At 43.5% G+C, this 288,358-nt stretch overlaps 2 protein-coding genes across 3 annotated transcripts; one reads left to right on the top strand and one right to left on the bottom strand.

Moving 5' to 3' along the window:
- The first annotated feature begins 105,706 nt into the window (after positions 1-105,706).
- LOC125454715 (ribosome-binding protein 1-like) lies at positions 105,707-211,777 on the top strand. 2 transcript variants are annotated; one of them, XM_048535807.1, is made up of 24 exons: positions 105,707-105,932; positions 126,407-127,118; positions 152,438-152,595; positions 153,888-154,010; positions 155,419-155,571; positions 162,456-162,574; positions 167,540-167,693; positions 170,460-170,610; positions 171,161-171,348; positions 173,714-173,751; positions 176,922-177,012; positions 182,534-182,626; positions 184,554-184,646; positions 185,956-186,030; positions 188,262-188,351; positions 188,481-188,573; positions 192,183-192,254; positions 192,798-192,893; positions 196,849-196,932; positions 199,610-199,696; positions 200,007-200,081; positions 201,632-201,730; positions 207,878-208,021; positions 210,095-211,777. In XM_048535807.1, exons 2-24 carry the CDS (start codon positions 126,437-126,439, stop codon positions 210,146-210,148), a joined length of 3,012 nt encoding a protein of 1,003 aa, XP_048391764.1. In that variant the 5' UTR covers positions 105,707-105,932; positions 126,407-126,436; the 3' UTR covers positions 210,149-211,777. The 2 variants fall into 2 exon arrangements, with proteins under 2 accessions (XP_048391764.1, XP_048391765.1); XM_048535808.1 differs by lacking the exon at positions 182,534-182,626.
- Positions 211,778-234,721: 22,944 nt separating this feature from the next.
- LOC125454577 (cofilin-1-like) lies at positions 234,722-249,295 on the bottom strand. The gene is made up of 4 exons (XM_048535486.2): positions 249,162-249,295; positions 244,120-244,406; positions 236,009-236,085; positions 234,722-235,322 (listed from the first exon to the last, which is right to left on the bottom strand). The coding sequence occupies exons 1-4, from the start codon at positions 249,162-249,164 to the stop codon at positions 235,210-235,212; spliced, it is 480 nt and encodes a 159-aa protein (XP_048391443.1). The 5' UTR covers positions 249,165-249,295; the 3' UTR covers positions 234,722-235,209.
- Between the last annotated feature and the right edge of the window lie 39,063 nt (positions 249,296-288,358).

Raw genomic sequence — 288,358 nt, 5'->3', positions numbered from 1 at the left:
ATTCTAAAATTCTCTGGATTCTGGGAAGGTTCTACTAGATTGGTTGTTAGCAAATGTAACTCCTTTTTATTCAAAAAGGAAGAAAGACATAAAGCTGTAACCAATTAGCAAACACTTTTCCAAGACAAACGTTAAGCTATTATAAAAGATGCTGCAGCAGGGCACTTAGAGAGAAAAAACAAGGAAATTAGACAGTCAGCGTGGTTTGTATAAGGGAAGTCATTCCCTTTGTTTAATCATCTTACTGGAATTCTTTGAAGAAGCAACATGTGCTGTGATAAAGAGGAACTGATAGGCGTACTGTACTCGGATTTCCAAAATGCAATTGATAAGGTGCTACATCAAATTGCAGAGGGTAAAGCCTCATGGTGTAGCAGATCACATGGATAACTAATAGGAAACAGACTGGAAGCATCAAAGGGCCATTTTCTTCAGCTCTGATGAAGAGTCTTCTACACTCAAAACATTGGCTTGCTGTCCCTCCAGGGATACTGCCTGATCCACTATGATGTCCAGCACTTCTTTTTGTTCTCGGATCATTTTCTTGTTAGGTGAGCTGTATCAGTGCTGAAGCTTCAACTTCTTAAATGACTTGGGTAAATATGCCAAAACTATTATGGCTAAATTTCCTGGTGACACCAAGGGAATTAGAAAGTTAAATTATGAAGAGAATGCAAAGAAGCTACTGAAAGATATACTTAGGCTTAGTGAGAGATGAAAGATCTAGCATGTGGAGTGCAATGTGTGAAAACATAAAATTGTCTATTTTAGCAGCAACAGTAGAAGAAAACAAATTATCTCAATGTTGAGAGATTGCAGAACTCTGAGATACAGAGCAATCTGGGTGGTCTAGTGTATGAATCACAAAAGGCTAATTTTCAGGTACAGTAAGTAATCTTTTGTTTAAAAGAGTAGAATGATTGATTGTTTATTGTGAAGGGAATTGAATGGAAAAGAGAGAGATTATGCTTCAGTTATACAGAACATTGGTGAAACTGCATTTGGAGTACTGTGTACAATATTGGTCTCCTTAATTAATGAAAGATACAAAATGTACTGGAAGGAGTTCAGAGAAAGTTAACTAAATTACTACCCGAATAAGGTGATAATGGGAACTGCAGATGCTGGAGAATCCAAGATAGCAAAGCATCAACGAATACCAGTCATGTTTGGACATAGAGCAGTTTTTCCGCCACCTTTGCCTCCACGCTTACTTCTTTAACCGGGAGGCTAACCCTCCCTCCACTGACCCCTTCGCCCACTTCCAACACAAGTCCTCCTCCTGAACACCACCCCCAGGCCTCCTACCCTCCCTCGACCTCTTCATCTCCAACTGCTGTCGAGACATTAACCGCCTCAACCTCTCCACCCCTCTCACCCACTCCAACCTCTCCCCCGCAGAACGGGCAGCCCTCTGCTCCCTCCGCTCCAACTCCAACCTCACCATCAAACCCGTAGACAAGGGTGGCGCAGTGGTAGTATGGCGCACTGACCTCTACATCGCCGAGGCCAAACGCCAACTCTCCGACACCACCTCCTACCGCCCCCTCGATCATGACCCCACCCCCGAGCACCTAACCATCATCTCCAACACCATTCATGACCTCGTCACCTCAGGGGACCTCCCACCCACAGCCTCCAACCTCATTGTTCCCCAACCCTGCATGGCCCGTTTCTATCTCCTTCCCAAAATCCACAAACCTGCCTGCCCTGGTCGACCCATTGTCTCAGCCTGTTCCTGCCCCGCCGAACTCATCTTCACCTATCTGGACTCCATTTTCTCCCCTTTGGTCCAGGAACTCCCTACCTACGTCCGTGACACCACCCACGCCCTCCACCTCCTCCAGAACTTCCAATTCCCTGGCCCCCAACACCTCATTTTCACCATGGACGTCCAGTCCCTATACACCTGTATTCCTCATGCAGATGGCCTCAAGGCCCTCTGCTTCTTCCTGTCCTGCAGGCCCAACCAGTCCCCCTCCACCGACACCCTCATCTGCCTAGCCAAACTCGCCCTCACCCTCAACAACTTCCCTTTCAACTCCTCCCACTTCCTACAGACAAAGGGGGTGGCCATGGGTACCCGCATGGGCCCAAGCTATGCCTGCCCCTTTGTAGGTTACGTGGAACAGTCCCTCTTCCGCACCTACACAGGCCCCAAACCCCACCTCTTCATCCGTTACATTGATAACTGATAACTGTATCGGCGCCACCTCTTGCTCCCATGAGGAGCTTGAACAGTTCATCCACTTCACCAACACCTTCCACCCCAACCTCAAGTTCACCTGGGCCATCTCCAGTACATCCCTCACCTTCCTGGACCTCTCAGTCTCCATCTCAGGTAACCAGCTAGAAACTGATGTCCATTTCAAGCCCACTGACTCCCACAGCTACCTAGAATACATCTCCTCCCACCCACCCTCCTGCAAAAATTCCATCCCCTATTCCCAATTCCTCCGCCTCCGCTGCATCCGCTCCCAGGATGAGGCATTCCACTCCCGCACATCCCAGATGTCCACGTACTTCAAGGACCGCAACTTTCCCCCCGCAATGGTCAAGAACGCCCTTGACCACGTCTCATGCATTTCCCACAACACATCCCTCACACCCTGCCCCTGCCACAACCGCCCCAAGAGGATCCCCCTTGTTCTCACATACCATCCCACCAACCTCTGGATACAACGCATCATCCTCCGACATTTCCGCCATCTACATTCCAACCCCACCACACAAGACATTTTCCCATCCCCACCCTTGTCTGCCTTCCGGAGAGACCACTCTCTCAGTGACTCCCTTGTCCGCTCCACACTCCCCTTCAACCCCACCACACCCGGCATCTTCCCCTGCAACTGCAGGAAGTGCTACACTTGCCCCCACACCACCTCCCTCACCCCCATCCCAGGCCCCAAGATGACTTTCTATATTAAGCAGGTGTTCACCTGCACATCTGCCAATGTGGTATACTGTATCCATTGTACCTGGTGTGGCCTCCTGTACATTGGGGAAACCAAGCGGAGACTTGGGGACCGCTTTGCAGAACACGTCCGCTCGGTTCGCAATAAACAACTGCACCTGCCTCCGCGAACCATTTTAACTCCTCCTCCCATTCCTCAGACAACATGTCCATCATGGGCCTCCTGCAGTGCCACAATGATGCCACCCGAAGGTTGCAGGAACAGCAACTCATATTCCGCTTGGGAACCCTGCAGCCCAATGGTATCAATGTGGACTTCACAAGCTTCAAAATCTCCCCTTCCCCCACTGCATCACAAAACCAGCCCAACCCGTCCCCTCCCCCCACTGCATCCCAAAACCAGCCCAGCCTGTTTCTGCCTCCCTAACCTGTTCTTCCTCTCACCCATCCCTTCCTCCCACCCTAAGCCGCACCTCCATTTCCTACCTACTAACCTCACCCCGCCTGCTTGACCTGTCTGTCTTCCCTGGACTGACCTATCCCCTCCCTACCTCCCCACCTATACTCTCCTCTCCACCTATCATATTTTCTCTCCATCTTCGGTCTGCACCCCCCCCCCCCCCATTTATTCCAGAACCCTCACCCCATCCCCCTCTCTGATGAAGGGTCTAGGCCCGAAACGTCAGCTTTTGTGCTCCTGAGATGCTGCTTGGCCTGCTGCGTTCATCCAGCTTCACACTTTGTTACCCGAAATAGGTGACTTGTCTTGTGAAGAAAGGGTGGACTTGTATCCATTGGTATTTGGTGTGAGTATGATACATTGACACACACAGGGTGCTGAGTGGCTTTGGAAGAGTGGATATAGAGAATTTGTTTCATTTTGTAGGAAAACCCAGAGCAAGGGGTGACCGTATATTTTTAAAAAGGGTCAGCTTTTTAAGGCGGAGATGAGGCAATTTTTTTCTCTGAAGGGCATAAAATCTTAGGAACTCTATTCCTTAAAGTGATTGAAAGAGAGTCTCCAATATTTTTAAGGCAAATATGGGTATATTCTTAGTCAGCAAAAGGGTGAAATGTTATCAGGGTAGGTCGGGCGTGGAAAAAATCGGCCATGACCTTATTAAATGATTGAGCAGCCTCAAGGGCCAAATGGGTTACTCATGTTCCTAACCTGTTGCTGTTGTTGTTCGGTTCATTCAAATTTTCTCATCTCTAATTCATTTTTAGCATCTTGCAGACTAAGTATAATTTTTCATTAGCTTGCCATCAGTGCTTTCATTCCTACAGTACTTTGCCTTCTGGGATCTTGCTTTGTTTCAGTGCAGTCTAATGGTGTCAGGGTTGCATGTAAAATGAGTTGTGCAGACAATAAATTCTATTGTGAATGTGGACCCACAGAATAAGCAACAAAACTGGTAGCAATCAGTACCCTCACTGCAGCTTGACAGGGAGCTTGGCGTAGGGCATCAAGCCGTGCATAGACCATTGGTACGCAAGCACCAAGTGTCGTTACTTACTGAGGTTCCTCCTGTCCCTGGTGTTGTGAAGAATAGGCTTGGCCTTGTTGCTGCAGAAAACTCCAGGTAGTTAGACCATTTCGTATTGCCTGTCCATAAAGAAATTTATAAAGAAAAACACCTTTTACCACCTGTCCATCAGAAAGTGGTCAGCATGTAGCATCCTTGAGATTCTGAGGGAAAAGGACAGGGTGGATCCTTGTTCCCTGAGCAGACTGTCAAAGTCATTTTGGGAGAATGTCTCATCATCAGAACTTTCCAACAATCAACAAGACACCATTTGGCTTGTGGTGAGAAGGGCATCACCTGTGAGATCCTTCATGTACGCCCAGTCAGTCTGCACCACCGCATACTGCCCTTGAAATAGCTGTGGTGTGGTTGAGTCTGTCGCACCACCTCCTTCTAGGATGTGCCTTTGCAAAGGACGTGTGGAGAAAGGTGCAGTGGGTTTTGTTGAGGTTTGTCTCACGCAGCTCTGTGATGAGGGATTCTGTGCTGTGTGGTCTGTTGCTACAGATGTGCACTGAGGCAAACATCATCTGCACTTGGAGGACCAGCAACTCAGTGAAAGACTGTCTTTGGTCTGCCTGAAACTTGTTGGTCTTCCAGAACGAGGAGTTGACCCCAAATGAGTGTTGCAGACTGGCACATTCCAAGTCCAGGACTACGTGCGAAAGCTTGAGGAAGCTGCCGCCAAGGTGTAATGAGGAAAGACCACAGTCTGAGGTCTTCCTGCTGAAGGTAAATAGAGGTCTGTCCAGACATCAAACACTACCCCCCACAGTGCCTCAATATATGCAAAATAATCTTGTACGTGTAAGAGGTTCTTTTGGTTTGTTGGGATAGAGTCAATCTCAAATGTTTGCTTGTTTACTTGACATGATCCTGTATAGAACCAAACTGAATTTGTAACTATATAAAGAGATTTTTTAATGAATAAAATATATTTTTGAAATTAAAAAAAAGCAATTGAGCCAGTAGGTTTCTTATTCCCTCCCTCCAGATTCCATCAATCTCATAGAATCGTAAAATGGAACTGCACACTCAGACTGCAATTTGGCCCATCCTGTCTGTGCTAGCTTTTTGATAGAGCGCTCCCGTTTGTCCCACCCTCCTGTTCTTAGTACGTAGTCCTGTCAATACTTTTTTCCGTTCTGCTTCTGAAATATTATGACTGGATCTGCTTTCACCACCCTTTCAAGCAGTGAATTCCCGATCACTGTAGAAAACAAAGAAAGTTTCATGATGTCATTTCTATTCCTTTTGGCAATCACCTTAAATCTGTGTCTTCTGTTTACTGAAAATAGTGTTTTCTTACTTACTGTGTCAAAATCATGCTTAATCTTGAGTGCTTCTGTCAAATCTCCACTCTAGGGCGAATCACACCAGCTTCTTCAATGTCTCCATGCTCCTCATCTCTGGTACCATTCCAGTGCAAGCTCTCTAAGGCTTCAATTCTACCTGACCTGCTTTCCAGAATGGGGCAAAAATTGAGCAGCTTTGCTAAAGACAAATCATATGTAACTAAATTTTTCTCCCGTCAACTAAAAATCAATGTGTCGATAAGGGCAATGTGGTTGATTTTAGCATACAGGAACCGTCAGAAAAACATTTTAATAAAGTACCATTCAACAGACTGGTCGGCAAAGTTAGGACCCACAAAATAGAATGGGGCGGCAAGGATACAATGTTGGCTGTGTGACTTGAAGTTGAGAGAAGTAGTGAATGGTTGTCTTGGACTGGAGCGTGCTGTGTAGTAGTGTTCCCCAAAAGTCAGTGCTAAAACCACTTCCTTTTGTGATGTGCATTTATGATTTAAACTTGTATCTACACAGCATAATTTCAAAATTTGCAGATGACACAAAATTTAGGAGGACTGACTACAGTGGTAAATTTCAAAAGATGTACAGGCTGGTGAAATGAAAGATGAAACTAACGTGTGAAATAATCATAGGATAACTACAGTGTGGAAGTAGGCTGTTCCACCCATTGAGTGCACACTGACCCTCCAAAGAGCATCCCACTAAGACCCACCTCATCCCTGTGACCCTGCATTTACCATGGCTAATCCACCTAGCCTGCACATCATTGGACACTATGGGCGGTTTAGCATAACCAATCCACTTAACCTGCTCATCTTTGTATTGTGGGCGGAAACCAGACCATCTGGAGAAAACCCACACAGACACAGGGAGAATGTGCAAACTCCACACAAAGGGTCGCCCAAGGCTAGAATCAAACCCAGGTCCTTTGTGCTATGAGGCAGCAGTTCTAACCACTGAGCCACCGTAGTGGCTCAGATTATCTAATAGGAAAACCATCATCTCCGTTGTGTAGATAGAAGTTGGACCTTGTGACTATCAGGAAGTCCTGATCCATGTCTCTTTGGTAACTGCCTGGGAAGTTGTTGGGCAGTTACCCTTGCTTTTGGAACCTTGTGAAACACATCCCATCACTGAATCACTTGAGATTATTAAAGAACCATGATTTTAAATCATTAAAATATATATTTTAAAAAAATCATTTGACATAAATCAATAAAAGTAACATCAAATGTTCAAAAGGAACAGAAAAATAATAAGTTAGATAATGTCTACAAAAGTTTCATTATACTTAGCTTTCTGTATTAGTACATTTGGTGTTTTTGCTGACCTTAAGGGGCACTTCCAGCAGCTGGGAACAGTCAGATTACAGAATCTGACTGCAACCAATGCTGAAAATAGATGTGTTTTGATCCAATTAGGAGACTTGAAGTTCTAAGCCAACGTCCTTTAGAAGGAAGAACGTGAATATAAAATAAAGGGTGTAATCCTAAAGAGAATGGGACCGTAATCATGTAAAGATCTTGCGACAGAAGAGGAAGTTTAGAAAGTGATTCGTAAGACATATGGAATCTCCTCTGTTTTATTAATTGAGGCATAGAGTTCAAAAGCAGGCAGGTAATGATGGATTTTCATAAAACACCATTTTATGTCAACTGGAATATTGTGTCCAGTTCTGATCATCATACTTGCAAAGGTATAATAGAGGGTCCAGAAATGATTTACTAGAATGATTCTAGGGATGAGGGGCTGCTTTGGGAAATCCTTGTTGGAAAGAGAATGTTAAATGGAGATTTGATAAAGGCTTGCAAAGACATGATGGGTCAGGACAGAGTAGATGAGGAGGAACTGTTCCCACTGATGGAAGTGAAGTAGAGGATACAAGTTGAAAGTATATGGTAATGTGGTTGATTTGGCATACAGGAAAGTCCAGAACCAAGGATGATATAAGGATATTTTTAAAATGTAAACCAAAAGAACTGTGGATGCTGTAAATCGGGAGCAAAAAAGTGTTGCTAGAAAAGCTCAGCAGGTGTGGCAGCATCTGTGAAGAAAAAAATCAGAGTTAACATTTCAGGTGCGGTGACCCTTCCTCAGAACTGATGGTAGCTAGGAACCGTTGGTTTATATGCAGAATATAGTGAGGGGATGGGGTAGGGAGTAAACAGCAGAATAAAGGATAGAGCCCAAAAAGAGAGAAGAGTAGTTTGATAGACAAAGGAGATGATAATAATTTGGCTAGAGGGTGAATAGTTGTTAATGGGGACTGTTAGTGACTAGCAATAGATAGTGTGTAATGACAGGCTATGTGATAACAAGTCCTGGTGTGTAGGGTAGGGGGATAGGACATGGAAGGGTTTGAGTTTGGAATGCATTGCCTAAGAGTAGGATTAATGTCAAGTCAATCATGGCTTACAGAAGAGAATTGGATAATTATCTGATAAGAAACTTTTAGAGAGGGGTCTCACTGTGCTACATATTTGTTCTGGATTGTACTTGTGACATAATTTTTGGCATGGTTATGGTTTCTGAAAGTGTTCCCACTACCTTTGTTCAACAGATTGACTTGTAATCACTCAAGTTATCTTGCCATCATTTTTCTGGATGGGCATGTAATATTTTCAAATCTGCAGTATCCCTATATCTAAGAAAGATTAGATCAATACCTCTGCAGTTTCCATCTTTATTTCCATCACCATCCTCTGATTATTCCATCTAATACTGACGACTTTTCATGTTAAAGTGCAGCTGCCTTTCTAATAATTCTGAAATATTTAGTTTCTAGTCGTGCCGCCCTTTTAGTCAGGTCTGTTACCACTACAACATCAGGCAGTCTCCTGTCCTGTAGCTTGCCACATTTGCATACCACACTCCATACATTTACATTTATGTATTGTAAACTTAATTTAACCTCTCTATCTAATCCCAGCTAATGCCTTGCATTTATTGGTTTGCTTCTATCCATGTTTGATCCAAATCTTTGTTAGCTTCTTTCTCCTTTCCTGTTTTACATCCTGGTTTCCACCCCGACCAATTTAGTTTAAACTTTCCCTGCAGCCCCTGTGCAAGTTTTACTTGCCTCAGATCAGGTCTCAATGTCCCAGCATCCTGAGGTTTCCCTACTGCACCGTCTCTCTAACCAGACATTATTGGCTATATTGTCCAATTTCTGCACTCATGAGCGAATGGCACCCGTTACTAACTGTGAGGTTCGGCTTGCTGGTCTCGTTTATAAATTCTGTGCCTATAGAAGTGTCTGCCTGTTCCTCAAACTATTGAATCCTTCATTGCTATTGCAAAGATGAGTAAATCACAGCATAAATCCACAACCCATGTATCTCCTGTTGTCTTGGTAACAGGCTTGAGGTTAACTATAACCTCAATCCAGAACCAAATTTACCTGAAGGAAAGGTTTGTTATAAACTATTATAAACATCATTAATTATAAAGAAGTGGTTTATTATTTTCCTACAAACAAAAAAGAAACAAATCATTCCCCTCTGTTGCCAGTCTCAAATGCATCCAAGTGCCCTTAAGAAAGCATGGGTGACATTCTGCACTTGGTCTGCAATTGAATGAAGCTACAAAGTTTATTCTGGCACTTTTAATGTAGTATAAACATGACGATAGTTTCCAAGCAACCAGGGATTTCAGGATGGTGAACGTGCCCCAGGGTTAAAGGAGATATGTCTGTGTGTGTGTTTGTCACGGGGAGGTGGCTGTTGTAAATTGATGCAAAACACAGATCAACAATGATGTAAAATGAGGTCAGCTCATCTCCTTTGCACTTGCGTAACCATGATTACACATTCTTTATCATAAAAAGTAAATGTTCCTGTTGCTGGCAGATCTTTTTCAGATCCGCAAAGTATGTAGAGTGGTGATTCACTGCTCCAGTAAAGAGCTTAAATTTAACAGTTCTATGACCCTTTCATCTTTTGCTTATAAAATCTGTGTCTGATGCCACCTCTCTCACAATCACCTGAAGAAGGAGCAAGACTCCAAAACCTTGTGTTTTCAAATAAACCTGTTGGACTGTGACCTGGTGGCATGTGATTTTTGACCTGAATTCAACAAAAGTAAATTTGTAAAAACAAACAAGTTCCCTTGATAGAGAACTGCAGAAGCTGGAGTCAGAGATAACACAGTGTGGAGCTGGAGGAATACAGCAGGCCAGGCAGCATCAGAGGAGCAGGGAAGTTGACGTTTTGGGTCAGGACCCTTCTTCAGAAAAGGGGGAGGGGGAAGGGAGCTCTGAAATAAATAGAGAGAGAGGAGGGGTGGGGCTGGAGAAGGTAGGTGGGATGGTGATAGGTGAGTGCAGATAGACACTGGTGGAGATTCGTCAGTGAGGTGGGAGGAGTGGAGAGTTGGGAGAGAAGATGGACAGATTGTGTCAGGTCAAGGAGGCGGGGATGAAAGGGAGGGTTGGTCATGGGATGGGGGCTGGGATGGGGAGATTTTGAAACCAGTAAAGTCCACATTGAGACCATTGGGTTGTAGGCTCCCAAGGAAGGAAATGAGGTTCTGCTCCTCCAGTTTCCAGGTGATGTCATTGTGACACTGGAGGAGGCCCAGAATGGACATGCCACCCAGTGAGTGGGAGGGCTTGGTGAAATGGTTTGCCACTGGATGTTGCTGTCGTTTGCAGCCAACAGAGCGCAGGTGCTCTAAAAATTGGTCTCTGAGCCTCCGCTTGGTCTCACTGATGTAGAATAGACCACATCAGGAGCAGCAGATATGATAGACCACATTGATGGATGTACAGGTGAACCTCTGTCTGATGTGAAAGGTTTGTGCCTTGGATGGAGGTGAGGGGTAGGTGTAGGGGCAGGTGTAGCACTTCCTGTGGTTGCAGGGAAAGGTGCCGGGTGTGGTGGGGCTAGTGAAGAGTGTGGACCGGCTGAGGGAGTCACGGACAGAGTGGTCCCTACAGGAGGCAGATAGGGGTGGAGAGGGAAATATATCTTTGGTTGTGGGGTCAGATTGTCGGTAGTGATACGTTGGATACGGAGGTTAGTGGGATGATATGTGAGGACAAAGGGATTCTGTCTTTGTTTTTATTGGGGAGGGGGGGAAGGGGATGTGTGGGAAATGCAAGAGATGCAGTCAAGAGCATTTTCGAATACCAGAAGGGGGAAGTTGTGGTCCTTGAAATAAGCGGACATCTGGGATGTTCAGGAGTGGAACACTCCATCTTGGGAGCAGATGCAGTAGAGGTGGAAGAATTGGCAATGGGGGATCACATTCTTCCAGGAAGGTGGGTGAGGGGAGGTGTAGGCTAGGTAGTTGTGGGAGTCAGTAGCCTTGAAATAGATGTTGGTTTCGAGGTGGTCCCCAGAAACGGAGACAGAGGCACCCAGGAACGAGAAGGAGGTATCAGGGATGGTCCAGGTGAACTTGAGGTTGGAGTGGAAGGTGTCAGTAAAGTTGATGAACTGTATCTTGATAACACTGTTCACCAAGACGGCGGGAATAACGATTGATCATAGTTTTAGATAAACTGTATTCATCATATCTAAAACTAATGCCCCTCTCAGCGTTTTGGTCTTTTTGAAGGATCTTCTTGTGTTTCAGAACCTCCAGAATATTACAGTGTGCTTGACAGCCACGGAAGTACTTTTCAAGTGCAGTTATTGTTTATAATGCTGGGACTACAGCAGACAATTTGTGCACAACGACGTCCCAGAACACCAGTGTGATAGATAATGATCAGATAATCATTTTATTTCGGTGTTGCATGAGGGATAAACATTGGCTAGAGCACTAGGGTCAGGGAGTCATAGAGCTGTGCAGCATGGAAATAGATCCTTTGGTCCAACTCGTCCAAGCTGTCCAGATACCCTAAATTAATCTAGCCCCATTTGCCAGTATTTAGCCCATATTGCTCTAAACCCTTCCTATTCATATACCCATCCAGATGCCTTTTAAATGTTGTAATTGTACCAGCCTCCACCACTTCCTCTTGCAGCTTATTCCATACACACACCACTCTGCATGAAAAGTTGCCCCTCAGTTCCTTTTCAATTATTTCCCCTCTCACCTTGTCTAGTTACTCTATCTACGTCCGTCATGATCTTATAAACCTCCAAGCGGTCACCCATCAGCCTCCAATGCTCCAGGGAAAATAATCCCAGCCAATTTAGCTGCTCCCTAAAGCTCAAACAATCCAACCCTGGCAGCATCCTGTAAAGATTTACTGAACCCTTTCAAGCTTCATAACATCCTTCCTATAGCAGGGACTAGATGTAAATCTCTCCTCATCTTTGCAATAGTGCCTTGGGATCTCGTACATCCTCCAGTGACCTCAGTTTAATGTCCCATCCAAAAAAATAGCACCTCTAATAGTGCAGCACTCCTCGTGTTTTCTTCAATGCTGGTTAAGTTTTCTTTCCCTCCTTTTTAAGATTTATTTAATTTTGTGTTCATCTAATTGTTGAACACGCGTTTGTATCTTTGGTGTGCCACGCGATACTGGGTCATGGGCTTATTCTCAGGATGTGTTACAGAATGGTCACAACCAAAGTTTGTAGTCAATATTATTGAGTTTCCATTGATGTCAGTTTACAAGCAGCAATTTATTTATCTTTGATTTTATACAATGGTCAGACCACTGTTGCCGTCCATTTTTGATTTTGTTTTTTCTCACTAATGCCAGTTTAGATCACAATTAGACCTGCCAGAATTACTGAACTTGTTGCTATTTGGCATAAAATCCAAGCATGCACCGCCTTGGTGAACCGTTAAGTCCCAGTTTCCATTTCCATTATAGGGGAGCAGCCTGCTTCTTACAATGGTGTCAGTGAATTCTCGCCAACGTAGCCTTGGGATCAGTAGGTTTTAATGGAACGTAACAGTGACTTGTCCTGAAATGCAAACTAAAATGCTAATTTTGGTTCAAAGCATCTCTGGAGGTTTTATCACGTGACCAGCCCAGTCAAACAGCCATTTTCGCTATCTCTTTATATTAAATAATTTAAATGTTTTAAATGTCCTACAGTTCTGAAGTCATATTGCAGTCAATGTTAACTTTGTTTTGCTCTCCACAATTAACCCAGAGTTTCTCCATCACTTTATTTTTATTTTAGATTTCCAGCATCTGCAGCATTTTGCTTTTAATTTTATAATATGTGTAAATTTTTAAAACAAAATTGCGTTTTCCCTTGTTGCTACTTGAACTCAGCACAGAGTAGGGCTGTTCTAAATAGGACTGTGAAAAGGAGAATTATTTTTCTCTCAGAAGGTAGTGAATCTTCGGAACTCACTTGCTCAGAGAGGGGTGGAAATGAGGCTATTGAATACTTTTAAGGTAAAGGTAGGTTGACTCCCACATTAGTCAGGAATCTAAAGTTATCAGGGCAGGCAAAGTGTGGAGTTGAGGCCACAATAAGATCAGCCATGATCTTGTTAAATAGAGGAATAGGTGAGAGAGGCTGAATAGCCTACTCCTGATCCTAATTGAAATATATTGATATGTTCATTGAGAGCTAAGCCTTGACCAAGTATGCTCCCGTAATTCTTTATACTGTGAAGAGCCACATATCTTATTTAGAACAGTATTGAACTACTCAGCTCTAAAAGTGACAGCTTGAATCCCTGTTTAGGGATGAGTTAGCACATAGTAGAGTCAAAAAAGTAAAAAAAAAGTAATCATTTGAGAGAAATAACTGGGTGCAGAATCATAGATCCCTCCAGTGTGGATATTGGCCATTTGACCCATCCAATCCACACCGACCCTCTGAAGAGCATCCCACCAGAAACTGCTCCCTACCCTATTCCTGTAACCCTGCATTTCCCATGGCTAATCCACCTAATATACACATCCCTGAACACTACAAACAATTTGGCATGGCCAACCCACCTAAACTGCACATCTTTGGCCTGTGGGAGGAAACTCACGCAGAGACGGGGAGAATGTGCAAACTCTGCACGGGCAATCGGTCAAAGCGGGAATTGAACCTAGGTCACTGAGACTGTGAGCCACCCAGATGTGACAAGGTTAGGATGTTCAGATCTCTTTGGACAGATGTATTATAATAAGCCAAATGGCTGCCTTTACCCCGCATGCATTTTGATTTATTTTTCCATGGGTTGTGCTTTACGGGCAGCAAGGCTAGCATTTGTTACCAAATTGCCCTTGAACACAGTGGACATACTGGGTCATTTCAGAGGGTAAGTAAGAATCAGTCAATCACATTGCTGTGGATCTGTAGTAACATGTAAGCTAGACTACATGGGGATGTTGGATTTCCTTCCCTAAACAGGCATTAGTGAGCCAGATAGGTATTTGCAATAAAAAATCATAGTTTCATCATCACCATTACTGAGTTTAGTCCCAATTTATTAACTGAATCCGAATTCCACCATTTGGGATTTGAACCCAGGTTTCCACAGTATTTACTGTGGCCACTGGATTACTAACCTAATGACATTACCATGACACCACAATTACCTTATGTGAATAATTTGAAATAATGTATAATAGAAGTTTAGGCCCTAAACTCTGAAAATCTGTCCTTAAACCTCTTGCTCTTATATTAGGATGTTCCTTAAAATGATTCATTGATTCATTATCAAATGTTTCCTAGTATTTGCTTCTCTGAAGTGCCATAGGGTGCTTTACATAACCATGACATAAAGAGAAATTGTCATCTCAGTCAGGATGATGCTTGCAATCAGATTGCATGTACCAGGTTAAGCCTAGGAAACATAAGTCAAGGTTTCATTCCTCAATGATGAGAGTGTGTTTGCTTTAATATAGGCTGAGAATAAAACTGGGTTTGCTGAACATTGTGAACTGGTAATACTCACTGTCTGAGGCCATGCAGAGTATGGATAGGAAAGTTTCAGTTGGGATATGGGCCAAACACAGGTAAATGGGATTAGTTCAGTTTGGGAAGACTAATCAGCATGGACAAGTCGGGCTGAACAGTCTGTTCCTATGTTGCATGACTGTATGGTCATTAGAGTAGTGTGCTGCAGTATACAAAAGTATACGAAGATAGTAACAAGAGCAGGTCATTCAGCCCATCAGAGCTGTTTTAACATGAGCATAGCTGATTGAATATTTTGTTGCCTTTTACCTACACAATCCCCTTGACCCTTTAGGCCAATTGCAATCAGAAACCTATCAATTTCTACCTTAAACGCATTCGAAGTCTGTGCCTCAAATATAAAACATTCACAATCACCTGAGTAAAAAAAATTCTCCTTTTCTCAGTCTTAAGTGGCCTACACCATCTTTTTAAATTGTGCCCTGTGGTTCTATACTCCCCACATGGAAAATTGTCTTCCCTGAGTCTGTCCTGTCTATACCTTTAGGTATATTGTATATTTCAGTGAGATTACTTCTTCTTCTTCGAAACTTTGGAGAATACAAGCCTAATTTGTCTAAGCTCTCTTCATAGGGTAGTCCTGCCTTCCCGGAACAAATTTGGTGAACCTCTGTTGCATGCTGTCTAGAACAATAATATCTTCCCTAAGGTTAGGAGATCAAAACCAGACAAGGTGCTTCAGGTGCAGTCAAATCAACCTTCAATACAATTGAAGCAAGACCTCATTACTCCTGTACTCATATTTAGTAATAAATCCTAAAATTCCATTTGCTTTTTTAATAGCTTGCTGCACCTACATGTTAGCTTCAGTGGTTTATTGACAAGGACACCCAGGTACCTTTGTACATTTACACTTTCTAACTGTATACTATTTGAGAAATGCTTTGCATACCTGTTTCTCCTATTAAACTGGATAAGTTCATTTTTTCCATATTACATTCCATCAACCATGCTTTTGTCCACTCATTAAGCCTGTCCAAATCCTTGCTAAGCCGCTTTGCATCCTCCTCAAAGCGTACATTCCTGCTTAACATTATACAGGATTCCTACAGTATGGAAGCAGGCCATTCAGTCCATCGAGTCCACAATGACCCTCCATCAAGCAACACCTCCAGACTCACGCCCCACCCTATCTCTGTAACCCTGCATTTCCCATGGCCAATTCACCTAGCCTGCACATCTTTGGACTGTAGGAGGAAACCAGAGCATTCAGAAGAAAGCCACACAGACATGGGGAGAATGTGCAAACTCCAGACAGTCAACCAATCCTGGAAACAGACCTGGGTCTCTGGCACTGTTAGGCAGCAGTGTTAACCACTGAGCTACTGTGCCACCCATACATGATCTGCAAATTTGTAAACATTACATTTTGTCATCACACGCATGTCACTGATTCATTTTGTGAACAGCTGGCACCCATGTACTGATCCTACAGTACCACAATAGGCACTGCCTGGCTTCATGAAAAAGATTCACTTATTCCCAAACTCTGTTTTCTGCCTGTTTGCCAATCCAAAGTCTATACCAGTACATTACCACCTATCCCAATGCTTTAACCTTTCTAACCAGCCTCTTTTGGGAGACTTTATCAAAAGTCATCTGAAAATTCAAGTAAACAGCACCCATTAACTCTTTTTTTATCAATTTTGTTAGTAACATCCTCAAAAAGCTCCACATAGTTCATCAAATGTTATTTCCCAGGCACAAATCCATGCTGAATATGCCCAACCAGATCACCATCAATCAGGTATCAACAATCCCATCGTTTATAATAGTTTGAGCAATTTCCCTTCTGCTGATGTAAGGCTAGCAGATATGCAGTTCCTTTCTTCTTTTGTTGCTCTCTTCTTAAGTAATGGGGTGACATTTCATGGCTTCCAATTGTAGGAATTAATCCAGAATCTGTACAGTTTTGAAAAATGCATCGAATATCTCTATTGCCACCTCTTTTATCACTCAGTAACGTAAAAGATTGGTTCCTGGTGACTTACCAACTTACAACCCATTCATTTCTCCAATAGAATTTTCTTACTAATTTCCTTCACCTCCTCATTTTTCCTGGTCACCTGGACCTCTGCTATGAGGAGGTTTTTTGTGTCTTCCTCAGTGAAATCAGAAATGAAGTAATCATACAGCTTCTCTGCTATTTCTCCATTCCTCATTATAAATTCTCCCCACGGTGCTTTTAATGGAATCATGTTTGTCTTAACTAAATATTTCCTCTTCCCCTTTCTAAAGAATTTTTACAGTCCATTTTTATGTTTTTTTGCCTTCATGTTCTATTTTCCCATTTGTAATAGTTTCTAGGTCCTCTTTTGCTGTATTCTGAAAATCTCCCAGCCTTCAGATTTATTTATAGCAACTTTTATTTTCATATTATGCGACTCTTTTGTCAGCCATGGTTGACTGACATTTTTGAGTTTTTGCATTGTGCAGGAATATAGTTACTGTAAGCCATATAATACATTTTAAAGATGATCTATTTCCTACATACTGTCATGTTTAATGTATTTTCCTCAACCAGCTCAACTAATCTGTGCCTCGTGCATTCCTAATTTCCTTAATCCAAATTTAACATCCTTGCTTCTCAATGAACTACCTCACCTTCAAACATAATTTAAAGTTCTATCATATTGTGGTTACTCATCTCTAAAGATTCCTTTACAAAAAGATAGTTAATTGGCTCTTTTTCACTACATAAATCGAGACCTAAAATAACCTGTTCTCCAGTCAGCTCTCACCATACTCTTCTAGAAAACCATCCCTAAGAAACTTCACAAACACATCCTCCACAGCTTCAGTGCGCTCAGTTGGTTTCCCCAGACTACACGCAGATTGAAGTCAGCCATGGTAACTGAGTTGCTCATGCTATGTGTTTCTTTCATCTCCTGATTAATCCCATGCCTTACACTACTGTTGCTATTCAGTAGCCTATAAATAACTAACCAATATCTGCTGCATCTTGCTGCACCTTAGCTCCACTTAAACAGAATCTACACTTTGTTCTTCAGACCTGAGATCTTCTGTTATTAATGTACTGATTTCTCCCCTTATTGTTAACGCAACTTAGTAAATTCCTTCTTGTCTGTTCTTCTTCAACATCAGATGTCTTTGAATATTCAGTCCCTAGTCATTGTGACCATTACAGCCTGTTTCTGTAATGACATTTAGATCATATGCGTTTACCTTTATTTATGCTTTGAGATTATCAAATGCTGCATGTTTTCAGGTAAAATGACCTTAACTTTACCTTTTTGACATCATTTACATTTGAATCATACTTGATGCCTCACTTTGTTTCTCCTGTCATCTAGTCTCCCGAGAGGCTTTTCTACTTCCTGTTACCAACTTTATTTCCTTCCAACTCTTCAGGTTTCCATTGCCCCTGACAAACTAGTTTTAGTACAGTCCAACAGCACCATGAATTCTCCCTGTGAGGACATTAACCCCAGTCCTGTTAAGATGTTACCTTTCCACCTTCTGTAGGTCTCATCTGCTCCAGAACTGGTCTCCAAGCCTCAGAAATCTGATGCCCATAGCTTTGCCAGTTCTCTAACATGTGTTCAATCAATGCGCCAGTTCTTATCCTCACTGGGATTAATCCTGAGTACTGCTCGAATTTTTTTAAAAAATTGTTTCCTAACTCACTGAGATCTACTTTCCCATGTCATTGGCACCAATGTGGACCATGATGTCTCACTGAACCTCCTCACTCAAAGGGACGTCCTGCAGCTGCTCTGTGATAGCCTTGATCATGGCACTAAAGAAGCAACATACCTTCTGCTAACACTGGAATCTTCTATTACTATTGTCCTTCCATTCTTCTTCCTCCCCCACTGTACAGTGGAGATACTTGTGGTGCCATGGACTTGCTCTAGCTGCACTTCCCTGAGGAACGATCGCCCTCACCAGTTTCCAAAATGGTATCAAATAATAAACATGATAAACTTAGGTAGGCAGTTCAGGAGTTCCTGGTTGTCCTAGACATCCTGAAGGCTGCTCATTTCCTCTCTGCCTACACTCTTCTAACCTGCTGTATGACCATATACAGGTTAGTCACGTAATCCTTCGCCTTGACTCTAGCCATGACACAAGTTCCAACTGTTGGTGCTTAAGCTGTCCAGCTGGTAAGTGTGAATGTGTTTTTCTGGGATACATGGTATGTCCATGACTTCACACAAACTGCAAGATGTACACTTTTACTTGACCCAGCTGACCTGCCATCCTTAACTTTTAAAACTATTTGTTACTCATAGAATACGTGAAAAAACCTACATTTAAATCAAGAATTGAAAGAACTGCAGATGTTGGAAATCAGAAAAAAAAAACAGAAATTGCTGGAAAAGCTCAGCAGGTCTGGCAGCATCTGTGGAGAGAAATCACAATTAATATTTCCTATGTAAATTAACTTTATTTCACTTATGTGAAGTTCATTTTCCCTCATGTTCCTTAAAATCATGGGCTAACACACAGAGGTGCAGAAGTAGGCCAATCAGTGAGGTCATGGATGATTTGATCATCTTCAACTCCACTTCCTGTCTTTTCCCATAATCTTTGATTCCATTATTGATTGGTTTAGTTGGCCGGATGGCTGGTTTACGATGCGGAGTGATGCCAACAGCATGGATTCAATTCCTGCACTGGCTGTGATTACCATGCAGGTTCTATCTTGTCAACATCATCCCTCACCTGAAATGTAGTGATCCTGATGTTAAATTCATCACTGGTCATCCTTCTCTCTCTAATGAGAGACCAGTGCTCTGGGACTATGCCAACTTTACCTTTACTGTTTCAAAATCTGTCTATCTCATGCTTGAATATACTTAATAACTCAGCCTCAAAAGCCCTCTGTGGAGAAGAATTCCACAGATTCACAACCATATTTGCTCTGAGCCATGAACTGTCTACTTAAACATCTGCCATTGATCCTCAACCATGTTTTGCTGCCATACCCCTTTCCCTACCCACTACAGCCAGATCTGCCATCATTACTTTATAATTACCCATATTTAAGTTTAGCACAGTTGTTTCCGACCCTAGTTCATCCCTCTCAAACCGAATTCTACCATTTTATGGGATCTTTTTCACTAACACCATTTATGAAGCCTACATCATTATGCATCTCTAGATCCAAAATAGCCTGATTGTAGTTGGATCACAACATGTTGTTCCAGGAAAGTGTCCCTAACATATTCCATGAATACCATCCTAATCTACATGAAGATGAAAATCACCCATGATTAATGTATTCCTTTGTTACATATCCTCATTATCTCCTGGTTTATTCTCTGTATCACTATATTCCTACTGTTTGGGTGCCTATAGATTACTCCTTTACCAGATTCTTCTTGCTGCTTTTTACATAGAACATAGAAAAGTACAGCACAGTACAGGCCCTTCAGCCCACAATGTTGTGTCGTGGAATAATCCTAATCCAAAAATAAAATAACTTAACCTACATTTCCCTCAATTTACTGCTGTCCATGTGCATGTCCAGCAGTCGCTTAAATGTCACTAATGACTCTGCTTCCACGACTTCCACTGGCAAAGTATCCCATGCACTCACAACTCTCTGGGTGAAGAACCTCCCTCTGATGTCTCCTCTATACCTTCCTCCTAACATCTTAAAACTATGACCCCTCGTGGCAGTCAATCCTGCCCTGGGGAAAGGTCTCTGGCTATTGGCTCTATCCATGGCTCTCATTACCTTGTACACCTCGATCAGGTCACCTCTCTTCCTCCTTCTCTCCAGAGAGAAAAGTCCAAGCTCAGTCAACCTCTTCTCATAAGACAAGCCCTCCAGTCCAGTCCCTGCGGGACACCACTCAGCACTGACCTCCAGGCAGACTCCAGCTGCTGACTATTCAAAATCTTTCATCAAAACCTCCTTTCTAGTCCTACCAATGTTATTGGTACCAATGTGGATGACAACTACTGGAACCCTCCACTCCCTCTCCATGTTTTCCTTCAATCCTAAGGAGATGTTCTTAACTTTAGAAATCCAATTAGCTACTTCAAATATTTACCAACATACACCAAGTTCTCTGGGAGACAATATTGGGGATAGGGGGGAGTAATAGTTGAGGGGCAGGGAGGCCAGATGTTGGCCTGGTGCAGATAAACCAAATTATTCCATCATCTAACCAGAGGTGAGCAAGACATTGCTGTCGTTATGTACTGAACCAGTGATCTAAGCTCATGAACCAGTAAATCATGAGATCAAATTCAACTGTCTTTGATGGTTTGACAATTGGAATTTAGTTTATTAAAGTAAAAGCTGGTATCTGCTAAAGTGACCACAGAGCTGGTGCGTTGTTCTGAAAAAAAAAAGCTGTAATCATTCAAGGAAGAAAATGTGCTGTCTTTACCTGTTCTAGCCCGACTCCAATCTCACATGAATGTGGTTGACCCAGTACCTTTGCCTGTAACTCTATTGCAGCAGTTTGATAAAAAGAAACAGCACTCTGTGAAGAATGTCCACCACCATTTTCTCAGATAACTCAGGGGTGGGCAATAATGCCAGCCTTACCAGCAATGCCACATCTCGAGAATGAACTGAAAGATCAACGTGAGGAGGGGGTTAAGAGGAAGAAAATATCAACAAGTCATGCAACAAGTGAATGAAAGCTCAAGCACGATAAAATTGAGTTGATCTTGGCTTACACTCAAGCTTCTCTTATCAAATTAACATGAGCGATCCAAATGTTTGTGGGAGCATTGTCTGTTACAAGTGCAGGAATGGTGCCAAGGGGTTCAATAGTTAGCATTCTGTTCGCATGTGGAACTCAACACCCCTAGGCCACCTGGGACCTCCTTAAGAGATTACATTCTAGGAATCACTCTTCCTTGTGGTGGAACACGTGAAAAGGCCTCTCTTCTGTGGAAACAATCTGTGATCACTCAGCTGGCAGTGGGTTGACCTGTCAGACACAGGCAGCCTTTGTATCGCCAAGTAAAATGCAGCACTCAGACTCAAAGCAGAGACAGGCACTGACTAGATACTCTGCAAACTAAACACATACTGAGTATGGCTGGATGAATTTCCAGAGTACAGAAACGTGTAACCATATCAGCGCAACACCCAGTTTTAGAGGTAGCAACAGCTGCAGATGCTGGAGTCAGAGACAACACGGCATGGAGCTGGAGGAACACAATCAGAGCATCAGAGGAGCAGGAAAGTCAACTCTGATAACAAAGTGTGAAGCTGGATGAACACAGCAGGCCAAGCAGCATCTCAGGAGCACAAAAGCTGACGTTTCAGGCCTAGACCCTTCATCAGAGAGGGGGATGGGGAGAGGGAACTGGAATAAATAGGGAGAGAGGGGGAGGCGGACCGAAGATGGAGAGTAAAGAAGATAGGTGGAGAGAGTGTAGGTGGGGAGGTAGGGAGGGGATAGGTCAGTCCAGGGAAGACGGACAGGTCAAGGAGGGGGGATGAGGTTAATAGGTAGCTGGGGGTGCGGCTTGGGGTGGGAGGAAGGGATGGGTGAGAGGAAGAACCGGTTAGGGAGGCAGAGACAGGTTGGACTGGTTTTGGGATGCAGTGGGTGGGGGGGAAGAGCTGGGCTGGATGTGTGGTGCAGTGGGGGGAGGGGACGAACTGGGCTGGTTTAGGGATGCAGTAGGGGAAGGGGAGATTTTGAAACTGGTGAAGTCCACATTGATACCATATGGCTGCAGGGTTCCCAGGCGGAATATGAGTTGCTGTTCCTGCAACCTTCGGGTGGCATCATTGTGGCACTGCAGGAGGCCCATGATGGACATGTCATCTAGAGAATGGGAGGGGGAGTGGAAATGGTTTGCGACTGGGAGGTGCAGTTGTTTGTTGCGAACTGAGCGGAGGTGTTCTGCAAAGCGGTCCCCAAGCCTCCGCTTGGTTTCCCCAATGTAGAGGAAGTCGCACCGGGTACAGTGGATGCAGTATACCACATTGGCAGATGTGCAGGTTTCGGGCCTAGATCCTTTTCTGATGAAGGGTCTAGGCCTGAAACGTCAGCTTTTGTGCTCCTGAGATGCTGCTTGGCCTGCTGTGTTCATCCAGCTTCACACTTTGTTATCTTGGATTCTCCAGCATCTGCAGTTCCCATTATCACAAGTCAGGTCTGATGTTGCCTGGCCTGTGTGTTCCTCCAGCTCCACACTGTGTTGTCTCTAACACCCATTTTTTATTTTGTTTGATCAGCATGTTGTTTTTTAAAAAATGCATTATTGAATGAATTATATTAAGCTTCAAACTGTGCCCCTGCTCTACAAAGCCTTGTCCTGACGAGTCAGTATCTTAAGGATTGGCAGCTAAGGATTGACAGATATCGCTCTCAGTACTGCAGCACTGTGGCTATTCTCATGTGAAACTAGAGAGTCAGTGTTGGTAGCTTACCCAAGCTTGTAGTCATCACAATTACCCTGAAATTAAAGCTGATGCCTTTAGGATTTGGAGCATAAAATATCCCATGACCTAGTGTTGGAGAAGAGCAAGGTAGTTGTCCCCAGTATTGATGCCTGATCATTTTGTTATCTATTATAAATATTAACTTTTGCTAACAGATCTTTTCATAAACATATTCACAGATTTGACATCGGGTTAAGCCAAGAAAATTGTTGTCAAGTAAAATATGCTGATCCCACTCTGGACCTCAGTGTCACATATAGCTACCAGGCAATCCAGTTAATGACTACAGAAAAATATCTAAAATGAACTCCTCATGCTACAAGAAGAAAGTCTTGTGCTCATCACCATTCATAATCTAAGTGCACCCTAAAATGTTTTAACCAAAGAAGAGGAAAAATGGCCAGTTTGCATACAGCAAGGTTCCACTTAGAGCATTAAGCTAATGGCTGGATAACTCCACATTTAATGCATTGGTTGATGTATAAATGCTGGCCGGGGCCACCAGGAAGAACTTCCATGCTCTTAAGACCATAGAACATACAGTACAGGAACAGACCCTTTGGCCCACCATGTCTGTGCTGATCATGATGCCATTCTAAAATAATACCATTAGCCTGCACATAGTCTATATCCCTCGATTCCCTGCCTGTTTATCTGTCTGTTTAAATGCCTCTTTAACTTTGTTAACATATTTGCTTCAAAGATCTTCCCTGGCTGAGCTCCAGGAACCTGTAACAGTCGATGTAAAAAGCTTTCCTCACACATGTGCTCCAAACTTTTCACCTCTCACCCTAAACCTATGGCCCCAGTATTTGACATTTCCACACTGGGGAAAGACACTGACTATCCATCCTATCCATGCCTCTCATAATTCCATTCACATCCACTAGGTTGCCCCTTAGTCTCCGATGCTCCAATGAAAACAATCCTAGTTTGTCCACCCTCTCCTTATAGCTAATACGCTCCAATCCAGGCAACACTTCCACTGCACACTCTCCAAAGCCTTTATATCCCTCCTGTGGTATGGCAGCCAGAACTGCATGCAATATCCCAACTGTGGCCCAAACAAAGTCCTATGGCTGTAATATGACCTGCCAATTTTTATACTGCTGTATGCCCCCTCCACCACCCTATCTACCTGTGTTCCCACTTTCAGGGAATTATGGACCTCTTCTAGGAAAAGTGAGATCCTTGCAGCCACCTTAAAGGGCAGACAGGGCCTAGAGTTCCAGTCTCACCCCAAAGGAGGCAGCTCTGACAAAGCAGCGTGCCTCAGCTCAAAGGAGAATCTGCAGGTAGAAAGAGCAAAAGTTTCTTTTTTCAGGAACAACATATTCTGGAAACCTGGCCTAAAAGCCACACAGTGATGGAACAGCATGAGCATTCTTCAATGAACTGTGGCAGCAGAGAGCAACAAGACAAAAGGATAAAAATGAAGGATAAAATGAAAGCCAGGCCAAACAGCTGTCAGACAGCAGGAAATTATTCCAACTGAGAGAAAGACTTTGATGATGCCCGAGACTAGTTCAAACATCTTGTACTTATTTTCTGAAGTAAAGTAAACAATCTTTGAAGTCCTAATTTGATCTTGTTCGGTTGACACACAGGTCTCGTGATAAAGTAAGGTAAAGGCCCTCTGGTAAAAAAAATGGTGCTGTTTTCACTCAGGCACTTCTTTGTACTTTGACCTCCCACTTTCGTTTCCAAAATCCACAAGCTGCCAACATGCCCCAGAGAGGGTAAATATGAAAAAAATGTTACAGTTTAAAAGCTACCAGGACTAAGAATTGTACCTTGCAAGCTCAGAAGTCTCGTTCACCGAGTGGCACAGTAGCTCTGTGGCTAGCACTGATGCCTCACAGCACCAGGGACTTGGGTTCGGATCCAGCCTGTCTGTGTGGAGTTTGCACGTTCTCCCTGTGTTGTGTGGGTTTCCTCCCACAGTCCAAAGTGGTGCAGTTTAGGTGGATTGGCCATGTTAAATTGCCCCTAGTGTTCAGGGCTGCGCAGGTTTGGTGGATTAGCCATGGGAAATACAGGGAAAGAATAGGGTAGGGGGTGAGCCTGGATGGGAGGGTCTGTATAGACCTGATGGGCCAAATGGTCTGCTTCCAGACTTTAGTGATTCTATGTTTCAGGGTTTCTGATCCTCCTGCTTGTTTCGTCCAAATGACTCCATCTTTCCTTCTGGAGGTGTTTGTTTCCCTAAAAGATGTGCGAGGCAGCCAAGCCCTTACATAATCCTGCCAGGACAAGTGAGGTCCAGGCTTCATGGTGATTTGAGAGTCAACCATTCATGGAAAGTAAGGAAGCAGCTGACCAATCACTGTGTGGTGACTGGAGGCTGGGAGATGCTGGGGTCGGGGGACAAAGTGAATAAATGTTCGGGTGGTATCAGAGATGGTGCCCAGTCAAGAGGTGAGTGCTTTCCCTGCAGGGCTACACCTCCAGGCTTCACAAAGATTGAATCAAAACCTGGCTTTCATTCTCATTGCATCCCTCACTGAATTGTCAGGGTCGGGGAGGCAAGGGAGGTGAGTAACTCTGAAGGGGGTGGCTGAATGGCTGAGTGAAGTGAATGAGTGGGGAGGTGGGTGAGGTGGGGAGATGGTGAGATGGGTAGATCAGGGAGGTGGGTACGATTGGCTACTGAGGGAGGTGATGAGATCAGTAGCTGGGAGAGGTGGTGAGATGGGCAGCTGGGGAAGATGGGTGAGATTGTATTTGAATCAGATTTGCAATTTGATTGGTTTGGGGTATTCAGGTCACATTAAGATTGTGATCAGGCCAGGAGCCATTTGAAACTGCTCAGGGCGTGGGGCAATAGGGTTAGGTCAGAGTTCGTCTGGTGGCTGGCTGTTTGTCAACATGCACCAGCTGGAAGTCGCAATGGTATTTGGGGGTTCAGGACAGTATTGGTTTGGGATTTGTTGTGTACTCACCCAGTTTGACTAGGTCTTCATCTTTCGAACTGGAAGCTACCCAAACTAGGATGACAGATCTGTTTTGACTCCAACTTAGACACTGGGAGGCAGAGGATTTACCCAGCTGAAGTTTAAGTCAGAAAATTCCACATAGGTCTGCGCATCAGGACTTTCACAGGATCTTCAGTTCTGCTCTCTAGAGGCCAGAAAATTTGACCGTTGAATATGGCTCCCATCTGAGAATCTGGTCTGGTTAAAGTTCCAAGATCAGATGGGCCTTGCTTTACTATCTCATACAAAAGTTGGACCCTCAGTGCAGCACTCCATCAGCACTGTACAGTGGTAAAATATAATAATATTTTGGATTATAGGCCAGCGGCCAGTCTTTGTGTCTTTGTGTATGTGGCATTCATTTTGTGAAGGTACATTACTACAATAATTATTTGTTCCTGGTTTGTGTCTGGTTATCACATATCGTTGGTGTATTATACCAGAAAGCAACCTGCAGCTTTCTAAATTCATTTGATGGAACATTTACAAAACAACATGGTACAAGGCAAAGAGTTTTCAAGAGGTTCATACAGGTCTAGGTGAAATAGCTGGGTAAATGAATGTTATTTCTGGGGTATTGTTGAGCCAACCTTTCCAAAAAGCTTCAGGGAATGCAGGAAGGCAAAATGAAAGAGCTTGTATCACTTAACAGCACTGTTTATAACTGTCAGTAAAAGAGAGTCCCTTCAGCCCATTTATAGAATGATATTGTATTGGGGGCTTAACTCTTAAGGACAAGTTTCATCAACATGGAAACATGGAAAGATTTACATTACAAGCGGGCCCGTATTCTCCTGGATTTAGATGATTAAAATGATGTTTAAAATGATGGGGAATGTACATAAAAATAGAGTTCTGCCATTTCAGAGAGAAATCAGGAAGCACTTTCCTGCAGTCAAGGTGAATTCCCTCCCACAAAAGGTTGGGAAAATTGGAACTTTCTAGACTGAAATTGATGAATTATTGTTAAGGTAAGTTTATTCCAGGATTAGGATCAAAGGTGCATAACAGCTATGGTCTAGTTAAATGACAAAACGGGCTTGAACAACTGAATTACTTCCCCCAGTTCTCACATTTAATTAATTCACCTCAATAATCAGGGCTTTTTTTTGCCAAAAACCTCATCAACATTTATTTTTCTACCCAGGCCCACCAACAATTAACTTTGTGTTCTATAGGAGAAGCTCAGCCTGTTTACTCCCTAACTGCAATGCTGCAAGCTTAAAGAGACAACAAGGTGTAGAGCTGGATGAACGCAGCAGGCCAAGCAGCATCAAAGGAGCAGGAAGGCTGACGTTTCGGGCCTAGACCCTTCTTCAGAAATGGGGGAGGGGAAGGGGGTTCTGAAATAAATAGGGAGAGAGGGGGAGGCGGATCGAAGATGGATAGAGAAGAAGATAGGTGGAGAGGAGACAGACAGATCAAAGAGGGGGGGTTGGAGCAAGTAAAAGTGAGTGTAGGTGGGGAGTTAGGGAGCAGATAGGTCAGTCGAGGGAGGACAGACAGGTAAAGGGGCTGGGGGTAAAGTTAGTAGATAGGAGATGGGGTGGGGCTTGAAGTGGGAGGAGGGAATAGGTGGGAGGAAGGACAGGTTAGGGAATAGGGAGAATAGTCGCAAACCATTTCAACTCCCAATCCCATTCCTCAGATGACATGTCCATCCTGGGCCTCCTGCAGTGCCACAACGATGCCACCCGAAGGTTGCAGAAACAGCAACTCATATTCCGCTTGGGAACCCTGCAGCCCAATGGTAACAATGTGGACTTCTCAAGATTGAAAATCTCCCCTCCCCTAACCGCATCCCAAAATCTGCCCAGCTCTTCCCCGCTTCCCTAACCCGTCCTTCCTCCCACCTATCTCCTCCTCCCACCACAAGCCCCACATCCATCTCCTACCTCCTAACCGCATCCCACCCCCTTGACCTGTCCGTCCTCCCTGGACTGACCTATCTCCTCCCCACCTCCCCACCTACACTCACCTTTACTGGCTCCATCCCTGCCTCCTTGACCTGTCTGTCTCCTCTCCACCTATCTTCTCCTCTATCCATCTTCTATCTGCCTCCCCCTGCTCCCTATTTATTTCAGAACCCCCTTCCCCTCCCCCATTTTTGAAGAAGGGTCTAGGCCCAAAACGTCAGCCTTCCTGCTCCTCTGATGCTGCTTGGCCTGCTGTGTTCATCCAGCACTACACCTTGTTATCTCAGTTTCTCTAGCATCTGCAGTTCCTACTATCTCTGAAACAAGCTTAAAGAGGAAGCCTAGTTATGTTAATTTTATGTACAACCCGTAACTCTGCATTTTTAAGTCTACTTAAATAATAGGTTGTATTTAATTACCCAATGGAGGGTTAATAACCGGGTGGGATAAATGAGTCGATGAAATTCTGAGCCTGAAAGTGGGAGCAAATCTTTTGACAATCTAACAAGTGATGATATCTATCTATTTTAATCTAGTTGTTTGATATTGATAGACATAGTGGATTATACTGTTGGAAAGTGTAGATATTTCAGTTATGCATTAATTCAAATAGCGACAACTACAGGATTTGGGTATCAACCATGGCTCAGTTAGAAGAACTCTCACCTCAGAGAAATGCTTCAAGCCTACTTTACGCATAATCTGGGCTAACCTGCCAGTGAATAACACTGACAAGAGTGTTGGCCAGTCATCTCTCAGATAGGGCATTAAACTCAGGCTCTGTCTAAAACAAGCCATGGCATTACTGTGGAGAAGATGGGCTGTTCTCTTCATATCCTGGCTAATATTTTACCTTCTATTGACACTTAAGCAAAGTAATCTGGTCATTATCACAGGCTGGGAGTTTGTGAGCAAATGGGCTGCTTTATTTCACAATAAAATGATTACCTTTCAGAAGTAATTAATTGACTGTCAAATGCTTTGGCAAATGCTGAGACTCTAGAAGGCATAACACACTGTCTGGAAGTCTATTGTTTAGAAATATTAGTTGTCCAGAATTCTTTTACACAGACCCAAGCAACTCATGGCATCATTTGAAACAGTACTTTGGGTACAGAATATGTAAGGTAAAATATCTGGATAAATCAAAAAAACTTTTGTTACAGCTTCATAACATTTAATGTTGTTATGCTTCAGAAAAATACTTGTATTCATAATTATTTCTGGTCCACAAGTTTTCTGGTTCATATACTTGTGGTTAGATATTCTTATATTATTCTACAATCCAGAAAAACTTCAGATTCAGAAATGACTTGTCTGAAGCATTCCCTCTGTAGAGGTTGCTGCCTATAAATACAAGTTCTGTGCACTGAATTGAAAGAGGGCACAGTCTCCTTGACTTTGCTGTGATGTGGTACAAAGTGTGCTAACTCACTCCCTTCCTGTGCAGTAAATGTGTAATATCCTTAAAGCCATGACTAAATTCCACTGCAATAATAACAGTATGCTATTGATGTTAAAGAAATAGTTTCTGTCTCTTAGTACATAGCTATTCCTGTGCTGTATTGTTCTATAATTCTATTCAGTACTGACTGAAAATCTTGTCTTCCAGGCATCCCAGATTTAGGTAATTTTTAAAAACACATTTACAGTCTTCTCGGTCCTCCAGTCATCTGGAACTTCCTTTATTATAGTTGGTAAATTATTGCCATCCGTGAGCTGGCAGATTGGTGACTCCTTGTTTTGAATTACAATCGACTTTTCAGATGGATTGCACATTTATGCAGATTTGGAGGTGAGGAGATAACTGTGTTGCAGTTATAGGGCTTTCAAATGAATAATAGGCTTTTGAGTGAGTGAAGTATTCCCTTGCCTAGGGAACTATGCAACAGATATAGGAGTGACACATGGATTCCTGTTTCAAATAAGGATGCCTTCATTACAATCTTGTTAAATGCTATGCACCAATAGCTATAATGACTGCTTTGAAAATTAAATGTAATTACTACTGTTGTACACTCTCCATGTGACAAGGTTCATCACACAACAGTCAGCTACGTTTGAGGGTCATTGAATTCTGCAGCTACCAAATACAGAAGTCTTACAATACTGAAGTAGGCGTTATGGGCTGATTTCTAGTTGAGACATGTCATTTCCTTTCTCGTGTGCAACAGTTCACAGATATTACGAGACATCTATCTACCTCGTGTTAAATGGCCTTGTGGGCAAAATTTAATTAACAGTCATTCTTGTGCTCTGACACTAGTCAGATCAATGTTACTGGCCATTCTTTGGATCATTCAGCAAGCCTTCACCTTCAGTCTTTTACAGTTATATTACTGAACAGTTTGTTCTTCTTTACCTGTATGTCCACAATATTGATCTTGTTCCCCGAACATGATGAGTGTTATCCTAACAGTCTTACCTTTCAAGTCCTCAGTGACAGGATCAGGTTGGCCAGCAGGCAGACTTAGTGGTTAGCACTGCTGCCTCACAGCACTAGAGACCCAGGTTCAATTCCACCTTCAGATGACCCTCTGTGTGGAGTTTGCACATTCTCCCTGTGTCAGTGTGGGTTTCTTCCAGGTGCTCTGGTTTCCTCCCTTATTCAAAGATATGCAGGTTAGGTCAATCGGCCATGCAAAATTGTCTATAGAGATCAGGGATGTGCAGGCTAGGTGGATTAGCCATTGGAAATGCAGCATTATAGGGTGAGCGGAGTCTGAGAGGGATGCTCTTTGGAGGGTCAAATCTCCATGGGTCTAGTGGGAAAGCAATTGAGGTAATGAAAAGAGCAATTTTTAATCACAAGTTCCTTTTTTTCCCAACAGCATACAGCTTCTACACTTTGTCATCACCTCGCCAGGGTCACTGTGAGAGCGCTGTGGGAAGTGCTTCTCAAGGAAGACTTTTGTTACACTGAAGAGCTCCAGCTTTGGCCAAGTTAAGAGGCTGCTGATCAAATAAATTATTCTGTCAGATCTCTGACTCCTCTCACAACCTTCTTGGGAGTCACATAAATTACTTTGATTCATCAGGCTGCAAATGCATAAACACACGTTTATATATATGTGTACATATACGGGTGTGCAAGTATGTTGGGAAAAGGCCAGGCCATTCAGCCCCTCAAACTTTTCTGCCATTGTGTTAGATCATGGATGATTTATTCCTCACCTTCATCTGCCCACTATAACAAATGGGGTGATGTGGTGGGTCAGTAGTTAGTACTGCTGCCTCATGGCCCCAGGGGCCCAGGTTTGATTCCACTGTTAGGTGACTGTCTGTGTAGAGTTTGCACATTCTCCCCATGTCTGTGCAAGACACCTCTGGGTGCTCCAGTTTCCTCCGACAGTCCATAATGTCTAGGGATGTGAAGGCTAGGTGGATTGGCCATGGAAAATGCAGGGTTTGGGTGGGATGCTATTCAGAGGGTGGGTGTGGACTTAATAGACTGAATGGCCTGCTTCAACACTGTAGGGATTCTATGACATAAAACAGATTCATATAATGTAACAAATTATACATCATTTGCACATATATGTGTTTGTTTAAGTATTTTAAAGCTTTAAAATATTTGGATGTGCATTACTGGAATGTGCAACATTATGCAACACTAGGTGTTGTTTCCTGAGGCAGTTTTCTATTGAGCAATTAAGGTTCCAGTATATTTTCCTTTTGTGCACTGGAATATTTTTATTACCAAGTTAATGATATTATGATGCTCTGAGACCGATGGGGTTGCAGCGCAGATACTACATCCCAGGCTTTTTGTATTGTGAAGTCATCAACATGCTCATAAAGGTTTTAAAAATAAAATACTACAAATACTGGAAAGGTGAAAGAAAGAAGCTGAGAAAAGTACTGGGGCTGAGCACCATCTACAGAGAGAAACAGAGCCATTGTTTCAGGTCAATGATCCTTCATCAGAGCTTTGCCTCAGTTGGGATACAGGAGGTTGCTTTTGTGCAGCACCTCAGCATACAGCTTGGGAGGATGAACGGGGGAGGGCATGTAAATCTTCCCAAGGAGTGAGCAAGGAACTGGAGTCCTCTTAGTGCATAGACATTTTCTCCATGAGGGAGGCACAATTGGCTATTTATAATTTGAAGGTGAAGTTGTGGAAGGTGTGATCAATGATGCTATCAAACAGCAACTTACTGACTGATTGATTGATTTATTGTTGTCACTTGTACAGAGATAAAGTGTAAAGTGTTGTTTTGCGTGCTATACAGGCAGATTGTACCATATAAAGTAGCAGAACAGAATGCAATATACAGTGTTACAGCTGCAGAGAAGGTGCAGGGAGAGAAAGATCAGAATTAACATTAGAGAGATCTGTTCCAAAAATCTGATAACAGCAGGGAAGAAACTGTTTTTGAATCTTTTGATATGTCTATTCAAAATTTTATATCTTCTGCCTGACAGAAGAGGGTGGAAGAGAGTATAACTGGGGTGTGAGGGGTCTTTGATTATGTTGGTTGCCTACTGAGGCAGTGGGAAGTATAGATGGAGTCACTGGATAGAAGGCTGGTTTGCATGATGGACTGGGCTGTGTTCACAACTCTTTGTTTTTCTTGCAGTCTTGGGAAGAGCTGTTGCCACACCATGCTGTGTTGTATCCAGATTGAATGCCTCCTATAGTACATCTATAAAAATTGCTAAGAATCCTTGTGGACATACGGAATTTCCTTAGTGTCCTGAGGAAGTAGAGACGTTGTTCTGCTTTCTTAACCCTTGCATTGACATAGACGGACCAGGAGAGATTGTTAATGATCATCCCTCCCAGGAACTTGACACTCCCAAACATCTTCACCTCAGCACCGTTAATGCAGACAGGGTTATGCCCTCCACTCAGTGTCCTGAAATCATGACCAGCTCCTTCATTTTGCTGACATTGATGAAGAGATTGTGGTCCTTACACCACACTAATAAACACGCAATTTGTGTTTTGTATGCTGTCTCAGTGTTGTTTGAGATCTGATCTACAACGGTAGTGTCGTCAACAAACTTGTAAATGGAGTTGGGGCAGAATTTGGCCACACAGTTGTGAGTGTATAAGGGGTATAGTAGAGGGCTGAGTATGCAGCCTTGTGGGATTATGGGGGATGAAGTATTGTCACCTATTCTTCCTGATTATGGTTTATGGGTCAGAAAGTCGAAATTCCAGTTTCAAAGGAGGGAGCTGAGACCTAGGTCTTGGAGTTTAAAGTTGAGTATGTTTGGAATTATGGTTTTGAAGGTGGAACTGTGGTCAATAAGAAGGGATCTGATGGATCTGTTACACCAGTAGGCGTATTGAAAAGGATCAAGGCAATTTGGGAGGCTGGAGTTGATGTGAGCCATGACTAAACTCTTGAAGTACTTCATAATTGTGGATATCAGAGCCACCAGGCGGTAATCATTGAGGTACACTGCATGATCTTTCTTTGGCATTGAGATGATAGTGGTCTTCTTGAAGTGGATGGGAGCTTCAGCTTGTAGTAAGGAGAGGTTAACATTGTCTTCAGTTAATCCCACCAGCTGGTCTGCACAGGATCTGAGTATGTGGTTTTCCATGGACTCATTCTCCAGAAGGCCGATCTCACAACTGCAGCAGAGGCTGTGGGCATGGGTACATCTGAAGTTTTGTGATTGGTGACATCATTTTGCTGACCTTCTGTTCAAAGCGAGCATAGAATGCATTGAGCTCATTGTCCACAATTCTGTTCGAATTTTCTTTGTAGCCCATTATGTTGTGTAAGCCTTACCACAAACAGCAGTGTCCAAGTGGTTGGTCTAAGTCTCAAGCTGAGTTTGGTATTGCCTCTTGGCATCTATAATGGCCTTATGAAGGTCATTCCTAGATTTCCAGTATAGATCAGGGTTGCCCAACTCAGATTTGGACTTCAATAGGGATTGGATATCTCAGTTCACCCATGGTGTCCAGTTGGGAACATTCATATTATCCTCTTCAGCACGCAGTCATCTATATTGTTACTAATGAAGTCTGTAATGGTAGTGGCATATCCATCCAGGTTGGCCACTGGAGTCTTGAAACTGGACCAGTCTAATGACTGTAAGCAGCCCTGTAGAAGCTCTTCCATTGCCTCAGTGCAATACTGCAATACTTGCTGTGCTGGATCCTAGTAAGCCAGGAAGAGGAGTACAGCATTGTGATCTGATTTTCCAAAATGCAGATGGGGTATGGAGCAGTAAGCATCTTTGGTTGTATAGGATGTTCAGACCTCTGGTGGGACTGGTGGTATTTTGGTAGCACACCCTTGAGGTGAGCCTGGTCGAAGTCACCAGCTATAATGAACAAGATCTCAGGGTACTCTGTCTCAAGACTGTTTGCAGCAGTGTATATTTCATCACATAGTGGGATGTAGACAACTGTCAGGACTGTGGAGGTAACGGCACTTAGGAGGGACGGCACTTTTACTGTTAGATATTCTAGGTCAGGGAACAATAAATTGCCAGCGTCACCAAGTCTGAACATGAGGACATGTTGATTAGAAGCAGAACCCATTGCCCTGCCTGAGGGGCATTCAGTGAACTCAGAAACATTCAGGTGGTAAGGCAGAGTCAGGTATAGCAGGAGTGAGCCATGTCTCTGTAAAGTAGAGCACACAATAGTGTCTCTATTCCCGTTGGAATGTGAATCTAGCTTTAAGTCATCCATGTTGTCTCTATAGCTCTGACACCCTCTTTGGGTTCTGCCAGGGCCAATCAGCTCTTGATCTCATTACAGCCTTGTGGTCAATGGGAATTGAGGGCAAACTCTCCACTGGTTGGAGTCATAATTGGCAGATAGGAAGATATTTGTGGGTTTTCAGAGGTTAGTCATCTCAGTTACAAGACCTTTTTACAGCAGTTCCTCAGCATAGTATCCTAGCACTAAACATCTTCAGCTGCTTCATTAGTGGCATTCTCTCCACTATAAGGTCAGGAGTGAGGTTGTTTGCCAATGATTGAGCAATAATCAACACAATTTGTGACTTCCAACCCATTTCCAAACGCAGCAAGACCTGGGCAATATCCAAGCTTAGGCTGAAAAGTGGCAAGTAACATTCACATCATGCAAAAGCCAGGCAAGAACAAACTCTAATCAGAGGCAATCCTACTGTTACCTCTTCACATTCGATGGTGCTACCTCACTGCTTTTTCTACTATCAATATCCCCAAAGTTACCATTGATAAGAAACTCAGCTGGACAAACCACATAAATACTCTAGTTACAACAACAAATCAGAAGATATGAATCTTGCAGTAAGCAACCCACCCCTGACTCCTCAAAGCCTGTTCTCTATCTACAAGGTTCAAGCTTAGGGTCTGGTAGAATGTTCCCCACTTGCCTGGATGAGTGCAGCTCCAACAACACTCAAGAAACTTTGACACCATCCAGGACAAAGCAAAATGCTTGACTGGCATCACGTCTACAAACATCTACTCCCTCCACCAACAATGCTCAGTAGCAGCAGGGTGTACCATTTACAAGATGCTCTGCAGAAATTCACCCAAAATCCTTAGACTAGCATACAGATGGAGAAGGGCTCTAGACACATGGAAACATCACCACCTGCAAGGTCCCCTCAAAGCTGCTCATCATCCAGACTTGGAAATACATCACTGTTCCTCAGTGTTGGATCATAGAATAGATTCCCTACAGTGTGGGGGCAGGCGCTTCAGCCCAACAAGTCCACACTGATCCTGAGAGCATCCCACTCAGACCTATTCCCCAACAACCCAACTAATCTACACAGCCTGGAACACTACGGGCAATTTAGCACAGCCAATCCACCTAGCCTGCACATCTTTGGACTGCAGGAAGAGACTGGGGCACCTGGAAGAAACTCATGCAGACACAGGGAGAATGTACAAACTCCACGGTCCACAAACTACACACAGACAGTCGTCTGAGGGTGGAATTGAACCTGGGTCCCTAGTGCTGTGAGGCAGCAGTGCTCGCCACTGAGCCACAGTGCCGCTGTGTTGTTTGGTCAAAATTTTGGAGTTCCTTTCCTAATGGCATCGTGGAGACCTACAGCACATGGACTGCAGCGATTGAAGAAGGCAGCTCACTAAATTGTCAAGAGCAGCTAGGGGTGGCAATAAATGCTGGCACAGCCAATGACACCCACATCCCATGTGCCATAAGTGAATAAATAAAAAAATGCCTCAAGCATGGGGTAAGGTGAGAATGTAAGCCTCCATAAGTACCACAGCCGGAAAGGGATTGAACACACACTACTGGCTTTGCTCTCCACCACATATTAATCACCCAGCCAACTGAACTGACAGTGCAGAGAAGCGGCTGGTTTCAGAAACTATGTATTGATAATGTGCCTCGGATTCAGGTTGGAAGGCTGTAAAGTACACTTTTCTACCTCACATCAATTTAGTTGCTTGTTTGTACTGAGACACTTGGACAGCTATTCTCTAGACAGCTCTCTGTCAGGTGACTCAGTTGTCAATTCACTCAATCTTGTCCTATTTCTAGACTTTTAGTAACCCCATCAGCAGGTGAAACTCCAAGGCATTTCCTTTTGTCTTAAAACCACTATTTTAATCCTACCATCTTCTTGCACTGATTTATATTTAGTTATTGCATTGAAGAGCCTCTCACAGTTCACTTAGAAGAAAGTAACACAAGACCTTTTTTTTTAAATTATATTCATGCTGTAGATGTTAAAGTTTCTCATTTGTAGGTCACTTGATAGCATTAAAAGACCTGGCCACAGGTTATTCAATTGCACAGTTTGCACCATTTGCATTACCTTTTTAGACTGAGAATGCTTCCTGAATTAGAGAGATATGAGACACACAGGTCTTCCTGAAAGCATTCAGGCCCTCCCCAGGGCCCCTTCCAACCACTCCTTGCTTATAGTCTCTTGATATTCCTCAAAAAGGTTAGTGACAGATCAGAGATCGCTCCTGCTCTTACCACTTGCTGTTGGCATACGTTGGTAAGGTTTACAAGTCAATATTCAGCCTATTTGGTTGCACCTTTACACACCTTCCATCGCTATCAAGACCTGGTGTGCAACTTGAGCCCAGAGCTCTTGCCTCAGAAGCAGGGACCCTACCCACAGCATCAAAAGACCTCCATGCCTTTGGCTGCATTTACTTAATATGCAATACATTGAGATTAATTCCCTATACTTGCCTGTAACTCAAGCCATTAGCCACCTGTAACAGCTTGAGCCATCCCATACATATGACTCCCTACCTGCTCAGAACAGGAGGAGTGGTTGGAAGGGGCCTTGGGGAGGCCTGAGTGCATTCAGAAAGACCTGTGTGCATGGTAGAGAGGCCAGAGCAGGAGCTGATAACAATCTCTGTCTCTACAGTGGGGTTGGAAGGACCAGTTCTGTTCTGATCAAGTCCACATTCAAGTTAGTTTTTATTATCAAAGCAACATTTTCAATGGCAGAAATTCGTGTTTCAGTGGTGGGTCCTGCCTATTTCTTGGCCTTTACCAGTGTGAGAGGGGTGGAATGTACGCATGCATGCAATGTTGGATGTTCTGACATCTATCCTCTGCCTCTAAAACTAACAGAGTTTAGTTCTTAACACCGTATATGAAGGACATCTCATTTCATATCAGTGTGCTGTTCATTGCTGACTGTCATGGAACTAGTGGAAAGATTTTTTTTTAATCTCTGTGCGCTTGCAACAACCCCCAAATTTTTATATGTTTAAGAATGTTCTGTGATCACCGTAACAGGCCCTCTTGCTGCTTAATGACGCTGGTCAGTGCATGTTAGTTCCTCCCTTACATGGAAATCTAAGATGGAACTGGGTACTTGCAGGACCTAAGTTTAAAGGGAGATGGTGTTGAAATAACTCCACAGAGGCTGGTATCCCATCACCAAATCATCCTTCATTTGCATGTGGAGAGTCCTCTCCACTGATTCAGATCCCTCAGAGCCAGCTCTCAGAGTAAACAGAACCTCTGACAGCCCTGTGTATATCTGACAGCAATAGCTTCCTGATTGGACCAGATTAACAGCCCCAGTGAGAGAACTCAGATTCTGTGACATCCACCTGACTGCTCATTACAATCACTACAGGATTTTGATGGTTTGAATTGTGTTGCTGTGGCAACAGAGTTGCCAAACAGCTGCAGATGTGAATCTTTGGGCCACTAGGCTAGAAAACAACCTTTAAGTAAAGTGCGGAAGTGGTTTGTATTTCACAAAAACCCTTTGGTTAACCCCGGCTGTCTTGGCCAAATTATGAACAGTGCCAATGGTAGAGGCCTATATCCCAGTGGGTTTTCAGGTTCACAATCTTTAAGGACAAGGGCAGCGGGCACCTAGAAGCATTGCCACTTGCAATTTGCCCTTCAGGCCACACTCTATCCTGACTTGAAACCATCCTTCAGTGCCATTGCATCAAAATCCTAGAGCTCCCTTTCTAACATTATCACTTTCTTGCATGATCTGGACTGCAGTGGTTCAAGCAGGCAGCTGACCATCACCTCCTGAAGGGCAATTAGGGGTGACAGAGAAATGCTGGTTTCACCCAGCGACACCCACAATTTTAAAAAAAATGTCCTCTTTGGCTATTATTTGTGATGGGAAAATCTACAATCTGTGACACCCTTATGTGATCTAACCGAATTGATAATCATACCAAGTCACGTTGACAAAACCTGAACCTGCCACACAAGCACCCATTACCAATTTTTATACTGGCAGGTTTGATTAACATATTTGCATTAGGCTTCCATGGTATCATTTCCACTTGTACGAGAAACTAGAACTAGGAATTGCAGTTTAAAAAATAAGGTCTCCCATTTACAATGGAGAGGAGGAAAAATTCTCTAACCAAGCATCGTAAGCCTTTGGAACTCTTTCCCCCTGAGAATGGCAGAGGCAAAATCATTGAACATTTTTAAGACAGAGATAGATAGAACCTTGACTAATGAATGTCAAAGACTGTCAAAGACTATCAAGGACATGCAGGATTGAAGTTGCAATCAGATCAGCCATGATCTTAATCATGGCATAAGTTCACTCCTGTTGCTAAATCATATGTTTTAGGTGTTATCTAATCCTATGTATAACAGGGACACTGATTTAAAATGATTTTGCTGCCTGGGTTGGGGAAGCCAGCAATGAATTGTCATTTTGAGTTTAACCAAGAGTTAAACGGAGATAGAGATCAACCATGATCAGATTGAATGGTGGAATGTATTCGAGTGGCTGAGTGAATATTTTACTTATAAAGCCTCTCCAATATAGATAAGAATGGGTCAATAGAATGAGAATCCTGGATAACTGCTGAACTGTTTTGTTTACCTTTTGGTGACGAAGTGTAAAATAAAACAGTTTATCAAATCCAAAGCATCTGTGGGCCTGGATTCCAGACTAAATTTGTCTGCATTTCTGTGCCGAAAATCTTGGCTGTCACTTCATCTTCGCAAATCTTGCCTCAATGTTGTCAATCCCTACGGAGTATTCTGGAGAGCAAACATCGTGGAAGAAGATGATTGTATCTTCCAAACAACACCAGGAAGGAAGGACTTAAAGAATGAATACCTGTTTTTAATCAACTAGCTGTAATTCATAACTGCAAAGATTCCCTTAAGGTCATGAGGCCAACATCTATTATCAAAGGCGTCTTGGAAATCAGTTCAGAGGAAAAGTCATTAACCTGAATAGTTAACTCTGCCTCCCTCTTGATGTTAATGCTGCCTTATCTGCTGGTTTCTTTTTCTGGCATTATTCGTTTAATACTGAAATTGCTTTCTATTGGTGGTCACCCATATCCCCATTAAATGTTACTTAGTGGCGTTATAAGTGTTAGTCCTTTGTGCAAATACCTAACCAGCAATCTTTCGACTGTTGTAGTGATTAAAACAAGGCTAGCCTTGTGGACCTCATAGAATATGAGTTCCCTGATTGGGGCTGTTAATCTGATCCAATCACGGAGCCCTGGCTGACAGATATAAACAGGAGTGCCAGAGATTCTGTTCACTCTGAGAGCTGGCTCTGAGGGAGCTGGATCAGTGCCAAGGACTCTCCGCATGTAAATAAGAGTTGACTTGGTGACAGGTTACTGGCCTCCATTGGGTTATTTCAGTGGCGATGAGATAAGATTATGCTTCTGAAGAAATTCACACGCATCAGTGGTTTTTGAGTTGGGGTAAGCATTTCTGGCATCGTGGTCATATATCCAAGCCCTAGCTTTCAGGGAAGTGAAGGAACAGCTATCATCTATTAATGTGTTGGTACACTATGATCCCAAGCAAGATCTGTTATTGACATGCGAGGCCTCGCTGTATAACATTGGGATAGCTTTACCCATTGATGCTCCCATGGAGAGGGATGCCCAGTTGTGTATGCATCCAGGACTTCGGCTAACACAGCGTGTAAATATTCCCAGATAGAGAAGGAAGGTTCGGCAGTTATATATCAGAGTCAGGAAATTCCACCAATAGCTTTACAGACATAAATTTGTAATAATAACAGACCACAAACCACTACTAGGTCTACTTAGAAAGGACAAGACAGTGCTGCCTATAGCTTCAGGCCAAATTCAGCAGTAGGCTTTAATACTTACTGCATATAATTACCAGTTGGAACACCATCCAGGAGGCAAGTAGCAGATGTGGATGGATTGAGCTGCCTCCCTCTGATAGATATATCATCAGTGGTACTGCCACTGAAACAGTCCGTAACAGTTTTAAATTTTCTGGACTCATTCCCAGTCACAGCTGACAATATCAAACTTTGGATGCAGGAGGATCTGGTCCTGGCAAAATTGAAACAGCCGGTGGTGATGGGGGAAACCATAACCAAAACTGAAACCTTTTTGGACCAAGAGATTGCAGCAGAGGACATCATTTTATTATCGGGAGCAAGAGCGATTGTTCTGAGCAAAGGTCGCCGCCAGGTACTCGTGAATCCATCAAGGTCACCCTGAGGCGTCCAAAAAGCAGATGTTGGTGACAGATTATGTCTGGTGGCCAGGATCGGATGCAGGCATAGTGGTATTGGTAGGATGCGCCCAGAGCACCAACAAGGACAAAAATTACCGTCAGCAGCTCCCTCACTTTCATGGCAATGGCTGGATAAACCTTTGATTTGGTTACACATCGACTATGCAGGTTCTTTCATCGGCTCAATGTTCTTAGCCATTGTGGACACCCCCTCCAAGTGGCTGGATGTGCATAGAGTTCATTTGTTAAACACAGGGATGATGAAAGAAAAACTGCATGCATCTTTTGCAATTCACGGACTCCTGGAAGTATTGGTCACAGATAACGTGCCATCTTTTACCAGCAGGGAATTTGAGCATTTCCTAAAGTTGAATGGTACTCATCATATAAGGACAGCTCCATTAGATCCACCATCCACTGCTCTGGCAGAAAGGGCTGTCCAAACTTTAAAGGCAGGCTTAGGAAACAGCCTATAGTCAAAGGCAGGTGCGACAATCCTGAACAGTCATGTGGGTCATGTGAAAGCTGCAAACTCACAAACAATACTGGAGCAAAATGTGCCCAGCTCCTCCATTGCCTTTCTGACTGTTTCCAAACCCGTGGGCTCTCCCCTTCCATCAAGAGTTGGAAGATACTTGGAATCAGAGGTGGGCATGGCAGATGTCACCCCCTTGACTCCTTCTCCACCTGAAGAGGAGAATGAATTTCTTCCAAAATGATCCGGGTGCAAAAGGCAAGCTACTGCATGCTAAGCGGAGCCCGTATGAGAGGCAGCGTTGGAGGAACCTGACCCGGTCCTAAAGCACCCCAGTAAGGGCTACAAAAAAAGAACCAGTTTATTTCCTTGGACCCAGAGGGGGAGAGATGTAGTAATTGTAACAAGGTCAGCCAGGTGGATCCCGTAGAATATGAGCTTCCTGATTGGTTCTGTAAATCTGGCCCAATCAGGGAGCCCTGGCTGACATATAAAACAGGAGTGTCAGAGGTTCTGTTCACTCTGAGAGCTGCCACTGGATCCGTGTCAAGGACTCTTCAAGTGTAAATAAAAGGTGAAATGCTAACAGGATACCAGTCTATGTGGAGTTATTTCAACTGTGACCACTAAACAGGAAAAGAGTCTCAATTAGTACAATGGGATCCTATCAAGCTGCCTTCCAAGCAATTATCCTGCTAAGCTACATGTATCTCTGTGTGCATCTTGTCCCACGTTAAATATCACACCTGAGTGGTCATGCAAAAAGAATTAAAAGTACATGCCTCAAAATAGTGGCTCCACACACTAAAAAAAACTTACAGAGTACAGTGCCTCCAAGCTGCATAGCATCCTGTGACTAATCGAACGTACATCAAAGATTTTTCATTGTCACTGGTTCAATGTCCCAGAACGCCCTACTTAAAAGACCAATCTGACAGTGACATAGAATCATGGGGCTGGCTAACCATTCTCCAGCATAAATTGTGGAAGTGAGTGAGTTTGTACTTGGCTCACTCTGCTATAATTCTTTGGACAATAGCCCATTACTTATTATGAGTATTGCTCAAAGTGTTGCTGGCCAATTGGAGGTGAGCAACTCTGCACACCAGCAGAGCTAAGCAGGAGCAGTGGAAATGGCTGGTATTGCAGGTAGGCCAAAGAGATGATGTTAGAATCCATACAGTTTGGAAACAGACCATTTGGCCCAACAAGGCCTGTTTCCACACTGTAAGGATTCTAAGTCCACGTCAACCCTACAAAGACCAACCCACCCACACCCATCTCCCTACTCTATCCCTGTAACCCTGCATTTCCCATGGCTAACGCAGCTAAAGCTGCACATCTTTGGATTGTGGGAGGAAACCGGAGCGCCCAGCGGAAACCCACACAGACACGGGGAGAACGTGCAAACTCCACACAGACAGTCACCTGAGGGTGGAATCAAGCCAAGGTCCCTAGCATCATGAGGCAGCAGTGCTAGCCACTGAGCCACCATGTATCCCTGCGTTGCATTGCCTTCCAGGTTTATGGTAGTTCTGTGTGCTAATGCTGTTTAGCCCAGAGACAGAAACACAAAAGATACAAGCAAGAGTAGGCCAGTTGCCCCATTGAGTCTTCTCCACCATTCAAAAGGATCATAGCTGATCATTGAGCTTAATGCCCTACTCCCATCTGTCACTCTTAGTCACAGGAGCTGTATCTACTTCCTTCTTCAAAACACATAATGTTTTGGCCGCAAACACTTTCTGTGGTAGTAAATTCCACAGGCTCATCATTCCTGTTTTTTTTCTTTGTTCTTTCACGGGATGAGGGCATTGCTGGCTAGGCAGCATTTATTGCCCATCCCTAATTGCCCTGAGGGCAGTGAAGAGTCAACCACATTGCTGTGGTCTAAAGTCACTTCAGGTAAGGATGGCAGTTTCCTTCCCCAAAGGGCATTAGTGAACTAGGTGGGTTTTTCAAACAATCGACAATGGATTCATGGTCATCATTAGATTCTTAATTCCAGGTATTTATTGAATTCAAAATCCACCATCTTCCATGGCGGGATTCGAACCCAGGTCCCCAGAATGTGATCTGGGTCTCTGGATTAACAGTCCAGCGATAATACCACTAGGCCATCACCTCCCTCTGTGGGTAAAGAAATTTCTCCATCTCAATCCTAAAACGTTTTCCCTTTATTTTTAAACTATGACCCCTGGTTCCGGACTCCCCACCATCAGAAACATCCTTCCTGCATCTAACTGGTCTAGTCCTGATGGAATTACATTAGTTTCCATGAGATCCCTTGTAATTCTTCCAGACTCCAGTAAATAAATCCTAAATGACTTAATCGCTCTTCATATGTCAGTCCTGTGTTAGGATTATCACAGGAATCAATTTTGTGAGCCTTTGCTGTACTTGCTGTATAGTAAGAATATCTATTCGCAGATAAGAAGAACAAAATTGCATACAATATTCTAGATGTGGCCTTACTGATGCCCTTACTGATAATTGCAGCAAGTCACCCTTGCTCCTGTACTCAAACCCTCTCACTATGAAGGCCAACATAAATTTGCCTTCTTTACTGCCTGCAGCACTTGCATGGTTGCTTTCAGCAACTGGTGCATGGGGGCACCCAGATCTTGTTAAACATTCCCTCCTCTCAATTTACAACTATTCACATAATAATCTGCCTTCCAGTTTTTGATACCAAAGTGAGTAATTCACATTTATCCACATTACACTGCATCTGCCTTGCATTTGCCCATTCGCTCAGCCTGTCGAAATCACAGTGTAACATCTCTACATGTTCTTCACAGCTCGCCCTTTGGGTCAATTGCAAATTTGGAGTTATTACATTTTGCTCTCTCATTCAAATCATTAATGTTGTGAATAGCTGGGATCCTTGCACAGATCCTTGTGGTACCCCGTTAGTCACTGCTTGTCATACACAAAAAGACACATTTGTTCCTACACCTTGTTTCCTGTCTGCCAACCAATCCAGTACACTTCAACTTTATGCATTAATCTGTTATGTGGAACTTTGACCAATCATTCCCCGATGAACTCTATAGTTGCATCCTCATGGCGCTTCAGTAGATTTGTCAAGCATGATTTCCCCTTTGTAAATCCACACTGACACTATCTGATTCTGCCACTGTTTTCTAAGTGCTCTTCTACAAAACCTTGATAATGGATTCTAGCATCTTCTCCATGAATGACATCAAACTCACTGGCCTGTAATTCCCTCTTATCTCACTACCTTCCTTTTTAAATAGTGGAGCTACATTAGCTGCCCTTCAATCTGTAGGAACTATTCCAGGGTTTAAAGAATCTTGGAAGATGATGACCAATGTATCCAATATTTCAAGGGCCACTTTCCTAAATACTCTGAGATGCAGTTTATCAGGCCCTGGGAATTTATCAACCTTCAAGCCCATCAATTTCTCCAACACCATTTCTCTAATATAGATTTGTTTCAGTTCCTCTCTCTCACCAAGCCCTGTGTTCCCCATCATTTCTGGTTATTTGTGTCCTCCTTTTTGAAGACAGAAACAAAGTATACGTTTAGTTTGTCAGCCATTTCTTTGTTCCCCATTACAGTTTCCTAGTTCTGAGGGAGAGTCACTGGACCTGAAGCATTCTGATTTTTTCTTCATAGATGCTGTCAGATCTGCTGAGCTTTTCCAGCAATTTCTGTTTTTCTTCCTGATTTACAACATCCGCAGTTCTTTTCGTTTGTATAAATACCCCTGTTTCTGACTGTAAGGAATATACGTTAGATTTCACTATTCTTTCTCTTTTCACATACCTACAAAAACTTTTACAGTCATTTTTTATGTTCTCCATGAGCTTGCTCTAATTTTCTATTTTCCTTTCTTAATTAATCCATTGGTCCTCCCTTGCTTATTTCTAACCTGTTCTTAATCCTCAGGTCTATTACTTTATCTTACCAATTTGTATGTCTTTTTTTGCATCTAATACTACCTCTAATTTCCTTCATAAGCCATGGGTTGGGCACTGTTCTCTTTGACCTCTTGTGCCATAAAGGAATAAATAAATTTTGTCAACCACCATTCACTCTTTGAATGCTTGCCATTGCCTATCCATTGTCATTCCCTTCAGTAACATTTCACAATCTATCATAGCCAACTCACACAAAGTCAGGAAGCTTAACAGGATTGTCAGCAGCCCTCAGTCAAATCAAAGGAGACACCCTTCACTCCTGGCACTATAAGTCAAGGGCGTCTTCTAATACCAGCACAGACACTTGGACACAGTCAGTCAGTCAAGTGCTCAGGGTGATTACAGGTTGCTCTCCACATAAGGGCTGTGGAGCTGAATCCCAGGTAGCCCACCATCTTTTATCTGCTCTATTGTGGGCTCTATGCCTCCAAGAATGAAAGAGGCAGATATTAAGGAAGATGAAAGCGAGTGGCACAGCTGTTAGTGCTGGTGCAGTTGGAAAAGGTCAGTTGGTGCCCCAAATGGGTGAATAGGCAGCACAGATGACACGCAGGTCTAATGGTATGAGAGGTTGAGGTGGGTAGCAACTGTGAGAGAAGATGTTGCATACGACAGTGAGAGTGGTAGAGCAAAATCTTTGCTGGGAGCTGGGTGCAGTGGCAGAGAGGTTTCATTTACCCTAGCAGAGCGGAAAAGATCATTGACCGTCTTCCTACGTTGCTGTGCATTCCTTCAGGTATCCAAGATTGCACAGACAGCCCAGTTGAAACCTCGGACTAGGCTGGCATGGCCAGATGTTGTGGTATCCTCTGCTAGTCCTTGGGGAAGAGGGCATTCTGCCTGTGCATCACCCAATCCATCAGGATCTCCAGGTTTTCTGTCTGTGAATTGTTCCAAACGTGGTACGGTGGGATAGAATCGAGCATGTGGGATGCTATCAGCGTCTAGTCAATAGTTGATGAGAAGAGTTTTGTAAAATACACATGTAAAAACATTAGGCCTTGAGCAAAACTCTCTCCAAAAAACCTGATGAATTCTGCCAAAAAAAAGATTCTTTCCCTGTGGTGTCACTGAAAAATATGCAGATTGTCAGAGCTGTAAGAAAGCCAGCTCCTGAAGGAAAAAGCCTGGAAGAATTGAAAATAAATCTGTATGCAACTTTCTCTCCCTACTGCTGCAGGAATGAAAGGAGATGTGAGACAGAATTGGAATTTATTCCACACTTAGTGACAAACTATGAAGTAGTGACAGAATAAATATGAAATAACTGCACAGACTCTGGTTCCCATTCCCATTTATTCACTAGGGCACAGTACACTGGCTGTATTGTCAGCCAAGACTTTCCTGATTGACCCAGGTTAACAAGGACCAAGGACCTCACACTCAATGAGGTCCACCTGGTTCCAATTACTACATCCCTCCCCATGTAAGTCCAGGGATGTAGGCTTCGTCTTATGCTTGAAGCTTCTCATGCAACATTTCCAACCCTGGTCCAGTTCCTCTGATTCAGACTCAGACACGGACGCTATGTACTGAACCATGGCCCATCTCTTGCATCCCAAACGGCTCAGGAGAACTGCCTCCTCTTCTTCCAGTGATAACGGTATTGAGGCTGTATCCACTTCAGACTTGGAGGATCCCATGACATTAGATGGAGGGGGAGCACCTACAGTTCTGGGCAGGCCTTCTGGCTGCTCTGAAGGGCCAGGTATGTTTTGCTCCTGCCCTATTTGCTTGGTAACAGATTTCAGATGATTCACGTGTTTGTTCAGGGCTGTATCACCATCAAGGGCCTGACATTGTGTCAACCTCACCTTGTAAACATATATTTCCACGGTTCTGGCATCAAAATATGTCCCCAGAATTAAATTGTCTCTCTTGCTTAGAGGAGACATGTGGCCAGCATTGTCGTTCCTGCTGCCATCTCACTCTCCCCCTCCAGGTCTGGAAATATCAAGTTTAACCTGGTGCAGAGTTTTCTCCCCATCAGCAACTCAGCTGGAGCTATCCCTGTTGATGCATGTGGGCTGGCCCTATAATTGAACAGGAACCAGGACAGTTGGGTATACATTGCACTGTAGGCTGTTTCTTTAAGCTTGCCTTCAACGTTTGGACAGCTCTTTCTCTTAGGCCGTTGGACAATGGATAGTACGGAGCTGTCCTTACGTGCTGAGTGCCATTTTCCAGTTGAAAAATAGTTGGGCTCATCGGGGCGAATCTTTCTCAACCAATTCTGACCCAATAGGCTTAGGCCCCAGCCTTTTATTACCATCAATGGTAACTGCACAATCTGCTTCTCCTAGGAGACCAGAACCGAAGTTGGGCCCTTAATTTGCAACAGTGCCGAGCATGTGTTCTCATTCTGGCTGAGGTCTTGCTCAGTCTTAAAGGTTGGAGTCCCAAGAGAATCTTGTTAAAGACAGATTCTGCAATCACAGATACAGCTGTCTTGGTATTGGCCTCCATGGGAAATAGGTGACCATTTAATCAAACTTTAACTTTAAATCAGTTCCTATTTGGGTGTCCCTAAGCTATTTAATTGTTCCAACACACACAGAGGCACTTCCCAGGGTGTGCACTCTCCTGGGTACCAGCCTGCAAGTTTTCTTACTCAAGTCAGACCCTGTAGGATCCTTAGCTGTCTCGAGTCTGCGTGATGGCAATGAATACAATGGTTTGGCAGCCCAGATCCTAAAGAACTGCTTAACCACTTAGCTGAGGCTTGGCTTTCTTATGGGGCTTTGCTGTGGGCCGGCCTAGGGATCCCTCTGCTCAGATCATGCCCTGCATGAGGCTGTGTGATTGCCTACACTCAAGTGGTGTTGTCCAGGCTTAGTTAGACAGATGAGGACATCCATTTCCATGAGGATGGCCCTGTAGCTCCCATGGTCCACCTGCTGCATTTTCTAATGAAAAAGCCAATTTCGATACCTATTCAAAGCCAGTTGAGCTTCAGGTAGTGGTGCTTCTGCAATGTTACATCATTAATCCTGCATACCAAACGGTTTCTCAGCACCTCATGCAGGCTTAACCCAAAATCACATGTCTCTGCAAGTTGTAAGCTCATGAAAAATCCCAATATGATTCCCCCAGTTCTCTAACAGCCAAATGAAACTGATAATTTCTCAGAATTACAGGAGGTTTTGGGTAATAATCTTCCTTAGAGCCAGCTCTTGGAAGGTTTTAGTGTCTGGTGCCTCTGGGGAAAGTAAGCCCCATATAACCAAAAATACTGCAGGTCCACACGCAGTCAGAGGCTTAATCATTGCTTTTCATCTGCCCCAATGTCATTTGCCTAGAAAAAGCATCACATCCTTTCCACAAGCTGGGCTGAGCCTTAGACAGCTGGGTCAAATGAGTTAAGCTTCCCAAATATAGAGATGATGCTGGAAATGTTTACCCCCAACAGCTGCAAGCAAATGTTCTTCAGGCACATCCTGTTATCTCCCATCACCACTGAAATAACTTCACAGAGGCCAACATCCTGCCACTAAGTCACCCTTTATTTATCAGTGAGCAGCACACAAGCTGGGACCAACCAGCTCAAGGTCAGTCCTCCTCTGAGGACAGTCTAATCTCCTGGTTATATTGGTCAGCTAAGGCTTTCCTGATTGGCCTGGTTAACACCCCCAATCAAGAACCATGTAGTCAATGAGGTCCACCTGGTTCCATTCACTACAAAATAAAAAAATCCTGAGCTTATAAGAGTTGTAAACCTCATTTCAATGTTTTAGAAAGAGTGATAGGTACAAGCTACAATGCAGCCTAGACTACATTGGGATGCAGAAATTCCAGATTACAATGACTTTCAAGGCTTTGAAGACACATTTTGATCACCATACTAATGTTGCGTATGAATGGTGCATGTTCATCCTCCAAGCTCCAAGGGGTGATGGTGACTATTGGTCAGTTTGTGACACCACTAATATAATATGAGTTTGGGCAGTTGAAAGATGATTGCATCAGAAATTGCGAGTTTTTTCGCTAATGTTCATTCATGGGATGTAGGTACCACTAGTTGGGCCAGCATTTATTAGTTACCATTGAGTAGGCAACGTAAAATTTGGGACCAACAACATGGTCCAAATCCACCTTTGATTGTTAAACCCATTTACTCTGCATGGTTGAATATGGACGAATGCACAATTGCAAGTTACATGCAGCTGGATTGTGCAAAAGAACATTCTCCATGTTACATGGCCATTGTTTGTTTTGAGATGCTGTTTGATGCTGAGCAGTGTAGAGATTCCTTGCTGCCAATAATATGCTAAGTTGCCTTCTTCAACCACTGAAGTCGACTTGGTGTATGGACAATGCATTTGAGGCAGGAGTTCTAGCAATGACACTGAAGAATATCAGGATGGTGAGGAATTTGCAGGTTGTGGTGCCCTGTATATCTGCTCCCCTTGTCTTCTACATTGGCAGAGATTGGGGTTTTGAAAGGTGCAGTCTAATGATTGTTTTCGATGCATGTCAGCATCCTGCCATTTGAGCACATTTCCTGAGACAGGAGAAATATATTCTTAGGAAAGCTACTGACATGTGCCGAAGTTCCATGGTTATCAATCATCTGCTAGAATGTATCAATGGAAGAACGGACGACGTTTTGCATTATGATGAAAGACACTCCAGGCAGATGAGAACAATGCAATAAGAAAAAAGCAAGAAACATTGGAAGAAAAACCAAGATGAGAATACAGGAGGTAAATATTGTGGGGGACATCACAGGAAAGAAAAGGAAGCATGCCCAGCAGGGCCACTCTAAATGCAAGAAGCTAAATTACTTTCCAAAAATATCAGCCAAGGATTTCAACAAATCACTTTACAGCATACAACAGTCATCAATCATGGTTTGTAACTGTAAGATTGATGGTTCCTGAAGGATACATGAAGTGATATGGGATATCAGATAGATAATGGTGCTTCATGCTACATTATGTGCCTCTCAGAGCTGTGTGAAGTAGACCAAAAATGAAATCCCTTGAAAGTAAACTTGAAGGTATATGGTGGAATGATATTCATGCAAAGAGGTCAGTTTAAGCTGAGAGCCCAATGTTGTACAAAGAATGACATTTTAAAGCAAAATCCATTCACTCAGCTGGAGAAGTCTAAGGCTCAAACTAGTAATTCTCAACATTCCAGAACAGATTTGTGGCAGTTCACAAGACACTGAGTCATTGACTGCTGAACAGATCCCAGAAGATTATGAAGATGTTTTTGTAGATTCTGAAGAAGGGTCAATGGATCCTAGATGTTGAGTCTGCTTTCTGTCCACAGATGCTGCCGGACCTGCTGAGTTTCTCCAGCAACTTGTTTTTTGTTTCAGATTTCCAGCATCCATTGTTAATTGTTTTCTTTTTACTGGCATTGGATAGAGTCCTGGGAGTATCATCTTGGCATCGATACAGTGCGATACCAACACAACATCAGCAGAGAATTCCAGCTGCCCGCAAGTCTATCCTGAAGGACAAATTAGAAGAGCTGGAACAGAAGAGAATATCGAGGAAGTAACATCTCCCATCATTAGGAGCACAGTAGCCATGTTATAACCTGAAGAACTGAGTGTATGTACTGATCCAAAAGAGCTCAAAAAGGCTTTGAAGAGATCTCACTACTCTATACTTGCAGAAATATTTGCATCATCTGTAACTATGGGTGAGGTACCTGATGACACACCATCTCTCACTCCCACACACAAGCACTCTTTCTCTCTCTCCCACACACTTTCTCTCTCTTCCCCATACAGATGCACTCTTTTTTTCTCTCCCTCACACATGAACACACACATACACACTCTCTCTCTCCCACCCCCACACACATTCACACATTCTGTCCCTCACATACACACACACATACACAAGAAGCGCACAATTTATAGACAGTCAACCTATGTGGCATTTCATAAATTCCTACTTGAGAAATGTAACCATTCTGACTCTAAACTAAAACACAAACAGATTGTAAACAAGGCCTCACACCTATCATGCATTGTCTGACCTAATATGTCACCTCTTTTTTCACACTGATAAAACATTTAGTTCTCGCAGGACAATGACTGGAAAGAAATTCAGTGATTTACATATTCATATTTATGTATACTTCTAACTGATTAACCTTCTAACTGATTAAAGATTTAACAGTATTACAGGTTTGTTTCATACATGCTCATCAGTTGTGTTACCATTGATCTTTTACGATAAATTCTGTATCTGATGCCACCTCTCACTAACACCTGAAGAATGAATGAGGCTCTGAAAGCTTGTGTTTCCCTTGTCCACCCCAGTTTAACAATGGCACCTCCAAATCTTGTTTAAGAAAGGTTGTGAGGACAAACTGGGGAGCTTTAGATCTATGAGTCTGACTTTGGTTGTGGGTAAATTGCTGGAGGTGGTTACAAAAGATAGGATTTATGGACAGTTAGAGAGGCAGAAATTGATTAGGGTTAGTCAGAATGGCTTTGTGTGAGGAAAACTTGATTGAGTTTTTTGAGGAAGTTACCAAAAAGGTGAGGATGCAGAACAGTAGATGCTGTTTATTTGAATTTTAATGAAGCCTTTGATAAGTTTCCACAGTGTAGGCTAATTAGTAAAGTTAGGTCACATGGGATTCAGGGTGAGCTCGCCAATTGGATACATAATTGTTTTGATGGAAGGAGGCAGAGAGTAATGGTGGAGGGTTACTTTTCAGACTGGAGGCCTGTGACCAGCAGAGTTCGACAGGGATCAGTTCTGGGTCCTTTTTTTTGTCATTTGTATTAATGATTTGGATGAGAACATAGAAGGCATGGTTAGTAAGTTTGTGGATGACACCAAAACATTGTAGCAGTGGCATTGTAGACAGTGAAGAAGGTTTTCTAAGATCTCAAGGGGATCTTGATCAAATGGGTGAATGGGCTGAAAGAAGGCAGGTGGAGTTCAGTCTGGATAAATACGCGATATTGTATTTTGGTACAACAAGGAAGGGTAGGGCTTTTACAATTAATGTAGGGCTTTATATAGTGTCGTAAAAGAGAGGAACCTAGGGGTGCAGGTACATACTTCTTTAAAGTTTGCGTCACATATAGACAGCACGGTTAAAAAGGAATTTAACACACTTGCTTTCATTGCTTAGTCCTTTGAGTATAGGAGTAGGGACGTTATGTTGAGGTTGTACAGGACGTTTGTGAAGTCCCTTCTGGAATACTGAGTCTAGTTCTGGATTCCCAGCTATAGGAAGGACATTATCAAGGTGGAGAGGGTTCAGAAGAGATTCACCAGGATGTTATGGGGTATGGAAGGTTTGGCTTATAAGGGAAAGCTTGGATAGACTGGGGACATTTTTCACTGGAGCTTAGGAGGTTGAAAGGTGATCTGATAGAAGTTTATAAAATAATGAGGGGTATAGATACAGATATTGGTAGTTGTCTTTCACTAAAATGGGGTATTTCAAGACAAGGGGGCACTTTTTTAAGGTGAGAGGTGGGAGATTTAGAAATGACGTAACAGGCGAATTTTTTTATAGAGGATGGTTCATGTGTGGAATGAGCTTCCTAATGAAGTGTTGGATGTGGGCACAATTACAATGTTTAAAAGACGCTTGGATGGATAAATGAATAGGAAGGGTTCGGAGGGATATGGGCTAGGAGCAGGCAGGTGGGTCTAGTTTAGTTTGGGATTATGTTTGGCATGGACGGGTTGGAGCAAAGGGTCTGTTTCCATGCTGTATGACTCTATGACTCTATGTCAACCACTGAAGGAACTTGTCACAGCTGGTCAAGGCAAAGGTCTTTACTACCCTCAGTGTTAAGAATGGAAAGTTAAAGATGGATTAAAGTAGCAGTTTTCTAACTACATTCTGGATATCATTTGGGAGTTATAGATGGCTGCATATGGTGCTCAGCATTTCCAGAAGAGTATCGATGCAATGTTCTCCCACCAGAAGATTGTCAGTGATATTCCCAAAGTAGAAGCTATTATGGATGATTTGGCAGTCTATGGATGTGGAGAAACACAAGAAGAAGCCATTATGAACCATGATTAGAACTTATTGTGCCTGCTACAGCCAACTCACTAGGTGAATCTAAAGCCGAAGAAGATGCAATTGAAAATGCATGAATGGGTGGCACGGTGGCTCAGTGGTTAGCCCTTGTGCTTTGCAGTGCCAGGGACCCAGGTTCAATTCCGCCCTTGGGTGAGTGCATGGAATTTCCTCCCACAGTCCGAAGATGTGCATGTGACAGGTTAGCCATGGGAATTGCAGAGGGTGGGTGGGGTGCTCTTTGGAGGGTCAGTGTGGATTGTACACAATGTACACACTGTGGATTGTGACACTGTAGGGATTCTATGAAGTAATGTACAGTGCAAAGGACTTCCTCCAGATCCGAACAAGGTAAGAGCTGCACATATAATGCTGCAGATGACAGATATGAAAGCTGTGTAACAACTGGATTTGTAAACTGCTTAATGAAGTTCTTGTTTAATTTATAATCAGAGCAAGAGCCTTTAAGCAAACTCACTGCTCAGGACATCCAGTGGTATGGGCACCGATCAAGAAGCAGTTTTCACTGGAATCAAACAACTACTGATGGAGATGCTAGTGCTGAGGAACTAAGATGTCCTTAACTAAGTTACCTTACAGTGTGGCACTCACAAGACAGAACTTGGAGTAATCCATATGCAGCAAGGACAGCCAAATACTTTTGTAATTAGTGTTACTGTAAAATGAACAATGTTATGCTCAGATAAAGCGCTTGTCTATCGTCTTTGCTTGTGTGCATTTTAATCAATACCTGTTTCAGAGAGATGGAGTGAAAGTCAAGATAGATCATAAGCCACTTCAAAGTATCTTACTCACGCCTGTTCTATCTGCTTCAAAGCGTCTGCAAAAAATGTCCCTTTACTTGCAGAGATATGATTTGAAAATGACGTGTAGTAAAGGAAACCCACAAAAGCGCAAGTGTGATTTTGAGAGCAGCACTTCCAATGAAGAAAGTTGAAGGTGTGAATATAGAGTGTGAAATCTTCCAAACAGAATCAGAAGCAAAAGCTTGACCTGCTTTGAAACTCCTTAACCCAGCAGAGACCTTGGTCTGAATTTTATCAGAGAGCGGTTAATGGTCAGTTTTGGTGAACTTAATGCAGGGTTCCTGGCTGTGAACACTGGAAAGTTTTCTCATGTGATTTCCTGCAACGTCTACCCTTGGGCGACTGTGTGAAGTTTGCGCATTCTCCCTGTGTCTGCGTGAGTTTCCTCTGGGTGCTATACAGTTTCCTCCCACAGGCCAACTATGTGCAGGCTGGGAGGATTAGCCATGCTAAATTGCCCATAAAGTTCAGGGATTTTTAGATTAGGTGGGTTAAAGGGGAATGGGTCAGTGTGAACTTATTGGGCTGAAGGGCCTATTTCCACACTGTAAGGATTCCATGAAATCTATGAATGAAATCATGTCATTCTCAATGCACCATGTATATACAATGCCCATTTGTCCGATCTACCCTTTCTCCACAGGCGCGGGTACTCCCCCCTGCTGAAACCTCCAGGGATTCCCAACACATTTTTAAAGACCAGTCATATGCCTGGTCAAGCACTGCCAGGCAGGACATTGTCCTTCACTGTGCATATTGTAAAGCGGTCAGTTAGCTCAGTTGACTGGACAGCAGAGTGACACCAACAGCTTGGGTTCAATTCCCATTACAGCTGAGTTACCATGAAGGACTTCCCTTCTTAACTTCTCCCCTGAGTGGTGAGCCTCTTGTTAAACCGACACCAATCGTTTATCTCTAATGAGAGAGCAACCCTACAGTCAGTAGGACTGGGGTGGCTCTATATTTTTAAGAGTGAGGGGGACAGAAAAATAAATGCATTTGAGGGCACATAGGTGGCACAGCGGCCATTTCACTGCAAATGGAAGTGCAAATTTGTAAATGTATTGCTATTTAAGAACCAAGCTACACAGGTCACCAGTCGTGAGCATCATCCCACCTCAGAACCTTGCCTAAGGGCAGTGTTCATCTTATTCACTCAGCGCACCCTAACCTTTTCTCACTGTTCAATGTGGGAGCATCACATTCTGAAAATCTTTCAAATAGTTGAAAATATTCACTTTCATTCAGCAATGGTAAGAGTGAAGAAAAAAAACAACAATAATCTGCGATAATGGGAACTGCAGATGCTGGAGAATCCAAGATAATAAAATGTGAGGCTGGATGAACACAGCAGGCCCAGCAGCATCTCAGGAGCACAAAAGCTGACGTTTCGGGACTAGACCCTTCATCAGAGAGGGGGATGGGGAGAGGGAACTGGAATAAATAGGGAGAGAGGGGGAGGTGGACCGAAGATGGAGAGAAAAGAAGTGGAGAGGAGAGTATAGGTGGGGAGGTAGGGAGGGGATAGGTCAGTCCAGGGAAGACGGACAGGTCAAGGAGGTGGGATGAGGTTAGTAGGTAGGAGATGGAGGTGTGGCTTGGGGTGGGAGGAAGGGATGGGTGAGAGGAAGAACAGGTTAGGGAGGCAGAGACAGGTTCCAGGGAAGACGCTCCACACTGCCCTCCAACCCCACCACACCCGGCACCTTCCCCTGCAACCGCAGGAAATGCTACACTTGCCCCCACACCTCCTCCCTCACCCCTATCCCAGGCCCCAAGATGACTTTCCATATGAAGCAGATATTCACCTGCACATCTGCCAATGTGGTATACTGCATCCACTGTACCCGGTGTGGCTTCCTCTACATTGGGGAAACCAAGCGGAGGCTTGGGGACCGCTTTGCAGAACACCTCCGCTCGGTTCGCAATAAACAACTGCACCTCCCAGTCACAAACCATTTCCATGCCCCCTCCCATTCTTTAGATGACATGTCCATCATGGGCCTCCTGCAGTGCCACAATGATGCCACCCGAAGTTTGCAGGAACAGCAACTCATATTCCGCTTGGAAACCCTGCAGCCCAATGGTATCAATGTGGACTTCACCAGCTTCAAAATCTCGCCTTCCCCCACCGCATCCCAAAACCAGCCCAGTTCGTCCCCTCCCCTCAGTGCACCACACAACCAGCCCAGCTCTTCCCCTCCACCCACTGCATCCCAAAACCAGTCCAACCTGTCTCTGCCTCCCTAACATGTTCTTCCTCTCACCCATCCCTTCCTCCCACCCCAAGCCGCACCTCCATCTCCTACCTACTAACCTCATCCCACCTCCTTGACCTGTTCGTCTTCCCTGGACTGACCTATCCCCTCCCTACCTCCCCACCTATACTCTCCTCTCCACCTATCTTCTTTTCTCTCCATCTTCGGTCCGCCTCCCCCTCTCTGCCTATTTATCCCTGAACCCTCACCCCATCCCCCTCTCTGATGAAGGGTCTAGGCCCGAAACGTCAGCTTTTGTGCTCCTGAGATGCTGCTGGGCCTGCTGTGTTCATCCAGCCTCTGATCAGAATTAATAGTTTTGTTAATGAGCTTTTTCCGTTGGGCAACTTGTGTAACTTTTAACAGCAAACGATAGCACATGCAAATGTTCCTCTTATGAAAAGTGAGGTATTTGGAAATGTACATTTGTTTTTAGTGTACTGGCTAGTTTGCTGCAGTCACATGATCTCTCCTGCTGCTGCAAATGCCTTTATGCACAATCTGTTGGAGCCGTTAAATGCACATCACTTAAAACAGTATGTGCTTTTTTTTTGTTATTTCCTTGTTTGCTCAATCATGTACAATACATTTGGCTGCAGTTACAAACTACAAGAAGGATTAGTGTTCTGCAACTGTTTTAAGGCTCACCTGGAGATTCTAAAAGCACATAAGCAATCCATAACTAATGAAATCTGTAGGTTTTTTTTGATGATTTGTGTGTTTATAGGACATGTAGAGGCATTCTTGAGAACATAGGCTGTGAGGGCTCAGCTACTTCAGCAACATAAAACTACAAGGAATAAAGCAACAAGAATTTAAAGATCTACCAATGTAATGTTATATACCACAGAACTTTTATTTATCCAATTTGTACTTCCAAATGCTAACTGAAGCAATTCCATGCATCACAGTACACTGAGACACATACGTCACTCAAACAGCACTCAAGCAAATTACAGGCAATTCACTTACGTGATTCTCCACATAAAGCAACTGAGGTCAAAGATTTTAAAAATAATTTCAAACTCAAAATCCATTTGGTCCATAGAAACCTTTAGTTAAAGACACTTTCCTCAAAAAAGTACTTTGTTCTGTAAATTTGTGAAACATTACAAAATATTTCAGCTTGAAAATTACAGAAGCTACAACAATTTTCAACATGTCTCCATGCAGTGTGATCCACTTTTAGGCACATCATATCAATTGTAATCGCCTTAATACTTACAACATACATTTGATGTCAGGCATACATTCCAAGTGTGAAATATTTCAAAATAAAAATTACAAGAAGTGAAAAATGAGGGAAACTTCACTCCATACACCTGAGATGTCTCAATACAACTTCAGCACCCTTGATGCACTCCTTGTCAGGCATACAGCATGATGAACTCCACAGTTTTCAACCCCTCAATGTGTTATAGCTGAAAGGCCATCGACTGTGGACCTATTCCCTATGGTAGCTGCCTCAAGCACATGATTCAGAACCTTGGAATCTGCCAGTCTGCAACACCCTAGTGAGGACAACACCTTGCACTGGAAGACCAGCAAGCTGCGAGCAGATCAATGAGCATCTTTAATTGTGTTAGTGCTCCTCTAGTGAAAGATGCTGCTTGTCTCAGAGTGTGTCGCTGGGAACAACTCAAAGATTAGAGTCCTGCATCATGAAGCTGCTCAGGCTGAAGCTTGACAAAAATAAATACACGTCTCTCAAGAGACAACAAGGTGTAGATCTGGATGAACACAGCAGGCCAAGCAGCATCAGAGGAGCAGGAAAGCTGACGTTTCAAGTCTAGACCATTCTTCAGAAATGGGGGAGGGGAAGGGGATTCTGAAATAAATAGGGAGAAAGGGGAAGGTAGATAGAAGATGGGTAAAGGAGAAGATAGGGTGAGAGGAGACAGACAGGTCAAGGAGGTGGAGTTGGAGCCAGTAAAGGTGAGTGTAGGTGGGGAGTTAGAGAGGGGATAGGTCGGTCCAGATCATTTTTGCAAAGGCACATTCCACAAGCAAATGGATACCAGTCTCTTTTCAAATGCCTTGAGATCAGCATTTGTAGTGATTGAGGTACGAGGCATGTATGAAAGATGAATAGAGAAGGACACTTTTCACCAACAGCCAAGTTGTGCCTTGGTGCTTATCTGTAAATCCTGATGAAGAGGTATTCTTTGACAATCTGCCAAGTGAATGAAATGACAATATCTACACCCTCCTTTTACACAAGGTCTCTAGGGTGTTACGTGATGGCTGCACCTGAATTAGGAGCAGGAATAATCTACTTGGCCCTCTTGCCCATTTTGTCAGTGAACAAGATCATGGCTGATCTGATTAGTCTTCATTCCTATCTACCCCTAATAACTTTATACACACTCGCTTGTCAAAAATCTATTTTCCAGTGTCCAAAAAGTCATTCAAGGACTCTTAACTGCATTTTCTGGAAGAGAATTCCAAAGATTCACAACCTCCGAGAGAAAGAAAAATTCTCCGTAGCTCAGAGATAGTAAGAACTGCCGATGCTGGAGTCAGAGATAACACAGCGTGGAGCTGGAGAAACACAGTGGGCCAGGCAGCATCACAAGAGCAGGAAAGCTGAGGTTTCAGGTTAAGACCCTTCTATAGAAAAAGTTTCTGAAAGAGGGCCCCAGTCTGAAACATCAGCTTTTCTGCTCCTCTGATGCTGCCTGGCCTGCTGTGTTCCTTCAGCTCCACACTGTTTTATCCTCCTTATCACTGTCTTGAATGAGCTACCCCTTATTTTTATATAGTGACTCTAGTTATAGATTCTCCCACGTGAGGAACCATCCTTCCATGAACCACTTCGTCTAGACATTTTAGGATTTTACATTTTTCAATCAAGTTGCCTCTTACCACTCTAAACTCAGCAGATACAAGCTTAGCATGCCCACCCTTTCCTCATAAGACAACCTACCCAAACTGGTCTGATAAATCTCTGTTTTTAATGAACTTAAATCCTTCTGCACAAAAGGGACACTCAGATGGGGTCCCACCAAAGCCCTGTATAACTGAAGCATAACCTCCCTAATTTTATATTTTATTCCCCTCAGGATAAAACAGCACATTCTATTTGCTTTCCTAATTAGTTGCTGTGCCTGCAGACTAGCCTTTTGCATCCATACACTAGGATAACCGCTACCTCTATATCTCAGAGCTCTGAAATCTCTCGTTTAGTGTTTTTTCCTTTTTCGTATTTTATACTCCATTGTCAATATTTTTGCCCACTCAGTTATCCTAACTATATCCCTTTGAGGCCTCCTTATATCCTCTTCATAACTCTATTTCATACCTATCTTTGTATCATTAACAAATGTAGCAATCTTAGGTCCCTTCATCCATTTCATTTGTATGAACTGCAAAAGGCTGAGGCTCCAGCACTGAACTTTGTGGCAGATCTTTTCCAACCAGAAAATGACCAAATATCCTTATTCTGTTTATGTTAGCTCGTCAATCTAACCATGCCGATATGGTGGCCCCAACACCTCAAGATTTTATTTTCCACCATGACTTTTGATGCGGCAACTTAACATTATTTTCTGGAAATCTAAGACCAGTGCATCCACCAATTCCCCTTTATCCATTTTTTTTTTCAAAGAACTGCAATAACTGGTTAAACAGGATTTCTCGTCCATGTTGGCTCTGCTTGATTACCTTGAATATATCCAAGTGCTCTTCCAAAACATCTTTCATAATAGGTTCTGCTGTCTTCCCCATGATAGACAGTAAGCCTATAGATTCTGCCATTATTTCTCCTTCCCTATTTGAATAAAGGAGTGACACTCACTATTTTCCAATCTAATGGAACCTTTCCCAAATCTAGGGAGTTTTGGAAAATTAAAACCAAAATCTCAACTACTTTTTTAAGATTCATCAGGATCCAGGGACTTGTCAGTCCACAGCTTCAACTATTTGCTCAGTGCCATTTTCCTGACGATTATAATTTTCGAGTTCCTCCCTCCATTCCACTTGCCATTTTACAGCTATTTCTGGGATGTCACTTCTATCATCAATTGTGAATGTCAATGCATTGTGGCTCAGTGGTTAACACTGCCACCGCATAGCACCAGGGACATGGGTTCCCTCCACCCTCGGTTGGCCTATCTATGTGGAGTTTTCACATTCTCGCTTTATCTGTGTGGGTTTCCTCCCCCATACTCCAAAGATGTATGGGTTGGGTGGATTGATCATGCTCAATTGCCTTGTGGTGTTCAGAAATGCTCAGGCTGGGTGGGTTGACTATGGTAAATATGGGGTTACAGTGATAGGGTGGGATGCTGTTTTGAGGGTTGGTACAGACTGAATGGGCTGAATGCCTCTATCTGCACCATAGAGGTTCTAAATGATCTCCTACAATGCCTTCTGTTAGGCAGAGAATACAGAAGCCTGTATACACACACACAAGCAGGTTCAGAAGCAACTTCTTCCTGGCCATTATCAGACTGGTGAATGAACTCTAGCCTCAAATAACACTGACCTTGCTAACATTGATCTCGCTTAGCGCACGCCCTGTGCAATGTAACCTGTATGCCTCTGTCTAAGTCTTTTTGATCTGTACATCCTTTGCTTACTATGATCTGCCTGTACTGCTCATAAACAAATCTTTTCACTGTATTTCAATACACGTGACAATAAATCAATCAAAGTGTTTGTTCAATTCATCTGCTATATCCATTTTTTCCATTATTAATTGCCCAAACTCAATTTCAATGAGACCAAAATTCAATGTCAACTCTTTCTTAAAATATAGAAACTCTTATTTTTTTTAATGTTTGTGGCTAGCTTTCTCTTCTTATTAAACTTCTAGTTATTCTTCTCTTGTTTTTACATTTGGTACGTTCTGACTTACTGCAGTTTTGGTCTACTTATCTCAGAAAATATATTATTGCCAGATAAGGAGTGCAACAAAGGTTCACCAGCCTTATTCCCAGGATGGCAGGGCTGTCCCGTGAAAAGAGAATGGGCAAACTGTATTCTCTGGAGTTTTGAAGCATAACAGATAATCTCACTGAAGCTCACAATATACTTTAAGGGATAGATAGATACAAATAAGACATAACCCTGGGTTGGGGCACAATTTAAAAATAAGGCAGATGTCACTTAGATCTGAGATTAAGGATTGTGAAACTCTAGGATTCTCTACCACAGAGGTTTGTGGAAGCCCAGGCTTTGACTATCTTTAAAGTAGAGTCATAAAATCCCCAAAGTGTGGTAACAGGCCATTCGGTCCAACAAAACCACACCAACCCTCCTAAAAGCATCCCACCTAGGCCCATCCTCCTAAACCTGCATTTTCCATGGCTAATGCACTCAACCTACACTATGGGCAATTTAGCATGGCCAATCCACCTAACTCGCATATCTCTGGACCGTGGGAGAAAACTTGAGCACCCAGAGGAAATCCATACAGAACAGGGGAGAACGTGCAAACTCCACACAGACAGTTGACCAAGGCTGGAATAAAACCTGGGTCCTTGGCACTGAGAGGCAGCAATGCTAAATGCTGAGCCACCGTGCCACCCCAAAGGTTGATAGGTTTCTGATTAACAATGGCGTGTGGGTTATGAGGAAAGATTGGATGAAGCGTCCAATCAGCTGTGATCGTGTTGAATGGTGGGCAGGTTCAACAAGCTGTATGGCCTATTCTTGTTTCTCAGTTCAACATAAACCCCTCTACGATTGTAGGTGGTGTGGCATGGCCCAGCTACTTGGAGCATTCTATGCAATGAGGCCAGACCGTTTTGATGCAACACTGGGGACTGACCAATTCTCAGCAGGTAGTGACTCTAGGTGTTTGCGTTCAGTGGGTCTATACATAGCTTGACACAGCTCTACACAAAGGCAGCCACCAAGCTGAGAGTGATATTGGGTACATCATTTTCTCTTCATTCAGAGATTCATGCATTGTGTGTCTGGAAATACCGTCCACTATCAATGTGCAGAGAAAGTGGAGGATGGTGTGGGATGTCATCTCACTGCAGGAGTGAGGAATAGATCAGTGCTGTGCCATGTACAACAACACTGTATTTTGCATTTGATGCCCACCTACAACGGAGAGAAAGTGGTCTCTCACATGTCCATCAGTTTTTTAACCATAGCTAATCATTCCTTCAGATTTTAAGGGAATTCCCATCCATATCTGCACCCCCAACACTGCCCCGCCCCAACCTGAGGCATATTCCCTATGTCTTCAAATAATTCAAATGGACAATGAAAAGGGCAAAAAATCAGTCTGCCTAGTTTCCAAATCACATAACTTGTACTTACCTCAATTTTTGCAGCGGAGAGCGGCGGCAGCCGGGCGGACGTGAGGTCAGGGCAGAGAGGCAGTTGGGAAGGTAAGTGAGTGCTATTTAAGTACTTACCTCAAAGCCAGCAGTCCTTTTTGCAGTGGAGAGCAGCGTGAGCCAGGTGGACGTGAGGTCAGGGCAGAGAGGCAGTTGGGAAGGTAAGTGAGTGCTATTTAAGTAGGTGTGTTCTCGGCCCCAGGTCCTACACGGTACAGCCTCCCTCCCACCCTCCTCCTCTAACCTAATTAAGAGTCCACGGATTCACAGCAAAAAACAAGGGTTGAGGGAAGTGCCTGGTGAGTAAAGTGCAAGTCTTTGGCTCAGGAGTTTTCGGCGAAGAGGCTCAGTGAGGAGATTACGCCACTGTTGAAGAGGTGAAGACATGACTGCCAAGCTGATTCAGTGTGCTGCGTGCATGATGTGGGAGGTCAGGGACACTGATAATGCTTCTGGCTCCTATAGCTGTGGAAAGTCTGTACACATTCAGCTTCTGAAGGAGGTTGTTGCAGCCCTGAGGAAAGAACTAGATGACCTCAGGATCATCCGAGAGAACGAGAATTTTCTGGACAGGACCTTCCGCGAGATCACTACACTGAGGATACCTGAAGAGAGAAGGGGAATGTCGAGGACGAAGGAAGACATGAAGTACGAGAGACCCCAAGGGAACACCTATTGTAAACAGGCTGATTGTCTTGGAAACTGTTGAGACAGACGACACTGCCAGTTCGAGAGGCAGACAGGTCTGCGAGTCAAAAATTGGTGTAGAGGCAGAGCCGAGAAGTCAGACATCACGGAGAGCTGTGGTAATAGGGCACTCCGTTGTGAGAGGGACTGACAGGGGTTTCTGCGGCAACAGGCGAGATTTGAGGATGGTGTGTTGCCTTCCTGGTGCCAGGATCCAGGATGTCACTGATAGAGTGCAAGGAATCCTCAGGGGTGAAGGTGAAGAGCCAGAGGTGGTGGTGCATGTCGGCACTAATGATGTCGGGAAGAAAAGGAGGGGCATTCTACAGCGGGACTTCAGAGAACTCGGAAGAAGGCTGAAAAGCAGGACTTCCAGGGTGGTTATCTCCGGTTTGCTTCCAGTTCCTCGGGCTGGAGAGGGCAGGAACAGGGAGATAATGGACTTGAACATGTGGCTGAGGAACTGGAGCCGGAAGCAAGGATTTAAATTCTTGAATCACTGGGGTATGTTTTGGGAGAAGGATAAATTGTACAAGAGGGACGGTTTGCACCTTAATAGGTGGGGGACCAGCATTCTGGCAGGCAGGTTTGCCACTGCAACACAGGTGTGTATAAAAAAAGTAGTGGGGGGGAGGAGCCAAACTGGAAATTTAAGAATGAGGTTAAAGGGAAAGTGAGAATAAGAGAAGTTAGGAAAGACAAAAGAATCAACGGAGCAGAAAACTCAAGAAGGGATTGCATAGTATGGCCAAGTGAAATAGGGATTGATAGGAAGGGTGAGGGGAGTAACAAATTAAAAATATTATATATGAATGCACGAAGCATAAGAAATAAGGTGGATGAGCTTGAGGCTCAGTTGGAAGTTGGCAAGTACGATGTTGTGGGGATAACCGAGACGTGGCTTCAAGTGGACAGGGCCTGGGAAATAAATATTCAAAGCTATACATGCTATCGAAAGGACAGACTGGTGGGCAGAGGGGGTGGGGTGGCCCTGTTGATGAGGAATGATATTCAGTTCCTTGTGAGGGGGGACATAGAGTCAGGAGATGTAGAGTCAGTATGGATAGAGCTGAGAAATTCTAAGGGTAGAAAGACCCTAATGGGAGTTATCTACAGGCCCCCAAACAGTAGTCAGGATGTAGGGTGCAAGTTGAATCAAGAGTTGAAATTGGCCTGTCACAAAGGTATCACTACAGTTGTTATGGGAGATTTCAACATGCGGGTAGACTGGGAGAATCAGGATGGTACTGGACCCCAAGAAAAGGAGCTTGTGGAGTGCCTCCAAGATGGATTCTTAGAACAGATTGTACTGGAGCCTACCAGGGAGGAGGCAATTCTGGATCTGGTGTTGTGCAATGAACCGATTTGATGAGGGACGTCAAAGTAAAGGAGCCATTAGGAGGTAATGACCATAATATGACAAGTTTTAATCTGCAGTTTGAGAGGGAGAAGGGAGAATTGGAAGTGTCAGTATTGCAGTTGAATAAAGGTGACTATGGAGCTCTGAGGGAGGAGCTGGCCAAAGTTCAGTGGTACAAGACCCAGCAGGGATGGCAGTGGAACAACAATGGCAGGTATTTCTGGATATAGTGCAGAAGGTGCAGGATCAGTTCATACCAAAGAGGAAGAAAGATCCTAAGGGGAGGCAGGGGCAGCTGTGGCTGATGAGGGAGGTTAAGGACTGTATAAAGATAAAAGAGAACAAGTATAACATAGCAAAGATGAGTGGAAGCCGGAGGACTCAGAAGCTTCAGCAGATAACTAAAAAGGCAATACACGGAGAAAAAATGAGCTATGAAGGAAAACTGGCCAAAAATATAAAGGAGGATAGTAAAAGCTTTTTTAGGTATCTGAAAAGAAAAAAAAAATAGTTAAGACTAAAATTGGGCCCTTGAAGTCAGAAACGGGTGAATTTATTATGGGGAACAAGGAAATGGCAGAAGAGTTGAATAGGTACTTTGGATCCGTCTTCACTGTAGGGAAGACACAAGCAATCTCCCAGATGCAAAAGTGGCTGAAGGACCGAGGGTAATGAACGAACTGAAGGCAGGAAATGGTGTTGAATAGACTGTTAGGTCTGAAGGCCATTAAGTCCCCGAGACCTGATGGTCTGCATCCCAGGGTACTTAAGGAGGTGGCTCTAGAAATTGTGGACGCATTGGTAATTATTTTCCAAGGTTCTATAGATTCAGGATTAGTTCCTGCTGATTGGAGGGTGGCAAATGTTGCCCCACTTTTCAAGAAAGGAGGGAGAGAGAAAACAGGAAATTATAGACTGATTAGCCTGACGTCAGTGGTGGGAAAGATGCTGGACTCAATTGTAAAAGATGAAATTATGACTCATTTGGATAGCAGTAACAGAATAGATCAGAGTCAGCATGGATTTACGAAGGGGAAATTGTGCTTGACTAATCTTCTGGAATTTTTTGAGGATGTATCTATGAAGATGGATAAGGGAGAGCCAGTGGATGTAGTGTACCTGGACTTTCAGAAAGCCTTTGATAAAGTCCCGCACTGGAGATTGGTGAGCAAAATTAGGGCACATGGTATTAGAGGCAAAATACTGAGTTGGACTGAAAATTGGCTGGCTGACAGGAAGCAAACAGTAGTGATAAACGGGTCCCTTTCGGAATGGCAGGCAGTGACCAGTGGGGTACCACCAGGTCCGGTGCTGGGGCCGCAGCTGTTTACGATATATATTAATGATATAAACAAATACATTAAAAGTAATATTAGCAAATTTGCTGATGACACAAAGTTGGGTGGCAGTGTGAAATGTGAGGAGGATGTTATGAGAATACAGGGTGACTTCGACAGGCAAGGTGAGTGGACGGATGCATGGCAGATGCAGTTTAATATGGATAAATGTGCGGTTATACACTTTGGTGGCAAGAACAGGAAGGTAGATTACTATCTAAATGGAGTCAAGTTAGGTAAAGGGGAAGTACAACGAGATCTAGGTGTTCTTGTACATCAGTCAATGAAAGCAAGCATGCAGGTGCAGCAGGCAGTGAAGAAAGCTAATAGCATGCTGGCCTTCATAACAAGAGGAATTGAGTATAGGACCAAAGAGGTCCTTCTGCAGTTGTACAGTACCCTGGTGAGACCGCACCTGGAGTATTGTGTGCAGTTTTGGTCTCCAAATTTGAGGAAGGACATTCTTGCTATTGAGGGAGTACACCATAGGTTCACGAGGTCAATTCCCAGAATGGCGGGACTATTATATGTTGAAAGATTGGAGCGACTGGGCTTGTATACACTTGAGTTTAGAAGGATGAGGGGGGATCTGATTGAGGCGTATAAGATTATTAAGGGATTGGACACTCTGGAGGCAGGAAGCATGTTTCCGCTGATGGGTGAGTCCAGAACCAGAGGACACAGTTTAAAAATAAGGGGTAGGCCATTTAGAACAGAGTTGAGGAAAAACGTCTTCACCCAGAGAGTAGTGGATATATGGAATGCTCTGCCCCAGAAGGCAGTGGAGGCCAACTCTCTGGATACTTTCAAGAAAGAGATAGATAGAGCTCTTAAAGATAGTGGAATCAAGGGTTATGGGGATAAGGCAGGAGCAGGATACTGATTGTGGATGATCAGCCATGATCATAATGAATGGTGGTGCTGGCTCGAAGGGCCGAATGGTCTACTCCAGCACCTATTGTCTATTGTCTATTTATTTTGGTTCCCAAGGTCAGTTTGAACTGGTAGGAAATCTTTATCCATCTGTAATAGATCCAAGTAGGAGATAGTGACATTGTCCACGTACAATGAGGTTTTGACCTGAGCACCTCCACAATTCCAGAAAACAAAGATTTCAATGTCCTGAAGAGAACACAGCATTTATTAACTAATAAGTATGATATTTGTGAAAAGCTGCAAGAAACAACTCCTGAAGCTGTTGTGACAAACTAACAGTTTGCTTCATAACTCAGAATGCAAAAAGGCAACACTATCAAGGTCTTTAAATCACAGAAAACTCTCTTTCAGATGGTAGAAAATTGATTGAAGCAACACTCCTTTCAGTTGTGAAATTTTCCATGTTTTGGAAATTCATATCCAGTCAAATTCAGTCGACTTTACATTTGGAAAAACAGTCCTCTTTTGAGCTCTCTTAAGGTCTCTGATGTAATAGTATATTAGGTTACGTGTTAAGATAATATGTTGGACAAGATTGTGTAATGATTTGAACATGTGTTTATGGGAATATACACATCATGTTAGGAAGTGATGTAATGTCACATGTTTTAGTCCATCTTGCACAGTCAGTCGTATGAGTGAGAGTCAAGAAGTCTTCCAATAAAGCTTTGTATTCTACCTCGATGGCAGCCTTTCAACTCTGTATAAGTCAAACTCCCCAGATACCAAAACAGTCTCAGTATACTTTTAAAAAAAACTTGGATTTATATTACCTTTTCCATGACTACCAGATGTCTCAAAGCGCTTTCTATCCACTGAAATACTTCTGAAATTCTGGAGTGGGCTGTAGGAAATGAGACAGACAATTTAAATACAGCAAATAGCAATGTGTAAATGAGGAAATAGTGTTTTCCTTTATTCATTCACAAGATGCAGGCGTTGCTGGTTGAGCAGCATTTATTGCGCATCTTGCAGTTAAGAATCAACGACATTGATGTGGGTCTGGAGTCACATGTAGGCCAGAACAGGTAAGGATGGCAGTGTCCTTCCCTAAAGCACATCAGTGAACCAGATGGGTTTTTCCTCAACAATCGGCAATGGATTCATGATAATCACTGGGCTCTTGTTTCCAGGTTTTTTTGTTTCAATACAAATTCTAACTATCCGCTGTATCAGGATTCATACCTCGGTTCCCAGAACATTATCTGGGTCTCTAAATTAATAGTCCAGCAACAATAACACTGAGCCATTGCCTCCTCTTTTGCAACATTGCTTGTGGGCTGAATGTTGTCCAAGATACCAGAAAGAATTCACCTGCTCTTCTTCAGAAAATTAGTGTCTGGAAACTTTTACATTTACAAGGAAGAAAGATGTAGCCTTGGCTTCATTTAAGAGCACTCCTCACTGGCATGTTAGTCTGGTCTTTTTGTACTCAAATACTGAATGGGGAGTTGAACTTATAATATTGTAACTTCAAGACAGAAAGTGCAACAAATTGAGATACAGCAGATATCAATGTTTTGCACAAATGCTGCATTCAAAGGCTAAAGTACCGATATGCCCTGTCTGAATTCTGCAACATTTCAGCCAAAACATGAGATGCTTCTCCGAGTTGCAGCAAGCCATTTACTCTTTTCACTTCATTCGTAGTCAATTAGGGGCCTCCGAAGCAGCCTTCCTCACAAGTTATATCCTTGCTGATCTCAAACAAAATTTCAACTTTAAAGTCACTTATCCCTCAGCAGCTTCCTGGAGAGATCAGCAAAATCTCCCAATTCAATAGAAGGTGTGCTGGGTAATTTGTTCAGACAGCAATTCAAAAAAGATTTTCAAGAATGTTGTGGGGGTTGGAGGGGTTGAACTATGGAGAGAGGCTGAATCGGCTGGGGCTATTTTCCCTGGAGCATCGTTGACTGAGGGATGACCTTATTGATGTTTATAAAATCATGAAGGGCATGGATAAGGTGAATAGCCACGGTCTTTTCCCAGGGTAGGGGAGTCCAATACCAGAGGGTACTGCAGATGCTGAAGAATCTGAGATAACATGGTGTAGAGTTGGATGAACACAGCAGGCCAAGCAGCACCAGAGGTGCAGGAAATCTGACATTTTGGGCCTAGACCCTTCGAGAAGGGTCTAGGCCTGAAACGCCAGCCTTCCTGCTCCTCTGATGCCGCTTGGCCTGCTGTGTTCATCCAGCTCTTTGTCTTGTTATCTCCAATACTAGATGGCGCAGGTTAAAGGTGAGAGGGGAAAGATTTAAAAGGAACTTAAGGAGCAACTTTTTCACACAGAGGGTGGTGCGTGTATGGAGTGAGCTGCCAGAGAAAGTGATGGAGACAATATTCATCCCTCAATCAACCACCTTGTGTCAGACTTTCTTGTCATTATCATCACTGCATGAGGGAATTTATGATGCACAAAATGAAGTGCTACATTTCGGGCAATGGTGGCAGTTCTTGGGGCGGGGGAAGGTAATTTAAAATAAATTTATTGTCTTTTTGAAAGACGTGATCTTTGATACTACCCACTTTGTGGTCAGAAGGTACTATTTTTGCAAATAGGGTTCACCAACTCTGATCAGGCTTGTTGCAGGGTGTTTAATCACAAACAAGAAGTATACTTACATTGGAGAAGGTTCAATGAGGTTGATTCCTCGGATAAAGCAGCTCTCTTGTGAGGGAAGGTTGGGCCCACACTCATTGGAGTTTATAAGTGAAAGGTTATCTTACTGAAACATTCAGTTGGGATTTTTAACTGGTCTTATTGACTAGCACAGCAAGCTCGAGGTCTGACTAGTCTACTCCTGCTCCTAATTCTTATGTTCCCGTATAAGATCTCTCTCCTCCCACTGGGTCACTAACACATACACAGTCACTGTGTTGCCCATTTTATTGGAAAGGGAACAGCTTCTAACTTACCCAATTGGATAATTGTTGATTCACAGTCAAATGATGTTTTCCAAGCCTCTATGTCTTAACTTCAATCATTCTGTAACTAATAAAGAGTTAAAAACTTTAACAAACAACCCACAATTTCATTTTTAATGCTCCTATGATTTTACTTCTGGAGTTGTTTGCACCCTTTAACTTTTGGGGCCCCACAATGAGATGCTTAGCAAACGTTTGCCATGTGGGGGTTAATCATGTAACTGTGCAAAAACACCTACTAGCAGAAGCCCAAGTGGACGTCAAACAGGCGCTGTAGCTGACTATATCACTGGGAATGCGGCAAGTGGAAAGCGTGAGTTCCAGGATATTCTGATTGGAGTGGACACTTTCACCAGTCTGACTGAGCTTGAGAAACACCACTTGACTGTAGCCATTGCAAAGCCTCACTCAGAACATAACCTGATCAAAAGGACTCTAGTTCGGTCCACAGGAAAATCCCAAAACAAAGCCAAGCCTCGACCAAATAGTTAAAATTTTCTTTAGGATCCTGGCCAGCAAGTCTTTGTGGTTGCTGCTGGGATGCAGACTTGAGACAGCTAAAGACTCCTACTAGACCTAAATTGAGTAAGATAACTCAGAGGCTGGTATCTACGAGGGTATCCAGGAGAGTTTATACCCTCGAAAGTCTACCTTGATCTGGTTTGGAACAGTTAAATTGCTTAGCAACATCCAAATCAAAACCAATCAAAATAAATATCTGGTTAAAGGGTCACCCAGTTCGAATGGAGTGCGATACCCCTGTGGCTGCAGCAGTGATTGCAAAACCAATTTTTACCAAAATTCACTCTGGACTCCAACCTGCAACTTTGCGCAACACCTCAGCCAAGCTAAGAATCTATAATGGGGAACCTTTACAGATTAAAGGTACAACTTCAGTTCTGGTCTCTTATGAGAAGCAAGATAATAAAATGTGGGGCTGGATGAACACAGCAGGCCAAGCAGCATCTCAGGAGCACAAAAGCTGACGTTTCGGGCCTAGACCCTTCATCAGAGAGGGGGATGGGGGGAGGGAACTGGAATAAATAGGGAGAGAGGGGGAGGCGGACCGAAGATGGAGAGTAAAGAAGATAGGTGGAGAGGGTGTAGGTGGGGAGGTAGGGAGGGGATAGGTCAGTCCAGGGAAGACGGACAGGTCAAGGAGGTGGGATGAGGTTAGTAGGTAGCTGGGGGTGCGGCTTGGGGTGGGAGGAAGGGATGGGTGAGAGGAAGAACCGGTTAGGGAGGCAGAGACAGGTTGGACTGGTTTTGGGATGCAGTGGGTGGGGGGGAAGAGCTGGGCTGGTTGTGTGGTGCAGTGGGGGGAGGGGATGAACTGGGCTGGTTTAGGGATGCAGTGGGGGAAGGGGAGATTTTGAAACTGGTGAAGTCCACATTGATACCATATGGCTGCAGGGTTCCCAGGCGGAATATAAGTTGCTGTTCCTGCAACCTTCGGGTGGCATCATTGTGGCAGTGCAGGAGGCCCATGATGGACATGTCATCAAGAGAATGGGAGGGGGAGTGGAAATGGTTTGCGACTGGGAGGTGCAGTTGTTTGTTACGAACTGAGCGGAGGTGTTCTGCAAAGCGGTCCCCAAGCCTCCGCTTGGTTTCCCCAATGTAGAGGAAGCCGCACCGGGTACAGTGGATGCAGTATACCACATTGGCAGATGTGCAGGTGAACCTCTGCTTAATGTGGAATGTCATCTTGGGGCCTGGGATGGGGGTGAGGGAGGAGGTGTGGGGACAAGTGTAGCATTTCCTGCGGTTGCAGGGGAAGGTGCCGGGTATGGTGGGGTTGGAGGGCAGTGTGGAGCGAACAAGGGAGTCACGGAGAGAGTGGTCTCTCCGGAAAGCAGACAGGGGAGGGGATGGAAAAATGTCTTGGGTGGTGGGGTCGGATTGTAAATGGCGGAAGTGTCGGAGGATAATGCGTTGTATCCAGAGGTTGGTAGGGTGGTGTGTGAGAACGAGGGGGATCCTCTTGGGGCGGTTGTGGCGGGGGCGGGTTGTGAGGGATGTGTCGCGGGAGATGCGGGAGACGCGGTCAAGGGCGTTCTCAATCACCGTGGGGGGAAAGTTGCGGTCCTTAAAGAACTTGGACATCTGGGATGTGCGGGAGTGGAATGTCTTATCGTGGGAGCAGATGCGGCGGAGGCGGAGGAATTGGGAATAGGGGATGGAATTTTTGCAGGAGGGTGGGTGGGAGGAGGTGTATTCTAGGTAGCTGTGGGAGTCGGTGGGCTTGAAATGGACATCAGTTACAAGCTGGTTGCCTGAGATCTCCATCTTCGGTCCGCCTCCCCCTCTCTCCCTATTTATTCCAGTTCCCTCCCCCCATCCCCCTCTCTGATGAAGGGTCTAGGCCCGAAACGTCAGCTTTTGTGCTCCTGAGATGCTGCTTGGCCTGCTGTGTTCATCCAGCCCCACATTTTATTATCTTGGAATCTCCAGCATCTGCAGTTCCCATTATCTCTTATGAGAAGCAGCTGGTTCAGTTACCACTGATTGTAGTAGAAGGCTTAGCCCCAGGCTCGATGGGGAAAAATTGATCGTGAGATATTCATCTTTTCAACATTTTTCCATTAGAAAATGGCTGCCTGAGTGAAATCCTAGGAAGGTCGACGGACTATCGGAGGAGCCAAGGCCACCTTGCATGGTTACCAGGAAGCAATTCCACGATTCTGCAAGGCCCTCCCAGTGCCATTTGCCTGATGGGAAAATGTAGAGGCAGAAATCAGGAGGCTGGAAAGCGAGGGAATCATCAAACCGTTCCAATTTGCAGAATGGGCAGCATCAGTCGCTCTGATTTTGAAGCCTGATTGGTTGGTTAGCCTCTGTGGGGATTTTAATCGTAAACTGTTTTTCACAGTTGGATTAGTACTCAATCACTGGGATGGTGGATTTATTCTCAAAGCTGATGGAGGGACTGTCCTTCACAAAGCTGGACATAAGCCAGACTTACTGCAATTGCGTTTAGAGGAAGATACCCAGAATACTACAATTAATACAATATGCAAGACTGCCATTTGGGGTATCGGCAACCTGTTCAATTTTTCAGAGGACAATGGAGAACATCTTGCAAAGTCTACCTCAGGTTGCCATTTCTCTAGATGACGTGCTAATAACAGGGAAAACTAATAAGGAACATTTAGAGAATTTGGATATAGCCCTAAAGCATTTTTCCAAGGTGGGCATACACCTATGAAGGGAAAAATGTGTCTTCCAAGCCCCTCAAGTGACCTACTTGGGATACAGAGCCAACAAGGCTGGGATACACCCACTGAAAGGTAAAGTGAGGGCAATCAAAGGTGCCTTGGCTCCCATCTCTGTCCAGGAGCTTAGGTCATTTCTTGGATCAGTAAAATATAATGGAAAATTTAAACATAACCTGGCATCTATCCTGGAAGTTGTGCATCAACTCCTAAAAAAGGGTCAGCCTTAGAAATGGCTGCATAGATAAACCCTAGCTTTCAGTAAAGTAAAGAAAGAGCTGTCATCCTTTGAGGTGTTGGCACACAATGATCATTAGCGAGATCTGGTATTGCTATGCGATGCCGCCCCATACAGCATCAGGGTAGTATTAGCTCACAGGTGAACAATGAAGAAGACCAGCCAATAGCATTAGCCTTCAGGGCTTTGGCTAATGCAGTGCATAAATATACCCACATAGAGAGGAAGGATTGGCAGTCACATTTGGAGTCAGGAAGTTCCGCCAATACCTTCATAGTCAAAGATTTATGGTAATCATGGACTGCGAGCCCTTACTAGGTCTGCCTAAAGAGGACAAGGCAGTGTTGCCTATTCAGCTATGGGCTCTAATATTAAGCGCTTGTAATTACAAGTTAGAATGCTGTCTGTGAGGCCAGGTAGTGAATGCGGATGCAGTGAGCAGCCTCATGAGGCAGATACACCACCAGTAGTACCACCAATGGAAGAGACCATCATGATATTACATTTTCCAGACATGCTCCCTGTAACAGCTGACAATATCAGTGACTTTGGAAGCAGGAAGATCCAGGCTTTTCAAAACTGAAACAACTGGTTGTGATGGGGGAAAACAAAGAGCCATTACAACTAGAATTGAAACGTTCTCAGACCCGGAGACACCAGCTCACGGAAGAGGACGGCATATTGTAATGGGGAGCAAGAGTAATTGTCCTGAGTGAAGGTCCCTGCCAAATAATGGCTGAACTCCACAAGGGCCATTCAGTGGTCTCCAGAATGAAGATGTTGGTGAGAGGTTATGTCTGGTAGCCAGGCCTGGGTGCAGATGTAGCCATGTTGGTGGGACAGTGCCCAGAGTACCAACAAGGACAAAAATTACGGCCAGCAGTTCTCCCACAACCAGAAAATGGCCACGTGAACCTTAGACTCAGTTGTATGACAACTATGCAGGTCCTTTCATGGGTTCAAAGTTCTTAGTCATTATAGACGCCCATTCAAAGTGGTTGGGCATCCATAGAATCCATTGGTCAAACACAGGGACGATGATAGAAAAACTGTATGCATCTTTTTCAATACTTGGAGTCCCACAAGTGTTGGTCACAGATAGTAGGCCATTGTTTATCAACGGGGAATTTGAATACTTCCTAAAATTGAATGGCATTCAACATATAAGGACAGCCTCATATCGCACTTTATCCAATGGCCTGGCAGAAATAGCAGCCCAAATTTTTAAGGCATGCTTGAAGAAACAGCTGTCAGCCTTGCAAGATACCAAACTGTCACAGTTCCTATTTGATTGTAGGCTCACTCCATATGCAACTACAGGGATAGCACTGGCAGAGTTGCTAATGGGGAGAAGACTCCTCGCCAGCTTAAGTCTGACCTTCTTGGACCTGGGAGGAGAGGGTGAAACAGCACCAGGAACGCCAATGCCAGATGCAAGACTCCGCCTAGTGAGACAGTTTGATACAGGGGATGAGGTTTGGTGTAAGAATAATGCAAATGGTTCTACATGGGTAAGAGGCATGGTCAACGCAAGGTCAGGACCAGTGATGTATAAAGTTCGGACAGCTGTGACAGTCCTGAACAAGCATGTCGACAATATGAAAGTGACAAATTCGCAAACGGCATGGGAGCAAAACATGCCCGGCTCATCGGAACAGTTAGAAAGGCTACCAGTACCTGTGGGTTCACCCTCTCCATCAAGCATTGTCGAGTCCTCAGAATCAGAGATGGATATAGCCACATCAACACCTTTGCTGCTAGAAGAAGAGAGTGACATTCTGCTGAGCCATTCCAGGTACAAGAGGCGAGCTTGCATATGTTACATGCCTCCTGGATTGTACCCCGAATCAGAGAGGCCTGACCCGGTGCTAAATGCCAAAGGAGGGTCTCCAAGAGAAAGGACCAGCCTTTGTCCTCGGACTCAGGAGGGAGAGGGATATAGCAATTGTAATGAGGTTAGCAGTTGGAGATCATAGAATGTGAGTTCCCTGATTGGGGCTGTTCATCCAATCCAATCAGGGTGCCCTGGCTGACAGACAAAAAGGGGAATGTCAGCGTCACTGACACTATAATAACTGGTTCTGCAAGGGGCAGTAGTCACGGGCTATTCATGCGTCGATGAAGGGTGGCTTCGTGATGGGATACCAGCATCTGTGAAGTTATTTCAGCTCTTTCACTCCATTTAGTCTCCTTCCTTCAACGACACCCTTTTTCCAGAGAGGGTCCATCCAACTACACCAGCTGCCCTGCCTCACTGTCGCCACCCGTTACTGGAGGTTACGTTGCACTTAGAAGACTGGTATGTTCGAGTGGGGTCTGTGAGGTGGGGATCACAGCTGATCTGTTGCTTTGCTGTGTCAGAAAACCAGTAAAGCCCCAAAGAGAGTGGGTGACCAAGGGGGAAATCTGATGTGTCTACAAGCTAAATGCCCCAATTTTGTCCATTGTGCAGGGTGTTATCTCATCTAACCACTCCCTTCTTATTACTAACTTGACCTTTCATGTTTCTATGTTTCATGGTCATTAAATAACAAAAAGAAGATGGTAGGTAAAAGCAGGCAGGAACATAAGACGTCACCATTAGCGATCTGTCTAACTTCCTGTCATTAAGAATTTCAACAACATGTTTCAGGCATATGAAAGAATCTCTGCAGGTCTCACATGGAGGTGTTGGGAGGACCTGAAAATTTAAGGATTGACTGGACATATTGCAGGAAGTTTCATCACATGATCTCCTATCACCCTGGCCCTCACACAAACCTGTCATTGGTTGCCTGAAAAGTCAACCTCGCTGTGCACTGTATTACAGAAACATTAGCTATCCAACTGGATGATTCCTGACTCTCAGTTAAACAGCCATTCTCATGTCTCCCATACTGAATTTTTATAATTAATAAACAGTAGTGTTCCAACAAAATGAGGAAAATAAAACTGTTATATTTTGAGAAAGATCAGCAAACTAAAGTGTTAAACAATGGCCAGAGCTTTGTTAGGGAGGTGTTCACACCGCAGGCAGTAAGGTTAGACTATGTTCTGGTCACCGCATTATAAGAAGGATGTGGAAGTTTTGGAAAGGGTGCAGAGCAGATTTACTAGGATGTTGCCTGGTATGGAGGGAAGGTCTTACGAGGAAAGGCTGAGGGACTTGAGGCTGTTTTCATTAGAGAGAAGGGTGACAGGTGACTTAATTGAAACATATAAAATAATCAGAGGGTTAGATAGGGTGGATAGGGAGAGCCTTTTTCCTAGGATGGTGACAGCGAGCACGAGGGGGCATAGCTTTAAATTGAGGGGTGAAAGATATAGGAGAGATGTCAGAGGTAGTTTCTTGACTCAGAGAGTAGTAAGGGAATGGAACGCTTTGCCTGCAACGGTAGTAGATTCGCCAACTTTAGGTACATTTAAGTCGTCATTGGACAAGCATATGGACGTACATGGAATAGTGTAGGTTAGATGGGCTTGAGATCGGTATGACAGGTCGGCACAACATCGAGGGCCGAAGGGCCCATATTGTGCTGTAATGTTCTATGTTATTTCTATCCAAAATGACCTGAAAACTCACCACATTTTAATAAAAATATAATTTCCTCTCCTGTTACACTAGAGGTTCGTGCAGTGAAAAAATCACAATGTTTACAATCTTGTATACAGTAGTAAGTCGGTAAGACATTCTGAAGGAGGTCCGTTCCTGTGTGCCTCTGAATGCACCTCGGTCATCTGTTTATTTTTCTCATTGACTTTACCCAGCAGGGTTTGAGGTGTAGGAGGAACATCATTTGCTGTTGTCTTTTCCTGAGATGATTAAATGTTTGGAAATTCACTCAATGCTGTGGTATTATCCACTAAAGTACCATCTCCCTCAGACACTCCAGTTACTGTTCTGTCCTCAGGTATATCTAGGTCTCCGTTTGGCACAGTGATTTGTGGATCTGCAATTAATGTTGTCCTTAGCACATTCATTCCAGTTGCCAAGAGTTGATCTGCATACCTCCTCCATACTGCATCATCTCGTCTGTACGGTATAGGACAACTGGTCGAGTCTGTGTTATAATAGTGGCTGGTACCCACATCTCACCAGTGGTGTAATTCCTCATGAACACTTCTTGTGTTTGCCCCTGTTCTCTCTTTGGAAAACCTGATTCTGTTGTTTCCTGTCAACAATTTTTTTTATGATCGGTGGCTTCAGCAAATCATATGCTGTGCACAACTGACACTTCACCATGAGCAATGCCAATGAACTTTGAGTCGTTGAGTGGATTGAGTTGTGGTATGTTAACAAAAATAGATTCAGCATTTTGAATAGTGACCGTTGTTCTCTAGTTATCCTGAAGGAATGTTTCATTGTCTGAACAAATCTTTCTGCCAAACCAAATCATTAGTGTCTGACTGATAAGGAGCTGATTGGATATGTTGAATGCCTTCTGCTTTAAATAATTCATCTTGTGATTTAACTGTGCCTCGTTATCACTAAACACTTTATTCTGGATAACCAAACCATGCACCAAATACCCCAAATCTTTCAATGGTTTTCTCTGAAGATGTCATGTTTATGATTTCAACTTCAGACCATTTAGTGTATGAGTCAACCACCAAGAAACACATTTGCCCTTCAAAAGGTCCGGCACAGTCAATTTGGATTCTTTGTCATGGTGTTTCTGTCCATTTCCCTGGATGTAATGGAGGTAGGCTATGAACTCTTGTTCAAGCTTCACATATCCCACATTCTCCTCAATATAAGCATCTAGCCCTGGTCATCAAAAATAACTTCTAGCCATCTCCTTCATTCTGACAATGCTACAGTGACCTCTGTGTGGTTGATTTAAAACACGATTCCTTAGTTGTGGTGAAATGGTGATCCTCATTCCCATAGGAGATGACTTGCTCCTATGGATAGTTCTAGCTTCAGTGTGAAATATAACTTCATTTCTGGGCTTGTTCTTGTGATCTTGGCACAAAATGCCATGCCCATCATTTTTGGTAATAGTGAATTATTTCTAGTGAACTTCATAACTTGTCCTGCCATTATCAGATTGTTCTTTACTTGTTTGAAGAAGGTGATGTCTACAGAAGGATTGTTTATAGTCAACTCATTGGCAAAGGTAATCTAGAGAATTTATCAGCATTCCCATGTAAATTGGATTTCTGATACTTAATTGTATAAGTGTGAGCTGACAGCAACAATGCCCACCTCTGTATACAGCTAGACAAAGTATTCATGGATGAAGCCCAAGTATTGTGGTCAACAGTCTGTAGTATGTTAGTATGGTAAATTTCCAGCCATACAGGTATTAGTGGAATCATCTAATGTCGAAAATGATTCTTTCCGTACATGAGCATACTTAATTTCTGCTTTGTTTAACATTCTTGATGTAAAAGCTATTTGCTTCTCTTCACTTTTGGGTAATAGGTGAGAAACAACTGCTCCCAGTCCCTATGTTAATGTATAGCATGCTAGTTGCACTGGTGGCTTTGCAGTAAAATGGGTCAAGGCTTCCAACTTTAACAAGGCTTATTTGCCTTCTTTAAATGCCATCTTTCTTTTTCCAGTTCTTGTTTTGGTGTAATGTGCAACAGTTTGAGAATTATTGCAAGGTTTGGGTCAAACCTGCATTTGTAATTTAGCAAGCCCCAAAATGATCGTAGTTGGTTTACATTTTTAGATGTCGGTGCCTCAGTTATGGATTTTACTTTTGAAGGTGACTTGTGCAGTTCCTTAGCTTCAATAACATATCCTAAATATTTAATGGAAGATTTTAAAAAGTCTCATTTGTTTTCCTCACTCTTAGGCCATGCTTTTCAAACTGCTTCAGAGTAGCATCTAAATTGTGGAGATGCTATTGTAGAGGGATCGAGTTCCGGAACCAAGAGGTTATGCTGCAGCTGTACAAAACTCTGGTGCAGCCGCACTTGGAGTATTGTGTGCAGTTCTGGTCACTGCCTATAAGAAGGATGTGGAAGCTTTGGAAAGGGTGCAGAGCAGATTTACTACAATGTTGCCTGGTATGGAGGGAAGGTCTTATGAGGAAAGGCTGAGGGACTTGAGGCTGTTTTCGTTAGAGAGAAGAAGGTTGAAAGGTGACTTAATTGAAACATATAAAATAATCAGAGGGTTAGATAGAGTGAATAGGGAGAGCCTTTTTCCTAGGATGGTGATGGAGAGCACAAGGGGGCATAGCTTTAAATTGAGGGGTGAAAGATATAGGACAGATGTCAGAGCTAGTTTCTTTACTCAGAGAATAGTAAGGGTATGGAACGCTTTGCCTGTAATGGTAGTAGATTCGCCAACTTTAAGCACATTTAAGTCATCATTGGATAAGCATATGGACGTACATGGAATAGTGTAGGTTAGATGGGCTTGAGATCGGTATGGCAGGTCGGCACAACATTGAGGGCCGAAGGGACTGTACTGTGCTGTAATGTTCTATGCTTTTTATTATTATTCTTTTACTTTTATTGTTACTGAATTGTTGCTGAGGTAACACTGTACTCCTTTCAATCCATTTAAAATCTAATCCACAGCACATTGGAATAACACAGGTGCTGATGCAAGTCCAAATAGAAGTCTCTTGCATTTGAATGGCCCGTTATCTGTTATAATTGTCAAGTATTTATGTCTACATTTATTTGGAGGTTGGTTTGACTAAGGTCAATTTTACTGAAAAGCTGACCACCAGGTAGACTAGAAAACAGGTAATCAATTAAAAGCAAAGAGCACAATATCAGATTAATAGTGACCTTAAAATCACTGCAGATGGGTAGCAATTCATCCTTTATTTGTCACTGGTAAGGTAGATCTGGCCCACTCACTTACATTTACAGTTTCAAGGACTTCCATCTTGACCAGCCTCACTAATTCTGCCTTGGTCATACAGGGCCAGATCAGTGTCTTACAACATTATGTTTGATTCTCATCCTCGATTTTCAATTTGACGAAGCTCTTTTTTCCATCTTTTTTTCCAGATTGCTATTGAAAGTGAAAGGAAGACTCTGATGAAGGGTCTAGGCCCGAAACGTCAGCTTTTGTGCTCCTGAGATGCTGCTTGGCCTGCTGTGTTCATCCAGCCTCACACTTTGTTATCTCTGCCATTGAAAGTAATGGCGAGTTTCTTTGGAGTTTGTAAAAGATCAATCTCAGAATCTGACAAGTGATTTACTTCAGCCTAGTTGATTTTATTTTTTTTCCAATCAGGTCATCAATACAGCTAGAAAATCCCTTTGACAACACACAAGGACAAATTTTCCAGACTGACCTTTCACATTGATAAGGTTGCCATAATCTTACAGACCACAGGGCTGCTCTGGTGTTGGAGAGGGATGGCTGGTGGTAGTTTAGCTTGAGGGTCCCCGTGCCTCAGGCAAGGGGAGAGGTTGAGAAGGAGAGTCCTCCATGATAACCTCAGCCAATGCAGGAATTAAACCCAAGTTGTTGGCAGCGCTCTGCATCACAAACCAGCTGTCCTGCCAACTGAGCGAATTACTTATTGATACAACCCCATAAAGACATCACTTCAGCTGCGAATGTTCCTAGTACAATTTTTGAGGGTTGTAGCACAACATGACTGAGCTGCTTCTGATATATACTTTTAGGTATCAATGAAAACGCCTCTCTAGTTTCCATCTCCATTCTTATTAGTTTGCCACTCAGAAAGGGAATGGCCCAGTATCGGTTGGTATCATCAGCAACACCCAGTATCTTTAATAACAGCTCCACTTCCGACTGAGACTCTGGGCTTTCCTTGTGTCCTTTCTGTCCTACATAGATTAGCTGTTGAGCTTTCTTGGCTGTTAGTTCTGTTGAGATTATTACCTCCAGTCTAAACCTAGATTCCTTCCTATCACTAATGTCTTGATTGCTTCACGACTTAAACCACGCACAAGTCTGTCTCTGGTAGCATCATTCAAGTTGTCTCTAAATTCACAGAATTCTGCTAACTTCTTCAAAATTGTGACGATTTGTGAAATAGATACACTATCACACTTATTGTGTTTGTGGAATTTGAACCTGTCGGCACTTAGCAATGATTTTGGTGGAAAATGGTTCTGTTGAATTCCTACTTATCTATTGACAAATTTCGGAAACTGCATTTTCTGGCCATACCAGACTCCTCAGGCAGTTAAAAGATTCCATCCATAAGGCCCAGAAACACAGGGAAGTCTGCATCTGCTTCGATATCGGTGGCTTGAATAAAATGATGGAATCTCTCTGCATTTTCACCATAATATCACCTGCAACAAAATTTGTTGCCATTTTTAAATGGAAAGGACCTGTGTAGCTCAATATACTACATAAATGTTAGCACTACCTTGCTTCTTCCTGTTTAATATAAGGTGTTCCTGAGGCTGCCTGCATTCTTCTTATCCTGAGACCACATCCTTAGCTCAATACATTTCTCTCCGTGTACAAAATTCATTACTCTCAGTGTTCCTTCAGGGTGGATCATGTGGCGACCTTTGCTTCCTTGTCTTCTCTCTTTACTAACGTGTCTTCAAGACCTGCCATGTAGATCACAATTCTGTCTTTTTATCTCTGGCAAATCAGTCAATTCAGCTGATGGATCTCAAAGCAGTTTTTATCGTTATCACCAGTTTTCTTCTTGTGTTACGTTTTGAGGAGATCAGGAGGTCAAAGTGATAAACAACAGCAGGAGTGTTATTGGGGAGGTGTTCAATCTATAAGCAGCAAGGGTAGTCTGAACTGGTTCATTCCAAAGTGACCAATGATGTCATGTGACTGGCTGTTAAAGTGACAATCCACCTTAGAATCAGATCCTGCCTTTAAAAAGGTGACCAGAAGTGGCCTCACCAACATCCTACATGATCTTGACATGATGTTCCAACTACTATGCCCAAAATTCTGAGCAATGAAGGCAAGCAGTCTACCTGTGACGCAAATTAAAGAATTATGTACCTGAATCCTTAGGACTCTCTGTTCTATCCCTGCCCAGCAACCTACCAACCAAAGTTACACAGACAAACAACAAAAAACTTTGTGCTTTCTCTTCCGGCTTTTGCACCATTATTGAGGGATTAATCTTTAATTATTGGAGATGCCATGTCCTGAAAGATTAGCAGTTCTTCAAAAGAACCATGTAATTTGTAGCTGTAATCCCCACTCTTTCCCCATCACCTTCCAGCACTCAGGCTGTGCAATTCAAAGAAAGTTGCTATGTAAAAATAAACTTCCTTATCTAATCCCAGCTCCTTTGCCAATTAACTTAAAAATTTGTATTCTTTGGTTAACACAGAAACATAGACTATAGGAGCAGGAGTAAGAGCCGTTCCAGCCTGCTCCAATATTCAATGTGATCATGGCTAATAATGCACATGATCATACCAAACCTGAATTTTGTCCTAGTCTAGTTAAATATTTATATTGACTGTTTCAATATTTAGGGAGTTGTGAATGATACCGCACATTCAGCAAACATCAACAAACATCTCCATTCTATTTTGGGTGGGGTTAGGGGAGATGATTTGACCTGGGGATGATGATCTCCTGCAGTAATGTCGATGACTGACCTACATCTTCATCTGCTCTAAATGTGGCTCCAATGGCAGGCTTTCCCCCTTATCCTTGTTGACTTCAATTTTTCTGTGGCTCTGTACTGTGTCAAGTGTTGCCTTCATGTCAGGGGTAATCACTGTTACCTCACCCGTATAGTTCAACTCTTTTGTCAGTGTTTGGACCAAGGCAGTAATGAAGTCAGGAGTTTGGTGTCCTGGCAGAATCCAAACTGATCAACTCATTCCGATATAAATGTAACTTCACAGCAATTTCAATGACCTCTTCCATTACTTTGCTGATGAAAGAGAACAGATTGATGGTTGAATTGGATTTTCCTTGCTATATGTGGACAGAGCAATTGGCAGGGCAATTTTACATGTGACCATGTAACTGCCCATGATGCAGCTATATTGGAACTGCAAGGAAACACGCAAGAAATATGCAGACTGTAAGAGTTTCTCTGCAACCATGTAAAACTGAGGCGAATATACATAAATATAATGGTCCCTTATAAAATGAGCAAAAAGAAACAAGGAAATGGGCAGTGAGTCTGAACTACTATCTTCTATCTATCTTCATGGTGAGAACAGAAAACACATCTCTCTAATAATAATAGAAAATCAAGGGACAACAGTGAAAGAGAAACTTGAAATAGTTGTTACCATTAGAGAAAACTTATAGAGTCACAGAGTTATAGAGCCGTACAGCATGGAAACAGACCCTTCGCTCCAACTCATCCATGTTGACCAGATATCCTACATTAATCTAGTCCCATTTACCAGCGTTTGGTCCAAAAAATACTAAAGACATTCAAAGCCCCTAGACCTGAACCTCTGCTTTGTCATATCTTTAAACACAAAAGATAAGATTTATAGGATGTTGCTGGGTTTGGAAGGTTTGAGTTATAGGGAGAAGCTGAATAAGCTGGCGTTATTTTCCCTGGTGCATCGGAGGCTAAGAGGTGACCTTACAGAGGTTTGTAAAATCAGGAGAGACATGTATAGGATGAATTGGCAAGGTCTTTTTCAGGGTAGGAGAGCCCAAAACTAGAGGGCGCAGGTTTAAGGTGAGAGGGGAAAGATTTAAAAGGGACCTGAAGGGCAACTTTTTCACGCAGAGGGTGGTGCGTGTATGGAATGAGCTGCCAGAGAAAGTGGTGGAGGCTGGTACAATTACAACATTTAAAAGTCATCTGAATGGATACATGAATAGGAAGGGTTTAGAGGGATATGGGCCAAATGCTGGCAAATGGGACTAGATTTCTTTAGGATATCTGGTCGCCATGAATGAGTTGGACAGAAGGACCTGTTTCCGTGCTGAACAGCTCTGTGATTCTCTGGCTCTAAGTAGCTGCATTGATTATAATCTTCTAAAATTCACTAAATCATGGAAAAAATCCCAGCAGAAAAGAAAACAATAAATGTAGCATCACTATTCAAGAATCAATGGAAAAGCAAAGTGGAATAGGCCAGTTAGTCTAAAATCTGTCATTATGAAAATGCTGGAATCAATTTATAATCATGAAGTAGTAGCAGGACCTTGAGACAATCATAACACATTCAAGCAAAATCACTATGTTTTGTTAAAGGCTGATGATATTGGACAAATCTAAGTTCTTTGAGGATTCAAAAGGCAAGGTTCATAAAATGGAACCAGTAAATGTAGTTGGATGGATGTATTTGGACTTCCAAAACACATTTGTTAAGGGATCATACAGAAAATTTATTAAACGTAATAAAAGCTCATGGCACAGGTGGGGGTTGGGAGGAATATATCAGCATGGAAGGACGATTGGCTAAACAGGAATCAGAGTCAACAAATTGGTCTAGCAAACTACCACTAGTTCCACAGGGATCAATGCTGGAGTCTCAACTACTTGCAATCAATATTAATAACTTGGATGAAAGGACAGGGTGTATTGTAGCTAAATTTAGTGCTATTAGAAAGAAGGCAGGTGGGGGATATAAGAAAGCAGGGGGCTATAGTTAGGTTAAGTGAACAGTCAGGTGGATTACCATAGCATCCTGACAGTGAGAAAACAGGTCTAGATCCATACCAAACCTCAGAGCATCCCACCCAGACTGATCCCTCTATAACCTACCTAGTCTACACATCCCTATGGGGCAGTTTAACTTAATCTGCGCATCTTTGGACTGTGGAATGAAACTTGACCCCCTGGAGGAAACCCATACAGACACAGGGAGAATGTCTATGTGGCACAGTCACCTGAGGCTGGAATCGAACCTGGATCCCTAGTGCTGTGATGCAACAGTGCTAACCACAGAAACACCATGCTGCCCTAATGTAAAGTTATCCACTTTGGTGGGAAGAATAAAAAAAAGTGTTAGTTAAACAGAAAAGGCTGAAGAATGTGGCTAGAATAGAGAGATCTGGGTGCCCTCACAAAATAAAATGGCATGAATGTATAAGATCTAGTTTGGAAGGCAAATGAAATATTGAGGTAGCAAGGACTGCAGATGCTGGAAGTCAGAATCGATATAATGTGGAGCTAGAGGAACACAGCAGGTCAGACATCATCTAAGGAGCAGGAAAATCACAGTTTGGGGTCCTTTATCAGGGTTGTTTGAAATCTCTTTTCCTGGACACAGTGATGTGGATTCAGACTTTCCCTTTAAGAACTTTCCGCTTGAGGTGATAAGGCCTTGCACTGGGTTTTTACATATCTTAGTGAGACAGGTTATAGTCAGGGTATAGCCTATTGCTCCTGTGGTAAGTTTTCTCTGACTGTGTTCAAAATCAAATATTTTTTCCATCCACAGATTAGTTGTGTAAGCTATTTCTGGAAGTGCTGCAGACTCTGTGTCTCCAGTGTTAATCACAAATACATCATTACCCCAAGGTGACATGGTGGCTCAGTGGTTAGCACTGATACCCTCACATCACCAAGGTCCTGGGCTCAACTCCACTCCTTGGGTGACAGTGTGTGTGGAGTTTGCACATTCTCCCCATGTCTGCGTGGGTTTCCTCTAGGTGCTCTGGTTTCTTTCCACAGTCCAAAGATATGCAGGCTAGGTGGACTGGCCAGGCTATAGTGTCCTGGAATATGTATATTGGGTGGATTAACCATGGGAAATGCAGGGTTACAGGGTTAGGATGGGGGATGAGTCTGGGTGAGATGCTCCTTGGAGAGGCAGTGTGGATTTCGTGGACTGAATAGCCTGCTTCCACAATGTGGGGATTCTATTCTATGAACACTGTTACTGTTATAGCCAATATCTTCTGGTTTGGAAGGTATCATTTCCAAATAGGTCAAGGCACACATGCATTTCTATATATCCAGTCAATTATGTTTTAAACTTATACATTTAGAGAACACAACTTTATAACGATAAGAAGGGACATTGGTGCATGGGGGGCAGTTCAGAGAAATTTCATTAAGTTGATTGAGCAGATTGATCATATACTCATTCAAATTTAGAAAAATGAGAGGTGACATTATTGAAAAAGAATCCGAGGAAACTTGACAGGGTAGATACTGCAAATGATTACTCACATGGGAGAGTCTAGAACTAAGAGAAACAGTTTCAAAATAAGGGATTATCCACTTAAGACAGAGATAAGAAGGAAATTCCTTCTCTGAGAAGATAATTAATCTTTGAAATTCTCGAGTCAGACAGCAATGGAGACTGAGTCATTTTGTATATTCAAGGCTGAATTAAACATACTTTACATCCACATGGGTATCAAGGCATGTGGGGATCGACTGGAAAGTGAATGCCACAGTCAGGTCAGCAGTGATCGGATTGTCACTTCTGCTCCTATTTCTTGCTGAAGAAAATTGAGAAAATTACATCATATCTTTCTTTGTACTGTGATGCTCTTGCCTCTGAGTAACAAGGTTTCAGGTTCAAATCTTAGCCTAGAGCCTCAAACACAAAGTCCATTCAGGGTCTGAGAAACGCTGCACTGCGGGATAGCTTATTTCAGATGAAATGTAAAAGCCAGGCTTTGTTAGTTCTTTCAGGTGGATGTAAAAGATCCCATTACAGTATTTTGAAGAAGAGCAGAGGAGTTCTCCTAGTGCCCACAGCAATTAATTTCTCCAACAAAAAAAATGGTGCAATGTTTTATTTCATCGCTGTTTATGGGAACTTGTGTGAAGATTCATTGCTGTGATTTTTGCATCATAACAGTTGTTACACTTCAAAAGTACTCTATGTTTGTAACATGCTGATGGGACATTTTGAGGTTCTGAAAGGTATTATTGATTTCTACTGTGTCACTTATCCTTTCAATGAAGTTTGCTGATGATTCAAAAGCGTTCCCTAACATTACCGTCTAGTGTCAACAACTAGTTTAGCCAACTGCTTACATACAAGGGCTAAATTCCTGCAGAGTGGCAAATATGTTCATACCACACGAATGCCAGGCAGAGGACACCTCCAGCACGAGGGATTATAACCTTTTTCCTTTAACAATCAATCACGTTCCTATTTTTGAATCACCAACCATCAACATCTTGGTGTTATCAACAACCAGAGACCGAACTGGACCAGCCATAAAAATACTGTGGCTCCAAGAGCGGGTCAAAGGCTGGGAATGCCACAGTGAGCAATTCATCCCCTGTTGCCCAAAGCCTATCTACTATCCACAAGATACAAGTCTGGTGCGTGTTGGAATACTCTCCATTTGTCTGAATGGGAGCAGATCAGTAACATTTGAGAAGTTTGACACCATCCAGAAAAAAGCAGTTGCTGGATTGACGCCCCACCCAGCACATTAAGTATTCATCCCCTCCACCACTGATTCAGCAGAAGTGGTATGTACCATATCCATGATGTACTGTAGGAATTTGTCGAGCCTCCTTCAATAGTACCTTCCAAACACTTGACCCAAACTAACAGCACCTGGAAGGTTAAGGGCAATAGATACATGGAAGTACCACCAGCTCCCAGTTCTCCTTTAAGCCACACACCATCCTATCTTGGAACGATAACACTATTCCTTCACTTTCGTTAAGACAAAATTCAAGAACTTATTCCTAACAAAGTTCTGATGTACTTGCACTAGATGGGCTGCAGTGATTTAAGAAGGTGGCTCACCATGAAACTCTATGGGCATACAGAGGCAGGCAACAATTGTTGGTTATGCTTACTGGCCTATCACTAATGTTTGCAGCAATGTATTCCTGTTCTTTCAATTTGATGCCATTCTTAACTTCCTTTCTGAGCTACAGATGATGCTTCGTTTTCATAGTCCTCTTTTCTCAATGGAATATTTCTCCGTAAATGTTTACTTCTGTTTCTCTATCGTTTTACCTTTTTAACTTATTTCCAAGACCAAGATAGCCTACTGTGTCTTCAAAACTTTCTAACTGCCTTCATTAATTTTAAGGCACTGATTTCAGACTTACGTTCAACACCTGAAACTGAATGTGACATTTTATCATGCTGTGATTTCTATTGTCTTGAGAGCCTTTACTATGAGATCATTAATTAATTGGGTCTCATTGAGCATTATTGGATCTGAAACTACCTGTTCCCTCATTGGTACCACAATGTGTTGTTCTAAGAAAACTGTCCCAAATGAGCTCTCTACTCGTCTCCAAGGCTATAGTAGTCAGTTTGATTCAACAATCTACTTGAAGATTTAAACTACTTTTATTATTTCAATAATTTTCTTACAAGTTAATTCTTCATTACTTCTTGATGTATACCTTATTTCTGCCTACTGTGAGGCTGCTGTAAGAAGGCCTGTAAGTTACTGCCACCAATGTTCGCACTAATTTTTTATTCTGTGCAAACTTGCAAGGTCTGTGCGAGGCAGCGACTTCTGGAACTGAAAGTCAATGCTGCGAACTTTCAGAACACCAGTTGCCATGCACACACCGAAGGAACTGGCACACACAGCTTAGGAGAAATGTTGACCACCTCCAATGACTTATTTCCTTACCACGTCTTTATTTCCATCTAACTTAATTCTACAGCTAATCTTCTGAGCCAAGATCATTTCTCATTATTGTATTCCATTACTAATGGAGTAACACGCCACCTTTGACTTCCCTCCTATCTTCCCAAAGTTTGAATATTCAGTTTCTGGCCTTGATTGCCTTGCAACTCCATTTCTGTGATGGGTATCGTTTCACACTCATTTATTTCAATTTGTGCTATCAATTCATCCACCTTGTTATAAATACTGCATACATTTACTTAAAGAACATCTAATTCTGTTTTTTTAATGATTTCCCCTATTCTGATACTATTTGCTGGTGCACTGTTTTATTTGTACATTCTATCCCTTCTGGTCAACTTGACTTACCACGATCTGTCTTATGCTCTGCAGCATGTGTTCTTTCTCATTAACTTTCTAAATCTCCCCTCGCATGACCCCTTCCCTCTATAATTTAGTTTAAAGCCTGCTTTACAGCCCTAGTTAAATGATTTGCCAGTTCACTGGTCTCAGTGTGGTTCAGGCAAAGGCAGTCCCACAAGTGCAGTTCCTTTTTACTGGAGTACTCACAAAACAGAACTCACTTTTCCCAATCAATTTATGAATTCTACACATTCCACCTACTAGTATTATTTACCCATTGCCAATTTGCTTGTGTTTCAGGTAGTAATCCATTGATGGGTTATTGTTGTAATTTTGTTTTTTTAATTCAGTCCCTACCTGATCATACTCTCTCGGCAGAACCCCTTTTGTAGTCTTACCCATGACTTTGGTATTTATGAGAATTACAACAACTGGGTCTTTTCCCTCCCACTCCACATTCCTTTCCTACTGTGAGGAGAGGCATTGGGTAAGCAAAGCAGCTCATGTATACCGCCCCCTACCAATACAATTTCAACCTTTGTTATCTCTCCTGGCTTGAATGGCCACTTGAGCCATGGTGCTGTGGTTGGTTTGCTCATCCTCCTTGCAGTCTTGGCTCTTTTCCCTCAAGTTGCAACAGCCTTAAATGCATTGGCCAATTGCAAGGAATGTGTTCCATCAGTGCTACCTTCTGGATTCCCGTACTTGTCTCATTCAAACATCACACGCTTCTGTTCCTGACCATGAAGGAAATCAGAAGCTCCTAGGATGCAGTTGCATGGTGGCTCAGTGTTTAGCACTGCTTCCTCACAGTGCTGGAACCTGGTTTCAATTCCAGCTTCAGATGACTGTCTGTGTGGAGTCTGTATGCCCTTTCTGTGTCTGCATGGGTTTCCTCCAGGTGGTCTGGTTTCCTCTCAGTCCAGAGATGTATAGGTTAGGTGGATTGGCCATAGTAAATGCAGTGTATTGGGAATAGAGAATGGATCTGGGTGAGGTGCTTTCAAGGGTCAGTGTGGACTCAATGGGCCAAATGGCTTGCTTCCACACTGTAGGGACACTATAAAGGGTGATCCTGACTCCCAGAACAAAATGTTGAGACAGCTTTCACCCCCCCTGAGATATTGTAGTGCTCAAAGCTCAGATTCTGTCTCAGTAACAAAGTTCCTGGAGTTTCAGAAATTGACAGCACATATGGTGGTTGTGAATCACAATGATGTTCAACATCATCCACAGGCTACAGTTGTAACCCATTACCTACCCTGCCATCTCAATTACGTTTTGCTTGATTGACCAGGTTTTCAAATTTCAAAGTACCACTCAACAATTTCATTTAGCTATATCAAGTAGTTTAACTAGTGAAGCTATAAATTTAATATATTTACATCTTCCTGGTACTCATTAAAACACCTATCCCAGTTCAGGGAGAAAATAAACCTTAAAAAATATCAATCAATCACCTGCTCACCTAATTAATGCCTCCAGATGTCAACACTCAGATCTCGATGTCTCTTGCTCCCTGCCACATGTCTCTCCAAATTCTGAAAAAGACCAGAACTGTTTCTCTAACTGCAACAACAACATAGCCTGCCACGACGCCCACTCTGTGGTTCGTCACTAACAACCCCATTAACAACTATTCACCCTCCCAGCCTGATCATTAGCAACACCTTTGTCTGTCCAACTGTCTTACTCTCTCTTTGGGCTCTATCCAATCATTTACTCCCTACCCCACCCACCTCCCTATTTTCTGAATATAATCTGACATTTTCCCAGCTGCCATCAGCTCTGAGGTAAGGTCACCAGACCTGAAATGTTAACTCTGTTTTCTCCTTCACAGATGCTGCCAGACCTGCTGGGCTTTTCCAGCAACTTTGTTTTTGTTCCTGATTTACAGCATCTGCAGTTCTTTTGGTTTTTACCAAATTTCTTGAGTTATGCAAGTATTCCACTTGCAGCACTCTGTTCAGGAGGGCTTTTTGACATTGGCAAAGTCTTCTGCATTTATAATAGCTGAAATTCCAGAGAACTGAGTCAGATCTGTCTGACTGGGGGACCAGTTCTAGCTAGCCACACAATTAACTAACAGTCTTAAAACTGAAAGAACTGCAGGTGCTGTAAATCAGACACAAAAACAGAAGTGAATAGGTCAGGGAGCATCTGTGAAAAGAAATCAGAATTAATTATTCCAGTCTGGTGACCCTTCCTCAGAACTACTGGTGGCTAGGAAAATGTTGGTTTATATGCAGAAGATAGGGTGGGAGGAGGCGTAAAGGAGTGTGATAGAACCCAAAGAGAGAAAAGAACAGTTGGACAAAGGAATGGATAATGATCTGGTTAAGGGAGTGAATAGCTGTTAATGGAGACTGTTAGTGGCTAACAACAGGTAGTGTGTAATGACAGTCTGTGATAACAAGGCCTTGTGTGTGGGGTAGGGGGCTGGGACATGGTAGAGTTAGGAGTCTGGAGGCTGCGGTGTCCCCAAGTGGAAAATGAGGTGTTGTTCTTCCAGCTCACACTGAACAAGTGTGTTCACCAGTTCACTGCAGCAAACCAGAGAGACAGATGTTGGCCAGGCAACAGGGTAGTGCATTAAAGTGACAGGCAACTGGAAGCTCAGGGACTTTTTGTGAATGTAGATGTTCTGCAAAGTCGTCACCCAGTCTACACTTTGTTTCCCCAATGTAGAGGAGACCACATTGTGAGCAGCGAATGCAGTACACTAGATTCTGGGAAGTGTAGGTCAAGTGTTGCTTCACCTGGAAGGTATGATTGGCCCCTTGGATACTGGGGAGGGAGGAGATAAGTAGGCAGGTGTAACACCTTTGGCAGTTACAGGGGAAGGTGCCATGGGGCTGTGGGGGGTGTTGGGAGTGAAGGAAGAGTAGTCCAGAGTGTTCCGGAGGGAACGGTCCCTATGGAAGATAGACAAGGGAGGAGAGGAGAATATGTGTCTGTTGGTGGCATGCCACTGAAGGTGGCAGAAATAGCATCTGATGATCTTCTGGATGTCAATGCTGGTGGATGGTAAGTAAGGATAACGGAAACCCTATTGCTGTTGTGGGAGGGAAGAATAGGGGAGAGGGTGGAAGTGCGGGAGATGGGTCGGTTGACAGCCCTGTCGGCAACGGAGCTGGGGAATCCTGAGTTGAGGAATAAGGTGGATATTTTGGAGGTTCCCTTAACCAAGTTGGCCTCATCTGAACATATGCAACGGAGACAGAGGAACTGAGAGAATGGGATAACAAACTGTGGAGCTGGATGAACACAGCAGGCCAAGCAGCATCTCAGGAGCACAAAAGCTGACGTTTCGGGCCTAGACCCTTCATCAGAGAGGATCATAAGAGAATGGGATGGAGTCTTTACAGGAAGCAGGGTGTGAGGATATGTAGTCCAGGTAGCTGTGGGAGTCAATAGGTTTATAGTGGATATTAGTGGCCAGTCTATCTCCAGAAATGGAAACAGAGATGTCAAGGAAGGAGTCAGAGATAGACGATAGAAATCGATGAACTTTTCAGATTCCAGACGAGAGAGGGACGTAGCACCAATAATATCATCGACATATTGGAGAAAGAGTTGTGGGTAGGGGCAGGAATAAGACTGGAACAAGGGATGTTCCATGTACCCCAAGAAGAGGCAGACACAACTGGGGTCCATGCACGTACCCATGGCCGCCCCTTTGACCTGCAGAAAATGCTGGGAGTTCAAAGGGAAGTTGTTCAGGGCAAGGATAAGCTCAGCCAAGCAATGGAGGGTTAGTTCAGGCCTTTGCTCCAGAAAGTGGACAGCCCTGAGACCAACCTGGTGGGGGATGGACATGTAAAGGGATTGCATGTCCACGGTAAAGGGGAGGCAGCCGGAGCCTGCAAACTGGAAATTACGAAACTGGTGTAAAGCATCTGAGCAATCATGAATGTACGTGGGCAGGGATTGTATCGGGGAGGAAAATCTGAGCCAAAGTTGGAAGAGCTGAGTTCTATGGGGCAGGAGCAGGCTGAAACAAAGGGTCTGCCCAGGCAATCCTGTTTGTGGCTTTTCAGACGGAGGTAGAAGCAAGCTGTGCAGCGTTGGGGGACTATCAGCTTGGAAGCAGTGGGGGGAAGGTCACCAGATGAAATGAGGTCAGTTACCATATTTAATCCAGTGCCCTGATGTTCCAAGGTGGAGTCATGGTCCAGAGGGGGATAGGAGGAGGTATCTGAGAGCTGCAATGTCAAGGTCAGTACACCAGACGACCACAGCACCACTCTTATTGGCAGGTTTAATTACAAAGTCAGGGTTGGATCTAAGCGCATGGAGTTTAGTCAGTTCAGAAGGAGACAGGTTGGATTGGGAGAGGCGACCAATGTCATGTCAACAGTGTTCAATGAACAGACCGAATGCAGGTAAAAAGCCAGAGGGAGCGATCCAGATGGAGGGAGTGTGTTGAAACTGGGCAAAGAGGTCTGTGGGATGGGGAGAAGACTCTTGTCCAAAGAAATGGACATGGAGGCGAAGAGCTCAATGTCATGTCATGCCCAAAATTCATTAAAGTGGGGATGCAGAGGGATAAAACTGAGACCTTCGCTGAGTACAGAACATTCAGCATCGGACAGCGGAAGGTTAGAGGCATGGTGAATACCCGACAGGAGATGGGGTCGGGGGAGGGGATGGAGTCAGAGGGGAGGGGAGGGGAGAAAGGTTCTGGGTACCTCTGAGTCATTGCATCTTGTGGGCCTTGATGCCCGAAAGGAAAAGTTTCTTGTTAGTATGATGAATGAGCTGGAGGATGAAGTGGAACTTTGCAGCGGTGCAACCCGGAGCCAGCGTGATGCAATGCAGTTGGAGAGAGAGGTTGAGAGTGTGCGTGTAACACCACCTAGCACTGAGTGTGGGTCTCAGGATGCAGCGAGAGTAGTTGTCTGTGGAACATTGAACTTGTGATTCTGGGTGGATTCAAAGCACGAGAGATGAAATGTGAGTTGGAATCCACACGGGACGAGTCTGAGCTGGAGGCAGTCACTGAGGAATGTGATGTGGCCATGGAAATATGTTTTAGCAAATACCTGGTCAAACACCAGAAGTGACAGTGAAATGAATGTCGATGGACAAGAAAAAAGATTGGAACAGAAATCCCATCAGAGACAGGAGAATAACTTCTTCAAGGAGACGTGGCAGTGAACTAAATATGAAACAAAACCGAAAGAATCGCAGAAGCAGTAAATCAAAGACAAAGACAGAAATTGCTGGAAAAGTTCAGCAGGTCTGGCAGCATTTGCGAAAAGAAATCACAGAGTTAATGTTTCTGGCCTGGTGACCCTTCCTCAGACCTGATGGTAGCTAGGAAAATGTCAGTTTATATGCAGAAGATAGGGCGGGAAGAGGGAATAAGGAGTAAATGATAGGTGAGAATAAAGCCCAAATAGAGAGAAGAACAGGTGGACAAAGGAATGGATAACGATCTGGCTAGGAGAGTGAGTAGCTGTTAATGGAGACTGTGTTGTGTGTAATGACAGGCTATGTGATCACAAGGTCTGGTGTGGGTTTGGGGGCTGGGACATGGCAGAGTTAGGCCCTAAAATAATCGAACTCGATATTGAGTCCCCAAATGGAAAATGAGTTGCTGTTCTTCCAGAGATAGTAGGAACTGCCGATGCTGGAGAATCTGAGATAACAAGGTGTAGAGCTGGATGAACACAGCAGGCCAGGCAGCCTCAGAGGAGCAGGAAAGATTAGATTACCTACAGTGTGGAAACTGGCCCTTCGGCCCAACAAGTCCACACTGCCCCTTGAAGCATCCCACCCAAACCCATCCCCATTCCCCTATAACCCACATACCCCTGAACACTACGGGCAATTTAGCATGGCCAATCCACCTAGCCTGCACATCTTTGGACAGTGGGAGGAAACCGGAGCACCTGGAGGAAACCCATGCAGACACGGGGAGAATGTGCCAACTCCAAACAGACAGTCACCCGAGGCTGGAATCGAACCTGGGTCCCTGGTGCTGTGAGGCTACAGTGCTAACCACTGAGCCACCGTGCTGCCCTAAAAGCTGACCTTTTGGGTCTAGGCTTTTCTTCAGAAAAGAAGGGTTCTTCTTCCAGTTTGTGCTGAGCTTCGCTGGAACACTGCAGCAAGCCAGAGGCACAGATGTTGGCCAGGGAACAGGATGGTGTGTTATAGTGGCAGGCAACTGGAAGTTCAGGGGTTTTTTTTATGGGCAGAATGTTGATGTTCTGTGGAGCTGTCACCCAGTCTACGCTTCATTTCCCCAATGTAGAGGAGACCACATTGTGAGCAGGGGACACCCTGGCCCACTCTTCCTTCACTCCCAACAACCTCCCCACAGCCCCGCTGTGCCTTCCTCTGATGGTGTAACACCTGCTCATTTATCTCTTCCCTCGTACCTTCCAGGTGAAGCAGCACTTTATCTGTACCTCACACAATCTAGTCTACTGCATTCACTGCTCACAATTTGCTGCATTTGTAGTTTTTAAGGTTTTTATTTTCAATGATATTAGGGCTTGAGCTCTCCCATGTCCTAGCCCCCAATCCCACCCACCAGGCCTTGTTATCACATAGTCTGCCATTACACCTATTACTAGCCATCAACAGTCTCCATTAATAGCTATTCACTCCACTAGCCAGATCATTATCCACTCTTTTGTCTGTGCAACTGTTCTTTTCTCTCTTTGGGTCTATCCCTACCTATTGATTACTCCTTACCCACTCCTACAATCCTATTTTCTGCATATAAACCGCCATTTTCCCAGCTACCATCAGTTCTGAGGAAAGGTCACCTGATTCAAAATGTTAACTTTGATTTCTCCTCACAGATGCTGCCAGACCTGTTTTTCCAGCAATTTCTGTTTTTGTAACAGTGTAGTCGTCAATAGAGGGAAGCTATAACTATGATAGAAAGGAACTTAAGTTAAATGCTAAATGCAAACTTGACTAGATTTTAGATGGAGATCAACCCTTAAAATTTCCCCACGCTCCAGGCTTTCTGAGTTAACCAAATACTCCGTGTGTAGGCTTCACACTACTTAATTGCCTGCTTCTGCACTCCTGTCAATCCTACATTGAACCTGGCCATGTTCTCTCTGTCCCTTTAAATCATCATATAATTTTGTCTATGCAAGAGCAAGTGACAAGAAAAATCTTTCTATGGTTTTGCAAAACAAAAGACTGCTGCACTGGCTTGTTCTATAAAGATTAAAATACTTCATACACACGCAGGTCCATTCAACATTCTGGGCAAAGCAAAAGAAGCATGAAATGCAAGGCCAGTTAGGGCAGAAAAGTCTGAAAATTTTTTCTGACTTTCCCAGACTATTATAACTAGTCCAAGAAGCACATTGATTATAATTTCTGTTGCTCGTATGAGACAGATCTCTGTCTCAGTTGAGAATGATCCAGCTGTTTTCTGCATCTGAATGGTCAATCAGCCCTCACTGCTCAAGGTGACAGATTTCTGCACAGGTTGCCCACTCCCTTGAAAAATAAGAGCTACTTAACATGACTTGGTTTTTACCAAGAACATTAGATATATTAACAGGAGTAAACTGTACTGCCCCTTGAATCTGTTGCTGTTTAATAAGATCCCGACTGATCTGCCTCAATTCCACTTTCTCACCCACTCCTTTTTCCATGTGATTGCTTGAGAAACCAAAATCAGTCTATTTCAGTCTTAAAAGTAAGCAATGTCGAAGGGTCTAGAACTCTCTAAGGTGGAGAATTCCAAGATTTCACAACTCTTTGAGTGATGCCATTTCCCTTTATCTCAGTCCTAAATAATTGGCCCCGTATCCTGATGCTGCACTCCCATTGTTCTGGATTCCCCACCTGGGGGTTGGGGGGGGGGGGGGGGTGGGTCGTGGGGGGAAGGGAGGAGATGGGGGTGGAAACAAACTCCTTCAGTGTCTACCCTGTTGAACTCTTTCAGAATCTTGTATATTTCAAAGAGATTACACCTTGTTCCTCTAAGCTTCAGAAGCTATAATGCCCCATTCAATCAGTGTCACATTGTAGGTCATTCTTATCATCCAAAGGATATATCTGGTAAACCTTTAAAAAAACAAAGTTACTGGAGAAGTTCAGTAGGTCTGGCAGCACCTGTGAGGGAAAAAACAGTTAATGTTTCTGGTCCAGTGACCCTTCCTCAGAACGGTACTACTCCAGGACTCCAGTAAACCTTTTGGAACCAGGGGGATCTGTACCGTTGGGACGGTCTCCACCTGAACCGATCTGGAACCAGTGTTCTAGCAAAAAGGATAAACAGGGTGGTCAGTAGGAGTCGGGGGGAGGGGAAAGTGAAAGAGACAGGGAGTATGGAGTTAAATGGAAAGATAAGCAACAGGATAGCATGTGTACAGGTGGATTTAAGCTCGAGGCAGACTAGGAATACAGCAAAAAGGAAGGATAGCTTAAGACATCTTGAGATTTCCAACCTCTCTAATAATGATAAGAAAGCTAGCATTAAGTCACTTTATCTAAATGCTCATAGTATTCGCAACAAAGTAGATGAATTAACAGCACAAATCCTCTTGAATGATTATGATGTGGTAGGCATCACAGAGACATGGTTGCAGGGAGCTCAGGACTGGCAGTTAAACATCCAAGGATTCGCAACATATCGAAAAGACAGGGAGGTGGGCAGAGGGGGTGGGGTTGCCTTGTTAGTTAAGAATGGAATTAAATCTACGGCACTGAATGACATAGGGTCAGAAGATGTGGAGTCTGTGTGGGTGGAATTGAGGAACCACAAAGGCAAAAAAACTATAATGGGAGTTATGTACAGACCTCCTAACAGTGATCAGGACCAGGGGTGCAAGATGCACCGAGAAATAAATAGGGCATGTCAGAAAGGCAAGGTCACGGTGATCATGGGGGACTTCAATATGCAGGTGGACTGGGTGAATAATGTTGCTGTTGGATTCAAAGAAAGAGAATTCATGGAATGTTTGCAGGATGGCTTTTTGGAACAGCTTGTGATGGAGCCCACAAGGAAGCAGGCTATTCTGGACTTAGTGCTATGTAATGAGCCAGACTTTATAAAAGACCTTAAGGTAAGGAACACTTAGGAGGCAGCGATCGTAATATGGTAGAGTTCAACCTGCAGTTTGAAAGAGAGAAGGCAAAATCGGATGTAATGGTGTTACAGTTAAATAAAGGTAATTACAGGGGCATGAGAGAGGAATTGACGAAAATCGACTGGAAGCAGAGCCTAGCGGGGAAGACAGTAGAGCAACAGTGGCAGGAGTTTCTGGGTGTAATTGAGGACACAGTACAGAGGTTTATCCCAAAGAAAAGATTATCTGGGGTGGGATTAGACAGCCATGTCTGACAAAGGAAGTCAGGAAATGTATCAAAGAAAAAGAGACAGCCTATAAAGTGGCCAAGAGTACTGGGAAATCAGAAGATTGGGAAGGCTACAAAAACAAACAGAGGATAACAAAGAGAGCAATAAGGAAGGAGAGGATCAAATATGAAGATAGGCTAGCTAGTAATATTAGAAATGATAGTAAAAGCTTCTTTCAATAAATAAGAAACAAATGAGAGGCAAAAGTAGATATTGGGCCGCTCCAAATTGATGCTGGAAGGCTAGTGATGGGAGATAAGGAAATAGCTGAAGAATTTAATAAGTACTTTGCGTCAGTCTTCACGGTGGAAGACATGAGTAGTATGCCAACGATTAGGGAGAGCCAGGGGGCAGAGTTGAGTACTGTAGGCATTACAAAAGAGAAAGTGCTAGAAAAGCTAAAGGGTCTAAAAACTGATAAACCTCCTGGCCCCCATGGGCTACATCCTAGAGTTCTGAGGGAAGTGGCTGAGGAAATAGCGGAGGCTTTGGTCGTGATCTTTCAAAAGTCACTGGAGTCAGGGAAAGTTCCAGATGATTGGAAAATTGCTGTTGTAACCCCCTTGATTAAGAAAGGATCAAGGCAAAAGATAGAAAATTATAGGCTGGTTAGCCTAACCTCGGTAGTTGGTAAAATTCTAGAATCCATTGTCAAGGATGAGATTTCTAAATTCCTGGAAGTGCACGGTCAGATTAAAACAAGTCAGCATGGTTTTAGTAAGGGGAGGTCATGCCTGACAAACCTGTTAGAATTCTTTGAAGAGGTAACAAGTATGTTAGACCAGGGAAACCCAGTAGATGTTATCTATCTAGACTTCCAAAAGGCCTTTGATACAGTGCCTCACGGGAGGCTGCTGAGCAAGGTGAGGGCCCATGGTGTTCGAGGTGAGCTACTGGCTTGGATTGAGGATTGGCTGTCTGATAGAAGGCAGAGAGTTGGGATAAAAGGCTCTTTTTCGGAATGGCAACCGGTGATGAGTGGTGTCCCGCAGGGTTTAGTGTTGGGGCCACAGCTGTTCACCTTATAATGATCTGGATGAAGGGAATGGGGGCATTCTGGTGAAGCTTGCTGATGATACGAAGATAGGTGGACAGGCAGGTAGTACTGAGGAGGTGGGGAAGCTGCAGAAAGATTCAGACAGTTTAGGAGAGTGGTCCAGGAAATGGCTGATGAAATTCAATGTGAGTAAATGTGAGGGTTTGCACTTTGGAAAAAAGAATACAGGCATGGACTATTTTCTATCGGTGAGAAAATTCGCAAATCAGAAGTGCAAAGGGATCTGGGAGTGTTGGCCCAGGATTCTCGAAAGGTTAACTTGCAGGTAGAGTCCGTAATTAAGAAAGCGAATGTAATGTTGTTGTTTATCTCAAGAGGGTTGGAATATAAAAGCAGCAATGTGCTTCTGAGGCTTTATAAGGCTCTAGTTAGGCCCCATTTAGAATACGGTGTCCAATTTTGGGCCCCACACCTCAGGAAGGACATACTAGCCCTGGAGCGTGTCCAGCGGAGATTCACACAGATGATCCCTGGAGTGGTAGATTTAGCATATGATGAACGGCTAAGGATCCTGGGATTGTACTCATTAGAGTTTAGAAGGTTGAGGGGAGATCTAATAGAAACTTACAAGATAATGTATGGTTTAGAAGGGGTGGACGCTAGGAAGTTGTTTGCTTTAGGTGGGGAGACTAGGACCCTTGGGCACAGCCTTAAAATTAGAGGGGGTAAATTTAAAACTGAAATGAGACGACATTTCTTCAGCCAGAGAGTGGTGGGCTTGTGGAATTCATTGCCGCAGAGTGCAGTGGAGGCCGGGACGTTTTATGCCTTCAAGACAGAGATCGACAAATTCTTGATCTCACAAGGAATCGAGGGCTACGGGGAGAGTGCAGGGAAGTGGTGTTGAAATGCCCATCAGCCATGATTTAAACGGCGGAGTGGACTTGATGGGCCGAATGGCCTTACTTCCACTCCTATGTCTTATGGTGTTATGCTGTCCTGCCTCCAAAGCATGTATAAAGATGGAGACTGCATAGGGCTCTGGGTGTGATCTCAACACACCCTGTATAATTGTCACACACTTCCCTATTCCTGTAGCCCAATCCTCTAATCCTCTTGCAATAAATCCCAATACATTATTTGCCTTCCTAATTAGTTGCTGCATGCTAATATTTTTCTCTGAACATCAATGCTTTAAGATTTAAAAACTTCTTTAGAAAATTCTTCTTTTTATTCTTTCTAGCAAATTTTCATACCTTCCCCACATTCTGCTCTATCTGCTAGCTTGTTGCCCAGCCAATTGGCCTGTCGATACCTCATTGTTTCTTTCTGTGACCCGTCCACAACTTAAGCAAATATTGCTTTTATCATTAAAAAAATTGGATACATCACCTATACTTACATAACTCACAAGCATTAACCTTGTTCTCCTGGCCTATTTGATAGAAATAATTTGGCAGCATCGGTACAATCTGTTCTCTTACAGATCAATATCTACTTGCCTGTACTTGTATTCAGTCCTATACCCACAGCTACAAGGGATTGCTAGTTTAACTTTAGCAGAATCCCTAACTGCAAAAAGAGGCAGTTTGACCCACTGAGTCTGCACTAACCCTCAGAACAGCATTCTACCCAGACCCAAGGCCAATCCATTTACCAAGGCCAATCCATCTCATCTGCACATCTTTGGGCTGTGGGAGGAAACTGGAGCACCCAGAGGAAAGCCACACAGACATGGGGAGAATGTGCAAACTCAACACAGACATTCCCGCAAGGCTGGAATCAAACTGGGTCCCTGGTGCTATGAGGTAGCTGTGCCAACCACTAAGCTACTGTGCCACCCAACTTTGTAAGCAGCCTACTGAGTGATGGACCAAGGATTTATCCAATAATGACAGAGAAAAAGAGCAGTAATGAGGATAAAGCCTTTCACATCACTGCCCAGAAAATTTAAACCATAAGGCTAGCCAAAAAAAGCAGCCATATTTGTGCCAGCACAATCAAAGCAGGCATTCTAATAAGCTGCTCTATTACACAGGCCTTTGCTAACTATTCTGTGCACTGATTGGTTTATCAATGAAGGGAAATAGCCTCTGGAGAGTGTTGGATACGAGAGTGGTATTGCGCTAGCATCCAAAACCTGAACAAAGTCCATCCTTCAACTCTGTCTTATCCATACTCCACATTGAACACAATCTTGATATTCCAAAGTTTTTTCAGTAATTTGACTCAGAGAAAGTCACACATTAACATCAGATTCTTCATAGCTTCACATTATTCCCATATACATTACAGCTGGTACAGTCGCTAGTGTAATGTAAGAATCATGGCCACCAAATTGCACACATCAAGATCCCACTTGTAATGAGTAATGACTGAGTAACCTGTCCCAAAAACATTGAATTATTAACACTCTCTTTTACTTTTATTTTCAGAAAACATTAGAAAGATTCTTTTTAGAGGAATCATAGAATCCAGGAGGAGGCCATGACATACTGAATCAGGTCCATGGTATCACAGAATTTTAGAATCCCCACAGTGTGGAAACAGGCCTTTTGGCCCATTGGGTCCATAACGACCCTCCGAATAGCATCCCACACAGACCACCCCTCTGCCCTATCGCTGCAAGAATGTATTTCCCATTGCTAATCCACTGAGCCTGCAAATTCCTGGACATTATGGGCAATTCAGCATGGCCAATCCACCTAGCCTCACATCATTGAACTGTGAGGGGCACCCAGACCACCCAGAGGAAACCCATGCAGACACGGGGACAATCTGAAAACTCCACACAAACTTGTATCAGTAATATAAGTTTAACTCCAACTCTGACGTCTGGTCTCTCCCAGGGATGAGATCCTGTTTGTAACATTTATTGTGTTGTAGGTGAAACAACAAAGAAAATGTCAGTAAGACTGATTAAGGTGAGAATGGACATTATTAATGAAGTCAGCTCAGGGTTATTGAAGAGCAAAAGTTTTTGATGCTAAGAAAAGTACATGTAATTAAACAATGTTGAGAAAGGTGCAGCAGAAAAAAGACTAGGGTGTGCTTCTGACTAAGTGTTAATACATTAGCAGCATTGTAGGAAATTTACTGCAAAGGCAAGTATAGTGTATGGGTATGAAAGACTCTTTCAAAGGCCAAATAGTGTCGATCTCCTTCCTTGTGTCATATTGTATGATTATATGGCAGGAAACATTAGTAGAATATGTGCATTCATCTCTGATTCAAAGAACAGGCTTATTATAGGGGGCATATTGAAGTGAAAATGGTCTATTCCAAATATGATGTAAAATTTAAACTTTATTCGGTTTATAGTACTGAACCTCAGAAAACATACATTGGCCCTAGAAAAGGTACAATGTAATTTCACCAGAATGAATTCATAGCTTAAATGGTTAAATAATAAGGGTGGTTGCATAAACCTGACGGGCAATGCCTTGGGTTGACAAGATCGAGAGGTGTCCCAATTTTATGCTAAAATCAGGAAAGGACTCTACACAGTATACATCAAAACAGTGTTAGGGTACTTGTGAAATACTGTTAGTGACCTTGCCTCTGAGACAGAACATCTAGATTCAAATCCCACCTGCCCTCGAGGTATGTCATTACATGCCTGTACAGGTTGATTCAAAATATGTGTACAGAAGCACCACTTATGCTGTTGGCAGATATGAAATTAATGTTTGGCCATTTGGCAATGAAATCGGAAAACTCTCACGTAATGGTGGATATCTGGAACATATCCCACAATACACTGCATCAATTGAACTTTTCAGCTCAGGTTGACAATTTTAAAAAAAAGTAATGGGAATCAAGGAATGTGAAGCTAAGACATAGGTCAACCTTGTTTTGATTGACCAGCAGAAAAAAAACTGAAGGGCTGAGTAACCTCCTCCTGCTCCTATATTGCACAAAAATCTGAGTGTCCTTGCACATCAGTCAATGAAAGCAAGCATGCAGGTGGAGCGGGCAATGAAGAAAGCAAATGCTATGTTGGCCTTCATAGCAGGAGGATTCGATTACAAGTGCAGGGATGCCTTGCTGCAGTTACACAGGATGTTGGGGATACTGTGTTTTGGTCTCCTTATCTGAGGAAGAATGTTCTGGCAATGAGAATACAACAAAACTTTACCAGACTGACTCCTGGGATGGCAGGAATGACATATGAAGACAGAGCGGATCAGTTAGGATGATATTCAGTTGAGTCCAGAAGAATGTGTGTGTGTGGGGGGGGGGTCTCATAGGAACCTATAAAATTCTAACAGGACTTGACAGGGTAAACTAGAAAGGATGTTCCTGATGACCAGGGGTCGCAATTTACAGATTGGTGGCAAGTCATTCAGGACTGAGATGAGAGAAATTCCTTCACCAGAGAGTGGTGAGCTTGTAGAATTCTCTGCCACAGAACGTGGTTGAGGCCAAAGATTGAGTGTTTTCAAAAAGGAGTTAGGCATAATTCTTGGGGCTAAAGGGATCGAAGGGTATAGTAGATAGCCAGGAACAGAGTATTGAGTTGAATGATCAGTTATGATTATATTGAATCACAAAGCAGGCTCGAAGGAGGACAGTTTATGGTAGGGCCTAAGGGAGTATTGTTTATGAGAGAGACCTAGGGTTTCAGGTACATAGTTCCTTGAAAGTAGTGTTACAGGTCGACAGAGTGGTGAAGGAAGTGTTTAGCACCCTTGCCTTCATTGTTCAGACCAGTGAGTACAGGAGTTGGGATGTCATGTTGCTGTTGTACAGGATGTTGGTGAGGCCACTTTTGGAATACTGAGTACAGTTCTGGTTGCCTTGCTGTAGGGAAGATGTTATTAAATTGGAGAGGGTGAAGAAAAGATTTATAGGGATGTTACCGAGACTGGAGTGCTTGTGTTATGAGGAGAGGTTGAAAAGGCTGGGACTTTTTTCACTGGAGCAGAGGAGGCTGAGGGGTGACCTTCTGGAGGTCTATAAAATCATTTCGGGCATAGATAAGGTGAATAGCAAAGGTCTTTTCCCAAGGTGGGTGGGTGTGTGTGTGGGGGAGAGAAAGAGTTCAAAACTAGACAGCATAATTTTAAGGTTGGAGGAAAAAGATGTAAAAGAGGCCTGAGGGGCATCTTTTTCACACAAAGGGTAGTTCATGTAGGGAATGAACTGCCAGAGGAAGTGGTACGTGCAGGTACAGTTACAACATTTAAAAGACATTTAGACAGATACAAGAATAGGTACGGTTTAAATGGATATGGACCAAACACAGGCAAGTGGGACTAGTTTAGTTTCGAAACCTGATTGGCATGGACAAGTTGGACCAAACGTCTGCTTCTGTGCTGTAGGACTATATGACTTAATAACCTACACCTGCTCCTATTTGTGGATCTATAAACTTTGAAACCAGGAATACTTAAAGCAGACTTAAATCTGCCTAACAACACACGGTGGATTTCAAATATACTGAAAATACGCATGCTTGTTGTTAAATACTGTGCTTATAACACTGTAAATTCACTCATTCTATAAATTAGAGCTGTCTTCAAAGGATTGCTGCCACCAATTTTGACGAATGTGAAATAGGGTCATCTCCCCACCTCAATCCCATCCTACAATCGTCAGTTTCCACCAATGAAGGATTGTCCGTAAGACAGATTGGTATTTTGCTGCTGGAACGTTTGCATGTTGCTACAGACTGGTGTAATCACCAGGAACAGGAAGTCCGGGGTTTTGAAAGCAGCCTGCTATTGCACAGCGGGAATGTGCACGGTGTGTAGGGATCCATAGGACTGTAAACGTCGAGAAAACGTAGCGTTTACAGTCAGCAGACAGGACTGGTGTTGACTGCACGCCTATTTAAAAACCTGAAACTGCGCCGGAGAGATATCCACGCCAGCATCATTAAAGATTTTTAAACCAGGGTGAGCTCCTGTCACTCCTTCTGAGTGACATTTGCCGGGTTTGTGCCTGCAGGTTTCAGGCGGAATGTACCAACAACAAGACAATGCACCCTGCACAATCCACAATGAAAGAATGCAATTTAGTGACTGCTTTTCCTCTATTGCTTCCCCTTCTTTATGGGAAGCTCGAAGTGATGAGGCCGGGAAACTGCAGACTGACGCGCGACTAGACTTGGGCCACGTTCCATTCCCGGAGCGGGGGAAAGGAACTACATCTCCCAGCACACTCAGCGGTCACCTAGTCCTGTCCCGCCTGGCTATTGGCTGCGGTTGGGCTGGGGAGGCCAATGGTAGCCGGTGGTAGAGGGGGCGGGGTGAGTATCGGCCGGCTGCCAGTGGTAGGGAGAGAAGTGCCACGACTCCAAAGCGCTCGGGTTGAGTCCGTGTGTGGATCGGCGGGCAGGGTGAACAGCCAGGGGGAAAAAAATACGGGGTGGCTGAAGGACAAGGATAGGGAAGCATCTCTCACACGATCTGCACCGCACCACAGTTAGATTCAACATCCCAGGAGACAGAGACCCCACCACCCACCCCTCCACAGGCTTGTCTCACGTTCGAGGTAAGGAGGCTCCATTGATTATAGTCAGCCCTCTGGCACTGGTGGGGGCAGTGGGTACCTGTGGGCACTGTTACCCCTTCTCTAACTCCACCTCCCCTGTGCCCCCACACACATTGCCCCCTTACTGGCTGTCTCTCTGATCATAACGAGCTTGCCTTTAAATCCTGTTAAACACAGTGCATACGTGTTCAATTGGGAAGGCTGGAATAGAGTGGGAGGGAGGGGGGTATGTGAAAAAAATGTCTTCTGACTGGGGTTTTGTTTTACTTGGAGTAAATACAATGGTGCATTGCACTGGCTTGTTTTAGCACGCGTCCTGTCAAATGTCTGGAACCACATTTTTTAAGCAACTTCTATTGAACATTTGATTATTTGAGTTTCACGTTTCTTTTTCGGATGCGCATCTTACATATTAGCATCTTTGTTAAAGTCACGAAACAGTTCCACAAAGTTTGAAGTACACTCTGCGTTACAAACGTTAAGAATTTAAAGCTGGACTAAACATCAAAAGGTAGCTGATGTAGTGAAAAAAGGACACAAGCTTGAAACATTAACTGTTTCTCTCTCCACAGATGCTGAGCAGGTCTTCCGAAAAAATTACATTTTCTGCTTTTATTTCAGATTTTCAGCGTTAACAGTGATTAACTTGATTTAAAAAAACTTTACTTGCTCTATTTTTAATAGAGGGCAGTTTTGTATCCTGATCCAACAGCTGTACAAAAAAAGTCATTTGCCAAATATGACTTTGGATTTTTATTTTGATTTTTGAGCCGCAGTGTTGAAATCTATTTGAATTTGACTTGGCTCTCGAGGCAGCAAATCTAAAAGAGAATCTAGGCAGCTTCCTGGAAGAAAAGCTTTTTCTTATGTGTTCCAAAAAGACCTGGCGATGGGAGAGATTGTAGTGCTATTTAGTGTCACGAGAATGGTTCTGTGTCTAGGGGAGTTTAAGTTCAGGAGATTGAGAGAAATTGGAACTGGGGCTGAAGTTTGAGTCAGACACACAGAATCTGTCAGACATTCCTCAAATTAACCACGTACACAACTGAAATCGTTCCTTTTTTTGTTCCCCTCCGTTGTCTGGAAGATTGATCGTAATCACAGGATTCCCCTGCCCGGTCTAGATTTTGTAAAGTAATCTCCCTGCAGTGAGATAGACTGTGCAAAGAAACTGTCGACCTTATTTTCGGCAGCTAACGGTTTTTTGAGTGGGCAGACTGAGGAATGTGCGTACACGTTGGCTCTCTGAAATGCTGAAGATCCGGCAATGAAATCTGACCACTCAGAAACTGCCTCATCTTAATACGGTGTCACTGGGATCCGGCACACAGATAGCGAGAGAGAGATCCGCGCGGCCCTAGAGCCGGATGCGTTTTAATGTCCTGTAACTGAAATGATTTAAGTAGGATAAGTAAACTTTCAGTTCATCATGTCTGTACAATTAATTATTTTGGTGTTTGTAAATTTATTTGTTCCTGCAGTTTCTTCAACACAGATGCAGCCCAGGGGTGCTAGAATTAGAACATTAGAATTAGTTTTTAGAACTTTTTAGAATTAATTAGATGTTATTTGCTGTTGTGAAAATAATTAATTGCAGGATTGAGGTGATATCTGTTATGCAATGACTGTATCTCCAATTAATTATAATTGGACTTCACTGTGCAAAGCAATAGGACCCAGTGATTTTTTTTTACTATTACACTTTTCTATTTACGGTGTTTCTTCTCAAAAATTCACACCTACCCACATTTTCATTAGTAACTGTGGGTGATGGGAGGAAAGTCTACTTCCTGCAACATCCAACCCATGCCTACTGACATCCCCATCCCATCCTACTGCCCACATTCCCACTCTCTCATCAGTTCTGCATTCTTACCTCACTCCTCATTTAGACCCCATTCCAGTTGGCCCTACTTCATCATGTTTCTGCCTCTGTCATCTTGTTCCTCCCTCCACTTGTTCTGATTCTTCCCCATTTCTCTCCCACCTCATCCTGTCACTTTCACGTCACCCCAGGAAAGTCGACGTTTTGGGTCAGGACCCTTCATCCGGTCTACTTGTGACTCCACTTTCAAGGATCTATGAACCTCTGCCCCAGGGCCTAGTGCTCCCCAGGACCTTACCATTAATTGTTTAGGCCCTGCCTTGATTTGCTCTATCTAAATGCAACACCTCCCATTTTGAGCTGTTGGTGGGAAGTTGACACTTATAGGTCCATTCTCAGTGGCAGGTAAGGGAGAAGCAGGAAATGAGAAATAATCATGATAAAATGTAGAACTGTTGAAAGAAAATAAATAATAGAGTGTACCATGAGAAATCTTTCCCTGTCAGCTCGTTTTCACCAGCTGACATAGGTATTTTGTGTGCAAATATCACCTCAACCTTTCCTAAGATTAGTCTGCAACTGGCTTCACTCTCTCGCTCTCCCCCTCTCTCTCCCTCTGCGTTTATGGACGAACACCTGGCTGGCAACGTCACAGGAATTTGAGACCTTATCTGTTCTGTTGAAAGGTAGCTTTTACTGGTTATGAGGACAACTCCACCTAATTTATGTACCTTCAGGCAAGGAACCGGCTGTTTTGCATTTCAAATGATGAGGTAACAGGTTATTGTACAAAACCTTTCGTGGGTAACTTTAGAAAGGTCACGGTATTACAAAGACTCCATTTGCCACTAAAACTAAAGGCATCAGATTTTTCAGGTATACTGCCCCTGGTATTCCCAGGCTGTCTCCCATCCAGATACTGGCCAGGCCTGAATCTGCTTAGCTTTCAAGCTCAGGCATTCTCAGACTAGCATGGCCAAAGGTGCTAAGTTGCTGAGAATTTTTAGAATGTTAAATTTCCTCTGTGATAATTGTACAGTTTCCATGGAGTTTTTCTGGCTTCCTGCTCTAGGCACAAAACTGCCTAGAAGTATATCTTAAAAAATTGAACAGCTTACACTCTTTGAGTAATTAAAAATGTGAATGGGTGCATTTTGCTGTTGTTGAAAAGCTGTTTGTGATAGGCCACCTTCATATGCATTGTAACCATTTGATATAATGGAATAAATTCATGGGGACAGTATAGATTGCCTTGGTGTGAAACTGGAGTCACATATAGAGCATTTTCTGAAGAAGGGTCCAGACCCGAAACATCAGCTTTCCTGCTCCTCTGGTGCAACAGGCAGGTAGTACTGAGGAGGTGGGGAAGCTGCAGAAAGATTTAGACGGTTTAGGAGAGTGGTCTAGGAAATGGCTGATGAAATTCAATGTGAGTAAATGTGAGGTTTTGCACTTTGGAAAAAAGAATACAGGCATGGACTATTTTCTAAACGGTGAGAAAATTCGCAAATCAGAAGTGCAAAGGGATCTGGAAGTGTTGGTCCAGGATTCTCGAAAGGTTAACTTGCAGGTAGAGACTGTAATTAAGAAAGCGAATGTAATGTTGTCGTTTATCTCAAGAGGGTTGGAATATAAAAGCGATGTGCTTCTGAGGCTTTATAAGGCTCTAGTTAGGCCTCATTTAGAATACTGTCTAATTTTGGGCCCCACACCTCAGGAAGGACATACTAGTCCTGGAGCGTGTCCAGTGGAGATTCACACAGATGATCCCTGGAATGGTAGGTTTAGCATATGATGAACGGCTAAGGATCCTGGGATTGTGCTCATTAGAGTTTAGAAGGTTGAGGGGAGATCTAATAGAAACTTACAAGATAATGTGTGGCTTAGAAGGGGTGGACGCTAGGAAGTTGTTTGCATTAGGCGGGGAGACTAGGACCCGTGGGCACAGCCTTAAAATTAGAGGGGTTAAATTTAAAACTGAAATGAGATGACCTTTCTTCAGCTAGAGAGTGGTGGGCTTGTGGAATTCATTGCCGCAGAGTGCAGTGGAGGCCGGGACATTGGATGCCTTTAAGGCAGAGATCGACAAATTCTTGATCTCACAAGGAATCGAGGGCTATGGGGAGAGTGCAGGGAAGTGGTGTTGAAATGCCCATCAGCCATGATTTAAACGGCGGAGTGGACTTGATGGGCCGAATGGCCTTACTTCCACTCCTATGTCTTATGGTCTTATGGTCCTCTGCTGCCTGGCCTGTGTTTCTCCAGCTCCACACTGTTGTTTCCATCATTACTTAGTCTGCTCTATATGTGATAAAAAAAGTGTAGAGCTGGATGAACAAAGCAGCTAGAGTAGCAAGAAAGTAGATGTTTTGGGTCAGGACCCTTCTGCAGGAATGTCAACTTTCTTGCTTCTCTGATATAGCCTGGCCTGTTGCGTTCCTCCAGCTCCACTGCGTTGTCTCTTACTTCAGCATTGGCAGTACTTGCTATCTCTGAGCAACGATGGAAGATTTCCTGTCCTAAAAGACATGAGTGAGCCAGTTGGGTTTCTTTATGACAGTTTGACAGCTTCACATTTGGCTATTTTTTAAAAATTTCTAACTCCTTGTAGGAAATGCATTGATGTTTGTGTAGATGAGAATGACAATGATGGTTATCATGGCCAACATCATTGGGGCTAATTTTCAATTCCTCAATTAATAATTGAATTTAAATTCCAACAGCTACCGTAGGGTGATTTGAATTGGATGACTGGTTGAGTGACATTACCACAACATCACTATCTTCCCCACTTGCTTGTATTAATTGGTGCTTTTGTCATATTGATTCATTGTAAGGGCATATGGCTCCCAAGTATTACAATTACTGAATTAACAGATGCTTCTGATAACAGCCATCTGCAAAAAAACTATATGCTTAGTCCTTCATCCAAAGTGATTTATGTCCTTTTCCTATAATGGAGAAACCTCCTCTCCTTTTATCAAATGTGTAAGATATGAGAATTTACACGTTCTAATCTGCAGAAAGCAATCTTGCAACATTAAAAGTCCTCTTCCTCTCTCTCCCACTCTTTCCCACCCCCCACCTCACTCCTTCACTCTCTGTCAGAATCTTCAAGCTCAACTTTTCCACTTCCTGTGCCAAATACCACCTACCCGCAGATATTTAAAAATTATTTTCTTATTTGTCTGGCGATTCTACAAAAATACGAACAGCAGGAGATCCATCAGCCTTTGAGTCTGTTCTGTGTACTATGGCTATTTTATGTCTAATGTGTAGTTCAGATCTCATTTGTTAGCCTTTGTCCTATATCACTTGATAACTTTACCAAAAAAAAAGTTTGACCTCAGTCTTTAAATTTTCATTTAACACCCAACTACTACTGTGATTTGAGAGGAGTTGGACGGTGAAGGGGGAGTGAGGAATGTGGAGAAGAGAATTCCAGATTTTCACTGCAAGTTGAGACATGAAGGCAAATTTACCAGCAGCCATTTCTGGGTGACCAGCTGGAATCATGAGTTAAGAAAGACAGGTCTGTGATCCATCCCAAATTGGTTTTTCGAACTTGGGCTTCCCCAATGTTCACTAATCAAGACCAGTCTAATTTCAGATTCAGGATTAAGACTTGCACCTTCTGGTTCCAGAATTAAGTGAGTGTATAAAACAACACACCTGATGGTTGCCAATGGGAATGTATAGATGGGTAATAAGTGCTGGCCCAGCTTGTGATGTACACATCCTGTGAATAACCTTTTGAAGTAAAGCTCTTTTCAGGGCCATTGCAGATCGTCAAATCCTATTTGAACTGTACCCAGAGTGAACTGCTGGACTAAATTGTGATACAGAAAGTGTGATTTACATAAAGAGACTGAAAAAGTTGAGTTTGCTCTCCTTGGAGAAGAGAAAGTTGAGATTTGTTACAAGTATTCAAAATTATGGGCCTCTTTACAAATTAGATGGGAGAGAAACTTTTCCCAGGATCAAGAACTAGAGGGCACAGATTTAAGGTAATTGGCAGAAGGACAAAAGTGACATTAGGGAAAACTTTCACAGCAAGCATTCAGGATCTGTAATGCGCTGCCTGACAATGTGGGGGATGCATGGTCAAGTGAGGCTTTCAGGAGGGAATTAGATTATTATCTGAAAAGGAAAAATATTCTCATGATTATGGGGAGATGGCAGAGAAGTGGCCGTAGGTGAATTGTTCCTTCAAAGGGCCTTACAGATATTTCCTATGCCAGCAGGGAATGTCATGGTGAGATGTCTTCTTGAGCTGCTGCAGTCCTTGGTGTGAAGTTAGGCTCAATGCTATTAAGAAGGGGGCTCCAGGATTTTGCCGCAGTAAGGGTGAAGGACCAGTGAAATATTTCAAAGTCAGGGTGGTGTTTGACTTGGAGGGAAACTTGCAAGTGGTGGTGATTTCATGTACCTGCTGCCTTCGTCATTATAGGTAGTGGAGGTAGCAGGTTTGGAAAGTGCTGTTGATGGAGTCTGATTGAGTTACTGCCTATAAATGGGTCATGCTGCTGCAGATATGCATTAGTGGTAAAGGAGTGAATGTTGAAGGTGATGAGTGGGGTGCCAGTGAATTAGACTGCTTTTGTCTTTGTGGTTGTCACACTTCTATCTTTGGAGCTGCAGCACCCAGGCAAGTGGAGAATATTTCATCACTCTCCTGACTTGTGTTTTTTGGTTAATGGACACATTGTGGGGACTTGGAAAGTGAGTTTACTGCAGAATTCTTAGCCTTTTACTTGCTCTTGTAGTTCCTGTATTTGTATCATAATAAGCCTTCAGAGTTGGTGGGGGATTCACCAGTGATAATGCCATTGAACATCAAGGGGTGACGGTTGGATTCTCTCTTCTTTTGAGATGGTCATTACTTGGTAATTGCATGATGCAAATGTCATTTGCCACCTATCAGCTGAAACCTGGAGGACTTCCAGGCCTTGCTGCATATGGACACAATCTGCTTCGGTATCTGAGAAGGTGGAAATGGTGCTGAACAATTGCAGTCATCAGCAAACACCCCTACTTTTGGTGGAGGGACGATCATTGATGAAGCAGCTGAAGATGGTTGAGCCTAGGATGCTTAACTGAGGTGTCCTGGGACTGAGATAATTGACTGTTATCTATCACAGCCATCTCCTTTTGTGCTAAGAATAACACTACCCAGTGGGGAATTTCCTTTGATTTCCATTGACTCCAATTTTGCCAGGTTTATTTGATGTCAAAATTAGTTAGCTATTGCCTGGATGTCAAGTGCAGTTCCTCTCGATTCACATCTTTCGTCTCCTTGAGGATCATGATTGAAATGAGGCCAGGAGCTGCGTGGCCCTCGCAGAACCGGACTAAATGTTAGTGGTCTGATTATTATAAGCAAGTGTCACCTGAAAGCATTGACAATGACCCCTTCTGTCGCTTTGCTGATGATTGAGGGTAGACTGATAGGGTGGCAGTTATCTGGGTTGTATTCTTCCTGTTGTTTTGTGGACAGGGCGATTTTTCACCTTGCGGTACAGATGCCAGCGTTGTAGTGATACATGAGAGCGTAGCTGTGGAACACAAGTCCTCGTTTTATTGCCAGAATGTTGTCAGAGGCCATAGCCTTTGCAGGACTCGGTGCCTTTATTTTTTAATATAGATTGGAATGAATTGAATTGGTTGAAGATTGAGAACTTGTGGTAGCGGGGACCTCAGGAAATGTCTGAGATGGATCTGTGGGATTACTTAGCCCAAGCTATTGCATGCTGTTCATGCTGTTTGGCATGCAAGTAACCTTATGCACCTTCACACATTATTCTAAGGTGCTGCAATAGGCATGCCCACCTACAGCCTTCAGTGAACCAGGTTGGTCACCTTGCTTGACAGTACTGCCATAAAGAGGAGGTCGACTTCTCCTGGAATGTGCATAGATTAGACAAGGCAGCGCTTTACTAAAATCATCCTTGTGAAAGTTTTGTGATTTGTTGCCTGTATTTAAGTAAATCCAGGTAAGGCTGTAAGATTGTAACATTGAATTGAGCTTCAGACGTTTTTACTGTTGTGTATAATAAACTTATCTGTGTTTGTGATAACAATTGGAGTCAGCACTCGTGTTAACCAAAGCACGGAGGAGATTTCAACCCAACTGCACTTCATTCAAAACTCTTTGGCAGAATATTTTTAAATTGTTTTATTTTGTTTCTTTCAGTCTTGGGCAGATGAAACAAGTATATTGCAGCATTTCATATTAAGTATAAGCATAGTACAACCATTTTTATTTTATTAGCATCTTTAATGTAATGAATGTAGAAAAACTGTTCAACAGAAGAGCAATCACCACCCTCACAGCCACCCCACCCACTTTCAACAGTGTAAAGCTCATCATATCTGTACCTCTTTTCCATTTCAAAGAACGGTACTATTGGACTAGGAACATGAACTGTTCTCTCACTTTGCTGCCCAACCTCCTCCAACACTTACTGTTTTAGTAAGTTTGTAATGTATAATCATGATCTGTGTATGTTTCTTCTTTTGTTGATTGCCGTATTATGGAAAAATATAAGGAAAGCACCCTGCCACTGAAGTTAATTAACTGATTGGTTATGATTACTTCCATGACTTCATAAAGTATTGTTAAGTTGGGGTTTTTTTCCCATTTTTCGTGAGATCCTGGTTTCCTCTTTGTCTTTGTGGGATGGTCCAGATCATAGGCAATTTCAAGAATACTGTCACTGTTGATTTCCAGTCAGTTTCCTCGAATTTCAGTATCATATGATGAATTTCCTTCACAAGTGCTAATGATTTCCCGCTCTCTCATATGATCAACCCAAGACATGCAAACTTAGCATCCAAGGAAAGCAGATTACAAGTGTAATTTTGGTGCAAGGAAACCCTAGTGCATTACCATTGTGCATGCATGTTAGCTATCATTGTGGCTACTGAGTAACTGACTCATGTCCTGTCTCCCTTCGTGAACGCACCGATCTATGTTTGGGTGGGCATAATTCTTTGGATTTTAGTCAACTTCATAACGTGACTGTTCTTCATGTGTGAGCCTAAGAAACTAGGCACAGATATTTAACAATTTGAGTGGGGAAGCTGTGTCATTGCTGTCCCAGTTCCTACCTTAAACTGAGGTCTCCAGAATAATACTTACCAGCAAGGCAATACAATGCAGATGGGAACCCCACTCAGTTCCTTACTGGATTATACAGTGAAGAATGACAGATATTAATAGAGAACAGTAAATGTCAATCATAGATCCATGTTTGCACTTTCACATCCAAGTCAAACTATCATGAGTTCAAGTCCTAATTGAGATGCGTTAGTACAAAATCTAAGTTGACACCCTAATGTTAAACTGAGAAAGTACTGCACTTTAGAATCCTTATTTTAAAGACTGAAATGAAGGGTTTTCTATTCACTGAGCCCCAAAACCCAAGGAAGGGTTTGGGATTCCTATCCTTAGAGAGCAGTGGAGACTGGGCCATTGCATTGTGTTGTTGGAGGTCAGTCATCTCAGCTCCAGGACATCTCTGCAGGAGTTCCTCAGGGTGGTGTCATCGGCCCAACTATCTTCAGCTGTTTTGTCCATGACCTTGCATACATCATAAGGTCAGAAGTGGGAATGTTCGCCAATGATTGCAGAATGTTGAGCACATTTGTGACTCCTCAGACACTGAAGCAGTCCATGTCCAAATGCAATAAGATCTGGACAATATCCAGGCTTGGGCTGACAAATGGTGAGTAACATTCATGCCTCACAAATGGCAGGCTGTGATCATCATCAATAAAAGACAATCTAGCTACTGCCCCATGACATTCAATGATGTTCGCATCACCCACTCTCCCACTATCCACATCCTGGGAGTTATCATTTGGTCAAAAATTCAACTGGACTCACCATATAAATGCAGTGGCTACAAGAGCAGATCAAAGATTAGGAATACTGAGACAAGTAACTATCCTGACTCCCCAGAGCCTGTCCACCACCTACAAGGCACAAGCCAGGAGTGTGATGGAATATTCCCCACTTGCCTGGACGATCGCAGCCCCGACCACACTTAAGAAGCTTGACACCGTCCAGGACAAAGCATCCCACTTGACTGGCATTACATCCACAAGCATCAACTCCGTCCACCACTGACATTCTGCAGCAGCAGCATGTACTATCTGTAAGATGCGCTGTAGAAGTTCATCAAAGATCCTCAGACAGCATCTTCCATAACCAGGACCACTTCCATCTAGAAGGCCAAGGGCAGCTGTTGTATGGGAACACCACTACCTCCAGGTTCCCATCCAAGTCACTCACCATCCTGACTTGGAAATATATCTCTGTTCCTTTACTGTTGCTGAGTCAAAATCCTGGAATTCCCTCCCTAATGGCGTTGTGGGTCAACCTGCAGCTGGTGGACTGCAGCGGTTCAAGAAGGCAGCTCACCACCACCTTCTCAAGGGCAACTAGGGATGGACAATTAATGCTGGCCAGCCAGCAACGTCCACGTCCCACAAAACGAATGAAAACAAAGCCATTGAGTGGATGCAGTATGTGAATTGACCCATGGTTAAATGATCTGCCCTGCTAATGTTAACTGCTTAGTTATTTAGGAATGTACTGATTCTGCTGCTTCAAAGGATAAAGTTTTCTCTTTCAAAAAAACACTGTGAAAAGCAGCTCATTTTGGTGAAATCTTAAGGGGGAGCTGATGGTGCAGTGCTGATGTCACTGGACTTGTAATACAGAGGCCCCCAGTCTAATGGTCTTGGTTCAAAAAATTGCACTCCACAATGGCATCAGGTGGATCTTGATTTTAATGAATAAATCTGGAATATAAAGCTAGTCTTCGACATGATGACCATGAAACTATCTTTGATTATTGTAAAAACCATTTGGTTCACTACTATATTTTAAGGTTTTTGCAAAGATTTATGTGATATCACACACATACACACATTTGTATGTACATAATACATACACTATATTTTCAGGATGGAAATCTGCCATTTTAGTCTCTGTTTCCTACATGTGACTCCCCTCTACAATGGTCTAGCAGACCACTTAGGCACTGAGGGCCTTGGGAGCAATGCCCACATCCCATGAAGAAGTAAATAAAGATTTGAAACATTTCCGGGTTGTCCTGGCCAGATAGTTAGTGAAAGTGATGAGGAAAGAGTACAGTCTGATGGGGTGTTAGATTTGAGGCAGGGTATGATCCCAATTATCCAATTGTAGTTGAATGGAATTGTTTGTATAGAACGTGTGAATGCCACTTTTCATCAGAATCGAATTGCATTAAAAGTGAATTTCTGGCGTATTGGCTGTGAAAGAATGGACTTTGAATGACCTTTGGCCTTACGGACTCTAAACCAGCAAGGAACTGTCCTTACTGTGTCGTGGGACCAATTGGGAGAGATTAGCTAACGTTGAGGCTGAGGCTGGAATTTCTGTCCTTTATTATTTGGACGTATAGAAGGGAGACACATTCAATTTAGTGAAGGGTGCAACACTTAGGAATGCTGGAGGGCAGGCTAATAGATGTGTTAAAAAGGATGAAGGATTTCAACAGGGAAAATAAAGGCAAAACTGTTCCAGCTGGCAGGAGAGTTGGTCATAAGGGGGGACAGATTTAAGTTAATTCGTAAAATAACCAGATTAGAGATGAAGAGATAATAGGAACTGCAGATGCTTGAGAATCCGAGACAACAAGGCGTAGAGCTGGATGAACACAGCAGGCCAAGCAGCATCAGAGGAGCAGGAACGCTGACGTTTTGGGCCTAGACCCTTCATCAGAAATGGGGGAGGGGAAGGGGTTTGTGAAATAAATAGGGAGAGAGGGGGAGGCGGATAGATGATGATTAGAGGAGAAGATAGGTGGAAAGGAGACAGACAGGTCTAAGAGGCAGGGATGGAGCCAGTAAAGATGAGTGTAGGTGGGGAGGTAGGGAGGACATAGGTCAGTCCAGGGAGGACGGACAGGTCAAGGGGGTGAGATGAGGTTAGTAGGTAGGAAATGGGGGTGTGGCTTGAGGTGGGAGGAGGGGATAGATGAGAAGAAGAACAGTTAGAGAGGAGGGGATGAACTGGGCTGGTTTTGGGATGCGGTGAGGGAAGGGGAGATTTTGAAGTTTGTGAAATCCACATTGATACCGTTGGGCTGCAGGGTTCCCATGTGGAATATGAGTTGCTGTTCCTGCAACCTGCGGGTGGCATCGTTGTGGCACTGCAGGAGGCCCAGGATGGACATGTCATCTAAAGAATGGGAGGGGTAGTTGAAATGGTTCGCAACTGGGAGGTGCAGTTGTTTATTGCGAACCAAGCGTAGGTGTTCTGCAGAGCGGTACTCAAACCTCCACTTGGTTTCCACAATATAGATGAGGCTACAACGGGAAGAGCGGATGCAGTATACCACATTAGCAGATGTGTGGGTGAACATCTGCTTGATGTGGAAAGTCTTCTTGGGGCTTGGGATGGGGTTGAGGGAGGAGGTGTGGGAACAGGTATAGCACTTCCTGTGGTTGCAGGGAAAAGTGCCAGGTGTGATGGGGCTGGAGGGGAGTGTGGAGCAGACAAGGGAGTCACGGAGAGTGTGGTCCCTCCAGAAAGCAGGCAAAGGTGGGGAGGGAAAAATGTCTCTGGTGGCGTCAGATTGCTGATGGTGGAAGTGTCAGAGGATGATGCGTTGGATCTGGAGGTTGGTGGGGTGGTAGAATTTCTTTTAAACGGTGAGTTGTTCTGGTCTGGAGTGTTCTGTCTAAAAGGAAGGTGGGAGAAGAATCAATAGTAACTTTGTAATGGAAATTAGTACTCCAATCATCTATGAATCGCATCCTGATAAAAATGTCCTTTTCCCTACTATTGCTGGCCATGCTTTCAGCTGCCGAGGCTGTACATCCTGCAATTCTGACCCGAACTTGTTCCCAAACTCCCTTCCTTTAAGGCAGTGTAAAACCTACCCTGTTGACTAAGCATTGGGCCCCTTATACTAATATCATTCCTCCTGGCTACGTGTTAATTTTGTCTGAGTATGCTCTAATGATGTGAGTTAGGACTTGTTATTGCTTTCAGGCACTGGATAAATGCAGGGTATTTTTGTTGGATTAAAAATCAGCATCAGCCATGTCAAAATATGGCACTGTCAATCAATCATAGGAGGTAAACGGATAGAACTGTTAGTCTGAAGTGCCTCACTGATATAACATTAGGCACTGGTCTAAGGGGAGTGTGCATGCCTGCAAGGGGGAATGATTGGAAGATATAATTAGTGATTTAATCAGATTAATGGACCTGTCTAGCCTGTGTCCGGTGAGTCATTAGTGATAGATTTTGTAAAATGTCTAGCGCATGCGTTGTTGGGAATCTCTTATTCCTAATGGGCAAAAGAAAATTTCTCAAATATTTAAAGAAACCGTGAGATCGCACTTGTTCCTTGGTCAGGTGGGCCTGGCCTTTTTTCTAGTAAATTGATCAATAACCAGAGAGGAAATTTTTAGGGTAATTACCAAAAGGAGGAACTGAGAGGATATGAGGAAAGTTTGTATTTGCCCAAAGTTGCTGTGCTATGGAATGCACATCAGTTAGTTAGTGTCAGCAAATTCTGGAGTAACTTTTGGAAGGGAATTGTATAGGTACTTGAAAGGAAACATTTACAAAGTCAAGGCGAAAAATGGGACTTATTAATTCTTTCAAAGAGCTGTTGTCTGCTGTAAAGTGTGTGTTTCTATATAACACCTTGTTACAGTCGCATGCTATTTGAGTCTCATGATGAATAGAGACACTTCATACAGTATAACTGACACACTTAGATGATCCATCTTATCCATTCCAAGCGTCAAGCAACTACTGCTGAATTGAAAGTTGTGAACTTACTGAACACTAAGTTAGCATCACTTTTTCAAACTGCAACATGCAAGAGAATGTATCCATTTCTTCATCTAAAGCAGTCGATTTAAACCTAATAGTCTTGCCAAAGCATTAAGTGAAATTTGAGGCTCCAGCTGGTTTAATGAATAGATTGGCCAGGTATAGGGAGAGAAGAGTTCCAGGCAGCACTTAACCAATGGACATAAAATCTGATGACAGTGCGAGACCCTAAGATGGTAGGTTAACGGTACCCTAAAATCCAAACAGTGCTTTGGTGCTGTTCAGTGGAAGTGTTGAGTAACTCATATTTACACACAGTGACTTAACCGTCACACCCGTTGCCCTTGCACCTATTTGTACCTTCTTAGGGATCCAAACTTTTGTTTAACGCTACGTTTGTTGTTGGTTATTTCATTTTCCCAAATTCAAACTGGCGAGGGGAAAGGCCAAAACCAGCTGGTTGTCAAAGTACAGAACTGTTGGCATTAATTCTCATTGCAAAAACCCTTCAGAGAATCCCTGACTTCTGAATGTGTGTTCAAATTGTCAGCGGGCTTTGTTCCCTTTCGTAAGAGTTGACCCGTTCATAAATAGTGTTGACTTTTTGTTCTCTCTGTGCAGCAGACTTTTTTGCAGTATCAAATCAGAAGTTTTGGAAGTGGCCTTCTGGTGTTTCTTTGTTGAAAGCACCAAAGGCTTAAAATTCCGAACTCTCGGACTCAGGTCTGCGAAGCTTGGCTCAGCGCAACACTGGCCAGAATAAATATTTATTTTACTGCAATGAGGGTGGAAAGAAATGGGAAAAGTAATCAACATGTGAATGTTTTCTTACTTTGTTTAGTATTTGGAGAGTATGTACTGTGAGTTTCTAGAACTTTTTTACCCTCCCCACTGAGAATTAACCTCTTTCATTTTATAAAACCAGGGTTGCTTCACATCCAGAAAGCACTCCCTCAAAGCCTCTAATTGTTGCAGAAATGTTTCAATTTTCAAGATTGCCTTATCTCAAGCCATTGCAGCAATCCTTGTCATGACATTTTGCTACAATTATGGAATGGTTTAACTTGTTGCCAAGTCACAGTATTGATGGAGATAGTAGGAACTGCAGATGCTGGAGAATCTGAGATAGCAAGGTTTAACCATGGGGAATGCAGGGTTACAGGAATAGAGGGGCTGGAGGGTTGTGTCTGGGTGGGATGCTGCTCGGGGACTCGGTGTGGACTTGTTGGGATGAAGGGCCCGTTTCCACACCATAGGGATTCTATGGAAACCATAGAAATTTAGCAAACCTCACAGTCATGTTGTGACCAGTGTGATTCCTCTCCTTGTATTGGTGCTGCCTGAGGTGGCAGATGGTTGAGTTGGACATCATGCCTACTGAGACCTTCTTATCTGTCCACCTTCAACCAACAGCTAAAAGACATTACCTTCTCATTTGTCTCACTGCGGACTGCAGCAGCTGACCATGTGCAAACTAGCTGTTGTGTTTACTACCTTTATAGCGGCTACATTTTGATAATACTTCTTGGCTGTGAGGTTACTTGGGAGTGTCTTGATGTAGTTAAAGATGCTACATCAATGCAGGCTCTTTGTTTTTAACAAAATGATTCTTGAAAAACAGATTGCAAAGTCTGTTCATTTCTCCTTAGGACTCTAGTTGAGCACACATACAAACTGCTGAGCTAATGCTACTTCGCAGAATACTCAGTGAAATCAAGTGCAACTTCTAAAACAAACTCCCAAGCAGGGCTATGTTGAGTGTACACCACTCCACCTTGATTTCTTGTTCTATTGCGTTTTAGAGTCATCTAAGTATTAACCTCCAGATTCAACTTCCATCAATACTGCGATAACAAGGTATAGAGCTGGATGAACACAGCAGGCCAAGCAGCATCAGAGGAGTAGAAAAGCTGACGTTTTGGGTCTAGACCCTTCTTCAGAAAAAGAAGGGTCTAGACTCAAAATGTCAGCTAACCTATACATCCCTGGGTGCTACGGGCAATTTAGCATTGCCAGTCCACCTAACCCGCACACCCTTCGACTATGGAAGGAAACCCTGGCAAACTCCACACAGACTGTTGCCTGAGGCTAGAATTGAACCCAGGTCCCTGGCACTGAGGCAGCAGTGCTCACCACTGAGCCACCATGCCACCCTAACACACCTCAAATCATTAAACTGCTGGATGAGAACAGTTTAACTGGTCCCTCTTCTTTATTCACCTCCCCTCTTGGTTGGTTCAAATCAAGTTAACTTAAAAAGGATCCCTCCCCTGAGGCCTTTCTGCCCGACAAATTGAATTTATGTTTTAAAAGGAGCAAATTTATTTATTTTTCTCCTCTAATCATCCTGTTCAGAAATATCTGTAGACACCACTGAAGCAGGTGGGACTTGAACCTGGGCTTCCTGGTCCAGAGGCAGGGACACTAACACTATGGTGGATGTGAGTACAATTACAACATTTAAAAGATATTTGGATAGATACATGAATAGGGAGTGTTTGGAGGGATGTGGGCCAGGACCAGGCAATTGGAGCTAATTTAGTTTGGGATTATGTTTGGCAAAGACTAGTTGGACCAAAGGGTCTGTTTCCATGCTGTATGACTCTTTGACTCTATGAGAGGCCCTCAAGCAGCAAATTTATTGAAGCTTTCTTGAGTAAGCCAAAGAGTGAGTTTATTGGTTACTAAATGTGACAAAAGTTAATAATGCAGCACACATACAGACCTGTTCAGAATAAGTAGAGTCCAAGAAAATGCAAGTTAAAAGATTTACAGATCAGTCTCTCAGGGTGGTTTATGTAGTATGATGATAGTTGATTTGGAATTCTCGGCTTTTGCAGGTTAGTTGAATTCCTTTTGTGCTGTTTTCCTTTTGACGGTGATGCGTTGGCAGCACTCAGAGCAAACAGTCCTCCTTGTCCTCTTTCTTTTTGATTGGCTTGTGCTTCCTCAGTGAGACAGTCTTAGTGTCAGCAAAGGGTGACTAGTGGATGGTGCTCCAACTGTGACCTTCACAGCACACGAGAGCTCAAACCCAGGCTGGTGTACACAAACCTCAGTTCACTTTTACACCTTCTACAAGCACATGAAGACACCAGGTTTTTAAGTCCTATGTTTGTGTATCCCTGAAAGAACAAAACACAAAAAATGTCTCCAGGAAGATGATATCTGCTGAGTCAGAAAAGATAGCAAACCCCTTTGTTACCTGTTTTGTGGATGACATTAAAGTCGGTGGAGTTGTGGATAGTGCGGAAGGATGTTGCAGGTTACAGTGGGACATAGATAAGCTGCAGTGCTGGGCTGAGAGGTGGCAAATGGAGTTTAATGCGGAAAAGTGAGGTGATTCACTCTGGAAGGAGTAATAGGAATACAGAGTACTGGGCTAATGATAAGATTCTTGGTAGTGTGGATGAGCAGAGAGATCTCGGTGTCCATGTGCATAGATCCCTGAAAGTCGCCACCCAGATTGACAGGGCTGTTAGGAAGATGTGTTAGGTTTTATTGGTAGAGGGATTGAGTTTTGGCACCAGGAGGCCATGTTGCAGCTGCACAAAACTCTGGTGCGGCCACACTTGCAGTATTGACCATAAGACATAGCAGTGGAAGTAAGGCCATTCGGCCTATCGAGTACTCTCGCCATTTAATCATGGCTGATGGGCATTCAACTCCACTTACCCGCACTCTCCCGGTAGCCCTTAATTCCTTGTGAGATCAAGAATTTGTCGATCTCTGCCTTGAAGACATTTAACGTCCCCGCCTCCACTGTGCTCCATGGCAATGAATTCCACAGACCCACCATTCTCTGGCTGAAGAAATGTCTCCTCATTTCAGTTCTAAATTTACCCCCTCTAATTCTAAGGCTGTGCCCACGGGCCCTAGTCCCCCCACCTAATGGAAACAACTTCCCAGCGTCCACTCTTTCTAAGCCACGCATTATCTTATAAGTTTCTATTAGATCTCCCCTCAACCTTCTAAACTCTAATGATACAATCCCAGGATCCTCAGCTGTTCATCGTACGTTAAACCTACCATTCCAGGGATCATCTTTGTGAATCTCCGCTGGACATGCTCCAGTGCAAGTATGTCCTTCCTGAGGTGTGGGACCCAAAATTGGACGCAGTATTCTAAATGGGGCCTAACTAGAGCTTTATAAAGTATCAGAAGCACATCGCTGCTTTTATATTCCAACCCTCTTGAGATAAACGACCACATTACATTTGCCTTCTTAATCACAGACTCTAACCTTTAGAGAATCCTGGACCAACACTCCCAGATCCCTTTGTACTTTGGCTTTATGAATTTTTTTCACAGTTTAGAAAATAGTCCATGCCTGTATTCTTTTTTCCAAAGTGCAAGACCTCGCATTTGTGCACGTTGAATTTCATCAGCCGTTTCCTGGACCACTCTTCTAAACTGTCTAAAACTTTCTGCAGTCTCCCCACCTCCTCAGTACTACCTGCCTGTCCACCTATCATTGTATCATCGGCAAACTTCGCCAGGATGCCCTCAGTCCCATCATTCAGATCATTAATGTATAAGGTGAACAGCTGCAGCCCCAACAGTGAACCCTGCAGGACACCACTTGTCACTGGTTGCCATTCTGAAAATGAGCCTTTTATCCCAACTCTCTGCCTTTTGCCAGACAGCCAATCCTCAATCCAAGCCCGTAGCTCACCTCGAACACGATGGGCCCTCACCTTACTCGGCACCGTCCCGTGAGGCACCTTATCAAAGGCCTTTTGGAAGTCCAGATAGATAACATCCACTGGGTTTCCCTGGTCTAACATACTTGGTACCTCTTCAAAGAATTATTGCGTACAGTTCTTGTCACTACATTATCAGAAGGATGTGGAAGCTTTGGAAAGGGTGCAGAAGAGATTTACCAGGATGTTGCCTGACATGGAGGGAAGGTCTTATGAGGAAAGGCTGAGGGACTTGAGGCTGTTTTCCTTAGAGAGAAGAAGGTTGAGAGGTGACTTAATGGAGACATACAAGATGATCAGAGGATTAGATAGGGTGGACAGTGAGAGCCTTTTTCCTCGGATGGTGATGGCTAGCATGAGGGGACATAGCTTTAAATTGAGGGGTGATAGATATAGGACAGAAGTCAGAGGTAGGTTCTTTACTCAGAGTAGTAAGGGCGTGGAATGCCCTGCCCGCAACAGTAGTAGACTTGCCAACTTTAAGGGCATTTAAATGGTCATTAGATAAACATATGACTGATAATGGAATAGTGTAGGTTAGATGGGCTTCAGATTGGTTTCACAGGTCAGCGCAACATCGAGGGCCGAAGGGCCTGTACTGCGCTGTAATGTTCTATGTTATATGTTCTATGAGTTGTTAACTGAGAGGAGGACAATATAGAGCTCCAAAAGGACATTGACAAGCTGATGGAATAAATGGATAGGGAGCAGATGGGCTTCCATGTAGAGCAGTGTGAAGTGATTCCTTCTTTTTGTAGGTAGAATGTTGAAAAACAATATAAAATAGTGGATACAAGTCGAAAGGTACAGGAGACTTGGCGTGTATGTGCACAGATCATTGAAGATGGCAGGAGAAGTTGAGAGGGCAGTTAATAAAACATACAGTATCCTAGGCTTTATTAACCCGAGCTTAGAGTACAGTAGCCAGGAAGTGATATTGAATTTGAATAGGACACTTACCTGATTCCAGCTGAAGTATTGTGTTCAGTTCTGGGTGCTACAATATAGAAGGATATGATGCACTGAAAAAAAGTACAGAAATGAGTTACAAGAATCGTACCAGAGATGAGAAATTCGGTTAAGCGGATCAATTGAAGATAGTGGGAGTGTTTTCCTTGGAGAGAAGAAAGCTAAGAGGTTTGTAAGAGAGGCTGGCTGGAGTGATTGGAGAGAAACTGTTCCCACTCTGAAAGGATAAGGGCCCAGAGGGCACCGATTAATCGTGATTTGCAAAAGGAGCATATGCGAGGTGAGGAAAAACTTTCTCTCACAGCAAGTTGGCACTGTTCAGAACTCACAGCCTGGAAATATGGTGGAGGCAGGTTCAGCTGAGACATTCAAGAGGGTGTTGGATGATTATAGAATTAGAAGTAGGAGATTGGCCCTGATGCTCATTTGAAAAGCTGATGCAAACACAAGGGTCAACTAGCCACCTTCTGTGCTGTAACACTTCTCTGAGCCTGTTTTGGGCTGTTTTTGTGTTTGAAGTTTCCCTGACACTTTTCATGTGTGGCACAAGACTTTGTCAGGCAGCACTGAGTTTATATCACAGTCTTTGTTTGGCTAAAGCAGCCATCTTTTTAAGAGAACAGTTTGAATTAAAAGTGAAAAGTCTCTTTGTGGTATTTCAAGGTCCTGATCCGCCATTGGTGCACTCTCCACTCTCTATTTGGGCACACCCCCTGCTTGGTTGTTCTGGGGTAGAAAACCATCCGTGGTTGAAGTGAAATGCCGAGTATGTGGAAATCTGGAGAAGGGTGGAAATGAGAGATGATAAGGAATTACAATGGTCTGGGGGTGGGATGAGAGCAGGCTGAAATAAATAGGTAGCAATAAGGTGCTTATTGGGTCAAATTCTGGTCTCTAAAGCAGAAGGTCATGAGTGCAAGTCCTTTACGGACCACTTCATTGGCTGTAAAGCATTTTAAGACATTTTCAGGCCATGAAATTTGCGAGATAAACATATCACATTTTATTATACGTGCTACATTTTATTTCCCTTTCAACGTTCTCATTTGATATCTTCACGTAGGTCAAATGTTGTTACAAAACTGAAGACCCTGTGCCACAGTCCATGCTAATGTAATGTTTTATTTTGCAGGTTTTATACAAATCAAATCTTTAAGCAGACATGGACATGTACGACCCACAAACCTTGGGTTTCATGGTGTTTGGTGGCTTCATGGTCATCTCTGCCATTGGAATTTTCTTGGTCTCCACCTTCTCCATGAAGGAAACGTCCTACGAAGAAGCGTTGGCAAAACAGAAGAAAGAGCAGGAAAAGGCTCAACAAGCTAAATCTGAAAAGAAGAAGAAAGAAAAATCTGTGGAGAAGAAAGGAAAACCAAAGAAAAGAGACGAGAAACCCAATGGGAGAATCCCAGAAGCTGAGCCCATGCAGGATGTCTCAGAAGCCGAAGTCGAAGTTGAACCTGTTACTGTGCCAACTATTGAGCATCCTATTATGGCCGTTTCATCTCCTCTTCCTCCTGAGTCTTCTCCCCCAGCCTCCAAAGAAAAGAGGAAGAAGGAAAAAAAGGTTGCCAAAGTTGAACCTGCCCCAAATCCTGTTTCAGCCCATGCTGCAGTCGGCAGCTCCTCTAAACAAGCTCCTGTGCCTGCGGTGGAAATGGTTACTAGGGAAGTGCCTGTAATGGCAGTCCCGCCTGTGGGTGCCCAGCAGGTTGCACCCATTGCTGCTACTCCTTCTCCTGGAGGTGCCAAAAAGATTGAAGCAACTCCCAACCAAGATGAAGCAAAACAAGATGCCCCAGCCAAGAAGAAAATTGCATCTAAGAAAAAGCCCGAGCCCAGTGAGTACTTGAGCTTTCTTGTTTCCTGGTGTGTAATTTTTCACTGTGTCAAAGTGGTTGACATCATCTCTCTCACACCTGTCTCTGTCATCTTTGGGACATGTGTTTGGAAATGTCTTGGACTTTTTAACCCACTCTCTAATAAAGAAAAGAGCTTTCATTCGTATGGTACCTTCCACAACATTAGAATGTTCCAAAGAACATTACAGCCAATGAAGAACTTTGGAAATATAGTTATTATTGTAATGTTGGATACATGGCAACCAAGCAGTGTCCCAAAACAGTAATGTGATAATGGCCAGGTAATCTATTTTGTTAAATCTTGATGATGCCTAAATAATCAGCAGGACACTGTAAATTCCCCTGCTGTTCAGACTGGCAATTTGGAATCATTAACATCTACCTGAGAAGACAGGGCCCAAGTTTAGTGCACAATTGGAAAGATCACTGACTATGAGCATTCCCTCAGTATTGCATTGTTAGCTTGTATTTTGTGTTTGCCTCTGGACTTAGCCCTTTGACTTTCTGAGATGCTACTAACTGTACCAAAGCTGACCTGCAAAATAATCTTTTACAGCAGAACATTAATTATCTGCCAGACCCAACGTAATTGCTCTACCTATCAGAAGCTGTTTTCTTCCAGTTTTCTTTAAGATATTTAATATACCAGCAAGTTGGTATACTGTACTGTGTAATACATTTGTTGCACTTGTTGAAGTTTTCTTCAATGAACCTGAGCATTTTTACAAATTTCTGCTGGCATAATTTAAAAAGTTTGCACCTGACATTATTCAACTGGAAATAACATCCAAAGTGCAAAATATGGCAGAAAACTGGCGCTCATAACCTTAATTTTTGAATGTCTTAAGATGCGTTGTGAGCACCTGCCACAATCTGTTTATTTTGAACTTTTAAGCTGAGAAAAACATGGCAAAAGCTTGCTTGGTAGCCAAAGTGCCTCCTTCAAAATTAAGATTCAAGATTTGTGTAGATGTAACAGAAATGAGAAAAGCATTGAGAAGATATCAACTCTATGGACAGCCCAGCAAGAATTCCAAGCAGTAGGCCAGCTAGCGATTTCCAGAATGTTAGGAATTATTATCAACACAAACTCTCTCTGTCTGTTGGGATTATTTCCTCACGTTTATGGTGAATCTACTGCAAGTATTAAAGAGCAAAATTCAATTTTATTTGCTTTGACGTACTGCCCACGTTCAGTGAGTCGTACTCAGAATTACACATTTCAACCTGGTTACCATAGAGGCATTAAGCACTTATTCAATTTGGGGTTGTCAGCCATGGCACAGTGGGTAGCATTTTCTTTCTGAGACAGAAGATTGTGGATTCAAGACTCTCTCTCAAGTTGCTAAGTTCACACTGTCCTAGAGACTCATTACTGACGCAGTTGGAAGTGGTTGATTCTTGTACGTCTGAAAAGGGTGGTGGCAGTTTTGTGACACAGTTCTGCAGATCCTCATGAGTGAAACAAAATAGTGTGGGTATACAGTTTATCTGATCTTCTCAAAAATTGTTTAGAAGCTCTACCAAATGCTGATCCAGTGGAAGTAATCAATCTGTGCTAAATTATACACGGTTAAAATAATATATTTTCAACAGCAGATTGCAATTATATAGCACTTTTAAAATATAAAGAAAACTCAAAAGCTTCACCGCTGTATGATAACGCTTAGTCTAACTGTATAGTGCGCAATTAGGATGGATGATTAAACATTTAGTGTCACTGAGTCATTGAGATGTTCAGCATGGAAACAGATCCTTCGGTCAAACTTATCCATGCCGACCAGATACCTTAAATAAATCTGGTCCCGTTTGCCAGCATTTGGCCCATATCTGTCTAAACCCTTCCTATTCATATACCCATCCAGATGCCTTTGAAATGTTGAAACTGTACCAGCCTCCAGCACTTCCACTGGCAGCAAATTCCATACGAGCACCACCCTCTGCATGAGAAAAGGGACCTAAGGGGCAAGTTTAAACCTTTCCCATCCTTCCTTAAACCTATGCTGTCTAGTTTTGGACTCCCCCACTCCAGGGAAAAGACCTCGTCTATTTACCCTATCCATGCCGCTCATGATTTTATAAAACTTCTATGAGGTCACCCTTTAGCCTCTGATGCTGCCCCAGGGAAAATAGCCTTAGTTTATTCAGTCTTTCCCTAAAACTCAAACTCTCCAACGCTGGCAACATCCTTGTGAATCTTTTCTGAACCCTTTCAAGTTTCACAACATCCTTCCTATAGCACAGAGACCAGAAATGCTTGCAGTATTCCAAAAGTGGCCTAACCAACATCCTGTACAGCCGCAACATGACCTCTGAACTCCAATACTCAATGTACTGACCAATAAAGGCAAGCATACCAAACACCTTCGCTATCCCACCTATCTGTGACTCCACTTTCAAGGAACTGTGAACCTGCACGCAGAGGTCTCTTTGTTCAGCAACATACCCCAGGACCTTACCATTAAGTCTATAAGTTCAGCACTGATTGGCCTTTCCAAAATGGAGCACCTCACATTTGTCTAAACTCCGTCAACCACTCCTCAGCCCATTGGCCCATCTGATCAAGATCCCACTGTATTCTGAAGTAACCTTTGCTGTGCACTACTGTTTCTGCTAGCTGGAGGCCAAGGCTAGTATCGTTTGGATGGGTTGATTGTCATGCTCCTATTTTAGAATTCCTTTGATCCATGCATTATGACATGCTGCATTTAAACCACAGTTTCCTCCAAGATGTCTTGGCCAATTTTTATTTCTCAACCAACATCACTAACAAAGAACAACTGCTGATCATTTGTGGGACTTCACCTTGTGCACATGGGCCATTTAAATTACAACAGTAGCTGCACTTCAGGAAATATTTCATTGACTGACTGCCAAAATTCTGTCTTTTTCCAGTGGATTTTAAGTCTGATCGCAGGAGCATAATGTCCGGTGAGTTCAAAAACAGAAGTTGCTGGAAAAGCTCAACAGGCCTGGCAGCATGTGTGGAGAAAAATCAGAGGTAATATTCTGTGTCCAATGACCCTTCCTTAGAACTGAGGAAGTTGACTCTGGTTTTTCTTCACAGATACTGCCAGACCTGCTGAACTTTTCCAGCAACTTCTGTTTTTGTTCCTGATTTACAGCATCTGGTTTTGGTTTTTATGTCCAGTGAGTTATCTTTTGCTGTTCTTTTCTGAGAATGTAAGGTTCCATTGCACAGGCTATAAGCGCACAGTGCTGCTTTCCTCCATTGGTACAGTGCCACAGTTATACCTCAGAGTGAGCACCTTGCACCAAGTCAAACCTATTCACCTCTGAGAAGTCACTTGGATGGGATCTTTACGAGTAGAGTATGGAGCAGATTGGATACTGTAGCTTTACCTTTTTCTTGTGTCAAGAAAGTTTGTTGAAGAATGAAAGGTAACAGATTAACTCCCAGTTGCGTGCCTGGGAACTGATAATCCTTTTGAGACCACTTGAAACATTTTAGCCAAATGTGATTGTGCTTGTGTAGTACAAAGATGATTCCTTTCAATGTTGGTAACGTGTCAGGGTTAGGTGGGTGGCTTGGGTTATGCAGGGCTATTGGTCCGCTGTATAGAAATTTGGGTTTACACAGCACAACCTCAAGAGGCTTTCCCGGTTTTGTTTGCTGGCTTGGCATGACGCCTAACACAAATCTATCCCCCCTCTCTCTCTCTGTCTCTCTCTCTCTCTCGTACATCTTGGTGGTTAGAAGTGTAAGCCCGATGGGTTGATGTCATCCCTCTTGGCTGCCCTTTGTGTTTGTTCATGATTGTGTGAGCTGGCCCGTCACTTGCGAGGAAAGCTGTGAGTTTGTTTGACTTTGGCAACATCTGGTCAGCAGATGAATGGTGATGAAAGCTCATTAACCCTATAACTGCTGGTTGTTTCTGTAACTGGACAACCCGTGGAAGTGCTCAGATTGCTTTTAAAAGAAACAGAGTTTAAAAAAAAAAGACATTAACTCTGCTTCTTTTGTGAACTTAGCCTATGCATACATAGCCGATAAAATATGTTGTAACAGTGAGTGCCATCAAAAAAAATGCAGGAAACTTAATCGAAGTTTCACATCAGGTTTCTGTATACAGTATTGAGATGATTAGTTGGATGTTCTGTACTTTTGAGTGGTGTTGTTTGAACATTAAATGGGCTCTCCTTCGATAGCTCAGCTGGTAGAGTGGAGGACTGTAATATGTCACAAATCTACCATCCTTAGGTCACTGATTCAATTCCAGCTTGTGGGAGTCTACAGTTTTTTTTTGCATGGCACAGTGGCTCAGTGGTTATCAGAGCTGCCTCACAGCGCCAGGGACCAGGGTTTGATTCCCATACTTGGGTGACTGTCCGTTTGGAGTTTGCACATTCTCCTCATCTCTGCATGGGCTTCCTCTGGTGCTCTGCTTTATTCCTACAGCCCAAAGATGTGCAGGTTAGGTAGATAAGCAATGGGGAATGCAGGACGGTAGGGTAGGGTAGTGAGCCTGGGTGGGATGTCCGTTGGAGGGTCAGGGTTGACTCTATGGGCCAAATAGCCTGTTTCCACACTGTAGGGATTCTGTGATGCTAAATACTAGTTAGGACACCAACGGAACTCGCTTCCCATTCTTCAAAATTGCGCATTGGAATCTTTAACACTTGTGAGCAGATGTCTCTTCTGAATGATGACACGTTGGATAGTGCAGCAGCCCAATAGGACTGCACTGAAATATTCGTCTAGGTTTTGTGTTCAAGTCTGTGTAGTGGAGTTTGAACTTAGAACCTTCAGGATCTGAAAGGACAGTGCAGCCGACCAAGTCAAGGTAGTCACTTTGTGGGGAACCACTGGACTAATGGAATGGAGAGTGGGAAGTAGGCATTAACATCCCAATTCACACAGCTTGTGAAGGCCTATTATGAAGTCTGGGCTAGCCTGACATGCGCTTTCTATTTCTGAGTTTGTAGACTTGCTCTCTCATTCTGTATCTCTTTTTGTGTGTGTGTACCATCTTGCACTTAGTTTCAAGTGCACTCTGTCCTATAAGCATGCGTTTCTCTCTGTTGCTTGAATGAATAATACAACCTGGCTCATGTTTTATTCCTTCCTCCTTATTACCCTAGGGATGCAAAAACTAATTTAGCATACCTAAAGATGTCCTTGTTGATACCATCAAGCTTGTCAGTAATCATCCATTGAAGCTGCAACCTTCTGAACTTGCCTTTTTCTATTTTAATTGAATTCCGCACTGTTGTCTCTGCTGTAGTAAGCAGAAATATGGAACCTGTCAGATTGCTGTCCATCCTGATTATCTTTAAGGAGCAAAGAAAGTACTCAGTTGGTTGTTGTCACAAGTGTCAAAAGGGGAGAAGTGGAGAAACTATTTCCTCAAACAGGTGAATATGACCTTAAACATCAAGTTAGACAAGATCGGGGAGCACACCCGAAGGGTAAAGTAAATCTGACAAACACTGCTCCAAAAACACTGGAGGCCGGTTGAAACTTTCAAAAAGGAGGTCATGACGATGAGTAATTTATTAGCGTGGATTGAGAATTAGTTAGCCTGCAGGAGACAGATTAATGACTTTTCCCCAGGTTGGAAAGACATAACTACTGAAGTGCTGGATAATAAAATGTGAGGCTGGATGAACACAGCAGGCCAAGCAGCATCTCAGGAGCACAACTACTGAAGTGCTATAAGGATTAGCCATAGGGCCTGAGTTTTATACTATATATTACTGACTTGGAGGCATAGGCAATTTATTCAAATTTGTTGATGATATCAAAATAGGTAGGAGTGAAGTTGTAACAAAGACATAAGGAATTTGCAGGAGGATGTAGGTAGATTCAGAACGTGAGCAAAAACATTTGCAGACAGAATCCCTACAGTGTGGAAGCAGGCCATTTGGCCCTTTTGAGTCTACATCAGCCCACTGAAGAGCAAAATAATCATACCCCAGCCCACCCCACCCAATCCCTGTAAGCCTACACTTTCCCTGGCTAATCCACTGAGCCTGCTCATTTCAGGACACTGCAGGTAATCCAACTAACCTGCACATCTTCGGACTGAGGGAGGGAACCAGGGCACCGGAGAAAACCCACGCAGACACAGAATGTGCAAACTGCACATAGACAGTCACCCGAGGGTGGGATCAAACCTGTGTCCCTAATGTTGTGAGACAGCAGTGCTACCACTGAGCCACTGTGCTGCCTGTATGTTGCTTAAATGGGAAAGTATGAGGTCATGCACAAGAATCACAAGGTAGATTATTATTAAATGAAGACCAAGCTCCAAAAAACAAGTGCAGCATGGAGGGATCTGGGTGCTCTGGTGCACGAAACAAAATTTTAGCGGGCAGGTGCAGCAAGTAATTGAGAAGGAAAATGAAACGTTAGCCTTTATTGTTAGAGAATTGGTGATTTAAAAATAGGGAAGTCTTGTTTGAGGACTGTGTACAGTTTTGGTTCTCATATTTAAGAAAGAATTACTGGAAGTTGTTCAAAAGAGGCTGTTTTCTGTTACAAAAGCATTGACTTCTGAGGAATGTCTAAATAAGTTAATTCATTATAATTTAGAAAAAGGAGGGGGTGATCTTATTGAAATATACAAGATTCTGATGGGGGCCATGTTTGACAGGGTAGATTTCAAGAAGATATTTCTACTGGTGGGGAACTCTTAAAATAGAAGGAACATAGTTACAGCTAAGGGGACACTCATTTAAAACTAAAATTTGAAGGAATTTCTTCTTCCAGATAGTAGTCAATGTCTGGAACTCTCTATTGCAGAGAGTTGTGGAGGCCAGATTACAGAAAATGTTTAAAGAGGAGGTAGATAGATTTTGCAGTATTCAGGATCTGGCACAAAAGAGGAGCTAAGACCTGGGGTAGTTTAGCCATTACCTTATGGATAGGTGGGCAGGTTTGAGACTTCGAATAGACTATTCCTGCTCCTACTTTTTATGTTCTTATGAGTTTGATGGTTTGTTTTTGTTGGGTAAGATTATTGAGGGATATGGAGCAAAGATGGATAAATGGAACTGAGCTGCAGATCTTCCATGATCTAATTTTTCTTGTGACCGAATGGCTCCCTCCAGACAGAGGTTCAAATCAGCATCCTAGTGTATTCACAGCACCACCAAATTATCCACTGAACGGTAAGATGGGACTTGCAGCTTGGATGTCTTCAGCGGCAGTGTTGTTCTTACAGACATGTTAGCACTGAGATGATTTTTCATACGACTAACCTTTGACAGCAGCCAAGGTCTAACGGTTAGAACAGTAATGTTCAGCAACAGTCCAGTGGATCATTGCATTAGCAACAGTGAGTGTCAAAAGTCCAGAGGTGCAATGTGGGAATGTCTCCCAAAAAAAGACATATTTATGTAAGCCTTTCATGATCTCATTAAATTCCAAGTGGTACTTCAGCAGCGCAGTTGTGTTCTTACGTTTCTGAAATAGCATCTCTGTACTCAGTTTTCTGAGTCAGTGAGATAGCTACCACTAAGGCCCACCTGATACCTTAGTCAAGGCATAATTAACCAATTCACTGGACTGTAATGTGAACGAAATATTTATATGTATTCAAGCACTTATTTGCATTTGAAGTTTCTTATAAAAATATATTTAATTCATTACAGTGGTCTGCATGCTCTCAGATGCAGTGATTGCATGGAAATTGTATTTTGAAATTGATAAGGTTTTGGGAGAAGTTTGCTCCTTCTGGGGCAGGGCTGTGAATTGATGACTGGCCTGTTGTTGCAGGGCTCCTCCTGTTGCCAATCCCAAAACAGGTGCAATTGGTTTTCCAGTCTCTACATTTTCACTAGTCAATGAGAAGATACAATGGGAAGGGAAATAGTCATGAATCCTGCTATGGGTTTGTGGTGGTGAAACTGTATATCACATTTCTATATTACTACAGTGATTACACTTCAAAAGTGTATCATTGCCTCTAAAATGAAATATGAGGTTGTGAAAGATGCTTTGGAAATGCAGAAATACAGTGCTTATAAAAAAACTTGTGTAATTTTAAACATTAACTTTGAATTGACACTGATAGAAGCAAAGTTGAGATGGAACATGAAAACATAATTCACCAAATAAGATTTAAGTGCTGTAAAGGCCTTCAGCTCAGTCAGAACTCTTAGTTTAGCTGATCTGCTATTCCCACTTTTAACTGGTTTCAGCCTCTGAACTGAAATGATGAAACATAACTATAGCATTAACAACATTAGCCTTATTTATTTAAAATAAATAATGTTTTCACGTGTTGCTTAGAGTTTGCTCCTGTTGTATATGTTCAAAGTTATTAATTTTAAAATTATACAAAGACTTTTTAAATGCCCCACATAAATATAAATTATGCGTTTTCACAATAAATGTTTATTCCTGTAAGTGCACATTTAGAATCTCCATCAAAGCTCATGTGGAGCCAGATGTCTATTTCGCTTTGCTGATGTTTCTAAAATTGCGCTTCATCCAGACTCCCTGTTTACAGTGGAAAATAACCACTGTTGAAGACTTAACCTTTTTGGCATCATTTTTAATCTCCTCCCAGTCAAATACTGATAAATCCAGTCCTACCTTATCCTTAGTCCCACCACTGTCTAAAGCATTCTCTGCCCAAACACATCTTTTTGTGTTCTCTGCTTCATAAGCAATCCCATGACCATGTCCATCTAAGGCAATAAGCACTTAGGAATTGACCACCTCCAAGTTCCCAATCAAGGAACACGCCAACACATTTTTTTCTTGTTCATAGGATGTCAATATTGCCCATCCCTTATTGTCCAAGAACAGCTAAAATTCATTTACATTGCTGTAGCTCTGGAGACACACATAGGATTATTTTGTCCTGGAAACGGCATTAGTGAGAGAGCTTTTTTTAAACAGCAATTGACATTATAATACAATGTCACCATTCAGCTAGCATTTTAATCCACAATTTTTACTGAATTCAAATTTCACCAGCATCCCAGGTCCTCAGAACATTAGCCTTGATGATCTGGATGACTGGCCCAGTATCATTACCAAAGCACCACCACCACCACCTAATGTATTGCTGTGGACTTATTGTTGCCAGGTCGACATCCTGGAAATTCCTACCTAACGTCACTGCAGGTGCACCCACAGCACATGGACTACAATGGTTCATATCTAACTTCTCAAGCACCCAGAACAAAATATCTACTTTCTATTTTGGAGACAAAAAACTGTTACCAAAATATCAAGCAAAATTGGTATGGCTAGTTGCACCCTTTAAATCCACTCAATTTAGTATTGTTTGAGTTGAACTCAGTTCATAATAAGTACTAGATTCAATAAGACACAGATCAGAGCTACACAGTAAGTACCTGTTGCTGTCTTTGTGATGTTTTTAATTGGCCTGTAAAATGATTAAAATTGTCCATGATTTTTCATACAATTACAGTTGCTACATGTCAAGAGGCACTTCTTTGGCTGTGAAGTGATTGCATGTTATGAACGGTGCTACATAATTGCAATTTTCCTGTTAGATTTAAATAATGTTTTTTCGAAAGATTTCACACTATGCCAATTAATGATGGAAACACAACAGTAAGCTGTTACATTGTGTACAAGTCAGGGGTCCTTTATTTCAGGAAGTTTTCTTAAGATTTTTTTCCAGGGCTACTACTTGATTTTTAAGGGGCTCCTTTTTCATTCTCAAGCTGATTTATTAGGTGATACAGTCATGGCTCACTTGCAAGACAGTATCTCTGATAGTGTAGCAGCCTCTTTGTACTGTACTGAAGTGCCACCTTAAATTCTGTTTCAAGTGGAGTGGAGCTTGAACTCTCAATTTTCTAATTCTGTACCGAGAGTGCTCGTGCCTCAGTCTCTTTGTTGTACCTTTTATAGTACAACATTATGTTTGAATGCCTGATTCCTAATAACAATGTGGATTTTGTCTGGTGTTATGTGAAGAGAGTGTAGCTGATTCTGAGGGTAACAGACCCACACTCTTATGTACCTGCCTGTGATAGTTGCTTCAGAGAACAAGTGGACGAGGTGTTTCACTAAAACCAAGTTAGGGCAAGTTTTTGTTTGCATTGAACCTCTTATCTTAAAACTGCAATGCTGTGTTAGTTCACTCGGCAATGTTAAACTAACAGACAAGGTGACAGACGTTCGGTCCTTGAATATCTTGTACGGGGCTTATCTGACACAGCCGGCTGAATGTCAAGATGTCCTTAGAGCATCTGTTCCAGTTGCATCTCTGGTGGTTGTGCTATCTCCTTCCCCTCAGTTTGGCCAAGGTCCATGCTGTGCCTCATGTAATGGTATAAAAAATAGGGCTAAATCTGTAGAAATGCTGGAAGCAGTGGATCGAATGTAGGAGAAATGATAAATTAGTATTTTGTTGTAGATCAGATAGATCTGCTGACTGTTTCCAGTATATTCTCTGATTTAAATAAAATATTGTTTTCTTCTCATCTGAACTGTAAATGTTAGCTGCCACCTGATAGCATTATGGAAGTGCAGTGGATCAGCAAAGAAAAACATGAATTTGTGTAACATCAGTTGTATGTGTAGGTCTACTTCCATGTTCCAGATTGTCATGAACTAAAGCAAGGCAATTGTTTTTACATTCTCTCTGTCCATTTCCTCCTTACCCTGTCTTCCTCTCTGTAATGATTGGAAACAAGTTGACTGCATTGACTGAGGTTGTTGAATGGAGTTGTTAGCCTGGGCCACTCAGGAAGGCCCTGGGTTACCAATATAACCAGATTAGAATCTCCTCGGTTCGGGTGACTGTCTCCGAGCTGGCTGATCACATGTTGCAAATGTAAATAAAGGGCGACTGGGGATAAACAGAGATGGGGAAGAGATAAGAGAGTGGAAGTCCGTGGTCAGACAAAAGAGAGGTTTGACTCTGTGCAGTTATTTCATTCTTGTTTTTCTCCTTTTCTTCCTGTCCACATTTTCCTCTCCTTCATCTCCATCTGTCTCTGTTCTTTCTCCCCTTCTCTCACCTCTTGCTCCTTCTCCCTACCCCTTCTCTTTTCCCTCTTCTCTCTTTTCCTCCATCTTCCTTTCCTTCTCTCTCTCTCCTTCTCCTCCACCTGTCTTTTGTCTGACCATGGACTTCCACTCTCTTATTCCTTCTCCATCTCTGTTTATCCATTCTATTACTTCCCACCTTCTGAAACACTTCAAAAAATTGTTCATGTTTCTTTGCTGACCTTGATATTAAGGAAGAGAAGGGTAGTTACGTCAGTTAAAATAATTTGCTTTTCATGTGCTGAGGTTTACCCAGGAGATAAAGAGCTAGAAATTTGTCTTGGTGGTGTGATTATAGGCAATACCTGTTCAGCTATTGATTGTGGTGGAACTAATTATCAGACATTGGATATAATAATATTGTATGTAAAATGCCTGAGCCGAAGACAAACCCCTCCCCATGGTGTGTGCATACAATTAGCTGGACCCGCTATGCAGGTACTTTCTGGGACCTCTGCCAAGGTGATAAATGCAGTGCATGGTGAGATGCTCCAGTACACTGGGATTCTTGTGGTGTAGTGGCTGTGTTTCTACTGAGCCAGGAGTGCTAGGTTCAAGTCCCACCTACTCCAAAGGTGTGTTGTAACATCTCTGAACAGTTGGTTAGAAAATATCCTACTGCATTTATTCACATCATCACACTCGATCATTTTCTTGTATTGCTTTCCACCAGGGGAATAGCCAGAAATTTATCTTAATACTTGTCGTGGAACAAAAATTATTAAGACAAGGAAGGGAGGAGAAAGTGTTAATACATGCTGTTATAAAATGATGAGAGATTGGTGAAAGGAAAGATTGACAAAAGCAAAAAGATGTTGAAAGTCAGCTGGGAGAGCTTGTTATTGAAATCTATCATGAGTTTATATAATACAGAATTTTGTTTGCTCGACAACACATGTTGGAGCTATTTCAGTATCACTCAGAGCAATCGCAGACTGCTGGAGGACTTCCCAATGCCCATTGTAATGACAGCTGATCAACTTACTTTGCCTGCCAAACAGTGGCAGAGAATGAGTTGCAGTACAGTACAAGCTTTCGGTACAATAACTCAGTCAGCCCCAGGCACAGTCCTAGCATCCATGCAGACCTTTTGTTTAATATATGCACTCAGATGAGCTATAATTTCATTTAACCAGATATAGTCAAAGGCCATGGATGAAAACTGAAATTTTTGGGAAAACTCTGGTCTGGTGGCATTTCTAGAGAAAAAGCAGAGTTAACGTTTCAGGTCCAGTGACACTTCTTCAGAACAGTCAGAAGAAGTGTCACTGGACCCAAAATGTTAACTCTGCTTTTTCTCCATAAATGTTGCCAGATCTGCTGAGTTTCTTCGGCAATTTCTGTTCTTGTTTCTGATTTCCAGCACCCACAGTGCTGTGTTGTTTTTGTTTATAATCAAGGACCACCTGCCTCTAATAACTAATATAATTTTCAATGCTACACTAGTAGTCTTCAGTGGCTCATTCACCCTGAAACTCTCACCCCTTTCTATCACCCTAGATGCAGCTATTTTAATGCTTTCCTGATTTGCTTCCTATACTATAACCTCCTCAAATTTGAACTCATTAAAAAGAAACGGTGCCTGTATTTGAATTTCTGCTCCTCTCTCATCCTTAAGCTTGCTGACAGGCCTATGACATGGTTCTCATCCTCATAAACTGCTAACTTTAATAACAGCAGATGAACACAAGTCAGGACAGTATAATTTTCTTGAGTACGATTGGGATAGTTTTTCTAAAACAAAATTCAGCCTGCATTCAAAATAGCCATGAAATGGAACAACCAGATGAGAGAGCTGATAATTGCAACTACTATCTAACCAAAATCTACATCCACTGTTGGGATTTCTCTAGCTTCATGCCCTACAAGATTAATCTTATTGGCAAACTCATGAATCGGATCCTTACTATCTGGTCACAATGTCAGCTTGATGCTGAGTTAAAGCATGTCAGAATTATCCTGATATCTACCGTGGTGAAATAATCATTTTCTGTATATTGTGAAACTCAGGAAAGGCCCTACGTCCAGTACCTCTGGCCCTGTGTAGTGCCTAGTGCACCTCAGATTACCCTGAAAGGAGAAGATGTGTCAAAAATTTGAACAGGTGAAGCTAGCTGTCTCCCACTTCTACTTAGCAATGAACTATGAATGGTTTTCTTCACTAACAGGGTACTGCTGAGAAGCTACACAAATGAGTAGTGTGATACGAGCCTCAGTGCCAGTGTGGTGCCAAATATGTAGTCTGGATATCCCAAAGACTGGTAGACCATATTTAAAAAAAATGTCTAATTGGACATTGCAGTTGGAAGCATGCCAGTCATGTTAAACCAGCCTGCGTTTGCAAACGTCAGAACACTGTGTCCAACATTAAGTGGGATTTTGGTATTTGAACAATATATACTGAATGATCATGACCTAAATTCTTTGAAGGATTACATTAGAAACCAATTTAAGATTATCAGTCAGGCGGGCAAGTGCTATGCATTTGTGCATAATAGGTGCTATGTGTGTTAACACACAGGATCTTACTTCAGGTAGTCAAAAGGAATTTGTACATATACTACACCTTTCTCATTAGAACAAAAAGCGGCTGTGGAGACCCCCAAGTGTTGCTGCATTCCCCTGGCAATACCCTAACCAATAAAAGTTTCTGTGTCAGGTCTGAGAACTAAGATTCTTGACCCAATCAATCATCACCCTCTTCTCACGCTGTGTAAAATTGGTGTCTCTTTTGTCAAGTCTGTTCCTTAGGTTCTAGTCTTGATATGTGCAAGACCAAAAGCTTCAACGTTTTGTCGCCTATAGCAATGCTAAAGTTCTTAAAGTACATTCTCATTGATAAAAATCCACCCATTTCATTCAAATGCTTTTAATCCCTTACAAAATAAATTCAAAGGTGTTCTGTCCTACTTCGAAGAATTCACGACTGTTTGGAGCTATCAATCAAACTGTGAAATGACAAGCACCCCACTGTGATGATGGAACATTATAATAGTTAGTTATGTAGCCTTAATAATCCTTGGTTGTTATATCAGCAGATAGAATGAAATAGTGCACATTCAATGTTTTTTAACACTCTAGGCATTTATAAAATGTTTAAAGAGCAGGAGTTTTACATGTGTGGATAGTTCCCATTGATAGTTCCATGAATAATGCACTCTTTGTGCATATTGGTGTCTATTTTTAATCCCAGTAGATACGTGGCCTTTTCCAAATATGTGCCACAACCATACCCAAGTGGGTTCCCCCCCCTTCAAAGAATTTAGGAGTCTTTAGGTTGTCTTCTGTAAGTCCAAAGTGCACAAGTTGTATTTGGGATACCCCACGAACAAAAATCAGATCAGTGAGGCAGCTGCATTTTAAGATAGGCAACTGCCTTAATGAACAATGCATGTGCAACTAATAACCCACTCCAGTGCCCTGCCGTACAAAAGTAGTTGGTTGTTCTGGAGATGGGCTTCCAGATTCATGCCTCTGCTGCCATTTTTTTGTAACAATGGAGGCTTTTTCTGTCTATTAGTAAATTTGAGCCAGAGACTAACCACTCAAAATAGGATGAGACTTTCTTCCTTGTAGAAGTGCCTATAACTCCGTGACACAGTAGAAGAGTAATAGTTCTGAAGAAGGACCTGAAACGTTAACTCTGCTTTCTCTCTCCACAGATGCTGCCAGACCTGTGTTTTTCCGGCAATTTCTGTTTTTTCTTAAGAACAAGGGGTCTGACTTTCAAACAGCGATGTGAGAACCATTAGACAGTGGAATTTTCTTAACCAGGAAATAGTGGAGGTCATTAAACTTTCCAGTTACGTAGATTTTTGATAGACAGTAGAATCATGGTTTATGAGGTGCAGACAGCAAAGAGAATTTGAGACCGCCAATGGATTAGCCATGAATGATGGAGTGAGCTTGAATGGCTGAATAACTTACTGTTGCTCAAGTACAATGTTCCTAAAGCTGTTTATGGGTAAAATGACAGTAAATCAGACCCCGAGGTGTTCAAAAGAACAAGATGTACAGTACCAGTTTACGTCTCCACGCAGTCCCACAAAGACATGAGGAACCATTGTGACATGAAGAGCAAAACCACTTCTGAACTTAGGATGCTGTTCTGAAATAGAAAACAATTAAGTATTGTTTTACTGCTTGCTCTATGTGAGAATACAACATCATTTATAGTAGATTACAGCTGCAGCTATTTGAATTTCAAAAACCAGTGGTCAGGCTGCTGTCCCCCGATAGGTGCCATGTCTTTTCTTGTACATAGTCAAGTATCTGTCCTCGTTTATTTTGCTGTTTTGACCCTCTGCAAAGTACCATCTCTCAGTCCAATGATTCCTGGAAGCTGAAATGTAAACAACAGTGAGATGAGAGACTGCAACAGCAACAGCATTGTAAAACATTCTAAGGATCCCAAGGCGCTTCACAGGAAGGTAGTCAGAGATACATTTGATACCAAGCCAAATGATGAGACAGACTTTTCCTAAATAAATGGTTGATGCCCATGTAATGGAGTAGGACAAGTGTGTTGACTTTTAGGACATCACCCTCTCAATAGATCTAAATCCTTCTCTGCCTTCAAGACTATCTTTAAAACACAGCTCATTGACCAGGATGCAGTGCTCTCTGCTAATGTCATCTCCTTCATCTGATTCCATTGCCATGAAATGTTTAGGATGTTTCTGTGTGTCAAGGTGCTTCACTGTTCATTATGCGAATGAAGAAAATTGGAATTCCTTCAGAGTTCTGTGTTGTTGTGCTCTTAACCAACACCACCCCCCACCAACACACCTACTTTTCAGCCTCCAGATCTCTCAAATCCTGTCAAGTAAATGGAAACAACTACTATCTGCTCTCTAATGTAGCAGGATATCTTTATAAAGGAGTGAAAAGAATGATAATCAAGGTATAGAAAGTTAAGAAGAAACAATAAAAACAATAAGTAACCATGCAAACACACAGTACTATGAACTGTGCATTGACCGTGCGTGCTCTCTATGATCCTGTAACCTATTATCAGAGAACTTCCTGTCAATACCCATTTGAACCCCTTTTGTTTTTTGTTGCAACGCTGGTGCATATATGTGTGGGTGGTCTGGGCGTTATTCCCAAATTAGACCATATTTTTCGTTCGTACAACCATCAATTTAATTAATAGCTAGTTTTTTTCTTTAAACAGTCTAGCTATATATCTAGAATCCAAAGATAGATGACCTCCCTCTAAAGGCATATGATCGTAATTAAGTTCCAAGCACTGAGTAAACAAATAATGTTTAAAATAAGTGTTATCTTAAGAAGAACAGTCCTAAATTTTACAAACTCCCTTCATTACTTAAGTCCGTCATCTCCGGTAATATTCTGGTAAACCCGTGTGGCATGTGGCCCCAGGGGTACAGTCAACAGCCCTCAGTGGCAGGAGGAATTCCAGGGTCAATGTGAGCAGCAAAGACGGAGTCACCTGAGCTCAGGTGGGTTTGGCTGGTATAATTTGTGCTTGAGAGACTCGGTGGATCTTTGTAGGACATTAGGACTGCAACCCTGCTCTTCCTGACTCACGACGGGTTCACTTACCTTTGCTTTTCATTGATATTTTGTTCTGTGCTAGTGGTCTGTGAAGTTTGCAAGCAAGTAGACCCACCCTTCCTGTTTTAGCCAGAGTTTGAACAATGGTCTGAATTACCAACATATTAAATGTTAAAATATCACACTGGTAGGGAGTGCAATGGGATTTCTATTTTCAAGTAATCTTTTACAGATTCCCGTTCTGCACTTGTCTTATTTGACTAATTTATTGTAGTATCTTTATCCATCTGTCACTTTTCTATCTGGCCCAGGGAGGGGATGTCACCATTCAGGTCATTCCCATAGTCTCCCTCAATGCACAAGGATTCTGAGTGGGATTGGAATGTCATGTTAAGCTCTAGCTATGAACCACTACCTATTGGCGGTTGGGGTAGTTTGCTTCCACCAGTCTTCCTTTCACTGCCGATCCTAAGAGCCTATTCCGTTATCAGTGGTAGACCATGGACCACTAGAGAGTCTTAACAACTTGAAACACTTGCCTTAAATAAATAGGTAATGATTATTGAATGATCATAGTACCATAAGACATAACAGCAGAATTAAGCCATTTGGCCCATTGAGTCTACCCCACCATTTGGTTGTGGCTGATATGTTTCTCAATCCTATTCTCCTGCCTTCTCCCTGTAATGTTTGATGTCCTGACCAATCAAGAATCTATCTGTCTCTATCTTAAAAGACTATGGAGGCCATGAATTCCACAGATTAATCACCCTCTGGCTGAAGAAATTTCTCCTCATCTCCGTTCTAAAGGGTAGTCCCTTCACTCTGAGGCTGTGCCGTCGGGTCCTAGTCTGTCCTACTTGTGGAAACGTTGTCTCCACGTTCACCCTACCCCGGCCTGTCCATCTTCATTAAGCTTTAACCAGATCCCCCCCCCATACCTTCTAAACTCCATTGTGTACAGACTCAGAGTCCTCAATCACTCTTCATATAACAAGCCCTTCATCTCCAGATCAACCTTGTAAACTTATTCTAGATCCCCTCCAATGCCAGCACCTCCCTTAGATATGGGGCCCAAAATTGCTCACAATATTCCAGATGCAGTCTGACCAGAGGTGAGTAGTACGTCTCTGCTCATGTATTCTAGCCCTCTTGAAATGAATGTTGATGTTGCATTTGCATTCTTAACTGCTAACTGAACCTACGTGTTAACCTTCGGAGAATCCTGAGCCACGATCCCAATTTTGTACTTCAAATGTCTAAAACCTTTTCCCATTCAGAAAATAGTCTACATCTCTGTTCTTCCCACCAAAATGCATAACCTCACCCTTTCTCACATTGTATTCCATCTGTATTTGATCTGCCACTTTTTGCCCACTTTCCTAACCTGCCCAAGTCCTTCCTCAGGCTCTCCATTTCCTCAATAATACCTGTCCTTCCATCTATCATCAAACTTATCATCTGTCATCTGCAAACTTAGCAACAATACCCTTATTTCCTTCATCCATGTCGTTAATGTATAATGTGAATAATTGTGGTCCCAACACGGACCTTTGCGGAACTCTACTACTCAGTGGCTGCCATCCTGAAAGAGACCCTTTTATGCCTACTCTCTGCCTTCTGCCTGTACCTTGCCCCTAATACCATGGGTTCTTAACTTATTTAGCAGTATCCCGTTTGGCACCTTGTCAAAATCTTCTGGAAATCCATATGGATCAAGTCCATTGGCTCTCCTTTGTATATATTGTTCATTACCACCTCAAAGAATTCTAAATGGATTTGTCAGGCATGACTTCCCCTTGGTGAAGTCATATTGACTCAACCCTATTTTGTCATACACTTCCAAGCACATTGCAATCTCATCCTTGATAATGGATTCTAAATTCTTACTAATAACTGAGGTCAGGCTAACTAGTTATAGTTTTTGGCCTTCTGCTTCCCTCCCTTCTTATTTAGGGCTGTTACACTAGCTAGTTTTCAGTGTTCTGGGCCCTCCCTGACTCTAGAGATTCCTGACAGATCACTACCAATGGCTGCCCAATGCCCTCAGCTATCTCCTTCAGAACTCCGGGGCGTAGTCTGTTTGGTCTGAATGGTTCATCCACCTTCAGATCTTTCGACTTCCTCAGCATGTTCTCCTCAGTGATGGCCACTGCACTCACCTCTGTACCCCCCCCCCCCCCCCGACCCGAGTGTAATGAAGTTCTGGGGTGCTGCTGGTGTCTTTCACTGTGAAAACTGAAGCAAAGTATCTGTTCAGTTCCTCTGCCATTTCTTTGTTCCTCACTACTTCTCCAACCTCGTTTTCCAGTGGTCCAATGTCCGCCCTTGTCTCTTTCTTATCTTTTTATATAACCCAAAAGAAAACTCTTGCAATCTACTTTAATATTACTAGCTAGCTTACTCTCATTTTCTGCCCACTTATTGTTCTTTTAGGTATCTTTTTCTGTTTCTAAAGGCTTCCCAATCCTCTGGCTTCCCAATAATCTTCACCACCTTGTATGTTTTCTCGTTTGCTTTTATGCTGACCCTGACTTCTCTTGTCAGCCATGGTTGCCTCATTTTCCCCTTAGTATCTTTCTTCTTCCTTTATAATAAATTTCTGCTGTGCCTCCTGAGTTACCCCCAGTGTCATCTGCCATTGCTGCTCCAATACCTTCCCTGCTAGGCTCCCCTTCCAATCAACACTGGTCAGCTCCACCCTCATGTCTTTGTAGTTACCTTTTCTCAATTGTAATACTGTTACATCTGATTCCAGCTTCTCCCTCTCAAATTGCAGGATGAATTGTATCATATTATGGTCACTGCCCCCTAGGGGTTAAACATAGAACATAGAACAATACAGCACAGAACAGGCCCTTCGGCCCTCGATGTTGTGCCGAACTGTGAACTAATCTAAGCCCCTCCCCCTACACTATCCCATCATTATCCATATGCTTATCAAACGACTGTTTAAATGCCTCTAACGTGGCTGAGTTAACTACATTGGCAGGCAGGGCGTTCCACACCCTTACCACTCCGAGTAAAGAACTTGCCTCTGACATCCGTCTTAAATCTATCACCCCTCAATTTGTAGCTATGCCTTCTTGTACAAGCTGAAGTCATCATCCTCGGAAAAAGACTCTCACTGTCCAATCCTGTGATCATCTTGTATGTCTCTATTAAATCCCCTCTTAGCCTCCTTCTCTCCAATGAGAGCAGACCCAAATCCCCCCAGCCTTTCTTCATTGGGCCTGCGCTCCAGACCAGGCAACATCCTGGTAAATCTCCTCTGCACCTTTTCCAATGCTTCCACATCCTTCCTGTAATAGGGCGACCAGAACAGAATATGAGGCCGCATTAGAGTTTTGTACAGTTGTAGCATGACATCATGGCTCCGGAACTCAATCCCTCTACCAATAAAACCTAAAACACCGTAAGCCGCCTTAACGGCACTATCAACCTGGGTGGCAACTACTTTCAGGGATCTATGTACATGGTCACCAAGATCCCTCTGCACATCTACATTACCAAGAATCTTTCCATTGACCCAGCATTCTGCCTTCCTATTATTCCTCCCAAAGTGAACAGATCCTTGAGGCACACCACTAGTAACCGGACTCCAGGCTGAATATTTTCCATCAACCACCACTCGTTGCCTTCTTACAGAAAGCCAGTTTCTAGTCCAAACTAAATCTCCCTCAATCCCGTGCCTCTGTATTTTCTCCAATAGCCTACCATGTGGAACCTTATCAAAGGCTTTACTGAAGCCCATGTACACCACATCAACTGCCCTACCCTCATCCACATGCTTGGTCACCTTCTCAAAAAACTCAGTGAGGTTTGTGAGACACGACCTGCCCTTGACAAATCCATGCTGACTATCTCCAATCAAATTGTTGCTTGCTAGATGATTATAAATCCTATCTCTTATAATCCTTTGCAAAATTTTTCCTACAACAGACGTAAGGCTCACAGATCTATAATTACCTGGGTCATCCCTACTGCCCTTCTTGAACAAGGGCACAACATTTGCAATCCTCCAATCCTCTGGTACTAAACCTATAGACAATGAGGACTCAAAGATCAAGGCCAAAGGCTCCGCCACCTCCTCCCTAGCTTCCCAGGCAATCCTCGGAAAAATCCCACCTGGCCCAGGGGATTTATCTACCTTCACACCTTCTAGAATTGATAACACCTCCTCCTTACTAACCTTAATCCTTTCAATTCTAGTAGCCCGTAATTTGGTCATCTCCTGTACAATATTCTCCTGTTCCTCAGTGAAAACAGATGAGAAATAATCATTTAGCACCTATCCAATCTCCACAGGAAGGTTGCTTCACCTTAAGCTCTCTAATCAAGTCTGCCTCGTTATACAAGCTGATAGCAATAGGTAAAATTAATATTCCGTATTTATGCATAGTGCCAACTATCCAAAGCCAGGAATATCACACCTGATAGTACTGGGATGTTGTACAAGACTGAGTGCTCCTCCCCCCAAAGACTGTGTAACATCATTAACTCTTTCAGAACCATTAGCTTATACAAGAGGAGAAATCCCTTGCAATACCGATTGAATCTTATACATTAGATATGTGTTGATCCTGGAACACATCATACCACTGTGTGGTATTCAGATTCCATTGGGATTTGTCCTCAGTGTATTACACACAAGCATCTTTGTAATCATTTGATTTTAATTTGCTCACCTTATCTGTGAAGTGATTAGGTTACCTTCACTCTGACTCATTGGTAATGTTCAGACTCGGTAGGAGTGCGAAGGCTTCAAATCCATCTCCAGAGACTTGACCACTTAACTCAGGCTAACACTCCAATATGCTACTGATGGAGTGCCACACTGCTAAAGGTTCCGCTCCTTGATTGAGGTCCAGTCTGTCCTCAACTTAATGTAAAAGTTCTCATGGCATGTGTGAAGAAAAGCAGAGAAGATTTCCTGAATGATCTGACCAACACTTACCCTTCAACCATGCCGTTTAAAAAAGACTGCATTTATAGCATTTTTGATGGTCACCGAATGCCTCAAAGTGCTTTACATCCAATGGGGTGCATTTTGAAGTGTAAAGGTTGTTATAATGTAGGAGTTTTAGCCATCATGTGTACGGTAAATCCCACTAACAGTAAACTAGATCATCTGTTTTTCTGATGTTGACTGAGGGATAAATATTGGCATGAAAACTACAAATTTCCCTTCTGCTGTAATTGGTGCCATGGGATCTTTTGTGTCAGCTAAGTAGACAGATGGTGCCCTGGTTTAGCATCCAATCCCTAATTTGATATTTCCAGCAGTGCAATTCTCCTTCTATTTCCACATACGCATACAATTAATCTCCCAACTAAGTGTTTACAAAGTATACTCATGTTGTGTAAGGCATTGTGCTGTGTGTAAATTGATTAGATTAGGTTAGATTAGATTCCCTACAGGGTGGAAACAGGTCCTTCAGCCCAACAAGTCCACACCGCCCCTTGAAGCATCCCACCCAGACCCATCCCCCTATAATCCACTCACCCCTGAACACTATGGGTAATTTAGCATGGCCAATCCACCTAGCCTGCACATCTTTGGACTGTGGGAGGAAACCGAAGCACCTGGAGAAAACCCACGCAGACACGGGGAGAACGTGCAAACTCTGCACACACAGTTGCCGAAGGCTGGAATCGAACCTGGGTCCCTGGCACTGTAATTGGTGGCTGTGTTTCTTCACATTACAACAGTAAACTCTTAAAAGATATTTCATTGGCTCTGGAGCACTCTGTGACATTCTAAGAATATGTTGAGTTGCAGAATAAATTCCTATATCTGACCCAGACCAGTCAATATGTTGCCCATTTGCCTTCCTGAAATGTTGGACCTTGGATACAGCTACTGAGAGAAGATACAGAAGTAAGGGAGAGGGTGTAGGATGGTATGTGGATGTGGACTTGAGTGGAGACAGTGCTGAAGGGCAAGGTATCCAATGCTCCCATTTTTAAAAATGTCAGCGTTTACTAATGTATAGCATTCACTTTTTGGTGCTGTGAACCAGTGGCTCTGTGTGAAATGTGGTTGACTCAAAGTAACAATTAGGAACACCTAACATTCCTTCCCTTGTACTGGTTTGTGAAGATGGTGCACAACTCATGAGCGTGGTGTACCACAATAGCAGATCTTCGGCGAGTGTGACCTCCAGCAAAAGCAGCAGCTTTGGTGGGAGACTCTGCAAGTACACGAGAAACTTAAAGAGTCAGCATGTTTCTAAGGGGTGGGGTGGGGAATCCCGCTCCTACAATTTGTTTAAAATTCTAAGCACCATTAAAGCTTTCGGTTGATAGCCTTTTAATTTAGATTTTCCACAGAGCAACCAGGCTATCAATTATCAATTAAAAATTCTGAATTTAATCATCTCTCAATTCCACCTGCCTATGTGACAAAGAAAATGTACATTAATATTACTTTAGGAATATATTCTGATACTCAAGCTTAATTTAGTCTATGTAATTCCCTTCACCTGGACTGATCTACTTAGTTGAATTTTAAGCTGGTCTCCTGCATGTAATAACTGTTCAAGCAGACCTTCGTTCGTCCATTCTGTGTGATGGACTGATTTGCATTTTGATTTGGTTTTGGGTTTGTTGCCTTATATATAACAATGAGTATTATATCCTTTTGAGCATTGCATGTCAATCAATTCAACATGAGCCACAAGTTATGATTCTTCTGGTGTCACTGCTGTCTTGGGCTAATAGGAGTTCTGGCTTGTAAGGCAAAACATCTGACAGCTGGGCAGCATACGGGTACCAAACAAACAGCTGCTTAATCAGAAACAGGGAAAGCAGAACAGACCTTCTGAGGATATAATAATCAAAGAAAATCGTAATTATTCTGATCTTGCTTATACGTGTTGCATGAGAGGTGCACAATCTGGGAATTCTGCTTATCGTAGTTTTACACCATGGAAGAGACTGTTTGATTCATTGTGCCTGTGCAGGCTCTTTAGAATAGCTATTAATCGCACCCCTGGCTGTCTCCCCAGAGCTCTATATTTTTCTCTTTTCAAGCATCCATCCACTCCCCCTCTGAAGGATTGATTCTTCTCCTACTACCCTATGTGGCAGGGAGTGAGTGAAAAAGAAAGGATCTCGGAATGTACCAAAGTACTTTACATCAGTGAATTAGCACTTTTGAAGTGGAATGACTGTTCTTATGTAGGAGATATGGCCATTTGTGTTCTGCAAGATCTCCCAAATGATCAGCCAACCTGTTATCAACTAAGATAACATATAAAATATCAGAAGTCCCTACGTGCTTCAGATTGTAAGTATTAAGGTCTGGAATGGGTACATGGCATGTTTCAGAGCACCAGTGTATGTTACACTGTTGTATGGGAAGAGTAGCATTTGGTCTCGATGCACAGCATGATGCTCATCAGGTGTTTGTATAAAACCATGGCACATGGTTCCTGATTACGGTCCTCTGAAGCACCTTGACATGTATCCCAGGTTAAAGATGCTGCTGTATCTGTGGGTGCTTCTTTGCAGTGCCAATTTCTTTCCCACATGCTGCCAGTGGTTTTGCAGGGGTTGTTTTACCAATCATGATATGTTGTTTGCCGCAGGCCTCGCTCCTGATTGTTGGTATTTGCCTTCTATTTGCATCAGGTTAGGATAGAAATATTTCCAACACTGGGTGAAATGTAGATCAGAGCTTTCATTCCTGAGACTGAATCCCACTGTTGTGATGAAGTGTGGGTTGGGAGCCCAGAAATACAGACACTTGGGGCACTTCACCCTTTTCAGTAAATGGCAGCAAACTGGCTCCCCGAGTCTGGAGGGCAAATTGAATGCTGTCCAGTACTGAAAGACCTGCAGCCTCACAGCCAACGGTGGGGATAGTGAAAGAATTCAGATAGGTATGAGGGTGTCTTCAGTTCTGGTTGCCAGATGTGTATGGGGGATATTTGAAGGAAATATGTTTAGGGCTATAAGGAGGGAAGGTGTAATTGAAATCTCCAGCAGTAACAGGCATTTCAGCAGATGAAACTTTATTAGTGTATGACGCCTTCTCCTTTGAATGGACCCTCTGGCTCCTGTGTCTACTCCATATGCAACAAGGAGCCAGCCACCATCATGACTGATTCCCCGTCTGTTAGTTGGAAAATCCAGATGGCATTGGGCAAGTGCCCTTGATTGGTTATTCCCCACAGCTGGACACTGTCATATGCCATGGAAGTGGAACACTGTCATGGAGTCAGCCACGGACTTTTCTTTTGATTTTATCATTAGTTGATTTGAAATGTTTTGGGAAGTCCTGAAGGAGTGGAAGGTTATGCGTAAATGCAAAACTTTTTTTTTCTTGCCCCACCCTGCATGGCCATTGATGGTAGAGAGTGGTTATTTTCCAATGAAGTCGAACCTGATGTGTTCAGTGGATGTCCACACAGTACTGGTCTCCCTATGAGTCACTGAACCAACGTTTTGTTTTAATTCATCCTCCCTCCACCTTGATCAACACAGGACCTGGGAGCTCCCTGAATCTATCCAGTTGTCCGCTTACAGTGTGAACTCGGCGATCCAAGGGGAAACCTGTCACAGACTGATCAAGTTTTGAGAGCAAGCTATATTTTTGCTTTAGACATGTCTGATTATACAGAGGTGGAGTTAAGATCCATCATTTTATAACTCATCTGCAAGTAAGGGCAGTGGGACATCTGTTGCGTACAGTGTTAATGCTGCGATGTGTGACTAACCAGTTGGTAAGCGGTCAACTCGTTAACAGTGGATTGTTTTCCCACTTTCTCAGTCAATGTTCCTGCTGACACCTTGGATGGCCCTCTCTACATTCCTTACAAAACCCTGCTTTCCACAGTGAGCAGTATGGATTTCAGCGAGGGGGAGGCCCAGCAGCTCATCGAGATCCTGATGGACAAGGCTGGCATTGTGCAGGACACCTGGCACACAGTAAGCTACCCATTCAGTTCGTGCCAAGCATTGCATTCATTTGCTTTCTCACTGTGTTGACAGGGAATCCGTAAAATATAATTGTCTTTCATAACCACAGGACATCTCAGTGTTTCACCGTTCCCTTAAATCATTTGATATTGAAGTGTAAGCCACTCCCTTGAGCAACTGCTAGGAGTTGCGTCAGCGACTTGGAAACGCCATGCTCAGCTGGCCCTTGCCCTGGCATTAGAGGGGGTAATTCCCACACTCAGTTCTTCTCTCTCCAAAAAGGGGAATCATTGTGCTTTCTACACCTACCACCAGTGATTTCTATACCGCCCCCAAGAGAGATCAACGCTGTGTTAATGTACCAGCCTGGATCTGAGGGTGGTACGAAATTCTTTTGTTTAATTGGCTTGTTTTATTTAACAGATTCAGGATAGAGAAATTTGGATAGAATTCGGTATCAAGCACATTCCTAAAATGCACAGCGTGAATACAGCTCTATTTCACATCTCATTACTGATGGGTGAAGTCAATTGTTCCTTTGGTTCCCCAGTTTACTGCTGTATCTGAATGATGGGTTTGGGGAGAGTGGGATTTTGCTGCCACTCATTTTAATATTTTCCAATCCCTGTGGGTGCAAATTGCAGTGTTTTGAGAGCCTGGCAACATTAGATTGTCTCAAATTGCTGTGTAAATCAAGCTGCATTTACACTGCTGACTGTATAACCCAGCACTGAGGGGTTTCCCTTGAGTTTTGCACTAACTACTCCTGGAAACATAAGAGTCAGACAGTAAAACTTCCAACTTGTTTGATTTTCCTGAAACTGATAGAAAATTGATGTTGTGAAAGTGCCCTGATTGGATATTGTAGTTTGTACTGAGGGAGAACTACATCATTGGAAGTATTGTCTTTCAGATGAGACATTAAACTGAGGCTGCTTTTGACCTTTCTGTGGATGAAAAGGTCCTAAGGCACTATTTCAAAGAGTTAAGAAGCTTTCCCAGTTATCTTGCTCAATATTTAGCCCTGAACCAACAATCCTGAAGCAGAATTCTATTTGTGAGTCTCTGTCTACTCATCAATTAATTAATTCTAAAAAAATGTGTAAAACACTCAGGGAGGCCTTGGAGTAATGAAGCTGCTGTATACTTACAAGCTTCTTTTTACCATTGACTCCAACTTGTTTTATTATCCCTTCCCATATTGATTGGGATTAGAAGGGCAATATTAAAGAATTTAATGCATAGTGTGTTTGTATTATTTATCTTATTTATTCATTCTGAATACTTTTTATGATTTATAGGCTACTCAAAAAGGAGACCCAGTAACAGTTCTGAAACGCCAACTGGATGAGAAAGAGAAGCAGCTTGTAGCAGAGCAAGAGGATTCCAGTGCAGCCAAAAGCAAGCTTCGGGAAGTCAACAAGGTATAGTTTGTCTCATAGTGTGGACTCATGAAGGATTTAGCAGCATCTGTGGAAGCAGTTAATATCTTGAGTCCAGCGTGACACTTCAGAATTAAGGAGAAGTGGTAATATGATAGATTTGATGCTGATGATAAAGAGGGACTTGGCAGTTGGAACAACAGGGAAGATCAGGGCAAGGTGGGAGATTTGAAGTCAAAGGTGCAATAGAGCAAAAGACAGAAGGTTGTAGAGAATATCCAAAGCATTAGCGAAAGCTGACTTTAATAGCAGAATAAAGGTTAATTCTGACTGAAAGCAAAAGCATGAAAGCAAAATACTGGCACATGGGGGACAGAGGTAATATCAAAGGGGAGAACAGAATTCGTGGTCTTTAAATTGCCCCACTCAGCAGTGAGTCCAAAAGCCTGTAAAGTGCCTAATCAGAAAATGAGGTCCTGTTCCTCCATATTTGTGTTGCACTTCACTGGATCACTGCATCAGGACTAGGACAAAAATATGAGCAATGAGAGTAAGAAGGTGTACTGAAATGGCAATCGACTGGAAGGTTGAGTGAAGTTTCTCGACTTTCACAAAGCTGTCACTTGGTTCGCATCGAGTCACCCCAAAGTAGAGGTTGCATTGGAAGATGCTGTGGGAGGAGGATGAGATATTGGAAGTGATATAGGAGTGAACCAAATGTTGAGAGGGAATGGTACCTTTGGAACACTGATAGTGGAGGTGGGGGTATAGATGTATTTAGTGGTGGCATCACATTGGAGGTTGCAGAAAATGCAGAAGATGATCCTTTGACTACAGAGGCTGGAAAGTAAGGAGAAGGGGAACCCTGTCATCCTGGAAAGAAGGTGAAAGGGTGTGGGTAGAAGTGCAGGCAGTGGGTTTGGTTAAACATGGTTTAGATGGAGCTGTACTTAAAGAAAAAGGAAGACTCATTGGGAGTCTGTTGTAGAAGGTAACATCATTGGAATAGATTCAACAGAGATGGAGAAACTGGGAGATTAGTGTGGAGTCCTTACAGATAACCGGGAGTGAGAGAGTATAGGCTGCAATAGTGTGACAATGTAATGTAAAAAATAATGTAAAACTTCGCTTCAACAGAGGCCCCACTGATGATGTTACCCAGCATGGTGACAAAATGTCTGAACAAAAACAAGCCAACTCGGTGAGCAAGTCAAAAACCTCGCTCACAACCCGAGCTACAAATCTTTGCAAAGACCACAATGTAAAACTTGTCAGTATTCCCATCTGCTGTAAGTAGACATCCATCCCCTAAATGGAAACACAGTCAAAAAAAGGAAAAGAAAGAGTCAGAGATGAATACCTGAAGGTGAGAGAAGGAAGGGGAAGGTAGAAACTGTCCATTTTATATACTTTTAATATTTAGTTTTTAAATTGCTGTTGTATCTTTCAGGAACTTGCAGCTGAAAAAGCCAAAGCCTCAGCCAATGAAACAAAACTAAAGGAGCAGTTGACGATGCGGGAGGAGGAGCTAAATGCGATGCAGACCCGTATGCAGGCCAGTTACCAGGACCATGTGGCTGAGACACAGCAACTACAGGCTAAGGTCTCTCGTTACATCTCACTCCCTAACCCAATTAATGCTGTAACGCATCTTAAGTACCACTTCACCCTTGTGTGCCTGCATGTCCTATATGAAGGCCAAGATTGGCTCCCCTTATCCCACATATTCATAGAGACCATATTTTTGTGCTTCTGATAGAGGAAGCAGTACGAGAAAGGAAGACAGGGCAAATAGCCATTGGCATTGTCTGCTAATTTGTTTTCTCTCTCAGCTAGGTCATGGAGTGTTTATATTATGAAAGAATTATTAGTCTAGAGCTGAAAATGACCAATATTCCTTTCAAATGGTCAATGAAAAGTTTCCCAGACCCATACTGTTAACCAATCCCTTGGAGCCATGGATGGATATATGATGGAGAAATCACTCTCAAAGGCAGTGGAGAAGAGACACAGAAATGTGGATGTACCTGTGAAATATAAGGGGAAGTGTAAGACATGGATTTAGTGCAGGACCACACTGAACAGTTTGTCTTCTTGTGAATGTGAACTAGTAGGTTAAGTAGTTAATGTAAAGCTGAGTTGGGCATGCATAAGCTGGAAAAAGAAGCTTCGTTGCTTGAGCACATTCTTTGGTCTAATCTGTCTCAAAATGAAGATATTGAAGGCCTCATTCTGTCTCCCACTAGCTTTTTACCTATGGCTGTGCAGTGATGTGATTTGTTGAAGGAAAGGGAGGCAGGTGAAGAGCAGGCATATCTTGTGAGAGAAAAGAAGAACAAAAAGCATATTCCACCTCTTCAGGCTGTACCACATTACTGTTAGTTTATAGATGATCTGTATCATTATTTAATTTACCCGCCTTGATTCTGTAACCTGTAGTAATGTGTCACAGCTCTTTGACCGAGCATCCTAAATCCGAAACCTGTGCCGCCTAGAAGAGCCCTAACCTTAACCCTGACACTAACCCTAATCCTACTTTAGGCAGCAGGTGCATAGGAATACTACCCATTGCAGGTACCCCTCTTAATCTCACACTATCCTGATTTAGAAATATATCATAAAAGCAAGATACTGCAATGCTGGCAATCTGAAATAAGAACAGAAAGTGCTGGAAAACTCAGGAAGTCTGAGTTGTGGAGTACAACCTGTTGATGTAATTTAACCTTTTTTATGCTGGTGTTATTCTGATGAATCTGTATTGCACACCGTCCAAGAGCTTCCTGAGTTGTGACGTCAGGAAGGGATCACGATACTGCAGGTGGTGATTTATCAGAACTTCATATAGCCTTTACTATAAAGGGCAAGGGCAGTTCAATAGAAATTCCCTGTCAGCCATCTCTGGTCATGTTTCTGGAAGATAGCAATAAAGGGAATGGACAAGGCCCCTGTGTTCAGACTCTTGGTCTGGAGGAAGCACGTAGTGTAGGGAAGCGAATAGAGGAGATTGGGAGAAAATAGCAGATGTTTCAGCTAAGCCCCACCCCCCATACTAATAATCTCATTAATTTCTTCTCCCCTTGCCCTTCCATTCTTAACCCTATTTGTTGATCCCCTTATTCTCCCTCTTTCTCCTCCCCCCCCCCCCCCCAACCCCCCGACCCCACACCATGGGTTTTTGCCTCCCTCACAATCCCTTTTAGCTGGGCCACAGGTAGAGCCACCATCGCCTCCTTTGTGACTACCACTGGTACTCTGTGCTCAGTCGACCATGAGGGACAACTCTTGCAAGGCGAGACAAATCTATGGCCGGGCTTTTTGTTCCAAAGGGTAAGATGCGCCTGCAAGTCAGCCCTTGAATGAACTGGTCGAGAACAATAATGATAAAGAGCAACAGCACAGCTCTTATACTTGGCCATGTAACCATTGAGGGTGTGAAGGCAACATCTTAACAAGAACTTACCCTTATATAATGACTTCAATGTAATAAAATATTCCAACGCAGTTCAAATCAGCATCATCTACAGGGATTGGTGATGAGGCCTCGTCTATTTAAAATCTACGTTAATGACTCTGATAAACAGACTGGATGTATTATTGGAGATATTGGGAACTGCAGATGCTGGAGAATTCCAAGATAATAAAATGTGAGGCTGGATGAACACAGCAGGCCAAGCAGCATCTCAGGAGCACAAAAGCTGACGTTTCAGGCCTAGACCCTTCATCAGATGAAGGGTCTAGGCCTGAAACGTCAGCTTTTGTGCTCCTGAGATGCTGCTTGGCCTGCTGTGTTCATCCAGCCTCACATTTTATTATCTTGGATGTATTATTGCTCTATTTGATAGTGATACCAAGATAGGTAGGAAAGCATGTTATAAAGTCAGCACTAGTAGTCTGCAAAAGGCAATAGACAGGTTAAATGAGTGATACCAAGATAGGTAGGAAAGCATGTTATAAAGTCAGCACTAGTAGTCTGCAAAAGGCAATAGACAGGTTAAATGAGTGGATCAAATTTGGTATCTAGTGTGTTTTGTGATTAAAATTTTGAATGTCTATTTTAGTAGGAGAATTCGAAAAGCAGAATATTATGTAATTAGAGGGAAGCTACAGAATATGGCACAAGACCATAAGATATAGGAACAAAAATAGGTCATTCAGCTCATCAAGTCTGTCCTACTATTCAAAGATATCATAGCTGATCTGATAATCCTCAAGTCCACATTTCTGCTTTTCTTATAACCCTTGATTCCTGTACTGATTAAAAATGTGTCTACACCAGCTTTGAATATACTTAACAGCCCAGTCTGTGTAGTCCTCAGTAATAAAGAATTCAACAGATTCACTCCCCTCTGAGAGACGAAATTTTTCCTCATCTCTGTCTTAAATGTGTGACCCCTTATTCTGAGATTATGCTGTCCAGTCCTAGATTCTCCCATAAAGGAAATAACCTTTCTACGTCTTGTATATTTCAATCAGGTTGCCTCTCACTCTTCTAAACTCCAATGACAATAGGCTCAACTGACTCAACCTCTCCTCATAAGACAGTCCTTCCATGTCCAGGATCAGCCTAGCAAACCTTGTCTGAGCTGCCTTCAACACCACTATATCCATTCTTAGATAAGGGACCCAAAACTGTACATAGTATTCCAGCTGTACTTTGACTTGTGCCTTGTATAGTTTTAACAAGACTTCAATATTTTTATACTCTATTTCAAAGGCAATAAAGGAAAACATTCCAGTTGCCGTTTCTATTTGTGCATTTGGATGTTAACATTTTGTGATTGATGCACAACAGCTCCAAATTTCCTCTATGCTGTAGCTTTGTTATCTTTCTCCATTTAAATAATATTCAACTCCTCTGTTCTTCCTGTTAAAATGCATAGCCTTATATTTCCCCACATTATATTCCACATGTCAACTTTTGGCCAACTCACTCAACCTGTCTGTATCCCTCTGCAGGCTCTCTGAGTCATCTTGACCACCTGCCTTCCTGTGTATTTTTGTTACATGTACAAACTTGACTGTAGTGAATTTGTTTTCCTTATCCAGGTCATTAACATATTTGTAAAGAATTGTGCCCCAGCACTAATACCTGTGGCACTAATTATAGGTTGCCATCCTAAAAATGCCCTCCTTATCCCACTCTTTGTCTTCTATTAGTTAGCCAGTCCTATATCCATGCCAATATGTTACCTCCAATACCAAGGCTGTTTTCTTATTAAGCTGCCTGAAGGTTGGTATCTTATCAAATGCCTTCTGAAAATCCAAGTATTCTGCATCCATTGATTTCCCTTTTTGTATGTTGCTTGTTACCTCCTCAAAGAGTTTTAATAAATTTTTCAGGCATGATTTCCCCTTCATGAAGACATGCTGACCCTGTTTGACCATATTATGTATTTCTAAATGATGTACTATAACATCCTTTATAATAGGCTCCAACATTTTTCCAATAGTAGATGTTAAGCTATCTGGCCTATTCTTTTTGACTCCTTTCCTTTTTAAATAAAGGTATTACATTGGAAAACTATCAATTATCTAGGACTTTTCCCGAATCTAAGGATTCTTGGAAGATAACTAGCAGTGCATCCTCTATCTCTGCAGCTACTTCTTTTAATGTCTTGGTGTGCATCCCGTCAGGTTCAGGGGATTTATCGGTCATTAGCCTCATCGGCATCTTTCAGTTTTTCTCTTGTTATTAGTTATTGTGTTTATTTCTTCTGCTGTTTGATTATTTCTACAGCCAGATAAGGAGATTATGGCAATGACACTGGGCCGGTAATCCGGAAACCCATGCTAATAATATTTCTGGGAATGGATTCTAACCGCAGCATTACAGCTAGTGAACTTAATTAATATATCTAGAATATAAAGCTAGTCTTAGTAATGGTGACAATGAGAACATTACTGCCTGTTGTAAATAAAAAAAGCAATCTGGATCACTAATGTCCTTTAAGTTACCATCTTTACCCAGACTGGTCTATGTATGATTGTAAACTCTCAATATTGTGGTTTGACGCCAAACTGCATTCTGAAATGGCTGAGGAAGCCATTCCCTTCAAGAGCAATTAGGGATGGGCAACGAATGTTATCATTGCAAGCAATACTCCTATTCCATGAAAGAATAAGGAAAATGTAATGCAGAGGCATCGGGATGTTCTCCTACATGAATCACAAAATGTTAGGTAGGCACAGTGAAACATTAAGAAGCAAATAGAATATTATCCTTTATTCCAAGGGGGTCAGTTGTATAAAGATGGGTAAGTCTTGCTGCCACTGTACCGGGTGTGGGAGAAACCAGAGTTACCGTACAGCCAGCATATAGTTTTGGTCTCCTTAAATAGCAAAGGATTTGATTGCACTGGAGGTTGCCCAGGCAAGTTTTAATTGGTTGATTCCTGTAATGAAAGGGTCTTATGAAGAAGGGTTGAGCAAGTCGGGTCTACACTCACTGGGCTTTAAATGAATGAGAGGTGATCTTGTTGATAGGGCTTTGACAGGGTAGGTGCTGAGATAACATTTTCCCTTGGAAGCTAGAAACTGGAGGCACAGTTGCAGAATAGGTGCTCCTCCCTTTAAGATCAAAATGGGGAGGTGTTACATCTGACTGAGGCTGACTAAGTTTTGGAAATCTCTACCCAGAAATCAGTGCAGGTTTGGCCACTGAAAACATTCAAGGCTGGGTTAGACAAATTCCTGATCTACAAGGATCTATAAACATTTTGTGGACAGGCAAGAAAGTGGATTGAAACCACAGTTAGATCAGAAATTCACCAAAAATCCTCAGACAGCACCTTCCAAACCCACAACCACTTCCATCTAGAAGGACAAGGGCAGCAGATACATGCGAACACTACCACCTTCATATTCCTCTCCAAGCCACTCACCATCCTGACTTGGAAATATATCACCTTTCCTTCATTGTCACTGGGCCAGAACCCTGGAATACCCTCCCTATTGGCATTGTGGGTCAACCCACAGCAAGTGGACTGCAGTGGTTCAAAAAAGCAGCTCATCACCACCTTCTCAAGGGCACTTAGGGACAGGCAATAAATGCTGGCCCAGTCGGTGATGCTCACATCCTGCAAAATGAACAAATTTTTAAAAAGCCATGAACTTATTGAAGAAGGAGTAGGCTTGAAATGCCAATTGTCCCACCCATGCACCTTCTTTCACTATATGTTCTTCGTATCAAAACAAAATTGACACTGAGTCATGAAACAGGATATAAGGACAGGCAACTAAATATTTGATCAAGGAGGTGTGCTTTAAGAAGCACTTTACAGAGTGAGAAAGAGAGAAATTTTGATTTGATTTATTATTGTCACATATACCTAGATACAGTGATTTTTTATTTGTTTTGTGTGCAATAGAGGCAGATCATACCATACAAAGTGCATAGAGTAATAGAAGAGAACAAAGAGTACAATGTTACAGCTGCAGAGAATGTACACAGAGTGAAATCAACATTTAAGTTTAAAATTTAAGAAGTCTATATAGAAGTCCAGTACCAGCGAGGAGGAATCTGTTTGTATGTGTTTACAAACTTTTATATCTTCTGCCCAACGAAAGAGGGAAGAAGGGAGTATAACTGGGATGGGAGGGGTCTTTGATTATGTTGATTGCTTTCCCAATGCAGCGGGAAGTACAGATGGAGTCAGTGGGTGGAAGATTGATTTGTGTGATCGACCGGGCTGTGTTCACAAGCCTCTGTAGTTTCTTGCAGTCTCGGGAGGAGCAGTCACGAAACCATGCTGTCATGCACCCAGATATAATGCTATGTGCTGCATCTGTAGAAGTTGGTGAGTCCTTTTGGACGTGCTGAATTTCCTTATGGAGAGAAATTGAAAGCTTAGGGCCTAGTCAGCTGATGGCCTTGGCCATCAATAATAGAGTGATGAAAATCGGATGACTTACAACAAGTCGGCATTATGGTAGATATAGAGATCTGTTAGAGTTGGAATGTTGAATGAAGTTAGAGTTAGATAAGGGAAAAGCAATATGAAAAGAGTGAGGATCTCAAATTTTAAACATTGCAAACCTGATGGCTCAGCCTGGCTCCTGCTGTAAAGTGTAGTATAAGTTCAGTGAGTATTTAAAAACCAAAAGAACTGTGGATGCTGTAAATCAGAGACAAAAATAGAAATTGCTGGAAAAGCTCAGCAGATCTGACAGCATCTGTGGAGAGAAATCGGAGTTAATGTTTCAGTCCAAGCCACCCTTCCTTAGAACAGCCAGACCTGCTGAGCTTTCTCAGCAATTTCTATTTGTGCAATGGGTATTTACCAGTTTTTAACTTATGAATTTTCTTCAGTGCCAGCAATTACTCAAATATGTTTGCCATAAGAATTATCTTACTTCAAACCTGTTTGGGAAATTTAAAAGCGGAAACAGCATCTTGATCAGTGTGCATGCTGGTTTAAAAACTATCTCTGGTGGTTTTATTTTGCTCTAAACATTTTCCTAATATCGAATAAAATAATTCCATTCCAGATCCGAGGGCTCCAAGAACAGCTGGAGAATGGACCAACAGCCCAGATAGCCAGGCTGCAGCAAGAGAACTCCATTTTAAGAGATGCCCTCAACCAGGCAACAAGCCAGATTGAAAGCAAGTAAGAAAGTATATAGTTTCAAAAACAATTTCAATCTTATTACAGCTGCTGGGCTCTTGAAAGGCCTGTGTTGGTTATTCAATTGGAACAGATGAAATTCAGATCCAGTAATGCTGGGAATTTACGGAATAGATTAGATTCCGTAAAGTGTGGAAACAAGCCCTTCGGCCCAACAAGTCCACACCGCCCCTTGAAACATCCCACCCAGACCCAGACCCATCCCCCTATAACCCACACACCCCCTGAACACCACGGGCAATTTAGCATGGCCAATCCACCTAGCTTGCACATCTTTGGACTGTGGGAGGAAGCCGAAGCACCCGGAGGAAACCCATGCAGACACGGGGAGAATGTGCAAACTGCACACGGACAGTTGCCTGAGGCTGGAATTGAACCTGGGTCTCTGGTGCTGTGAGGCTGCAGTGCTAACCACTGAGCCACCGTGCCAAATATGTTTGCAAGGTCTAGAGCAGAGTGAACAATGGCCATCTGCAGATCAGTGGAGGGGAATCTGTGAATGATGAGTGTGAGGATTGATGGTAGAGCTGGATCAGAGAGTGATGCTGGTCACATAGTTTTAATCTGTTTAGAGACATAAAGTTGAGATCTATGAAAGTGACCCAGGAGCTGCTGAATTGTCATAAATATCCAAATGGTTTGCATATCTGTTAGGGAGGAAAACCAGTCCTTATTATCTGTAACTTAAATCTCACACTAACCTGGTTTTTCTTAACCCTCTGATGTGGCTGAATCAGATCAAACTCTTCTTCAAGAAAACTAGATAGAGTCATTAATGCCAGCACCGCCCAGTTCCTGAGAAAGAAAACATTTCTTTACAGTGATGTGTGTGAGAACATTGCGAAAAAATGATAACTTGCCTAAGGTTTCAATCTTAACTACGTGATGTTTACACATTTTTGAGTATACAAGCATAGGGCCAAATCCCCAAGAAAAGATTGGGCTAAATCAGGCATCCAATCTAATTTTAATCTCAATTAGTTTTAAAATGATGAGGTTCAATCAGGGCTTCCAGCTCATCTGTGTTTGTGCTTTCAGAGACATGACTGTGTGTATGTGACTATATTTATGGATATGTTGGTAACTAAACATTGGGAAACTGAGACGCTATTCTTGAGTGTGCTATAAACTCCACTCCAAGTCTGCAGATTTCATCTCTTTCCCTGGCAACTGTGAGATTGAACCAGATTGTCACCAGCCTTGGTGTCATACTTGACCCCAAGGTAAGCATCTGACCACATATTTGTACCATCACTAAAATGTTCATTTCCACCTCCATAAAATCACCTGCCTCGGCACATTTGTGCTCATGTAGTTCTGTCTGGCTTTTCACGCCTTCCTAATTTTAATTGCTTTTTATTCACGGTTAAGTGTTTAACTGCCTAGGCCCTAAGCAATGGAATTACTTCCATAAATATGTTCCTTTTTTTAAGATACTCCTTAAAACCTACTTCTTTAACCAAGCTTCTGAATATTTGTCATCGTATCACTTTATTTGGCTTAGTGTCCAATTTTGTTTCATTAGGCCGTGTGAGGTGCGTCGCAACAATTTATTGTATTACAAACACTGAGTAAATAGATGCTGGTTTTATCCCTGTGTTGCCATGTTTACTTGCCCAGGTCTGTGTTAGTATATGCAAGTATGTCTAAGTCTTGGCTATATGTCTGTGGGTTAACATGTCTATTCTATCATGACTTTGACATGCACAGCATGTACTTCTAGATCTTCATTCTTTATGGTAGAATTTAAAGGGGAGGATGGGGGTGTTTCCCACCCATCGCAGAGCCACAAGAGCCTGCATTGCCTATTTTTGGGAAGGTCTGCTGTACTACGTGTCAATTGGGTAGTTATCCCTCTGGCAACAGGCCAAGGACCATGGGGTTTAACTCCTGTTCTCCCTGAGTACCCATTGCGGGCTGGTTATAGTACATTGCTTGGCAGACCGCTGTGATAGTGGTGTCTCCTGTGGGTAATGAGCCAATCCAACGCCCCGCATTAGCTAGGGGATTGCAGGTCACAGTGGCAGCTGTTGAGAGGAGAAGCGGAAGAGGAGTCAGCAGCAGATGACACTCAGTGGACTCCTCCTTCCCAATGCCAGGTCCTTCAATCAGGTACCGAGTCCCCAACAAAGAGTGACCCCAAACTCACTACCACTTCAAAGCACACAGCAACTCACAGGGTGTGCCTTTGGGCTTTCTGTGTGACATGTCTTTTACCTGCAACTTGACCAATACCAATACAGCGGAATGAGGCTGTTTAGGTAGGCGTTAACTCAATTAGGAGTGGAGCAAGAAGGCCATCCCCAAGCCTTTCTTGCACAAACAGAATCAGGGCATAGGTGGAAGGATGGTGAGACCCATAGTATTACCCTTCTGCTTGATCAAATACCCCCTCGGACCAAAGCTATAGAGGGTCAAATACTACCCTTGATGTGCAATTTTCAGGCAGAGTGGAAACTTGTGCTGATCCTGAGAATAGGAAATAATGCAAACAGCGTAAATAATAGCACATGATGTTAGAAACCAGATCTTGATGTAAGGATGGAAGCTTGCACTTCAGTCCTTGGAACTTAAACGTGGGTCAAACTGAAGCCTTTTGCATGCATTTGACTATCATGCATGTTCATTTAAAACACCCACTCACCTCATTTAGGTTCCCCTTTCCAACTTTGAGCAAGCAATATGTCTCTCTGGTTCCTGACAGCATGTCAGTGACGTGGAGCAGGTGAGGCACTGTAAATGCTGGGCTTCAAAGTGAGTAGCTGCTACAGCTAGAAACTGATGTCCGCTTTAAGCCCACTGACTCCCACAGCTACCTAGAATACACATCCTCCCACCCACCCCCCTGCAAAAATTCCATCCCCTATTCCCAATTCCTTCACCTCCGCCACATCTGCTCCCAGGATGAGGCATTCTACTCCCGCACATCCCAGATGCCCGCGTTCTTCAAGGACCGCAACTTTCCCCCCACAGTGGTCGAGAATGCCCTTGACACTGTCTCCCGCATTTCCCGCAACACATCCCTCACACCCTGACCCCCGCAATAACTGCTCTAAGAGAATCCCCCTCGCCCTCACATATCACCCTACCAACCTGCGGATAGAACGCATCATCCTCCGACACTTCCGCCATCTACAATCTGACCCCACCACCCAAGACATTTTTCCATCCCTACCCTTGTCTGCCTTCCGGAGAGACCACACTCTCCGTAACTCCCTTGTCCGATCCACACTCCCCTCCAACCCCACCACACCGGCACCTTCCCCTGCAACCGCAGGAAGTGCTACACTTGCCCCCACACCTCCTCCCTCACCCCCATCCCAGGCCCCAAGATGACTTTCCATATTAAGCAGATGTTCACCTGCACATCTGCCAATGTGGTATACTGTATCCATTGTACGCGGTGTGGATTCCTGTACACTGGGGAAACCAAGCGGAGGCTTGGGGACTGCTTTGCAGAACACGTCCGCTCAGTTCGCAATAAACAACTGCACCTCCCAGTCGTGAACCATTTTAACTCCCCCTCCCATACGTTAGATGACATATCCATCATGGGCATCCTGCAGAGTCACAAGGATGCCACTCGAAGGTTGCAGGAACAGCAACTCATATTCCGCTTGGGAACCCTGCAGCCCAATGGTATCAATGTGGACTTCACAAGCTTAAAAATCTTCCCCTCCCCCACTGCATCCCAAAACCAGCCCAGCTCGTCCTCTCCCCCCACTGCATCACAAAACCAGCCCAGCTCGTCATCGCCTCCCTAACCTGTTCTTCCTCTCATCTATCCCCTTCTCCCACCTCAAGCTGCACCTCCATTTCCCACATACCAACCTCATCCCACCTCCTTGACCTGTCTGCCTTCCCTGGACTGACCTATCTCCTCCCTACCTCCCCACCTATACTCTCCTCTCCACCTAGCTACTTTCCTCTCCATCTTCGGTCCACCTCCACCTCTCTCCCTATTTATCTCAGAACCCTCTCTCCATCCCCCTCTCTGAAGGGTCTAGGCCCAAAACGTCAGCTTTTGTGCTCCTGAGATGCTGCTTGGCCTGCTGTGTTCATCCAGCTTCACACTTTGTTATCTTAGCTGCTACTTTGTCCTGTTTGAGAGCCTTTGTTTGTGCCATACCATGATTGACATTGGTTGGACTTGCACAGAGGAAGACCAGTGCAGGGAGACTGCTGAGTAATGGGAATAGTCATGGAGGCTGATCAGGGCAAACAGCATGATGGAGGGGAAGGGAAACGGGTTCATTTGGGAAACGTGGAAGGGTCTGAATGTTTCAGCCCTCTGAGAACCTGAGTGATGTTCTTGACTTTTAGAAAATGCATTGCCTTTAAATTGGGTGCCAAGACGTTCTACTCCATGAGGTCATGATGAGAGGGCGCATTGAGTTTTTGCCCAGCCCTGCCATCATACAATACATATGGAATGAGCTGAGAACAACATAATCTTGGAAGGAAAGCCGGCCTGTCCCTGAACAGAGGCGATGCTTCTACACCCAGTGCCAAATTTAGACTGTGCAGTGGAAGATTCTGCCCACGGTTTCATTCGAGTGTGTTGAGGTAGGATGACCAACTTTTGTTGATGAATGTGCATGGTGTGTGCGACAGAGGAGAGGCTGTCTGCCATGGTACCTGCCAAAAAATTCTGCATAACAGCAGAAGCATCAGCCTGCACCAGTGTTCAGACCCTGGTTTCCTAGATTATCTCCAAGTATCAGGAGATAAAGTCCAACTGAGGGACAGGGAAGAAGATCTGTGCAACTTTAAGCTAAATATGATAGAAATGTTTCGAAGGATGGTTTGTAATTCACAGCAGACAATTGGTTCCAGAAAAGCTTGCGCCACTGATGCTTTTGGCCTGCTGACCCCTGTTGAATGCGTGTCATTACTAGCCTTTTGTTCTCTTTCTCTGTGACTAACTGTCAACAACATTTATTGTAGGCAGAATGCCGAACTGGCTAAATTGCGGCAGGAGTGTGCCAAACTAACCAAGGAGCTGAGTGAGAAGTCAGAGGCCCTCCAGCAGGATGAGCAGCAGAGGAAGGTTCTGGAGGGCAAAGCCAGCAAGTATGAGCAGCAGCTTACTGAGCTTCAGGTGAATGAGAGCACATTGTCCAACAGTTTTGCTTGCATGCTATGCCATCCATAGCCCTCAGTGAGCAGCTTGTGACTTCTGTCCTCCAACCTTCTCACTTCCTTGATTACTTTTTCCCCCGTGTTTCCAACCTAGCTGTCAGCTGTGGCTCAGTAATTGTGCTTCAGAGTCAGAAGATGGAGTCAGAAGATGGAGTATCATTCCAGGACTGAGTGAGTGCAGCACTGTTGGAAGTGTTGCTTTTCACTTGGGACCTTGGAGTGAGTCAACATCTGCCCTCATGGGCCAATGAAAGATTCTAAGGCTTTATTTAAAGTCGAGCTGGGCAGTTATATGAACTTATGAATTAGGAACTAGTATAAGTCATTTGACCCAGAGCCCGCTTTGTCATTTTGTAAGATTGTGGCTGATTTGACTGCACTACAGTCAATCCTATATTCATGCCAACCCCTTTCACCCACTTCTTCTTAACAAGAATCTATTGACCTCTGCCTTAAAAATATTCAAAGGTGCTGCTTCCTCTGCTTTTTGAAGAACAGTTCCAAAAATCATGACTCTCTGAGAGAAAATATCCTCATTTCTGTCTTAAAAGGTTGACCCCTCATTTTTAAAGAGGCCCTTGGTTCCAGATTCTCCCACAAGAGGAAGTATCCTTTCCACATGCACCCTGTCAAATCTTCAGTACCTTGTATGTTGTTTGCAATGTCTTTATTCTTAAAAAAAAAACTCCTCCCCAAAAACAAATTATCGGCTGACTATTATATTGCTGTTTTGGGAGCTTGCTGTGTATAAGTTGACATGCCCCTATATTGCAACAGTGATTACTCTGCAAAGTACATCATTGACTACAAAGTACGTTAGGATGTGCTCTGGTCATGAAAATAATAAATGCAACTTTTTTAACCACTCCACCTCCATTTTTGTTTTATTGATCTCCCGACAAGATCATTTTTATTATTTTAGCCTCCACAGCCACCTTAACATAGGCAAACACCAGGGGATAAAGTTGTGACCATCCTAATGGAGTTCAGATCACCATCTGAGCTACATCTAGTCATAACTTTGTAACTTTGAAAGGATTAAGGCAGGATCTTGTTGTGGATGTTGAAACAAGTACCTCATTGCATCTGACTCATTTTGTTAGGCATGGACGAGGAGTATGCCAAATGGAGAAGGGAGTGAACATTAACTAAGGGAGTGCATGTGTGTGAGAGAGAGAGAGAGAGAGAGAGAAGCCCTGAAACTAGTGAGAAAGAAAAAAAACTCAAGTTAATGAGAAAGTCAGAAATACAAACTGAAGAAGAGAGAGAGAGTGTAAAACAGGAGAGAGAGAAATACCAAACCTGGAATGATAAGCAGGGAACCAAACAAGAGTTGGAATCTTCTGGTCTTGGAGGAATCTAGCCTGGAGCTAATTAGATGGGATGGCGGTATTCCAGAAACCCAGCTTCCTGTCTGCTACATTCAGGACAGAAAGGCTCAAGTTCCACTATCCTGCTTTACCATTAATTGAGACTCTTAAGTGATCAATTGATGACCAGCTAAGGGCAAATTATCAGCAAATTTGTGCCTGGGCTGCAATTATCTAAACTATAGGTGGAAGTCTGCCCATCTGTCTGGTAAGCCAGTGCTGGCAGGCTGAGAGTTGGAGGGTCCCTTGATCTGCACAATATTTGCAAGATCAAGGAAATGGACATAGTTGCCATTGAGAGCCTTTTCCTGTGCCATTGTCTTTTCCCCATGAACCCTAACCCAGAAAATTCGCCTCCCCCCCCCCCCCCCCAACCCCCTTTGGTTGGCAGCTGTTTCTGGGCAGGACTTCTGCCTCCACCTGACTGCTGCCCTCAAACTGGCTGATTGGAGAAAGTTATGTCAGATTTTGCTCAGAAGAGGCAGGGCAGGGGTTCTACCCCCCCCCCCCCCCCCAATCAGCTAGCAAGCACGATGCCCCATGAATACAGATGGTTCCTTCCTAGGCTGAGATAGACAGCAAAACACAAGCTGTTGGGAGCAAGTAAAACGCAGCCTGATGGAGATGAACATAAAAGAGATGAGGGTGAGAACGCAAGAGAAAAATAAACTGGGGACGAAGAAAGAAACATAAATTTGGGGAAGGAAAGAGATGGAGAAACACAAACAAGGAGAGGATAGGTAGAGAAAATCACATTGGGGCAAATAGAGACGTGTAAGGTGTGCAAGGAAGTGTTCATCTCTGTCACTTTTTGGTGCTATTATGAGTCTCGGGAAACGTTAGCAGTTTTTCCTGAGGACTGAACCATACTGAGCTCCAGTGATGGGATGTGGAAGTCTTGGAGCAGAAATAACTGGTTTTAGATTCACTCACTAGTTTTTATATTTTATTGTGTATAAAAGTCATGTGATTAAAGTGTCACAAACTGCCATGTGATCAAGCTGTCACATGACCAAATCTCCAAGAGAGTGTCACATCAAAATCAGCAACCCTACACAGGCTAGTGGAAAGCTTTCCCCTGAAATGTTGGAAAGTCTAGGGTCAATTAAACTTCTCAAAACTGAAATTCTCAGGTTTTTGTTGGGTAAGGAGAGGGGATATTGGAGAATTTGGAGGTACATGGGGTTCAAGTACAAATTAGCCAAGGTCTGACTGAATGGTGATAAAGGATGAATGGTTTCCTGTTCTTTAGCCTTGCTTGTCCCACCGTCAGTATTCTAGAAACAGCATTGCTCCATCTCATGATTTGCTGAAATTATTGCCCTCAATATAGCTTTACACTGTCTCATTTGCAGTCAAATCAGCAAGAGACAGAGAGGATGTTACAAAAACGACTTGATGATGTTAGCGAGGAGCTTCGTAAGTCCCAGAGTAACTATTCCAGCCTGCTGACAGATACTGAGAAAACGAGAGGGGAACTGTGCACTACACTCAGTAGCTTCACCGGTGAGTCTATAGGTCAGGTGAGTGAGAGGCTTAAATCTAGGGATAAAATAAGGCATTGTTCAAAGTCCCCTCATCCAACCCACCATTCCATTAGCTGGGAAATTCCTAGCAGTTTTCCAAAGTGTGCAGTTCTGGGAAATCTCAATAGACAATAGGTGCTGGACTAGGTCGTTCGGCCCTTCGAGCCAGCACCACCATTCATTATGATCGTGGCTGATCTCAAGCACCAGAGTCTCTCAGTTTAACTCTATGAGTCAATGGTGTCAAAAAAGGTGACATATTCTAAGAAAGTTTAAAGTTTGTTTAAGGATAATAGTCTGAACTCCCCTTTGCCCTCTATGCATCAATCGGAAAATTTTTAACATACACTACACAGGATTCCCAGTGACTGGCAGCATATTCTTCAGCCAAGCCCTGACCTTCCTTTGATCTTTATTGGTTGTTAAATGATTTGTGCATTTTTGTGTCTTTGAATTACATGTTGGGCTCTCACCTCAAGGCGCATTAGGCACATTAACAGCACACGTTTTCCTATTCCTCTTAATTGTAGATCTTCAGGCTAAAATGGTATCCACAGAGGCTGACCTGAAGAGCAAAGTGGTGGAGCTGGAGAAGCTACACAGTCAACTGATGGAGGCTGGCTCAGAGAAAGAACGTCTCGAGGAAAGAATCAAGTCGATCGAAGCTCTACTCGAGGCCGGTCAAAACAAAGAAACCGAGGAAGAACATCCAGTTCAGGTTAGGCGCCCTGTGGGGGACAGATCTTCTGTGGGAGCTAGTGATTTTGGAAATAAACGAAAATACAGTATATTTCTCAAAACCAAGACACTGCAAAGTACCTTTATAGTAATTGCTACATTTTGTACATTACAACAGTCACTACATTTCAAAAGTACTTAGTTGGCTGTAAAGAGCTTTGACATTTCCAATAGTTACAAAAAATGCTGTAGAAATGTGAGTCCTCCTTTATTTCTGCAATGCAGTGCTTTTTTTTTGCTGTATTGCCACTAGGACAATATAGGAAATTTTGCTCCCAGTTTCTACACAGCAAGCAGCCGTGAATATCGATGAGATAATGTTTTGGTTCTGGTAAATAAGGGAAAATGTTGGACACTTGGAGGACATTGCCATGATCTTTATTACACTGTGTCCAGGGATCCTTTACATGCATCTGAGATGCTGCAGGCCCATTCTTTAAAGTCTTATTTGAAAATGGCACCGTTGTGGCATGCAGTGCACAATGAGTGTCAGCCTAGATTTTGTGCTCAACTTTAACCCTGAATCACAGCAGATACTTGTAAATTGTAAGAGGGAACTGGTAAAGATTGAGAGCTTATGGGAATGAAAATTGTAAGAGTATAACACAGAATGAGAAGTTTTGATTTTAACACCATGAGGAAGAAGATAAAGTGTTTTTAGAGCTTGAGATGAGGAGTGGGAGTGAGAAGTTGAGGTGTATATTATGCTAAAGGGAGCACAAGTAGAGATTAGCTTTATTCTCGTGCATTCGTTATATTTCCATAGAATTGCACGGCATGTGAGGAAGCCATTCTGTCCATTCTACCCGTGCCAGCTCTTTTGGAAGAACTATCCCATTAGCTCCATGCCCATTGTTGTGTCCATAGTTCCGCAAATGTTACCCCTTTAAACTGAAGACACTTGCAAATGCTTGTTATCACTGGCAAATCGTCAGGCTTAGATTCAATGTGGTTAGTTCTGTTTTCCCTACTAGGTCCCTGAGCTGGTTTTCTGATGCCATGCTATTCAAGATCTTTTGATGAAAAATGATCTGAATTGCAGTTTGTAGCTACACAAGATAGCTTACAAGTTAATTAGGCATTAAGTACAGAAAATTGATTTTACCCTAATCCTTTGATGTATAGACTATGACATGTTGAAATTGTTTACTTTCTTTATCCTCCACTCTAATTCTGCCCCCCTCCTTTAGCATAGATCATTATTAGAGCATAAGGTCCAAGTGGTACGTTGATTGGTACAATTCTCAGCCAACAGTGACACTGTAGCCCATTTAACTCATGAATTTAATTCATATAGTACTTCCATTTTGTTACTTCCTTACTATCTGCAGCACTGACAATTTAAAAGAATCCAGTAAGACAGGTTTACAATTACATTTTTTTTTAAGTACAATGTATGTATCTTGCGTTGATATAAACTATTCTGTTTTTGGGATATGTAATGCCGGGATGAGTTAGGTGCTTCCATCAGTACAGAATCAGTGGTGCTTTGCTTGTAACAATGGAATTTTAAAAAAATTAACTGTTCTCCTTTGATGAGAGAAAAGGAATGCCATGTTGGTGGCTGCATGCTTTTGCTGCCCTATGGGATAGGATGTCCAATATCTCACTTCTCATATGCACAATAAAAGACTTTGTGGGAAAAGAGAAGTCGATTTGGAGATCACATTAACATGCAACCCAGAATCAGCTAAGGTCTGTCCACGTGTAGCTACAGAACAAGTCTTTAATCAGGAGGAGACCTTTCCCTGAGAGGTGCCAGTGTGGTTGAATATGTTATGGAGATTTAATTGTATGACCTCCTACCTCTCATCACCACAGCCTGATTCACCCACTATTGGTCACACAGCACATGCAGTAGCTGACTTTGTCCTGTCTTTAATCCACCCAGTGTGGTATCTTAAAATAAACAAATTAAACTATATTCTTTGCGTAATTGGCTATTATCTTGTCACACCTATTAACCCAGCATAGGGTGCAGAAGAAGAGTCATACCAGACTCGAAACATCAAATCTGTTTGACTCCACGGATGCTGCCAGATCCACTGAGTTTTTCCCAGTACTTTGTTTTTATTCTATAATCTATTGCAACTCATGTCAAAAATGCGAAGGGAAGGGATGACGTGGGAGAGGGGTGAGGGTTGTGTTAAAGTAATGAGAATTGTTTCGACTTGCAGAAGCTGCAATTCAATCCAAAATTCTATTCCGAAAAATCACTTCAACACAGTATCAATTCACATATTAATATTTGGAGCATCGGCCGGCAGAAATGGAGGTTTGTGAAAGGATTTGTTCTGCAAAAGGTATTATGCCCAAACTTGTTTTAATTTATTTTTACATTTCAGGCCATCCAACAGGAAGAACTGGAACAATTGGGGAACAGGTAAGGTGCAGTTCCAAAAGCACATAATCGTGTGTGTGTGTGTGTGTGTGTGTGTGTGTGTTTGAATTGACTCGGAGCCCTATAATGTGGTCCACACTGTGGAGCAAGTGTTGAATGCTATATTGGTGAGGATTTAGTGAGATCCATCAGAAATGTGGGTGGCAGGGAGATCAGAAAGCCTATAAAGCTGATTTAATGCTAACAATGCTAATTTCAAGCTCAGCAGTCCAGCAAACCTTCCCTGTCAACCTCAAACAACTGAACACACATCCAGCAGCAGGAAGGATTCCACTATTTAAAGAGATCATCAAGCATTTACATCCTACCAGTTGATTACTTCTGGCTGTGTTATAAGTGTACCGTAAGCATGTTTTTATTGTAGTTTTAATTTGAAAAACCCTCCGGGTTTTTGAAGGACTTCTTGCTGACTTCAAGGATTGCGCTCGATCATTACTCCCCTGTTAGGCACTTTCCATGGAGTACTTAGGGATGACTTGGGGAAGACAAGATGCCTTGTAGAGCAGGGAAAATTATGAACAGTGCTATCAGCAGGAGACATTATCCGACCAGAGTTTTCAAGAAACAAATCTCCTCACTGGGTTCAGCAAGGGTTGAAACAGTGAAACATCAGCATTTTTGGAAGCATGTGTGTCAACTTCTGCAGCCGCAACCTCAACTCAAAAAGGGCAAGGACTGCATTCCCTGTGGTTAGGAAGATGCTTGTAATGATGACGGTTTCAACATCTGGCTCCTTTCAGGCTGGGGCTAATATGTTTGCAACATCTTGCAGCTTGCCACTGCTGTATGAGAGAGGCCCTCCAAGGCTCTCAGTTCAAAGAATGCTAAATACATTTCATTCTCTCTCGCCAGGGACGAACAACTGTGGGGGAGCATGCTGCTCTGTAGGATGGCAATCTATGTTGCGTTACAAGGCACCACTGGCTGCCCTCCTCCCCCACCCCCCAAATTTGCTTTTCAAATGCCACATGTCAAATTTGCCCTAAAACAGAGCCAAAAAGAATTGCCCCTCGACTTTCCAGCTGCTGTGTGACTTCAAATAGATCAGTGGCCAACATCCTGGCATCAGTCATCATTCCTGCATTCAGTGGCAGTATGCTGTTCTAGCTGCATTTGAGCCAACCAGACAAACTAAAGGATGGGTACGTGGTACCCGGGGCTATTTGCTCACCATCCTGATGGCTGATAACTAGACGGTGCAGCCCACATCTCTGTGTGGCATGTGCATTAAATGGAGGTCATGCTGCTAAACACAGTACAATGGAGCAAACCACCGATGTGCTGAAGTAACCCTTGCCTATCTGGATAGCTCTCAAGAAGCCTTGCAGAGCCCAGCAACGTGGACATAGAGAGTTTTAGCACAGACATGAAGGAGATCAACATCATGTCAGTACCATGAGGGGTACAGCAAGACACGGAGAGCCAGAGCAGTAACAGCATTATGAGAAAGAGAGGAGGCCACCTCAAAAGCCCCCTTCTGTCTGGGCTATCTGTAAGGAACTCAAGTTCCATTCCATGAACCGCATCCCCAGTCTCCTTTCACAAATAGTATCACACCTTACAGTAGCCTGTAACTTGGCCACAATGCTTAATTATAGCTATCAAAAAACAGCTTCCCAAACCAAATTTAGAAATCAAATCGTTTCCTATTCTATATGAACATCAACTAACCACTTTAATACATTCTGTTAGAGTTTGTTTTTTTTTGTGCTCTCACTGCTGGAAAGCTGCTGTTTATCAGTGGAGTTGCCTTTAGATGGTTCACAGGATAACCTTAACCAGTATGCTTGTAAGGCCCAACTTCAGACTGCAACTACGCAGCAACTAGCGTGGTCTGGCTGGCAAACAGTTGACGACAAGGACTCTGGCGGAGTGACAGATTCGGGCAGAATCTGAAGTTTTTGTGGGATGAGAGGGAAGTGGGATCTTGAGAAGGTGAATTAGGTATATGAGGATACCGGCATCCTCAATGGTGCCTGTCCCGCTGCTGGCCAAGGCCTCAGCAGTTGGCGGCCTCATTCCGGCCAGCACCGTTTTCTTCATGAGTGTTAACTGCTGTGTTTGAGGAGTTGGCTCTTGGTTCAGGTTGTCGGAGGTCACGGTATGTGAGGGAGAGGAGAAGCATATGAATGGTAGGTATAATCCTGAATGACCACAATTGTTAGTAGGCGTGAGATGGGCTGTGGTGATTTTAAGCTGTGCCTATGATGTTGCTGCATTCACCCAAGTCGGACTGTTTGGGTACCAAAGCCTGGATCCTTGGGACTTGATTTCCAGCCTTGAGCTCCACATCTGTCTGCTGCCACTGCCTTTTTGGTGTGTGTTTAGAGAGACTCTGAGAACACTGGATCTCTCGATCTCCCTTCTATGTCCCACTTCCTCCAGCAAGACTCCAGTCCAGCATCTGTAAATCTCGGATCACACACCTTTTCAATGTTATGTCAGTCATCATGGTTTCCAAATCATATTCACTTACTGTTACAAATGCCAGCACTTATTCCCTCTACACTGCACTTTCTCTTTAAGTGACACACATTCATTCATGGGATGACTGGCTGGGCCAGCTTTTATTGTCCATTCTTTGCTGCTCCTGACACAGTGATCATGAGCTATCCTTTTAAACCCCTGTAGTACATGCACTGTAGGGTAGACCCACTGTGCGTTTACGGAGGGAATTCCAGGATTTTGACACAGCAACACTGAAGGAACAGTGATATATTTTAAAGTCAGGATAGCGAGTGGATTGGGGGGGAACCTGCTAGTTGTGGTGTTCCCATGTACCTGCTGCTGTATCCTTGTGGATGGAAGTGCTCATGAGCTTGGAAGGTGCTGTCTAAGGAACCATGATGAATTCCCGGTGCTAGTAAAATAGGATTTGACCTCCAGCTCATCTGCGCAATGTATAAACAACAGTGTTAATGGAGATTGCAAGTAGACAGCATTCAAATGAAGTTGTGCACAGCACTCATTACATTGAATGGGTACAGGTTAATCACACGTTGCAATCCTCACACTTGTTTCCATTCTCTGATGTAGTACCCAGTGTGCGTGTGAGAGACTACAAGCACATGGAATGTGTGAGCATGTGTGCATGAATATATAGTTAGCTATTCTGTGGATACCATTTTCTTTATACTCTGTTTTGTCTTTAGGCTAAAGGATAAAGATGTTCAGATTACCACTTTGGAACAGGAGGTACTGCAGCTCAAAGAAACAATTGAACAGCAAAAAAACAAAAACAATGTGAGTGTTATATGACCCATGTTTTAATCCTGGTTTTCAGGAAGAATTTTAATGGCAGCAGCCCAATTTACAATTGTGTAAAGAGTTTTCTGGTTCAGGTCAGAGTTCCTATCCCCCATACAGCACAAAGCTTAACTTGGACTTGAATCCTGGCAGTGGCATAGGCCTGGAGTTTAATTTCAGTGAAACCATTCTCTCGACGTGGAACTTTGTTAGAACAAGTATCAGGAATTCTGGCATAGAGGTCATGGAGTCTGGGAAGAGGGCCCACAGAAGTATATCTGCAGGGCTCCGATATGCATTTCGGAGTGGGAGAGCAGATTCATCAACTGCATATCTTCTTGCACTTGCACTTGCTATTTGTATACAATTTATTTCATCAATTGAGACTGGATATCCCTGTATCAGCCAAAGTGTTGGAGGTGAGATGGGGCATTTGACAGACTTGCAGTAGATAGTTTTCTAAGTAAATAGACTGAGTTTATTTAAACAGAATTGCTGCAAACAAAACTCCTCAGATACATTGCAGCAGAATCCCGATAAATATTGCAAAATACAGTGAGTGAATCATGATGGGTCTGGGCAGAGTAGATAGGAGGAAACTGCTTCTGTTGGCAGAAGGATCGGGAATCAGAGGCCACAAATTTAATTTATTTAACAAAAGAAACAACAAAGAAATGAGGAAAACAGTTATTGAACAGTGAGTGGTGAATGTCTGGAGTGCACCATCTGAGAGTGTGGCAAAAGCAGTCTCAATTGAAATATTCGGGAAGGAATTAGGTTATTATTCATAAGGGAAGAATGTGTGGGAATGAGGAGATGATGGGGGAGCAGCAGCAGGCAAAATGCTGAGTTCGAAAGCAGGCATGCACACAATGGGCTGAATGATACCTCCTGTGTTATAGCAATTCTGTGAATCTGAAAGGATATGGAGTTAAGGAAGTAATGTGGGGTTGATGTGCATGTTACATTTGGTTTAAATATATGATGAAACAGTGCTGAACAACCTACTGTTGTCATCATGTTGCACTACCTATCTGCTAACATTGGCGTGAAACAGTTCCATTCATCTCTGCCTTCTGTCTGGCTGTGTTGTCATTTATAAATGCATTTTGGCATCATTGAATTTTGTGATAGCACCTGAGTGGTTGGCTTCTGATTTAGGGTAGATTCGCCACTCAAGAGATCTGAACTTGTTGATTTAGAAATTATCTATAACTACAGAACACTTTAAGGTTGTGCAGCATAGCATAGAGTAGCGCAGCCCAGAAGGAAGCTATTGACCTTAAAGTCTTTGTTGTCTCTTTGGAAGAGCTGCCTTGTTAGTCCCACTTTTAACTCTTATTTTTATCCCTGCAGTTTTTTCTCCTTCAAGTAGTTAGCCAACTCGCCTTTGAGGGCTACTAAGGAGAAAAGAATAGTTTCTCTATTCTACCCATAAAAGTGGATAATTTCTCGTAAATGTCTTCTGTATCCTTTCAAAATGCACGCCCATTGCAAATGTTTCCCACCCTTTGTGTGAAAAAGATCTTCCTAATTTCACCACTGATCAGGCTGGCTTTAATTCATTCTACACTCCCACTCTTCTCAATCAGCTTCTTACAATCGGTCATAATTGTTCTTTTTAATATCTTGAACTCAACTTTTTTTTGAGTGAACTGTTAAATTTTAATGTTATTAGTACAGTTGAGAGCACTGTGACTCATGATAATTAGTTATTTCCAGAACGGAAGTGTATGAGACCTGACCTCTACATGTTTAATTATGACACAGGTACATGAAGTTAAATTAGGCTGTGTGCATAAATTTTTCAGGTTACTAATTAAAAAGAAGATTGGTTTACATTTTTTTCAAAAAAAAACAAGCAGATATTAGTATCATGGAACACTCAGCAGGATCATGATACTTTCTCTGCAAAAGAGAAATTGAAATTGGAATCAAACAAAAATAGCCTTGAACCTGATAGAGGCCTTTAAAACTATGAAGAGATTTGATAAGATGGATGTGGAGAAACTGCTTCTGTTGTTCGAGTTCAGAACAAAGGAGCACAAATATAAGAAACACCCTGACAATCTAGGAAAGAATTTAGAAGGAAATTCCTTTGCACAGTGTGGCGAGAATGCAGAACCTGTTCCCACATAGTGGTGGAAGCAGATACTGCAAATTGATACATTTTAGTCAGAGGCTTGATGGATATCATAGGGAGTTGGGAACAGAAAGATATTGGAACAGGGTAAGAGGAAGTAATTAGAGCGAGGGAAGGCTGTGCTCGAAATTCTGTAATATTTTATGTTACTTCAGCCAAAAGTATACATACCCATTGCTGAGTGGCAGTATATCAGGGCTATTTTGAAATCTAGTCCCAGATTTTTATCTAAAGACAGTAATTGATCCTTTCCAGAGATTGCCACCAGCCTCCCGCCTGGTGGAGCCTCTAGTTTTGTAGTGGCATGGGGGGAAATGCACCAGAGTCAGGTTCACTACTTCGGAAACTGGACGTGGGTGGATACCAAAGCAGATAGGTTAAAACATTCGCCTCCGTTCTTTGAGGCATCAATTTATTTCTGTATATGTGCATTAGACATCCTAACCCTCAACTGCCTCCCACCCTGCTATGGTTCTGCCTATCTCTTCCATGGCCCCAAAGACTGAACAGATTGTGAGGCTGTCAATCTATGTAAAGATCAAAGCACAAGGTCCAATTGACAGGCTAATATCTACAGTTCAATATTGTTGAATGCATACGAACACTTTGGTCATTGGAGAAGGTAACGAATCTAAAGACTTCCACTTTCACAATGCTGGTCAATTTATTAGTTTCTTAGCTTTTCTAAATAAGGCCCTATTATCATTTATAGACACATTTAACTTATTATACAGTACTTAATTATCACGTATAAAGAACTTTAAAATTTACCCATCATAAATTTCTGACTCCAAACAAGGTATCTATTATGGTTCACAACTTCTCCGACGTGCTGTCAACCACATTGTTGGCCAAAACAAGCTGAACTCCATAAAAACAGCAGTGAATCTAAATGCTGATGAAGGGTCTAGGCCCGAAATGTCAGCTTTTGTGCTCCGAAGACGCTGCTTGGCCTGCTGTGTTCATCCAGCTTCACACTCTGTTATCTCGCACAATCATTCTTGCCTTTTAAAAATACCACATGTTGGAAATGGAAGCTGGAATCACAGAATTGGTTCCCCATTGTCATTTTAAAATGTTGAGCTTGCCTTCATTTCGACATGAATGAAAGAATTAAAACCCCTGGTGAAGAAATGAGAGTCCACGTTTATGAACACAGAGTGGACAGAGAAACACATCCACCTCATTCTCCCATCATCCCAGCCACTGTTAGTCCTAGGCCCTTCATGACTCTGAAGTGATAGAGATTTTGGAGACTGAAACTGGGCAGGAACATAGAGGTGGATGTTCCTGGCCATGCAAAGGCATGAGAAACTTCCCATTAAGTGGTGATTTACCAGAGAAACTGCAATTGTTTTCACATCCTTTCTTGGCGTTGTCTCTCCCTATCTCAGTAACCTCCTATAAACCACTATAATCTTTGCATTGTTACAATTCTGGCTTATTGCTCATCCTTGATTTTTCACTGGCTCCACTATCCGGTATATTATGGATTTGCCCATCTTTTACCTAATTGTCTCACATCCTGAGTATTTCCTCACATACACAATTGTTTTCATATTTATGGTATTCAGTTAGTGCTTCCTGTGTCATGGGTGCAAGCTAGTGCTTCCTGTGTCATCGGTGCTATGGTGCCAAAATAGAGAGAGAGAGAGCCACGCACGCACGCATGAAATGCAGGTCCAAGCAGGTGCAGACCTTGGGTTCGGGGTGGGGAACATGAGTGACAGACCCAAGGAGTAAGGTTGTGGAGGAGGGTAGTTTGGGTGATAACTCCAATCCTAGCCCCAAATAGAATGTCAGGGTATCCTATATTTACCCTCAGAGTTCATCACCCTGGATTTAATAGTAACGTAGTGAAAGGAAATTTAGCATACACTGACACAGGAGTTGGGGGAGGCCATTCAGCCCCTCGAGCCTGTAATGCCATTCATATCTCATATCCACATTCCTGCCTACTCCTGATAACTTTTCATTCTGCAGTTTAACAATAGCCTATATGCTTCTGCCTTAAAAATATTCAAGAACTTTCCTTCCAACACCTTCTCGAGAGACTTCCAAAGACACTCAGCCATCTGAGAGAAAAGAAAAGTTGCCTTGTCTTTCTCTTAAAAAGACAACCCTTGGACCCTCTAGTTCTAGATACTCCCACACAAGGAAACATTCTTTCCATATCTACCCTGTCAAGACATCTCAAGATTTTACAAGTTTCAGTCTAGTCACTGTTTACTCTTCTAAACTCCACCAGATATAAGGTGAATCTGTCAAGCCTTTCCTCAAGACAACTTCTTCATTGGTCTGATAAACCTTCTCTAAACTGCTTCAAATTCATTTAGGGAGTAGAACTAATTGGATAGGTTGTTTAAGGAATTGACACAGATGTGATAGGCCACATGAATATTTTCTTTGCTATCAGATTTTAAAACTAAGACAAGTTAGACCATAGTTTCTGCCCCCAACTGACGTTAGATGTAATGTTAAACTCTTTGGCTGTAATGATTATTGATCATCACTACACAGTCAATTGGAGATGATGTACTAACTCATTTATTTGCATAATTAGCTATATTCCTGTCTTGCCATAAACTTGAGTTTCGGCGTGAACGTCAGTCACTTGTATTTCCTTGCCTTTGGTTATTTTGCAGAAATCAGCTCAGTGGTAGTGCTCTTGCCTCCTGGGTCAAGGGGCCATCTCACTTCAGAAACTTGAGCCACTCACACTGACAGATAATGGGAACTGCAGATGCTGGAGAATCCAAGACAACAAAGTGTGGGGCTGGATGAACACAGCAGGCCAAGCAGCATCTTAGGAGCACAAAGGCTGACGTTTCGGGCCTAGACCCTTCATCAGAAAAAGAAAGCCCTTTTTTCTGATGAAGGGCCTAGGCCCGAAACGTCAGTTTTTGTGCTCCTAAGATGCTGCTTGGCCTGCTGTGTTCATCCAGCTCCACACTTTATTATCTCCACTCACACTGACACACCAGTGTAGCAGACAGTGTTGCATTGTCACAGGAGCCATGTATCAGATGGAGCACCAAACTGAGGCACCATCTGTCGTTGTAGGTGATGCTACTATTTGAAGAAAAAAAAGGGGAGTTATCCCAGTGTCCTGGTCACCATTTATCCCTCAACCAACGTAACTAAGGAAAACACTAATCTGGTCATTATCACATAATATCAGTGGGACTTGACTGTGTACACATTGATTGCAGTGGTTCCCACATTACAAGTGACCACACTTATAGAAGCTCAGCTGTAAAGCACTTGGGGTATCCCGAGGCAGTGAATGGCACCAAATAAGTGGGAGGTTTGTTTCTGTTGGTATCTTGCGTATGAATCTGTGCAAGGTGTGTCATTAAAAAACCTGTTTTTTAGGACCTTCGAGCGAAAAACTGGAAGGCCATGGAGGCTTTGGCATCAGCCGAAAAAATGAGCGGGGAGAAATTCATTGCTGCTAAGCAAATAAAGGTTGTACTCTGCGTGATATAATGGCATGTGTTCGGTGCTTTTGCATTCTCTAAAGGAAATTTATAGGCTCTGGGCTATGTTGCTTATCTGCTCAACAAATTATAGCTTTTCCCCCGTTGACTGAGTGGTAGATTGGGGGCAGGTAAGTAGTAATGCTAGGGCAAAATGTGCTGGAGTGCTGAGTAGGAGCAGCAACCCAGAGACTTCCAGTTCTTGTCATTTCAAATTCTTGCCAATATAAAAGGAGTTGATTATATGTGGTTGCCAACTCACTCGATCTCGCATCGACTGCTTTCATAAGAGCGTGGGATAAAGAATGAGACAAGATTGCACCCCAGTAAACATCTCTGAAGATCTTCTGATTTATGTGCACATCAAAATGGTCTCATTTATCAAACTAATCAACTGCTGTTTTGTGCTTTATTCATCTTGTTGACTGAATGTTTTGGAGTCCCTGTACTGTGGGCGCAATCATGATTGTATTGTTCCTGTTCTTTGAATATTGACAGTTCTGACTTAACAAAGGCTTTACTTCCAGCCGCTATGCTATCACTTGGTGACAAAGGATGACTTGCAGATTTAAATTGATACCTAGCCGTATGAACATCCCCTTCTCTGGACATTATAAAGGCTAATGCATAGTGACACTTCTACACCCCTGTATGAATCCAAATTACCTTCGTCCAAAAATTGAGATCAAAGCCCTCACTTTTGACTCCCATTAATAAGCTCGGTATACTCACCATCATTAGCAAACCCCTCCCCAGTAATTGTCTCAGGCAGAACCAAAATCTTTGAAACCTCCTTGTCTACTTTGGCTCTGATCTGGGTTTCTGGTCCTCCACCCATTCTATCACAAAGACAGCCTATTTTCACCTCCAGTGTATCACCCATCTCTGCCCCCAGCTCATTCTGGCTTCTGCTGAAAACTTTATTTAGGTTCTTCCCAGTTCAAACGTTACTATTCCAGTTTGAGATGGCCACTTTCCCATTCTCCACCCTCCATAACTTTCATCTAGTTCAGAAAATGTTCCTGCCCATTATCTAATGCTCACCACATGCTGTTAATTCATATCTATTTGATAGTGTAACAAATTTAAAATCTCAAATTGTGAGTGGGCATCATATCTGTAGAGAAAGAAACATAGTCAGTGTTTCAGTCTATGTTCTTTCATCAGAATTGGGAATAGTTAAGTCTAGAATAATGAAGGTATAAATTGAAGTTTTTGGACTTCAGATGAGCTAAGGAAGTAGTGAAGTCGGTGTTGTGGAGGTGGGAATAGATCATCATTGTGATGGCACAACTATGAGGCTGAAAGTTTATATTTGACTCAAATGTGACTTGATCTGAGAATATTGCCAGGGAGTGGGATGGAGTTGGTAACTACAGGGCAAAGATTGGTGGGGGTTGGGGGGTTTTGGTTGTGTAGAGGGCTAATGAAAATAATTGCCTTACTCTTGCCAATATTTAATTGGAGGGAATTTCTGGGTGTTGGATAAACAACCTGATAATCTGGCAATGGTGGAGCAGCTGAGAGAGGAACTTGGTGTTGTTGGTTGACATGCAAAGACAAAACTAATAATGCATCTGATTCCCATAACCAAGAAAGAAGCATCGATGCAAACTTGAGATCTAGCAAATAGAGACTGGCTTGATAATCTTTGATATCAGCAATCCTGCATTCAGTGATGTTATGGGTGCTTTTGATCAAAAGTCTTCAATAAATTAATGAAACAGAAGGAGAAATGGGTTCTTGATCATCATGAAGCATTTAATGAAAACACCTGTCTAGTATCAAATTTCTTTTTGATGACTTCTCCCTGATGAGATTGCTGCAATATCAGGCACAGTTTGATTTATCACACGTTCCTGGTCAGAGCCATGTTCTCACCTTTTAAATAAACCTACTTATGCATCCTTTTGTAGGAACAGGCAGAGAACCAACTAAGATTGGTCTGCACACAAACCAAAGAAATGCTTCAGGGGCTGTTCCCAGAGGTGTCTGTATCATCACAACAGGTAAGAGATTATTATTTGCTCTCTAAATGAAATAATAATTTGAGCTGGCCAACAACTGAGTAGATACTGTGTTTTTAACTGAAAAGACGGAATTCTAAATTGTAATTTCAGCAACAAAACTGTATATTTCCCACCGTGCTTGACACCAGCTGTGAAAATTGAAGGCGCGAGGTCCAATCAGTGCTCAGTTGGCTGAACTCAGGGCTGCACTGTGGGGAAAAGATTCTAAGGGCCCTCCTTATGGTTGCTGTTCAGTGACCCCTGCTGGCACATGCATGGATGTGCAGACATCCAGTGAATCCAGCACAGCCTCAGCTCCTAAACTGTCCAAACTCTCAGACAAATGACCATGTAGGCAGTGTGACAGAGGCTTTCAAGTGGTCATAGATCAGGCTGAACCATAGGCCTGCTAGTGGCCAGGCAGCAGTGCCTCAGTTGAAAGCCTCGTGGAGTCCTGCAGTAAAGGAAAGGCAAAGTCACTACAGGCCAAGAGGATCACAGTGCTGTTCCCTCATTGGAGAGAGACAATTGGTGGTGCATTTAGCCTAAAGGTATCGAGCAAGGGACGAGGTAAGACCTTCAGATGGCATAGGAATTGCACAATTGAACCCATACAGTTGGCATTGTTCAACAGCCAACTGAGCTAACTGACTCTATGCAGTGATACATCAGCAACAGCAGAGCCAGAAGGATAGGTAGAATGAGAGAACATTCAATTGTCCATTGATCCTATTTTGAAATAAGATGAGTCTGATTTTCAACAGGTCTTTTTTATGGATGTGAGTTTGCTGGCTGAGCTGAAAGGTTAGTTTTCAGACGTTTCATCACCATTCTAGGTAACATCATCAGTGAGCCTCCGATGAAGCTCGCTCAGTCTTTTTTATGAACGTGAGCATTTTTAATCATTTCAATTTTGTAATTTTCTCATTTAAGCCACAAACTTAAAGCATTAAAGTTGCCCTCCAACGTTTGCAGTTTAGTAACACACATGCAGCTAAATGAATGTGGTGAGTATGGAAAAAGTATGAAAATAACGAAGACAAAACCTAAGTTTTACATGAGTGTTGTGCCGAGGATGCCAAGCTTGAAAGGGTGGTGGAGGCAGATTTAACAATAACTTACAGGAGTGAATCAAATAAATAATTAGAAAGAAAACATCTACAAACTCACTAGGAAAGAGCAAGAAAAACCTTTTCAGCATAGTCAGGATGGGCTGAATAGTCATCTCCTTTGTTGTATGATTGTATGTTAAAATAGTTGCTGTTTAAAGTAATACAGTTCTGTACTAAATGAAAGTGTTATGTTACAGCTTTATAGCGATTGGTTGCAAGAGTTCAAACAGAAGACATTGGAATTCCTGAACCAGCCAAATAAAGATCCCTCAGTGAGTACTGGTTGCAGAAAGAAACAAATGATTTTGTGCAGAAATATGTAGGCTTTTTAAATGTAAAACTTCTCCCCTCTGTTCCTTTATCACACTGGCCTATAGTTGACTTCTTCATGACTAGTTAGCATTGTCACACTATTCAATTACATCAGACATCACAGTTGTATCCAGGTCCTATCCTGACCTTTTGATGATGACAGACACTTACTTTCCAGCTAGGAATTCTGAATAATCATCAAGTGATTTCGAATCAGAGTCATGCCCTGTTCTCTCTTCTGTGTGTTTCATTCTCCCTGGTCATTGCCTCGACTAGCACATTTCACATCCGTTTGCTCCCCTTGCCTGCCATAAGAGTTTTAACTTACATGTGTGGATTAATTATGCAGAGTGGGGAGAATGCATAAAGCTTGCCATCTCCCTGCCCATCACACAACATCTGGCTAATGACACATTTTCTTGAGTTTTACTCACTTGTGTGACCCTTGACTGATGAATCCAGAGAGCCCTGGCCTATGAAAGCTCTGTCTGTCCCAGTGTGCTGGCACCTCCTGCTGGTCTCAATCATCTGTTCTTTTGTCACGTGCTGCTCACTTCCAGCACCCCTTCTTGAACTCTCCAGTCATGCTTCCACTTTAACCTGTCCTTTCTCTTTTCTGGGTGGGACTTAATGCTCATTTCCACCCCTCACTTGAGCTTGCTGTTGGATGTTTTATATTGGCGTGCACTACATTCTAGATTGCTGGACACGCACCTCATTGATCAGGACCATTTAGACAATGATCAGGAACAGCTCATTACCAGTTGGATTCTGGAACACAGAAGCTGGCTATTTGGTTGACCAAATCCATGAGGCTCCTTGCTTCACATGAGCCTCCTTGTACTTTGTTTACTTCTATTGGGAAGTCCGTCTTTTATTTTACTCCTCCCATTCTATATAACTTCCCTTTAAAGAAATCTATGTGGTTTAGCCAAATCATACTAGGTAGCAGTGAGTTCGACATTCATAGCACAATCATTTTAACATAACAAATATTCCCATTAGGAGCAGAGTAAGGTGTTTAGCCCCTTGAGCTTCCTGATAGAGTTGTAGAGGTATATAGCATGGCAACAGGACTTTTGGCCCAATCCAAATTAGCTTAGACCCATTTGCCTGTGTCTGGTGCATGCCCCTCTGTGTGTCTCACCCATGCGCCTGTAGAAATGTTTCTTAAATGATAAAATTATATTCACCTCCACTACTACCTTTGGCAGCCCATTCCAGACACTTACCAGCTACTGTGTGAAAAAAACATGCCCCCCCGGACTCATAAGTACCTGTCTCTTCTGCCATTCAAAAAGATCATGCATGGTCTGTTTGAGTTCTGAATTCCACATTCTCATCTACTCCCAATAACCCCAGATCCCACTGCCTAATAAGAATCTATCCGCCTTAACCTTCAGTGGAGATGCTGTGTTGGTCATCAAATAAAGCACACTCCCACCCCCTCGCCCTCACTCAACTTAAAGAAAAATGGGAACGTTCTACTCTGTGCAAATCGATCTGACATCCAAGGGATAAGCTTTTCTCCGTGCTCTGTGCTTTCATATGGGAGTAGGGGTGTAGGGTTGGAGGTGGGGTAGCTAGATGGGGTTGCTAAATTTTCCAAACTTGTGCATCAGTGTAAACTGCAACTTGCTGATGTTTGAATCCACACTGTCCCCGTAGCCATTCCATACATCATGTCCCAAAGCCTGTTGTCCACGGTTGCTACAATGATTTTCCTCTTGCCTACTGATAAGTTATGCTACTTAGCTGTGACTTAGTATTAGCATTCCTGTCTTTGGGTCAGAGTTTGTGTTCAAATCCCACACTGACTGTGGGAGCATGAATCCAGGAGGCCTGTGGGAGATGCGGATTTTCGGATAAGGTAGTGCATTGAAGCCTTATCCTCTCTCAGGTTAAATGCTTCTGAGGTGATATTTGAAGATGACCGAGGAAATTCTTTTTTTTTCAATAATTATTCAACATCATTTAGAAAATTGATCATCTGGCCATTATGTGAATGCTGTTGTGGGATCTTGGATATGCAGAGTGGCTGCTGCATTTCCTACATCACAACCATGTCTTTACTTAAAATAATTTAGTTAACAGTGAAGCACCTTAGGATTCTCGGAGACCATTGAATGTTAGTCCTTCCTTTCTATTGCCAGTTTATGATCATTCATTTCTCCTGTTTAAACTCTTTCAGAATCTAGCACTTAAGTTAAAAGAAGCTGAAGAAGCCCGAAGCACTTTACAAGCAGATTGTGACCAGTACAGAACAGTTCTCGCTGAGACAGTGAGTTCGTTAAAACTCTTCTTTCCTCTTGTCCACATGTCAGCAATAGGTCCCAGAGTTGACCACTGTGCAAGAACTGAATATTTCAGAGTTTATGTGTGTGTTTTTTTCCCTTGCTCAATTTCACAGGAGGGAATGTTGAAAGACCTGCAGAAAAGCGTGGAAGAGGAGGAGCACGTATGGAAAGGAAAGTTAGCAGAGTCCGAGGCAGAAGTTCAGATGGTGAGGTCATGTTTCCTAAGTGTGGGACTCTTCCATTCTGTTCCCTGGTGAAACAAACAACTTTTGGAACATTATTCTCATTGAGCAAGGAGACCCCATTTAATGAAAGGAAAATTACACCTATTCATTCCAATTAATCTGATTGCATTTTTAAGACCAGTTTTTCTCTTTCGATTTCTCCATTTTTCCCTTCTTCCTTACAATGTTGGTACCTTGCTGGGATACAAGTTAATGTAATTACCCTTCAAAAGTACCTAACTGGCTGGAACACCACGAGGTTGTGAAAGACACCATGCAAATGTAAATCTTACTATCATTTCCTGCAGGACAAAATCAAGTCTAGCACTTGAATGGTCAATATATTTAAAAGGAATGGGGACCTATCCTAGAACCTTTATACCTCAGAGGAAGTGTTGCAATCTCTAAGCCGTTGGAAAGCATTTTCTTTAGTTTCACCCCTCCCCCACCATCTTTGCCTTAGCACCCATCCTTCAAACTCAAGGAAACAGTGGGGACCTGAATGCAGGGCTGTAAGAATGGTGTTCTTTTTGTAACCAGTGGATAGGGAATAAGCAAAGAATGATGAGATTCCTTATGTATACCGCAAATTCCACATAGTTTTCCATTAGGGAAAGGGAAACTTATCATGGATGCAAACAGTAGTGAATTTAAACAGGGTAGTAATTCTTAAATTTCCAAAAGACATTAAATAAGGTGCCATTTTAAAGGTTATTACATAAAGTAAGGGCTCATGGCTTTGGATTACTATATTACCATAGAGTTATACGGCGTGGAAACAGACCCTCCGCTCCAACCAGTCCATGCTGAACATAATCCCAAACTAAATTAGTCCTCCCTGCCTGCTCCTGGCCCACATCACTCCAAATCTTTCCTATTCATGTACATATCCAAACATCTTTTAAATGTTGTAATTGTACTCCTATCCACCACTTCCTTAGGAAGTTCATTCCACACACAAACCACACACAAAAATTTGCTCAAGTCTTTCTTTAAATCTCTCTCCTCTCACCGTAAAAATGTGCCCCCCCAGTCTTGAAATCCTGCATCCCAGGGAAAAGACATTAACTCTACCTTATTATTTTATAAGCTTCGATAACGTCATCTCTGAACCTCCCATACTCCAGTGAAAAAGGTGTCAGCCTATTCAGCCTTTCTTTATAACTCAAACTTCCTTACCCAGCAACATCCCTGGTAAATCTCTTCTGAACCCTCTCCAGCTTAATAATATCCTTCCTGTAACTGGGCAACCATTAGTAAGCAGGAAGCAAAGAATAGGGAAAAATGGGACGTTCACCTTTTGATTGGTTTGAGCATCACAAGGTTGATTTCTGGGTCTTGACTATATGCAATCCATAGTAACGACTTAGAGGAAGGGGCAGGGAGTAATGTGCCTCAATCTTCTGATGATACAGAACTAGGCAGAAATATATGCTTGAGGAGGAGAGAAACAGGCTGTAGAGCTATACATAGGTTAAGTGAGTAGGCACCAAGTTATTCAATTAGATAGTAAGAATAGAAAAACCATATGTATTTTAGAAGACATGCAACTTGCAAATATTGAGTTACGAAAGACTTAGGTGTACACTTAGAAGGATCACTTAAATTTGGCATGCAGTTACAGCAAACAATTAGGAAGGCAAATTGAATGTTGTCTGTTTTTGCACAGGGATTGGAATACAAAAATAAAGAATCTTGTTGCAATTGTGTAGAGGTTTGGTGACACTGTACCTAGAGTAGTCCATGTAGTTTTGGTCTCCATAATAAAGGATGGATATACTTGCATTGGAGGTGATACAGTGAAGATTCAATAGATTGGGTTCCTGTGATGGCAGGGTTGTTGTGCAATGAGAAGTTGAGTAAATTAAGTTTGTACTCTATGAAGTTTAGAGGAATGAGACCATACAAGATTTCTGAACGGGCTGGATTGGTTGGACACTGTGAGATTGTTCATATGGCTGACAATCTAGAAAATAGGGATCGAGGTTCAGGATAACAGGTGAGTTAGTTTAGACTAATACAAGGAACAACTGCTCACTCAGAGAGTTGTGAACCTTTGGAACTTTCTATCCCGGAGAGTTTTGAATGCTCCATTATTAAGTGTAGTTAAGGCAGAGCTGGATATTTGGTCTGTCAGGGAATCTGAGGGCAGGATCTGAAGTAGAATTGAGGTGCAAGATCAGCCGTGATCATAATGAATTTTAGAGTGGGCTCAATGGATTGTGCAGTCTGCTGCTGTTTCTATTACTTGTTTTGTAATTCAATGAGTTAAATTTTAAGGATTGACAAAGAATTGGAGTAAGGTAAAGAGGAGAATATTTTTATGGAGGCAAGTCCAGAACATAGTGCCTAAGCAGTTAATGGCAATGGTGTATTGCCAATGTTGCTAATGGTGCAACAAATGAATCAAGCCGTGCTTGAATCTTGAATAAGAAAAGTGCAGAGATCTCAGGGGGGCTGTACAGTGGAGGAGGTTGCAGAGAAGGAGAGAGGTGAGGCTATGGAGGAATTTGAAAATGTGGAGAAGAATCCTGTGCATTAAACAATTTTATGTTTTGGATTTTTTTCTTTTAGAACAGAACCGTAAGAACAAGCCAGCGATCTTTTTAGTAAAAAGGAAATCAGGCGGTCACTTAACAGGAGTCTTTAAATTTTGATGGAATTTAATAGGATGGATATAGAGTAGATATTTCCTGTTGTGAGAGTTTACAGTTCAAAAATATGGAGCTACTCAAAAATGCAACAGAGTTCCTTTTATCCAGGGTAAGTGAATGTGGCACGTGAAGTGGTTGATGCAAGTACTATAAGTGTATTTAAGGGGAAACTAGAAGTGCATGAGGGAGAAAGGAATAGAAGGATATGTTCTTACCATTAGCTAAAGTCGAGTAGAGGAATCTTATATTAAGCATAAACGCTAACAGAGATATTTGGGATCATTGGCCTTTTCTTGTCAAAACACAATACCTTCAGACCATGAGGATGATCCCTGGGGATTTTCTCCATATTAACAAATGTCAATGAAAATCTTGTTCAACAGCGGAGTAGAGATGCAGGGGCAGTCTAAGGCGGAATTCAGAACAACTCCCAAAATACAGCTAATGCTGGAAATCAAAAAACAAAAGCAGAAAGTGTTGGGAACTATAGGTCAAGCAGGATCTGTGGAGACAGAAACAGAATTAATGTTTCATGTCAATGGCCTTTCATCGGAATGTTTTTGACAAAATGTCATGAGCCTGAAATGTGACCTCTTTCTTTCTGCACACAATCTGGCTGACATACTGAGTGTTTTTCTACTGTTTTCTATTTTTAATGCAGGAAATATCATCTGTAGTTTTTGTGCAAATAAACTACCCTAATCTTCCATTTGTGTAGGACTGCAGTTTGTATGGTTTAAATAAATCAAAGTATATTGCACGCAGTCTTGTTTGCTTTCATTAGTAATGCTCTACAGTATGTAATAGAGCTGCATCATTGCTCTACATCATTATACAGGCCCTCACGTATAAGGAGGTAATTGTACTTGCGTAGATGCACCTGCTAGAAGCAATAGGGCTGTGTGGTGACAGCTAATTGGCATTTCTGTTTTTACAGGCACAGCTACAAGTAAAAAAGTTAGACGACATGCTGGAGAAAATGAAGCTAGAAGCCCAAAACACAGAACAGGTACTTTTTTTCTCATTCACTCCATGAGAGTGGCAGCAGACCATTCAACCACTTGGTCCTGCTCAGCCTTCAATTGATCATGAATGACCTGTACCTGAACTCCTGTTCACCACTGCTCCACGTCCTGCTATGTCCTCACCAAATAAAAGTCTTTCAAGTTTGTCTTGAGAGCTGCACTTGATACCCGCCTCAGACTCCAATGCCTTTCGGAGGAGAAATTTCAAATTTCCACTACCCTTTATGCTTCATAATTTCAGCTCACATCCTTAGTTCTTGAGTCCCCCATCAGAAGTACTTTGTATTTTAGAGTCAACGACTCTTCCAACCTTGAAGATCTTGACTCTTTATCTAGGAACTGGTCTACATGCACAAATTGGCACCAGATGCCTTATTTAAGGACACATTAAATCATTATGGCCAGACTTGATCACATTCTTTCCAATATCCACATTCCCCTTTCAACAGCGTCACTTCATCAGCTGTGGTGGATAAGAAACTTCATTGAATAATTCTGCTATCATTAAATCTCTGTTTTTGCCCCAGATGAAGGATCGTGTTGTTGAATTGGAGGTACAGCTACAGCACCAATTAGAATCTGCAGACTCAGTGTGTCAGAAATACTCAGTAGAAGTAAAAGAGGTGGGTCTCCATAATTTCCTCTAAGTTTAGTGAATTTGTAACAGACTGTACATTAACGGGTTCAATAGAAGTAACTCACAATGGAAACCATTGGCCTGGGCTCCCTCAGCCGTGTCTCAGGGACACTCGGCTTGTACGCTGGGGCTCTCGGTTTATGCGTCATTCAGGCTGTGATGAGCTAACGGTTATGAATCTTTGAAAATGTCTACCCCAACGGTTTGTGGTTACACTGTCTTTGCATATATTCAGGACTGAAATAAACAGATTTTTGATCTTGGAATTAAGGGATAACGGGAGCAGGTGAGGAAGTGGGGTTGAACCTGAAGATCAGCCATAATTGTGAGGAATGGCAGAGCAGCTTTGAGGGTCGCGTAGTCTACCCCTGGCCCTGTTTTCTGTGTTTCTATGCACACCAGGAACCCTCAGATTGCACATGATTAGCAACATTAGTCCCATTGATTCCAGTGCTCTACTCTGCAAAGAACACGGCTGTATCGACTGTTCACAGCTACCCACCACTGAAGTTAATAAATCTTCAGAAAGAAAACAGGACTACAATGACTGCAATTCTCAAATTAAAATGGGAAATGCAGCAGCACGTGGCCACCAATTATAGCTAAAGGCCCAGTTTACACACCCAAAAACCGCAACTTGTTTTATATTCTTTGTTGATCTGCCAACTATGGTGATTTTTCACCGTTTGTTTTTTGAGTTACATAGTTCAAGAACCATGTGCTTTCATTTTAGACCGAGTAAAAACACATTTCAAACCCAAACTTTGTTACCCAGTTTTCACTACTCTATCATTGACTTCCATCTCTCTCCTTTGCTGAGATCAACCTCAGTGTTGTAATGCTGGAGTCAGCCTAAACAAGCCAGGCACCAATCTTCTAACCCTCTTTGTACAGGAAGTTCTACCCTTGAGAGATGCGAACCAATCTGATTGCTAGCAAGGGGTTCCCTGGGAAGACCATAGTTTCAGTGTCTTCTAAGACTCGGACCTTTTTAGGCATGAAGGGACCTGGGTGAGAGGCGAGGCAGTAGGTTTTATGATGCTGTAAGGCACAGGGTGGAGGTGGGGTAACTCCCTGGGGAGGGGTGCTCCTGGCATGGACAGGGCAGCTACAAAAACGCAACCCCCTTCCTGTCTACCTTTTTAACAAATTAATTAAATAGTAGCCTAATGTATTAGGGCAACCAATGCAGACCGAGAGCCTAAAGTGGGTGCATTTTACTTCCTTTATACTTTGAGGACTGAGTCAGCAGCAGATGGGAATGTCGTGGGCCGGCAAAGTGATTTTATTCAACCTGCCCCTCCTGCCAAAAACATGTAACATCAAGCCTCAAGGATGACAGAGTCCAGCTTCACCTTTTCCTGGGTCTGACTGCCATCCAAGGGGTTTCAATCAGCTGACTTAGCACAAAGTGAGAGAGTTTGTGATTTGTCATTGACTTAATGGAGTGTAATTGCAAGGAGATACTTCAGAAATCTAGAAATATAGAAGCAGGCAGAGAGTATTTTCGCAAGCCTGCCCTACCATCAGGTAGATTGTACCTTGATCTATATGTCAGTCTCCCATATCCACTTGTTCTCCATGTCCCCTGAAATCCTTAGCCCAGCAAACATGTCTTATAGGTCTTAAAAGTTGCAGTTAATCCTGCCAGTAAGCCATTTGAGGAAGGGTTTTCCAGATTCCACTACTACTCTTTGTGAAATAGAATTTCTTGATGGGACTAATGAATGACCACAGCTATACCAAACCAAAGATAACAGTGTGGAGCTGGTTGAACACCCTAGCCAAGCAGCATGAGAGGAGCAGGAAAGTTGACGTTTTGGGCCGAGACCCTTCTTCAGAAAACCCAACCCCATTTTTGATCTTTGTGCAACTTTTCTCAAGGTGATCAAATTTAGCAATTGATGTGTAATTTTCCATAATGGCTAGCAATGAAGACTTTGAGTGGCTGTTCTAAGATACTGCAGCAATGAAGTCTCCTCGACACTCTGAACATTCCACATGGTGCTTGGTAAATTCTACATATTTGTTATTTATGAAAGATTTAGTACTCATGGATAGTGAAGGGTTTGAGTCCTGTTATGCCATTAGGATTTCTTTAGTGGTAGGGTAGACAGACAGTTCCACTGCCCCTTAATGCTGTAAGGAACAGTCTCACTTCTGGCAGTATTGATGGGTTAGTACATAGTTGTGCCTGATGGTTACTAGTCTGTGCAGTCACTGTAACCAATGCATATGGGCATCAATGGTCAAGCTCTTCTCTGAGACAGGAGTACAGTTAAACTAGAATGGAAAGAAAGAAATGGTTGCCTTTACACGGTGCCTTTCATAATGTTAGAAACTTCCAGGTAACTTTACAACCAGTAGAATATAATTTTGAATGCAGCCATTCTTGTTAATGTAGGGATCTCTGCTGCAAATTTGTGCATAGTGAACTCTTACAAACGTCAATGTAATAATGATCAGATAATTGTTTTTCCTGATGCCTAACGGATAAATATTGGCTGGGGCATTGGCGAGAACTCTCTTGTTCTTCTTCAGAAAGCACCACCAGATCTTTAATGATTACTTGAGAGGAGAGATGAGATTTCTGCTTATTATTCAAAAAATGAGACCTTTGACAGTGTAATGCTCCCTTAGCACTGCACTGCAGTGGACTATCATACTAGATTGTGATTATGGGTTTAATTTTTCCTGATCGAGGAGATGGGATTTGAAGCAGCAGCCAGGAAAGTAAAAGGGATCTGCATCTCGTAATTCCACTTATACGGGGTTTACCCGAGGTGGGCAGGGAAGAAAATAGACAGTCCATTTGTCGGAGGTGAGGAACCAGTGAGGGCACTTATGAGCCTTACTAGGAGCGTCTTCCATTGGGGTACTGTAGTAGGCATGGCAGCACTTTAACTAGTTTTCACTAGATGTTTCACTTCAGGGAACGGGGACATCTTCACCTTGAAGTGCCTTGAAGCCCTCACCTCTATCAGCAGTGTCCATCTCTCCATGTCAGACTGCCAACTGCCCACAGCCTTGGTTGTACTGACCAGCTTGCCTGCCATCCCTAATTGGACAGGGCTCCACATTGACTGATTGCCACCAGGGCCACCAGATCTACAATCCAGTTCTGTGTCCCTGGACAGGGCTAGAATTCACAGCCTTCTAACTGATATTTGACAGTGACATTTGCTGAGCCACAGCTGCATCTAAACCATCCTGTACTGTTATAAAATCTGTAGAGTTTCAGTGGACCACGTGTGCTTTAGGAAGTGACTTTCTACCAGCCTGGAGTGAACTGCACTTGGGTAAAGCCTGTGTATTGCAGGACCAAGTGCAGGTCTCTTGTCGTGAATGGAGTAAATATCAAATTGCTGACCACATTCCCAAATTTGCAGCAGCTAGTGTGTGGAAACACTCAAAGCCTTTCCAATCTGTTGCATAACTGGACTACACGATGTGAGTACAGCCACTCTGGTAAATCCTGTGGAAATATTACCAAGAGTCTCAATTCCATTTTTACCCTTTTGTATTATTAAACATTTGTCCTTAGAATATTATAAAGAAGGAGTACTTACAAAATAAGTAATATGATTTGGACCATTTTGAAATAATGTTTTTAATTTTAAGTTGTGAGGAGAAGATGTAAAAGCAAGCCTGTATTTGTTAAGTGTTCTAATAAGGTGTTGTTTCTGTGTACCAAGTGTTGCATTGCTGCATATTTGGTGATGCTATCTGATGGTGAGGATGGCCAGCATCGGGTGGTTTTACTAGTCCTACTAAACCTGATGTTACAGCTGAAAGACCGGTGTGATGTTTAACACAAAGCTTCAAGTCAGCAGTAAATATGTGCTGTAACCCTGGTGTTAAATGAGGTCTGGAGCTGACCTATTATGCTACCTTGTGATGAACTGAAGTTTACAATTTGTTCTTTTTCTGTCCTTTTGCAGTTGAGCGAGCTCCTAAATGATGCACAAAGCCAGCTTGAAATAGCCAATAAAGAGGTACAGAAACACAGTGAGGAGCTTTCACAGGTAATTTATTTTGCAGCAGCACTTTCACCGATCATTCGCTGAATTAAATTTTCAATCTTGCAACATGCATTTCAACTCAGCTGAAGGATACTTCTGACATGATAAGATGGGTGTAACTTCTGCTGAGTGCAGTTAGGGGGATGTAACATGAGCAAAACAGGCAATTGAAGCATTTCTGCTCAGCAGTCTGGCGATCTCCCAGGAGTTAGTATATTCAGAATCTGAAAGTTCTTACGGTATTTCAATCAGGAATCTGTGCAGGATTTGACTTACTGATAACTTGGATCCTATTCTTCTGTAGCTATATCCCTGTATAGTATTGACTGTGCTGTGATCATGTGCATCTTGTGGGGTGGAGTAACATTTAAATACTCCTTGAAATCATTTATTTCCATCTGACCACTGTTGGGTAATAAATGTTATTTTTGGAATCATAATGGTAGCCAGATCCCAGGGAATAATCTTGTTGCTGCACTGTGATTGCTTTTTTGTAGGTATTTTTAATGGGGGCCATGGTTGTCCAGAGAATTTTCAATCAGGTGGTTTTGTGTGGTATGGTTGATTTAGTTTCTACTTTAGTTACTCACCAATCAGAAAAGGGAAAAAAAAGAGCAGCTGTCAAGAAAAGTTGGCCAAATTTGCACCCAGACTTGGATGGACCAGCAAAGTTACAACTTTTTGTGTTAAAAAGCTATAACAGATATCTTAAACAACTGACCAGTTATTAATTGACGAGATTTTTAAGGGAGTTTCAAGATCATCTGATGAGATGACCAGTGATTATGGAGTTGATGCTCTATCCACCTTACAGACCAGGTCAGATTTCTGGCTTCTACTTTGGATTTGACCAACTCTCGTAGGGGCGTAGTTCAGATTGCTAGCAGCAGTACACTGCCCAATGCACAGTTCTTCCTGTGAGAGTCTTTGCAGCCTATTCACCCACAATGACTCAATTCCTTTTTCTTCTCCTCCTCCTTGAGCTGCTGAAACCACTCAGATGAACAAACCAATCTCACACCTTGGAGCAGCACTGCTTGCAACTGGTTTCCATGTTGCATTGAAATGCCAGACTGCCAAATAGCAAAAACAAAGTAAATAATTCCTCTCATGATCTGTGGAATTAGAAAGTCAATGTTGTCTTGAAATGGAATGCAGCAACAAATTTACTTGGAGAAGGCAATATTGACCAGATTTTTTTTTTAATATTGTTGGTTGAGAGATTGAATACTTAGAGCCGCTGCAAAGGATCTTTAACATTCATCTGAAAAGGCATATGGGTTCTTGACTTAACATTCCATCTAAAGGTAGAACCACCAACAGAGCAGCATTCCCTTAGAACTGTGCTAGTGGTTTTTGTCTGGATTTTGTGTTCAAGTCTTTGGTTGTTGGGCTTGAGTCCACAACCTTCGGACTCAACCAAAAGTGCTAACCACTGAACCTGGGCCGACACCATTGAATATCAAAGGACATCATTAAACTCTGGTGATAGCCATTGAACTAAGTAATATAAATGGACACAAAGGGGCCTTCTCGCAGCAAAGTGGTGGTGTCCCTAAAAAATATAAATTTTAAAGTGGAGATAGCAAAGACTGCAGATGCTGGAAGTCAGAGTCGATAAAGCGTGGAGTTGGAGGAACACAGAAGGTCAGACAGCATCAGAGGAGCAGGAAAGTTGGCATTTTGGGCCAGGCCCCTTCTTCAGAAGCCTAATCCCGATGAAGAATCCTGACCTGAAACATTGACTTTGCTCCTCTAGTGCTGTCTGACCTGCTGTGCTCCTCCAGCTCCGCACTTAGCTGCTTTAAAACTTAGAGTTGGTAGTCTTGTGGCACAATGGTACTATCCCTATTCCCAGACTGGGAAGTCCAGGTCCAAATCCCACCATCTCCAGAGGTGTGTGATTGCAACTCTGAACAGTTTGATAAAAATACTTCGGGACCTCTGATGGCAGAGTGTCTCTACCCCTGGACTGAGATGGCCCAGGTTCAAGTCCCACCTGCCCCTGAGGTGTGTAATAGCAGCTCTGAACAGTTTGATTTGAAAGAAATGGTGAAATAAAAAATGTAAGTAGACACGGTCCACGAAGACATTCAAAACTCAACTACTTGGTTTCCACCTAAAAATGTGGAATCAGGATTTGTGGTGAGGTGGTGGTTGGTGGGCATTGACCACAGCAGCCCCTTTGCTTCCCAAGGCCTGCCTGACTTTATATTTGGAATCATGTTCCAGCTGGTGAGGTTTATTAGTGATGCCTGTTAGGTCTTCATTAGCAGCCAGTTTCTGTTCAAGGTAGGTTCAAAACCAACTTTGGCTCAGAGCCCCCAATTTGGTAGCACCTTGAGGGCTGGAGCATGTGCTCCATCACCTTTAATGGGCAATTTTGAAACCGGTCACATTTCTCCCTATTCTAAATATGCATTTCTGGAAAACTGCGGGTAACTGTCAGACTGGAATCGACTTGCCATGAATGGGTTGGGCTTAATGTTCTTTTCTTCAACATTACAGCAACACCTGGTTTTTTTGGCCTCTGCTTATGTTCAATACACATTTAAACTTGATTGAAAAAAGCTTAACATATTCTCTGTTGTGTTTTAGTGCGGGTGGGAAGGATGAGAGTTCATTATTTAATGAGTGTACTTTTGTGCATTTTAAGTGAGTTTTAATCTCCTCACTGTAGGTGAGGCAGCGACTGTCTACAATGGAGACCCATATGCGTGATGGAGAGTTGGCTGAATCGTTGTCTGAGCAAGTTGACCCTGCCAAGGTTAGGGTGATGAGGCGCTTATGCATGTCTGGAGAAAGCATGTTGGTCTGTAATGTTGATCAGTAACACCTTATGCCTCTTTAATGTCACTGTATGGTGTACACCCATTCTCTGTGGTAACTATTCCTACAAGACCTGAATCTCCGTTCATGCCCATTATCTAATATTTCCCTGAGCAGCATGACTCCTGATCATTTTCATCATCTAAACTTCAAATATTTGTTCCACCTCCAACTTTTCATCTGTTAGTTGATTGCCTTTAATTCAACATCTGCAGTGAAAAAAAAACACTTCTTTATGTTTTGTTTAGTTTAAAACCCAGTTGGAAGAAACTGTGATCAGTCAGCAGATACAAAGACAGCAGCTGGCTGAAGAATTTGAAAAGGTACAGAATATTTTTTAAGAACAAAATGCCCTCATTTTTATTTACTTATTTTTCCGGTATGGTAAATAATTCCTTGCTGTCTGGTTGCCTGGACTAGACATCTCTGCAGTTGGTGGAGAGACAAGCCGAGAAGGGATTGCTTGCTCTGTGACTTTCAACAGTGTGCATGCCTGTTCAGCAAGATATTTGAGGGACCCAGTTTATTCTCCCCTTTTCCCCTCCCCACTGATGGAGGGTCATCATGGCCATTTACTGGTCATGAATCTGGAAATTATTGAAGCTGAGATCATGCCTAATGCTATAGTACTCGCAAAGACCCATTTGATTGCACTCCACTTGTTAAGTAGCTGTCAGCCATTCCCTTGGCACGCTGAGATGTCTTATGAGCGCATTGATATACTGATCAATTAATCATAAGTTTAGTTACTGTGTGTTGGCATTGAATGAAGTCAGCAAGTCCTTGCATTCATACAGGGTTTTAACATAGTAAAGTATCCTGAAATATTTCACAGGAGCTCAATCAGGCAAAGAAAGGGACTTGAAGGAGAATGGCACATAGTGATAGACTAGTAATCCAGCGATTCATATTAATACTCCAGCTACTACAGGAATTTAAGCTAAACTTAATATAAATCTGGAATTAAAATTTGATCAGAAAATCACTACACTGTCATAAATCTGTCTGGGTCACTAATGTTCTTCAAGGATATCTACCAACCTTACTTCTTCTGGCCTAGGTGTGAATACAGATACACAGTAATGAAGGTTTGACTCGTAATTGCTGACTGAAGTGCCATGCAGTTGTACCAAGCTACTACAGAAAGGGCAAATAAGAATAAAATTGGATGAGCTATCCAGCATCCACCTAAGCACCAGATATGACAAAGACGCACGCTGTCTGGTCAACCATACAGTGTCCTTCACTTTAATGTTTGGGAATATTTTTCTCAAAGTGCAAGCCCTGCTCAACAGATTAGCCAGGCAATAGCTTGATAGTCATACTCAACAAATTACACCTTCTACCCCAGGGCCACTCCGGACAATTGTAGCTGTTCAACTCCTGCACTGTTAAGAGGCCAGCTTATTCTGAACAGAAGCGTGGATCAACGTAGACTTAATATTTTGAGATCCCCTGTTGTGGAATGGATGATTTTCTGTGTCATGTAGTATTTAATATTCTGGTCTAATGCTGAATTTTTTTCTTCCTTACATCATGTACTTTCTTACCATCTCACCGCTGCTTTTTGAAGATCCTAACTCATAGCAGGAATTCAGAGGTTCTTATTGCCATTCTGTAGCTTGCCCAACTGGCTGGTTTTGACATTCTGAGGCCATTTGATCATGGGATGCGTCACAGGCCGTGTCAGATTTGAGCAGTCTGAACAGAATGCAGTTTTCAGTTGGCCAGTCTTGGCAAGCAGAAATCCTGGTTCACCATTCCCCTGCCTTCCCAAGCATAAGAACACTCCCACCGATCAAAGTGCTTTCACTTGTGTGTAGCAGATCTTATAACAGTGGTTTCTAACTAAAGTCTGTACACCTTATATTAGGCCTGGAGATCTGCACTAAACTTACAGGAAGAGTTGGAAAAGTTGAGAGCAGCTGGGGACAGTGTCACCTGTGCCGGAGAGGATATCGTTCAACTAAAGGTAATCTTGTCGCATTTGTACTTTATGTTCTACATGTGCACTAACGATATATCTCATTCTTTCTGCAAAAAGAGTTACCTATCAGTGTCACTTTGGTACAACGCATACTGAATAAGTCGCTTAAGTGCTGTTCAAAGTGAGGCCATATTGTGACTTTACAACTGTTTAACCCATATTAAGTTTCTGGCCATCATGGTCCAATGCTGAATTTTTTTTCTTCCTTACATCATGTACTTTCTTACCATCTCATCGCTGCTTTTTGAAGATCCTAACTCATAGCAGGAATTCAGAGGTTCTTATTGCCATTCTGTAGCTTGCCCAACTGGCTGGTTTTGACATTCTGAGGCCATTTGATCATGGGATGCGTCACAGGCCGTGTCAGATTTGAGCAGTCTGAACAGAATGCAGTTTTCAGTTGGCCAGTCATTGCGAGCAGAAATCCTGGTTCACTGTTCCCCTGCCTTCCCAGCATAGGAACACTCCCACCGATTGAAGTGCTGTTATGGGAGCCCCGTCATCACAGTTACAAGGGAAGCCCAATCACAACCAGCTGCTCAGGACAAAAAAAAACAAGCTGCTTCCAGTAAACTTGAATATGAATTATTAGATTGTTACAAAAACCTGATTGGCTCATTAATATCTATTAAGGATGAAATCCTGCTAATCGTACCCAGTCTGAACTATATGTGACTCCAGTTTCAGCTCAGTGTAGTTCGCCATTATCTGTCCCTTGATGTGGCTTAGTGTTCTGCTTTGTTCTCTAGCCTATTAGGTGCAGTAGTTCAAACAGCCTACCATTTTCTCAGGATAAGAAGCAATGGGGACTCAGTAGGCTTTGCTGGTATTGCTTATATCCTGAGAATGAATAGTAAAACAAAAATACAGCTAGATTTTACAAACATTTGGCTCATCCAGTGGCATATTGAACAAAGCCATTACCAGTTATGCAAATGTTGGAAGCTCACGTTTATATTTAGATTTTCAGCCTCTTTGGTATTTTGTTTTGTTCTACAAAAAGTATAAGGCTGCAATTCGGTCTTGGAGTCAAGCATCTGTTTAAAATTATCTAGTTTGTATTTCCTATCACTGTTCACACCAGCCAAGTAGCAGGCATTGACCATCTCCATGAAGGGAAAATCGAAGCACCACCCCACGACATTCACTGGCAGTATGTTATGACTGTGACAGGAAGAGTATACTGGAAATCAAGCTCCTTGATTCTAAGAGGCATCACAAATGTGAAATTGACCAACTTAATGTCTAGAATAATTAATTTGCTTCACTTTGACCACACCCCAGGTGAAAGAAATGTACACCAGGTTTCATCAATGAACAAGAAAACAAAAATGTATCTATAGTATAATAAACAAACCCATCCTTTTACAAGTGGAAATATGGCTATTAATGTAAAATAAGCAACCCGCTCTTATTGTCCAAACATATACATATTCATTCACAAATAGAATTGACAACTTTGCAAAAATATTCTGGTTAGAAAACTATAGACTAAAAATGACCAAGTTCTATGCTTTAACAATCCATACCATAAGAGATGAAGTGACGTGACTTTCTCACTTTCTTCAGTTTTTGGTGATAATGTCATGGTTTTGTTGAGTGCAGTAACCAGTGGTTGTTCAGTAGCCAATCCATTGGACCTCGGTCTTTTGCTTGAGTTAGAAATTCTTCTTTTCAGAGTCTTTTAGTGCTGATTTTTTTCCACTCACAGATGGGGAAGAGAGACAGAGCTGACTTGGCTTGCAAGCTTCTGAAGAGTACAACTGCTCTCAGAAACTACTTAAAACCAAACAGAGTTGTCACAGGGCAGTTCTTTTCCATCCAGAGCTTGGTGCCAGTTAGTCTCATGAAAGTATCAAACCCACCTTCTCCAAAAAGTATATCTTGTTGTGTAATCATTAAGTAAACACCACACTCTTCACTTCTGCTTTCTTTTGTAAGAAAATAATAGTCTATTCTCTGCAACACGGCTGTTTCCAAACTTCAAATTTTCAGTTATATTTCAAAATAAAACTTTTGGACCTTACAATTACCATCATCAAATCCCACGCTATCAATACCTTGGGGTTTCTATTTACAAAAACGGAACTGGATGAACCATGTTATTAGTGTGGCCACAAGATCAGGCCAGAGGGTAAGAATTCTGAGGCAAGTATCTCACCACCTGACACTTCAAAGCCTATCTGCATTTTGCAATGTACAATTTGGGTGTGTAATGCAATACTCCCCACTTGCCTGAATGAGTGCAGCTCCAGTAAGGCTCCAGAAGGTCAGCACCATGCAGAACACATTAGTTCATTTTGACTGGCACCCCACTCGCTGCTTTCACCATTCACTGTCTCCACAGCAGTGTGTACCATATTCACGATGCACTGCAGGAACTCCAAGAATCCTTTGTTAGCACCTCCAAACCCACAAAGATGGCAGCAGAGTGGGACCCTTCAACTGGAGCTCCTCTACTGTGCTTGTACTTTTTCTTCGTTTTTCTTTTTTCTTGAGTCTCCTTTTCAAACTTCTAACTTTTCAAACCTACTCGGAGGGAAATGGCGGAGGGCAAGTCCCGGAGGGTGGGGCAGGGGGGCAAGTCTAGGACCGATGGGTGGGGCGGGAGGCGAAGCCGGGGCTGGAGGGTGGGGCGAGGAGGGTGAGTTCCGGTACCGGAGGCTGGGGAGGGGAGGACGAGTCCCTGGAACTCCCTCCCTAAAAGCATCATGCATGTGCGCATCATGAACTTCACTGGTTGAAGAAGACATCTCACCACCACCTTTTATCAGGCATTGAGGGTTGGGAAGCACATTCTCACCATGCCAGCGACCCCACATGCCATGAAAGAATACATTTTTAAAAAGTGCCTCAGTCACTGCTGTTTGTTATTTGAGTTTTGCCTGTTCTTCTGTCTGTTTCTGTGAGCTAAAGGATTGAGATTCTTCCTTCATTGAATGGAGGCCCATTTCAGTTGACCCATTCATCATCTCACTTTGGGAAAAGCAGTGTAGGCTTTCATGAGTGTGCAGAAAACATGAACCAGAATGTTAGCGTACTAGGGCTGAGGGACTTTAGGTGTGTGCGTTGTTTTCCTTAAAGCCGAACAAACTAAAAGGCAATTAATTTGCGGTATTTGAATTCATGAATCATCTCAAAAGAATAAGTACAAAGTTGCTTCCAGTTAGAAAAGGGTTAGTACCCAGAGGACGTGGATTTTAGCTGATCTGCCAAAAAAAAGTGACATTGAAGAAATGTTTTTAATGCAACAATTTTGTGGTCCAGAATGCACTGTCTGTTTAAAAAGAGGTGAAAGCAGATCTAATAGCGAATTACAAAAGAGAATTCAATAAATACCTATTGTGAAAAAAAATTGTTGGGCTAAAGTTAAAGAGAAAGTTAAATTAATTGTGGATATTTTCTAATCAGCTTGCTCGGAGATATTATTACACCTTTGGGGTGGGTGGAACGTGAACCGGGGCTTCCTGTCTTAGAGGCAGCGACACTATTGTTGTGCCACAAGAACACTTGGAGATAATTGTATAGCTCTACCGAAGCGCCAGCAGAGGTGTGATAGATCAAATGACGACCTGTGCTTTCTCATCCTACAATTGTGAAGCATCACCTACAGTCAGACTAGGAATATACATGCTGTTAGTCATAGCAGCTATAGGAGTTGCAGTGTGACATGGAGTACACAGTTGAACACATGATCTTAAAGTTTAAATTTTATATGTGTACGAGGCTTTCTTTGTTTTCATTTTCTTCCCTGATATCCTGAGTCCATCAACTCGAGTCAGAGAACAGGTGCATGAATTCCTCCGAAATCGTAGTTCAACGAGTGTTCACAGAATGGCTGTGCAGGAGGCACCAATACAGCTAAGCTGCTCTTGCTTTTGATTGATATCTGCATATATTTGGGCATTGGGAGCACAGAAACAGGAGGCGGCTTCGGTGCCTGTCGGCCTGTTGCACCTTTCGTATTGATCATGTCCGACAGGTCTCGCGGACATGAAACATTTAGCGTCCATGTTTATGCCATTGGCATCTCACTACTGACATTAACACATCCAGCCGTGCCTCCGTGTATTAGCCACAAGATTTGGACACCCCCACAAAAGACACCTGAGATCCATCGTGAGAACTTAATAGCACAAACACCGAGGTCCTTCAATGTGTTGGGCTTAACAGCATGGAGACCATCCTCAAAAATTCCGCTTAGATGAGTTAAGATGATTGACGAAGCAGGTCTTCACTAGGGAACTGTCTCAGAGAAAATGACATCAAAGTCATTGAGTAAAAATGTTGGGATCTAAGATAGAGTCTTGTGAAGCTTTACAGTGCAGTTGACTGGCCCATACGGAGCCATGTTTAAACATGAAATCTGTTTAGTATATTTTGAGCAGCATTTATGCCAAACTCAGAGGTGGTGCAGCTGCATAAATACCTTCAAACACCAATGGCAAGAGCATGAACTGTGAACATCTGTGCCGATCCTGTATCATACTGTTCAGTCATGAGAAGACTCACAGAAGACAGCGATATAATTTACAACCTCGACGTTCCGGAACAACGAGGAGTGTGTTTTAACACACGTCAACCAGCTCATAATCTCAAATTTCTTTTCAAATTCTTTCATAGCTCCTTGCTTGTCCAATTCTCTGCAACCATTCCCGAGTCTACAGCCCATTCTTGATTTTTCTGATCTTTTGCATACCTCCTATCTTTGCTCCATCATTAATGGCTATACCTCTGATGCCTCACGTCTGCAGTCTCGGCTTCCATCCCTAAACATATCACGTTTCTCCTCTATAAGGTCCTTCTTAAAACCCACTATTATTACCTGGATTTTAATTGCCCTGCTTCATCAAAACATCCATTTTTCAGTTTCGTCCTTCTGAAACCTTTTGGATAACTTTTAATTTCAGTTCTAAAGATGCTATAAATACAGATTGTTATTGATAAATGGTACAGTTAGGAAGTTTGTAAGATTATATTTTGGAAATGTCACTAATTAAAAGTAAATAAAGGGAATTGTGTGACCTCTTTCATAGTTTGCTGACAGTAAGCTTGAGTATTTTAATTGTTAGAGATCAAAAGAAGGCTTAAATTGTTTTCCTGCAGAGGTGCGAACTATTTACTTGAAAACAAGATCAGCAGTCTCTGAATTTATGATGAGTCTCCCAAAGTCCCAAAAAGGCATTAAAGGTCCTGGAATGTAAATAGATTTTCTGTAAATTCTCTGTTTTGCTTCTTGGCTGAAAGGAAGTTGAGATCAATTAGTTAATAAGCATTTTACCTAAACACAAGGCCCCAGTGTATTTCACATTGTCAGGGAAAGAGGCAGAGAAAGCATTTTTGAGATCAACTTTTCGGCTTCCTTGCAAGTGAATGAACATGACAGATAGTTTCTGCATACCCAACCAAGAGAAAGGTTACTTGGAATCTTGAGCTATCACAGCCAAATGCAGGAGGGAGGCAGTCTGGACTTAGAGCAACCCTGACTTGGTTGTGGAAAACTGAATCAGCAGAATAAACTTTGCTGCTGGATTTGGATTCAAGGAGCTCTCTGTAATCCTTGTTATCTCAGATTCTCCATCTGCAGTTCGTACTATCTCTGAAGTTGTCTGGAGACAGTTATTTGAAGTGAGATACTGGAACCCTTTGGAAACTGGGAACAAATGTGGAATGTTTTCTAAAAGGACTAATTATGTGGAGAGTGCAACAGATGATAAGTATAAAACAGGAATATCACCTTAAAATACCATTGACTTAGAAATTAAAATAGTGTTTAATTACAAACAAAAATAGAAATTGCTAGAAAAGCTCAGTAGGTCTGGGAGAGAAGTAAGAATTAATGTTTCGGGTCCAGTGCCCCTTCCTCAAAACTTCTCATTCTAAGCAAGAGTCCCTCAACCAGAAACATTAACTCTGATTTCTGTCCATACATGCTGCCAGACCTGCTGAGCTTTTCAAGCAACTTCTGTTTTTGTTTCTGATTTACAGCATCCACAATTCTTCCGGTTTTCATATAGATTTTAATTAATAGTTTTTTTTCTTTATGTAGCATTCTTTTGTCTACTAACTGGAAGTTCTCCTTTTTATGGAGATTATGATATGGTATTAAAATCATCATGTTTAAACTTACAGGAAAGACTTAACAAGGAAAAGAAAATGACCAAGAACTTGAGTGAAGCTGCTGCAAAACTCCAGCAGATGCTGAAGGCTACCCAGGAACAACTTAACAAGGAAAAAGAAACTGTTGTGAAGCTACAAACACAGAGACAGGAAAAGGTACATTTACAAACATTGACAGAAAACAGTTGTATAATTTTAGCTGCTGACAATTTTTTGTCAAAAGTTTTTTTTCCCTCCCAATCTGTATCTCTCTCCCTTTCTCCTTCTGTTTCCTATGTACAAACCACGTACGTCTCCTATAAGCTGTGATTCTCTCTTTGGCATTTATCAGTCTTTACTCTTGTATGTGCAGACTCACTTAAAATATGTATCTGAAATAGTAGTTGCAACACTTACGAAGATGCCATTTTATGCAAGTCCATCATGGTGTTTGTTCCCGACATCACTTTGTGTCTTACTACATCTAGGTCTAGAAACATATTACATGAAGACCGCATATATGTGAAGGGCTACCCTGTATTCACACAAAAGCTTTAATTTGGGATGCTGCATCCAAGTAATAGGATTTTCATATTACAAAAAGCAATAAAGGCTCTTTGGAGTTAATGGGAACTACGGATGCTGAAGAATCTGAGATAAGAGTGTGGAGCTGGATGAACACAGTAGGCCAAGCAGCATCTTAGGAGCACAAAAGCTGACGTTTTGGGCCTAGACTCTTCATCAGAACAGGTCTTTTGTGCTCCTAAGATGCTGCTTGGCCTGCTGTGTTCATCCAGCTCCACAATTTGTTATCTAAGGTTCTTCGGAGTTCTAGTTGTGTAAAAACCAAAAGAACTGCGGATGCTGTGAATCAGGAACAAAAACAAAGTTGCTGGAAAAGCTCAGCAGGTCTGGCAGCATCTGTGGAGGAGGAAACAGAGTTAATGTTTCGGGTCTGATGGCCCTTCTTCAGAACTGATGGTGGCTGGGAAAACGTCAGTTTATATGCAGAAAATAGGGAGGTGGGTGGGGTAGGAGTTCTGAGGAAAAGTCACCAGACCTGAAACGTTAACTCTGTTTTTTGCCTCCACTGATGCTGCCAGACCTGCTGAGCTTTTCCAGCAACTTTGTTTTCGTTCCTGATTCACAGCATCCGCAGTTCTTTCGGTTTTTATTGACTGCCATCAGCCCTGGAGCTGTATCCCAGTATTCATGGCAACTTCCCATGCAATTGCAGGTGTAACACCTGCCTGTTTACCTTGTCTATTCTCACAATCCAGACACACCTTCAAGGTAAAGCAGCAATTCACCTGTTCTTCACTCAATCTAGTTTGCTGTATTCCCTATTCTCAGTGTGGTCTCCTCTATATTGGTAAGACAAAACACAGACTAGGGGACTGCTTTGCAGAACACCTACGTTCTATCCACAAAAATGACCCCGAGCTACCAGTCGCTTGCCACTTCAACACACCACCGTGTTACTACTTCAGAGACCCTATAACCTCTGGGTCTCAACATAGATTTCAAGAACTTTAGAGCCAGATTCCATCATTCCATGTTTTTTACCCACCCCAAGACGCAGCCTTTCCTGACGAAGGGCCCAGACCCAAAGCATCAGCTTTCTTGCTCCTCTAATGCTGCCTGGCCTGCTGTGTTCATCCAACTCTACACCTTGTTATCTCAGGCACCAGCATCGACAATTCCTACTATCTCTATCATAACATAGGTTGCTTTTAGCACAGTCACCCATTCTCACTCCTAGGCCCATTATCACATTATTTGGGTTATTTTTAGTGTGCATCACCCTTTCTCTCCTACTGTTAGCTCTTATTATCACTTATTCAGCTTTTCTTCTGTCGTGGCCTGCTTTCCATAATGTCCATGTTTACCTACCATTTTCAGATATCTCTCTCTCTGTGCTCCATCTCCACCTAACCACCCACTTCTCCCCTTCACTGGCTTCGTCTTCTACATACATACTACTTGTTCTCTGCTGCTAATAGTTCTGATGAAGTGTCACCAGACTTGAAATGTTAACTCTGCTTTCTTCTCACAGATACTGCCAGACCTGCTGAGTTTCACCAGCAATTTCTATTTTTGTTTTAGGTCTGCAGCATCCGCAGTTCTATGTCTTATTCACCCCAGTATTTATTGGATCCATGAAGCTACAGTTAGGTTTGGAATTGTTGTAATTGAGCCTGATTAACCTAAGTCTTACTCACCTATATATTGCACTGTGTTCTTTTATAGGAAGAGGAGAGGGCAGTGACGGAGGAAGGTATGAAGGAGGGGACATCCGTCTAAAGAGTCTACAGTTGCAGTGAACACTACTCGAACTTGCCAGATGCCTTACAGATATAATAGTTCTTATGCCATTCCTAAACTGTGTGCTCAGTATTGTACCGTAGTTAATTATGAACTGTTAGTGAGCCAGTCAAAAGTTTGAGTAAAGTTCCAGTCACCAGTTTTTTTAAAAAGCTTTTTTGACTTTTCTTCTCATTTTAAGACACATTACAACGAATGAGCTCTGACTGTGTCAGTGAGCTGAAATCTAGATGTCCACCTTGTATATGAAACAAAATGACCTGAATGCTCAGTTTACATGAAAAGGGAAGCAAATGTACTGTTGTGGGGAATGTACATTGAAATGTGCAATTATTATTATTTTTTTCTTCAAGGAAAAAATGAATAAGCAAGAGAAAAGGAGCAAGTGAAGTTTAGGTCTTTCAATGATTTTTATTCAGCTGTGAGGCAAACCTTGGCCAGTGACATGATTGGGTTGACAACAGAACAAGTTTTCACAACATTCTTTTTTTGTTTTTCTAAAGGTTGTCCTTACGACAAATAAAACATTGTAACCGCTGTTCACCGCCCTGTGTGATCTTTCCATTGGGAATATCAACGGATGAATTGGAGACCTGTATGCAGTTCAAATTGATGAAATGGTGGCTTCTCCAAATGTCCTCTTTTCCTAAGAATGCAGTCAGGGCTGTTTGGCCCTGACCTGGTATCTGTATTTGTGCATTTTGCCAATAGACAGGGCTGAACTGGATACCATGGATTATTACAGTTCATGAACCCAGTTATCATGTCTTTACTCTCACCCTGATTACTTCAGAAAACCTTTCTGACCTTACAGTCCAGTTCTACATCACAAAGTGCATTTATCAAATGATGTAAATAGGGAAGCTTCCTCAATATTAAAACACATAACAATGAAAATCAAAAGCTAAATTTATAAAATTAATGTTTTTGCACATGTTCCAGTCTGATCGTGAGGCTGAATATAAAGGATTGGGGAAGCAAGTGAAGAAAGAAGTAAGCATGTGAAAAGAAGGTATGAGAAGGGATTTAATACATGGAGGCGGAGGGAACGGCTGAGATCCTAAGTACTTTGCACTTGTCTTCACCAAAGAAGAAGATGCTACCAAAGTCACCATGGAAGAAGGGTTAGTTAATGCACTGGATGAACAAAAATCTCAGAAGCTACATGAAAGGCTGGCTATACTGAAAGTTGATAAGTCAACAGAACCAGACCAGATTTGTCTAAGCCCCAGAGGGATATCAAGGTGGGAATTAACAAGGCACTGGTTGCAATATTCCAATCCTCCTTAGACACACGGATACTTGGCAGAGACCTGGAGAAATCCTAATGTTGCACCTAGTTACATGACTCAAAACTAGTCAGTCTAACTTCAGTGATGAAAAAGCTTTTAGAAAGTAAACAAAAATAACAAATACTTCGTTGAATGCATATTAAGGAAAACCAGCAGATTTGTCAATGCAAATTGAATCCAATTTTGTTTTTTTTGGTGAGTTAATAAGCAGGGTTAATGTCAACGAAGATGATATGGTGTTCATGAACTGCCAAGATGTGTTTAATAAAATATCACAAAACAGATTTGTCAGCAAAATTAAAGACCATACAAAGAACAGGACGTGGTCCATTTTGATTTAACCCCTCCCTGTCTCCTTATCTCTCCCTGACCTCTGGTGTCTGCATTGCCCTTAACCAGTTTTGCACGTAAATTAAATTGGAAAACACAAATGATTTACTGGTTAATAGGTGAAAATCAGTACTGGCATTTGGTGGTGGAAAAAGCTTGTGAGCAATAGCACTTTCAGATATGAAAAAGAGTGAAGAAAGAAAAGGACAGTGGCAATGTCGATGCAGCATTGGTTGAGTGATAGGAAGCACAATAGCGATGAGTGCTCCTGAGATGCTGCTTGACCTGCTGTGTTCATCCAGCTCCACACTTTGTTATCTTGGATTCTCCAGCATCTGCAGTTCCCATTATCAGCGATGAGTAATTATTTTTTTCAGACTGGAGGAAGATTTTTGGTAGGTTCACAGTGGTTGGTTCTTGATTTACATTAATGGTTTAAACTTGGGTTTCCAGGGATATAATGAACTTTAAGGATGGTGATGGATCCTAGCAGACACCAGTGGGCTGCTAGAATGGGTGGATATTTAGCAGATGAAATTTGATGCAGGAAGTTGGGGTGGCATATTGGCTCAGTGGTTAACACTGCTGCCTTACAGCACCAGGGACTTGGGTTTGATTCCAGCCTTGGGTGACTGTGTGGAGTTTGCCCCCATGTCTGTGTGGGTTTCCACCAGGTGCTCTGGTTTCCTCCAACAGTCCAAAGATGTGTAGGCTAGGTGGATTAGCCGTGGGAAATGACGGGATAGGTTGGGGGTCTGGGTCGAATGCTCTTCCAAGAGTCAGTTTGGACCCGATGGACCCTATGACTTATTTCTGCACTGTATGAAGTTGTGAAATGGTAGAAGGAATATGGAGAGGCACTATAACATCTCCATAATTTCTAAAGGATTTAGAAGCAGAGGGACCTGGAAAGCTAGATTCTTTTGAAGCACACGAAACAAATAATTAACAATCCTTTGGAATGTGATGCTATAACTGACAAAGACGAATGGTACCATATTAATTTATGATGTCACTCTGGGCAGTGATGCAACGTTCCAGCCCCTGTGGTGCCCACTGGTTGTAGAAGGCCTCGAGAGTGCTCCTGGACACTGTATGCTCCCTCACACATGGGCATGAACACAAGCAATGGAAGAGAGCCTGGCAGTCAAACCAAACGACTTCCTAAAGTCCTGCTGCCTGGACCTGAACTAACGGCTAGTATCGCCAGACTCATGAGCAAACTAATTAGGGCCCATCTGATATGTTTGTCTCTCCCTGAACTTGTGAACTTGCAGTGAAAGATCAGGAGCATAGAGATGAAGTGCAACAAAACATTGAGCAGTGCAATTTCATACATCCTATGTTGACACAGGACACAGACTCCACAAGGCCGCAGGGCGTACCGTAACTTGGGACTAATAAACTGACAGCCTTCTTTGATTGGGATTGCTGCAAACAATACACTCCATACCCCAAAGGAGAAGGGAGGAGCAGGGAAGAAAAGAGGCTGCTTTCCCTAAAGGGAACCCCACGGCCCCTGAAAGCCGTCCCCTGCCCTTGCCTCCAATTCCATTGATCCCTAACACAGGAATCCTCCAAAAAAATGGACTTACCTTTTTGCTTGTCATGGTTTCCAGTGTCGTTCAGCCAGCAACCTCGCTATTTTGTTTCCACAATGTTCTTTTTTATTTCCTTTTCCTTGTGCGTGCGCTGGTGTGAGACACACAGTAAAAACAGCAGGTGTACAAATAACTTTATAAACACACCGATACCAGGAAAAACACCCATGTGACCAAAGAATCTGTATCAAGCAGAGCCCCGAGGGGCAATGCCTATGTGAAAGAAAAAGAAAAGGGGACGGTAGGGATCAAATCAAAATAGAGATGGTGGGGGAAATAGAGCACTCCACACCCCATGGTACCCACCCTTCCCAAAAGGCAATGACAGCACCAGCGCACACCATGTGCCCCTTCTCCAGGGACACCCAGGCACGGGGAGCCTAGCTATTGATGTGTCACTTGCAGCATCTCATTGAACAGCAGCTTCAGGCAGCATGGGATCTGATTGGTTGAGAAGCCCACTGCTCAACATTTAAATGCCAGATTGGTTGGTGGTTTTCTTGTTGGTGGCACTTTTTTGACCATGAAGACATCCATTTTAGTCAAAATCTCAGCCATTATGGCTGTCAGCTCGTTCGTTTTGCACTGGCCTCTGTACCGTGCATCCTCATTTAGCACAGAGGAAGGAGCAGGCAGCTTGTCACTGACTAGTCAAGGGGATGGGTAATTGTTGCACTGCACTGTGCTATGTCACTGTCACACATGTGCCAACAACTTATGCAGGAAACACACCACATGTGCTTCAATCAAATGACAATGGGAGAAAGTGAAAAGGGACAGTCACTAGTAGGATCAGGGAAAATATTCATGCAGGGGTTGACACCAAAGTCATTTAAGTTAGTAACGGTCAGTCCTTCACATCATGTACAACCAATTCGAGGGTTACAGATATCTCAGTTGGGGTTCTGTGGTGACATCAGTCCAGACTGCCTGATTCAGCTAATTGGAATTGGATCTTGCTCTGCTACAAAGAAAAGAGCGAGCTGCTTGACGAATCTCAAGTAAACAATTATGGTCTCTATTTTTAAGCTTCCATTGTATATAAATTGGTGGTAAAGATAAACTATGCACAATATACCACGAACACGTGAATAATATAATTTGATAATCAACTAAACTCACTAAGGAAGACAAGATAGCTGATATTCAAGGCTGCAGGATTTAGGTATCATTTGAGCAGCTTTGGCTGAGAGTTTATGAGCTGAAGGCTGAAAAGTAGAACTACAACATATCAGGCAAATGTGAGCAGCTGGATTCCTTGCACCATGAGGAAATTACATCCCACCAGGTAGTATCTTCTGATTTGGTCAATAGTCATGGACAGGAGGGTGTGACTGTAGGTGAGGCATGTAAGGGGAGCCAAAAGGTGGGAGCAACACTGCAATTGTCCGATAGGTTGATGGTTTTCTCAGCCTGTTTGGATGAGAGCCAGGGCTGCAGGTTCAAACTCAGCCAGTTTGATTCACACCATGTGACATCAACAAATGGATGGCACTAGATACTGCAAAGACTATGGGCCCTGACAACATTCTGCCAATAGTACTGAAGTCTTGTGCTCCAGAACTTGTTGCTCCTCTAGTCAAGCCCAAGTATATCCTGTACACAAAAAGCAGAACAAATTCAACCCAACCAGTTACCGCCCCATCAGTCAACTCTCAGTCATCAGTCAAGTGATGAATGGCGTCATCAACAGTGCTATCAAACAGCACCTGCTCAGCAATAATGTACTCAGTGACACCCAGTTTGGGTTCTGCCAGGGCCACACAGCTCCTGATCTCAGCCTTGGTTAAAGCATGGACAAAAATATTAAATTCTAGAGGTAAGGCGACAGTGATAGCCCTTGAGATCAAGGCTGTATTCGACTAAGTGTGGCATCAAGGAGCCCAAGCAAAACTGGAATCATTGTCACAGAGATGTACAGCGTGGAAACAAACTTCAGTTCAATTTATCCAAACTGATCACATAATCTGAATTAATCTTCTCCCATTTGCCAGCATTTGGCCCATACCCCTCCAAACCCGTCCTATTCATATACACATCCAGATGACTTTTAAATATTGTGGTTGCACCAGTCTCTATCACTTCCTCTGGTAGTTGATACCATACACACACCACCCTCTGCATGAAAATGTTGCCCCTTACGTCCCTTTTCTCTTTCCCCTCTCACCTTAAACCTATGCCCTTTAGTTTTAGACTTCCCTATTCTGGGGAAAAGACCTTAACTACTCACCCTATCCATGTCCTTCATAATTTTAAAAACTTCTATAAGGTCACCCCTCAGCCTCCAATGCTCTGGAGAAGATTGCCCCAGCCCCATTCACTTCTCCCTTTAGCTCAAACCCTCAACTCTGGCAACATCCCTGTAAATCTTTTCTAATCTCTTTCAAGTTTAACAACATCCTCCGTATAATAAGGAGACCAGAATTGAATATCGTATTCTAAAAGTAGCCTAACCAATGTCCTGTACAGCTGCAGCATGACTTCCCAAATCCTATACTCAATGCACTGACTAATAAAGGCAAGCATTGCCAAACACCTTCTTTGTTGTCCTATCTACCTGCAAATCGACTTTCGAGGAACTATGAACCTGCACTCCAAGGTCTCTTTGTTCAGCAACACTCCCCAGCACATTACCATTTAGTGTATAAGTCCTGCCCTATTTGCTTTTCTAAAACGTAGCGCCTCATATTTATCTAATTTAAACTCCATCTGCCACTCCTTGGCACTTCAACCGATCAAGGTCCCATTGTGCTCTGAGATAACCTTCTTCGCTGTCTACCACAGCATGTTATCTGCAAGTTTACTAACCATACCTCCTAACTTCACATCCAAATCATTTATAAAGATGACAAAAAGCAATGGGCCCAGCACTGTCACACGCCTCCAATCTAAAAAGCATACCTCCACCACCAGCCTCTGTGTCCCACCTTCGAGCCAATATTGTATCCGAACAACTAGCTCTCCCTGTATTCCATGTGATCTAACCTTGTTAACAAGTCTATCATACAGAACCTTGTCGAGCATCTTGCTGAAGTCCATATAGATAACATCCAATATCTGTAACCCTCGAATTGATGAACCACCTTCATCAACGCTTTTCATCACTTCTACAAAAAAACTCGATTGAGTTAGTGAGATACTATTTCCCACACACAAAGCCATGTTGACTATCCCTAATCAGCCCTTGCCTTTCCAAATACATGTACATTCTGTCCCTCAGAGTCCCCTCCAACAACTTGCCCACCACTAATGTCGGTCAAGGGTTCCCTGGCTTTTCCTTACCACCTTTCTTAAACAGTGGCACCTCGTTAGCCAATCGCCAGTCTTTAGGCACCTCACTTGTGGCTATTGAAGACAGAGATATCTCAGCAAGGGGCCCAGCAAACACTTCCCTAGCTTCCTACAAAGTTCAAGGGTACACCAGATTAGGTCCTGAGGATTTATCACCTTTAAGCATTTTAACGTCAGGCACCTCCTCCTCTGTAATATGGATATGTTTCAAGATATCGCTATTTATTTCCCCAAGTTCTTTATCTTCCATATCCTTCCCCACAGTAAACACTGATGCAAAATACTCATTTAGCATTGCACGCATCTCCTGTGGTTCCACATATATGGGAACTGGGGGCAAACTCTCTGCTAGTTGCAATCATACCTGGAAGATAGGAAGATGGTTGTGATTGTTGGAGATCAGTCATTTCAGCTTCAGGGCATCTTTGTAGGAGTTCCTCAGGGTTGTGTCCTAGGCCTGACTATCTTCAGCTGCTTCATCAATGTTCTTCCCTCCATCACAGGATCAGAAGTGGGGATGCTCGCTGATGATTGCGGCTCCCCATATACTGAAGCAGTCCATGTTCAAATGTAACAAGATCTGGCCAATATCCCAAGCTTGGGCTGACAAGTGGCAAGTAGCAGTTGTACCACACAAATGCTGGGCTATGACCACCACAAATAAGAGTCAATCTAAGCAGCACGTCTTGACATGCAATGGTGTTACCATCAGAAATCTCTAACTATCAATATCCCAGGGGTTACCATTCACCAGAAACTAAACTGGACTTTCCACATAAACACAGTGTGACTACAAGGTCAGAGGCTATGGTGACTAACTCACCTCCTGACTCCCCAAAGCCTATCGACCATCTGCAAGGCACAAGTCAGGAGTGTGATGGAATATTCCCTACTTGCATGGATGGGTGCAATTTCAATGATACTAAAGAAACTTGACACCATCCAGACACTTGATTGGCACAACATCCACAAACATCCACTCCCTCCACCACTGATGCTTAGAAGGTGGATTGCAGCAGTTCAAGGGGGCAGCTGGCCACCACCTTCTCAAGGGCAACTAGGGACAGGGCAATAAATGCTAGCCCAGCCAGCAAGGCCACATGCAATAAATGAATTAAAACAAAGTGACACTGTGGTAACAGGGAGTTATTCAAGTTTGGGGAGGGGGCAACAAGGAGTGTAGCAATTGTAGGGAATAGTATAGTGAGGAGGATGGGGAAGATGCAGTGGTTGAGGTCTGTGAAAGTACCAACAACATGGGTAAAATGAGGAAACAGGTTCTGTGCAGAAACTGAGGAGCTAGGCACTAAATCAAAAAGCAGAATCTCAAAGGTTAGAATCTATTACTGCAGCCACATGCAAATTGGCATAGGGTACTTAAAGTTAGAGAAATGGATTTAAAACTCAAAGACTGGTGAACGAGAAGTAGGTTTCAGCTTATGGGTCACTGAAACCAGTGTTGGGGAATGTCAGGGATCTACCATTGGGACAGTCTATACTTGAAACATGCTGGGGATAATGTTCTTGCGAACTGCATAATTGAGGAAGTTGGGAGAGCTTTAAAGTAAATTGTAGGGGCAAGGGATCAAATGTGGGCGGATGTGATGTGTCAAAAAATAGAGACAAGGTAAGAAAGGGAAATCGTAATTTGGGAAGTGACAATCGGAGAATGGAAGGGAGGGGCAGAGAAAGAAAAACTTGTAATACACCAACATTCAAGACTACATGCTACAAACATGACAAAAAGACAAAATTAAAGGCTTTGTGTATAAATATGTGTTACATTCATAACAAAGTAAACAAATAATGGAACAAATTAATATAATCCAATAGCTTTTATCAAGGCTTAGCTGCAGATTGGGCCCTGAATATTAAGGTGTATTTGGGAAGAATAGGTAGCACTGTTAATTAAAGTATTCCTAGGAAACTATCAAGATAGTTTCTGAGAGCGGCACATTCTGGAAGCAAACAAACAGCAGATTATGTTAAATGTGCACCGTGTAATGTGACAGTATTAATTACTTATCTCAAATCAAGGGTATCTGATGTGTCAGTAACCTTTAATAATCTTGCATTTTGCAAGGGACAAGATTGGGCCTAAGGTTTGTGTTTTAAACCTAAATAAAGGCAACTATGTGAGCGTGAAAACTGATCAATCTAACGTGACTTGGCATACTAGGCTAGGTGATAGATCCACAGTGACGTAGTGACAGACATTTAGGGAGATATTTCAGAATATTCCGAATAATATATCCTTGATATAATGACAATTTTTAAAAGGGGGATTCACCATCCATGATTAACTAAAGAAGTTAGTGAAAGCATCAAACTTAAGGAAAAAACATAACTGTGCAAATTGGTCAGATAGTTGATCAGAATATAAAGAACAGCGGAGGATGATTAAAAGATTAATCAGGAGGATGAAATTAGAATATGACTGGAAGCTAGCTAGGAATGTAAAAACAGCAAAAGTTTTTACAGGTATTTAAGAAGGGAAAGAATTAGTAAAATGTGTGCAGGCCATTTAGAGAATGCAGAGTTAATGGTAGATAATAAGTAAATAGTAGATGAAATGAACAAATATTTTGCCTCTGTCTTCTCTATAGAGGCTAAAAAAAATTTCCAGTAGGTGTAAATCAGGAGGTTGGAAAAAGAAAAGAACTTAATGAAATAATGATCACAAGGAAGTGATATTATGCAAACTGATAAAACCGTAGGATGACAAGACTATGGGTTCAGATGGAATTCAGATGCTAATTTTCCAAAATTCCCTAGATTCCATTAGACTGCAGAGTGGAAAATATGACCCCTCTATTGAAGAGGGGAGGGAGGCAGGAAACAGGAAACTATAAACCAGCTAGATTGACATCTGTCCTGGGGAATGTGTTAGAAGTGATCCTTCAAGAGATGATAACTGCTCATGAGAAAGAACTCAAGATGATAAAGGAAAGTCAGCATGATTTTGTCAAAGGGAAATCATATTTAACCAATTTATTACTGTCCTTTGAAGGAGTAACATGCGCTGTGCTCAAAAGGGGAGCCTGTATTTTATTTGTTTTTTCACAGCAGGCACTTGATAAAGGTGTCACATTAAACTTTATTGGGGAAAGGTTCCTGGGTTAGGGAGTAACTTATTAAGCCTGGCTAGAGGTTTGACTGGCAATAAACTGAGAGGATGGTAATAGGATTTGTCTAATTGACAGGAAGTGACAAGTGGAGTCACGCTTTTGTTGGAATTTGAGGATAGAGCAAACAGGGGAGTAGTGTGTGAGCTGGTGATGTTGCACTAATTGAAACAACCTTGGTTGAATTGCTATACTTTTAAATTAACATAATTTGAAGTTATTACTGTACCAAAATATTTAAGCTTTGTGAATATTTTTGAGTTAACAAGACTGACAAAAATATTGACAAGACCATCTGTTGAACTGCAGAACTATTCACCTTTAATATAAGAGATATTACTCAATTATGAGATCCCTTTGCCCCTACTGCCACCGAGATGATCCCCAAATTGGGAGCCATGTAACAGATGAGGGCAAGGCCCAATTGTACTTTCTGTGGTCCATCTAGATCAGGCAGTAAATGGCTAAACCAGTTATCCATCACGTTGTTTCAAGTGTACATCCTTCAGTGCTTGAAGGAGAATGATGAGAGCCTATGGTTAGAGAGTGAATAATGGGGAGCAGGACATAATGGATGGAGATGAGTATGCAATTGAACAGATTGGTACATGCAGAAACATTATGCTGCAATGAGTTTAGACAGGTAGGGTTTAAGTGCAGTGGTAACTTAGTTGGCAGTGAGGTAGGATAGATTAGTGGGAAGCATCTTTGCACCTGACCCAGGCACTCAGGGATCAACTCCCACTCCAAGACCTGATGACCAAGGAGTAAATGCCAGCTTGTACATTGTTCCAGTTTTCTCATGACCATGCTCGAGGCTCCATCTCAGAATACCTGTGAAAAGTTAGCATCAGGAATTGTCCCTTACCACCATCCTCCAATCTGAATGGTTAATGGAAAGGCAATCAACTGGCATTGTGATGACCCCTGTAACACAGGAATCTGAAGGAGGGAGATGTTTCTATAGAAGGACTGTTACTTTCTGGAGACAATGCAGAAGGAAGTAGGGCTAGAAAAGGCTAGGGTTGTGTGTGGCTCATATTAAAGAAGGAAGTGATCAGAAATAGTCTTTTGAATTGAAACAGTGGGAGCAGCAGGGCCACATGATGACACAATCAGGTGGGGGGCTGTGAATGTGGTTTAGAGATCTTTTGAAAAGTATTCCACATGAAGTTCTAATTGTCAATGAGGCCAACTCTAATTGTCGTTGAAGATGGTAGTGAGCCCATCCTTCTATACCAATAATTTTCATGTGGTATAGGTACACTGTCCTTGTAAAAAGGGAATTCCATAATTTTGACCCAGCAACAGGAAAGAAATAGTTCCATGTCAGAATGGTACGTGACATGAATGGTTGTCATGTTACCGTGCAGATGCTACCCTTGTCCTTTTGGGTGGCAGAAGTCATACATTTGAAAGGTGATGTTGAGGGAACTTGGGTGAGTTGCTGCAGTGTATCTTGTATGTAGTGTGTGTCATTGGTGGCATGTGATCAATTAAGTGGTGGATAGGGTATTTATAAACTAGGGTGCTTTGTCCTGAATGGCATTGAACCTATTGAATGTTGACTGAGCAATGCTCATCCAGTTAACCAGAGTCCTGACTTGTGCATTATAGACAGAGGACAGTCTTTGGGAGTTAGGAAGTGACAGGATTCCTAGTCTTTAACCACCTCATGTGGCTCCAGTCTTTTTATAGTTGGTCCAATTCATTTTTGGTTAATGGTAAGCCCAGAATATTGATAATGGGAATTTCTGTGATGGTAACGCCCCATAGAATAATAGAAGATAATTCACTTCACTCTTGTTAAAGATACTCATGCATAAGACATGAACTTTACTTGCCACTTACCAGCTCACATCTGAAAATTGCCCACGTCTTCCTGCATATGGGCAAGGCTATTTCAATATCTGAGGGGTTACAAATGATGTGCAATTATCAAAGAACATGCCCACTTATTTTGAAAGGCAGTCATTGATGAAGTAGCTAAATATATTTGGACTTAGGATACAATTCTGAAGAACTCTTACAGTCATGTCTTGGGACCAGTACCCACGCCATTTTCCCTTGCGCTCCAGACAGTAGAGATTTTTCTCCCAATTTCCATTGATCCCATTTTGCTCGGGTTCCTTGATGTTGCACTCAACCAAATGCAGTCTTAATGTCAAGGGCAGCCACCCTTACCCCACCTTTGGAATTCAACTCTTTTGGCGATCTTTAGATCTAAGGCTGCAACCAGTTAGGAACCTGGCTAGCTCAGGTCCAACCAACAATGAGAATCAGTGAATGGGTCATTGTTGTATAAATGCCATTTGGTGATATCAACAGTGCTAACATCACTTTACTGATGATCAGAAGCAGAAGATGAGGATGAGATACTTAAGAATCTTGTTAATGTGTCCATTAAAAAGCTTGTTCAATATCTTTAAGCTTTTAGCCTAACCGCTGTGTGGTTTCATTTTGTCATGTAAAAGCTCAATGTTGCTGCGTGAACATAATCCAATGAAGTTTTATGTAAGACATTGAGGCAACTGCATCACTTAGTAATTGACTAGAAATCAAAATTATTGGTTTGTAAACTTCTTTTTGAGTCTATCAAACATTTATGCAGATTACTTTAATTAATCTGGTGACAGCAGTATTTGCTTTTTGGTGGTTTTAGGCATGTACCCGTTGAAAGGGATTCAAGCTTGGATACAAGTCTGCGGGAGCTGATGGTCTACTGTAACCCCAAACTATTTTTTCATTAATTGGGAAAACCTAGTGGCAGGGACATGATTTTACAAAATGTGTTCATGAGATATGGATATCGCAGGCCAGCACTTATTAGCCTACTTGTAGAGTCACACAGTCCTAGAGCAATACAGGCCCTTCGGTCCAACTCATCCATGCTGACTAGATATCCTAAATTAATCTAGTTCCATTTGCCAGCATTTGGCCCATCCTAATCATATACCCATCCAGATGCCTTTGAAATGTTGTAATTATACCAACCTCTATCACTTCCTCTGGCAGCTCATTCCATACACGCACTACCCTTTGAATGACAAAGTTGTCCCTTAGGTCTCTTTTAAGTCTTTCCCCTCTCACCGTAAACCGATGCACTGTCACCACCCTCCTCCTCCCTATTCATGCCCCTCGTGAACTTATAAACCTCTATATGGTCACCCCTCTGCCACTGATGCTCCAGGGAAAATAGTCTCAGCCTCCCCTCCCTAATCTCAAACCCTCCAACTCTGGTAACATCCTTGTAAATCTTTTCTGAACCTTTTCAAGTTTCACAACAGCCTTCCTACAGCAGGGAGACCAGAACTGCACACAGTGTTCCATAAGTGACGTAGCCAACGTCCTGTACAGCCACAACACAACCTCCCAACTCCTATACTCAATGCACTGACCAATAAAGGTGAATATACCAAACGCCTTCTTCACTATCCTGTCTACCTGGGACTCCACTCTCAAGGAACTCTGAACCTGCACTCCGGGACCTCTTTGTTCAGCAATACTCCCCATTAAGTATATGAGTCCTGCCCTGATATGCCTTTGCAAATTGCAGCACCTCACATTTATCTAATTTAAACTCCATTTGCCACTCCTAGGCTGATTGGGTTGTCCTGAAGAACATAGAACATAGACCATAGAACAGTACAGCACAGTAAAGATCCTTCAGCCCACGATGTTGTGCCGAACCTTTACCCTAAACCTAAGGTCTGACTAACCTCCACCCCGACCTTATATTATCACCCATATGCCTATCTAATAGCCACTTAAATGCCTCTAATGAGGCCGACTCCACTACCATCTCTGGCAATGCATTCCACGTCCCGACCATAATCTGAGCAAAGACCCTACCTCTGACATCTCCCCAATATCTACCTCTTTTCACTTTAAAACTATGTTCCCTCGTAAAAGCTATCTCCACCCTAGGAAAATGTCTCTGGCCGTCTACTCTATCTATACCTCTGATTATTTTGTACATCTCTTGTCAAGTCACCTCTCATCCTTCGTCATTATAAAGAGAAAAGCCCTAGCTCGCTCAACCTTTCCTCGTAAGACCTTCCCTCCATTCCAGGCAACATCCTGGTAAATGTCCTCTGCACCTTTTCTAATGCTTCCACATCTTTCCTGTAATGAGGTGATCAGAACTGGACACGATACTCCTGATATGGCCGAACCAGTCTTGTGTATCGAAGGTGATAGCAAGCTGCTTTCTTATACCACCGCAACCCTTGGAATGCAGGAAGAACCACAGTACTGTTACGAAGGATTTTGAACCAGCAACAGTGAAGGAACAGTGATTTAGTTCCAAATCAGGATGGGTGTGATTTGATCTCGTTCTACCAATTTCAATTTTACTTATTTGCCGATGAGACAAGAGTGAATTCAGATGCTGACTTTTATTTTCTGGTTAAGAATTTGCCCTTTCTCTGGCTTTAGGATTTTTAATTCCTCTTTCAATAAGGAATTTGCAGAGAAAGAAGGTTGGAAGGCAGCTAGCTGGGCTTGAGATTTTCTAGTACAATACCTCCCAAAAGCAGGAAGAAAGAGAGAGGTGGGGGCAGAGGTAGAAAGGTTTTTTTAATACTTTCATTTTCCAGACTGAGTTGTTCTCTGCTGCACTGTCCATGGTTCAAATCCATTGGGCTCCCTGTTGTCTGCTTTTTGTTCCAGTGAGATACAAATTCAAGAGAGGTACAAATACAATTTTGCACACACCTTACAATGTGCTCCAGTGAAAATGATTTATAAAACTGCAGCCATCTCCTTGGTTTAAAGCAGACTGTCCCTGTTTTTCATCCAAAATCTACAAGAAAGGCAAGCGAAAGATATGGGGCTGAGTCTCGTGTGTTTGTGCTAAGATGTTTTTGTGTTGTTGTTGGCACTCTCACTGTGAGGCACAGTGAGTTTTCTTACTCGATCTTACCAAAAGCACCTCACTAATTAATTACCTTGCTGTTTAGTGACTCTCGTGCCTGGTTTCCACCCCAGTTTACCATGTACCATTCCTGGAACAAGTTGTCACTGTCAGGGTCTGCCAGGATTCACTGTCACCACTTGTGCCACCTTGAAAAGCCCATTGTGTAAGCATTGTCATTCTGGAACTGCCTGCACAGTTGCTGACACTTACCTTGGTGATGGTGGCGCGGGGTGGGGGGGTGGGGGGGGGAACGGGTTCTGCGCGCGAGGAATTGACAGCTGCTTTGTGAGCAGGTTCCTGAAGGTCCTGCTGGTTGGGGTGATGCAGACATGGGATTTTCCCTTTCCCAGGACCATGGATGGAAGCCATCACACCAGGCTATAACCAGCCTGATCCAAGGATGCCACCCTATGTAAAGCAGTTTCAGCCATCTGGAGGGATTCCCAGTGCTCTAGGAGGAAGGTCAATGTCCTTCTCCTATCCGCTAGGGTGAGTTCCCTCCAATACCACACACACTCTATTTCTGCTGCTGCACCCACCTCCCACCAAGGATCATGCTCTGCCACTCTTCTTATTGTCTCTAACATCCTCCCCATGCACCTTGACCACACTTATCCTGGACACCAGTCAACCTGCATGCCCTCAGCATTGCTCGCTCACACACTTGTGAGACGTCCCCACCAATATGAACAGTAACAGCTGCATCTCCCACAATACTTACATCTACCATAATGCCTGTCTTTTTCTCTTTCCAGGGAGAAAACAGACCACCATAGAATTGGAAGAGGGTAGTGAGCTGCCCAGTGTTCAGCTCCTCTTCTCTTGTGAGGAGAGGTTTGTGACATTGACCACCCGGAGCAGGCCTTGGTATTGAAAGCTGTCCTTGCCTTACTTTGATGGGAGTCTCTGAGAGATGATTGTTCCCCTTGTGACTTGACTGAGGTCTGCTGACAACAAAAGCAAGCACCCTGCCTTTGTGGCTGTGCTAATGGCACGGCAAGGCAACTGTAAACGGCCTGGCGAGAAAACAAACACTTTTTTAGCCTGGTATCTCTATCTGAGGGAGCTAACTGCAAAAATGGAAGGCAAGGGATTCCAAGGCAAGAATGCTGTGAGCATCTTGGCAGGGTCAAGTGAGAACTATGAGACTGAGTGAAGACCCTAGTGGTGCAACCCGGTGCAGCCCAAGGGGTGTGCCCCTGACGTAAAATGTCCTGCTGTGGTTGACTCTTAACTGCCCTTTGGGCAATTAGGGATGGTTACTAAATGCTGCCAAGCCAGCAACGCCCTCATCCCATGAATGAAGAAAGGAGATTTGCAAAAATAGGTCCCAATGCAGCCAAGGTGCAATGTTGAAGTGCAGGAGAGTCCTGTAGGTGGACCGGAGATGTGCCATGAGGATTCTTAGAGTCTGCCACATGTCAGATGCCAATATCTGCGGACATGAAATGCATGTGGCGGGTGCCCATGAATCATGTCCTGGAATGTTCGTGCTTGGTGTTCTACGTGGATCAAACAGCAAGCTGAATCCACCCAGTGATCACTCTGGTTTCCTTGTCGCATTTTCCCATCATTTAGTTTGTTTGTGAATTTGTTAAAATAAGAGACTAAATATTAAATAGGTGAGTTGTGGTGTTAACAAAATGTTTAACCCGCAATAATAACCACCAACTGGTATCTCGCCACTGCCTACTGAGAATCTTGTCATGCCACTTGTGAAAAGCAAAAGAGAACTTGCAGAAAATAACATTTTAACATCAAGATGTGCCTCGCTGCATGTGTTGCTCTAGTCTGCAGCACACCTTGTTATAGCCCACATCACTCACTTGCATGTAACATTTCACAGGTCTCAACAAGCCTCCAACCCTTAGGATAGATAGGCGCCATTCCAAAAATTCATCACAACATTAGTAACACACAGACAACAGAGGATTACAATTAAATCTTTATTCTCCCCTTAAATAGATTTCATAGAATTTTTTAATGTCTTTTAAATCCTTATTTCATCATTTTATATTTGAGACAAGGCAATTACAATCACATTATCCTTACCAGCAATGCAAACAATCTTTATACAAAATGGTAGAATCAATAAACTCCACTTAAACTTTAAGGGGAAGCAGTGGTTTAGTGGCAACGTCATTGGACTCGCAACCCATTATCCCAGGCTAAAGTTCTGGGTGGTTGGAATACCAATATGACTGATGGTGAAATGTGAATTCAATAAAAATGTAAAAATTAGAAGCTGATTTAACAGCAACGATCAATTATTATAAAAGCCCATCTGGTTCACTGTTGTTCTTTAGAAGAGAATCTGCTGTCTTTACATGGTTGGCCTACATGTGACTCTTAAATACCCTCTAAAGTTGTCCAGCAATACACTCAGATCCAAGGCAATAAATATTGGCCCAGCCATGAAATCCATATCTCATAATTAATGACAATAACTTACATTTCAAGTTTTGAGCTTTCCAGCAAAATACGTTACTCAGAAGCAGGAAATTCCATTAGCTCTGTGCCCAGAGTCTCTTACTTAACATAAAAATTTAGGTTAACAGCACTCCCTATATCCCAAATCTTCACTCAAAACAGAAAGCATACTTCATTCGGTTCCACAGTGAATTCTTCTGTGTCAATGTCAAAAACTATATTCAGTTAACCTGGCCCCAGATCAATTAGAGGCATTGGATTTTCCTGTGATTCTAATTCAAATAAATACTCTAGCATTCCTGCTTCAACAAAGTCATTCTCAAGGCATAAACTAGAAATATTTCCCACATGTTTGGTGCATTTCCCAACTCGCAGCTGCAGTTGCTTGTTTTGTCAGAGTTGTTTCACTAATATCAGCTTCCTCAAATTGGAAGGGAAACCCGGTTACTGAAGTAACTGGGATAATAGGAACTGCAGATGCTGGGGAATTCAAGTTAACAAGGCGTAGAGCTGGATGAACACAGCAGGCCAAGCAGCATCTTAGCAGCACAAAAGCTGATGTTTCGGCCCGGGACCCTTCATCAGAAATGATCAGTATTTGTACTAAACAACAGATCTTGGGGCATCTATTGTCCTGAACCATCACATCAAACTCAAAATCCATTTTCAGAAGCCCATTTTCCATATGTTGTTTTAAGTTCCATGCGTCCCTTGTCTCAGAAGCAACAGCATTTAAATGTCTGACCCTTTTATTTCATCCAAGTCTTTAAAATTCTCTTGTTCATCAAACTGAAAATCAGTGCAACAATTAATGTGAGGAATTTGAATCTCAGTTGCTTTAAGTTTGATGACTCTGATCGGGTGTTAATTTCTTGCACCTCAAAGTCAATGCAATTTCTACTTTATCAGAATGTCTGCCTCATCATCATCAGCAGCAGCTGAAAATTCCTGCACTTCATTCCCCTTTCTCAAACACTCTAGGAAATAGGTCCCTGACAGATCCTAAATAAAAGCTGAAAGAACAGTTGATGCTCAGTTCTAAGGAAGGGTCACTGGGCCTGAAATGTTAACTCTGATTCCTCTGCACAGATGCTGCCAGACCTCCTGAGATTTTTCAGGAATTTCTATTTTATCTCTGACTGGTCTACAGGGAAAGGGAATTTCAATTTTTTGCGTTCTATTAGTTGTGTAACAGTAGACTGCTTATCCTCAGTCTCCCTGGTCAACACTGTCACTTCCAGAGGCCACTGCAAAAGAGCTGGACATAGTGTAGCTAAGGAGATTGTTAAAGGATCTTAAAGATGATTTGTGATATTATGTGCATTTCATTGAACACAGTTTATCTGCATTTCCTTGTTCTCCCATACATGAGGCAAAATCACTGCTTCCTGAATGCCATGATCAAAATTTAAACCTGATAGTATCAATGAATCTGCCATAGAAGTGTCCCATTTTCTCCTAACTGAACAAACTTCTGTAGTCTATTTTCTGTTATGACATTAAATATTGAAGGCCTTTTACGTTCCTATAGTAGGCTTCTCCCCATCAGCAACTCTGCTAGAGCTATCCCTGTAGTTGCATGCAGAGTAGTCCTATAATCAAACAAGAACTGGAACATTTTATTAACCAGTGAAGCTGTAAGCTATTGCTTTAAGCCCGCCTTCAACACTTAGACTGCTCTTTCCAGCACCATTGGACAATGGATGGTATGGAGTTGTCCAAATATGCCAAATGCCATTCAACTTTTGGAAACACTTGATATCCCTGCTGGGAAATGATTCCCATGTTTCAAACAGAGGTGATATCTTTATTACAGTGCGAGTTTTCTTCTGAAGTAACGAACAATCTACTGAATAGTTCTTCAAAACTTTGGTATGGATATTAAAGGAGCTGGTGTAATAACATATTAAGGTTTTGCATGTGTAGCATGCTTTACAGCACTGCCCCACATCCTAATTAAATTTGTGCCAGGTAAAATACCTGTACATCAAATTTTGAGTCTTTCATATTCCTATCCTGCCAGGGAAATTCCATGTGCTACTCAAAATGTTTTTGCATTTTATGTGGTCTCTGAAAAACAACTGTGCATTCCTCATCCACAAGCCTGTGAGAATGTCGCCACTCCATGTCCATTTTTAATGCAATCGCACTCTGGAATCCCTTTAGTCTCAGTTTCAGTGTGAGCTGTCTGTGCTAACTTATTAACTCAGGATGTGCATTCTCAGCTTCTATCAGTGAAGATATGCTAATTCCTTCTTTTCAAGTATCCTCATAATCAATGAATGTTTTGGTTACTCTAACATCTGCCTGTTGTATTATTTTGACCTGGATGGACATTGTTTAGCCATTGCTGTAGTTATCACACACAATGGAGAAATACCTGCAATTTGATACTGTTACTGTTCTGCCTGCTTGAACTCCCTTGTGTTTTCTGTGATTACAAGTGAAGTTATCATCTTCATTCCAGCTAAATCATTACCCAGTGTCCATACAACCCTCGGCAATTTTTTAACTTCTCCTGAGTGATTGGTCCAGATTACCAGTCACACTGTAACTGCATTTTGTATGATTGAACTGAAATTTTCTTCCCACTTACTGTCTATATCAACGCTTGGCTTTCATTGAACTTTCTGGAGGGAGAACTAAGTCTTTGTGGATATAAGATAATAAAATGTGAGGCTGGATGAACACAGCAGGCCAAGCAGCATCTCAGGAGCACAAAAGCTGACGTTTCGGGCCTAGACCCTTCATCAGAGATCTCTGATGAAGGGTCTAGGCCCGAAACGTCAGCTTTTGTGCTCCTGAGATGCTGCTTGGCCTGCTGTGTTCATCCAGCCTCACATTTTATTATCTTGGAATTCTCCAGCATCTGCAGTTCCCATTATCTTTGTGGATATAAGTTTGCTCGCTGAGCTGAGCAGCTCAGCAAGCAAACCTACGTCCAGAACCTCAACCTGAGCTACAAACCTTCTCAAAACTAACTAGATCTTTCACCAGTAAACATTTTGAGTAGCTCCGTGTTCCTTTATTACAGTTATCAGTTTAGCTGCATCATTTAAAGCAAAAAGAGTTACCTTTCCTTTTGATAAAATCCCTTAGTATCTCTCATCTACATTATTCATATCACCTGGGCTCACAGCAGTTTTTACCTCCAGTTCCCTGGTTGTAGTTAAAGTTATAAATGATTTGGATGTAAATATAGGAGGAACGGTTAGTGAGTCTGCAGATGACACAAAAATTGGTGGTTTTACAAACATCAAAGAAGGCTACCTCAGATTACAACGAGATCTTAATTAGTTCGTCCGATGGTCCGAGGAGTGGCAGATGGTATTTAATTTAGGACTTATACACTAAACATTAGGGACCTAGGAAGTGTTGCCAAACAAAGAAATCTTGGCATGCAGGTTCATTGTTCCTTGAAAGTGGACACACAGATAAACAGGGTCATGAAGAAGGCATTTGGTACAATTGCTTTTATTGGTCAGTGCATTGAATATAGGAGTTGGGATGTCATGTATCAGTTGTACAGGACACTGGTTCAGCCACTTTTGGAACACTGCATTCAAGTCTGGTCTCCCTGCTGTAGGAAGGATGTTGTTAAACTTGAAAGGGTTCAGAAAGATTTACAAACATGTTGCCACGGTTGGAGTATTTGAGCTAGAGAGGCTGAATAGGCTGGGGCTATTTTCCCTGGAGTGTTGGAGGCTGAGGGGTGACCTTATAGAGGTTTAAAAAATCATGAGGTGCGTGGATAGGGTGAATAGTCAAGGTCTTTTCCCCAGCGAGCAGAGTCCAAAGCTAGAGGGTATAGGTTTAAGGTGAGAACGGAAAGATTTAAAAATGACCTGAGGGTCAACTTTTTCATACTGATGCATGTCTGGAATAAGCTGTCAGAGGAAGTGGTGGAGGCTAGTACAATTATAACATTTAAAAGCACCTGGATGGATATACAGTAGAAAGGGTTCAACAGGATATGGGTCAAATGCTGGCAAATAAGATGAGATTAATTTAGGATATCTGATTGGCATGGATGCATTGGACCCAAACGTCTGTTTCTGTGCAGTACAAGTCTATGCCTCTATGACTATAGTTTGATCCATAGTATCTTCCTGGTTATTCGCCTTCCTTTTACTTTTCCATCCTCTATCCTGCTTATAGGAAGGGTGGAGTAAAGATTTTGTTTCACGCGTCAGCTCATAATCATCATCCTTTACTTCTGCTGGTCTGGCAGTTGTAACCCTCTGGACTTCAACATTGGTTCTTATTACAGAAGAACCAGAGTTTTTTAGAAGTTCTTCTAAAAGAATGGTCTCTTGGAGAATTTCACATGAGTTCAGCTCCTAATGTTTGAAACCATCAAAATTACTTTGTTTAGCCCTTTGAAATTCACTGCAGGGGTGTCCAAACTTCTGCACGTATGCTTTTGGAACTGACTCATATGCATCCTCCGCATATTTATTTAATAATTCCTAGAAACTTCTTATGACAATAAGTTTCCAGAGCGTCACTTGCCAACTTGCTTTGCATGAGCAATGCCCATTTTATTTTGGCCAACTGTCTCGGTATTGTACTCAGTGTTCCCCCTTCGTTCATAACTCATTGGGGTCCACGGGGCATGCTGTTTGCGCTCACTGTTTCAGGGAAAGCAATCTTATATACAACTCAATGTACCCCAGTAAACACGAAGAGTGCTGAATAAAAACTGCGGATGCTGTAAATCAGGAACAAACACAAAAGTTGCTGGAAAAGACCAACAGGTCTGGTAGCATCTGTGAAGGAAAAAAAGTTAATGCTTGGGGTCCAGTGAACCTTCCTCAGAACGGATGGTGGCTGGGAAAACATCAGTTTATATTGAGAAAAATAGGGAGGTGGGTAGGTAGGGTAGGGAGTATGTAATAGGATAGAGCGCAAAGAGACAAAGACAGTTGGACAGACAAAGGAGTTGCTAATAATCAGGTTGGGAGGGTGGATAGTTGTTAATGGGGACTGTTAGTAATTAACAACAGGGGGTGAGTAATGGCATGCTGTGATAACAAGGTCTGGTGTGTGGGGCAGGGGGCTGGGACATGAGAAGAGTTTAGGCTCTAAAATTATTGAACTCAAAATGGAGTCTGGAGGGCTGTAGGGTCCCCAAACAGAAAATGAGGTGTTGTTCTTCCAGTTTGCTTTGGGCTTTGCTGGAAATAGTGCTGAACCTTGTAATGGGCTGGTAAAGGTTGGATTGTGTTAGAGCCCTTACTGACTTTTCATTTCTTTTATCAGTTTTGGTTGAAAGCTGTGAACTAGGAATTGTGGGCTGAAGATGACTTGTGGACTGTGGGAAACACCTGGTGGTAAAAGGAAAACAGACCAAACAAGGCAAGGTAAGGTCTGGACATTGAGTGCAGGCTATTTCTTGATTAGAAGTAATTACAGAGATACAACTCTTAGAGGGGCTTTGTGTTTAAACAGATAGCAAACACTGGCTATTAACAAGGTCAGTACCTAGGATCTGGGTTCATATACTCAAGCAGATGGCAGATATTGTTTTCCTAGAGCCTCAGTTACTGTTCACAGTCCATCTCTCAGGGAAGATCAGAGTTGTATGTGTGTCCCCCCCCAAAAAAGAGAAACTTCTTTCCCCCCTCTCCGGGAGGAGTGTGGCTGCTGACTACACAGCCTGAAGGTCCAAGAGCTCCCTGGGTAAACTCCCTCACCAGCTTCAACAAGGCCAAACAGAGTAGACAGCAGAGTTAGAAACACCACTTCAGAGTGAACTGAAAAGATGACCCAGATTGGCATTCCCAAAAAAAAAAGCGTCCATACCTATATTTGTGAAATAACATATCATGAAAGACACCACCCGAAGGTTGCAGGAACAGCAACTCATATTCCGCTTGGGAACCCTGCAGCCCAATGGTATCAACATGGACTACTTCAGCTTCAAAAACTCCCCTCCCCCCATTGCATCCCAAAACCAGCCCAGTTCATCCCCTCCCCCCACTGCATCCCAAAACCAGCCCAGCCTCTCTCCGCTTCCCTAACCTGTTCTTCCTCTCACCCATCCCTACCTCCCACCTCAAGCCGCACCTCCATTTCCTACCCACTAACCTCATCCCGCCTCCTTGACCTGTCCGTCTTCCCTGGACTGACCTATCCCTATCCCCTCCCCCCATACACTCCTCTCCACCTATCTTTCTTTTCTCTCCATCTTCAGTCCACCTCCCCCTCTCTCCCTATTTATTCCAGAACCCTCTCCCCATCCCCCTCAGAAGGGTCTAGGCCCAAAACATCAGCTTTTGTGCTCCTAAGGTGCTGCTTGGCCTGCTGTGTTCATCCAGCTCCACACTTTGTTATCTTAAGTCATTTGGCCAGCCAGTTTTGTTTATAGACCTTTGTTGATCCCTCAACTGTCAATCTTTTGTGGGAATGAAAAGCTGAAAACAAAAGTTTTGGATTAAAGCACAGATATTAAATTAGACGCCCCGGGCGTGGCTACTCCCAAGCCCCGGGCGTGGCTACTCCCAAGCCCCGGGCGTGGCTACTCCCAAGCCCCGGGCGTGGCTACTCCCAAGCCCCGGGCGTGGCTACTCCCAAGCCCCGGGCGTGGCTACTCCCAAGCCCCGGGCGTGGCTACTCCCAAGCCCCGGGCGTGGCTACTCCCAAGCCCCGGGCGTGGCTACTCCCAAGCCCCGGGCGTGGCTACTCCCAAGCCCCGGGCGTGGCTACTCCCAAGCCCCGGGCGTGGCTACTCCCAAGCCCCGGGCGTGGCTACTCCCAAGCCCCGGGCGTGGCTACTCCCAAGCCCCGGGCGTGGCTACTCCCAAGCCCCGGGCGTGGCTACTCCCAAGCCCCGGGCGTGGCTACTCCCAAGCCCCGGGCGTGGCTACTCCCAAGCCCCGGGCGTGGCTACTCCCAAGCCCCGGGCGTGGCTACTCCCAAGCCCCGGGCGTGGCTACTCCCAAGCCCCGGGCGTGGCTACTCCCAAGCCCCAAGTTTGCAGCATCCAGTTACTCCAGCAGATCAAATTGAATGAAGACTGGCATCTATGACACTGGGGGCCAAGGGAGGAGGATGAGGTAGTATCGTCAATTGGTACTTCTGTTTGAAGGTTGGTATAGAAGACACAGAAGGACTATTTGCATCTCTGTGCTGAGCTCTCCCATCATTGCAGATGCGGATATTTATGGAACCTCTTCCTTCAGGTATTTGTTTAATTGTCCACCACCATTTGCCAACATATAGTACGGCAGCTGAGCTTAGATCTGAATAGATGGTTGTGGGATCACTTAGCCTTGTTGATTTAACACTGTTAAAGGGTTGATACCTCTTAATTATGCCATGCATGTACTCCTGCACTGAGCCATTGAGTGTCAGACTAACTTCAATGGGATTAAGAGCTATGAACCCATTATGTGCGCACATGTTCAGCTAGTTGCCAGTGTCCCTGTCTGACAAGATAATAACCTGCCCACATATAGATAATAGGACAGTCTCAGAAAGCCAGACAGACAGATTCCCCATCAGCCCAAAGAACAGCAATACCTGGTCTCCTGGTATCTCAATGCAACACAAACTAAATTAAGTTGGACTTCTTATTCTTAGAGCTTTATTAACCAATTACTGTAACAGTGTTAATACACATTGTCAAACGGTTTTAGTGGTCCTTTTAATGCAGCGTAGAACTACAATTGTATAGTCAGGATGGAACAAGACAAATCAGTGCCAATGGCTCTCACTTTTGCTGTGAACTTCTAGACAACTATTTTTTTTTTAAAAAAGTCTCGAACAAGGGCACTGATCAAAGTTGGCAAGCAATTTTCAAAAACTAATGTTACACATTGAACGAAACATGTTCTGGTCTAAAGAAGGTATGTTAAATGGACCACTTAGCAGGGACAAAATTTCATTCTTACTTCAATGATAATTGATCTTTCAGAAAGGAACCATTTGGAATAGATCAGAGTTGAAAATAAGTGGAAGCAATCAGAGAATACATTTAAAAACATTATCAGAACAGTGTAATTAGAACAAGGGAGCTTTCCAATAGGTGGCACTTTACAGCATCTCACACCTACTCCTCTACTTTCACTCCTTCTACTTTCACAACATCTTTCCCCAGTTTTTCAGCAATGGCAATGCGGTTTACATCTTCCATGGAATTGAACTGCAACGTGGCCTTGACACCTGGGGAGAAAGCATGGGAACGTATTATACGCAGCAAAATCTACCATAAAGCTCTGCATGAACAAAGAAATCCAGTTTTAGGGAACTCTCCACTCCTATTATGTATTTGAAAACAAAATAAAAATCATAAACCTATTTAAGGGTTCTAATTTTATGAAAAACACAAAAATAGGGAACAGCGATGCTCTCATGAATAAAGTACAAAACTAGGTTAGGTGCATCTCATGCTGTGGGGTATTGCCAAACTCTCGAATGTTTAAAGTTTTTGGATTTTAGGTGGAAAGACACTGACACTGAGACTGAAGTAAAATCTAAATTAAGAACATGAAGCTATAGAGGCAAGACCATAAACAAGATCAAAAAGAACAGGGTGAAAGAAGTAAATGACTTGTCGTTAATGAGTATCTGAGGAAGACACCACAGAACAAAACAAACAAACATCACCCCTACTGTTCCTGAGCACAGATAAACATCAAAATCTCTTATAAAATTTGTTAGCATGATTCAAGATCATTACAGTAACTACACGACAGAGCTGAACTTCAAAAAGTTTGTAACATCTTGAAATGGTGAAAAGCAAAATAGAAATGTAATACCTTAATTTAGAAAACAAGCCTCAAATACACTGAAGTGGATGCCCAATTCAAATTTCTACAGAAGCAGTGTAAAATAATAAGTGAACCAACCTTGGAGTTTTGTCTTCACAATATTTATTGCTGATGCAAACTGTAGTTTTTGTTTTGCTGGTGCTTTTTCTGGACACCTAGAAAAGTCAAAAGATTTACTTTGAGAAAATGTGACTTTTAATCATTTTTAAACCGCTTCTCCTGCTAGGAAATGTAAAATCTTAACATGACTAACATGGTGTTCAATGTCTTAAATGCTGGAAATACTTGCAGCATCCCTGAAGAAAGAAAAGACAGTAACTGGAATCCAACAGAACTCAAGATAGAAATGTGATAGGCCTCAACTCCATTTTGATTTATTCACCACCTCCTCTCCCTAACCTTTGCCTGTTAAAGGACAATCAGACCTTCCATCAGGGAGACCAAACACCGATCTGGTGACCATTTTGTGGAATCTCCATTTAATCACATGATTGAGCTTCCAGTGGGTTTGCGACTACAGTTCATCATCTTGCTTCTCTCACTAACATTTCCGTTGTCTGTTCCAGTAAGGTTCATCTGATTTTTGGCAGACATCATGGAGTCAGTATGCCAGCCCTGCACCGGGACTTCAAATCAGCCAACCTCCTGCTTCACTGCACCCCTCCCTCCTCACCCCCCGCCCCCCCCCCCCCCCCCCCCCCCCCCCCACCCCAATACCATGGCAGACTATATCCATCTAAATATAGAATGTCATTACTGCCTCAGATGAGCTGGCCTCCTCCACATTTCCAGACAGTGCATTCCAGACCCAAGTGGAGAAAAAAGGTTTTCCTCACTTCACCCTTGCTTCTTTAGCAATTCTCTAATTCGATGCCCATTTTGTTCCTTATCCAGTTGGAGTCAGTTTCCCCCTATCTACTCTATCCACGGTTTTGAAAACTTCCGTCAGATCACCAGTCGGGAAGTCTTCTCCAATGAGAGCAGTCCCAACTTCACTTTTTCCTTATTCTTGACACCACTCTCGTACATCACGTCTGCACTCTCTCCAACGTGTTCACATCCTTACTATAATGTGGCACCCAGAAATGAACACAATGCTCCAGCTGAGGACTAACAAGTGTCTTCTACAAATTCAACATCACAGCCTTGCTCTTTAACTATAGCCCTTATTATAAAGTCAAGGATACTGTGAAGATTCACTTATTGCGCTCGCCCCCTGTTCTGTCACTTTCAATAAAACGTGCATATACACAAGCAGGTCCCTCTGCTCCTGCACTGTTTGAAAGACAAAATAGGGGTGCAACTCTTCTAAAGTTCTTCCTACAAAAAAAAAACAGAACACCTCATGTTTCTGCAGGTGAATTTCAGGACAACCACATTGCTCACCCAACCAACTTACGTCCTTTGAGATCTCCTCACAGTTTGACAATTATGCCGTTTCCTATCAATTCTGTACAGATTTTATTAAGGATCCTTTATTCTATATTCTACAGGTTTCCTCAAGTCTGTTGTGTGGCACTGTATTAAACATCTTCTGGAAATCTAAGGTATCCTTCATTGGGCCTGTCCCCTTTTCAAAAATCTTTTACAACTTCATTAAAACATGATTTCCCCTTTAGAAATCCACAATTATTCTTCCTAACCAACCCATTTTTTGCCATGTGACTACCGATTTGTTCCTGTATAGTTGTTTCTAGAAGCTTTCCCATCACTGAAGTTAAATTGACCAGTCTTTAATTGCTGGGCTTATCCTTACAACCTTTCTCGTAAAAATCCATAATATTTACAATTTACCAGTTCTCTGGTCCCTGAGTCTAGGGAAGGTGGAAGGATTACAACCAGTGCCCCTGCATTTCTACTCTCACTTACTTCAAAATCCTTGAATGCATCTCATCCAGTCACGGAGCCTCTAGGGACCTTTGGATTTGTTTATTCCACATTTTCCATTAGAAGGAAATATAATTTGACTGTATCTGAACCATCTCCTCAGAAAGGTAGTTCACCATTCAGTCACTGCTTTTCCCACCAGTTCCTGCTTGTCCATTATGGTCAACATGCACCTTTTGATACAATGATCACTGTCTCCTAGATGTGCCCATACTAATACTGGATTCATCTGGCCCAGCTTATTCCCAAGAACCACCCATGCATTTTTTTGTAGGACTGGAGACAGAGTACTGTCGGAAACATGCCTGCACTCCAGGAACATTTGCCCCTCACTGTCCCGTACAAATATCCCAGTCAATGTTTGGATAATTTAACTCTCCCATTATAACTACACTATAACATTGGCATTTCTCATTACCCTTAAAATTTGTCCCTCTACATTCTTTCCATTAGTTGGCAGTCTACAGCCAGATGTAACAATGTAATTGTAACCCACAAGGAATTTTGTTCCATCTTCCCTACAGCCAATCTGTGTTCCAAGAATCCAAAACCCTCCCCTCCTGCACCATCTTTCCCATCACTCATTCATTTGCCTTGTATTTCCTGCTTGGCCTGCTGTGTTCATCCAGCTCTACACCTTGTTATCTCTAATGTAATTGTAGCCTTTTTGCTCTCGTCAAGTTGATTAAGGGCCCAAGCGCACAGACACCCTCTTTCTGCAGCACTGCAATGCCCTCCTTAAATACTACTAGCTTTTCTCCTTGCATTCCTATGTTTTTGAAATACTGTGGAGCCAAGCATACTTTATACAGTCTGATCTCTCCTTAAGCCCAATCTCTTATCATGACATTATACTTTTACATAGCATAACAACTTTGATCTAAACTTCATTCATTGCTCCCTTACTCTTAACTTCACTTAATACCTTGCTATTGTTTAAGAGGGTGCCAGTTGCATCTCTAATTAGTCTGGCAACCCTAGCATTTTCTTCAGCTATTCCTTCAGTTTCCATACCCTTGCCAAGGTATCGAACCCTTCGCAACAGTAAGGGCAAAGCACCCCACAAGGAACTCAGCCCCTGAACAGAAGTGGAACTATCTTCCCTATAGCCAGTGTGTGTTCCAGGAATCCAAAACCCTCCCTCCTGCACCATCTTTCCCAGGACTCATTCATCTGCCTTCTCCTATTTCTGTACTACTCCCATGTGGCACTGGGAGTAATCTGGAAATGACAACTTCTGCTTGGTAACAAGGCTGATGGAAACCAGATGTTACCCCTTGTGGGACAGTCTTGAACATGAGGTCATAGATAGAGTGAGAGGAAGTAGCTTCAAAACAGAGAGGAGGAGAAATTACTTCCGAGGGTGGTGAATTTGTGGAACTTGCTGCCCCAGAGTTTAGTGGAGATAGAATCAAATTCAAGAAATAGATGTTTCAGATGAAAAGGAGGCAGGAAATGATTGGAGACCAGGGTAAGATCAACCATGATCCTGATAAATAGATGCACAGGCTTAACTCTCTCCTAATTCCAACGTTCCTGCTTCCCTAAGGTCCAACTGTAGGACCAGATCTGCCCTCCTGCCCAAGCTACCAATACGAATATGGACCACAATCTCTGGTTTTCCTACTCCCAGATGAATACCTTGCAGCTATTGAGAGATCCTAGACACTCGCACCAGTGAGCTAACATCATCCTGGAGTCACACTGACAGCCAAAGAAACTCCTAACTGATGAACCCCCTGTCATTATTGCACCTCTTTCTTGCTCCCTCCTCCCCACATCCTGTAAAGTCAAGATGCTCATGGTGCCACAAACTAGGCTCGGACAACACACCTGAGGAGCCAGTGCCCTCATCAGCTTCTGCAATAGAAAACCAGTTTGAGTGTGCATCACCTGTCCGTTTCTCCTGGACTGTCCGGTGGTTACCTGCTCCCTTCAACCCTCCAAATCCTTAAGGTGTGGTACAATCACCGCTTTGAACGTGCTATCCACGTAACTTTCAATCTCAGATATGCCAGAGTGACTCCAGTAACTGTGCTGTAGCTGGAAGCACTTTTTAAGCATAAGGTTGTCTCAGACACCAACAGGGTACATCAATTTCCCACATATTACAGACTGTACATTCCACTTTACCAACTTGCAATGCCATGTCTTTAATTTATTTATTTTCTTAATTACTTAGTCTAAAACATTCTCTAACATTAAATTCACTTTCCATCCCTTCTCCTACTCTGGCTTACATTACTTCATTATACAGGCCCCAACTTTTCACTTATTTCTAGTATTTGAGTTAATCAATTCATTTAAATACTAGGCCCAGCGGGGAACTCAGTTCAGTGTTTGTCATGTTATATGTGGGAAATCCTAGACACTCCTGGCAGTCTGGGTGACATTTACAGGAAGCATCACCGATTTGAGCAGTTTGAGCACTGGGTTTCGGAGTTTGAGTGTTCGCAGGAGGCACAGCAGTGCATTCACGAGACTGAATGATATGTAGTCCACACATTATGTGGTTACCCTGCAGCTTGAAGAAGTGCAGTCAAAAAGGGAATGATTGACCAGTCAGTAAAAGAGTAGGCAAGCAACGTCCCTGAATGTATTTCGTTTGAAAACAGATTTTCAGGCTGGAAATTGGCAGGAATGACTCAAGGAGTTCAGCCAGAGCCTAGTTGAAGAACAGGAAGGCAATCAGAAAGAGACGGAGAACAGTAGCAGGAGATTCAATAGTAAGGGTCAGACAGACATTTCTGAAGCCACTAATGTGACTCCAGGATGGTGTGCGGCCAGTGTCAAGGATGTCACTTAATGGCAGGAATGCATTCTCAAGGGGAAGATGGCTGGTCAGAGACCATGCTGCACATTGGGACTTACAACACAGGCAGATAGAGGAACCGGGTCCTGTGACAAAAATTTGGGGTGCCAGGCAGATTATAAATCAGGTTCTTAGAAGTTGTAATCTCAACATTACTCCAGGTGCCACTTTCTTCAGAGAGTACAGGAATAGGCAGATGAGACAGTATGCATGGTTGTAGAGTTGGAGCATGAGGGAGAGGGCGTTATATTCCAGGTTACCAGACTTGTAAGGAAGATGGGTCACGTGCACATAGGAACTGAAGCAGATTAGAACCAAGATCCTTGTGGGGAGGTTTACTAATTTGGTTAGTGGGGGGTTAAGCTAATTTGGCAAGGGCACGGGGTTTACTGCACAGCAAAGTGTTGGGTCAGTCCAAAAATGCAAATACAGTCAGTCAATGTTAAGGGACAAAGAAGCAGTGAAAGGCTGAATGGCATTTATTTTAAAGCACGCAGTCTTGAAAGTAAGGGGAAGAGAGTCAGAGTCACAGCAGGGAAACAGACCCTTCAGTCCTACTTGCTCATGCCGACCAGATATCCTAAATTGATCTCGTCTCATTTGGCAGCATTCGAGCCCTATCCTTCTAAATACTTCGTCATATATCCACCCAGATGTCTTTTAAATGTTGTAATTGTACGAGCCTCCACCACTTCCTCTGGCAGCTCATTCCATACATGCACCACTTTCAGTGCCAGCCTGTTGAGCTACAAGGAGAGGCTGAAACCTTCCAATGCTGGCAACACAAGGGTATGTGGATTTAAGCATGGGGATATGAGATAATTGCTATTAGAGATGTGGTTGAGGGTGGGGCAGGACAGTCACTTCAGCACTGAGAGTATAATATTTAGGCTAGATTGGAGACAGAGCTGGGGGGGGGGGGGGGTGGTTTAATTAAGGAGAACACTGCAGTTTTGAAGAGAGAGGACACCTCAGAGGACGAGGACAGAATTGATTTGGTGAGAGCTAAGGATTAAGAAGGGTGCAGTTACATGGATCTGTTTAATCTGTTGACCAATTAGTGGGAAGGGTATGGAGGAATAAATCTTCAACAAAATTAAAGCCGTTTAAACAGAGTAGTTGTAATGCGGGAACTTTAAGGACCAACACAGACAGGGAAAGGGGTAGTGTAAGAAGCAAAGGACAAGCATTCCTAGATTGTTCAGAGACAAAAGTACTGCAGATGCTGGAGTCAGAAATAGCAATGCGGAGCTAGAGGCACACAGTAGGCCAGGCAGCATCTGAAGAAGGGTCCCAATCCAAAACATCAACTTTCCTGCCGCGTTCCTCCAGCTCCACACTTATTCCGAGATGGTTTGTCTTCAGGAGAACTGCCTACAGCAGTGTCTCACCCAGTAAGAAGGGAGGAATTGCTAGGCCTGCTTCTCAGGAATTAGATGGGCCAGGTAGATCAAGTTTGGCTGAATAAATAGTAGTGGAACTTTCACAGACATGGCCTGGGCACAGTCAAGGTACGTCACCTCTAAAGAAAGGAACGGTAGACCAACCAAATCCAGAGCTTCCCGAGTGACACAGGAGATAGAAATTAAGGAAAAAGACAGTGTGCTTATTATAAGAGTCAGGCAGTAAATTGCGAACCATAAGGAATATAGAAGATTCAGAAAGGAAGAGAAAAGAACAATTTTGAGACACAGAGGAATGAAGAAGAATGACCACCAGCTAACAAAGGGAAATACCACAAGTTTTCCATATGCACATCAATAGCGAAAGATAGCGAAGAGGAGTAGGGACAGTTTGGCACCACACACGGGACAATTTCAAAATGTGCAGACAACACAAAACTCGGGAGAATTGGAAAGAAGACAGTGCTGAACTTCAAAAAGCACATGGACATATGGGAGGAGTGGGCAGATAGGTGATATTTGAAGTTCAAAATGGAGAAGTATGCGGTGATATACTTTGGTACAAAGAAGTAGACAGACAGATAAAAAAGGGTACTTTTCTAAAGGGTGTGCGCGGGAACACAAATCATGAGAATATAAAAGCTATGAGCAGTAGACAATTCAGCCACTCAACCCTGCTTCACCATTCATTACAATCTCATGGCTGATCTCATCTCTGCCTCATAACTGTACTGAATCCTAGCATTATGTATGTGCATAAGCCATTCATTCAAAGTAGCAGGACAACAAAGAGTGTGGTTTCTAAAGCACAGTATTCTAGGCTTCACTGACATGCAACATCAGCAGGGAGATTACGAATTTATAAGATACTGGTCAGACTTCAGCTGGAGTATTCTGTCTACTTCCAAGTGCTATACAGTGGGAAGATGAATACCATTTACAAGAATAGCTTCAGGGACAAGACACTTCAGTTCTGGAGTAAGACTGGGCAAAAATCAGACAAACAAAATGCTGGAGACACTCAGCAGATCAACCAGCATCTATGGAGAGAGAGAGAAAAAAAGAGTTAAGGTTGAGTCCGATACAAGTTTCTCCAGCATTTTTTAATTTCCACCCCCCCTCCCCGCCCAACCTTTTTTCAGGATTTACAAAATTTGTAGTGTTTTGCTTTGTTGCAGAAGTTAGGGCAGTACTCCTTGGGGAAAAGAGAAGGCTAAGTGGAGATTTGACAGAAGTTTCCAAAATCATGAACGGTCAAGACAGTCGACTGGGAGAAACTGTTCCTGGATGAAAAACAGAGGGACAGCTTTAAAGCATTTTACAAAACAAAAGCTTTTCCAAAAACAGCAAGTACATGTGATCTGGAATGCACTGTCCAGAAGTATGACAGAGGAAGATTCAACTGGGGCACTAACAAGGATATTGGACGATTATTTAAATAGAAACAATGCAGAGTTGCAGGGGACATGCAGATTAGCAACACGTTAAAATGGTCAGGGAGCTGGTGCTGACAGGACTGGCCATATGGCTAGCTTCCTTTTGCAGTGTAAAAATTTACTGACTTCCTGTACCAGTCTAGTAGCAGGATTACTCCATCATCTATTGTAGCAATGGATACTGCGTAGTCTATTGTAAGAGTCGAAAGGGATTGAGCAACAGAAAGTTTTAAAACATCACGGCCTTTATGAAGGCGTGGCATGAAGTGGTCAATTTGTTGGACAGTAGTGATTCCAGCTTAAAAACCAAAAGAACTGCGGGTGCTGTAATCAAAAACAGAAGTAGCCAGAAAAGCTCAGCAGGTCTGACAGCATCTGTGATGAAAAATCGAGTTAACGTTTCGGGTCTGGTGACTGTTCCACAGAATGAGCATTCTTTGTTTGTAGCAGGATTGTATACAGAGCTAATAACTTAGTTTACCTGTTTGGAAATTAGGGGAGACCTTTCACAGAACAGAGGTAGGAATTCAATACAAGCACAGAGATAAATCAGTTTTGAAACTTTATATACACACAAGAGACCATCCTAATGTTTCATGTCTTTCCATTCAGTGCTAATAACCACAAGGAAATTTACTGCAGCTAACATACCAATTCACAATCACCAGATCATCCTTGACGAGGGAGTTCGTTGTTTCATAACAGACATCATAAATCACAATGCAGCAACAATCGGACTTGAGGTAGCTTAAGAACTGCAGAAAGTCATCTTCAGATGGTTTCTTCACACTGTCGCTTTCCTCATTCACAATGACATATCGATCATCGTCACTAACACGCAAACAAAGAAACTTTCTCCTTTGCTCTGTCTTTCTGGACACTATCTTCATTTGATTGAAGGCATCAATAACTGAATCTTTGACCTGGATACCACAGTCCTGAAATAAAGAAAAATATAGTCTATTAAAAAAGACAAACTCATTTTCTAGTAGTCTGTGGTTAGTCCCAAAAAACCAAACAACAGTGCATCCAAAAGGTGAGCCTCCATTTTCCAATATGGAACTAGAGGTCAAAGTCCAATCAGACAGGAGTCTCTCCAGCCATGCAGAGAAGACTATTACTGACAACCTGCAAAGCCCTAAGATGACATTCATCACAGCCTTAAAATTTCCTTAACTTCTCCTATCCTAACTACATTTCTAGTGCAATAATTGAAATGGAAGCCACTTCTGCTTGCTTTACACTATTGGAAGTTTCCAAACTCATTTGTGCTTCTGGAAAGCTCTACTTACCAAGATATCATGAGCCTCATTTGTTTATACGAGTGAGAATCAGTGATAAAGCAACTTATCCTGGAGATGAGTTGATGGAAAGACTGCTATCCAAGGTTGACTAGAACAGAGAGTGGCTTGCTAGACCACCTCCAAGGCAAGAGATTTGTTTTGTGCGCTTCGGTCAGACTGTATCAAAAGCACTTTACCCAAGTGCTGCTGGTCAGTGAAGGGACAAAGGGATATAATTTGGCTTGTGGTTTAATCGATTTTATTAACAAAATATTCCTTATTAAAAAGCACTATGAGAGCATTTCCCAAACTGCCACAACATTTTCCATCTTGCTCCGAGAAAGCGTATCACCCCAAAACTTTCAGGATGTCCGTTTCTAGCCCCCTCACCCCAGACCATCTCAAACATTGTGGCCTTTAACTAGGTTACCAATGGGATTCGAAGCATCAAATGGGGTCACACCAACATCCCATACTTCGCACCTTCCCAGCAAGCACAGTAAATCTCAAGTAGTCAGGGTGCTAAAAGGAACAGATTGTGAGCTGGAAAAGTATCAATCCTCTCAGACTGGTTGTAACTGGTTCCCCTTGAACCTTTGTAAGCTCTTTGACCTTGGTTTCCACTGTTCTCTGTAGCCCATAGCTGCTGTTTTAAGCTTATTTTGGCCAATTTGTTTTGTTTTATCATGCCTGTATTCTCCAGCTATGGGTCAAAACAGAATGTCCAATTTTGGGCCCCACAGCTGCTTGACTACAGATTTTAAGTATCAACCAGGTGTAGAACTGCAGTCAGATTGTAGCCAGACTGGTTAAAGCCACAGTCTGTCCCCTGCATGGGAAACACAGCAATCCAATTATTTATTCAAAAATATGTAAAACAAAGATTTCAGATTCACTTCAGCCAATTCAGCCTAATACTGCCGTAACACTACCCCAACCCGAGACTCCTCCCAACCCACAAATTTGTTCCTTATTGAAGCTGCATTAACTCCAACTGCCAAAAGCCAATTAAATACATAAAATCACTACTATTTTAATTCCTTATAAAACTGGAACTGTTGATGCATATTCTTCTCCCAAATCTTTCAAAATGATCCGGCAATGGTGCAACTTAGCATGCTATAAGAAAGAAAGGGGTTTCTTCCCCACCCCCCACCAAGGGTGAGGTGACACTGCCATTTTGAACACTGAAATAGATGCATTCGACCCACTCAAATTTAAACAATGCCACAGCATAAAGTAGGAGACGGAGAACCTTGAGGTCAGTCTGATGGGGCACCAGATATTGAGATGACAGAAATTAAGCAAAGGATCAAGCTTGTGGACTGGATGTACGTGGTCTGCTAAGCAGTCACCCAAAAGCTGCAGAAGAGATCATACTCAGTGACAGAAATACAAAAAGGTGCCATTTCATCTTGAAGGGGGTCTGGTGTCATTAAGGGAACAAAATTTTGAAAAGGCTTTGATAGGTGTTGCATGATAGCATTGAGTGGAAGCTGGTAGAGAAGGACTTAATGAATAAAGAGATTAGTGAGGTGAAATGGAGTGAAATGTGATCTTGTCAGGCATTGGGAAATGACAGGAAGAGCAGTGTAGGAATTTGATATTGAGGGACATGCCTTGCCAGTGGAGTGGAACCCTAAACATTCGAGGGGGGGGGGGGGGGTGGTGGAGAGAAAATACAGAATTTTGGAAAGTTGTCAACAACAGAATCAGTGGGAAAAAAAAGGAAGACGACAGAAGGATGGAGTTTTACAATAAATGGGGCGTGAAAGACTGCAGTCAAGCTAACTGCAGGAGTCAGTGGACTTAATTAGCTGAATATTTTCAACATTTTGTTATCTCAATTTCAGTATCTGCAAGGTTTTAGATTTGTATTTGGTGAAGTCTCATACCTAACTTTGTTTTAAACAGCTCCAGAATACACTGAATACTTTCAAAACATTTTACTTCTACTGTAAACTGAACAGAGAGCCTGTAATCTAGCAGGTCCAAGTAATTTTCTCCCTTACAACATGTGGTTTCTTAATTTCCAAGATGTGACTACTGTTAAGTTTAAATTGTTGCTTTTAGAACAGAACAATCAAAAGAAAATATTATGTGGCTTAACAAGCTATCAAAAATTAACAAGGTCTGTTAACAGCTAATTTTATCTGGCACAAAGTAGTAAACACTAAATGGGAACTAGCATTAATGGTAATACCAAAATAGTTAAACACCTTGATATAATAGTTTGTTCACAGTTTGAGAAAAGATGCAAGTCTGGACTACAGGTTCATCACTTGCTTCAAAAGGAAATTCATATAACTAATTATGCATCACCCTTCCCTGATCTATGATAATTATCAAGCCTACTGATCTGCTCTTGTTCAAGTGTCCAAACTGAACAATTACCAGATTGTACCATCAAGAATGGAACTCAAACTCTGCAGCAGACACGCATATTAATGAGAATTGCAAGCTGTTAGAAAGGGGAAGAAATTCTACAGAATTATTTACCAGTTTCCAAACTTTTAGGCCAAGATTACTCTGTATAAATTTCCAGCTGGTCTCACCTGGCTTTGTGGGAATCTTTTCCAAATGCTTCCACTTGAAAGCCTAAAACCTAGTCAGGCCATACTTTTAACCATTTCCCTTAGTTTGTACAGTATTATTCAATGAACCCTTGCCCTCCCCCCATCCAAAAAAAGTACTTTGATACCGTGTCTATGGATAATAGAACACTTTCTAGATCTCTCAGCCACTTTGACTAGCGAGACTCATTCGAACCAAACTGAAAACGGAAGCAGGCTAATAGCAAGCATCAATAATTAAGCAGAAAGATCATGTTACTTCAGCTTTTAAATTCCACAATAATTTTATTTTAGTGCTCACAGGAAGTTAGTCAGGAACTTTTCCTTCATTTGTCAACCAAAATAGCAAGATGTATGTCCAATTGATCTGTGTATTCATAAACTATGAAAAATTACATTATGAATGTTACTGAATACAATTTATCTTGGACATCAAGCTTAACCTGTAGAATGTATCAAAACAAATGTGACATACATATTCCTCTGGTTGTCCGCAATGTATTAATTACATTTTTCAGATAGGGCAGAGCTAAAACAAAAAAGTTAAGGGGTGGGGTGACTATGCAAACCAACTGTTACACTGCAAGCATCCTGGAGGCCTCGAGTCTACCATCCACAATAACTTACAACCCGCCCCAACAAAAAGCTTCAAAACACCACCTCCAGCTGGACTGACCCCAGCCAGTAAGGAATTCAGGGTCTGGGAGTGTTTCCCCAACCGCTAAACTAAAACTTCCTGCCAGAGACATTTCTGCTAGCTACGAGACTTCTTGAGCCTTTAAAAGAGAAAGAACTGGTGACTCATTTACCACACCTACCATATACTGGTCGGACAGGTAAAACTACTCTTTACTACTAATACATTTCTACACAGATATGGGGAAAGAGGCGACGCAGACAGCGAAGGCTCACATGAGAAAGGTCTCTTGCGGCGCAGTGATAAGAATCCCCGGGAGAGCCGGGTTCAAGTCCCACCTGCTCCGGAGTGCGTAATAACATCTGAGCATAGAGATTAGGGAGGAAAAAAATAGGTTAAGAAAAAAAGGCCCCAAAACAATTCAGATACAACGATGTTGCAGCTACTTTGTAACAAAAGGGGGAAAAAATGAAAGCGTGTCCTGGAGATAGTAAGAACTGCAGACTCTCGAGATAGAGTCGGCACAATGTGAAGCTGGAGGAACACAGGCTAGGCAGCAGAGGGGCAGGAAAGTCGATGGACTGGGTGAAGGGCGTAAACCCGAAACGTCGAGTTGCTGTGTTTCTCCGGCTCCACACTAACGAAGGAGCGTCCTATTCGTCGGAGGTATCGAACAGCATAGAGACACAAACAAACTTAGAGCCAAACAGCCCAATGCAATAAAACAAAGAATTAAGAACTTTGGACATCTGTGGGAAGTAAGCAACGTTAATGTTTCGTGACTTCAATCCAATTATGGAAATCGAGCTGTCATACACAAAAAAAACTCCACCCAGTTGCCTCAAACTCGATGCATTTCGACGAAACTTGGTTTATAAAGGCACTCGATCTCCAATACATAGATATAGATTTACATTTGGGCAACGGGGATGTTCACTGGATTCTGAGGAAAAAAAAGTTAAAGGCCGGCTTTGTGAAAAGGAAGCAGAGCCGCTGACAACCTGCGACAAACCCGCAACTAAAACACTCTCTCCACCCGCCCGCCCCCCCGCCAAAGCATCGGGGAAGTGCACAACCTCTCAAATAAAGTCAGCAGCCTTGAGGATGCTTGGCGAAACACTAAATTACTGCGACACGAAAGAAAAGTAACAAAGTTTCATTCCACCCCAACTTTTCTTTGAAAAGCTCCGCATTTCTTACCATAATGTAACCGGCAGCAGCTCGCTCGCTCTGCGTCGCTGCTCTCGATGGAACTGGTTGTTCTGATCCTCCCACTCGTCAATCCACTCCCTCCCCCAAAATCTGCTGTTTACGCCTATTGAACACTGTTCCCGGACTCACCTGACACAGTCTGTTCTAGAGACAATCTCTCAGAAAAAAACTTTTCCCCGCCCATTTAAAAAAAACCCAGCAGTTTGATTCATTCTTGGTTGGAGTAAATGACGCTGGATTTTGTCTTATCAAAGAAGGTGACTTTTGCCATACTTGGGCAGAGAGGAATTCCGAAACCGCCCACAATCTTACTGGGAATGTGGCGCTTCCGGGGGGGGGCAGTCATAGAGTTGCCCCTTGACACCATAAGACCTGACAAAATAGTTAGTGAGAATTTGGACACTGGGACGTTCTGGCGCTATTCAAATTCTACCTCTATGGGAAAGGAAAGAAGCCTGTTGTGACTCGCTGGCCTAAGAAGCCCGGATTCAAATTCCTACCTGCTCCAGAGAGCTGTGTAATAACATAAAATCTCTGAACAGGCTGATCAGGAAAATATTTGCAGGCGAGGAAGGAAAGTTTTAGTTTTCTGAAGTAAAAATCGTTCACTACATGAAAAAAGGGCCAAAATAATTCAGGTACAGACTAGGAGACATTGCTAACAAATTGCAACAAAGCAAAATTCAAACAAATGAAGTGTATTTGCGCTCCTTCAAATTAAACCATGTGTCTCTTCCATACCCTATCCAGATTTTTCTTGTGACATCTTCAAACTTGGCTGTAGTACTTTCATTTTCCTCAACCGAGTCATTAATGTATGTTGTAAATAAGTGTAGCTCAGCATTAATCCCTGTGGCACTACTAGCTACAGATTGCCTTCCTGAAAATCCCATTCTTATTCCAACATTTAGTCTTTTATTAATTATGCTCATATATAACCTCTGACGCTATGGACACAAATCTTATCATGTAGGCTAACATGCAGTACCTTCTGAAATACCTTGTGGACTTCCAAATATATTATGTCAACTCAGACTGTTCTGGTGCAGTGGTAGTGTCCTACTCTTTGAGCCAGAACTGCCCAGATTCAAGTCCCACCTGCTCCAGAGGTGTGACTTTACAGCAGTCTCACTGAGTAGTAAAGTAACAGCCTGACATAATCAAATGCCTTGAATCAGGCTTTACAACCATTGTCTCCTCTCTCAGTATTTCATGTCCCGCCAGCAGAACATCAGCACAGTGGAATGCAGACAGGAGGGTATTGCCCCATCTTTGTTCAACTCAGTTCATACCATGAGACAAAAGGAATGGCTAAAGGCACTGGATACTGCAAAAAGCAGGGGGGCCTTGACAATTCCAAAACTGGCTGAAACCCCAACCAAGATGGTCCTTTGGCATCTACTCGATAATGTGCACAATTGCCTCATGGCATTTGATCCGACTTGGACAAAGAAATCCCTCTAATTACTTTTTACCACTTTGAGCAACCACTTGGAGGAAGCACTGAGGATGGCAAGGGCACAGAAACTATTATGGTTGAGGACTTCAGTGTCAATCACTAATAGTGGCTCAGTGGCACCACTACCGATTGAGCTGGTCAAGTCCAGAAGGACGTATCTGCCATATCTGGTTTGGAGCAGCAAGTGAGGGAGCCTAAAAGAGGGATAAAATTATTAGACATTGCTCTTATTGAACTGTCTCAGACTCACTCCAACCATCACAGTATTGGACAGAGTGACAACTACATGATCCTCATGAAGACAAAGTTCCCATGCTGCACATGTGGTAAATGAAAGAACACATCTAGAAGCTAAAAACTTGTGTCCCTGAGGTGCTTTGGGTACTCAAGGCTTCAGAATTGTATCCAACCATAATCTATAACTTCATGGGCTGGCATATCCTATACTCTATCATTACCATCAAGCCAAGAGATTGACCTGGTTCAATGAAGAATGCAGGAGGGCATGTTAGGAGCAGCAACAGTCATACTTAAAGATTCAGTGTCAACATGAAGTTACAATGTGACATGCCTAACAGTGGAAACAGGAAGCGATGGGCAATGATTTCACAATCAATGGATCACATCAAAGCAGTCCTGCCACATCAGTAACAAATGGATTGTGATGGACAATCAAGCAACTAACAGGAGGAGAAGGAGGCCTCACTATCTATAATAATTGGGAAGCCCCATGCATCAGCGAAAAACACATGCTAAAGTGTCTGCGATTGTCTTCAGCCAGAAGTAGCAAGTGTATGATTTATCTCAGCCTCCTCCTGAGAACCCAACATCACAGATGCTTGCATACAACCAACTCAGTTCACACCATGAGACAAAAAGGAATGGCTAAAGGCACTGGATACTGATAAAAAGCAGGGGGGCCTTGACAATTCCAAAACTGGCTGAAACCTTAACCAAGATGATCCTTTGGCATCTACCCGATAACGTGCACAATTGCTCAGTTATGTCCCATCTATCAAAAACAGAGTAAATTCAACCGAGCCAATAACTGGTTCCAACAATATTTTGATCGTAAAGAAAGTTTTTGAATGTCAATAGTGCTTTTAAATTGTGCTTACAGAAAAGAAACCTACTCATTGATATTCAGTTTGATATCCATGAGGGTTGCTTGGCCTCATTTCTCCTTGGCCCAGAGGTGGACAAAACAGCTGAACACAAAAGGTGAAGTAAGAATGAATACGGTTGATGTTAAGCCATCATTTAGCCAAGTGTTAAATCAAGAAGCCCAGGCAAAACTGTAGTCAATGGGAATCAGGAGGAATACTCTCCATTAGTTAGACACATATCTGGGACAAATGAAAGTTGTGTTTGTTGGAGACCAGTCATCTTAGTACAAGGACATGTCTTCAGGACGCCTTCAAAATGGGGTTTTAGGTCTTAACATCTTCAGCTACTTCATAATTGAGCTTCTCTCCATCCTCAGGTCTGAAATGGTGATGTTTGCCTAGTATTCAGCGATATTCATGAGTTCTCAAATACTGAAGCTGCCTGCATGCCTATGTAGGGAGACCTAGACGATATTCAGGGTTTAAGCTGATGAATGGCAAGTAACATGGACACCACTCAAGTGCCAGGCAATGACCATCTTAACAATTAATGACTTTGGCATGGCGTGGGTGGAAGGAGGTGTGTTGGTGGTTACCATTACCAGAAGATGAACTGGATCAGCCCATGTAAGTGCTGTGGCTACAAAAGCAAGTCATTGGATGGGAATTTTGTGGCAAATAATTCACTTCCTGACTCCTCAAAGTCAACGTCTGCCATCTACAAGGTACAGATCAAGCATCTAAAGGAATACTCTGAAATTGCCTGGATGTCTACAGCTCCAACAAAACTCAAGAGTTTTAATCATCCAGCTCAAAATAATCTATTTGATTGACAGTTCATGCACCAAATTATTTCACTTCCTCCACCGTTGGCAGCAGCGTGTACCATATACAAGATGTACTACAGTCCCTGTGACGGCACCTTCCTAAACCCGAACATTTATGCTAGAACTTAAAGGGTAGCAAGCTGACTGAGAAATATATTCGCTGTTCCCTATCATTGTTGGTTCAAATTCCTTGAATTGTCTTCTGAACCGCACTGTGGGAGTACTGTACCAAATTGACTGCAACGGTTCAAGAAGGCAGCTGACCACCATTTTTCCTGGGGCAATTAGGAATGGGCAATAAATGCTGGCTTCACTGATGCCTGTGTCCCCCTAAAGTATTTACAAAATGTTAATGATTCCCTCAAATAGGTAATGACCAAATAATCTCTCCTGACTTTCAATGGCAACACCCTCACCCTTGCCTTTAATATCTTGGAAGCTAATCCAGAAACGTAACTGGGCGAGCTATATCATCAATGTTATTTTTTAAAAAAAGCCGGGTAATGACTGTGTAATTGTGACACGCGGCTTCTCTCCTGACTGCATTTTACATCCTATTACTTCCTTTAAGGCAGGAGTGTGGTGGAACACTTGCTTGGTCACACGCAGCTACAAACAATTTATGTTTATATAATGCCTATAACTGAAGGAAAAAAATGTCTCAAAGTGCTTAACACAATAAACACAGCACTGCCCAGGGGAGAACAAGCCACTTAGTTGTAACAGAAACAGAAATTGTGGGAACAAGTTCAGGAGCTCGAGCAGCATCTGTGGAGAGAAATCAGAGTTAACATTTTCAGTCGAGTTACCCTTCCTCAGAAGGATAATTTTGTTTCTGATTTACAGCATCTGCAGTTCTTTCAGTTTCCACTTAATTGGTATCATTGCTACTAAATCCAGTTTACAAACAGTGCATCCCCAATGCACAGGCTGTTCAATGCTCTTTTTACAGGATGCAGTGCTGATACTGACTAAGCTTATTTGGTGACCAGTGACTTACTTTGAGTCCAATAAGACACCGCTTCAATTCTCTCACTAGGAAGGGTTTCTACTCTTCCAAAAACCAATGTGCCCGACAACATGCAGAGGATGTTTCGCATTAATACCTTTTATGCTGGAAGTTAACAATGCTTTAATATATCAAAATTAAACACTCCTTGACCTGTTAATGAATGTAAAGGGTGACTTCGGGTCTGCTCCCACAAATGATGAAAGTAATAAAAATTCTCCAAACAGAAACAGAAATAGAGTAGTGCTATACTGAGAAATGTCTATCTGTTCCTATTTGGCATATTTTTTTCCCCATGCTGCTATTGTAAGCTGTCTGTGACTCAAATGAAGATATCCACCTGCATGTGTTCAATCCCTGATGTCACTGCCAAATCATTTTGCCATTTGCTCAAGGACCAGTGACATCTTTTGTGTAAATTAGATGGAGTTTCAGATCCCAAGTGCTTTCAAAGAGAATAAAACAAAGATCCCACAATTTTGAATAAGCCAAATAAAGTTTACTGTACAAGGTTAGAAAAGTGATAAATAATTATATTGTATACATACATATAAAATATTGGCCATTAGAGTACAAATTAACATCATGTAAATGTGAGTGAACAGATAAACTGTGAACATCCTATAGAGGTCATTAGTTAGCTTATGTGGTCAAGACAGATTTCACGATTTCTCAGCAACAGATCCCATCCCCAGATAAGAGTGAAAATGTGGCTCACCAGATCTCATTAAAACTTCATTTTTTTTCACGTGGGACTCTGAATCTTCACTTCTGAATTTCTAGCATTGGAATATCTCAATGATTTATCAGATCCTGGTAATTCAATCTCTTCCCATGAGAATACATCCCACTGGATTCTCGAGGGTGCACTTCAATCCCTATTCACTGGAATACTTTCTGCTCTTTCGTAGGCAGCTTGCTTCATTAAGCTGGCATTGACCCAAGTTTCTGTGAACCTGAATCTTCTTCAGCTGTACCAAGCATGGACTACTTTTGAGCTTGCTGCATTCCCATTTATTAAGTGGCTCACCAAACCTCAGTCAGAGCCAACAACAGCAATTTAGTTGCCATGAAGAAATTTTCTTTGTCTGCTCCCTTCTTTTCAACATAGAGCCAGCAATCTTCATTGACTACCCATTTCCTCAGACCTTCTCCTGAGTCCTGACTGCCTAGTGACTTTGAACACCAGCACCTCTGTTCTCCTGCTTCTAAATACTTAACTGTCAGCAGTTCAAAGATAGTAGCCTTCTGCTTTGACTGCCTCCTAACAATATTGAGTCATCTTTTCTGACTCTGTCATTGATTAAAACTGACTGACCCTTGAATTGCCATCCACTAACCATTGAGCTAATCTGGATGACCTATCAAAACTTTCTAAAGGAGTAACTCTTTATTTGTAGGCAAGAACATGTGATTCAAGCACTAGAGTGTGCTTAAATGTTACAATTTCAACAAGGTGCAAGCACACACAGCACAAATGGAGACAAAAAAATCTTATTGCACATGCCAACACTGATAGCAAGCTGTTCAATTTGGTAAGAACTGCATACCAAAGTGTGTAATGGCCTAGTTCGTGGGTTGTTGTTTGTTGATGATGCCACAGTGACAGCAAAGACAGAAGGCTACTTGCAACAGCTTGTGTACCAGTTCTCCCTGCACTACAAAAAATCAGCATTAGGAAAACCGAAGTTATGGACCACTACAACACTACATTGGGACTGTAACTTACAGCAATGCTGTCATACTTTGGGTCAATAATTACCAGCAATTTTCTCCTTCATGTTGAACTCTCAAGGCTGTAGTTATCATGTCAATGCTGAGATAGCCAATGTGGCACAACTTATGTTTATATAATGCCTATAACTAAAGGAAAAAAATGTCTCAAAGTGCTTAACACAATAAACACAGCACAGCCCAGGGGAGAACAAGCCACTTAGTTGTTACAGAAACAGAAATTGTGGGAAAAAGCTCAGCAGCTCTAGCAGCATCTGTGGAGAGAAATCAGAGTTAACATTTTCGGTCGAGTTACCCTTCCTCAGAAGGGTAATTTTATTTCTGATTCCTGCTCCACAGAACAGTGAAAATCTAGGACATTGGATTTCATTAAAACTTCAATGTTTTCACGCGGGACTCCAAATCTTCACTTTTCAAGATCTACCTTCGGAATGGCCTCTAAAGCCAATCCATATAGGAATGTCTGAATGACTGATCATATCCTGGTAGTTCAATCTCTTCCCATGAGATTACATTTCACTGGATTCCTGAGGGTGCACTTCAATGTGTAGTCCCTGGAATACTTCCAGCTCTTTCACAAAACAACTTGCTTCATTAAGCTGGTATTGCCCAAAGTTACTCCAAACCTCAGTCGTCTTCAGCTGTACCAAGCAGGGACTACTTGGTACAAAACTCCCTGTGTACCAGTCTTGTGTTCTCAGCATCGTGCTTTGTAGTTGTGTAGTACAGACAACTTATGCAAGACAAGAGAAGCAGCTGTACAGATACCACTTCTCCCAGGCGAACAAATATTGTGCTACTCCTACGAAGCCAGAGTGCTGAGTGTAGACATACACCAGCCTGCAGGGATCCCGAGTATGTGTGTTTTTTTGAGTCAGCAGAACTTGGTGAGCCAAATAGATGACAATCACATCCCCAAAGACATGCTCTTTGAAGAGATTCCTATTGGCTTAAGACCAACAGGTTGCCCACATATACAATAGGAGGATATCTGCAAGTGAGACTTCATGTTGACTGGGATCAGAGTTGATGCATGGGAATTCCTCACTGCTGACAAGATGCCTGGAAACAAGCAGTCAAAAAAGGCATGAGAAAAGGCAGCGGGCATAGGAAATGACCAGAAAAGGGATCATGTTGGAAGGAAAATACATCAGTTGCCTCCACCTTTCACCTGTGCAAGCTGCAGAAAGGATAGCCACTTTTGCATTATCTTCCACAACCACAATCCATGATATTCAATCCAGAAGTGACATACATCTTGGTCCACCTTCTCCCAAGAGGGACTATTTGGCTTGAAGTTATGACAGCCTGTGATCCTAATGATTGTATTAGTAATGCTATTCAAGACTCGGCCAGCCAGAGTCTTTGTATTTAATGGAAGGGCACCTCATTTGCAATCAGTGTGTGAGGATACCATCTCGGACATTTATTCAGTACCTGCCAATCCATATGCATGAGAGCAGACAGAACCATGTGGGGGTGTGGTGTTCCTCATTACCATGATACCTGGACATTGTCATTACAATGATTCACCCCTGAAAATCAACACTTTAGTCCTTTTACACTCCAAAACGATTTCCTCTTTACCATGACGACCAAGAAGAGTGAATATATATGTATATATATGTAATATTTCTTCGCCCCTTTGGGTTTTTGATCCGAAAGATGAGCTGGTGGATTCCACAGTGCCCCTTATGGTTTCTGTCATTCTTCATTTATCTTGGTGCACTGCTTGTCGCTGATACATTGGGCAACTAACCTTGATCCAAACTGAGAATTTTTGGACTTGGTCCCAGGACACTGAAGACCAGAAGAAACTTTGTGGAATTTTGGTGCCTTTAAAGCTCAGAAGGTTAATTTTAAAAAAAGTTAAGTCAAAACTCACCTTATCCAGCTCTGACTTAAATATATGGAACTTTGACCCTGTTTGACTTCATCCATCTAATTAGTTCCTTCACGAAATCAGCAGTTCCACTTATTAAATGGTTTATTTTATCATTTGTTGCCATAAGATTAAGTAATGAAAAGTTGTAAGTTTGAAACAGGTTTTAGTAAACGATGACGGTTGGCAATTTTCTTTCAAAATATCTTAGCATTCCACCCATTGATTTGGACAAGAGCAGACCTGTCCTACCTGTTTATTCTCCTGCTCTACATTCAAAGCAGGACACACCCTGTAGGGCACAGCTTTTTTATTAAGTTCCTAGCTGAGCTTGAGAGGACCTCAGCTGACATATGCGAGGCAGTTTGACACAAACCTGTTCAATTGCAGATCCAGCAATAAAGTGTGGGTTTCCTTTCTGCAGAATCTGCCACATTTTCTTCTTGAAAGGAATCATTCCTCCGTGACGTCATGGTAAAGAGGGAATTGTTTTGGAGTGTAAAAGGATTAAAGTATTGATTTTCAGACTGGCGAAGCATGAAATATCGATAATCTCCCAATAAGCTCCCAATATTAATAATCTCCTCCATTTTATAATAACATCTATAGTAAAAAATGTCAGCAGGGAGTAGGGAAAAGTATCCTGTCTGGGTTGGTCTGCATTAGAAGGACTGTCTGCCCAGGGACAAGAGTCTGATCTTGAATGTGCGACCACTTTCACAATTCTGTCTTCAGCTTCCTGACAAAAACAACTTGTATTTGGATAGCATGTTTAGTGTGTTTAAACTGTAAGAAGCTTTGTAGGAATGTAATCAAATAAAGTGGATACCAAGCACTTAAGGCAAGTTTAGGGGAGATGACTAAAAACCATGTCGCAATGTTAGGTTTTCTGTACCTGTCCATGGTATTTTAGTAATGTTTGTCCATAGTCAGTTTGGTAACAGCTTGGAGATTGTGAGAGGGAGGTGGAGAGGTGGATGTGAGTGACAGTATCATCAAGGGGAAGGATGTGAGTAATGAAAGGAGTTGCTGTAGGAGTGGATCCTGGAGTAATATCAGAGATGACTATTTCGGTATAGGATGAGAATCAGTCAGAGACAATGAACTGAATATGAGCAAACATTAGTGATGTGTGATTTCTGTCAAGTTTCATGGAAGATTTTCTCTGCAAGGCAAAGCAAGATTTGTCATCTTTTCATCTCAAACTCATCCCATTAAATAGGTACCATACCCTTATGGTGTCCCACTCTCACAGTGCTAGCTCACCCGCTGTGCCTGGGATATCCTTGAATCATTGGCACTGGTGCCGTATTTAAAAGGCAGTTGTGCACCCAGTCAATTCATGACAGTCCCGAGCTGACGTGTGTGATTTGATTAACTTGCCCCACACATGGCAGATAAGGGGAAATTGGCAATGCATTTGAAGACTTTGAACATCCTGGTGGACAGGCTGTTGCAAAGGACAGACCTCCTCTTGCTCCAGGCCTGCAATACATAGCCGTGAAACCTAAGCCTGCCAGCCTGCTCCAAGTTTTCCACCCAGGTCTGTGTGATCTTAGCCATGTGGAGGAATGCCCAGTATTGTAGCAAGAAAGTTAATGAGCTTCACCAGGGTAGGTGCCACACTCTTCTCTCTGTGACCTCTCTTTATCCTCAGTACTGCACCCACCTCCCACATACCCGTCTCATGCATGAAACATCTTCTCAAACCACCAACTTCCCCTGATCTTTGTGCTGTCTATGCGCTCACTCAGGACAGCTGTGTCAGAAACTTTCACCGCACACAATTCCTCCTGTGTCTCATCCAGGAGAAAATGGCTCATAAAAGGGACAAAAGAGCCAGGTTAGGTGTTGGGTCTCCTGAAATTTGGATCCTTAGCCTCTTTCATGAGAGGATCTTGACTTTCTCCAACAAGGACTGGGATGGGTCCTGTAGAGATGTTGAAACACCCATGTCTCAGCAACAAAGTGAGAAGCTTTGCCATTGCCTATTGTCCCATTGCCCCCAGTGTGAGTGCATTCTCAACAGGCCTGATCTTCCACCCTTCAGTCACAATGCATTCCTTCTTTTGTCTCCTGCAGGAAGCAGTAGCATCTGCATGGTCTCCTTGGTCAAATGGGCAATGCCACAAGACATTGCCACCTATACCTCTGAGATAGAGAGCACAGATGGTTCAAAGGATGCATCAGCAAGACTACATCCTTTATTGCTCCACCAACTTAGATACTAACACCTCAGAAGCTACGTTATCATGTATACATCAGGAGCACTCCACTGGGGAGTCATCGCTGTCACTTCTTTTCAACTAATCAAGAGAGAAATTCCCCAGATCGCTGGCACTTGGAGGACAGCTGGAGTTCAGGCTCTTGTTCAGCCCGAGGCAGGAGAGCACCCTATGGTAGTGGCAATTTGTGGCTTCATTGACATGTCAAACAGACAAAGAAAGTAGCAGACAGGTTTATTGGGGTCACACTGGGCAACCTGACTCAAATTTGCAGAACTGCATTAACACAGTTAGCACCATGCTGCCTCAGGCATACGATCATTTGGCTGCCTCAATGGGCAGGTTGGTGATGCAGCGGAGAGCCAGGTCCCTCAGGGTGTGCTGGATATGTGCACAGACTTGCACTCCATCGCTTAGTCAGTGATGCTGAGCACCAGAAGCAAGGCGTAGCGGGACCAGGACTTTGACCTCATTCCAGGTGCCCCTTACTCACAAGGAGACAGCACGGTGCCAGGAGGCAGCCAGTCAGAGGAGAAACCCCAAACAGCAACCCCTGTGCCCCAGGACCCTCCAAAGGTGGCCAGGCCTTCCACTTGCAGCCTGCCTGCCACCCCCAGCCCTGTGGGAGTTCAAGCTGTGGAAAGTGCACCTACCTTGGGGCATGTCTGGGCCTTCCAACCACCATCAGTCCTTGGGTTGTTAACCAAAACCCCCAAGCGAATGAGCTCCAACGTGGGTCAGACTCCCTCCAGCCCATAGTTGAAGCCAGGACTGCACTGAGGTGTAGAGGGGAGGGGTAAAAAGAAAACCTTGTAAGAGTACTCAGATGGCACAGGTTGTATAGGTCAATGACTGCATGTAGTGTCCTCACATTGTGTTTTCCCTTTAGTGTGCAAGTATCCGTGTAATGCAGTTTTGAAGGGTGTTACTTTACTCATGCTTGAAACCCCCTCCCTCATAGAACAAAATATTTAACCCCTCCTTTCAGTGCTCTGTTGTTTCCTGCCCTTGCATGTTGACTTGCCCCGCTTCATTCCCTCTACAATCCCAGCACTCTGCCTCTAATCTGCTCTATTGAATTTCCCAGCTCCCCTTCAGCAGCACTAGCCCCTGATGACACCCCTCCTCTTGACATTTAGTGATAGATCCCTCGGACTGATCATGGCTGAATCCTTTAGCAACATAGCTGTGTGGTCCTGAGCAATGAATGCACCAGACCCTGACTGACACTCATGCAACTCCCTGCACTAGGCTGACCAGGATCACCCTGGCAGTTGACTGACCATGTCCACACCCCTGTTTGGTTTGAAGCATGTGCAGTATGTGATGCACTGACGTAGAACAGCGCCCTATCACAACATACCACCCTGTTGACTGATCCTTATTGATGGCAAGCTGTATCAGAGATAATGGGAACTGCAGATGCTGGAGAAATCAAGATAATAAAGTGTGAAGCTGGATGAACACAGCAGGCCAAGCAGCATCTCAGGAGCACAAAAGCTGATGTTTCATCAGAAGGGTCTAGGCCCGAAACGTCAGCTTTTGTTCTCCTAAGATGCTGCTTGGCCTGCTGTGTTCATCCAGCTTCACACTTTATTACCTTATGATGGCAAGCTGCCTGGCTTTGTATCTGTGCTGAAAGGCTCAGCAAAATAGACATACAGTGATCCTGGTAGCTCTGGCTGAGGAGCCAAGTGCAAAGAAGGCAAAGCAAGACAGGAGATACTGGGAGGCACTTCCTGGGTGAGACTTTTTTAAAGCATTTGTGGGATCTGGGCATTGCTGGCTGGCCAGCATTTCTTGCCCATCCCCAGTTGTCCTTAAGAAGGTGGTGGTGAGCTGCCTTCTTGAACTGTTGCAGTCCACCTGCTGTGGGTTGGCCTCCAATGCCATTAGGGGGGTAATTCCAGAATTAGACCCAGTGACAGTAAAGGAACAGCGATATATTTCCAAGTCAGGATGGTGAGTGGATTGGATGGGAACTTGAATGTGATGGTGTTCCCATATGTCCTTGTCCTTCTAGGTGGAAGTGGTTGTGGGTTTGGGAAGTGCTGTCTGAGAATCTTTTGTGAATTTCTGCAGTGCATCTTGTAGATAGTACATGCTGCTGCTACAGAGTGTCAGTGGTGGAGAAAGTGGATGCTTGTGAATGTAGTGCCAATCAGGCAGACTGTTTTGTCCTAGATAGTGCCAAGCTTCTTGAGTGTTGTTGGGGCTGATCCCATCCAGGTAAGTGAGAAGTTTTCCCTCACACTCCTGTCTTGTTCCTTGTAGATGATGGACAGGCTTTGTGGAGTTAGAAGGTGAGTTACTTACTGCCGTATTCCGAGCTGCTGACCTGCTGTTATAGTCACTGTATTTATGTGGAGAGTCTAGTTGAGTTTTTAGTCAATGGCAACCCCCCAGATATTGATAGTCTGAGATTCAGGGATAGTAACACCATTGATTGTTAAGAAGCAGAGGCTAGGTTGTCTCTTATTTGCAATGGTCATAGCCTGGCATTTTTTTGGTGCAAAGATTACTTGCTAGTTGCCAGCCTAAGCCTGGATGTTGTCCAGATCTCGTTGCATTTGAACACTGACTGCTTCAGTATCTGAGGAGTCACAGGTGGTGCTGAACATTGTGCAATCATCGGTGAACATCTCCACTTCTGAGCTTATGATGAAGGGAAGGTCTTTGATGAAGCAGCTGAAGATGGTTGGGCTGAGGACACTACTCTGAGGAACTCCTACAGAGATGTCCTGGACATGAAACTGAAGTCCAACAACCACAACCATCTTCCTATGTGTCAGGTATGATTCTAACCACCAGAGAGTTTGTCCCCGATACCCATTGATTCCATTTTTATGAGGGCTCCTTGATGCCACACTCGGTTGAAGCTAGCCTCGATGTCAATCGCTGTCACTCTCACCTCACCTCTGGAATTCAGCTCTTTTGTCCATGTTTGAACCAAGGCTGTGATGAGATCAGAAACTGGGTGGCTCTGGTGAAACCCAAATGGGCTTCACTGAGCAGGTGCTGTATGATAGCACTGTTAATGATACCAAACATCACTTTATTGATGATCCAGAGTAGACTGATGGGGCGGTAAATGATTGAGTTGGATTTGTACTGCTTTTTGTGTACAGGAGATAGCTGGGCAATTTTTTGCATTATTAGGTAGATACCAATGTTGTAACTTTACTCAAGCAGCTTGGCTAGGGAAGCTGCAAGTTCTGGAGCACAGGTCTTCAGTCCTATTGCTGGAATGTTGTCTGGGCCCATAGCCTTTGCAGTATCCAGTGTCTTTAACCGTTACTTGATATCACGTGGAGCAAATTCAGTTGGCTGGAGACAGGTATCTGTAATCCTGGGGACCACTGAAGGAGGCCAAGATGGATGATCCACTCGGAACTTCTGATTGATGATTACTGCAAATGTTTCAGTGTTCTGAAGTGCTGGAAACTTCCAAAATTGAGGATGGAGATATCTGTGGAACAGCCTCTTCCAGTCAGTTGTTTATTTGTTAACCACCGTTCCTGAGTGGATGTGGCAGGACTGCAGAGCTTAGATCTGATCCAGTAGTTGCGGGATCACTTAGCTCTGTCCATCACTTGTTGCTTATGCTGGTTGGCATGCAAGTAATCCTCTGTGTAATTTACCAGGTTGACACCTCATTATCAGGTGTGCCTGGTGCTGCTCCTTGCATGCCCTCCTGCACTCTCCATTGAATCAGGATTGATCCCCTGGCTTGATGGTAACGGTTAAGTTGGGGATATATTGGGCCATGCGGTTACAGATTGTGCTGGAGTACAATTCTGCTGCTTTTGATGTTCCCCTTGGATGCCCAGTCTTGAGCTGCTAGATCTGTTCGAAGTCTGTCCCATTTAGCACAGTGATAGCGCCACACAACATGATGGAGGTTTTCTAAATTTGAAGTCAGGACTTCGCCTCCACAAGGACTGTGCATTTGTCACTCTTCCTGATGTTGTCATGGACAGATGAAACTGTAGCATTGGTAAGGATGATGTCAAGTATGCTTTATCCTCTTGTTGGTTCTTTCATCACCTTCTGCTGATCCAGTCTAGCAACTGTATCCTTTAGAACCCAATCAGCTTGATCAGTGGTGTTGCTGCAAGCCACTCTTGGTGGTCAACGTTGAACTCCCCCAGCCAGAGTAAATTTTGTACCCTTGCCCGCCATCCTCAGTGGTTTCTCCAAGTGTTGTTTGACATGGAAGAGTACATATTCAACAACCAAGGGTGGATGGTACGTAGTAATGAGCAGCAGGAGATTTCCTTGCCCATGTTTAACCTGAAGCTATGAAATTTCATGGGGTCCAGAGTCAATACTAAGGACTCCAGGGCATCTCTTTCTAGACTGTATCTCACTGCATCAGCACCTTTGCTGGATTTGTCCTGCCAGTAGGATAGGACATATCCAGGGATGGTGATGGTGGTACCTGGGACATTGTTTGTAAGGTATAATTCCACAAGTATGATTATGTCAGGCTGTTGTTTGGCTAGCCTGTGAGAAAGCTCTCCCAATGCTGGCACTAGCCCCCCAGACATTCATGAGTAGGACTTTGCAGGGTTGACAGGGTTGTTTCAGCCATTGCCTTTTCTGGTGTTTAGGTCGATGCCAGGTGATCCATCCAGTTTGAATTCTTTGAGCCAATTGCAGCAATTGGTCCAACTGAATGGCTTGCTAGGCCATTTCAGGGGGCAGGTGAGAGCCAATGACATTGATGTGGGTTCGCAGTCACGTGTAGGCCAGACCGTGTGAGGATAGCAGATTTCCCTAACTGAAGAACACTAGAGAGCCAGATGGGTTATTCTCATAATCGACCATGGCCTCATGGTCATTGATAGATTTGTAATTCCAGATAATTTTTCTTATTGAATTCAAATTCCACCATCTGCCATGGTGGGATTTGAACCTCTGTCTCCAAAGCATTAGCTGAGTTTCAGGGTTAGTAGTCTAGTGATAATACTACTGGATCGTCGTCTCCCAGATGAGTGCCGGGGGGTAGTTGTGGAGTCCTGATCTGTAGCTTGGCCCAGTGTCCATCCCTGTGCACAAAGTGTCCTGGCAGTGGCCTTCCAATGAAAGGTTCTGGTGTCCTCTAATGAACGGCATCGAAGTGCAGTACCTTAGTGTGAGATGCGCCATGAGGATGCAAAGTGGCTGGTACATGTCAGATACCAATGCCTGTGGACAAGGGGCATATGCAGCTTTGTGCATTAATGATGTTGGTGCTGGCTTTTCGAGGTGATGGTCTGGAGGAGCAAACGGCATTCTGGAGTTGTGAGGTAATTGCATTGACTTTCATGTCAAGAGCTGTTGCTTTGTAGTTTCTGTCTGGCAGGGTGGAGAATGGGAAACTACATATCAATGAGATGGAATTAAATAACAATGAGGTTGTTGATTAGTGATACTCCACGTTAGGACTCCTGTCAATCCATATTAGCAAAAATTTCATCCTGACCTTCAAAACCATGGTTGATAAAAGGGACAGTTTGGTCTCAGCACCTCTCCCAATTTTCCCAAATATCTCTCCATGGCCCACACTGTTCAAATTTTAGCAAGATTCTACCCAATGTAAAATGTTAGTTATGAGAAGTAAACTCAGAATGATGAATGATAAAACATATTTTCAAATCATGGAAATATACAGCATGGAAACAGACCCTCTGGTCCAACTCATCCATGCTGACCAGATATCCTAAATTAAGCTAGTTCCATTTGCTAGCATTTGGCTCATATTCATCTGAACTCTTTCTATTAATGTACCCATCCAGATGCCTTTTAAATGTTGTAATGCTGAGAATATTGAAGGAAAAATTGAGGAACAATGAGGAGAGATTTGTGTTTACAGTCACTTTGATGGCAAAGTAACAACATGCCCAGAGACTGCATTTCAGAATTTTGTGATTACTCCAGGAACAGTTGGGTAAAAATGTATGCCACAATGTTGTTATACTGTTATTCCAGCCTCATCTAGCTGAAATAACTCCAAAAAGGCTAGCATTCCATCACCAAGTCACCCTTTATTTACACAGATACTGGTCTGGCTTCCTAGAGCCAGCTCTCAGAGTGAGCAGAACCTTCAACACTCCTCTTTATATCTCTCAGCCGGGACTTCCTGATTGGACCAGATTGACAGTCCCAATCAGGGAACTCATATTCTAAAATGCCCATCTGGCTTGTTACGATCGCTACATTAGCAAAGCACAATCTTTAGGAAATATTTTAACACTGGCACTCCCTGTTGCAATAAAAACAACTGTTGCGTGACTGTGGTTGGTGAGTTTTACTGATAGTTAAACTACCTCATTATCAGACTTCAGAACTTGCCTATGTCTGTTTCTGTTCTGAGTCATGAATTCCAATTGCATTTGTTGATCAGAGACTAAGCCCTACCCTTCACCATCCGATTCCTGATGTAATTTTTTAAATTTCAAAACTATATTTTATTCATAAAAAATCTTTCTATATATACATAGATACTAGAGCAGTTCAGGTCTGTAAAGTCTTTGCACATGGAGAACACACAGACACTTGAGTTTGACTTTTCCAACAGTTCCAATGAGCCCAAAGGCATTTCTTACTTAAACAAGATAATATTTACATGTATTTGAGGGACTGGGAGGGTCCAATAACTGAACATAACCCCATTTTACTTTGACCTGAGATGGTGGGCTTTTCCCATTGTATTTTGGCAGCAGCTGCCCCAAACTATAATGCGTCCCTCAGCACATAGTCCTGGATTCCCTTCAATCCTGATGAATTATGCTGTAAACTGCTTGGCCTAAACAGTTTGGAAATGTATTGAAGATATCCATTTATATTGTGCATTTCATGAATTCAGGACATTTCGAGGAGTTCTATACCAAATGAGTGCTTTTAAAATATAGTCAGTGTTGTAATGGAGGATAACCAACATGTACATTGCAAGTTCCCACGAACAGCAATGTAACAAATAATCAAATAATGATTTTTACGTAGAAAATACAAATTAGGAACTGGAGCTGGAGAGTTGATGATGTTCTGACTCTAAGTAGGCAATTCAACCCTTCAAACCTCAGCCACCGCTCAATCAGATCAGGGCCAAACTGTTTATAACCCATATTCCACATTTCTATCTATCCCGGATAGCCTATCATTCCCTTGCCAAACAAGAAACTCGCTGAAGAAGAGTAATACCCAAAACATTGACTGCTCCTTTCCTCTAGATGCTGCCTGGCCTGCTGTGTTCTTCCAGCCTCCTGTTTGTCTCCCTTGGATTTCAGAGTCTGCAGTTTTGTTTTGACTCCATCTAAGAATCTGTCTACCTCTGCCCTAAAAGAAATTCAATGACTCCACCTCTACCGCCTTCAGGGACAGACAGCGCCAAAGTTGTTCAAGTCTCAGAGAAAAACAATTCCTTCAAGTTTGTCCTAAAAAAGCAAACCCTGATTTTCAAGCAATGCCCCTGAGTTCTGGACTCACCCACAAGAATAAACATTCTTTCCACATCCCCCTTTTCAAGACCATTGAGGATCTTACAGACTTAAATCAAATCACCCTTCATCCTGAACTCCAGTGAAAACAAGCCTGGCATCAGCTCACTCCAAAATATCAATCTAAGAAACCTTTTCTGATCTGCCTCCAGTGGTTTCCCATCCTTTCTTATAAAGATGACAGAAACTTTACAACGTATTCAAGGTATGGTCTCACTGTATAACTGAAGCATAACATTCTTACTTTTATGTTAAATTTGTTTTGTAACAAAAGTTTCATCCCATGAGTCTTCTTGATTACGTGCTGTACCTGCATACTAATCTTTGGTGACTCATACACCAGAACATCTAGATCCGGCTGCACCTCAGAATCCTGAAATCATTCTCCATTTATGTATATGTCTGCAGTTCCCATTATCTCTGATCACAATTTTAACCTCACTGCGAAGCCTATTCCAGGGATGCCTAACCTGAAGAATTTACCCTCCTCACACCAGACCAACCTCAGGGAATCTCTCTCCCACTGCAACTCTCTTGTAATCTCTTCGGCCTTGAAACTGCTCGACCATGTCCTGAAGCAAAATTTTCACCATCCCCCCAGACCTCCCCCTGACTGAGGACGAACGGTCAGTCCTTAGCAAGGGGCTCACCTTTGTCCCCCTACAACCACACATCAACGAATACCAGTCACGTTTGGACGTGGAGCAGGTTTTCTGCCACCTTTGCCTACTCTCCTCTCTACCTATCTTCTCCTCTATCCATCTTCGATCTGCCTCCTTCTCTCTCTCTATTTATTTCAGAACCCTCTCCCCATCCCCCTCTCTGATGAAGGGTCTAGGCCCGAAACGTCAGCTTTTGTGCTCCTGAGATGCTGCTTGGCCTGCTGTGTTCATCCAGCCTCACACTTTGTTATCTCTGATTCTCCAGCATCTGCAGTTCCCATTATCTCCATTTATGTATACTCTGCTTTCTTATTCTTCCTGCCAAAAATGAACAACTTCATGTTTACTCACATTATACCCCATTTAACAGATTTTTACCACTTAGCTACATTGGTGTGTTTCCTTGGTATATCGCCTTCACAACACACTTTCCAACCTAACTTTGTTTCAGCGACAGATTGAGCCACTATGCCTTTAATCCCTACATCTAAGTCATTGCTAGAATTAAAGGGCCCAGCATACGCCTGAGCTTCCTTGTGCACCAGTCGCTGAAGGTAAACATGCAGGTGCAGGGGGTGGTAAAGAAGGCAGATGGCCTGTTGGTCTTCATTGCGAGAAGTTTCGAGTACAGGAGCAGGGATGTTGTTGTTGCAGTTGTGCAAGGCCTTGGTGAGACCACACCTGGAATATGATGTATAGTTTTGGTCTCCTATTCTGAGGAAGGATGCTCTTGCTGTCGATGGAGAGCAGCAAAGATTTACCACCTGATTCCAGGGATGGTGGCTCTGACCTATGAAGAGAGATTGATTAGGTTGGGATTGTTTTTGCTGGGGTTCAAACGAATCGGGTGGAATCTCATAGAGACCTAAAAAATTCTAACAGGACGGGACCGGGTAGATGCTAGGAGAATGTTCCGGATGGTGGGTGTGTCCAGAACCTGGGGCACAGGATGAGGATTCAGGGTAGACCTTTTTGCAGTAAAGAGTGGTGGGAGCTGGGCGGACGGAGGTCGGAGCAGAGAGGCAGTTGGGAAGGTAAGTGAGTGCTATTTAGGTAGGTGTGTTCTTGGCCCCCAGGTCCTACATGGTAGGGCCTCCCTCCCACCCTCCTCCTCTAAGCTAATTAAGAGTCCACAGATTCACAGCAAAAAACAAGTGTTGAGGGAAGTGCCTGGTAAGTAAAGTGCGAGTCTTTGGCACAGGGGTTTTCGGCGAAGAGGCTCAGTGAGGAGATTACACCGCTGTTGAAGAGGTGAAGACATGACTGCCAAGCTGACTCAGTGTGCTGCGTGCATGATGTGGGAGGTCAGGGACACTGATAATGCTTCTGGCTCCTATAGCTGTAGAAAGTGTGTACACATTCAGCTTCTGAAGGAGGTTGTTGCAGCCCTGAAGAAAGAACTAGATGACCTCAGGATCATCTGAGAGAACGAGAATTTTCTGGACAGGATCTTCAGCGAGTTCATTACACTGAGGATACCTGAAGAGAGAAAGGGAATGTCGATGAGGAAGGAAGACTTGAATGAAGTACAAGAGACCCCAGGGGAAGCACCTCTCGTAAACAGGTTGACTCTCTTGGAAACTGTCAAGACAGACGACACTGCCAGTCCGAGAGGCAGACAGATCTGCAAATCAAAAGTTGGCGTAGAGGCGGAGCCAAGGAGTCAGACATCACGGAGAGCTGTGGTAATAGGGCACTCCATAGTGAGAGGGACTGAAAGGGGTTTCTGCGGCAACAGGTGGGATTTGAGGATGGTGTGTTGCCTTCCTGGTGCCAGGATCCAGGATGTCACTGATAGAGTGCAAGGAATCCTCAAGGACGAAGGTGAAGAGCCAGAGGTGGTGGTGCATGTCGGCACTAATGACATCGGGAAGAAAAGGAGGGGCATTCTACAGCGGGACTTCAGAGAACTCGGAAGAAGGCTGAAAAGCAGGACTTCCAGGGTGGTTATCTCCGGTTTGCTTCCAGTTCCTTGGGCTGGAGAGGGCAGGAACAGGGAGATAATGGACTTGAACATGTGGTGAGGAACTGGTGCCGGAAGCAAGGATTTAAATTCTTGGATCACTGGGGTATGTTTTGGGGGAAGGATAAATTGTACAAGAGGGATGGGTTGCACCTTAATAGGTGGGGGACCAGCATTCTGGCAGGCAGGTTTGCCACTGCAACACAGGTGTGTATAAAAAAAGTAGTGGGGGGGAGGAGCCAAACTGGAAATTTAAGAATGAGGTTAAAGGGAAAGTGAGAATAAGAGAAGTTAGGAAAGACAAAAGAATCAACGGAGCAGAAAACTCAAGAAGGGATTGTATAGTATGGCCAAGTGAAATAGGGATTGGTAGGAAGGGTGAGGGGAGTAACAAATTAAAAATATTATATATGAATGCATGAAGCATAAGAAATAAGGTGGATGAGCTTGAGGCTCAGTTGGAAATTGGCAAGTACGATGTTGTGGGGATAACCGAGACGTGGCTTCAAGTGAATAGGGCCTGGGAAATGAATATTCAAGGCGAGACGTGCTATCGAAAGGACAGACTGGTGGGCAGAGGGGGTAGGGTGGCCCTGTTGGTGAGGAATGATATTCAGTTCCTTGTGAGGGGGGACATAGAGTCAGGAGATGTAGAGTCAGTATGGATAGAGCTGAGAAATTCTAAGGGTAGAAAGACCCTAATGGGAGTTATCTACAGGCCCCCAAACAGTAGTCAGGATGTAGGGTGCAAGTTAAATCAAGAGTTGAAATTGGCCTGTCACAAAGGTATCACTACAGTTGTTATGGGAGATTTCAACATGCGGGTAGACTGGGAGAATCAGGATGGTACTGGACCCCAAGAAAAGGAGTTTGTGGAGTGCCTCCGAGATGGATTCTTAGAACAGATTGTACTGGAGCCTACCAGGGAGGAGGCAATTCTGGATCTGGTGTTGTGCAATGAACCGGATTTGATTAGGGACCTCAAAGTAAAGGAGCCATTAGGAGGTAGTGACCATAATATGACAAGTTTTAATCTGCAGTTTGAAGGGAGAATTGGAAGTGTCAGTATTGCAGTTGAATAAAAAGAACTATGGAGCTATGAGGGAGGAGCTGGCCAAAGTTCAGTGGTACAGTACCCTCGCAGGGATGGCAGTGGAACAACAATGGCAGGTATTTCTGGATATAATGCAGAAGGTGCAGGATCAGTTCATTCCAAAGAGGAAGAAAGATCCTAAGGGGAGGCAGGGGCGGCCGTGGCTGACGAGGGAGGTTAAGGACTGTATAAAGATTAAAGAGAACAAGTATAACATAGCAAAGATGAGTGGAAGCCGGAGGATTCGGAAGCTTTTAAAGAGCAACAGAAGATAACTAAAGAGGCAATACGCAGAGAAAAAATGAAATACGAAGGAAAACTGGCCAAAAATATAAAGGAGGATAATAGAAGCTTTTTTAGGTATGGGAAAAGAAAAAAAATGGTTAAGACTAAAATTGGGCCCTTGAAGTCAGAAACGGGTGAATTTATTATTGGGAACAAGGGAATGGCAGAAGAATTGAATAGGTACTTTGGATCTGTCTTCACTAGGGAAGACACAAGCAATCTCCCAGATGTAATAGTGGCTGAAGGACCGAGGGTAATGGATGAACTGAAGGGAATTTATATTAGGCAGGAAATGGTGTTGGATAGACTGTTAGGTCTGAAGGCTGGTAAGTCCCCGAGACCTGATGGTCTGCATCCCAGGGTACTTAAGGAGGTGGCTATAAAAATCATGGATGCATTGGTAATCATTTTCCAATGTTCTATAGATTCAGGATCAGTTCCTGCGGATTGGAGGGTGGCAAATGTTGTCCCACTTTTCAAAAAAGGAGGGAGAGAGAAAACAGGAAATTATAGACTGATTAGCCTGACGTCAGTGGTGGGAAAGCTGCTGGACTCAATTGTAAAAGATGAAATTATGACTCATTTGGATAGCAGTAACAGGATAGGTCAGAGTGAGCATGGATTTACAAAGGGGAAATTGTGCTTGACTAATCTTCTGGAATTTTTTGAGGATGTTACTATGAAGATGGACAAGGGAGAGCCAGTGGATGTAGTGTACCTGGACTTTCAGAAAGCCTTTGATAAAGTCCCACATAGGAGATTGGTGAACAAAATTAGGGCACATGGTATTGGGGTCAAAATACTGGCTTGGATTGAAAATTGGCTGGCTGACAGGAAGCAAACAGTAGTGATAAACGGGTACCTTTTGGAATGGCAGGCGGTGACCAGTGGGGTACCACAAGGTTCGGTGCTGGGACCACAGCTGTTTACAATATACATTAATGATATAGATGAAGGCAATTAAAAGTAATATTAGCAAATTTGCTGATGACACAAAGTTGGGTGGCAGTGTGAAATGTAAGGATGATGTTATGAGAATACAGGGTGACTTGGACAGGCTCGGTGAATGGACAGATGCATGGCAGATGCAGTTTAATGTGGATAAATGTGTGGTTATCCACTTTGGTGGCAAGAACAGGAAGGCAGCTTACTATCTAAATGGAGTCAAGTTAGGTAAAGGGGAAGTACAGCGAGATCTGGGTGTTCTTGTACATCAGTAAATGAAAGCAAGCATGCAGGTACAGCAGGCAGTGAAGAAAGCTAATAGCATGCTAGCCTTCATAATAAGAGGAATTGAGTATAGGAGCAAAGAGGTCCTTCTGCAGCTGTACAGGGCCCTGGTGAGACTGCACCTGCAGTGTTGTGTGCAGTTTTGGTCTTCAGATTTGAGGAAGGACATTCTTGCTATTGAGGGAGTGCAGCGTAGGTTCATGAGGTCAATTTATGTTGAAAGATTGGAGTGACTGGACTTGTATACACTTGAGTTTAGAAGGATGAGAGGGGATCTGATTGAGACACATAAGATTATTAAGAGATTGGACACTCTGGAGGCAGGAAGCATGTTTCAGCTGATGGGTGAGGCCAGAACCAGAGGACACAGTTTAAAAATAAGGGGTAGGCCATTTAGAACAGAGTTGAGGAAAAAATTCTTCACCCAGAGAGTGGTGGATATATGGAGTGCTCTGCCCCAGAAGGCAGTGGAGCCCAACTCTCTGGATACTTTCAAGAAACAGATGGATAGAGCTCTTAAAGATAGTGGAATCAAGGGTTATGGGGATAAAGCAGGAACAGGATACTGATTGTGGATGATCAGCCATGATCATAATGAATGGTGGTGCTGGCTCGAAGGGCCGAAAGGCCTACTCCAGCACCTATTGTCTATTGTCTATTGTCTATTGGTAGACGATTTAGGATGGAGATGAAGAAACATTTCTTCACTCAAGAAGAGTGGTGAGCCTGTGGAATTCATTACAGGAAGTAGTTGATACCAAAACATTGAATGTATTCAAGAGGTGACTAGATATAGCACTTGGAGTGAATGGGATCAAAAGTTATGGGGAGAAAGCAGGATTATGCTGTCAAGTTGGACGATCAGCCATGATCGTAAAACATGGCAGAGCAGGCTCGAAGGGCCGAACAGCCTCCTCCTGCTCCTATCTTCTATGTTGCTGTGATCCCTGCAAGATCCCACTTGTCACATCCTGTGAATCTGACCAAACTGTTTATACATAAGAACAGGAAGACAGCTTACTATCTAAATGGAGTCAAGTTAGATAAAGGGGAAGTATGACGAGATCTAGGTGTTCTTGTACATCAGTCAATGAAAGCAAGCATGCAGGTACAGCAGGCAGTGAAGAAAGCTAACGGCTGTTTCTGTTTTCTGTCAATCTTTTATCAATGCTAGTATATTACTCCCTGTACCACAAGCTCTAGCTTAGTTCTATTTATGTGGAGCCTTGTGAATCACCTTCTGAAAATCCAATTACAGTACATCAATAGACTCCTCTTTATCCTCTTTAACCACAGTGCATGTTACTCCTTCAAAGGGTTTGAATAAATTGGTCAAACAGGATTTTCTTTTCATGAAGCCTTACGGACGCAAATCATAGAATCCCTACAATATGGAAGCAGGCCATTTGGCCCATCAATCGAACACCAACCCTCTAAAGAGCATCTCATCCAGATGTCCCTATCCTATCCCTGTAACCCTGACTATATCTAAACCATCTAACAACTGCACAACTTTGGACACTGTGGGAAATTTAACATGACCAATCCACCTTACCTGCACATCTTTGGACTCTGTCACAGAATCATAGAGATAATGAGCATGGAAACAGATCCTTCAGTCCAACTTGCCAATGTTGACCAGATATCCTAAATTAATCTAATCCCATTTCCCAGCATTTGGCCCATATCCCTCTAAACCCCTCCTATTCATGTACCCATCCAGATGCCTTTTAAATGTTGGAATTGTACCACTCTCCAGCACTCCTCTGGTAACTTTTTCCATACATGCACCATCTTCTGCACAACAAAGTTGCCCCTTGTGGAATCAAGGGATATGGGGATAAGGCAGGAAGAGGATACTGATTGTGGATGATCAGCCAGGATAATAATGAATGGTGGTGCTGGCTCAAAGGGCCGAATGGCCTACTACTGCACCTATTGTCTATTGTCTATTGTCTTAGGTCCCTTTTAAATCTTTCCTCTCTCACCTTAAGCATGTGTACTCTTGTCTTGGATTTCCCTACAGTGGGGAAAAGATCTTGGCTATTCACCCTATCCATACCTCTCATGATGTTATAAACCTCTATAAGGTCACTCCTAAACCTCCGATGCTCCAGGGAAAATAGCCTCAGTCTATTCAGCCTCCTGCTATATTTCAAACTCTTCAACCCTAGCAATATCCTTGTTAATATTTCCTGAACACTTTCAAGTTTCATAACAACGTACCTACAGCAGAGAGACCAGAATTGAACACAGTATTCCAAAAATGGCCCAAACAATGTCCTGTACAGTTGCAACATGACATGCCAACTCCTATACTCAATGCAATAACTTGATTGAGTTTTTTAAGGAAATGATGAAAAGGATCGATGAAGGCAGTGAGGTGGATGTGGACTTCAGTATGGCATTCGACAAAGTTCCACATGGTGGACTGGTTATCAAGGTCAGATCACATGGAATACAGGGTGAGCTAGCCATTTGGATATGTAGCTGGCTTGAACGTAGGAGACAGAAGGTAGTAGTGGAGGGCTGCTTTTTGGTTTGGAAGCCTGTGACTGTGGTATGCCACAAGGATTAGTTGCTGGATCCATTGCTTTTTGTCATTTATATCAATGATTCGGATGTGAATAAAGGAGGTATGGTCAATAAGTTTGCAGATGACACCAAAATTGGAGCTATAGTGGACAACCAAGAGGTTACCTCAGTGTACAAAGCGATCTTGACCAGTTGGGCTAAGGAGTGGCGGATGCAGTTTAGATAAATGTGAGGTGCTGCATTTTGGTACGGCAAATCAGGTTAGGATGCGCACATTTTAGACAATGGGAGGAAACTCACTCACACACGGGAAGAATGGACAAACTCCTCGCAGTCATGCAAGGGTGGAATTGAACCCGGATCCCTGGCGCTGTGAGGTGGCAGTGCTGACCACTGAGCCACCATGATGCCCAACTATTCCTGATTACCTTGTATTTTCCCGAGTGCACAGTTATAAACTCTTTAATGATCAATTTTCTGTGACGATGATTGAGGGATAATTATTGATCAGGGCACTGGGAATAACTCCCTTGTTAATCTTTGAAATAATTCCATGGGATCTTTTATTCTCACTTGAGAGGGCAGCCAGTGTTTAATGCTGTAAGTGAGAAAAAAGGGACATCTGACATTACAACATTCCTTCGGCTAGCATTTTTGTGCTGAAGTCCTAGCATAGCTTTCAATATTATTAATCAAGTGGAGGCTACGAAAGGGTGAAATCAAATAAAAATGGAGTTTATTGCCTATCTGTTATCTATGATCGTGTGTTTTACTGCAATAGTGGATTTTGAGCTGATCATGTGTACTGACTTGGAGAGATGGAATGCTTTCCTCACATATGAAATGAGTTTGCATGACACAAATGGTTCAACATTAACAGTTGTTACCTACGTTTCTCAGGGCTTGAAAAGGGATGGGCACGAAATGCTGGCCCAGCCAGCTAGACTTACATCCTGTGAACAATTCAAAGAAACACTAACTAATTTCAGAAAAATAATCAACCAACGAAAAAAATTATTGTGTTGTTACAAAAGGATCATTTTTCGTAGTAGCACGATCCCTGTTCCAGCTCAGGCACTGTTGTGATGTTGCTGATTGAGGTGGCTTTGTTCACACCCAAACCACAACATATTGAGGTGCATCTGGAGCCACTACCCATCCTCCCATGTTGGGAAAGGTAGCTGCAGCATTTCAAGGCTCAAAGACAGGTTTTGTAATTTCCCTGATTTTACCAGTCCAGAACAGCATGTGGGAATGCAGTCCCTGAGGACAGTGACGAGAAATAAGACCAGGAGCAGCACGAGGTGAACAAGACCAGGAGCAGCATGAGGGGAACAAGACCTGGTGCAGTGTGAGGGGAATGAGATCTGGTGCAGTGTGAGGGGAACGAGACCTGGTGCAGTGTGAGGGGAACGAGACCAGGACCAGCGTGAGGGGAATTGAGATAAGGAGCAGAGTGAGGGGAACGAGACCTGGTGCAGTGTGAGGGGAATGAGACCAGGAGCAGCGTGAGGGGAATGAGGCCTGGTGCAGTGTGAGGGGAATGAGACCATGAGCAGCGTGAGGGGAACGAGACCTGTGCAGCGTGAGGAGAATGAGATCAGGAGCTTTGTGAGGGGAATGAGAACTGGTGCAGTGTGAGGGGAATGAGACCAGGAGCAGCGTGAAGGGATTGAGATCAGGAGCAGTATGAGGGGAAGGAGACCTGGTGCAGTGTGAGGGGAATGAGATCAGGAGCAGCGTGAGGTGTGTGACACCTGCTGCAGTGTGAGGGGAATGAGACCTGGTGCAGTGTGAGGGGAATGATATCAGGAGCAGCGTGAGGGGAACGAGACCTGCTGCAGTGTGAGGGGAATGAGACCAGTAGCAGCGTGAGGCGAATGAGATCAGGAGCTGTGTGAGCGAACGAGACCTGGTACAGTGTGAGGGGAATGAGACCTGGTGTAGTGTGAGGGGAATGAGATCAGGAGCAGCGTGAGGGGAATGACACCTGCTGCAGTGTGAGGGGAATGAAACCTGCTGCAGTGTGATGGGAATGAGACCAGGACCTGTGTGAGGGGAATGAGACCTTGTGCACTGCGAGGGGAATGAGATCAGGAGCTGTGTGAGGGGAACAAGACCATGAGCAGCATGAGGGGAACGAGACCTGGTGCAGTGTGAGGGGAAAAAGATCAGGAGCAGCGTGAGGGGAACGAGACCTGGTGCAGTGTGATGGGAACGAGACCTGGTGCAGTGTGATGGGAACGAGACCTGGTGCAGTGTGAGGGGAACGAGACCTGGTGCAGTGTGATGGGAACGAGACCTGGTGCTGTGTGAGGGGAATGAAACCTGCTGCAGTGTGAGGGGAATGAGATCTGGTGCAGTGTGAGGGGAACGAGACCTGGTGCAGTGTGAGGGGAATGAGACCAGGAGCAGCGTGAGGGGAACGAGACCTGGTGCACTGTGAGGGGATTGAGATCAGGAGCACTGTGAGGGGAATGAGATCAGAAGCAGTGTGAGGGGAACGAGACCAGGAGCAGCATGAGGGGAACGAGACCTGGTGCAGGGTGAGGGGAATGAGACCAGGAGCAGCGTGAGGGGAATGAGACCTGGTGCAGTGTGAGGGGAACGAGACCTGGTGCAGTGTGAGGGGAATGAGACCAGGAGCAGTGTGAGGGGAATGAGACCAGGAGCAGCGTGAGGGGATCGAGACCTGGTGCAGTGTGAGGCGAATGAGATCAGGAGCAGCGTGAGGGGAACGACACCTGCTGCAGTGTGAGGGGAATGAGACCTGGTGCAGTGTGAGGGGAATGAGACCTGGTGCAGTGTGAGGCGAATGAGATCAGGAGCAGCGTGAGGGGCACGAGACCTGCTGCAGTGTGAGGGGAATGAGACCAGTAGCAGCGTGAGGGGAATGAGATCAGGAGCTGTGAGAGGGGAACGAGACCTGGTGCAGTGTGACGGGAACGAGACCTGGTGCAGTGTGAGGGGAATGAGACCTGGTGCAGTGTGAGGGGAATGAGATCAGGAGCAGCGTGAGGGGAACATGGCCTGCTGCAGTGTGAGGGGAATGAGACCAGGAGCAGCGTGAGGGGATTGAGATCAGGTGCAGTGTGAAGGGATCGAGACCTGGTGCAGTGTGAGGGGAATGAGACCTGGTGCAGTGTGAGGCGAATGAGACCTGGTGCAGTGTGAGGGGAATGAGACCAGGAGTTGTGTGAGGGGAACAAGACCATGAGCAGCGTGAGGGGAATGAGACCTGGTGCAGTGTGAGGGGAATGAGACCAGGAGCAGCGTGAGGGGAATGAGACCTGGTGCAGTGTGAGGGGAATGAGATCAGGAGCAGCGTGAGGGGAATGAGACCTGGTGCAGTGTGTGGGGAATGAGACCTGGTGCAGTGTGAGGGGAATGATATCAGGAGCAGCGTGAGGGGGACGAGACCTGCTGCAGTGTGAGGGGAATGAGACCTGGTGCAGTGTGAGGGGAATGATATCAGTAGCAGCGTGAGGGGAATGAGATCAGGAGCAGCGTGAGGGGAATGAGACCTGGTGCAGTGTGTGGGGAATGAGACCTGGTGCAGTGTGAGGGGAATGATATCAGTAGCAGCGTGAGGGGAATGAGATCAGGAGCAGCGTGAGGGGAACGACACCTGCTGCAGTGTGAGGGGAATGAGACCTGGTGCAGTGTGAGGGGAATGATATCAGGAGCAGCGTGAGGGGAATGAGACCTGCTGCAGCGTGAGGGGAATGATATCAGGAGCAGCGTGAGGGGGACGAGACCTGCTGCAGCGTGAGGGGAATGAGATCAGGAGCAGCGTGAGGGGAGCGAGACCTGGTGCAGTGGGAGGGGAACGAGACCTGGTGCCATGTGAGGGGAACGAGACCTGTGCAGTGTGAGGAGAATGAGATCAGGAGCAGCGTGAGGGGAGCGAGACCTGCTGCAGTGTGAGGGGAATGAGACCAGGACCTGTGTGAGGGGAATGAGACCTTGTGCACTGTGAGGGAAATGAGATCAGGAGCTGTGTGAGGGGAACAAGACCATGAGCAGCGTGAGGGGAACGAGACCTGGTGCAGTGTGAGGGGAAAAAGATCAGGAGCAGCGTGAGGGGAACGAGACCTGGTGCAGTGTGAGGGGAAGGAGACCTGGTGCAGTGTGAGGGGAATGAGACCAGGAGCAGCGTGAGGGGAATGAGACCTGGTGCAGTGTGAGGGGAATGAGACCAGGAGCAGCGTGAGGGGATTGAGATCAGGAGCAGGGTGAGGGGAACGAGAACTCGTGCAGTCCTCGGGGAATGAGATCAGCAGCAGTGTGAGGGGAAAAAGATCAGGAGCAGCGTGAGGGGAAAGAGACCTGGTGTAGTGTGAGGGGAATGAGACCTGGTGCAGTGTGAGGGGAATGAGATGATGAGCAGTGTGAGGGAAACGAGACCTGGTGCCATGCGAGGGAAATGAGATAAGGAGCAGAGTGAGGGGAACGAGACCAGGAGCAGCGTGTGGGGAACGAGACCTGTGCAGCGTGAGGGAAATGACATCAGGAGCAGTGTGAGGGTAACGAGACCTGGTGCGTTTTGAGGGGACTGACACCTGGTGCAGCGTGATGGGAATGAGATCAGGTGCAGTGTGAGGGGAATGAGACCTGGTGCAGTGTGAGGGGAACGAGACCAGGAGCTGTGTGAGGGGAACGAGACCTGGTGCAGTGTGAGGGGAATGAGACCTGGTGTAGTGTGAGGGGAACGAGACCTGGTGTAGTGTGTGGGGAACGAGACGTGGTGCATTGTGAAGGAAATGAGACCTGGTGCAGTGTGAGGGGAATGACTTCTGGTGCAGTGTGAGGGGAACGAGACCTGGTGCAGTGTGAGGGGAACGAGACCAGGAGCAGCGTGAGGGGAGCGAGACCTGGTGCAGTGTGTGGGGAACAAGACCTGGTGCCATGTGAGGGGAACAAGACCTGGTGCAGTGTGAGGGGAATGAGACCTGGTGCAGTGTGAGGGGAATGAGATGAGGAGCACCATGAGGAGAACGAGACCATGAGCAGCGTGAGGGGAACGAGACCTGGTGCAGTGTGACGGGAATGACTTCTGGTGCAGTGTGAGGGGTACGAGACCTGGTGCAGTGTGAGGGGAAGGAGACCTGGTGCAGTGTGAGGGAACGAGACCTGTTGCAGTGTGAGGGAAATGATATCAGGAGCAGTGTGAGGGGAATGAGACCTGGTGCAGTGTGAGGGGAATGAGACCAGGAGCAGCGTGAGGGGAACGAGACCTGTTGCAGTGTGAGGGAAATGATATCAGGAGCAGTGTGAGGGGAACAAGACCTGGTGCAGTGTGAGGGGAATGAGATCAGGAGCAGTGTGAGGGGAATGCGACCAGGAGCAGTGTGAGGGGAACGAGACCTGGTGCAGTGTGAGGGGAATGTGATCAGGAGCAGCGTGAGGGGAACGAGACCTTGTGCCGTGCGATGGGAATGAGATCAGGTGCAGTGTGAGGGGAACAAGACCAGGAGCAGGGTGAGGGGAATGGGACCTGGTGCAGCGTGAGGAGAATGAGATCAGGAGCCGTGTGAGGGGAACGAGATGTGGTGCCGTGTGAGGGGAATGACATCTTGTGCAGTGTTAGGGGAACGAAACCTGTGCAGTCTGAGGGGAATCAGATCAGGAGCAGCGTGAGGGGAACGAGACCTGCTGCACTGTGAGAGGAATGAGACCAGGAGCAGTGTGAGGGGAATTAAATCAGGAGCTGTGTGAGGGGAATGGGACCTGGTGCAGTGTGAGGGGAATGAGACCTGGTGCAGCGTGAGGGGAATGAGACCTGGTGCAGTGTGAGGGGAATGAGACCTGGTGCAGTGTGAGGGGAACGAGACCAGGAGCAGCGTGTGGGGAACGAGACCTGTGCAGCGTGAGGGGAATGACATCAGGAGCAGTGTGAGGGTAACGAGACCTGGTGCAGTGTGAGGGAACGAGACCTGTTGCAGTGTGAGGGAAATGATATCAGGAGCAGTGTGAGGGGAATGAGACCTGGTGCAGTGTGAGGGGAATGAGACCTGGTGCAGCGTGAGGGGAATGAGACCTGGTGCAGTGTGAGGGGAATGAGACCTGGTGCTGTGTGAGGGGAATGTGATCAGGAGCAGTGTGAGGGGAACGAGTCCTGGTGCAGTGTGAGGGGAATGAGACCTGGTGCAGTGAGAGGGGAATGAGATCAGGAGCAGCGTGAGGGGAACGAGACCTGCTGCAGTGTGAGGGGAATGAGACCAGGAGCAGCGTGAGGGGAATGAGACCTGGTGCAGTGTGAGGGGAATGAGACCTGGTGTAGTGTGAGGGGAATGAGATCAGGAGCAGCGTGAGGGGAAAAAGACCAAGAGCAGCGTGAGGGTAACGACACCTGCTGCAGTGTGAGGGGAATGAGACCTGGTGCAGTGTGAGGGGAATGAGATCAGGAGCTGTGTGAGGGGAACGAGACCTGGTGCCATGCGAGGGAAATGAGATCAGGAGCAGTGTGAGGGGAACGAGACCAGGAGCAGCGTGTGGGAAACGAGACCTGTGCAGCGTGAGGGGAATGACATCAGGAGCAGTGTGAGGGCAACGAGACCTGATGCGTTTTGAGGGGACTGACACCTGGTGCAGCGTGACGGGAATGAGATCAGGTGCAGTGTGAGGGGAATGAGACCTGGTGCACTGTGAGGGGAACTAGAACTGGTGCAGTGTGAGGGGAATGAGACCTGGTGCAGTGTGAGGGGAATGAGACCTGGTGCAGTTTGAGGGGAATGAGACCAGGAGCAGCGTGAGGGGAATGAGGCCTGGTGCAGTGTGAGGGGTATGAGACCAGGAGCAGCGTGAGGGGATTGAGATCAGGAGCAGGCTGAGGGGAACGAGAACTCGTGCAGTCCTCGGGGAATGAGATCAGCAGCAGTGTGAGGGGAAAAAGATCAGGAGCAGCGTGAGGGGAAAGAGACCTGGTGAAGTGTGAGGGGAATGAGACCTGGTGCAGTGTGTGGGGAATGAGATGATGAGCTGTGTGAGGGAAACGAGACCTGGTGCCATGTGAGGGAAATGAGATAAGGAGCAGAGTGAGGGGAACGAGACCAGGAGCAGCGTGTGGGGAACGAGACCTGTGCAGCGTGAGGGAAATGACATCAGGAGCAGTGTGAGGGTAACGAGACCTGGTGCGTTTTGAGGGGACTGACACCTGTTGCAGCGTGATGGGAATGAGATCAGGTGCAGTGTGAGGGGAATGAGACCTGGTGCAGTGTGAGGGGAACGAGACCAGGAGCTGTGTGAGGGGAACGAGACCTGGTGCAGTGTGAGGGGAATGAGACCTGGTGTAGTGTGAGGGGAACGAGACCTGGTGCAGTGTGAGGGGAATGAGACCTGGTGTAGTGTGAGGGGAACGAGACCTGGTGCAGTGTGAGGGGAACGAGACCAGGAGCTGTGTGAGGGGAACGAGACCTGGTGCAGTGTGAGGGGAATGAGACCTGGTGTAGTGTGAGGGGAACGAGACCTGGTGCAGTGTGAGGGGAATGAGACCTGGTGTAGTGTGTGGGGAACGAGACGTGGTGCATTGTGAAGGAAATGAGACCTGGTGCAGTGTGAGGGGAATGACTTCTGGTGCAGTGTGAGGGGAACGAGACCTGGTGCAGTGTGAGGGGAACGAGACCAGGAGCAGCGTGAGGGGAGCGAGACCTGGTGCAGTGTGTGGGGAACAAGACCTGGTGCCATGTGAGGGGAACAAGACCTGGTGCAGTGTGAGGGGAATGAGACCTGGTGCAGTGTGAGGGGAATGAGATGAGGAGCACCATGAGGGGAACGAGACCATGAGCAGCGTGAGGGGAACGAGACCTGGTGCAGTGTGAGGGGAATGACTTCTGGTGCAGTGTGAGGGGATTGAGACCTGGTGCAGTGTGAGGGGAAGGAGACCTGGTGCAGTGTGAGGGAACGAGACCTGTTGCAGTGTGAGGGAAATGATATCAGGAGCAGTGTGAGGGGAATGAGACCTGGTGCAGTGTGAGGGGAATGAGACCAGGAGCAGCGTGAGGGGAACGAGACCTGTTGCAGTGTGAGGGAAATGATATCAGGAGCAGTGTGAGGGGAACAAGACCTGGTGCAGTGTGAGGGGAATGAGATCAGGAGCAGTGTGAGGGGAATGCGACCAGGAGCAGTGTGAGGGGAACGAGACCTGGTGCAGTGTGAGGGGAATGTGATCAGGAGCAGCGTGAGGGGAACGAGACCTTGTGCCGTGCGATGGGAATGAGATCAGGTGCAGTGTGAGGGGAACAAGACCAGGAGCAGGGTGAGGGGAATGGGACCTGGTGCAGCGTGAGGAGAATGAGATCAGGAGCCGTGTGAGGGGAACGAGATGTGGTGCCGTGTGAGGGGAATGACATCTTGTGCAGTGTTAGGGGAACGAAACCTGTGCAGTCTGAGGGGAATCAGATCAGGAGCAGCGTGAGGGGAACGAGACCTGCTGCACTGTGAGAGGAATGAGACCAGGAGCAGTGTGAGGGGAATTAAATCAGGAGCTGTGTGAGGGGAATGGGACCTGGTGCAGTGTGAGGGGAATGAGACCTGGTGCAGCGTGAGGGGAATGAGACCTGGTGCAGTGTGAGGGGAATGAGACCTGGTGCAGTGTGAGGGGAACGAGACCAGGAGCAGCGTGTGGGGAACGAGACCTGTGCAGCATGAGGGGAATGACATCAGGAGCAGTGTGAGGGTAACGAGACCTGGTGCAGTGTGAGGGAACGAGACCTGTTGCAGTGTGAGGGAAATGATATCAGGAGCAGTGTGAGGGGAATGAGACCTGGTGCAGTGTGAGGGGAATGAGACCTGGTGCAGCGTGAGGGGAATGAGACCTGGTGCAGTGTGAGGGGAATGAGACCTGGTGCTGTGTGAGGGGAATGTGATCAGGAGCAGTGTGAGGGGAACGAGTCCTGGTGCAGTGTGAGGGGAATGAGACCTGGTGCAGTGAGAGGGGAATGAGATCAGGAGCAGCGTGAGGGGAACGAGACCTGCTGCAGTGTGAGGGGAATGAGACCAGGAGCAGCGTGAGGGGAATGAGACCTGGTGCAGTGGGAGGGGAATGAGACCTGGTGTAGTGTGAGGGGAATGAGATCAGGAGCAGCGTGAGGGGAAAAAGACCAAGAGCAGCGTGAGGGTAACGACACCTGCTGCAGTGTGAGGGGAATGAGACCTGGTGCAGTGTGAGGGGAATGAGATCAGGAGCTGTGTGAGGGGAACGAGACCTGGTGCCATGCGAGGGAAATGAGATCAGGAGCAGTGTGAGGGGAACGAGACCAGGAGCAGCGTGTGGGAAACGAGACCTGTGCAGCGTGAGGGGAATGACATCAGGAGCAGTGTGAGGGCAACGAGACCTGATGCGTTTTGAGGGGACTGACACCTGGTGCAGCGTGACGGGAATGAGATCAGGTGCAGTGTGAGGGGAATGAGACCTGGTGCACTGTGAGGGGAACTAGAACTGGTGCAGTGTGAGGGGAATGAGACCTGGTGCAGTGTGAGGGGAATGAGACCTGGTGCAGTTTGAGGGGAATGAGACCAGGAGCAGCGTGAGGGGAATGAGGCCTGGTGCAGTGTGAGGGGTATGAGACCAGGAGCAGCGTGAGGGGATTGAGATCAGGAGCAGGCTGAGGGGAACGAGAACTCGTGCAGTCCTCGGGGAATGAGATCAGCAGCAGTGTGAGGGGAAAAAGATCAGGAGCAGCGTGAGGGGAAAGAGACCTGGTGAAGTGTGAGGGGAATGAGACCTGGTGCAGTGTGTGGGGAATGAGATGATGAGCTGTGTGAGGGAAACGAGACCTGGTGCCATGTGAGGGAAATGAGATAAGGAGCAGAGTGAGGGGAACGAGACCAGGAGCAGCGTGTGGGGAACGAGACCTGTGCAGCGTGAGGGAAATGACATCAGGAGCAGTGTGAGGGCAACGAGACCTGGTGCGTTTTGAGGGGACTGACACCTGTTGCAGCGTGATGGGAATGAGATCAGGTGCAGTGTGAGGGGAATGAGACCTGGTGCAGCGTGAGGGGAACTAGATCTGGTGCAGTGTGAGGGGATGAGACCTGGTGCAGTGTGAGGGGAACGAGACCAGGAGCTGTGTGAGGGGAACGAGACCTGGTGCAGTGCGAGGCGAATGAGACCTGGTGCAGTGTGAGGGGAACGAGACCTGGTGCAGTGTGAGGGGAATGAGACCTGGTGTAGTGTGAGGGGAACGAGACCTGGTGCAGTGTGAGGGGAATGAGACCTGGTGTAGTGTGTGGGGAACGAGACGTGGTGCATTGTGAAGGAAATGAGACCTGGTGCAGTGTGAGGGGAATGATACCTGGTGCAGTGTGAGGGGAATGACTTCTGGTGCAGTGTGAGGGGAACGAGACCTGGTGCAGTGTGAGGGGAACGAGACCAGGAGCAGCGTGAGGGGAGCGAGACCTGGTGCAGTGTGAGGGGAACGAGACCTGGTGCCATGTGAGGGGAACAAGAACTGGTGCAGTGTGAGGGGATTGAGACCTGGTGCAGTGTGAGGGGAATGAGATGAGGAGCAGTGTGAGGGGAATGAGACCTGGTGCCGTGCGAGGGGATTGAGATCAGGAGCAGCATGAGGGGAACGAGACCATGAGCAGCGTGAGGGGAACGAGACCTGTGCAGTGTGATGAGAATGAGATCAGGAGCTTTGTGAGGGGAATGAGAACTGGTGCAGTGTGAGGGGAATGAGACCTGGTGCAGTGTGAGGGGAATGATATCAGGAGCAGCGTGAGGGGAACATGGCCTGCTGCAGTGTGAGGGGAATGAGACCAGGAGCAGCGTGAGGGGATTGAGATCAGGAGCAGGGTGAGGGGAACGAGAACTCGTGCAGTCCTCGGGGAATGAGATCAGCAGCAGTGTGAGGGGAAAAAGATCAGGAGCAGCGTGAGGGGAAAGAGACCTGGTGTAGTGTGAGGGGAATGAGACCTGGTGCAGTGAGAGGGGAATGAGATGATGAGCTGTGTGAGGGAAACGAGACCTGGTGCCATGTGAGGGAAATGAGATAAGGAGCAGAGTGAGGGGAACGAGACCAGGAGCAGCGTGTGGGGAACGAGACCTGTGCAGCGTGAGGGAAATGACATCAGGAGCAGTGTGAGGGTAACGAGACCTGGTGCGTTTTGAGGGGACTGACACCTGTTGCAGCGTGATGGGAATGAGATCAGGTGCAGTGTGAGGGGAATGAGACCTGGTGCAGTGTGAGGGGAACGAGACCAGGAGCTGTGTGAGGGGAACGAGACCTGGTGCAGTGCGAGGCGAATGAGACCTGGTGCAGTGTGAGGGGAACGAGACCTGGTGCAGTGTGAGGGGAATGAGACCTGGTGTAGTGTGAGGGGAACGAGACCTGGTGCAGTGTGAGGGGAATGAGACCTGGTGTAGTGTGTGGGGAACGAGACGTGGTGCATTGTGAAGGAAATGAGACCTGGTGCAGTGTGAGGGGAATGATACCTGGTGCAGTGTGAGGGAAATGACTTCTGGTGCAGTGTGAGGGGAACGAGACCTGGTGCAGTGTGAGGGGAACGAGACCAGGAGCAGCGTGAGGGGAGCGAGACCTGGTGCAGTGTGAGGGGAACGAGACCTGGTGCCATGTGAGGGGAACAAGACCTGGTGCAGTGTGAGGGGATTGAGACCTGGTGCAGTGTGAGGGGAATGAGATGAGGAGCAGTGTGAGGGGAATGAGACCTGGTGCCGTGCGAGGGGATTGAGATCAGGAGCAGCATGAGGGGAACGAGACCATGAGCAGCGTGAGGGGAACGAGACCTGTGCAGTGTGATGAGAATGAGATCAGGAGCTTTGTGAGGGGAATGAGAACTGGTGCAGTGTGAGGGGAATGAGACCTGGTGCAGTGTGAGGGGAATGATATCAGGAGCAGCGTGAGGGGAACATGGCCTGCTGCAGTGTGAGGGGAATGAGACCAGGAGCAGCGTGAGGGGATTGAGATCAGGAGCAGGGTGAGGGGAACGAGAACTCGTGCAGTCCTCGGGGAATGAGATCAGCAGCAGTGTGAGGGGAAAAAGATCAGGAGCAGCGTGAGGGGAAAGAGACCTGGTGTAGTGTGAGGGGAATGAGACCTGGTGCAGTGAGAGGGGAATGAGATGATGAGCTGTGTGAGGGAAACGAGACCTGGTGCCATGTGAGGGAAATGAGATAAGGAGCAGAGTGAGGGGAACGAGACCAGGAGCAGCGTGTGGGGAACGAGACCTGTGCAGCGTGAGGGAAATGACATCAGGAGCAGTGTGAGGGTAACGAGACCTGGTGCGTTTTGAGGGGACTGACACCTGTTGCAGCGTGATGGGAATGAGATCAGGTGCAGTGTGAGGGGAATGAGACCTGGTGCAGCGTGAGGGGAACTAGATCTGGTGCAGTGTGAGGGGAATGAGACCTGGTGCAGTGTGAGGGGAACGAGACCAGGAGCTGTGTGAGGGGAACGAGACCTGGTGCAGTGCGAGGCGAATGAGACCTGGTGCAGTGTGAGGGGAACGAGACCTGGTGCAGTGTGAGGGGAATGAGACCTGGTGTAGTGTGAGGGGAACGAGACCTGGTGCAGTGTGAGGGGAATGAGACCTGGTGTAGTGTGTGGGGAACGAGACGTGGTGCATTGTGAAGGAAATGAGACCTGGTGCAGTGTGAGGGGAATGAGACCTGGTGCAGTGTGAGGGGAATGACTTCTGGTGCAGTGTGAGGGGAACGAGACCTGGTGCAGTGTGAGGGGAACGAGACCTGGTGCCATGTGAGGTGAACAAGACCTGGTGCAGTGTGAGGGGAATGAGACCTGGTGCAGTGTGAGGGGAATGAGATGAGGAGCAGTGTGAGGGGAATGAGACCTGGTGCCGTGCGAGGGGATTGAGATCAGGAGCAGCATGAGGGGAACGAGACCGTGAGCAGCGTGAGGGGAACGAGACCTGTGCAGTGTGATGAGAATGAGATCAGGAGCTTTGTGAGGGGAATGAGAACTGGTGCAGTGTGAGGGGAATGAGACCTGGTGCAGTGTGAGGGGAATGATATCAGGAGCAGCGTGAGGGGACCATGGCCTGCTGCAGTGTGAGGGGAATGAGACCAGGAGCAGCGTGAGGGGATTGAGATCAGGTGCAGTGTGAAGGGATCGAGACCTGGTGCAGTGTGAGGGGAATGAGACCTGGTGCAGTGTGAGGCGAATGAGACCAGGAGCAGCGTGAGGGGGACGAGACCTGCTGCAGTGTTAGGGGAACGAGACCAGTAGCAGCGTGAGGGGAATGAGATCAGGAGCTGTGAGAGGGGAACGAGATGTGGTGCAGTGTGACGGGAACGAGACCTGCTGCAGTGTGAGGGGAATGAGACCTGGTGCAGTGTGAGGGGAATGAGACCTGGTGCAGTTTGAGGGGAATGAGACCAGGACCAGTGTGAGGGGAATGAGCCATGGTGCCATGTGAGGGGAATGAGATCAGGAGTTGTTTGAGGGGAACAAGACCATGAGCAGCATGAGGGGAACGAGACCTGGTGCAGTGTGAGGGGAACGAGACCTGGTGCAGTGTGAGGGGAAGGAGACCTGGTGCAGTGTGAGGGGAAGGAGACCTGGTGCAGTGTGAGGGGAACGAGAACTCGTGCAGTCCTCGGGGAATGAGATCAGCAGCAGTGTGAGGGGAAAAAGATCAGGAGCAGCGTGAGGGGAAAGAGACATGGTGTAGTGTGAGGGGAATGAGACCTGGTGCAGTGTGAGGGGAATGAG

The sequence above is a fragment of the Stegostoma tigrinum genome, chromosome 9 (genome assembly GCF_030684315.1).
Source record: "Stegostoma tigrinum isolate sSteTig4 chromosome 9, sSteTig4.hap1, whole genome shotgun sequence".
Taxonomy (NCBI): Eukaryota; Metazoa; Chordata; class Chondrichthyes; order Orectolobiformes; family Stegostomatidae; genus Stegostoma; species Stegostoma tigrinum.
The sequence above is the reverse complement of the archived record's forward strand: the minus strand, read 5'-3'. Positions and strand labels throughout refer to the sequence as shown.

Bases quoted from the DNA above. Each gene is read 5' to 3' on its own strand.
- LOC125454715 (XM_048535807.1), top strand. From the start codon at position 126,437: ATGGACATGTACGACCCACAAACCTTGGGTTTCATGGTGTTTGGTGGC. The intron at 154,011-155,418 runs GTATAGTTTGTC...TGTATCTTTCAG, and splicing joins AGCTTCGGGAAGTCAACAAG to GAACTTGCAGCTGAAAAAGC. The intron at 199,697-200,006 runs GTTAGGGTGATG...TGTTTTGTTTAG, and splicing joins AGCAAGTTGACCCTGCCAAG to TTTAAAACCCAGTTGGAAGA.
- LOC125454577 (XM_048535486.2), bottom strand. The intron at 236,086-244,119 runs GTATGTTAGCTG...TGACTTTTCTAG, and splicing joins GATCTGGTGATTGTGAATTG to GTGTCCAGAAAAAGCACCAG. The intron at 235,323-236,008 runs GTTGGTTCACTT...CTTTCTCCCCAG, and splicing joins TGTGAAGACAAAACTCCAAG to GTGTCAAGGCCACGTTGCAG.